This window comes from Heptranchias perlo, chromosome 43 (assembly GCF_035084215.1).
Source record: "Heptranchias perlo isolate sHepPer1 chromosome 43, sHepPer1.hap1, whole genome shotgun sequence".
Lineage (NCBI taxonomy): Eukaryota > Metazoa > Chordata > Chondrichthyes > Hexanchiformes > Hexanchidae > Heptranchias > Heptranchias perlo.
The window spans coordinates 3011467-3299824 of record NC_090367.1 but is presented as its reverse complement, the minus strand read 5'-3'; the positions used below and the strand labels follow the sequence as shown (position 1 = coordinate 3299824).

Sequence of the window (288358 nt, the reverse complement as noted above, 5' to 3'; positions counted from 1 at the left end):
ACACTGATATACCCCACACCCCTCACTGTAACATCGATATACCCCACACCCCTCACTGTAACACTGATATATCCCACACCCCTCACTGTAACACCGATTTACCCCACACCCCTCACTGTAACACTGATATACCCCACACCCCTCACTGTAACACTGATATGCCCCACACCTCGCACTGTAACACTGATATACCCCACACCCCTCACTGTAACACTGATATAACCCACACCCCTCACTGTAACACTGATATACCCCACACCCCTCACTGTAACACTGATATACCCCACACCCCTCACTGTAACACTGATATACCCCACACCCCTCACTGTAACACTGATATACCCCACACCCCTCACTGTAACACTGATATACCCCACACCCCGCACTGTAACACTGATATACCCCACACCCCTCACTGTAACACTGATATACCCCACACCCCTCACTGTAACACTGATATACCCCACACCCCTCACTGTAACACTGATATACCCCGCACCCCTCACTGTAACACTGATATACACCACACCCCGCACTGTAACACTGATATACCCCACACCCCTCACTGTAACACTGATATACCCCACACCCCTCACTGTAACACTGATATACCCCACACCCCGCACTGTAACACTGATATACCCCACACCCCTCACTGTAACACTGATATACCCCACACCCCTCACTGTAACACTGATATACCCCACACCCCTCACTGGAACACTGATATAACCCACACCCCTCACTGGAACACTGATGTACCCCACACCCCTCACTGTAACACCGATTTACCCCACACCCCTCACTGCAACACCGATATACCCCACACCCCTCACTGTAACACTGATATACCCCACACCCCTCACTGTAACACTGATATACCCCACACCCCTCACTGGAACACTGATGTACCCCACACCCCTCACTGTAACACCGATTTACCCCACACCCCTCACTGTAACACTGATATACCCCACACCCCTCACTGGAACACTGATGTACCCCACACCCCTCACTGTAACACCGATTTACCCCACACCCCTCACTGTAACACTGATATACCCCACACCCCTCACTGTAACACTGATATACCCCACACCCCTCACTGTAACACTGATATACCCCACACCCCTCACTGTAACACTGATATACCCCACACCCCTCACTGTAACACTGATATACCCCACACCCCTCACTGGAACACTGATATAACCCACACCCCTCACTGTAACACTCTGATATACACTGAACGGCTGAGTGTACCACATGAGGCCGCAGCCAACGTGTACCTTTGACCCCCGGAGTCCTGATCACACTTACTGATACAGTGCGTCCGCGACGGTCCCATTGTGTAGCCAGGCTTGCAAGCACAACGGAAGCTCCCCTGAGTGTTGAGACACTCTGCATTCTGACAGACTCCCTGCATCAGGCACTCGTTAATATCTGGATGGAGCAGAAAGAGTGAGGGGGGAGGGAGAGAGAGGGGGGGAGGGAGAGAGAGAGAGAGGGGGTGGGAGAGAGAGAGGGGGGGAGAGCGAGAGAGAGAGGGGGAGAGGGAGCGAGGGGGGAGGGAGCAGGAGAGAGAGAGGATGGGAGAGGGAGAGAGAGAGGGGGGGAGAGGGAGAGAGGGGGGAGGGAGAGAGAGAGAGAGGGGGTGGGAGAGAGAGAGGGGGGGAGAGGGAGAGAGGGAGGGGGTGGGAGAGAGAGAGGGGGGAGGGAGAGAGGGGGAGAGAGAGAGAGAGGGGGTGGGAGAGAGAGAGGGGGAGAGGGAGAGAGAGAGGGGGAGAGGGGGTGGGAGAGAGAGAGGGGGGGAGAGAGAGAGAGAGAGGGGTTGGGAGAGAGAGAGAGAGGGGGTGGGAGAGAGAGAGGAGGAGAGGGAGAGAGGGGGGAGAGAGAGAGAGAGAGGGGGTGAGGGAGAGAGAGAGGGGGAGAGGGGGTGGGAGAGAGAGAGGGGAGAGGGAGAGAGGGGGGGGAGAGAGAGAGAGGGGGTGGAAGAGAGAAAGGGGGGAGAGGGAGAGAGAGAGAGAGGGGGAAGGAGAGAGGGGGGAGAGAGAGAGGGGGTGGAAGAGAGAGAGGGGCAGAGAGAGAGAGGGGGGAGAGAGAGATGGGGAGAGAAAGAGAGCGAGAGAGGGGGGAGAGAGAGAGGGGGAGAGAGAGAGAGAGGGGAGAGAAAAAGAGAGGAGGAGAGAGAGGGGGGAGAGAAAGAGAGAGAGGGGGAGAGGGAGAGGGGGGGAGAGAAAGAGAGTGACAGAGAGGGGAAGAGAGAGGGGATAGAGAGAGAGAGTGAGGGGAGAGAAAGAGAGAGGAGGAGAGAGAGGGGCGAGAGAAAGAGGGGGAGGGAGAGGGAGTGAGTGGGAGAGAAAGAGGGGAGGAGAGTGAGAACGGGAGAGAGAGGGAGGGGGAGAGAGCGGGAGGGGGAGAGAGAGGGGGAGAGGAGTGAGGGGAGAGAAAGAGAGAGAGAGGGAGAGAGGGACAGTAAGAGAGAGAGGGAGAGAGAATGGAAAAGAGAGAGGAGGAAGAGAGAGATAGAGGGGGAGAGAGAGAGAGAGAGAGAGAGAGAAAGAGAGAGTGGGAGAGAGAAGGGGAGAGAGAGAGCAAAGAGAGAGATAGAGGGGCCGTGAGAGTGAGAGAGAGAGAGAGAGAGAGAGAATGGGAGAGAGAGGGGGAGAGAGAGAGAGGGGGAGAGAGAGAGAGATGGAGAGAGAGAGGGAGCAAAGAGAGAGGGAGGGGGAGAGAGAGATGCAGTTATTTTACACTCTGTGTTCCCAGCTGGCTCACTGTATGTCGGTCGCTGTTTGGAGTGCACCAACGGGTATATCACAATGGGAATTAAAGCTGCCACTTGTGCAGTTCTGAACTGGACAGTGCTGACTTTGAGCGATGTGTCCAGAAATGTGAAGCAGACATCAGTGGGCTGATTTTCTGAGTTTGCCACGCTGGCGAGGAGCCAGCAAACGTCAGAAATCGGCTCTCAAATGTCATAGTTCCATTCAAGTCCCACTCCAGAGACTTGAGCCCCATAATCCAGACCGACACTCCCAGTGTCAGTACTGAGGGAGCGCCGCACTGTGGGAGGGTCAGTACTGAGGGAGCGCCGCACTGTCGGAGGGTCAGTACTGAGGGAGCGCCGCACTGTCGGAGGGTCAGTACTGAGGGAGCGCCGCACTGTCGGAGGGTCAGTACTGAGGGAGCGCCGCACTGTCGGAGGGTCAGTACTGAGGGAGCGCCGCACTGTCGGAGGGTCAGTACTGAGGGAGTGCCGCACTGTCGGAGGGTCGGTACTGAGGGAGCGCCGCACTGTCGGAGGTGCCGTCTTTCGGATGAGACGTTAAACCGAGGCCCCGTCTGCCCCTCTCGGGTGGATGTAAAAGATCCCACGGTCTCTATTGGGAGTTCTCCCCGGTGTCCTGGGGCCGATATTTATCCCTCAACCCACATCACTAAAAAACAGATGATCTGCTCATCATCACGTTGCTGTTTGTGGGATCTTGCTGTGCGCAAATCGGCTGCCGCAATTCCTACATTACAACAGTGGCCGCACTTCAAAAGTACCTCATTGGCTGTGAAGCGTTTTGGGACATCCTGAGGTGGTGAAAGGCGCTATATAAATGCAGGTCTTTCTTCTTCAGGAGGGACCAACAGCTGGGCTTGCAATTATCCTCTGGACCCAGGCAGACAATAACTTTATCCAGGGTTCCTGTTCCTGACTGCTATCCAGGGAGCCCTGCCGTCAAGTGCCCTTGAACTGCAGGTCAGCACACCTCGTCTCTGCTCACCCACGAAGAATGGGCCCTGAGGTGGGTAGCCCAGCGCCCGAGGAACCTGTACCCCGTCCCTCCACTTCCCACCACCCCCCCCCTGCTCAGTGAGAGACGGAACTTTCAGAGGGGGGGGGCGAAGGAAGTGCATCTTTGAAATCCAGAATGACTAAAATCTCCGCCTCACGAGGCAAAGGAAGCAACGTTTCGATCGCACCTCAGGACATCCCAGAGCCTTTCACCGACGGACTGAGGGTCGAAACCTGGGACTTTCCTGGTCTGCGTTGCCCGGTGCGCACACACCAGGCGATGTACACGACCAGGCGGAGGATCGAATAGGCTGGGAGAATTATCCACCGTCACTTACCTTGGCAGTGAGTGCTGTTGAGTCTCTTGTAGCCCTGGGGACACTCCACTCCACCAGTGATTCCGGTCTTTGGGTCAGCCAAGTCTAAGGAGGAAGACGGAACAGTGGTTTGATTCGGTGCCATCGATCTCAAACGTTAACCCTGTTTCTCTCTCCACGGATGCTGCCCGGCCTGCTGAGCGTTTCCAGCATTTTCCGGATTTTATTTCACGTTTCCAGATAGGCGGTATTTTCGCTTTTGTAATCTGGCGTCTCTCGTCCCTCCTAAAACCTCAAGTCTGCTGCGCGAGGCACCCCGCCCTTCCTTCTCGCTGGATCGTCACTGGGCGCACTTTTTTCATGGATCAACCCTACCATCTCGCCCGTATCCCCCAACCCCATTGCTCTCCAGAAACACGTTGCGTTGTCTCTGTGACCCCCCCTATTGCAGAACTCCCAAACTTCCGAGGCTCAGAGAAACAACGAGCTCTCCGCTCTTGTCCCTCCGTCCTGCTCACTCTTCCTCCGCCCTTCACTCACTGGAGTCGGTGGAGAGACGTGTGACAGGCGGCTTCGCCAAAAATTACCGCTCTGGCGTTGAAATCGAGACTCGCCGCTACCGTCTCCGGTTGTAACTCGTTCGTTAGGGCCTTGGCGCTTTGGGATTGCTCCCATCCCTCGGTCGTCCCTTCCTCCTACAATCCAGGGGCCTGTGACGTCAGCCGACCAGTACTCCCTGCTTTACCTCATCTTCCCTCCTGCTCTTTGCCTGCCCCCTCCCTCCACCCCACCAACTGGCACTTTGCACAATGAAACAGCCGGGGGGCTCCCGAGTCTCGGTGCCAATCGAGTCCAGAAAACTGCCGATTCCAACCTAACGCGGTGAAGGCAAACGTGCAAGGAGCATTCCCTGGGCGATGGCGGGGGGGGGCGCCTGGGTTGGGATGATTGAGCTGTTGGGGGCAGTGCCACCCGTGTTCTTGTTACCAAGATGAGCGCCAGGGTCTCCTGCCCCTGATTGCTAGCTGGGGTCTGCCCCTTTGGGAAGTTTGAGCAAGTGTGTGCACGTGGGACTAGCAGTGGATGGGGCTCCGCTCTGATACCCTCCAAATAGCCAGAGGGCATTCACCGCCTGGGGGTAGTCACACGGACAATGACCACAAGAGGGCCGGCCCACACCCACACAACCAAAGCCCCGCCTGAGGGATATACGGAGAGAAGGCAGGTAGAGTGCGGACGATCCATCAGAGAGGGGCAAGACTCTTGGGTCTAATGGTCCTATCCCGTTCCAGAAAATTCTTATGGGCCACTGCCTCTACAGGGCCTTTCACGGCCTCAGGACGTCCCAAAGCGCTTTACAGCCAATGAAGTACTTTTGAAGTGTGGTCACTGTTGGTAACGTAGGAAAGGAAAGAAAGGGAGATAATTAAAAACAATCCCCACCCCCGTTAAAAAAAAAAAGAGCAGACAGATACAGGGGCGGCCGTGGCTTGACTAAAATGAAGGATTAATTTATTCGGGTCTTTCAGGGATTTTAACAAACACCAGCGGAGCCCTCGTGGAAACGCACGGAACAAAAGGCCTTGAAACGGGCCTGAGGTTTCCGATCTATGATCCGACATCGAGCTCCGTCTTTACTGCGAGTGGCAGGCTAACGCAAGACTGCTTTCAGCGTGAAGAGACTTCCAGCCAGCAATGCGGTCAAAACCCCCACATGTGACTAAAAAAAAAACATCCACTTGGGCCAACAAAAACTAAAGGATGTTACTGCTGGGAAAGGCAGGAACCAATGGGCCATGAAAGAGCCTTTCCAATGGCTGACGTCCAAGCTCTCAGTTCCCATATTCAGGCCCACACCCACTCGCTCTGGCTCAAGCAGAGGTATTCTGTTATTTGAACCCAGGATGTGCCCCATCTGTTCTCTCATCCACAAACTGAAAATTTAATGGTATTTTCATGCTTTGACGGAGCACACGCCCAATCGGCTGTAGCCCAAACCTCCAGTTCGACAAAGTTACTGGGTTTCTCCTGTCTCTGCTTTCCTTCTTGCTCTCTTCTCTCCCCCCCCCCGCCACCGCCCTCTCTCCTTTGCCCTCATTCTCGTTCAATTCCTCTCTCTCTGCTCTTCCCCTCCACCGCACAGTGTTCAGTTCCATTCGCAACCCCTCAGATAATGAATCAGTCCGAGCCCGCATGCAGCAAGACCTGGACAACTTCCAGGCTTGGGCTGATAAGTGGCAAGTAACATTCGCGCCAGATAAGTGCCAGGCAATGACCATCTCCAACAAGAGAGAGTCTAACCACCTCCCCTTGACATTCAACGGCATTACCATCGCCGAATCCCCCACCATCAACATCCTGGGGGGTCACCATTGACCAGAAACTTAACTGGACCAGCCATATAAATACTGTGGCTACGAGAGCAGGTCAGAGGCTGGGTATTCTGCGGCGAGTGACTCACCTCCTGACTCCCCAAAGGCTTTCCACCATCTACAAGGCACAAGTCAGGAGTGTGATGGAATACTCTCCACTTGCCTGGATGAGTGCAGCTCCAACAACACTCAAGAAGCTCGACACCATCCAAGATAAAGCAGCCCGCTTGATTGGCACCCCATCCACCACCCTAAACATTCACTCCCTTCACCACCGGAGCACTGTGGCTGCAGTGTGTACCATCCACAGGATGCACTGCAGCAACTCGCCAAGGCTTCTTCGACAGCACCTCCCAAACCCGCGACCTCTACCACCTGGAAGGACAAGAGCAGCAGGCACATGGGAACAACACCACCTGCACGTTCCCCTCCAAGTCACACACCATCCCGACTTGGAAATATATCGCCGTTCCTTCATCGTCACTGGGTCAAAATCCTGGAACTCCCTTCCTAACAGCACTGTGGGAGAACCGTCACCACACGGACTGCAGCGGTTCAAGAAGGCGGCTCACCACCACCTTCTCAAGGGCAATTAGGGATGGGCAATAAATGCCGGCCTCGCCAGCGACGCCCACATCCCGTGAACGAATAAAAAAATAAATTTTAAAAATCTCTTTTCCCTGCTGATTCCATCGTCTCATTTCCCCCGCTGTCCTGCCAGAGGTCGGTCAGCGGCTGTCGCTGGCCGCTTCAGGACAGTGCCTGCGCTTCGGGGACGGGAGATCGAATCGCCACGCCGTTCCACACTGGTAGGTGCCGACGCATTAGTGTAGCGGAGAATCACGAGCGAGGTGCCACAGGCACTAAAAAAAAGCCATGGAGTAGGGCCGTGCTCTGGTTATGGTCCTGGGATAGCAACTCGGGGGGCTAAAGGTTGAAATCCCCCTCGAGGCCAGTTGTGACATTGAATGAGCTTAAAAACCTGACTGGTTCACTAATGTCTTTCAGGGAATTGACCCTGTAACCTCCAACCAGTCTGGCCTACGTGTGACTCCAGTCCCACACTGTGTGGTTGACTCTTAACGCAAGCCACTCAGTTGTACAAACGATCACCATTGAAGAAGGTTTCAGATAGAGAGATATAACAGGAGTTTTATAATGTGAGTGGGGTGTAACAGAGAGAGTTATAACTGTCCATCTGACCACCTGTCCTCCTGACCATCTGACCACCTGTCCATCTGACCACCTGTCCATCTGAGCACCTGTCCATCTGACCACCTGTCCTCCTGACCATCTGTCCTCCTGACCATCTGACCACCTGTCCATCTGACCATCTGACCATCTGTCCATCTGACCACCTGTCCATCTGACCATCTGACCATCTGTCCTCCTGTCCATCTGACCACCTGTCCTCCTGACCATCTGAACACCTGTCCATCTGACCACCTGTCCATCTGACCACCTGTCCATCTGACCACCTGTCCTCCTGACCATCTGTCCTCCTGACCATCTGACCACCTGTCCATCTGACCATCTGTCCTCCTGACCATCTGACCACCTGTCCATCCAACCACTTGTCTATCTGACCATCTGACCATCTGACCATCTGACCATCTGACCATCTGTCCTCCTGTCCTCCTGACCACCTGTCCTCCTGTCCATCTGACCACCTGTCCATCTGACCACCTGTCCATCTGATCCCGGAATCAGTGAGAATCAGTCTGTGTGATCCCGGAATCAGTGAGAATCAGTCTGTGTGATCCCGGAATCAGTCTGTGTGATCCTGGAATCAGTGAGAATCAGTCTGTGTGATCCTGGAATCAGTGAGAATCAGTCTGTGTGATCCCGGAATCAGTGAGAATCAGTCTGTGTGATCCCGGAATCAGTGAGAATCAGTCTGTGTGATCCCGGAATCAGTGAGAATCAGTCTGTGTGATCCCGGAATCAGTGAGAATCAGTCTGTGTGATCCCGGAATCAGTGAGAATCAGTCTGTGTGATCCCGGAATCAGTGAGAATCAGTCTGTGTGATCCCGGAATCAGTGAGAATCAGTCTGTGTGATCCTGGAATCAGTGAGAATCAGTCTGTGTGATCCTGGAATCAGTGAGAATCAGTCTGTGTGATCCTGGAATCAGTGAGAATCAGTCTGTGTGATCCCGGAATCAGTGAGAATCAGTCTGTGTGATCCCAGAATCAGTGAGAATCAGTCTGTGTGATCCTGGAATCAGTGAGAATCAGTCTGTGTGATCCTGGAATCAGTGACAATCAGTCTGTGTGATCTTGGAATCAGTGACAATCAGTCTGTGTGATCCCAGAATCAGTCTGTGTGATCCTGGAATCAGTGAGAATCAGTCTGTGTGATCCTGGAATCAGTCTGTGTGATCCTGGAATCAGTGAGAATCAGTCTGTGTGATCCCGGAATCAGTGAGAATCAGTCTGTGTGATCCTGGAATCAGTCTGTGTGATCCTGGAATCAGTGAGAATCAGTCTGTGTGATCCCGGAATCAGTGAGAATCAGTCTGTGTGATCCTGGAAGCAGTGAGAATCAGTCTGTGTGATCCTGGAATCAGTGAGAATCAGTCTGTGTGATCCTGGAATCAGTGAGAATCAGTCTGTGTGATCCCAGAATCAGTCTGTGTGATCCTGGAATCAGTGAGAATCAGTCTGTGTGATCCCGGAATCAGTGAGAATCAGTCTGTGTGATCCTGGAATCAGTGAGAATCAGTCTGTGTGATCCTGGAATCAGTGAGAATCAGTCTGTGTGATCATGGAATCAGTGAGAATCAGTCTGTGTGATCCTGGAATCAGTGAGAATCAGTCTGTGTGATCCTGGAATCAGTGAGAATCAGTCTGTGTGATCCTGGAATCAGTGAGAATCAGTCTGTGTGATCCTGGAATCAGTCTGTGTGATCCTGGAATCAGTGAGAATCAGTCTGTGTGATCCCGGAATCAGTGAGAATCAGTCTGTGTGATCCTGGAATCAGTCTGTGTGATCCTGGAATCAGTGAGAATCAGTCTGTGTGATCCCGGAATCAGTGAGAATCAGTCTGTGTGATCCTGGAATCAGTGAGAATCAGTCTGTGTGATCCTGGAATCAGTGAGAATCAGTCTGTGTGATCCTGGAATCAGTGAGAATCAGTCTGTGTGATCCCAGAATCAGTCTGTGTGATCCTGGAATCAGTGAGAATCAGTCTGTGTGATCCCGGAATCAGTGAGAATCAGTCTGTGTGATCCTGGAATCAGTGAGAATCAGTCTGTGTGATCCTGGAATCAGTGAGAATCAGTCTGTGTGATCATGGAATCAGTGAGAATCAGTCTGTGTGATCCTGGAATCAGTGAGAATCAGTCTGTGTGATCCTGGAATCAGTGAGAATCAGTCTGTGTGATCCTGGAATCAGTGAGAATCAGTCTGTGTGATCCTGGAATCAATGAGAATCAGTCTGTGTGATCCTGGAATCAGTGAGAATCAGTCTGTGTGATCCCGGAATCAGTGAGAATCAGTCTGTGTGATCCTGGAATCAGTGAGAATCAGTCTGTGTGATCCTGGAATCAGTGAGAATCAGTCTGTGTGATCCCGGAATCAGTGAGAATCAGTCTGTGTGATCCTGGAATCAGTGAGAATCAGTCTGTGTGATACCGGAATCAGTCAGAATTAGTCTGTGTGATCCCAGAATCAGTGAGAATCAGTCTGTGTGATCCCAGAATCAGTCTGTGTGATCCCGAAATCAGTGAGAATCAGTCTGTGTGATCCCGGAATCAGTGAGAATCAGTCTGTGTGATCCCAGAATCAGTGATAATCAGTCTGTGTCATCCTGGAATCAGTCTGTGTGATCCTGAAATCAGTGAGAATCAGTCTGTGTGATGCAGGAATCAGTCTGTGTGATCCTGGAATCAGTGAGAATCAGTCTGTGTGATCCTGGAATCAGTGAGAATCAGTCTGTGTGATCCTGGAATCAGTGAGAATCAGTCTGTGTGATCCCGGAATCAGTGAGAATCAGTCTGTGTGATCCCGGAATCAGTGAGAATCAGTCTGTGCGATCCCAGAATCAGTGAGAATCAGTCTGTGTGATGCTGGAATCAGTCTGTGTGATCCTGGGATCAGTGAGAATCAGTCTGTGTGATCCCGGAATCAGTCTGTGTGATCCTGGAATCAGTCTGTGTGATCCTGGAATCAGTGAGAATCAGTCTGTGTGATCCTGGAATCAGTGAGAATCAGTCTGTGTGATCCCGGAATCAGTCTGTGTGATCCTGGAATCAGTGAGAATCAGTCTGTGTGATCCTGGAATCAGTGAGAATCAGTCTGTGTGATCCCGGAATCAGTGAGAATCAGTCTGTGTGATCCTGGAATCAGTGAGAATCAGTCTGTGTGATCCCGGAATCAGTGAGAATCAGTCTGTGTAATCCCGGAATCAGTCTGTGTGATCCTGGAATCAGTGAGAATCAGTCTGTGTGATCCTGGAATCAGTGAGAATCAGTCTGTGTGATCCTGGAATCAGTGAGAATCAGTCTGTGTGATCCCGGAATCAGTGAGAATCAGTCTGTGTGATCCTGGAATCAGTGAGAATCAGTCTGTGTGATCCCAGAATCAGTGAGAATCAGTCTGTGTGATCCTGGAATCAGTCTGTGTGATCCTGGAATCAGTGAGAATCAGTCTGTGTGATCCCGGAATCAGTGAGAATCAGTCTGTGTGATCCTGGAATCAGTGAGAATCAGTCTGTGTGATCCTGGAATCAGTGAGAATCAGTCTGTGTGATCCCGGAATCAGTGAGAATCAGTCTGTGTGATCCTGGAATCAGTCTGTGTGATCCTGGAATCAGTGAGAATCAGTCTGTGTGATCCCAGAATCAGTGAGAATCAGTCTGTGTGATCCCGGAATCAGTGAGAATCAGTCTGTGTGATCCCGGAATCAGTGAGAATCAGTCTGTGTGATCCCGGAATCAGTGAGAATCAGTCTGTGTGATCCTGGAATCAGTGAGAATCAGTCTGTGTGATCCTGGAATCAGTGAGAATCAGTCTGTGTGATCCTGGAATCAGTGAGAATCAGTCTGTGTGATCCTGGAATCAGTGAGAATCAGTCTGTGTGATCCTGGAATCAGTGAGAATCAGTCTGTGTGATCCTGGAATCAGTGAGAATCAGTCTGTGTGATCCTGGAATCAATGAGAATCAGTCTGTGTGATCCTGGAATCAGTGAGAATCAGTCTGTGTGATCCCGGAATCAGTGAGAATCAGTCTGTGTGATCCTGGAATCAGTGAGAATCAGTCTGTGTGATCCTGGAATCAGTGAGAATCAGTCTGTGTGATCCCGGAATCAGTGAGAATCAGTCTGTGTGATCCTGGAATCAGTGAGAATCAGTCTGTGTGATCCCGGAATCAGTCAGAATTAGTCTGTGTGATCCCAGAATCAGTGAGAATCAGTCTGTGTGATCCTGAAATCAGTGAGAATCAGTCTGTGTGATCCCGGAATCAGTGAGAATCAGTCTGTGTGATCCCAGAATCAGTGATAATCAGTCTGTGTGATCCTGGAATCAGTCTGTGTGATCCTGAAATCAGTGAGAATCAGTCTGTGTGATGCAGGAATCAGTCTGTGTGATCCTGGAATCAGTGAGAATCAGTCTGTGTGATCCTGGAATCAATTAGAATCAGTCTGTGTGATCCTGGAATCAGTGAGAATCAGTCTGTGTGATCCCGGAATCAGTGAGAATCAGTCTGTGTGATCCTGGAATCAGTGAGAATCAGTCTGTGTGATCCTGGAATCAGTGAGAATCAGTCTGTGTGATCCCGGAATCAGTGAGAATCAGTCTGTGTGATCCTGGAATCAGTGAGAATCAGTCTGTGTGATCCCGGAATCAGTGAGAATCAGTCTGTGTGATCCCGGAATCAGTGAGTATCAGTCTGTGTGATCCTGGAATCAGTGAGAATCAGTCTGTGTGATCCTGGAATCAGTGAGAATCAGTCTGTGTGATCCTGGAATCAGTCTGTGTGATCCTGGAATCAGTGAGAATCAGTCTGTGTGATCCTGGAATCAGTGAGAATCAGTCTGTGTGATCCTGGAATCAGTGAGAATCAGTCTGTGTGATCCCAGAATCAGTCTGTGTGTTCCTGGAATCAGTGAGAATCAGTCTGTGTGATCCCAGAATCAGTCTGTGTGATCCTGGAATCAGTGAGAATCAGTCTGTGTGATCCTGGAATCAGTGAGAATCAGTCTGTGTGATCCTGGAATCAGTGAGAATCAGTCTGTGTGATCCCAGAATCAGTCTGTGTGATCCTGGAATCAGTGAGAATCAGTCTGTGTGATCCCGGAATCAGTGAGAATCAGTCTGTGTGATCCTGGAATCAGTGAGAATCAGTCTGTGTGATCCAGGAATCAGTGAGAATCAGTCTGTGTGATCCCGGAATCAGTGAGAATCAGTCTGTGTGATCCCGGAATCAGTGAGAATCAGTCTGTGTGATCCTGGAATCAGTGAGAATCAGTCTGTGTGATCCTGGAATCAGTGAGAATCAGTCTGTGTGATCCCGGAATCAGTGAGAATCAGTCTGTGTGATCCCGGAATCAGTGAGAATCAGTCTGTGTGATCCCGGAATCAGTGAGAATCAGTCTGTGTGATCCTGGAATCAGTGAGAATCAGTCTGTGTGATCCCCGAATCAGTCTGTGTGATCCTGGAATCAGTGAGAATCAGTCTGTGTGATCCTGGAATCAGTCTGTGTGATCCTGGAATCAGTGAGAATCAGTCTGTGTGATCCTGGAATCAGTGAGAATCAGTCTGTGTGAACCTGGAATCAGTGAGAATCAGTCTGTGTGATCCTGGAATCAGTGAGAATCAGTCTGTGTGATCCCGGAATCAGTCAGAATTAGTCTGTGTGATCCCAGAATCAGTGAGAATCAGTCTGTGTGATCCCAGAATCAGTCTGTGTGATCCTGAAATCAGTGAGAATCAGTCTGTGTGATCCCGGAATCAGTGAGAATCAGTCTGTGTGATCCCAGAATCAGTGATAATCAGTCTGTGTGATCCTGGAATCAGTCTGTGTGATCCTGAAATCAGTGAGAATCAGTCTGTGTGATCCAGGAATCAGTCTGTGTGATCCTGGAATCAGTGAGAATCAGTCTGTGTGATCCTGGAATCAATTAGAATCAGTCTGTGTGATCCTGGAATCAGTGAGAATCAGTCTGTGTGATCCCGGAATCAGTGAGAATCAGTCTGTGTGATCCTGGAATCAGTCTGTGTGATCCTGGAATCAGTGAGAATCAGTCTGTGTGATCCCGGAATCAGTGAGTATCAGTCTGTGTGATCCAGGAATCAGTGAGAATCAGTCTGTGTGATCCTGGAATCAGTGAGAATCAGTCTGTGTGATCCTGGAATCAGTCTGTGTGATCCTGGAATCAGTGAGAATCAGTCTGTGTGATCCTGGAATCAGTGAGAATCAGTCTGTGTGATCCTGGAATCAGTGAGAATCAGTCTGTGTGATCCCAGAATCAGTCTGTGTGATCCTGGAATCAGTGAGAATCAGTCTGTGTGATCCCAGAATCAGTCTGTGTTATCCTGGAATCAGTGAGAATCAGTCTGTGTGATCCTGGAATCAGTGAGAATCAGTCTGTGTGATCCTGGAATCAGTGAGAATCAGTCTGTGTGATCCCAGAATCAGTCTGTGTGATCCTGGAATCAGTGAGAATCAGTCTGTGTGATCCCGGAATCAGTGAGAATCAGTCTGTGTGATCCTGGAATCAGTGAGAATCAGTCTGTGTGATCCTGGAATCAGTGAGAATCAGTCTGTGTGATCCTGGAATCAGTGAGAATCAGTCTGTGTGATCCTGGAATCAGTGAGAATCAGTCTGTGTGATCCCGGAATCAGTGAGAATCAGTCTGTGTGATCCTGGAATCAGTGAGAATCAGTCTGTGTGATCCTGGAATCAGTGAGAATCAGTCTGTGTGATCCCGGAATCAGTGAGAATCAGTCTGTGTGATCCCGGAATCAGTGAGAATCAGTCTGTGTGATCCCGGAATCAGTGAGAATCAGTCTGTGTGATCCCTGAATCAGTGAGAATCAGTCTGTGTGATCCCGGAATCAGTGAGAATCAGTCTGTGTGATCCTGGAATCAGTGAGAATCAGTCTGTGTGATCCTGGAATCAGTCTGTGTGATCCTGGAATCAGTGAGAATCAGTCTGTGTGATCCTGGAATCAGTCTGTGTGATCCTGGAATCAGTGAGAATCAGTCTGTGTGATCCTGGAATCAGTGAGAATCAGTCTGTGTGAACCTGGAATCAGTGAGAATCAGTCTGTGTGATCCCGGAATCAGTGAGAATCAGTCTGTGTGATCCCGGAATCAGTGAGAATCAGTCTGTGTGATCCTGGAATCAGTCTGTGTGATCCTGGAATCAGTGAGAATCAGTCTGTGTGATCCCGGAATCAGTCTGTGTGATCCTGGAATCAGTCTGTGTGATCCTGGAATCAGTGAGAATCAGTCTGTGAGATCCTGGAATCAGTGAGAATCAGTCTGTGTGATCCCGGAATCAGTCTGTGTGATCCTGGAATCAGTGAGAATCAGTCTGTGTGATCCTGGAATCAGTGAGAATCAGTCTGTGTGATCCTGGAATCAGTGAGAATCAGTCTGTGTGATCCCGGAATCAGTGAGAATCAGTCTGTGTGATCCCGGAATCAGTGAGAATCAGTCTGTGTGATCCCGGAATCAGTGAGAATCAGTCTGTGTGATCCTGGAATCAGTGAGAATCAGTCTGTGTGATCCCCGAATCAGTCTGTGTGATCCTGGAATCAGTGAGAATCAGTCTGTGTGATCCCAGAATCAGTCTGTGTGATCCTGGAATCAGTGAGAATCAGTCTGTGTGATCCTGGAATCAGTGAGAATCAGTCTGTGTGATCCCGGAATCAGTGAGAATCAGTCTGTGTGATCCCGGAATCAGTGAGAATCAGTCTGTGCGATCCCAGAATCAGTGAGAATCAGTCTGTGTGATCCTGGAATCAGTCTGTGTGATCCTGGGATCAGTGAGAATCAGTCTGTGTGATCCCGGAATCAGTCTGTGTGATCCTGGAATCAGTCTGTGTGATCCTGGAATCAGTGAGAATCAGTCTGTGTGATCCTGGAATCAGTGAGAATCAGTCTGTGTTATCCTGGAATCAGTCTGTGTGATCCTGGAATCAGTGAGAATCAGTCTGTGTGATCCTGGAATCAGTGAGAATCAGTCTGTGTGATCCCGGAATCAGTGAGAATCAGTCTGTGTGATCCTGGAATCAGTGAGAATCAGTCTGTGTGATCCCGGAATCAGTGAGAATCAGTCTGTGTGATCCCGGAATCAGTCTGTATGATCCTGGAATCAGTGAGAATCAGTCTGTGTGATCCTGGAATCAGTGAGAATCAGTCTGTGTGATCCTGGAATCAGTGAGAATCAGTCTGTGTGATCCCGGAATCAGTGAGAATCAGTCTGTGTGATCCTGGAATCAGTGAGAATCAGTCTGTGTGATCCCAGAATCAGTGAGAATCAGTCTGTGTGATCCTGGAATCAGTCTGTGTGATCCTGGAATCAGTGAGAATCAGTCTGTGTGATCCCGGAATCAGTGAGAATCAGTCTGTGATCCTGGAATCAGTGAGAATCAGTCTGTGTGATCCTGGAATCAGTGAGAATCAGTCTGTGTGATCCCGGAATCAGTGAGAATCAGTCTGTGTGATCCCGGAATCAGTCTGTGTGATCCTGGAATCAGTGAGAATCAGTCTGTGTGATCCCAGAATCAGTGAGAATCAGTCTGTGTGATCCTGGAATCAGTGAGAATCAGTCTGTGTGATCCCGGAATCAGTGAGAATCAGTCTGTGTGATCCTGGAATCAGTGAGAATCAGTCTGTGTGATCCCAGAATCAGTGAGAATCAGTCTGTGTGATCCCGGAATCAGTGAGAATCAGTCTGTGTGATCCTGGAATCAGTGAGAATCAGTCTGTGTGATCCTGGAATCAGTGAGAATCAGTCTGTGTGATCCTGGAATCAGTGAGAATCAGTCTGTATGATCCCGGAATCAGTGAGAATCAGTCTGTGTGATCCCGGAATCAGTGAGAATCAGTCTGCGTGATCCCAGAGTCTATGTCCTTGCTGCTGCTTTTGGTTAATGATCCCTTGTACAGGCTGCTCCCCGGGAACAGTCTCTCGGCTCTCGTGTATTGCTGTTATTTAAGAGTTGGAGAAGCCAGTTCCTTTTGTTCTCCAGATTGAGGCCTGAGTGGTTTGGAATAATAGCCTCTAATTGGGAGTATTTTGTTGGACTCACTGTTGCGTTCTAAACCTTTGCTTCGCCTTAATCATTTCCAGTGGTTTTATTGCATCGTCACGGCAACACAATGACTTGCTAGCTTTGGAATTCACCCCTTGTCGAGCTGCTCCCCGGGCCCCTGCCAACTGAGGCAGGGTCCATGAGGCCACCCTGGGCTAACTCATCCCCACACTGAACTGCCGAAAGCTGCTCTTGCCACACCTTCTCCTCCGTTCCCCTGCCGACTCCTCGCGAGGGGTACAGTCCTAGTGGGGGGGGGGGGGGGGGGGGTTGCCCGCCCTCCTCAGGTCTCCACCTAAACTGCCAGGCTTCTCAACCGTGAGGGCATCACAGCCACGCCCGATCCTTCCTCGCCAAACGCCCGGCCTGGAGTCACCGAGTCTGGGCTGGGGAGACCCTGGCTGACTTTCCCCCTCCCATCCCCTCCACTTCCCCCGGCCCTGGGAACCCAGAGGCCAAGTTTAGGGCCCTCCGATCCTTGTAGCTGCGACTGGCCACGCTTCAAGACGGTGATAGGTGCTCGGAGCTGAAGTACAAACTGCTCCCCACCCTTGGCACAAACAGGTCAAAAGTGCCCCCCGTGAAGCTCCCCGGATAGCGTAATGGGTAACGACACAGGCCCTGAGGCAGCACAAAGAACAGATGAACCCAGGGGTTTTGAGCCAGTCGTAGGGCAACTGCACCCCTAGCTTGGGAGGGGGGGGTGGGGGGCAGGGAAAATCAGCCAGGGGTCCTGCTCTTGTTCGCTACCCAGTGGCCCCTGCTGGAAAGTGCGTGGGTGTGGACATCAGAGTCGGGCTCGTCCCTCACGCCTCCCAAGGTGGAATAGCCCATTGCTGCTTACTGTGGCTCAGTGGGTGGCACTCCCGCCTCTGAATCCGTAGGTCGTGGGCCCGAGCCTCACTCCAGAGACTCGAGCCCCATAATCCAGGCCGACACTCCCGGTGCAGCACTGAGGGAGCGCCGCACTGTCGGAGATGAGGCATCAAACCTAAGCCCCGTCTGCCCCCTCTCTCGGGTGGACGTAAAAGATCCCACGGCCGCTATTGGAAGAAGAGCAGGGGTGGGGGGGGCGGAGGGGGGGGAGTTCTCCCCCGCGTCCTGGGGCCGATATTTATCCCTCGACCAACATCACATTGTCACGTTGCTGTTTGTGGGATCTTGCTGTGCGCAGATCGGCTGCTGCGTTTCCCCACACGGCAACAGTGACCGCACTGCGACAGAAGTACTTCATTGGCTGTGATGGCGCTTTGGGGCAAGTCCTGAGGGGTGTGAACAGGCGCTGTATAAACGCAAGTCTCTCTTCACTTGGTGGGAGAAAACCAGAGGGCCGTTGAAAGGGTACGATACGAGGAGCAGTGCCTTAAGGACAGCAGCGTCAGCTCGCCCGGCCAGATGATTCCTGAGGTAAGAATCCACCCAGCGCACAAGCCCGTTGACTTCACGTGTTGCTGGTGCTCTGGTCACAGCACCAGATACTCACTTGTTGAACGGGACATCGTGCTGAGACATGCAGAATGATCCAGAAAACCAAACCGACTGTTTAAAATATCTCCTCCCCTTCTTTTTTTTTTTGAAAACATAACCTTACGACCTGGCTTCACTTGACACGCGATCGCACCCTGCGGAAACAATTTCTCTCCCTGACGTCCTGCTCAAAGGCTCTTTGTCTGGGGCTGGCCCACAGCTGGTTTCCCGGAGCTAACACTCTGCAGGTTCAGAGCTGTCGCCTCCGGTTTTTTTCCCCCCACGCGTCAACCCCAGAGAGCAAGTGACGACAGGAGGGGTGGGGGACAGAGCAGAGTCCGTGTTCTGATGCTAAACGCCCCGCGGAGCGAGGTGGGGATGGGGGGCCATGAGGACCCTGGTGGGTTTTCCACCGAGGTTAATGTGCAGCACTCTGGCTGAGATATGTCCACCCGAGGGCCTGCCCGATTGTTTAGCCTGACTGCCGCACAGGGCAGTGTCTTTCCCACCGAGCCATGGGAGGGGGCGTTAAATCTCGAGTCCTTTTTCTGTTGTCTCAAAGTTAGCCACTTCAATTCTGTAGACTTTGTACAGAAGGAATCTGTTGAATTCATTCAATTATTATTCTTGGCACAATGTCTTGGAATTTCATGGCTTGCAAACCGTCAAGGAATTTTTAACCATCACACAAACTGATATAATCCACACCCCTCACTGGAACACTGATATACCCCACACCCCTCACTGTAACACTGATATACCCCACACCCCTCACTGTAACACTGATATATCCCACACCCCTCACTGTAACACTGATATACCCCACACCCCTCACTGTAACACTGATATACCCCACACCCCTCACTGTAACACTGATATACCCCACACCCCTCACTGTAACACTGATATACCCCACACCCCTCACTATAACACTGATATAACCCACACCCCTCACTGTAACACTGATATAACCCACACCCCTCACTGTAACACTGATATAATCCACACCCCTCACTGTAACACTGATATAACCCACACCCCTCACTGTAACACTGCTATACCCCACACCCCTCACTGTAACACTGATATAACCCACACACCCCTCACTGTAACACTGATATACCCCACACCCCTCACTGTAACACTGATATAATCCACACCCCTCACTGTAACACTGCTATACCCCACACCCCTCACTGGAACACTGATATACCCCACACCCCTCACTGGAACACCGATATACCCCACACCCCTCACTGTAACACTGCTATACCCCACACCCCTCACTGTAACACTGATATACCCCACACCCCTCACTGTAACACTGATATACCCCACACCCCTCACTGTAACACTGATATACCCCACACCCCTCACTGTAACACCGATATACCCCACACCCCTCACTGTAACACTGATATACCCCACACCCCTCACTGTAACACTGATATACCCCACACCACTCACTGTAACACTGATATACCCCACACCCCTCACTGTAACACTGATATACCCCACACCCCTCACTGTAACACTGATATACCCCACACCCCTCACTGTAACACTGATATACCCCACACCCCTCACTGTAACACTGATATACCCCACACCCCTCACTGTAACACTGATATACCCCACACCCCTCACTGTAACACTGATATACCCCACACCCCTCACTGTAACACTGATATACCCCACACCCCTCACTGTAACTCTCTGATATTGAACCTGCAACATTCCTGGTCTAAATGTGTCAGGAGAGTCGCTGGCAGGAGACCCCGTTCCAGTACACAGAGGGTGAGGGAGGCAGTGGTGGGGGAACCGACTGTGGTACAGGGTACACACGAGAGAAGTTAGTCAGTCCAGTCCCTGCCACCCACACCGCATGTATTTCCATTTATTTTACTCAAGGTCCAATCAACTGAAAACCAATTCTATGGGAGGCCCTGTTGGCACCAACCCTCTTGTTGGGTTCTACCTCGTTGCTCAGTTACGATGTACACAAGGTACTTTCATAAGGAATGTCTTTTTATATGGGCCACAAGAATGTGCTTGGCAATCCATACTGCCCCATGGATGCCAGGGTTGGCACTTGAAGCCACAGAGAGGCATTCCTGTGGGTACTGGTGTATAAATCTCCTCAGGAACGAGCAGCCGTACATCAGCACCAGGCAGCACTCGAGGGTGGTGGAGTGGATTAGACACTGGTCTTCCACTGAAAGGATCAAAGTCTCCTCCGTCTCTCCAGAATCCCAAAGGACCAAACTTCCAAATCAAACCCATTGTATAGGATCCCAATGGACCAAACCCCTTCCCATTCACTCCCATTGTACAGAATCCCAATGGACCAAACCCCTTCCCATTCACTCCCATTGTACAGAATCCCAATGGACCAAACCCCTTCCCATTCACTCCCATTCACTCCCATAGTATAGAATCCCAATGGACCAAACCCCTTCCCATTCACTCCCAATCACTCCCATAGTATAGAATCCCAATGGACCAAACCTCTTCCCATTCACTCCCATAGTATAATATCCCAAAGGACCAAACCCCTTCCCATTCACTCCCATTGTATAGAATCCCAAAGGACCAAACCCCTTCCCATTCACTCCCATTGTATAGAATCCCAATGGACCAAACCCCTTCCCACTCACTCCCACTGTACACAATCCCAATGGACCAAACCCCTTCCCATTCACTCCCACTGTACACAATCCCAATGGACCAAACCCCTTCCCATTCACTCCCACTGTACACAATCCCAATGGACCAAACCCCTTCCCATTCACTCCCATTCACTCCCATAGTATAGAATCCCAAAGGACCAAACCCCTTCCCAATCACCCCCATTGTATAGAATCCCAAAGGACCAAACCCCTTCCCATTCACTCCCATTGTATAGAATCCCAATGGACCAAACCCCTTCCCATTCACTCCCACTGTACACAATCCCAATGGACCAAACCCCTTCCCATTCACTCCCACCGTACACAATCCCAATGGACCAAACCCCTTCCCATTCACTCCCACCGTACACAATCCCAATGGACCAAACTCCTTCCCAATCACTCCCATTGTATGGACATCCCGCACAACACTGCCCTTGATTAGAGGCAATGACAGGATCACGCTGAGCTGTGATGCCTCCCCATGGTGGAAAAGCCTGCTGACACCCACTGTGTGCGCTCTGAGCCGCATGGGTGACGTACTGGAGCCCACCAGCACGGATCTGAGGTTCAGCCGGAGGCAGTGCCTCTGTTTAAAAAAAGAATAGTTTTTAGGACAGAATGGAAAATTCCTTTCCATAATATCATGTTATATTTCTGGTATAATGCATTCAGCAGTTTCTTTTCCCACTAGCTCTTAGTCCAGTAACTCAATGCCTCGCTGTACACTGAGTGCTAACGTTCCTGTTCCAATTCAAAATATTGGCAGTGAGTCTGTATTATTGTATTATCAGAGACCTGAATCTGTGAATAATGTGTTTGTCTTTCTTTCTCTCGGTCCTTCCCCTCCTCTCCCAACCCTATCGCGTCTCCGTCTCCCGCAACCCTCTGACACTCACTGTCTCGGCTAAAGGTGTACCATCTGGGGGAACCCCGAAACATTACATTAAGCTGTTTGTAGCTGTTAGAATCGATCAATGGCCTCCAACTATCTGTCACGCTTTAGACGTCACACTTGGAGTATCGAAAGTAAATTTTAAAAAGAAACGAGAAAGTTTAGTCACTTCACATTGGTTCCTTCTGACCTGCAGCTGGAAATTTACTAGCCTGAAACATTCCCTCATCGACGGCAATTAAGCTCCAGCTGACCTCAGGCTGTGTTTACTTAACAACAATTAGATTTTGCGGTTGCTTCTGCGCTGACCGGTAAACAGTTTTCCACCCGTTAAAGTGAATGGCAGTAAAATTAAGAGCTGGTGGGCGCAGCACTGGAAATCAACCCCTCCACTTATTACAAAATTGGCGCATCTTCTGGGTTACCGGGGATTTCCTCAGGGTGGGGGGTCCTCCCGATCGGCCCCCGTAACTTTGGCGGAATCCCCGTCCATGCGGCACATCCAAGTGGTCTGCCGACGATACAGCGGCCGACCGGAAGGAGCCCCGAGGAAATTCCTGACGCCCGTATATTGCCCCGACAAAAAACTCTTAAACATTCAATCGATGTGAGACACATGGTTATTTGTCGGTTGTCACTGTTGATGTGAACTAAATCCCGCAATGTAAATAGGGTGGATTCCACTGCATCAGGAGCCGAGGCAAACAGATCTGCGTCCGTTTTAAGCAGTTTATGTACCTTTAAGGCTCCATTGAGGAACCGTGAGATGCATTGCTTGAACTATGTGTGAGAAGACCTTTTGTTTTTTTTTTGGTCAGCTGACTATCCGACACATATGGGAATCCATTGCTGTGCTTAAGAGTCTCCAAACCAAACTACTGAGAAATCCACACAGGTAGTTTCTGTTTGCCCCACATACAGGGTGCACTCTTTATCTGCAGAGATACAAGCCACTTACCAAAGTCAAGCTTAGCTCATAACAGCCAAGGTCCAAGTGTGCTTAGGGGCACTGCTGGAGCTTAACCAGTACCCACTGCTAGTCGGGCGAGGGCCACTCTACACTACCCATTAGGACTTACCTTGAGTGGAAAGTGGGAAGAATTCCACTCCTCATGACTGCTATGCCCTGCTGGGTCCCATTAATGAGCCAGGGCTGGCTGGTCGATCACCATCAGAGCTACGGGGATCTGTGTTACTCCAGTATCAGATTACTAAGTCTGCCACAGAAGATTGACTGAGGTCCAAACTCTCCGATGTGGTGTCCTGGAGCCAGCTCGAGCCCAAGCCGCTCTGCTTTCCAGCCCGAGAGGGATAGTCACCAGTTGATCATTAGACACTTGAGTTCCATAAAGACCCCAAGTACTGAGGTCATTACCACCCCCACTCCACCACCACCACCCCCCCCCAATAAAGTGAAGGAGTTTGTGCAGGGTGTCCCTACCTGTGGTATAAACGTACTTACAGTGCTGGTTTCTACATTTGTTGCAGTTACTGAAGCCCCAAGACGCCCCCACACTACCACAGCAATCTTCTTCCTTGGTCAGGCCGGGGAGTGGGTTACTGCACTGTAAACAGAAACTTACATTACCGTACATTCCCAGGAAACAACCACTGACATCGTCAGCTGCCAAAGAGACACTACCTCACCGGATGGCCGAGAGGGTGACATCACTGCGTCACCAAACACTTCTGCCCTATTAATATTCAGAGGGTTTCAAAAAATAACATCATCACCAAATGCGGAGCCGACTGACTCCAAAAGCCAACGGCCCGGTTTATTGAAGTCGCAAGAATGTAGCTCACCCCCAACAAGTGTGCTGGCACCCCTTTAGTGGCTCAGTTGGTAAACCGTATCGAGCAGGGTGGAACTGAGCCAGTCTCAGGATCCATTCTTGTTCGGCACCCAGTTAGCTGATCTCGGATTCTGCAACAGTTGTGGGGGGGGGTTGCAATTGGCCTTCGCCGGAGAGGGGGTGGGCGGGGAGGGGGGGGGGCAAAATTACGGCCTCCTGGTCATTGCCCAGTGAGTCCTGCTGGACACTGATGTCAGGTGGGGTTAATGACCCGCACCATTCAATGTTTAGGCTCACATGTGAAGAAATGCCTCTTGAGCTAGGGACCGAGGGAGCTCACCAGCACCCATGGAATCATTGCCCAGCAGGAATCAGCACCTCCAAGGCAGGAGGGGAGAAAACTCCTGGTTCTCACGATAAAATCGTACCCAAAGCAACATCAAGTAAGCAAAGACTCATATGATGCAACAGGACAAAGTATGAGCAGGAAATATGACACACTTACAATACGCCAGTCAGAGAGGAGATTGGTTTTGCTGTGAAGGATGTGGGTAATAATAAAGATGTGGATTTGAATGAAAGGACTATAATTTAACCAAAGTAGTCTCCACCTTACCTCAGTGGGTAGCACTCTCGCCTCTGAGTCAGAAGATTGTAGGGTCAGTTCCCACCCCCAGCGAATTTAGCCTGACTCTTTGCATTACTGGAGGTGCAGACGAGACGTTGATCTAAGGACGTCTGGCCTCTCCGGTGGACGTAAAAGATCCCGTGGCAATATTTGAAGAGGGGAAGGGGAGTTCTCCCCCACGACCTGGCCAACATTTGTCCCTCAGCCAACATCACTACAAACAAGTTATCTGGTCATTTATCTCATTGCTGTTTGGGGGACTTTACTGTGGGCAAATTGACTGCCACCTTTGCATACATTATCACACCAATCACCAGTGTTACATTTGTGTATCGATGGGTATGCCCCGAAGGTCAGGGTTGAATCTCAACGTTGACACAGTGTAGAGGGAGCTTTACTCTGTATCTAACCCTGTATCTGCCCTGGGAGTGTTTGATGGGACAGTGTAGAGGGAGCTTTACTCTGTATCTAACCCTGTATCTGCCCTGGGAGTGTTTGATGGGACAGTGTAGAGGGAGCTTTACTCTGTATCTAACCCTGTATCTGCCCTGGGAGTGTTTGATGGGACAGTGTAGAGGGAGCTTTACTCTGTATCTAACCCTGTACCTGCCCTGGGAGTGTTTGATGGGACAGTGTAAAGGGAGCTTTACTCTGTATCTAACCCTGTGCCTGCCCTGGGAGTATTTGATGGGACAGTGTAGAGGGAGTTTTACTCTGTATCTAACCCTGTACCTGCCCTGGGAGTGTTTGATGGGACAGTGTAGAGGGAGCTTTACTCTGTATCTAAGCCGTGCTGTACCTGCCCTGAGAGTGATTGATGGGGCAGTGTAGAGGGAGCTTTACTCTCTATCTAACCCATGCTGTTCCTGCCCTTGGAGTGTTTGATGGGACAGTGTAGAGGGAGCTTTACTCTGTATCTAACCCATGCTGTAACTGCCCTGGGAGTGTTTGACGGGACAGTGTAGAGGGAGCTTTACTCTGTATCTAACCCATGCTGTAACTGCCCTGGGAGTGTTTGACGGGACAGTGTCGAGGGTGCTTTACTCTGTATCTAACCCATGCTGTAACTGCCCCGGGAGTGTTTGACGGGACAGTGTAGAGGGAGCTTTACTCTGTATCTAACCCATGCTGTAACTGCCCCGGGAATGTTTGACGGGACAGTGTAGAGGGAGCTTTATTCTGTATCTAACCTGTGCTGTACCTGCCCTGGGAATGTTTGATGGGACAGTGTAGAGGGAGCTTTACTCTGTATCTAACCCTGTACCTGCCCTGGGAGTGTTTGATGGGACAGTGTAGAGGGAGCTTTACTCTGTATCTAACCCTGTACCTGCCCTGGGAGTGTTTGACGAGACAGTGTAGAGGGAGCTTTACTCTGTATCTAACCTGTGCTGTACCTGCCCTGGGAGTGTTTGATGGGACAGTGTAGAGGGAGCTTTACTCTGTATCTAACCCGTGCTGTACCTGCCCTGGGAGTGTTTGATGGGACAGTGTAGAGGGAGCTTTACTCTGTATCTAACCTGTGCTGTACCTGCCCTGGGAGTGTTTGATGGGACAGTGTAGAGGGAGCTTTACTCTGTATCTAACCCGTGCTGTACCTGCCCTGGGAGTGTTTGATGGGACAGTGTAGAGGGAGCTTTACTCTGTATCTAACCCATGCTGTACCTGCCCTGGGAGTGTTTGATGGGACAGTGTAGAGGGAGCTTTACTCTGTATCTAACCCTGTACCTGCCCTGGGAGTGTTTGATGGGACAGTGTAGAGGGAGCTTTACTCTGCCATCCTTACCTGGTCTGACCTCTACGTGACTCCAGCCTCACATGAACATGACTGACTCTTAACTGCCCTCTGAACTGGCCTAGCAAGCCACTCAGTTGTATCAAAAAATACCCTACCCAGCGGCTCAAGAAGGCAGCCCACCACCACCTTCTCAGGGCAACTAGGGACGGGCAATAAAAGATGGCCTTGCCAGTGACACACCACACACACCCCGAGAATTTAATATATAATGATATGGGCACCTCAGTTTAGGAAAGATGTGAAGGCCTTAGAGAGGGTGCAGAAGAGATTTACTAGAATGATTCCAGGGATGAGAGACTTCAGTTACGTGGGTAGACTGGAGAAGCTGGGGTTGTTCTCCTTGGAACAGAGACGGTTGAGAGGAGATTTGATCGAGGTGTTCAAAGTCATGAAGGGTCTAGACAGAGTAGATAGAGAGAAACTGTTCCCATTGGCAGAAGGGTCAAGGACCAGAGGGCGTAGATTTAAGGTGATTGGCAAAAGAACCAAAGGTGACATGAGGAAAAACTTTTTTACCCAGCGAGTGGTTAGGATCTGGAATGCACTGCCCGAGGGGGTGGTGGAGGCAGATTCAATCATGGCCGTCAAAAGGGAACCGGATAAGTACTCGAAAGGAAAGAATTTTCAGGGATGCGGGGATCGGGCGGGGGAGCGGGACTAGCTGGATTGCTCTTGCACAGAGCCGGCCCGGACTCGATGGGCCGAACGGCCTCCTTCCGCGCTGTAACCTCCCTCTGATTCTACGATAACAACAGTAATGAAGAACTGCTCACCGTCTTCGGCAAGGTTTCCTGAAAGCAGCGGCCCAGTTTTTTCTGCGAGGTGGGGAGCGTCCTGGGCGGGTGGTGGTTGACCTTCTGCACCGGCTGGTGGTGGAGCAGGACTGGCTGGTGAAGCAGGTTCTTCTGCTCGGTGAAGTGGTTGTCCACACTGGAGACCCGGTGGATCTGCACGGTGGCTTCCGGGGGGTGGCGGACGTGAAGATTGATGACAGGGTGCTGGAGCTGCGCTGGAAAATTGAAAAGTGCCGTGAACGACAGTCAAAATAGCATCACAGCAGGTACAGTACAGAAAGAGGCCATTCGGCCCATCGTGCCTGTGCTGGCTCTTTGACAGAGCTATCCAATTAGTCCCATTCCAAATCGCCCCGTTCAAATGTTAGTACCCCCCAGGCCAAGATTAAGCACTGCCCAGACGGGCATACTGTGGGTTAGGTGCCACAGTTCCGGCCTCCATATTAGAAAAGGGACATAGAGGCACTGGGGAAGGTGCAAATAAGATTTACAGGGATGATACCAGAACTGAGAGGTTGTACTTATCAGGAAAGGCTGAACAGGCTGGGGCTCTTTTCTTTGGAAAGGAGAAGACTGAGGGGTGACCTGATCGAGGTCTTGGAGATTATGAAGGGGTTCGATAGGGTAGACGTAGAGAGGACGTTTCCACTTGTGGGAGAGACTAAAACTAGGGGGGCAATAAATATAAGATTTACATAGGAACAGGAGTCGGCCATTCAGCCCCTCGTGCCTGCTTCACCATTTGATAAGATCATGGCTGATCTGTGATCTAACTCCATATACCTGCCTTTGGCCCATATCCCTTAATACCTTCGGTTAGCAAAAAGCTATCTATCTCAGATTTAAATTGAGCAATTGAGCTAGTATCAATTGCCATTTGCGGAAGAGAGTTCGAAACTTCTACAACCCTTTGTGTGTAGAAATGTTTTCTAATCTCGCTCCTGAAAGGTCTGGCTCTAATTTTTAGACTGTGCCCCCTGCTCCTAAAATCCCCAACCAGCGGAAATAATTTCTCTCTATCCACCCTATCTGTTCCCCTTAATATCTTATAAACTTCGATCAGATCACCCCTTAACCTTCGAAACTCCAGAGAATACAACCCCAATTTGTGTAATCTCTCCTCGTAACTTAACCCTTGAAGTCCGGGTATCATTCTAGTAAACCTACGCTGCACTCCCTCCAAGGCCAATATGTCCTTCCGAAGGTGCGGTGCCCAGAACTGCTCACAGTACTCCAGGTGCGGTCTAACCAGGGTTTTGTATAGCTGCAGCATAACCTCTGCCCCCTTGTACTCTAGTCCTCTAGATATAAAGGCCAGCATTCCATTAGCCTTCTTGATTAGTCACTAATAAATCCAATAGGGAAATCAGGAGAAACTTCTTTACCCAGAGAGTGGTGAGAATGTGGAACTCGCTCCCACAAGGAGTAGTTGAGGTGAATAACAGAGATGCATTTAAGGGGAAGCTCGATAAACACATGAGGGAGAAAGGAATAGAAGGATATGCTGATAGGGTGAGATGAAGAGGGGAGGGAGGAGGCTCGTGTGGAGCATAAACACCGGGATAGACCAGTTGGGCCGAATGGCCTGTTTCTGCACTGTAAATCCTATGTAATTCTATATAAAAATAAAACCCCGTCAATGAACCTTAATCCCGACTGGAGAAGAGTGCCATCCTCTGCACCAGCCAAGCTATGAGGTTGACATTTCGTGCTTAGTTTTGTGCTGTGGGTTTGTGCCAGCCAGAAATTGGGCTGAGGTGGTGCCATTCTGTTGGAGTATTCCAGCTGGCAGGGAGAGGGGCCTTTTGTTCCAAGCTCCAGTATGGTTGACCAGCGAAATACAATGCAGCATACACTTTACTAGGCTTCAGCACAGGCCCATGTCCGCAGCTCACTCGTGCCTGGTTGACTCATTTCCATTACCTCTCCCCACGCTGCTCTCCCAGTGAGAGATCAGTTAGGTGACCTGATACCTGAACCGTAGCCAGTGCTGCACAGCTGCACGAGGAGGGAGAGAGAAGGGGAAAGGGTGGGGGGGAGGGGGAGAGAAAGAGGGAGAGAGAGGAAGGGAGAGGAGAGAGACAGAGGAAGAGAAGGGAAAAGAAGGAGGGAGAGAGAGAGAGAGAAAGGGAGAGGAGAGAGACGGAGGAAGAGAAGGGGAAAGGGGGAGAGAAAGAGGGAGAGAGAGAAGAAGGGAGAGGAGAGAGACAGAGGAAGAGAAGGGAAAAGAAGGAGGGAGATAGAGAGAGAGAAAGGGAGAGGAGAGAGACGGAGGAAGAGAAGGGGAAAGGGGGAGAGAAAGAGGGAGAGAGAGAAGAAGGGAGAGGAGAGAGACAGAGGAAGAGAAGGGAAAAGAAGGAGGGAGAGAGAGAGAGAGAAAGGGAGAGGAGAGAGACGGAGGAAGAGAAGGGGAAAGGGGGAGAGAAAGAGGGAGAGAGAGAAGAAGGGAGAGGAGAGAGACAGAGGAAGAGAAGGGAAAAGAAGGAGAGAGAGAGAGAGAAAGGGAGAGGAGAGAGACGGAGGAAGAGAAGGGGAAAGGGGGAGAGAAAGAGGGAGAGAGAGAAGGGAGAGGAGAGAGACAGAGGAAGAGAAGGGAAAAGAGGGAGAGAGAGAGAGAGAGAAAGGGAGAGGAGAGAGACAGAGGAAGAGAAGGGGAAAGGGGGAGAGAAAGAGGGAGAGAGAGAAGAAGGGAGAGGAGAGAGACAGAGGAAGAGAAGGGAAAAGAGGGAGAGAGAGAGAGAGAGAGAAAGGGAGAGGAGAGAGACAGAGGAAGAGAAGGGGAAAGGGGGAGAGAAAGAGGGAGAGAGAGAAGAAGGGAGAGGAGAGAGACAGAGGAAGAGAAGGGAAAAGAGGGAGAGAGAGAGAGAGAGAAAGGGAGAGGAGAGAGACAGAGGAAGAGAAGGGGAAAGGGGGAGAGAAAGAGGGAGAGAGAGAAGAAGGGAGAGGAGAGAGACAGAGGAAGAGAAGGGAAAAGAGGGAGAGAGAGAGAGAAAGGGAAGGGGAAAGGAGGAGAGAAAGAGGGAGAGAGAGGGGGAAATTGAAAGAGCGAGAGAGAGAAAAAGGGAGAGAGAAAGAGAAAGGGAAGGGGAGAGACAGAGAGAAAGAGGGAGAGAGGGAGGGGAAGAAAGAGAGAGGGAGAAAGAGAGGGGGAGAAAGAGAGAGAGAGGGAGGGGGAGAAAGAGAGAGGGAGAAAGAGAGAGAGGGAGAGACAGGGGGGAGAGATCTTGATTCTGAGACAACCTGTGCTGTCCTCACTGCCAAGATAGCTAACATGGCACAAACCACCAATGGATCCTGGTACCTCCCTGATTCTATATGGCTCTGTAATACACACCACACAAGGCGGTTATCCTAGCCTATTGAGCAAAGACACCACAAGTGTGTTCACCAAGACTTCCCCCATTCATTACTTCCAGTGAATTTATAAACTCATTTAAGAAGAGCGCAGTTGAGATTTCACCAGAAATACTGACCAGAGGAAACTTTTGTGAACTTTTTGCAATGGTGACCAAAGCAATTCTTCTGAGCTTTTAGTACCTGACCCATTGTTCAACGTTAAACAAGTCTTCCAGTAATTCAGGCCATGGGCTGACCTTAAAGGGGAAGTCCACTCTGCGGGCTCCTTCCTATCGGCTTTTGTAAAACCAGAAGATCAATTACCCTTTAAACAAAATAACAGAGAAAGAGGCTAATACCTTCTGGTCTGTGCTGTTCCCCTTCTGATGTCAGAACGCCGTGTGGGAGACTGCCCAGCGAATGCTCTCCGGGGTTCTGGGAGTCGGGGGTGAGCTGGAGCGTGAAGACCGAGTGCTTGTAGGCTTCCGAGGCCTTGGCCGGAGGCTGCTCCCCGACATGGGGCTGATGTGGATGGACCTGCCCGCTCACTGAAATCTGGCAGAACTTGCCGGTGAAGCCAGACGGGCAGTGACATCGGTTCCTGGAGCTACACTGGCCTCCGTTCATGCACGGGAGAGGACACACAACTGGAAGGTCAACCAAGATCGAGCAGTTAGTGATCAACGCAACAATCAGGCCCCTTTCTCTTGCCCATCAAGGAGAGTCGTCCCCCCTCCTCCCTATCTCTGTAACCTCCTCCAGCCCCTACAACCCTCCGAGATCGCTGCGTTCCTCCAATTCTGGCCTCTTGCCCATCTCCGATTCCCATTGCTCCACCATTGGCGGCCGTGCCTTCAGCCGCCTGGGCCCTAAGCTCTGGAATTCCCTCCCTAAACCTCTCCGCCTCTCTCTCTCCTCCTCTAAGATGCTCCTTAAAACCCACCTCTTTGACCGAGCTTTTGGTCACCTGTCCTAATATCGCCTTATGTGGCTCGGTGTCACGTTTTATCTGATTTACGCTCCTGTGAAGGGCCTGGGGGCTACGTTAAGGCGGCTGTATAAACGCAAGTTGTTGTTTTTGAGAATGGGCAACGAGCAGGCCTGATGAAGAGTGAAACTCCCTCAACACAGCCCCAATGACGTGCCATGACTTCAAACTCCAAACAGTGCTGCCCCGACCGCCACATTTCCAGATGACACATCCTCTGAGGAGGAAGTTCTCCCGGTGTCCTGGGACCAAAGTTCCTCCCTCAATCAACGCCATCAACAAAAAAAAACAGATTAACTTGTCATTCGCCTCGCTGCTCTTTGTGGGATCGAGCCATATCTCTCCACATAATAACAGCAACTGAACCTCAAAATGATTCACTGCATCTGAAGCTCGTTGCAATGAGATGTGATAAGAAAGGCACGATATAGAAGCAAGGACTTTGATGCTGGCCGCTGTCCTGTGGACATATTTACAGGAAACTGGGTGCCTCTGAATTTCCAGATGGCTATAATTTGTCCAGATTTCCACCATTGTCTTCACTTTCATAGTGAAGCTGTGATCTCAGCGTCTCATCGTCACATGGCCCCATGAGAAACAGGTTGAAAGATAAAGTCTGAAAGATCAGGTCCAGGGCCAGGGTGGGTGAAGGAGGTACTTCTGCCTTATAAGGAACTCTCTAAAATCACACAGTGAGTAACCCTTACCCTGCCCTGGGAGTGTTTGATGGGACAGCGTAGAGGGAGCTTTACTCTGTATCTAACCCGTGCTGTACCTGCCCTGGGAGTGTTTGATGGGACAGTGTAGAGGGAGCTTTACTCTGTATCTAACCCGTGCTGTACCTGCCCTGGGAGTGTTTGATGGGACAGTGTAGAGGGAGCTTTACTCTGCATCTAACCCGTGCTGTACCTGCCCTGGGAGTGTTTGATGGGACAGTGTAGAGGGAGCTTTACTCTGTTTCTAACCCGTGCTGTACCTGCCCTGGGAGTGTTTGATGGGACAGTGTAGAGGGAGCTTTACTCTGTATCTAATCCTGTACCTGCCCTGGGAGTGTTTGACGGGACAGTGTAGAGGGAGCTTTACTCTGTATCTAACCCGTGCTGTACCTGCCCTGGGAGTGTTTGACGGGACAGTGTAGAGGGAGCTTTACTCTGTTTCTAACCCGTGCTGTACCTGCCCTGGGAGTGTTTGATGGGACAGTGTACAGGGAGCTTTACTCTGTATCTAACCCGTGTTGTACCTGCCCTGGGAGTGTTTGATGGGACAGTGTAGAGGGAGCTTTACTCTGTATCTAACCCGTGCTGTACCTGCCCTGGGAGTGTTTGATGGGACAGTGTAGAGGGAGCTTTACTCTGTTTCTAACCCGTGCTGTACCTGCCCTGGGAGTGTTTGATGGGACAGTGTAGAGGGAGCTTTACTCTGTATCTAACCCTGTACCTGCCCTGGGAGTGTTTGACGGGACAGTGTAGAGGGAGCTTTACTCTGTATCTAACCCGTGCTGTACCTGCCCTGGGAGTGTTTGACGGGACAGTGTAGAGGGAGCTTTACTCTGTATCTAACCCTGTACCTGCCCCAGGAGTGTTTGACGGGACAGTGTAGAGGGAGCTTTACTCTGTTTCTAACCCGTGCTGTACCTGCCCTGGGAGTGTTTGATGGGACAGTGTAGAGGGAGCTTTACTCTGTATCTAACCCGTGTTGTACCTGCCCTGGGAGTGTTTGATGGGACAGTGTAGAGGGAGCTTTACTCTGTATCTAACCCGTGCTGTACCTGCCCTGGGAGTGTTTGATGGGACAGTGTAGAGGGAGCTTTACTCTGTTTCTAACCCGTGCTGTACCTGCCCTGGGAGTGTTTGATGGGACAGTGTAGAGGGAGCTTTACTCTGTATCTAACCCTGTACCTGCCCTGGGAGTGTTTGATGGGACAGTGTAGAGGGAGCTTTACTCTGTATCTAACCCGTGCTGTACCTGCCCTGGGAGTGTTTGACGGGACAGTGTAGAGGGAGCTTTACTCTGTTTCTAACCCGTGCTGTACCTGCCCTGGGAGTGTTTGATGGGGACGGTGTAGAGGGAGCTTTACTCTGCATCTAACCCGTGCTGTACCTGCCCTGGGAGTGTTTGATGGGGACGGTGTAGAGGGAGCTTTACTCTGTATCTAACCCGTGCTGTACCTGCCCTGGGAGTGTTTGATGGGGACGGTGTAGAGGGAGCTTTACTCTGTATCTAACGCGTGATGTACCTGCCCTGGGAGTGTTTGATGGGACAGCGTAGAGAGAGCTTTACTCTGTATCTAACACGTGCTGTACCTGCCCTGGGAGTGTTTCACGGGACAGTGTAGAGGGAGCTTTACTCTGTATCTAACCCTGTACCTGCCCTGGGAGTGTTTGATGGGACAGCGTCGAGGGAGCTTTATCTGTATCTAACCTGTGCTGTACCTGCCCTGGGAGTGTTTGATGGGACAGTGTAGAGGGAGCTTTACTCTGTATCTAACCCGTGCTGTACCTGCCCTGGGAGTGTTTGACGGGACAGTGTAGAGGGAGCTTTACTCTGTATCTAACCCTGTACCTGCCCTGGGAGTGTTTGAGGGGACAGTGTAGAGGGAGCTTTACTCTGTATCTAACCCGTGCTGTACCTGCCCTGGGAGTGTTTGACGGGACAGTGTAGAGGGAGCTTTACTCTGTATCTAACCCTGTACCTGCCCTGGGAGTGTTTGAGGGGACAGTGTAGAGGGAGCTTTACTCTGTATCTAACCCGTGCTGTACCTGCCCTGGGAGTGTTTGATGGGACAGTGTAGAGGGAGCTTTACTCTGTATCTAACCCGTGCTGTACCTGCCCTGGGTGTGTTTGACGGGACAGTGTAGAGGGAGCTTTACTCTGTATCTAACCCGTGCTGTACCTGTCCTGGGAGTGTTTGATGGGACAGTGTAGAGGGAGCTTTACTCTGTATCTAACCCGTGCTGTACCTGCCCTGGGAGTGTTTGATGGGACACTGACAGCCATTCAACATAACAGGCAACAAGATCACAAAAACAACTACCCATTATAATTCACCAGCACCAGTTGCTTCTTGATTCAAGCAGCTGTGTCAATTCATGGTCCGAATCCAGAATATTTGTGGTAATTATAAAACACTTGTAAAGAGAGCTCCTCCAGACACAGTTGCAATCCAAGGAAGGATTCCAATGAACCAGATCACTTTCCATTCAGTTTCTTCAATCTGTGTTCCTGATCCAGATGCCGCTCTGAAACGTATGATCTTGATCCAAGAACCAGTCAATGTGTAGTTTCTCAGCTATTGCATGTCTAAGAATGTGGGAGGGGACACTTGTTTTGCCATTTTTTATTCTGGGTATGTGGGCATTGCTGCCAAGGCCGGCGTTTATTGCCCGTCCCTAACTGCCCCTTGAGAAGGTGGTGGTGAGCCGCCTTCTTGAACCGCTGCAGTCCGTGTGGTGACGATTCTCCCACAGTGCTGTTAGGAAGGGAGTTCCAGGATTTTGACCCAGCGACGATGAAGGAACGGCCGATATATTTCCAAGTCGGGATGGTGTGTGACTTGGAGGGGAACGTGCAGGGGGTGTTGTTCCCATGCGCCTGCTGCTCTTGTCCTTCTAGGTGGTAGAGGTCGGGGGTTTGAGAGGTGCTGTCGAAGAAGCCTTGGCGAGTTGCTGCAGTGCATCCTGTGGATGGTACACACTGCAGCCACAGTGCGCCGGTGGTAAAGGGAGTGAATGTTTAGGGTGGTGGATGGGGTGCCAATCAAGTGGGCTGCTTTGTCCTGGATGGTGTCGAGTTTCTTGAGTGCTGTTAGAGCTGCACCCATCCAGGCAAGTGGAGAATGTTCCAACATACTTGTGCCTTGTAGGTGGTGGAAAGGCTTTGGGGAGTCAGGAGGTGAGTCACTCACTGCAGAATACCCAGCCTCTAACCTGCTCTTGTAGCCACAGTATTTATATGGCTGGTCCAGTTCAGTTCCTGGTCAATGGTGACCCCCAGGATGTTGCTGGTAGGGGATTCGGCGATGGTAATGCCATTGAATGTCAAGGGGAGGTGGTTATACTCTCTCTTGTTGGAGATGGTCATTGCCTGGCACTTGTCTGGTGCAAATGTTACTTGCCACTTATCAGCCCTGGCCTGGATGTTGTCCAGGTCTTGCTGCTTGCGGGCACAGACAGCTTCATTATCTGAAGAACTGCAAATAGAGCTGAACACTGCAATCATCAGTGAACGTTCCCATTCCTGACCTTACGATGGAGGGAAGGTCATTGATGAAGCAGCTGAAGATGGTTGGGCCTAGGACACTACCCTGAGGAACTCCTGCAGCGATGGCCTGGGGCTGAGATGATTGGCCTCCAACAACCACTACCATCTTCCTTTGTGCCAGGTATGACTCCAGCCACTGGAGAGTTTTCCCCCTGATCTCCATTGACTTCAGTTTTACTAGGGCTCCTTGGTGCCACACTCAAATGCTGCCTTGATGTCAAGAGCAGTCACCCTCACCTCACCTCTGGATTAGTATTACTTCTAAGGGGGAGATTCATAAGCCAGGACACCTTCTTAATACGGAAGCCTTGAAAGGATGACTTCTTAAAGTAGGAGTCTTGGCTCTGCAGGCCCCTCTTAAAGGGGAACCTTGGCATCTGGGAGCCCCTTAAGTGCTTGCATTGCATTAGAGACCTCTCTTAAAAAGGAATCTCAGCATCAGGGAGCCTCACAATTACGGAGTTGGGTAGAGACAGAAGATACTTCGGCAGAGAAAAACACAACACCAAAGTTACACCAGCACGCAGGGCTTTCTTTCATACGCCTAAAATATCCACACTTGGAATTTTGGTTCTGTTTGATTGGACGGCTTAGATTCGCACGTCATTGGAACTTATGAGCAGGAGTAGGCCATTCAGCCCCTCGAGCCTGTTCCGCCAGTCAGGTGGTCAAGTTGCCAGGTTAGGATGTCGCTCGAAGCCTCACTGAGCAGCCTTGACCCTTGCTACCTGGATTGGCGAAGTCCAAAGCTGGTCAGGGGGCACAACAGGGTGGGGTAGGCCAAGGGCTGAGAGCACGGCTCGAGTTGCTGCCGACCAAAGCTCACTAGAAACCTTTTTACCCCGGGCCTGCACAACGGGAGACACAGGAGGCGCGTGGAGTAATTTTTATTTTTTTTAAATCTTCAGACACACCCCGTTTGGAAACTGAGCTGTCCTGTCCAGAACTGGTTGGGTGGCAGCCCTAACAAGAAGGCACACGTAGCCAGTCAGCCATTTCGGTCTCGGGCTGATGAGCCCTTCAAAGCCGTCAAGAAAACCTGATACTTGGAGAAGAAGCTGAAGGGGGGGGGGAAATCGGGCGAATCGCTACAGCCTTGAAAAGTACTCTTTCAGGAATTCCAGAAAGTTCCTCGGAGACTGGAGACTAATTAGGTCTTGCAGCAGTAAATTCTGACCAATATAAAGCGATTTTCCGCTGGGAGAAGTTAGCCGTAATAAATGAGGCCTACCGAGACTGCTCCAGCCGCCCACAAAAATGCGCAGGGATTCCAGGTAGTGTCAAAGGTCAGGTTTTCGGGTAAACCTCCAGCCGGAGTTTTATTATTTAAACACTCTCACTGCGAGAAAGCACTTAATTAACAGGAAGTGCACAATGGTGGCCAACTAAAAAAAGCACAGAGAGTGGTTAAAGCTTAATTTCGCCCGGTGCAGCACAGGCCGGAACGAAAGGGAAGTTACCTAACGGGAACTGGTGATGGGACGCAAAGCGAGCCCGTGTCGCGGCCTCAGGCCCCCCCCCACCGCCACCCCGTGAACCCAGCACATCAGAGGCCCTGACGCTTGAGAGAAGGGCAAAGGCCCGCATCCACCGACGCCACAATGCTCAGGAGAGAGGGGGTGGGGGGTGTCGTGCATGAGATTGTGGACTCCCACCCTTCTGCTTCAGGGTCAAAATCTCACTGCTGCAGGGACATCCTGATCACTGTCAGAATCTCTCTGGGGGAAGGGTGGGAGTGTATACCCATTATATCTGTCACAGCATTTTCTTACAGACGCAAAAACAACATGTCCAAAAAAAAACCGAAAGAAAGCCAGTTACTTAATACTGGCTGAATTCTGACCCGCAACCTAAAATTTGGAAACGTCCCCCCACCACGCAATAATTGAACTCTGACTGACCCGAGTCATAAGAACATAAGAAATAGGAGCAGGAGTAGGCCAATCGGCCCCTCGAGCCTGCTCCGCCATTCAATAAGATCATGGCTGATCTGATCCTAACCTCAAATCTAAATTCATGTCCAATTTCCTGCCCGCTCCCCGTAACCCCTAATTCCCTTTACTTCTAGGAAACTGTCTATTTCTGTTTTAAATTTATTTAATGATGTAGCTTAAACACGGACTCATCATTTAATGATGAGTCCGTGTTTACTTAACTACAGCTAGGCTTTGGAGCTTAAAAGGAACAGGGCTCCATCTTAGCAGCAGAATAATATTGTGCATTGCATAGTATAACATTCCTATACTTAAATAAAGCACATGATCCAACTAACCATGAGCAATGCCATGGGTTATCCACTAGTAACGTTAAATAGTACAGACAGGGTTAATTCAGAATATGACTTAAAACTAAGTAAGGGAAACAGGATCAGGGGATGCAAATTCAAATCAGTGAAAATAAATTAAAAACATACGTTTACTCAAAAAATAACAAATGTTTAGAATAATGTTCCAGGTGGGATAAAGAGGCAAAAACATTAGAGATGTTTAAAATGAGACTGGATGGTATAATGAGAGATAGACTTTGATGGGAGAGTTAGGGTACTGGAGAGATAGACATTGATGGGAGAGTTAGGGGACTGGAGAGATGGACTTTGATGGGAGAGTTAGGGGACTGGAGAGATGGACTTTGATGGGAGAGTTAGGGGACTGGAGAGATGGACTTTGATGGGAGAGTTAGGGGACTGGAGGGATGGACTTTGATGGGAGAGTTAGGGTACTGGAGAGATGGACTTTGATGGGAGAGTTAGGGGACTGGAGAGATGGACTTTGATGGAAGAGTTAGGGGACTGGAGGGATGGACTTTGATGGGAGAGTTCGGGTACTGGAGGGATGGACTTTGATGGGAGAGTTAGGGGACTGGAGGGATGGACTTTGATGGGATAGTTCGGGTACTGGAGGGATGGACTTTGATGGGAGAGTTAGGGGACTGGAGAGATGGACTTTGATGGGAGAGTTAGGGTACTGGAGAGATGGACTTTGATGGGAGAGTTAGGGGACTGGAGAGATGGACTTTGATGGGAGAGTTCGGGTACTGGAGGGATGGACTTTGATGGGAGAGTTAGGGTACTGGAGAGATGGACTTTGATGGGAGAGTTAGGGGACTGGGGGATGGACTTTGATGGGAGAGTTAGGGGACTGGAGGGATGGGTTTCGATGGGAGAGTTAGGGTACTGGAGGGATGGACTTTGATGGGAGAGTTAGGGTACTGGAGGGATGGACTTTGATGGGAGAGTTAGGGGACTGGAGGGATGGACTTTGATGGGAGAGTTAGGGGACTGGAGGGATGGGCTTCGATGGGAGAGTTAGGGTACTGGAGGGATGGACTTTGATGGGAGAGTTAGGGTACTGGAGAGATGGACTTTGATGGGATAGTTTGTGTACTGGAGGGATGGACTTTGATGGGAGAGTTAGGGTACTGGAGGGATGGACATTGATGGGAGAGTTGGGGTACTGGAGAGATGGACTTTGATGGGAGAGTTAGGGGACTGGAGAGATGGACTTTGATGGGAGAGTTAGGGGACTGGAGGGATGGACTTTGATGGGAGAGTTAGGGGACTGGAGGGATGGACTTTGATGGGAGAGTTAGGGTACTGGAGGGATGGACTTTGATGGGAGAGTTAGGGGACTGGAGGGATGGACTTTGATGGGAGAGTTAGGGGACTGGAGGGATGGACTTTGATGGGAGAGTTAGGGGACTGGAGAGATGGACTTTGATGGGAGAGTTAGGGGACTGGAGGGATGGACTTTGATGGGAGAGTTAGGGTACTGGAGGGATGGACTTTGATGGGAGAGTTAGGGGACTGGAGGGATGGACTTTGATGGGAGAGTTCGGGTACTGGAGGGATGGACTTTGATGGGAGAGTTAGGGGACTGGAGGGATGGACTTTGATGGGAGAGTTAGGGGACTGGAGGGATGGACTTTGATGGGAGAGTTAGGGGACTGGAGGGATGGACTTTGATGGGAGAGTTAGGGGACTGGAGAGATGGACTTTGATGGGAGAGTTAGGGGACTGGAGGGATGGACTTTGATGGGAGAGTTAGGGGACTGGAGGGATGGACTTTGATGGGAGAGTTAGGGGACTGGAGAGATGGACTTTGATGGGAGAGTTAGGGGACTGGAGGGATGGACTTTGATGGGAGAGTTAGGGGACTGGAGGGATGGACTTTGATGGGATAGTTTGTGTACTGGAGAGATGGACTTTGATGGGAGAGTTAGGGGACTGGAGGGATGGACTTTGATGGGATAGTTTGTGTACTGGAGAGATGGACTTTGATGGGAGAGTTAGGGGACTGGAGGGATGGACTTTGATGGGAGAGTTAGGGGACTGGAGGGATGGACTTTGATGGGAGAGTTGGGGTACTGTAGGGATGGAATTTGATGGGATAGTTTGTGTACTGGAGAGATGGACTTTGATGGGAGAGTTAGGGGACTGGAGGGATTTTTTAAATATTCGTTCATGGGATGTGGGCGTCGCTGGCGAGGCCGGCATTTATGGCCCATCCCTAATTGTCCTTGAGAAGGTGGTGGTGAGCTGCCTTCTTGAACCGCTGCAGTCCGTGTGGTGAAGGTTCTCCCACAGTGCTGTTAGGAAGGGAGTTCCAGGATTTTGACCCAGTGACGATGAAGGAACGGCGATATATTTCCAAGTCGGGATGGTTTGTGTGACTCGGAGGGGAACGTGCAGGTGGTGTTGTTCCCACGTGCCTGCTGCCCTTGTCCTTCTAGGTGGTAGAGGTCGCGGGTTTGAGAGGTGCTGTCGAAGAAGCCTTGGCGAGTTGCTGCAGTGCATCCTGTGGACGGTGCACACTGCAGCCACGGTGCGCCGGTGGTGAAGGGAGTGAATGTTTAGGGTGGTGGATGGGGTGCCAATCAAGCGGGCTGCTTTGTCCTGGATGGTGTCCAGCTTCTTGAGTGTTGTTGGAGCCGCACTCATCCAAGCAAGTGGAGAGTATTCCATCACACTCCTGACTTGTGCCTTGTAGATGGTGGAAAGGCTTAGGGGAGTCAGGAGGTGAGTCACTCACCGCAGAATACCCAGCCTCTGACTGATTGGGAGAAGAGTTAGGGGAGTTGGGAGGCCGAGGTCTCGGAGGTAGTTTTTGAGAAGCCTCATCTCACCGTAGCTCCACCACCTCCTCCAGCCATACATTCCAATCCATGTCCCTTGGCTCTTCTACTCTGGCCTCCTCTGTAGACCCCTTCCCCTCTCTGCCATCAGTTGCACAGCCGTCAGCTCTTCCAGCCCTACTGCCTGGACACCCCTCCCCAAACCCATTCTCTCCTAGCCTATCTTTTCGATCATGCCATCCCATCTAACTCTTCTATGGCTGCCCAGTGTGCTATTCTCCTCTGCGAGGCTGGGTTGATGAGAAATAAGGAAAAGTGGATCACTTTCAAAAGAGGATACAGGAGATCTTTTGTTTTCACGAGAAACCCCCGGGTGAAGGACTATGAGCAGGGTACCATCGAGGCTGGAAATTGAGGATGTGGAGAGGAGGATGAGGGTGTAGGACCACCCATTTTCAGTTTAGAAGAAACAAGAGAGGAAAGTTCAAAGGAGCACTGACCATAAAATAGACATGCAAAGTTGTGAGGGTAATATTACAGACAATGTGGGGACAGAGAGAGAAAAGACAAAGTAACTGTAAAAAGCTTCCCTCAACCTACCTCGAAGCCCCCGACCTGGCCACCTCCACTAACTCTTCTCCCAATCCCCCCTTTTGAGAAGCATCTTTGGACACTCTGGTCCATTGCAGGCAATTATATGTTTTCGAGTCAGATCAATAAATCGAGCACCAGGTTGGATTTACACTGGATGCTTGTCTAGCAACATCTGACATTCGTGCAATGATAGGACAGATGTAGGCCTCTCTGGGCTCCAAACGCCATGGCTACCCATTTCCACCCTTATGGACCCTTGGCCACAAGTTGATCCATTTGTAGATTATTTCCCTAGGAGTCAGCACTTGCTAAGGCTGGTGAACTCGACCCAGTTCTAATCCTAACCCAGCAAGGCTTTGCCTGGACTGTGAATGCAGCAATATGCTTCCATACGACCAAAAGAAATAGGAGCAGGAGTAGGCCATTCGGCCCCTCGGGCCTGCTCCGCCATTCAATGAGATCATGGCTGATCTGATTTTTACCTCAACTCCACTTTCCCGCCCTTTCCCCATATCCTTTGACTCCCTTGCTGATCAAAAATGTGTCTAACTCAGCCTCGAATGTGTTCAATGACTCAGCCTCCACAGCTTTTTGGGGTAAAGAATTCCAAAGATTCACGACCCTCTGGGAGAAGAAATTCCTCCTCATTTCCGTCTTATACGGGCGACCCCTTATTCTGAGACTATGCCCCCTAGTTTTAGATTCCCCCATGAGGGTTAACATCCTCTCGGCATCTACCCTCTCGAGTCCCCTCAAGCTTCCAAAAGCTCCTGCCAAAGGACAGTTATTGTGGTTGACGTTGACTGGGTTCTACTTTCCAATTTAGATGTTGTTGTCCGTTTTATTTCCTTATAACCGGGATTTCTTCCTTTCACACTCTCTTCCTCTTAGTGGGAGCCTAGCTCGCACCTTATTTTTTGAAAACAGGAGCCCAGCAGTTCGTAAATCACAGTATTTGCTTGCCAGATCAAAATGTTAGCGTTTCACTCTAATTCCTGGTGGCCAACCACAATTTCAGGTGACCAACAATGAAAAGAGTTGTATTTTGGGGTTTGTGTGCTATGCAAGATACACATGTGGTCACAAAATGGGAACAAAAGGATTTAACAACATTTTTGACGCAGCTGTAAATTTCTAGACCCTCTAAGTTAATCACTGTGTTGAGGCCATCTGGATTCAATACACACAATAACTGGGGCCAAGCAAAATAAACGAGGTTGTTAAAACTTACACGGAGATTCGCAGGTTACTTGACAGTGTGTGAAAGAGCCATTGATGGCTTGATGGCCCCATTTTTTTTTTTAGGTGGCATCTCAGGCATTCGGATGATCCGAATGTGCAAAAGAAACCAAACATTGGGCGGGATTTCTTGACGTTCGTCAACATCTCCCCACGCCAGCTGACAGGAGGGTGCGTTGCAAGACAGCGCTGGTCTCCACGGGTGCCAGCTTTGTGTCGTCTGCCCCCCTCCGAGCTGACCGCAATGCCCCACCTGGCAGCCCACTTAGGAACAGGTGAAGGCCGTAGGACCTGCCCTGTTTGGATGTGGATTGGGATCCTTTGGAATGGTTGTACCACTAAAGGCTGCTCCCGGGTCGGGCAGCGGGAGGGAAATCATGGTCAGTCAAAAAAAATAAACCTTCAGTTAGTTGGACAGGAGGGCTGTTGGGGACATTACAAGCAGCCTCTGCGCCTCCGAGCTAGGGAAGGGAGCAGGGCTCCTGCTCCTGGTCGCCACTGAGTGAGGTCCCTTTGGAATGTGTGTGCGGGTGCGCGTAGGCCTGGCTCTGATTCCCTCCACCCCCTGCACCCACACTGGGCTAGCCTGGCTGGTTTCAAGATGGAGAATGGCAATTCGGGGGTGGGGGGAGGCACTGCAGGGACCATGTCCCGGTGCGAATCAGCGGCTTCAGGAGGGGAGGGGAGTAAACAGATGTGCGAATGGTTAACGGTATTTCAAGGTCATTGGTTGGGACTGACGTTCACTTGGCTCTTGAAAGTAAAAGAAAAACAGGAAATGGGAGAGATTAAATCCTTTTCATGACAGTTCCTAGCAGCGAAGGAGTTTTGAATCCAGCCCAATTTGGTATCATGTCGTGTAAAAATTATGTGGGCAGTTTCATCGCAAATGGCCCCACCATCAAAGCATGTCAATTCATCACGGGACACGGCACCTTCCGGGAAAGTTCCACCAATTTCTTTTCGGGCTGTTTACCTTTGACAGAGCCCTGTGGATCATTACAGATTCCCCCAGATTTATGCCGCGGAAAACCACGTCAAGCTCAGAGGGGTTATAATTCACCTAAAGATAACCTACGCCATGTCAGAGGGCGAGGCTCAGTGCGCGGTTACAGGGATAAGACGTGGTCAGCAGTGAGCTGCAAGGCTGTGAATCAAATCGAAGGCTTCTACTGATTTCCTAAAGTATTAAAGGCTTGAATCATACGATTAAGCCTCATACCAGGGCCTCTGATACAGTAAGTCTATTACCTTCCAATTGGCTGGCATAGAGGTAACATTACACTGTAATGAGGGTAATAAAGGTTCATTATCCTTTCATTCGTCTCACTTTACTTCCACTCCACTCAATTTGCACTTCACAAAGCAATGAAAGATCAAAAATGGTCTTTAAATTTGTAAAGGACTAAACACCAGCTCCTTCGGTGGTTCAATGGCTGAATGCACCACCCACTGTGGTGCTGATCTGTGCTGACAGGAGGTCTGAGGTACCATCCCTCCCCTGTTCTGTCTTAGTTGGTCTCAGCCCGGATAGCAGTAGGGGGACGCGCCAACTGGCTAGCAAGCATTCCCAGGTACGGCACAGCTAAGATGCAGTAAAGGCACCATAGGTAAGATGTCAGTTGACACCTACGATCGAACACTACACAACTTCAATGGACAGCTATTCATTTTTCATTTGTTTGAATCAATTTACTCTGCATTACTGTTCTGTATCTGCCCTGGGAGTGTTTGATGGGACAGTGTAGAGGGAGCTTTACTCTGTATCTAACCCGTGCTGTACCTGCCCTGGGGAGTGTTTGATGGGACAGTGTAGAGGGAGCTTTACTCTGCATCTAACCCGTGCTGTATCTGCCCTGGGAGTGTTTGATGGGACAGTGTAGAGGGAGCTTTACTCTGTATCTAACCCGTGCTGTATCTGCCCTGGGAGTGTTTGACGGGACAGTGTAGAGGGAGCTTTACTCTGTATCTAATCCACCGTATACCCGAGCCTGGGAGCAGTACTGTTATCTTCACCTTGATAGGCGCAGAATTCATGCCGATCCATAAAATCATAGCCATTATGAGATCACCAAGAAAGTCGATCTTGTTCTTGTGGAACAGTAACACTTATTCCGTGACAAGGTGATATTTTAGACATACAGTCTACGCTGCTTCTTTGAACTCTGACGATGTGGTATGTGAAACAAGCTGTGGCTATATCAAAGGCTTCGGACTGGGAAGGGAAGGAGGACTGCAGTCACGAGCTGTCTGGTATGCAGGGTCCTGGTATGAAATCTCAAACTTACCCCGCGCTGCAGCTGTCACATTTCCAAAATGGGAAAGAAAGAATTCAAAATAAAGCAAGAGATTTATCGCTTCATCAGAAGCAGGAGCAATGCCAAAAAACGTCCCAGGGCTGAGGCAAGTGGCTGCAGCTTAAATCATTAGTCTCCAGAAATGTGTGTGCTATTTAATGGGCGGTCAATGGGGCAGACCATTACCGTGCCATTCCCCTGTACCCCGCTCCTCCTTCAGCTCACTGGGCAGCGTCTCCAGCTGTAGATCAGAGGGTTGTGAGTCGAGGCCCCCTCACGCCAGAGCTTCAGCACGTAATGCCAGGCAGACATTCCGGTGCTGCATTGTTGGAGGTGCCGTCCTTCAGAGGAGGCCAGATGTGGATGTTAAAGATCCCATGGCACTATTTGAAGAGCAGGGGTGTTTGCCAAGTGCTCCCACCGGCATTCCTCCCTCAACCAACATCTTCCAAAAAAAAAACCAGACCGACTACTCGTTCATCTCATTGCTGCTTAAGGGTCCTCCTGAATGCAAAATGGCTGCCGCATTGACGTACATAAAGGTGCCTGCACCCTGGGATTGTCTCCTGCACCCCTCTGCCTTGCTCCCTCCCTCTCCACCTTCAAAAGCCTCTCAAAGACCATCTCCCCACCCCCCCGCCCCAGCTATCCTCCTAGTTCCTGCTCGGTGGCTGCCCCAACCCATATTAAAAGCCCTATATAAGTGCGACTATGACCTGACAGTCTCCTGTTAAACATGTGCGCACTAAGGCCCCGACAAAAGCCACAAACGGTTTTACGCGGGAACAGGAAACAGAGGGGCAGTTAATGTATGAGGAAAAAGTCCTACATTGTAATTTTTTTCGACATCGAATCTTCCCAAGATTTAAAACTTGTTTGACCCTCACTGTGCTCAGCTGACCCAGTGACTCACGCCATTAGCAACAGAATGGGTAAATTCCACATGAGTAACAAATGATTACGGCCTGAGCTTGGCACACTGCATGTTTGAGTGCCCAGGGACACGAGTTCAGTTTTGATTCGGGTCGCAAAAGTACTTGTTGTCCTGATGCAGCAGGTCAAGGTAACAATGCCTGCCCATGACGTCGCCATACATCAGGCTGTAGTGGGCTCCAACTTTCTCTGTTGGTTGTAGGTCAACCAAGCAGTAACATCTGGAGCTGCACTCTACCCAATACACTTACTTCTCCTTGGTGACCGAGTCACCCAATCGGTCACGGACTCAGGAGAGAGAAGGCGAATGGGCAGTTTAGATTTAACCACGTTGCGCAGAGGCTGGTGAGTATGTTGAACGGCACGAGACATTTTCAAACTCTGAGGCCAGCCAAATGGACCTCTTCGGATTCAATTCCCATGGGGAATAAACATTGCTTGGATTGATGAATACTCTTGGTTCCGTCTACACGGAAAACTAGAACGCTGGATACATCAAGAAAGCAGCATTTCCTTTCAATGGAACACCTGGAATAAAACTTAAGCATCAGGATTCCCTAAAAAAATGAAACTCCAGGTGAAATTTGCGATAAGCATGTCCAACGTGATCTTCTGACATGGATATTAATGACTCTCGTATCTGAGAATAGTACTCCTTGGTCGGGGTAACTCAATCATTGCCGTTTCCTCTGGTAATTCCACCAACATTGAGCCAAGACTCAAGTCTACTAGAAGGGGGAGGATCTTGCTGCCGATGATATTTAATCAGTTCAGTTTCTTGCATTAACTGAGTGCCGTTGAGTGTTGAGACAGCACTGAAATGGGGGGAGGAGCTGGTGTCGAAGGAGACCATCGCTGAGCGGATGCCTCGAGCAGGGCTGCGTCCTCTTGTACAACCAGTGCCTTGGCTTCAGTGTCGATTGGCATGGGCGGGACAGTTAGAGTTGAAGTGTTGGAGACTCAGCTCGCCACGTCTCTGCCCAAGGGTCAGTTGAAGACTTCAGCTCTTTTGTCGTTTTGGAAGTTTTGACACCAGGGCCCTGGCACTGGGCCTGGAGGTTGTGCGAGTCCCTTGGGACCACCAGGTCCTCCTCATTAGAAAGAAAGAAAGACTTGCAGTTATACAGCGCCTTTCACAACCTCAGGACGTCTCAAAGCGCTTTACAGCCACTGAAGTACTTTTGAAGTGTAGTCAATGTGGCAGCCAATTTGCGCACAGCAAGATCCCACAAACAGCAATGTGATAATGACCAGATCATCTGTTTTAGTGAAGTTGGTTGAGGGATAAATATTGGCCAGGACACCGGGGAGAACTCATCTACTCTTCTTCGAACAGTGCCATGGGATCTTTTACACCCACCTGAGAGGCTCAGGTATACAGTGGATTAGATACAGAGTAAAGCTCCCTCTACACTGTCCCATCAAACACTCCCAGGGCAGGTACAGCGCGGGTTAGATACAGAGTAAAGCTCCCTCTACACTGTCCCATCAAACACTCCCAGGGCAGGTACAGCACGGGTTAGATACAGAGTAAAGCTCCCTCTACTCTGCCCCATCAAACACTCCCAGGGCAGGTACAGCACAGGTTAGATACAGAGTAAAGCTCCCTCTACACTGTCCCGTCAAACACTCCCAGGGCAGGTACAGCACGGGTTAGATACAGAGTAAAGCTCCCTCTACACTGTCCCATCAAACACTCCCAGGGCAGGTACAGCACGGGTTAGATACAGAGTAAAGTTCCCTCTACACTGTCCCGTCAAACACTCCCAGGGCAGGTACAGCACGGGTTAGATACAGAGTAAAGCTCCCTCCACACTGTCCCGTCAAACACTCCCAGGGCAGGTACAGCACGGGTTAGATACAGAGTAAAGCTCCCTCTACACTGTCCCACCAAACACTCCCAGGGCAGGTACAGCACGGGTTAGATACAGAGTAAAGCTCCCTCTACACTGTCCCACCAAACACTCCCAGGGCAGCCTCAGTTTAACGTCTCATCCGAAAGACAGCACCTCCGACAGTGCAGCACTCCCTCAGTACTGTCACTGGGAGTGTCGGCCTAGATTATGTGCTCAAGTCTCTGGAGTGGGACTTGAACCCACAACCTTCTGACCCAGAGGCGAGAGTGCTACCAACTGCGCCGCGGTTGACATTAGTGAGTTAAAGCACAACATGCTCAGCTAGTGCACCAATTTAGATCGGGGCTGCCAGCCATCCGTACATGAATCCAATTCTTGTTGCTAATAAGGTCAACTGAACTTATTGACATTATGATCTTCCAGACAGAGAGACTTTGAACTCGTAACAAAGTTTTCAAGATTGGTGATCATACAAGATTGGTAGAAAAGGAGGACAGGCTGGACAACCTTTATGCCATTCAATGCAGATGTTGAAGCCAGATGCCAAGACCAGAGCAAGCCTAGAAGATCCAGCTGAGATATGGCCTCTACTAGCCAGCATTGGAACATGTAGCAAACAGACCAAGATGAGGCTGTTAATGATTACATAAAACTAACAGAACTTTTTCCCTTCCTCCATATTGTAAAACTCCCTGAGACATCTCCCCAGACACGAGGAGTATTATAGGAATGCAACTGGTTTTGTACTAAAGAACTATCGATCCACGCAAAAGAGGCTGGAGGATAGGAGGTCCTTTCTGTGTGTACGTTAGTGCTGTGACATCTTATAATGGAGCCTTAATACAGGGGCAGCATTCCTAATGTTTTTTCCTCGCAGGAGGATAGCAATTGCCTATTAATACGGATAAATAGTTCCTCATTCATTGACCATCTCTGCTATTCATGGTCCTCCATATCCGTCACACTCTCCACTTGCTTGGATGAGTGCAGCTCCAACAACACTCAAGAAGCTCGACACCATCCAAGATAAAGCAGCCCGCTTGATTGGCACCCCATCCACCACCCTAAACATTCACTCCCTTCACCACCGGCGCACTGTGGCTGCAGTGTGTGCCATCCGCAGGATGCACTGCAGCAACTCGCCAAGGCTTCTTCGACAGCACCTCCCAAACCCGCGACCTCTACCACTTAGAAGGACAAGAGCAGCAGGCGCATGGGAACAACACCACCTGCACGTTCCCCTCCAAGTCACACACCATCCCGACTTGGAAATATATCGCCGTTCCTTCATCATCGCTGGGTCAAAATCCTGGAACTCCCTTCCTAACAGCACTGTGGGAGAACCGTCATCACACGGACTGCAGCGGTTCAAGAAGGCGGCTCACCACCACCTTCTCGAGGGCAATTAGGGGTGGGCAATAAATGCTGGCCTTGCCAGCGACGCCCACATCCCGTGAACGAATAAAAAAAAACTTTACTTTGAACATTACTCTATTATCCCTCAGAAGGAAATAGTAAATTTTGACCTCAAGAAGTGCAATTGTCAGTACAATTGGGATTCAAACCAGTATTCTGCCCCCTGCTTTCCTCTCCGAATGGTTGACTCTCACTGGGGTACAGTTCCATGAGCTCTAGCAACCCTGGGATACCTTGGCTAAATGGTCATTCTTCGTGATGTGAGCCTAGACGATGAACGGCAGCAGCATATTCACTCATGGAGGGGGATCACAGCCAAACCCTGTCCTTGCTCAATGTCCACACGCACATGTACTTTCCAGCAGGGCTCGCTGGGTTGCAAACAAGAGTGGGCACCCTGGATAATTTACCCAGCATCTCCCCCCACCCCTCCCGCCCCACCCGAGCCCAGAGACATTGAGACCAATTATAGCCCCAGTTGAAATCAGCACAGTGCAGCGATTAAACCTGGAAATCTTGTGGTCTACTTGACTCAATAGCACGCTTTGAAGTCCATTCACCTGCCCCGCCATCAGCAAAGTTCCAGACCCAAGGGTTGCAGGCCTGTCACTCCCGATCGGGCGGAGTGACCAACTGCTCCTGAAGGCCGAGTCGCTCTAGGCCGAGAGACTCTGAAACCCTGGGGAGGGGGCAATTTTAACCTAACTCGCCGGGCGGGAAAACCCAAGGGTGGAAGGCCGATTTCACACCCCGCCCAATATTACCCTCTACCGAAGTCAATGGGAGGAGTACAATCGGGCAGGGTGTAAAACCAGTGTTGCTTCCCGATGGCTGTGTTAAGTTAAAATTTCCCACCCCACCATGTTTATTACTGGTTCGACTGCCAGACTCAAGCTACAATGAGTGCTGTGTGTTTTCCCAGCTGCCCACTCCCAGTCCTGTGTCACAGTGGGGTCTTAATGTAATTGGCACTGGCCTCACCGCCAGCAGCTGAGAACAATAATGGATTCTGTGAGTCTTGGCCATAAAGTACAGGGAGCTGGAACAGGGCAGGACTGTGGAGTTTTGTGTTCTGCGACTGTAGGGTCAGTTCATTAACTCAAAATAAAAAAAATCGAAGTGTTTGGGAGCCAGAGGCATTCAACTTCTTCCAGATGCTGCAAATAGGTCCCACTTGGAAGCAAAGCAATATCATAAATAAAAAAGATCATAAAAGTTTCGCCAGTGATATTCCGGTTCCTTATCGGACTTAACCCATGCCCTGCTGAGTAAATAGCAACTGCGCAGCTGCACAGTGAGTCCTGCTGAAGGAACAGGCATGAACAGACACACAGCGAGTAACCTGTCCTCTACTGAATAAACTGGGACTCTGTACAGTTATACAGTGAGTGACCCTCACCCTGAATAAACAGGGACTCTGTACAGTTACACAGTGAGTGACCCTCACCCTGAATAAACAGGGACTCTGTACAGTTACACAGTGAGTGACCCTTACCCTGAATAAACAGGGACTCTGTACAGTTACACAGTGAGTGACCCTCACCCTGAATAAACAGGGACTCTGTACAGTTACAGAGTGAGTGACCCTCACCCTGAATAAACAGGGACTCTGTACAGTTACACAGTGAGTGACCCTCACCCTGAATAAACAGTGACTCTGTACAGTTACACAGTGAGTGACCCTCACCCTGAATAAACAGGGACTCTGTACAGTTACACAGTGAGTGACCCTTACTCTGAATAGTGACTCTGTACAGTTACACAGTGAATGACCCTTACCCTGAATAGTGACTCTGTACAGTTACACAGTGAGTGACCCTCACCCTGAATAAACAGGGACTCTGTACAGTTACACAGTGTGTAATCTTTACCCTGAATAAACAGGGACTCTGTACAGTTACAGAGTGAGTGACCCTCACCCTGAATAAACAGGGACTCTGTACAGTTACACAGTGAGTGACCCTCACCCTGAATAAACAGTGACTCTGTACAGTTACACAGTGAGTGACCCTTACCCTGAATAAACAGTGACTCTGTACAGTTACACAGTGAGTGACCCTTACTCTGAATACAGTGACTCTGTACAGTTACACAGAGAGTGACCCTTACTCTGAATACAGTGACTCTGCAGTTACACAGAGAGTGACCCTGACTCTGAATACAGTGACATTGTACAGTTACACAGTGAGTGACCCTTACTCTGAATACAGTGACTCTGTACAGTTACACAGTGAGTGACCCTCACCCTGAATAAACAGGGACTCTGTACAGTTACACAGTGAGTGACCCTTACTCTGAATATAGTGACTCTGTACAGTTACACAGTGAGTGACCCTTACTCTGAATACAGTGACTCTGTACAGTTACACAGTGAGTGACCCTCACTCTGAATAAACAGGGACTCTGTACAGTTACACAGTGAGTGAGCCTTACCCTGAATAAACAGGGACTCTGTACAGTTACACAGTGAGTGACCCTCATCCTTAATAAACAGGGACTCTGTACAGTTACACAGTGTGTAATCTTTACCCTGAATAAACAGGGACTCTGTACAGTTACACAGTGTGTAATCTTTACCCTGAATAAACAGGGACTCTGTACAGTTACAGAGTGAGTGACCCTCACCCTGAATAAACAGGGACTCTGTACAGTTACAGAGTGAGTGACCCTCACCCTGAATAAACAGGGACTCTGTACAGTTACACAGTGAGTGACCCTCACCCTGAATAAACAGGGACTCTGTACAGTTACACAGTGAGTGACCCTCACCCTGAATAAACAGGGACTCTGTACAGTTACACAGTGAGTGACCCTCACCCTGAATAAACAGGGACTCTGTACAGTTACACAGTGAGTGACCCTCACCCTGAATAAACAGGGACTCTGTACAGTTACACAGTGAGTGACCCTCACCCTGAATAAACAGGGACTCTGTACAGTTCTGCAGTGAGTGACCCTTACTCTGAATAGTGACTCTGTACAGTTACACAGTGAATGACCCTTACCCTGAATAGTGACTCTGTACAGTTACACAGTGAGTGACCCTTACTCTGAATGCAGTGACTCTGTACAGTTCTGCAGTGAGTGACCCTTACTCTGAATACAGTGACTCTGTACAGTTACACAGTGAGTGACCCTCACCCTGAATAAACAGGGACTCTGTACAGTTACACAGTGAGTGACCCTTACTCTGAATACAGTGACTCTGTACAGTTACACAGTGAGTGACCCTTACTCTGAATAAACAGTGATTCTGTACAGTTACACAGTGAGTGACCCTTACTCTGAATACAGTGACTCTGTACAGTTACACAGTGGGTGACCCTTACTCTGAATACAGTGACTCTGTACAGTTACACAGTGAGTGACCCTCACTCTGAATAAACAGGGACTCTGTACAGTTACACAGTGAGTGACCCTTACTCTGAATAAACAGTGACTCTGTGCAGTTACACAGTGAGTGACTCTTACTCTGAATGCAGTGACTGTGCAGTTACACAGTGAGTGACCCTTACCCTGAATAAACAGGGACTCTGTACAGTTACACAGTGAGTGACCCTCACCCTGAATAAACAGTGACTCTGTACAGTTACACCGTGAGTGACCCTTACCCTGAATAAACAGGGACTCTGTACAGTTACACAGTGAGTGACCCTCACCCTGAATAAATAGGGACTCTGTACAGTTACACAGTGAGTGACCATACTCTGAATAAGAGGAATAAAACTCTGAAGTTCCATCCAATAAATGTTGGGGAGTGTGGCAAAATTAAGCGACATAGGAAACTCAAAGTAAAGAAAGGGAATTTAAACTGAGAAAAACACCAGGCTGGGCAGAAACAGAATACGTGGGGCCACCTCTGGTCTGGATCCAGGCCTGGACGGAGCAGTGTCAAAATTTGCAGATGGCACCAAAACAGGAAGTACAGTTAATTCTTTGGAAGAGCACAGGAAGCTGCAATTGGATATCACCAAGATGGGCTAGAAAGTCTCAAGATGGAATTCAATGCCAGTAAATGTGAGGTGATGCGTTTTGGTAATAATAGTAACAGCAGTAACTATACTCTGGACTGAGGTGGACTCAGACATTAACGGCAGCACCTCAGGGTGATAAAGCTGTAAAAAAAAAACGAACAGAATTCTAGGTTTTACCACAAGAGGTTTAGAATATAAAAGCCAAGAGCTAAGGACGAACCTACCTTAAGAAGACCTCAGTTGAGAGTACTATGTGCAGCATTGGGCTCCACACTATAAGAAGGATATTGAGACTTTACAGAGGGTACAATGCAGATTCACTGGGATGCTACCTGGTACGAGGAACTAAAAATACTAAATCTTGAGAAATTGGGTCTTTTTTCATTAGAAAGGCGCAGATTACAGGGCGACATGCTAAAATTACGAGAAAATGGGAGAGGGTTGTTAGAAGCAAACTGTTTCCAGTAGTTGACGGGGTGGGGTCAAGAACGAGGGGGCCACGGATACTAAGTGTAAGAGATTTAGAATCGGGGGCAGGAGAAACTCCTTCACACAGCGAGTTGTGAGGCTGCGGAATTTGTTAGTGGTTTGAGGCAGTCCACGAACGAGCGACGGCGGACAGTTCCGAAAACACAACGCGCGGAGAGCGGTCACGGGACCCCCGACGTGGAAGAGACTGTTACGGGAGGCAGTGGGACAGTGTCGGAAAATTAAAGAGGGAAGCAGGTGGCCACCTTGTAGAGAAAGTGACTGAGGGCGGAGGTGGCAGGGCGTTGCACGATGCCTTCCCGGGCTGTGGGATCCGCCAGATGGTTTGGTCGGGCTCTGTCCATTCCTATGTGGGAGCCTGCATTAATCACCGCCCCCCGGGTCTGGTACGGCCCGGGTTAGGGGCAGAATAAAGATCCCCCCTACATTTCCCTGATAACCTGCTTCAGCCACAAATTAGAAGGACAAATCCCCCTCCAGCACCAGCGCTGACCTTTCCATTGTAATCGCCAGACAGGAGGGTTCCCTCCCAGTCGGGGAACACTTCAGCAGTCACGGACATTCAGCCACCGATCTTCGGGTAAGCGTTCTCCAAGGCGGCCTTCGAGACACACGACAACGCAAAATCGTCGAGCAGAAATTGATAGCCAAGTTCCGCACCCACGAGGACGGCCTCAACCGGGATCTTGGGTTCATGTCACGCTACACGTAACCCCACCAGCGAATAAAAGTTATCTGTTTTTAATACAACGGGTCATTCTCTGTCTTTCTCTTCCTTTCGGACGTTTCTCTCCCTCTCTCTCTCTGTCTTTTGTTCTGGCCGTTTGTGCATTCGGTGGTCCTGTAGGTAACATCTCTCTGTCTGAACACTTTGATTGCCTTGACAACGGGCAGTTGGAAAGATTATCTGTAATCACCAGGTATTGTTCTCTGACTATAAATGCGAAACGTTCAAGGAGTCCCACACTCAGTCACCTGAGGAAGGAGATAATCTCCGAAAGCTTGTGATTTTCTAATAAAACTGTTGGACTATAACCTGGTGTTGTAAGATTCTTTACTTTTCATTATTGGGCCAGTGGGCCGATGAATGGCAGATGGAGTTTAATTTAGATAAATGTGAGGTGATGCATTTGGTAGATCGAATCGGGCCAGGACCTACTCCGTTAATGGTAGGGCGTTGGGGAGAGTTATAGAACAAAGAGATCTAGGAGTACAGGTTCATAGCTCCTTGAAAGTGGAGTCACAGGTGGATAGGGTGGTGAAGAAGGCATTCGGCATGCTTGGTTTCATTGGTCAGAACATTGAATGCAGGAGTTGGGATGTCTTGTTGAAGTTGTACAGGGCATTGGTGAGGCCACACTTGGAGTACTGTGTACAGTTCTGGTCACCCTATTATAGAAAGGATATTATTAAACTAGAAAGAGTGCAGAAAAGATTTACTAGGATGCTACCGGGACTTGATGGTTTGACTTATAGGCAGAGGTTAGATAGACTGGGACTTTTTTCCCTGGAGAGTAGGAGGTTAAGGGGTGATCTTATAGAAGTCTATAAAATAATGAGGGGCATAGATAAGGTAGATAGTGAAAATCTTTTCCCAAAGGTAGGGGAGTCTATAACGAGGGGGCATAGATTTAAGGCGAGAGGGGAAAGATACAAAAGGGTCCAGAGGGGCAACTTTTTCACTCAAAGGGTGGTGAGTGTCTGGAACGAGCTGCCAGAGGCAGTAGTAGAGGCGGGTACAATTTTGTCTTTTAAAAAGCATTTGGACAGTTACATGGGTAAGATGGGTATAGAGGGATATGGGCCAAGTGCAGGCAATTGGGACTAGCTTAGTGGTATAAACTGGGCGACATGGACATGTTGGGCCGAAGGGCCTGTTTCCATGTTGTAAACTTCTATGATTCTATGATTCTATGATTATCAACCAGCCTACGGCCCCCCCCCGGACGTGGTTGCTAATTTTATGCTTGCAAACACAAGCTCGATTGAATCCTAAATGTTATGTCCCCCCTCTTCAGTTATTTTAGGCTCTGAATTTTCAGAAGCGTTTTTGAGAAAGGTCCAGGTGTGAGACTTTTAAAGATTGCAGCTCATAAAATTAAGGGCGAATTAGCTTGTTGGACTGAAAACTGGCCGGGGATTAGGAAGCAGCTAATTGTAACTGGGAAGGCTTGTGGCTGGCAGGGGACAGAGATTAGTGGAGTTTCTACTTCGGATGCCACGCTGTGCAGGTTATCGATGTGACAGTCAGCCACCAGAAAAGGCCGTTCAGCCCAAAGGAGCCCAGGCCTCTAACTTACCCAGACCAGAACCCAAGTGTATTTCAAAATGCATTGACCCCGGCAGAGGGGGGGTGGAATCGGCCAGCTCTGAGTGGGACAGTCCGGATTCCGTGGGGAGGGGCCGTCCAGTAATTTTTGAGGAACGCCGACCCAGACAAGAGCTTGGCTTTCCGTTGCTGAATTAATATGAATAAAAAGGCTGAGCTCGAGCCCCACCCAGAGATATGACGGAGAACATCAAAGCCAGACTGATTGCTGCACCAGTGCTCAGCAGGGCAGGGGTGAGGATATCATTCGCACCTTGGGGTGCCAGAAGGTAAGGAGTTTTTGGGTCCCGGGAAAGGTCGGAGACAGTGCAATGTGCCTCGATTTCAACACATTGAGAATGCAGAGAGGAGGGCGAGTGGAATGGGGAATTAGGGGCCGAGAAGGAACGAGGGAGGAGAGTTCAGAGGAGCACTGACTATTGCAAAATCAGCAAAATTGAGAGAGAGATAAGAGAGGTTGTAACAGAGAGGGAGGATGGAGGCTGGAGAGACAAAATTCAAGGTGCCAGGCTTGGCTCAGTCGGTAGCACCATCCCCTCTGAGTCATGGGGCCAAGTCCTGGAGATTTGAGCATATAATCCAGGCCGACACTCCCAGTGCCGGTACTGAGGGAGTGCTGCATTGTCGGAGGTGCCGCCTTTCACGTGAGACGTTAAACCGAGGCCCCGTCTGCCACTTCTCAGGTGACGACACTTCAAAAGTACTTCATTGGCTGTAAAGCGCTTTGGGACGTCCTGGAGGTTGTGAAAGGCGCTATATAAATGCAAGTCTTTCTTTATTATATCTGGGCGAAGTGTGAAAGTTGTCAGCTCACCGACACAACCCAACACTCAGCTGTCAGCAGTACGTGTTTACAGCATTGACTCCCCGTTATGCCGTCTGGATGTCCTGGCATTCCCATCGACACTCTCTCTGTGTCAACAGCGAGATGCTAACTGGCAAGTCATGCTAGTAACTGGGCGCCTCCCTATCCGAACACTGACTGGGGGACAGGGCAGCTGAGTTATTAGATCCTGCCCTCCCTCAAAAGATGCCCACACTGGAACGCAATCTAATTCTTCCCTGAGGTCAATTGTAGCCCTAACTGCTGCCCCGGGTGAGATCAGTTAACTCAATCCGGGCCAGGGATGGATGCTCTGTGTGACTTACCTTCAAGGGCTTTTTACATTATAAAGCAGGCGACAATCGTAGCCCTGTAAAGGCAAGGAGCCACATGCTGCTGTGATTCCTCACTGTGCTGTTTATCTGCTGTCGCTGTTATGGTATCGTCTGCACAGGGTGATACCGCGATGATGGAGCCAACAGTTTAAATTGCAGATAGCTGCAAGGGCAGGAAAGTCCTGCCCCAGAGTCTAGACAGACAGAGCCGCACCCTCCCAGACGATCTTCGGTTTCAGTTTACCTGGGTCAATCACGCCTGTCTCATTGCTATGACAAACTGTTTACGGAGGGAGAGGTTGCCTCAGTCTAAATTGAGAAGGGTTGACATTCTAAATTCTTTGGTAAGTTCAGCACCACATTCCTGAACACTTGATAAATGAATAACCAGCTCAACCGTTTCCTCCCCACGCCCATTCTCTTCATTCCTGGAGTTCTCTCCAGGTACCATGCCACGAAATTCCGCAAAGAAAGTCTCACCGTCGGACCCCTGTCAGAGGGGGAGCCTCACCGTCGGACCCCTGTCGGAGAGGGGGCCTCACCGTCGGACCCCTGTCAGAGGGGGAGCCTCACCGTCGGACCCCTGTCAGAGAGGGAGCCTCACCGTCGGACCCCTGTCAGAGAGGGAGCCTCACCGTCGGACCCCTGTCAGAGAGGGAGTCTCACCGTCGGACCCCTGTCAGAGAGGGAGCCTCACTATCGGACCCCTGTCAGAGAGGGGGCCTCACCGTCGGACCCCTGTCAGAGAGGGAGCCTCACCATCGGACCCCTGTCAGAGAGGGAGCCTCACCGTCGGACCCCTGTCAGAGAGGGAGCCTCACCATCGGACCCCTGTCAGAGAGGGAGCCTCACCATCGGACCCCTGTCAGAGAGGGGGCCTCACCGTCGGACCCCTGTCAGAGAGGGAGCCTCACCATCGGACCCCTGTCGGAGAGGGAGCCTCACCGTCGGACCCCTGTCAGAGAGGGAGCCTCACCATCGGACCCCTGTCGGAGAGGGAGCCTCACCGTCGGACCCCTGTCAGAGAGGGAGCCTCACCGTCGGACCCCTGTCGGAGTGGGAGCCTCACCGTCGGACCCCTGTCGGAGAGGGAGCCTCACTATCGGACCCCTGTCAGAGAGGGAGACTCACCGTCGGACCCCTGTCAGAGAGGGAGCCTCACCGTCGGACCCCTGTCAGAGAGGGAGTCTCACCGTCGGACCCCTGTCGGAGAGGGAGCCTCACCATCGGACCCCTGTCAGAGAGGGAGCCTCACCGTCGGACCCCTGTCAGAGAGGGAGCCTCACCGTCGGACCCCTGTCAGAGAGGGAGTCTCATCGTCGGACCCCTGTCAGAGAGGGGGCCTCACCGTCGGACCCCTGTCAGAGAGGGAGTCTCATCGTCGGACCCCTGTCGGAGAGGGAGCCTCACCATCGGACCCCTGTCACAGAGGGAGCCTCACCATCGGACCCCTGTCAGAGTGGGAGCCTCACCATCGGACCCCTGTCAGAGAGGGAGCCTCACCGTCGGACCCCTGTCAGAGAGGGGGAGCCTCACCATCGGACCCCTGTCAGAGAGGGAGCCTCACCGTCGGACCCCTGTCAGAGTGGGAGCCTCACCGTCGGACCCCTGTCAGAGAGGGAGTCTCATCGTCGGACCCCTGTCAGAGAGGGAGCCTCACCATCGGACCCCTATAGAGAGAGGGAGCCTCACCGTCGGACCCCTGTCAGAGAGGGAGTCTCATCGTCGGACCCCTGTCAGAGAGGGAGCCTCACCATCGGACCCCTATAGAGAGAGGGAATCTCACCATCGGACCCCTGTCAGAGTGGGAGCCTCACCATCGGACCCCTATAGAGAGAGGGAGCCTCACCGTCGGACTCCAGTAAGAGTGAATCAAAAGCTATAACGAGTTATTTTAACCTATTTTTCCTCTGCCCCTCAATGCCCCTCCTCCGGCAGGGTGGGTGATGGCATCAAGAGCTCATTAAATATTTATCCCTCAACCAACATCGCTAAAACCAATTCCGTGATCATTATCACATTGCTGTTTGCGGGATCTTGCTGTGCGCAAATTGGCTGCCGCGTTTCCCTTCCTTACAACAGTGACCACACTTCAAAAAAGTACTTTGTTGGCTGTAACGCGCTTTGGGACGTCCTGAGGTGGTGAAAGGCGCTGTATAAATGCAAGTCCTCGCTTTTCTAACCTGGTCTGCTCCGAGCTGTGCGTTCACTGTGGCTGGCCTGATTGGTCCCTCGCCCCCGACGTTGGGCAGATCCGTGATTCCCAAGCGACCGGTGCCCACGTGGAGCGCGGGCACTCAGGGCTGCTCGTTTGCTGCCCAGTCTGTCGGCGGCGGAAGCGGGGGCAGATTGAGCCATGGGAACGTCACCAGGGTTTCGGTTGTATTTGGTTAAACCCGACGGTGAGGGCAGTGCCAGCGTAGTCGGAGGGCTCGAAACAAAACGGAGGTCGTTGCAGTTTTTTTTTTCTCTCTAAAATAGTGCCCGACACCGCCAAGATTGGAAAGTCTAGGACAGGAGGCGAGGTATAATCAGGTGACGCCAAGTTCGGGTCTCAAAAGCAAGTGGATTGTCAGAGGGAGGTGAGGAGTTTAAGGCCCCGGAAAAGTGTGATTTCAACACAGCGAGGATGCCCGGAGGAGCAAGAGTGACGAGGATGGGGATTTGGGGCTTAGGACGAATGGGAGAGGGAAAGTTCAGCGGAGCGCTGACCACAGCAAGACCAATAAAATAGGGCATGGTTGGGGTATGAGTTCAGACGGATGTAGCGTGCGTCCATACTTTAATAAAAGAACGGCCTTGCATTTCTACCGGGCCTTTCACCACCTCAGGACGTCCCAAAGCGCTTTACGGCCAATGAAGTACTTTTTTGAAGAGTGGTCACTGTTGTGATGTGGGAAACACGGCAGCAAGATTTGTGCACAGCAAGATCCCACAAACAGCAATGTGATAAATGACCAGATCATCTGGGTTTTTTTTTTAGTTTTGTTGGCTGAGGGATAATTATTGGCCCCAGGGCACCGCTCCCCCTGCTCTTCTTCAAAACAGTGCCATGGGAATCTTTTACATCCGCTTGAGAGAGTAGACAAGGCCCCATCTGAAGGACAGCACCTACTGACACTGCAGCTCTCCCTCAGTACTGCACTGGAGTATCAGCTTAAGATTTTGTACTCCTGACTCCGGAGTGGGGACTTGAACCTACGGCCTATCTGACTCAGAGGCAAGAGTGAGATCCATTAAACCCACACAGCAAAGCATCTACACCAAGTCGACCCCTCTCACCTCACCTCACTCTTTGTCTGTTCCACACCACTGACAAGACACCCCACCTCACCATTATAGAATCATAGAAGTTTACAACATGGAAACAGGCCCTTCGGCCCAACATGTCCATGTCGCCCAGTTTATACCACTGAGCTGGTCCCAATTGCCTGCACTTGGCCCATATCCCTCTATACCCATCTTACCCATGCAACTGTCCAAATGCTTTTTAAAAGACAAAATTGTACCCGCCTCTACTACTGCCTCTGGCAGCTCGTTCCAGACACTCACCACCCTTTGAGTGAAAAAATTGCCCCTCTGGACCCTTTTGTATCTCTCCCCTCTCACCTTAAATCTATGCCCCCTCGTTATAGACTCCCCTACCTTTGGGAAAAGATTTTGACTATCGACCTTATCTATGCCCCTCATTATTTTATAGACTTCTATAAGATCACCCCTTAACCTCCTACTCTCCAGGGAAAAAAGTCTCAGCCTATCCAACCTCTCCCTATAAGTCAAACCATCAAGTCCCGGTAGCATCCTAGTAAATCTTTTCTGCACTCTTTCTAGTTTAATAATATCCTTTCTATAATAGGGTGACCAGAACTGTACACAGTACTCCAAGTGTGGCCTTACCAATGTCTTGTACAACTTCAACAAGACATCCCGATTGCCAGGCTGTTATTATACTGTTTCAGAAACATTCCCAACAGCCAATGCACAAAGCTTCTTCTAGTATGGGGGGGGGCGTTGTGAAACCCAATTCCCCTCAGACACACCACAACAAATATGCTAACACTATCGACAGGCTGTCTGAAAGGCTGAAATGTTTGGACTTTGGGTGGACAGATGTAAATTCTTGCTGATCCTTCAGATACTCGATACTGTCCGCTGACATTGTAGAAGAGCAGATACTATTGCATTAATACGATTCCATATTCCAGTCTAAATGACTGAATTCCCCAGTCCGCCCGCAGTTCTGCCCCCTTCCTTTCTTGATTCTCGCTGGGGTGCAGATTCCGCGGGCCGATGTCTGTCCTTTGGCACCTCAGCCGATTTGGCCATTCTTCATGTGCGCGAGCCCAGTCAGTGAGAGTTGGTAGGCTATGGGGGGCATCGCAGGTGAGTGCAGCCAAGAGGAACCACTGGATTAACGAGCAGGAATGGCAATCGGTTATGATTCCTCAACATCAGCAGCCTGCATTCATATAGCGCCTTTAACATGTTAAAACGTCCCTCGGCCCTTCACAGGAGCGTAAATCAAACAAAATTTGACACCGAGCCACAGAAGGAGATATTAGGACAGGTGACCAAAAGCTTGGTCAAAGAGGGAGGTTTTAAGGAGCGAGAGAGGCGGAGAGGTTTAGGGAGGGAATTCCAGAGCTTAGGGCCCGGGCAGCTGAAGGCACGGCCGCCAATGGTGGAGCGATGGAAATCGGGGGGATGGGCAAGAGGCAAGAATTGGAGGAGCGCAGAGATCTCAGAGGGTTGTAGGGGCTGGAGGAGGTTACAGAGATAGGGAGGGGTCATGGAGAGAGTTGAAAACAAGGATGAGAATTTTAAATTTGAGGCGTTGCTGGACCGGGAGCCGATGTAGGTCAGCGAGCGCAGGGGGGTGATGGGTGAACGGGACTTCTGCTCACCACTCCCTACCCCCCGTACCCACCCACCCACCCACCCACCAGACGACCTGAAGCTTCAATTGCCACCCAACTGAAATCAGCCAGCTCAGCACAGACTGGGGACAGAACCTGGGACTACCAGTCTCAGGCACATTGCTGTCAGTCCAAATTGTGTGACTGGATTAATGATATTTGGTAACAGAAAATTACAAATGTTAACATGAAAGGATCCTTGTATGTGCTTGGTTTGAAAGCAGTGGAGGATATTGGGTGCCCACAGGATTAGGTAGTAATTAGCCAGTCTGTGTATAATCTTGTCAAATTGCCCCATTGCTCGTCACTGGCATTAGACAATTCGATACAAAAGCGTACACTCCTCAGTCGTGGGTAATTCACTGTCACAATGGGATGTTACAACACACCTGGCTCACGTTACACGATGAACAATACAGGCTCAGTACGAGTCACGAAACTTGCTACAGCGTCGAGGGGCTCGGGTATCACCATGGGAGACAGCGTTCATAGAATGGAGGCTTTGTGGGCTGGGGTGGCATGCTGAGTTCTCACCTCTGTGGGGCTGGGGTTAACCCGCATCACTGCAATGATAGGCTCCCCAGTCCGGCAAGTGTGAGGGTCCCTGCTGTTTCTATCCTACAATGTGCTGTTGGAATCATCGAAAGGTTACAGCACGGGAGGGGGCCATTCGGCCCATCGAGTCCGTGCCAGCTCTATGCAAGAGCAATCCAGCTCGTCCCACTCCCTCGCCCTTTCCCCGTAGCCCTGCAAATTTTTTCCTTTCAAGTACTTATCCAGTTCCCTTTTGAAGGCCATGATTGAATCTGCCTCCACCACCCCCTCGGGCAGTGCATTCCAGATCCTAACCACTCGCTGTGTAAAAAAGTTTTTCCTCATGTCACCTTTGGTTCTTTTGCCAATCACCTTAAATCTACGCCCTCTGGTCCTTGACCCTTCCGCCAATGGGAACAGTTTCTCTCTATCTACTCTGTCTAGACCCTTCATGATTTTGAACACCTCGATCAAATCTCCTCGCAACCGTCTCTGTACCAAGGAGAACAACCCCAGCTTCTCCAGTCTATCCAAGTAACTAAAGTCCCTCATCCCTGGAATCATTCTGGTAAATCTCTTCTGCACCCTCTCTAAGGCCTTCACATCTTTCCTAAAGTGCGGTGCCCAGAACTGGACACAATACTCCAGTTGTGGCCGAACCAGTGTTTTATAAAGGTGTTAAGGGGACACAGTATTAATGATTGGCAGACACAATCAGACATGAAATTTGCATCAATATTCCAAGAATACAAAATGCAAGTATTTAAAATTAAAAGGGAACTGGTGAGGTGGGTTAGACGATGGCCTTTCACCTCTGGAAACTGGGTTCAAATTCAGTCCAGACTGATGGGAGACAAGTCTTCTCCGTCTGGCGGCTGTCAGGGTCCCCCCAAATGAGATGGGTTTGGGCAGTCTCAATCCAATTAATAGCAGGCATGACCCTAATCCACACTAATGGTGAAAACTTCCTCTGGAAGCACGGTGACTAGCACACTAGTAAACAGGTTAACGACCGGTTAAAATACTGCACAAAGGAACTTTGCAGGAACCAATGCACGGGCAGAAGTTAAACCCCTAATCTCACTCTAGGGAGTCACTTGACCTGAGAAATTAAACACTGCCTGATTCTCCTCTATTTTAAGGAACACTGGTGGCTAATTCCCAGCTCCCGGCGAGTTGGTTGTGTCGAATTCAAAGGGAGTGAGGAATCACTAATTAAGTCCCTTCCCTTACGCCACTGAGAACAGTATTAAGCAGCGGCTATTAAAATCTCGTTCGCCCTCAATCCTGCCGCTCAAGAGATATCTGTCCAGCTCCGTTTTTGCAGGTGATAGCTGACCCCTGAATCATCTGATTGCTCCCTCTGAGCCTGATCCACATTCCCACGTCCTGCTGTTAAGTGTTTCTTTCCCCACGCACCAACATCCCCCACCTCGATGAGCACGACAAAAAAAAAGATTTCTTTTAAAGGTAAGGTAGTTTATACAAGTACAAAACAGGTCCACTACTGGACCACAAAAGACATTGGAGATTGCATTTGCGTGAGTGCTTTCTCCAGGCAACAGTAACCGTGAATAGCTCAAATAGTTGAGGTTGAAAATGCCCACTGAAACTGGCAGCCTCTCAATGCCAGCATGTCCGCACTTGCAGCACTCCTGCTGTGCACTGCAGAAAGTATGCGATACGGCAGAATGCTGGAGCCTGTGGGCGGGGGGCAGGATGGGGTCAGTGGGCCGGGGGCCAGCAGGGTTACTCTGCGCTAGTCAGGCTGCACTCAACAGCACCGCACAAAGGAATTTCTTAAAGAAGAAAGGAATTCACTCAGGCTTCCACCCCCTCCCCACGATGCCTCATAGGAACAGGAGTAGGCCATTCAGCCCCTCGTGCCTGCTCCGCCATTTGATAAGATCATGGCTGATCTGTGATCTAACTCCATATACCTGCCTTTGGCCCATATCCCTTAATACCTTTGGTTGCCAAAAAGCTATCTATCTCAGATTTAAATTGAGCAATTGAGCTAGTATCAATTGCCGTTTGCAGAAGAGAGTTCCAAACTTCTACAACCCTTTGTGTGTAGAAATATTTTCTAATCTCGCTCCTGAAAGGTCTGGCTCTAATTTTTAGACTGTGCCCCCTACTCCTAAAATCCCCAACCAGCGGAAATAGTTTCTCTCTATCCACCCTATCCGTTCCCCTTAATATCTTATAAACTTCGATCAGATCACCCCTTAACCTTCGAAACTCCAGAGAATACAACCCCAATTTGTGTAATCTCTCCTCGTAACTTAACCCTTGAAGACCTGGTATCATTCTAGTAAACCTACGCTGCACTCCCTCCAAGGCCAATATGTCCTTCCGAAGGTGCGGTGCCCAGAACTGCTCACAGTACTCCAGGTGCAGTCTAACCAGGGTTTTGTGTAGCTGCAGCATAACTTCTGCCCCCTTGTACTCTAGTCCTCTAGATATAAAGGCCAGCATTCCATTTGCCTTCTTGATTCTGCACCTCAGCTGGTAAAGGCAGGAGGTTTCACACGGTGAATCACAGGATATGCTATTTTATAACAACAGGGATGTCAGCGACAAAGTGTGACAGGGGAAGTGTTACAGGAAGGAAGTGGGACACAGGACATTTTTTTTATTCGTTCATGGGATGTGGGCGTCGCTGGCGAGGCCGGCATTTATTGCCCATCCCTAATTGCCCCTTGAGAAGGTGGTGGTGAGCCGCCTTCTTGAACCGCTGCAGTCCGTGTGGTGACGATTCTCCCACAGTGCTGTTAGGAAGGGAGTTCCAGGATTTTGACCCAGCGACGATGAAGGAACGGCGATATATTTCCAAGTCGGGATGGTGTGTGACTCGGAGGGGAACGTGCAGGCGGTGTTGTTCCCATGCATGCTATATGCAAGACTTTTAATATATTTATCCAATTATATAAAAGTAAAAAAAGTTTAGCACTCACCTGTCACACTTAAAAGTGTGACATTTTGCAACAAAGGCAAATTAATCTTGAAAAAGAGGAAAGAAAGCCAATGAGGGACTGGAGCAGTTTCAATTGCCCTGTGATTGACTTCAGCACTTTGCAAGCTGCTACAATCACCTGGATTTGCCCATTTAAACCGTTTCTCACAAGTGGCCTTAAAGGGACAGGCCAGATTAGCAGCTGCACATCACAGTCATGCTCCAGACCCTCAGACGACCTGTGAGCAATGCATGGGCGATCCAACAGTATATATACTGTTAGCAGTGGCTCAGTGGTAGCTCGCTCACCTCAGCTGTCATCGAAGGTCGTGGGTTCGAGCCCCACTCCAGAGACTCGAGCCCCATAATCCAGGCTGACACTCCCAGTGCCGGTACTGAGGGAGTGCTGCGCTGTCGGAGGTGCTGTCTTTTGGATGGGACGTTAAACCGAGGCCCCGTCTGCCCCCCGTCTGCCCCTCTCAGATGGACGTAAAAGATCCCACGGCCACTATTGGAAGAAGAGCAGGGGGGAGTTCTCCCCGGCGTCCTGGGGCCGATATTTAATCCTCAAGCAACATCACTAAAAGCAGATTATCCGGTCATTATCACATTGCTGTTTGTGGGATCTTGCTGTTCCCTACATTACAACAGTGACTGCACTTCAAAAACTGCTTCATTGTCTGTAAAGCACTTTGGGACGTCCTGAGGTGGTGAAAGACGCTGTATGAATGGGAGTTCCTTTCTCTTTTATTCTCTTGCATCCATCACAAGTCACTTTGCGTAAAACACCAACATATCACAATGGGGCAACTATCTCTGTTGGGTTTTGTATCCTCTCATTGTCTCATTCGTTCAGTGATCACCTCTCTCCACAGCTCTGTCTCCATTGGTTTTGTTCCCTCTCATTGCCTCCCTGGCTAACTCTTTCTTTACCTCTCCCTCTGTTTCACAACGTACTGCAGCATCCAAGAACATCATAATCTTCACAATGATCCACGTACTTCTTGGGATTTCTAACTGCTGCCATTAGTAAAATAACCTGGGGGCGAGGTTTATAATAAAATTGGACTTTTTGCACTTTTTTTCCTGCGCACACAGAAACGTAACTGAATGTTAACTGGGTGAGTCCTATACACCGATGGGCTATGGATCTGAATTGGCCGCCATTTACACCATGAGCGCTGGGGAGATCACCCAAATCCACAGCAGCAGATTGAAAAATATGTGGAGATTCATTGCAGATAAAGTCATACAGATAAATCAGGCACGAGATAAGATCTCAGTTACTGCTAAAACATTAACCACTGCTAAACACACCTATTTGATCATTATGCCTATTACATGTGCCTCGCAGCAGTGTTGGGATATACAGGTGCTCTCTGACTGGTTATCTGCCTGCAGCTAACCCATGGACATGGTGTTACTGAAGAGACCTGTGCAGTGGGTAAGTATGGCCAATATTCTATCACATACATCATTCTACACACTGCTGGACAAACAGTGAACAGGAGCTCTCCCCTTCTTCCTCTCTCTCTCTGCCCTTTTGCTTGCTTTCTTACTCACTGTCTCTCTCACTCACTCAGCCCCCTATCTCTGTCCTCTTTCTTTGCCCTTCTACACTTTCTCTCTCTCTTCTCCCTTTCGCACTCTCTTTTTCTGCCCCCTTTCACGCTGCCTCTCATTCTCTGCCCCATTCCGCGCTCTCTCTGTCCCTTTCCCTTCTCTCTTCCTCAATTCCCCTCTCTCCCTTTCTCTGTCCCCTTCCACACTCTCTCTCCCCGTTTCTCTGCCCCTTCCATACTCTTTCCTTTTCTTTGTCCCCTCCCACATTCTCTCTTCCTTTCTCTGCCCCATCCTGCGCTCTCTCTTCCTTTCTCTGCCCCATCCTGCGCTCTCTCTTCCTTTCTCTGCCCCATCCTGCGCTCTCCCTTCCTTTCTCTGCCCCATCCTGCGCTCTCCCTTCCTTTCTCTGTCCCATCCTGCGCTCTCCCTTCCTTTCTCTGCCCCATCCTGCGCTCTCCCTTCCTTTCTCTGCTCCATCCTGCGCTCTCTCTTCCTTTCTCTGCCCCATCCTGCGCTCTCTCTTCCTTTCTCTGTCCCATCCTGCGCTCTCTCTTCCTTTCTCTGCTCCATCCTGCGCTCTCTCTTCCTTTCTCTGCCCCATCCTGCGCTCTCTCTTCCTTTCTCTGCTCCATCCTGCGCTCTCTCTTCCTTTCTCTGCCCCATTCTGCACTCCCTTTCTCTGTCCTTCTGCACTCTCTCTTCCTTTCTCTGCCCCATCCTGCGCTCTCTCTTCCTTTCTCTGCCCCATCCTGCGCTCTCTCTTCCTTTCTCTGCCCCATCCTGCATTCTCTCTTCCTTTCTCTGCTCCATCCTGCGCTCTCTCTTCCTTTCTCTGCCCCATCCTGCGCTCTCTCTTCCTTTCTCTGCCCCATCCTGCACTCTCCCTTCCTTTCTCTGCCCCATCCTGCGCTCTCTCTTCCTTTCTCTGCCCCATCCTGCGCTCTCTCTTCCTTTCTCTGCTCCATCCTGCGCTCTCTCTTCCTTTCTCTGCCCCATCCTGCGCTCTCTCTTCCTTTCTCTGCTCCATCCTGCGCTCTCTCTTCCTTTCTCTGCCCCATCCTGCGCTCTCCCTTCCTTTCTCTGCCCCATTCTGCACTCCCTTTCTCTGTCCTTCTGCACTCTCTCTTCCTTTCTCTGTCCCCTTCTGCGCTATCTCTCTTCCTTTCTCTGCACTATTCTGCACTCTCACTCTCTCCCCATTTCTCTGCCCCTTTCTCATTCTCTCTCTTCCTTTCTCTGCACTCTCTCTCTATTTCTCTGCCCCTTTCTCACTCTCTCTCACTCTTTTTTTAGGAACACTTCCTCGGTCTCTGTCCCCTTTTGCTCGCTCGGTCTCTCTCTTTCTTGCATTTTTTGTTCATACAGGGTTTGGGGTGGGGACTGGCCAGCTCAGTGGCTTAGAACTCCGGAATATACATTCCAGAGCAACAAGCATGATCCCAAAGTGTAAAAGGATGAGTCACGATGAAAGGTTGCAGAAGTTTGAGTTATACAGTTTACTGAGAGGTGGTGGTTCAGGAGGGACCTCATTGAAATATTAAATGTTATAGATAGGGTGAGATCACCACACCACGTTAACATTTAAGACAATATAGTTGGACCGACGAAAAGTAAATTTGTGAGAAGTAAATTTAAATATTCGGAGGAGCCTTATTGCTTAAAGATTGAGAAATATTTGCCTACAGTGGAAGAATTAGGGTGTTAAAAGGATGGGCTTTGATGGGATAGTTAGGGTACAAGGGTAGAGAGGGTGGTTCAATGAGAAGGTTATGATACTAGAGGGATGAGCTTCGATGGGAGGGTTCGTGCACTAGAGGGATGAGTATCGATGGGAGGGTTAGTGCACTAGAGGGATGAGTATCGATGGGAGGGTTCGTGCACTAGAGGGATGAGTATCGATGGGAGGGTTAGTGCACTAGAGGGATGAGTATCGATGGGAGGGTTAGTGCACTAGAGGGATGAGTATCGATGGGAGGGTTAGTGCACTAGAGGGATGAGTATCGATGGGAGGGTTAGTGCACTAGAGGGATGAGTATCGATGGGAGGGTTAGTGCACTAGAGGGATGAGTATCGATGGGAGGGTTAGTGCACTAGAGGGATGAGTATCGATGGGAGGGTTAGTGCACTAGAGGGATGAGTATCGATGGGAGGGTTAGTGCACTAGAGGGATGAGTATCGATGGGAGGGTTCGTGCACTAGAGGGATGAGTATCGATGGGAGGGTTCGTGCACTAGAGGGATGAGTATCGATGGGAGGGTTCGTGCACTAGAGGGATGAGTATCGATGGGAGGGTTCGTGCACTAGAGGGATGAGTATCGATGGGAGGGTTCGTGCACTAGAGGGATGAGTATCGATGGGAGGGTGGTGCACTAGAGGGATGAGTATCGATGGGAGGGTTAGTGCACTAGAGGGATGAGCTTCGATGGGAGGGTTCGTGCACTAGAGGGATGAGTATCGATGGGAGGGTTAGTGCACTAGAGGGATGAGTATCGATGGGAGGGTTAGTGCACTAGAGGGATGAGTATCGATGGGAGGGTTAGTGCACTAGAGGGATGAGTATCGATGGGAGGGGTGGTGCACTAGAGGGATGAGTATCGATGGGAGGGTTAGTGCACTAGAGGGATGAGTATCGATGGGAGGGTTAGTGCACTAGAGGGATGAGTATCGATGGGAGGGTTAGTGCACTAGAGGGATGAGTATCGATGGGAGGGTTAGTGCACTAGAGGGATGAGCTTCGATGGGAGGGTTAGTGCACTAGAGGGATGAGCTTCGATGGGAGGGTGGTGCACTAGAGGGATGAGTATCGATGGGAGGGTTAGTGCACTAGAGGGATGAGTATCGATGGGAGGGTTAGTGCACTAGAGGGATGAGTATCGATGGGAGGGTTCGTGCACTAGAGGGATGAGTATCGATGGGAGGGTTAGTGCACTAGAGGGATGAGTATCGATGGGAGGGTTAGTGCACTAGAGGGATGAGTATCGATGGGAGGGTTAGTGCACTAGAGGGATGAGTATCGATGGGAGGGTTAGTGCACTAGAGGGATGAGTATCGATGGGAGGGTTCGTGCACTAGAGGGATGAGTATCGATGGGAGGGTTCGTGCACTAGAGGGATGAGCTTCGATGGGAGGGGTGGTGCACTGGAGGGATGAGTATCGATGGGAGGGTTCGTGCACTAGAGGGATGAGCTTCGATGGGAGGGTTAGTGCACTAGAGGGATGAGTATCGATGGGAGGGTTAGTGCACTAGAGGGATGAGTATCGATGGGAGGGTTAGTGCACTAGAGGGATGAGCTTCGATGGGAGGGTTAGTGCACTAGAGGGATGAGTATCGATGGGAGGGTTAGTGCACTAGAGGGATGAGTATCGATGGGAGGGTTCGTGCACTAGAGGGATGAGTATCGATGGGAGGGTTAGTGCACTAGAGGGATGAGTATCGATGGGAGGGTTAGTGCACTAGAGGGATGAGCTTCGATGGGAGGGTTAGTGCACTAGAGGGATGAGTATCGATGGGAGGGTTAGTGCACTAGAGGGATGAGTATCGATGGGAGGGTTCGTGCACTAGAGGGATGAGTATCGATGGGAGGGTTAGTGCACTAGAGGGATGAGTATCGATGGGAGGGTTAGTGCACTAGAGGGATGAGTATCGATGGGAGGGTTAGTGCACTAGAGGGATGAGTATCGATGGGAGGGTTAGTGCACTAGAGGGATGAGTATCGATGGGAGGGTTAGTGCACTAGAGGGATGAGTATCGATGGGAGGGTTAGTGCACTAGAGGGATGAGTATCGATGGGAGGGTTAGTGCACTAGAGGGATGAGTATCGATGGGAGGGTTAGTGCACTAGAGGGATGAGTATCGATGGGAGGGTTCGTGCACTAGAGGGATGAGTATCGATGGGAGGGTTAGTGCACTAGAGGGATGAGTATCGATGGGAGGGTTAGTGCACTAGAGGGATGAGTATCGATGGGAGGGTTAGTGCACTAGAGGGATGAGTATCGATGGGAGGGTTAGTGCACTAGAGGGATGAGTATCGATGGGAGGGTTAGTGCACTAGAGGGATGAGTATCGATGGGAGGGTTCGTGCACTAGAGGGATGAGCTTCGATGGGAGGGTTCGTGCACTAGAGGGATGAGTATCGATGGGAGGGTTAGTGCACTAGAGGGATGAGTATCGATGGGAGGGTTAGTGCACTAGAGGGATGAGTATCGATGGGAGGGTTAGTGCACTAGAGGGATGAGTATCGATGGGAGGGTTAGTGCACTAGAGGGATGAGTATCGATGGGAGGGTTCGTGCACTAGAGGGATGAGTATCGATGGGAGGGTTAGTGCACTAGAGGGATGAGCTTCGATGGGAGGGTTAGTGCACTAGAGGGATGAGTATCGATGGGAGGGGTGGTGCACTAGAGGGATGAGTATCGATGGGAGGGGTGGTGCACTAGAGGGATGAGTATCGATGGGAGGGTTAGTGCACTAGAGGGATGAGTATCGATGGGAGGGTTAGTGCACTAGAGGGATGAGTATCGATGGGAGGGTTAGTGCACTAGAGGGATGAGTATCGATGGGAGGGTTAGTGCACTAGAGGGATGAGTATCGATGGGAGGGTTAGTGCACTAGAGGGATGAGTATCGATGGGAGGGTTAGTGCACTAGAGGGATGAGTATCGATGGGAGGGGTGGTGCACTAGAGGGATGAGTATCGATGGGAGGGGTGGTGCACTAGAGGGATGAGTATCGATGGGAGGGTTCGTGCACTAGAGGGATGAGTATCGATGGGAGGGTTAGTGCACTAGAGGGATGAGTATCGATGGGAGGGTTAGTGCACTAGAGGGATGAGTATCGATGGGAGGGTTAGTGCACTAGAGGGATGAGTATCGATGGGAGGGTTAGTGCACTAGAGGGATGAGTATCGATGGGAGGGTTAGTGCACTAGAGGGATGAGTATCGATGGGAGGGGTGGTGCACTAGAGGGATGAGTATCGATGGGAGGGGTGGTGCACTAGAGGGATGAGTATCGATGGGAGGGTTCGTGCACTAGAGGGATGAGTATCGATGGGAGGGTTAGTGCACTAGAGGGATGAGTATCGATGGGAGGGGTGGTGCACTAGAGGGATGAGTATCGATGGGAGGGTTAGTGCACTAGAGGGATGAGTATCGATGGGAGGGTTAGTGCACTAGAGGGATGAGTATCGATGGGAGGGGTGGTGCACTAGAGGGATGAGTATCGATGGGAGGGTTAGTGCACTAGAGGGATGAGTATCGATGGGAGGGTTAGTGCTCTAGAGGGATGAGTATCGATGGGAGGGTTAGTGCACTAGAGGGATGAGTATCGATGGGAGGGTTAGTGCACTAGAGGGATGAGCTTCGATGGGAGGGTTAGTGCACTAGAGGGATGAGTATCGATGGGAGGGGTGGTGCACTAGAGGGATGAGTATCGATGGGAGGGTTAGTGCACTAGAGGGATGAGTATCGATGGGAGGGTTAGTGCACTGGAGGGATGAGCTTCGATGGGAGGGTTAGTGCACTAGAGGGATGAGTATCGATGGGAGGGTTAGTGCACTAGAGGGATGAGTATCGATGGGAGGGTTCGTGCACTAGAGGGATGAGTATCGATGGGAGGGTTAGTGCACTAGAGGGATGAGTATCGATGGGAGGGTTAGTGCACTAGAGGGATGAGTATCGATGGGAGGGTTCGTGCACTAGAGGGATGAGTATCGATGGGAGGGTTCGTGCACTAGAGGGATGAGTATCGATGGGAGGGGTGGTGCACTAGAGGGATGAGCTTCGATGGGAGGGTTAGTGCACTAGAGGGATGAGTATCGATGGGAGGGTTAGTGCACTAGAGGGATGAGCTTCGATGGGAGGGTTAGTGCACTAGAGGGATGAGTATCGATGGGAGGGTTAGTGCACTAGAGGGATGAGTATCGATGGGAGGGGTGGTGCACTAGAGGGATGAGCTTCGATGGGAGGGTTCGTGCACTAGAGGGATGAGTATCGATGGGAGGGTTAGTGCACTAGAGGGATGAGTATCGATGGGAGGGTTAGTGCACTAGAGGGATGAGTATCGATGGGAGGGTTAGTGCACTAGAGGGATGAGCTTCGATGGGAGGGTTCGTGCACTAGAGGGATGAGTATCGATGGGAGGGTTAGTGCACTAGAGGGATGAGTATCGATGGGAGGGTGGTGCACTAGAGGGATGAGTATCGATGGGAGGGTGGTGCACTAGAGGGATGAGCTTCGATGGGAGGGTTAGTGCACTAGAGGGATGAGTATCGATGGGAGGGTGGTGCACTAGAGGGATGAGTATCGATGGGAGGGTGGTGCACTAGAGGGATGAGTATCGATGGGAGGGTTAGTGCACTAGAGGGATGAGTATCGATGGGAGGGTGGTGCACTAGAGGGATGAGTATCGATGGGAGGGTTAGTGCACTAGAGGGATGAGTATCGATGGGAGGGTGGTGCACTAGAGGGATGAGTATCGATGGGAGGGTTAGTGCACTAGAGGGATGAGTATCGATGGGAGGGTGGTGCACTGGAGGGATGAGCTTCGATGGGAGGGTGGTGCACTAGAGGGATGAGCTTCGATGGGCTGAATGGCCTTTTCTCATGTTTCATTTTTTTTTTAGGTTCTTAAATTCAGCTCCAAGCAGCAGGATGAAAAGTCTCCTTTCTATTGACTACTAATGAAATAACTTGTGCCTTTACCCACTGAGCCACCACCCGTCAGTAAAAGCCCATCAAATACAATCTGTTTGCATAGGCGCACACGCAAATGCACACAGACACACGCACACACTCACACGCACATACACACGTAAATGCACCTACACATGCAAATACACAGACACACGTAAATGCACACAGACACACACACACACTCACACGCACATACACACGTAAATGCACCTACACATGCAAATACACAGACACACGTAAATGCACACAGACACACGCACACACTCACACGCACATACACACGTAAATGCACCTACACATGCAAATACACAGACACACGTAAATGCACACAGACACACGCACACACTCACACGCACATACACACGTAAATGCACCTACACATGCAAATACACAGACACACGTAAATGCACACAGACACACGCACACACTCACACGCACATACACACGTAAATGCACCTACACATGCAAATACACAGACACACGTAAATGCACACAGGCACACACACACAGACGTACGCACGCACCTGCACACACACAGACACATGCAAATACACAGACACCGCAAATGCAAAAACAGACATGCACGTATACACACACACACACAATCCTACATAGGCGCACGGTACCTATCGTGTACACGTACTCAGAGCCCACAGACGTGTCGGTGCGCAGACAAGAAAATTACCAGGAACCAACGTGGAAGTTGAGAAATGACAGTGCAGACAATCGTCCCATATGGACCTGATGATGAAGGTCATACTATTGTCACCGTAAACTCGGCGGGGTGGGAACATACACAAGCTGGGTAGGACTGGACGTGAGGGAATTGTCAGCCTTTACCCCGAGCGTGCTGTATATGGTCAGGCATTTGACTTGTATGAGCTCATTCACTCTCAAGCACACCTTTGGCACGGTTCCCAACGCACTTCCGAGCCTCTGGAGGCTGCCAGATGGGATCTTTACTGCAGCTGTGCCGAATGGGAGTGGGATGCACGGTGCTCAGTGACATCACTGAGTCAGGATTCAGTGAATCCGTTAACCCATTCCCAACCAAACCAGCAGTGAAATTCCTATTTAAAATATCGGGCAGTGTTTGAACTGTGCAAAAAGGATTTTAAATTAAGGGACGCTGTCTATTCATTGTCAATTTTTCTCTCCCTTCCTCCCCGCCACCTCCACGAACAGGAGGAGGCCATTCAGCCCCTCGAGCCTGTTTCCATCATTCAATTATATCGTGGCTGATCTGTATCTTAACTCCATCTACCTGCCTTGGTTCCATAACCCTTAATATCCTTAGCCTAACAAAATCTATCAATCTCAGTTCTGACATTTTCAATTGACCCCCCAGCCTCAATAGTCTGTTTGGGGGAGAGAGTTCCAGATTTCCACTCCCCCTTGTGTGAAAATGTGCTTTCTGATACCGCCCCTGAACGGCCTGGCTCTGATTTTAAGGTTATGCCCCCTTTGTTCTGGACTCCCCCCACCAGAAAGAAAAGAATCACTTGCATTTATATAGCGCCTTTCACGACCTCAGGACGTCCCAAAGCGCTTTACACCCAATGAAGGAGTTTTGAAGTGTGGTCACTGTTTTAACGCGGGAAACGGTGTTTCTACGATTCTACGATCTCCATCCCAGATTCTGAGCCAACGACTCCTCCTGCTGAAAGCGCACATGGATGCAGGAACGTCGGAATTGCTAGACGATAAATGATCAAGGTCCATCTAGTCCGTCTTCTACCATCCTGGTAGTCACCTGATACACTGATAATGGAGTCGTTGACTAATCAATCTCCGTTAATTGGTCTACAACAGACCCAGAAATGAGACGAGGGAAACCCCCAGTGGTGGAGAGCTTTGGGAACCATAGGTCCAAAGTCACCTCTTCCTCCCGAGCCTGTTAACACTGACCACAGGTCATGTCTCAAATTACTCGTGTACTGGATCCCAAAACTGATAGGGTAGATAGTGCGAAACTTTTCCCGCTGGTGGGGGGAGTCCAGGACAAGGGGACAGAACCTTAAAATCAGAGCCAGGCCATTCAGAAGTTAGGAAACACTTCTTCACACAAAGGGTGGTAGAAGTGGGGAACTCTCTCCCACAAGAAGCAGTAGATGCTAGCTCCATTTACCATTTTAAACCTGAGATCGATAGATTTTTTGTTAGCCAAGGGTATTAAGGGACATGGAGCCAAGGTGGGGTGGATGGAGTTAGGATACAGATCAGCCATGATCTCATTGAATGGCGCAACAGGCTCGAGGGGCTGAATGGCCTCCCTCCTGTTCCTGTGTTCCTAAAATGTCTTCTATCAGGTGAAGACAGAATCCAACTCAGCTGTGATGCATTCTGCGGTCAAGGCAAGAAGTTCAACGCTTCTGGAGAGGAAAAGGGAGGCGCTGCCTAATTAAATGAAATGTATTTGTGTTGTGGACTGTGGGGCTCTGCTCTGGTGCTAAAAGGGCCATTCAAAGTCGGCACTCCAAACCTCCTCCCACACGCAGCCAGGTTCAGTCACGCTAAAGGAGTGGATGCTCGGACGGTGGTTTTAAGAACTGCGAGATGGCCAGGATGCCCAGACTCGAATGAGATACTCGGGAGTCTCCGTGTTAAAAAATGGCACCCTCTGTGATCCTGGGGCTAGATATGTCAGTTTGGAGATGAGCTGACGGGCAGGATTTCCAGTTGGCAGAATGACCTGCCCACATCCACGGTGCCAAAACACGACAGACTCAGTATTGTGCTTGACACCAGGCCTGACCCTAGTCAGTTTAGGATCTCTGCACGGTCGGTGAGGACACTGTGTGCATTCCCCTAAATAAACGTTGGTAAATAAAGAAACATTCACCTCTGCGCCGAGTTTAAAGGTAAACTGTAGAGATGCCACAGAGGTCTACTCTCTCTACAGTACTGTGTTGGAGGGCATTAGATACTGTCCTTTCAAACTCTGGTGCCTGTGATTTAATCCAGCCAAGACTGATGGGATGAAAATCTCCCCTGTCTTCTGGCTGCATTTGTTAATTGATCTCCCATTATCTTCCCATTTTCATTATTGGGGACATATGTTAGTTTTGATGGGTAATTACTGGGGGTAGTGTTAGTGTTGGTGGGTTATTACTGAGCATACTGCTAGTGTGGGTACACTATTACAGGAGACCCATGTTAGTGTGGGTGAGTTATTACTGGGAACTTGTGTTAGGGTGGGGGTTATTACTAGGGACGTGTGTTAGTATGGGTGGGTTATTAATGCAGATCTGTGTTAGTATGGGCGGGTTATTATTGAGGACTTGCGTTGGGTGGGTGGTTTATCATTGGAGACGCATTACTGCAGGTAGGTTACTATTGTGGATGCGTGTTAGTGTGGGTGGGCTATTAATGGGGATGTGTGTTAGTATGGACGGCTTATAATTGAGGACGTGTCTTGGGTGGTTGGGTCACTATTGGAGATGTGTGTTGGGGCGGGTGGGTTATTATTGTGTTAGTGAGGGTGGGTCACTATTGGAGATGTGTGTTGGGGTGGGTGGGTTATTATTGTGTTAGTGAGGGTGGGTCACTATTGGGGATGTGTGTTGGGGTGGGTGGGTTATTATTGTGTTAGTGAGGGTGGGTCACTATTGGGGATGTGTGTTGGGGTGGGTGGGTTATTATTGTGTTAGTGAGGGTGGGTCACTATTGGAGATGTGTGTTGGGGCGGGTGGGTTATTATTGTGTTAGTGAGGGTGGGTCACTATTGGAGATGTGTTTTGGGGCGGGTGGGTTATTATTGTGTTAGTGAGGGTGGGTCACTATTGGAGATGTGTGTTGGGGTGGGTGGGTTATTATTGTGTTAGTGAGGGTGGGTCACTATTGGGGATGTGTGTTGGGGCGGGTGGGTTATTATTGTGTTAGTGAGGGTGGGTCACTATTGGATATGTGTGTTGGGGTGGGTGGGTTATTATTGTGTTAGTGAGGGTGGGTCACTATTGGAGATGTGTGTTGGGGCGGGTGGGTTATTATTGTGTTAGTGAGGGTGGGTCACTATTGGAGATGTGTGTTGGGGTGGGTGGGTTATTATTGTGTTAGTGAGGGTGGGTCACTATTGGAGATGTGTGTTGGGGTGGGTGGGTTATTATTGTGTTAGTGAGGGTGGGTCACTATTGGAGATGTGTGTTGGGGTGGGTGGGTTATTATTGTGTTCGTGAGGGTGGGTCACTATTGGAGATGTGTTTTGGGGTGGGTGGGTTATTGTTCAGGAATGTATGTTGGGTAAGTGAATCATCTGTACTGAAACACAAGTCCCCAATAATAGGCCCAACCATCTTCAGCTGCTTCATCAATGACCTTCCCTCCATCATAAGGTCAGAAGTGGGGATGTTTGCTGATGATTGCACAGTGTTCAGTTCCATTCGCGACCCCTCAAATAATGAAGCAGTCCGAGCCCGCATGCAGCAAGACCTGGACAACATCCAGGCTTGGGCTCATAAGTGGCAAGTAACATTCGCGCCAGACAAGTGCCAGGCAATGACCATCTCCAACAAGAGAGAGTCTAACCACCTCTCCTTGACATTCAACGGCATTACCATCGCCGAATCCCCCACCATCAACATCCTGGGGGTCACCATTGACCAGAAACCTAACTGGACCAGCCATATAAATACTGTGGCTACAAGAGCAGGTCAGAGGCTGGGTATTCTGCGGCGAGTGACTCACCTCCTGACTCCCCATAGCCTTTCCACCATCTACAAGGCACAAGTCAGGAGTGTGATGGAATACTCTCCACTTGCCTGGATGAGTGCAGCTCCAACAACACTCAAGAAGCTCGACACCATCCAGGACAAAGCAGCCCGCTTGATTGGCACCCCATCCACCACCCTAAACATTCACTCCCTTTACCACCAGCGCACTGTGGCTGCAGTGTGTATCATCCACAGGATGCACTGCAGCAACTCGCCAAGGCTTCTTCGACAGCACCTCCCAAACCCGCGACCTCTACCACCTAGAAGGACAAGAGCAGCAGGCGCATGGGAACAACACCACCTGCACGTTCCCCTCCAAGTCACACACCATCCCGACTTGGAAATATATCGGCCGTTCCTTCATCGTCGCTGGGTCAAAATCCTGGAACTCCCTTCCTAACAGCACTGTGGGAGAACCTTCACCACACGGACTGCAGCGGTTCAAGAAGGCGGCTCACCACCACCTTCTCAAGGGCAATTAGGGATGGGCAATAAATGCCGGCCTCGCCAGCGACGCCCACATCCCATGAACGAATAAAAAAAAACTAAACTTTCCATCCCAAAACACTTTCAGATAACCTAGATACCCCAACATGCATTCCCAATAATAAACGACCCATCCAACGCAGATCACCAATTACAACCAATCTAACACACGTCCCCAATAACAGCCCACTCACCTGACACGTACTCTCACGAATAACCCATTCACTCAACACATATCCCAATAATAACCCACATAGCCAGCATACGTCCCCAGTGACAACGTACCCAGCCAGGACATTACCAATAATAACCCAGCCACTCCAACACAAGCCATTGGCAATAATCCCTTCTCACGTCAACACATGTCACCATCAGTAACTCCCATGCCAACACGCTTGACTTGCCAACCCCCAAGACAAGGCGCATAATCATCAGTGTTCATTCATGTCAGCGCAATACACATTACGGGTGACAATCCTCACTCCCCAAACATACCAATGACTAAAGTGCAATTCTTTTAATATTGGAACATGTTTATTATTGTTCTAAATCTAACTTGCCGGGGGAGGGAACTGAGACGTGACTGTGCGATTTCACCTCTGCCATGCATGCTGTAAAATGGACCTGGGTGATGATGTGGAAGGGTCAGTATTGTCCTTCTTTTTATTTCAGATGGTGAGGTCCCGCTTGTCAAAGTGAGGGATGTTAGTGCTGGGGCATGGCAGGTTATCCCAAATTTCAGCAACGGCACTCCCAGGCATAATACGGGTCGACACAGAATAAAGCTCCTCATCAAGAACTCCCAAATCAAGTATCGCTCAGTTTTGATGCAGAGTAAAGCTCCTGCTAGCGGCAGCTTGGCTCTGTTGGTAGGACTATTGATTCCGAGTCATAGAAGTTGTAGGTTCAAGCCCCTAATTCAGGATTTGAGAGTATAATCTAGGCGAACACTCTAGTGCAGTGCTGAGGAAGTGCCATAGTGTTGGGAGGTTCCAGGGTGGATTTTCATCCTCACCGTCTGCGCTGTAATCTGCCGGAGTGGACGGCAGAACGTTCTACAGCCCATTCGACGGAATGAAAATCGGGTGGGTTCTACAACAGGCGAGTCACCCGCTCTGCCAGGTTACGAGCCTGGGTGGTGTGAATGAGAAATTACCCCTCCATCTTTTGGATGAGATGTTAAACCGAAGCCCGATCTGTAAAAGATTCCATGGCACCGTTCTGAAAAGGAGCAGGGAATTCTCCTAATGCACTGGTCAATATTCCTCCCCTCGACCAAAACCACAGATTGGTTAGTTACCTCTTGTACTGTTTGCCGGACATTACTGCACAAATTATAGAATCATACAGCACATAGGAGGCCATTCTGCCCATCGTGCCTCTGCCGGCTCTTGCTATCCAATTAGTCCCATTCCTCTTTCCCCATTAGCCCTGCAAATATTTCCTTTTCAAGTATTTCTCCAATTCCCTTTCGAGAGTTACTATTGAACCTGCTTCCACCGCCCTTTCAGGCAGTGAATCCCAGGCCATCGGATGTCACTTTTGCCCACATAACAATGATTCCACTTCAAAAGTAATCCATGAATGTGAAGTGCTTTGGGGCGCCCTGAGGGCATGTTAAAACGCTCGATAAATGCGAATTCTCCTTTCGTTATTCCCTCCTCCAATAAAAGCGTCTTAACTCCAACCTCAAAGTTGCAGCCCCCAGTGCGCCACTGTGACATTTTCATTTCTCGCACTGGCCGACCATCTGGGCAGTATCTCCAAACTATGTGCAGTTTTTGTTCACATGTGTAGGTACCAGGCTTCACGGGGGATACTTACAGCCGGCAGCAAGAGAGAGAGAAGGCCCATCAGTCCGGCTCGCGTTCCAACACGCCTAGAATTGAAAGGACGCAGTGCCCCTCAGAGCTGTCATCGAAACCTCAACCGTGCGCAATGGCCCCTTTGAATATTCTTGCTGTGCTGCTCGTCTCTCGGGATCTCTATTTGCACTTCGCAAATTAAACACGGGACCGGAGCTATTTTTGAGTCTGTGAGGAGTGCACTCTTCAGGATTCTGCTTCCTGTTTTCTTTTACATAGATATATAAACGTTCTGCTTACTCCTGCTGTGTACTTTCCCTCACTGCTTGTATGTATTTTTGGTCGGGTAAATTGCATACATTTCCACACACTAAAGGCTTCCTGTCCTCCGCGGGTTTTACGGTGCACCCACGCAAACAGTTCCTTGAAAAACAGATAAACATCAGCGTTTCTAGTTGCCCAGGGATTTTTCCACAAGATTTTCGCTGCTGCCCATTGGAATTTAGCCTCGTCCACGGAAAGAAACTGTCTGGAAAGAACGGGGCGCAGGAACTCGTGATGGGAAAAGCTGGGACCACTTCATAAAAGAATTGGGTTTGCCATGACTGAAATATCGTTAGTCCTGGAGGAGGGAATAACGAAAGGAGAATTCGCATTTATCGAGCGTTTTAACATGCCCTCAGGGCGCCCCAAAGCACTTCACATTCATGGATTACTTTTGAAGTGGCACCCATTTGAAGAACGAAAGAACAGTGAAAACTTGGCTCGGTGGGTAAACGCAACGCCCTGCATGGTACTGAGTCGTAAGTATCAGGAAGGTGCGAGGTTCATTGAAATAACGGCACAGAAGGAGGCCCTTCAGCCCAACGCGCCTGTACTGGTGCTAACTCTTAAACTGGGGCTCTCTACTCCAATTCGATTTCCCTGTATCCTTCCCTTTCAAATACTTTTCCAATTCCCTTTTAAATGGTATTACAGTCTCTCTCTCTCAATCACCACTTGTGGTAAAATTGGGAGAGATGTAAAACAGGATGCCGATTCACCATAAAGAAAAAAAAAAGATTTGAATTTATACAGAACCTTTCACGACCTCAGGACATGCCGAAGCGCTTTACGAACATATGAATTAAGAGCAGGAGGGGCCATTCGGCCCCTCGAGCCTGCTCTCCCATTTTTTTTTATGCGTTCATGGGATGTGGGCTTCGCTGGGCGAGGCCGGCATTTATTGCCCATCCCTAATTGCCCCTTGAGAAGGTGGCGGTGAGCCGCCTTCTTGAACCGCTGCAGTCCGTGTGGTGACGGTTCTCCCACAGTGCTGTTAGGAAGGGAGTTCCAGGATTTTGACCCAGCGACGATGAAGGAACGGCGATATATTTCCAAGTCGGGATGGTGTGTGACTTGGAGGGGGACGTGCAGGTGGTGTTGTTCCCATGCGCCTGCTGCTCTTGTCCTTCTAGGTGGTAGAGGTCGCGGGTTTGGGAGGTGCTGTCGAAGAAGCCTTGGCGAGTTGCTGCAGTGCATCCTTTGATAAGATCCTGGCTGATCTGATTGTGACCTCAACCCTACTTTCCCGTCTGCCTACTATAACCTTTGACTCCCTTGTTAATCAGGAATCTATCTAACTCAGCTTTAAAAATACTCAATGGCCCTGCCTCCACCGCTCTCTGGGGAAGGGAGTTCCACAGACTCACAACCCTCTGAGAGAAAAAATTTCTCCTCATCTCCGTCTTAAATGGGCGACCCCTTCTTTTTAAACTGTGTCCCCCAGTTCTAGTCTCTCCCACAAGGGGAAACATCCTCTCAGCATCCACCCCTTCAAGTCCCCTCAGGATCTTATATGTTTCAATATATATATTTCATGTATATCTTATGTGCTTCACTGCCAATGAAGTACTTTTGAAGTGTAGTCACTGTTGCAATGTAGGAAACGCGGCAGCCAATTTGCACACAGCAAGATCCCATAAAAAGGTTATCGCATTTGTAGTCAGAGAACAATACCTGGTGATTACAGATAATCTTTCCAACTGCCCGTTGTCACCTTCCATGGAATCCCACACTCGCTCACCTGATGAAGGAGAAAGCCTCCGAAAGCTTGTGATTTTCAAATAAAACAGTTGGACTATAACCTGGTGTTGTAAGATTCCTTACATTTGTCAACCCCAGTCCATCACCGGCATCTCCACATCATAGTGAACAGCAGGTAGTGAATTCTGTAACCTTATACTGACTGTATTCATCACAAACAGAACTGTCATCCTGAATCTGTTTCATGTAGATGAACTGAAACGAACTCTTTTAGATTCAGTCAGTGTAGGAATAGAGAGCAAACGCTGCATCACTTGAGGCAATGACTACCACTGATCCCGACTCCAACACATCAAACATTTCCCATCGCAATCGAGTGATGACTCCCAGATAAGCCTGTGCGAAGATCTTATCTTTTGAAGGCTTGAAGTCCCAGTCTAAGTGAATAGCATTTCAAAGGAAGAGTGTTTACATTGAGTTAAGTGCAAGTTAGGTCAGTGTAAATACACTAGTTCACTCGACCTGCATTCAATCCATCCCATGGATGCGAGTGTCCTACAAGAAGTGAGTTTGCACAGCCCCACACAACTTTCTGCTGGGCTTTGGCCCAACAGTACAAAATTACCCCCAATTCTGTATTAATTGGCAATCTTAGGAGCTACCATCTGGTGTGGAACATGCATAAATGTCACACTGGTGCGGGAGGGAGTACCCTTATCATGTTGGGTTAAAGCAAATTGTTGGGACGGTGTGGAGAGGTTTTCTTTGTTCTTATTCGTTCATGGGATGTGGCCGGCATTTATTGCCCATCCCTAATTGCCCTTGAAGTGGTGGAGGTGGTGAGCCGCCTTCTTGAACCGCTGCAGTCCGTGTGGTGAAGGTTCTCCCACAGTGCTGTACCTGCCCTGGGAGTGTTTGATGGGACAGTGTAGAGGGAGCTTTACTCTGTATCTAACCCTGTACCTGCCCTGGGAGTGTTTGATGGGACAGTGTAGAGGGAGCTTTACTCTGGATCTAACCCGTGCTGTACCTGCCCTGGGAGTGTTTGATGGGACAGTGTAGAGGGAGCTTTACTCTGTATCTAACCCGTGCTGTACCTGCCCTGGGAGTGTTTGATGGGACAGTGTAGAGGGAGCTTTACTCTGTATCTAACCCGTGCTGTACCTGCCCTGGGAGTGTTTGATGGGACAGTGTAGAGGGAGCTTTACTCTGTATCTAACCCGTGCTGTACCTGCCCTGGGAGTGTTTGATGGGACAGTGTAGTGGGAGCTTTACTCTGTATCTAACTTGTACAGTACACAACCTGGGAGTGTTTGATGGGACAGTGTAGAGGGAGCTTTACTCTGTATCTAACTTGTACAGTACACAACCTGGGAGTGTTTGATGGGACAGTGTAGAGGGAGCTTTACTCTGTATCTAACTTGTACAGTACACAACCTGGGAGTGTTTGACGGGACAGTGTAGAGGGAGCTTTACTCTGTATCTAACCCGTGCTGTACCTCCCCTGGGAGTGTTTGATGGGACAGTGTAGAGGGAGCTTTACTCTGTATTTAACTTGTACAGTACACAACCTGGGAGTGCTTGGTTCCTAAAATCCCATTCCCTGTGGCTAATATACATTATCTTGATGAACACAAAATTGACAGGGGTAAAAAATAAAAGTGTCCTTGTAAGGGAGCCTTCTCAGATAAACTACTGCAAACTTCCTTTTAAACTTCAAGCTCGGGATTTCCAACAGAATCGGATCAGGTGAAAGAAACACTTCCCAGTTGCACGAACTGGAACACTGAATTTCCCTCTCTTTTTTTCTCCCGACACTTTACATACACCATCCTCAAACTTTTTAAACATATCTCGTCTTCTCTCCTACTCTGCTCAACTCTGGCCATGTCCTGCATTATCTCCCTTGGCTCTGCCCTTGGGTTTCTCAAACATTTTCATTAAAAGGCCTTGAACTTTCAGGCAATGCCTAGACTAAAGCAAAGCCCAGTATTGTGTTGTGTGAAGCCTGGATCTATGTCCTTAACGCTCTGCGTCACAACAGTCGAGCAGCAAACTAGTTTGGGCCTCAGTGACACCCATCTCTTGGGCTGGGATACAATGGGGGAGACCAGTGTAGGAAAGGTTGAAAATGACGACAGTTTACGTATAATTTAATAGTACTGTCAGTCACGCTTGCAAATGTCACATATGCAGAGTCCGTGTCGCACTTGTCCCTGATTGTCTCACGTAACATATTCATGAAACAGCAACAAATTACAACTGGACAGTTTGGGAGCCCGCCAGTGAACAAGTAGCATTTTTAAATAACGAGAAAGAAAGTAAGATGTTTCCTGCTGTTTTCTCGGACCTCAAAGTATGGCCACTCCCACCAAGGGGTGGGTCAAGAGATTTATAGACCTGCCAAATTAGATACATTTCCCTCAGCAACAACAATTAGCCTCCAACTAACCTCAGATCGTGCATCCTTATAGCAATTTGCTCGTACTGTATAGAATCCCATTGGATCAAACACCTTCCTAATCATTCCCATTATATAGAATCCCATTGGACCAAACTCCCTCCCAATCACTCACATTGTATAGAATCCCAATGGATCAAACTCCCTCCCAATCACTCACATTGTATAGAATCCCAATGGATCAAACTCCCTCCCAATCACTCCCATTGTATAGAATCCCAATGGATCAAACTCCCTCCCAATCACTCCCATTGTATAGAATCCCAATGGATCAAACTCCCTCCCAATCACTCCCATTGTATAGAATCCCAATGGATCAAACTCCCTCCCAATCACTCCCATTGTATAGAATCCCAATGGACCAAACTCCTTCCCAATCCCTCCCATTGTACAGAATCCCAATGGATCAAACTCCTTCCCATTCACTCCCATTGTACAGAATCCCAATGGATCAAACTCCTTCCCATTCACTCCCATTGTACAGAATCCTAATGGACCAAACTCCTTCCCATTCACCCCCATTGTATAGAATCCCAATGGATCAAACTCCTTCCCAATCACCCCCATTGTATAGAATCCAAATGGATCAAACTCCTTCCCATTCACTCCCATTGTACAGAATCCTAATGGACCAAACTCCTTCCCATTCACTCCCATTGTACAGAATCCTAATGGACCAAACCCCTTCCCATTCACCCCCATTGTATAGAATCCAAATGGATCAAACTCCTTCCCATTCACTCCCATTGTACAGAATCCCAATGGATCAAACTCCTTCCCAATCACCCCCATTGTATAGAATCCAAATGGACCAAACTTCTTCCTATTTACTCCCACTGTATAGAATCCAAATAAACAAATCCATCTCTGATTCAACTCCATTCTTTACAATTCCTGATCCAAGTTGAAAACCTTCCCCACATATCTGGTGTTCTGCCACTATAACTGTCAGTCCATTGCCAGATTTCACTCAAGACATTGAAAGACTCCAATCATTTGTGCAAGATCTGTTTCTGTTTGCACTGAGTCACGCAATGAATAATTCATTGGGCTGTAGGATAGAGACCTGCAAATTGGCAACTCGCATCTGCAGGTTATAGAAATCCAAAACAAACAGAACATATCTTGGAAAAATTACTTCAGGATTTAACTGTGTCGTAAAGGGAGTCTGTTTCACACCACATGCCCAAAACCAACCTACTCACCCACCCAAACATTAAACCCACAGAGCCCACCAGCCAACTCACAGTTCAGCATCCAACCCAGCACGCAACCCACCCAACTCAGCCTCAAACCCAGCACACAACCCACCCAGCTCAGCCTCAAACCCAGCACACAACCCACCCAGCTCAGCCTCAAACCCAGCACACAACCCACCCAACTCAGCCTCAAACCCAGCACACAACCCACCCAGCTCAGCCTCAAACCCAGCTCAGCCTCAAACCCAGCACGCAACCCACCCAGCTCAGCCTCAAACCCAGCACACAACCCACCCAACTCAGCCTCAAACCCAGCACACAACCCACCCAGCTCAGCCTCAAACCCAGCTCAGCCTCAAACCCAGCACGCAACCCACCCAGCTCAGCCTCCGACCCAGCACGCAACCCACCCAACTCAGCCTCAAACCCAGCACACAACCCACCCAGCTCAGCCTCAAACCCAGCTCAGCCTCCGACCCAGCACACAACCCACCCAGCTCAGCATCAAATCCAGCACACAACCCACCCAGCTCAGCCTCAAACCCAGCTCAGCCTCCGACCCAGCACACAACCCACCCAGCTCAGCATCAAATCCAGCACACAACCCACCCAGCTCAGCCTCCGACCCAGCTCAGCCTCCGACCCAGCACACAACCCACCCAGCTCAGCCTCAAACCCAGCTCAGCCTCCCACCCAGCTCAGCCTCCCCCCCAGCTCAGCCTCAAACCCAGCACGCAACCCCCCCAGCTCAGCCTCCGACCCAGCACGCAACCCCCCCAGCTCAGCCTCAAACCCAGCTCAGCCTCCCCCCCAGCTCAGCCTCCCCCCCAGCACGCAACCCACCCAGCTCAGCCTTCCCCCCAGCTCAGCCTCCCCCCCAGCTCAGCCTCCCCCCCAGCTCAGCCTCAAACCCAGCTCAGCTTCCCCCCCAGCTCAGCCTCAAATCCAGCACGCAACCCACCCAGCTCAGCCTCAAACCCAGCTCAGCCTCAAACCCAGCTCAGCCTCAAACCCAGCACCCAACCCACCCAGCTCAGCCTCCGACCCAGCACACAACGCACCCAGCTCAGCCTCAAACCCAGCACGCAACCCCCCCAGCTCAGCCTCCCACCCAGCTCAGCCTCCCACCCAGCTCAGCCTCCCACCCAGCTCAGCCTCCCACCCAGCTCAGCCTCCCACCCAGCTCAGCCTCCCACCCAGCTCAGCCTCCCACCCAGCTCAGCCTCCCACCCAGCTCAGCCTCCAACCCAGCATGCAACCCACCCAGCTCAGCCTCCCACCCAGCTCAGCCTCCCACCCAGCACGCAACCCACCCCCAGCTCAGCCTCCAACCCACCCAAACCAACACCCAACCATCCAGTCTAGCATCCAATTCACTTAGCCCAGTATTCAGCTGCGTTCTGAGCTCAGCAGCGATTAGATACAGAGTAAAGCTCCTCTACACTGTCCTAATGTAGAACCCTCCTAACCAGCCGACAAAGGAAATGGGAAAAGAGGCTTTTCACATTTGCTTAGAAAAAACACACAACAAAACAATGTACACATCAAAATACATTGTTGGGTCACTCATGCACAACATGAGCACAAAATAGCATTAAAGAGGCAGCTCTTCCATAGCCGCAGAAAAATGCAAGTTTGACCAAATACTCTGTGATAGGATGAGAGTGCTTCTTTAAATAACATTTAATTCTACAACAAACAAATTAGTAATTTAAAAATCCAAGTCTAGCCCCACTTAAGCGATTGCCAGCCACATAAAATGTTTATGAAGATGTGAAGCAGTGACTAACACACTCGCTGAATGCCCAGGAGGTGTTGCTTTTGGCCGTGCTATACGGTGTCATGTGACACTTTTATTTATTTGTCGAATTCTTCAGCAGTTTCGAGTGTCTGATCCTGATTCACCAGCGCAGCCTACGTCGAAAGATTAACAGACAACGCAGCTTTGTTCATTGTGTGCCTTTATATTTTGCTCCCCTCCTCTCCCGAAGGGCACAGAACTCCCGCTAGGACTCCGTGCGTTGGCTGCTACCACCCTCCGGTGCCTTGTTCAAGGTGCCGCTCTTCAGGTGCCAGTCGGCAGCGCGTGTCAGCTGTCTGTTCGATCAGGGAGGACACTGCAGCTGAGCTGGGTCTTGCTCACCCCTCACCTACACACACACACACACACACACACGCACGCAGAGCAGGGGCCATTGGAGATGGATCAGGAGCGGGACCCCAGGGACACGCAGGTTAATTGTAGCACTCCCCTATTGCGGCCCCAGCTGAGATCAGCTAAGATACCTTGGACAGGGCACCACCGCATCTCCCTGATCGGTGTGCCAGCTGAAGGATGGTTGGAAAGTTCTCAAGAGAGTTTCAGTGATCACAGCCGGCTCTGGGGTTCCAAAGACCCTTTGTTATTATGCCCGACACCACCGAGGCGGATTAACTGCTCGTTCATCTCATTCGTGGGACCTTGCCGTGCTTGCCATGTTTGCCTACATGACAACGGTGACTACACTTCAAAAGTAGTTCATTGGCGGTGAAGCCAACTTTGGAGTGTCCTGAGGACGTCAAAGGCACTACATAAATGCAGGTTCCTTCTTTCTTGCAGCAAGGAAAATCACTTACCCCAATAAAACGATACGGCCAGAGGATGCACCTTCAACCGAAGCCAGCACAAGTGATCGGGAGACTTGCGAGGACAGAGAGGCCAACAATGAGGCAACGCCTCTGCCTCCTGCCCGCCATTTCCAGGTTTACAGCGCGGGCTCTCCCCTGCGGCTTGTGTGTCCTTAAGGTCTTAAACTAATTGTACACCGTTGCCTGTCAGCTTACAGTTTAAACAATTCCATTTTTGCAATGACTGTGACGTTGTGACGGTTTATAAATGTGGGAATGAATGGCGCACTTTCACATTAGAATCCAAACGCACTCCGTACAGGTTGCTATTCAGCTTGATTACCCTCTAGGTGATGGTGAAAAGTTTGGTCGCCACAGTGTGCAGAGCTGTACCCTCTCCAAGCACATACTCATCCCTCTACTTACATCCGTACTGCGCCAAAATCAAGATATCACACTGTCTCCTAAACTTTAACTCATTCTTCCTCAGGACTTCAAAACCATGGGATTTCTCACTTCCGTCTTCTCCCTACAATCTACTGGCTTTTTGAACCCAACCTTAGCATCATCTAAGCACTACTTCACAAGATAGTTATGGATGGGGAAGGCGATTCAGTCCTTCTTAATTCATCCATCCAGAAAGACCCTACAGAATCCAATTCTTTCTTAAATGCTTCCAGGATTTTTGCCTTCACTCCTCTATCTGGAAGTCTATTGCACACACATTGGTTACACTTTTGTGTGAAGGATTTCCTAATCACCTTCTAGTTTGAACGTCTATTCCTGATTTATCTCCTCCTTGCTTCAAACTCGATGGAGTCAAGAGTTTTGACCCTTCACCGAGGTTCCTCAATCAATACAGTGGTTTGTTCCATTTCCAGGTAGGTTGAGCTCCTGATTTTAGTCCCCCCCCCCGGAAGCTGAAGGTCAGAGGTCGCCGGGGCCTCCACCATTCCCCCGTCACCCCTCCCCTTCCCATTGTCGGGCTGGCAACTATCCCACCCCCCCCCCCCCCCCCGCCCTCCCTCCGACCAAGTCCGAATCTGGACAGGGGCAGGAAAGTGATGAAGTAAGGGAGTGGGATTATTGCTGGAGTTCCGATGCTCACTTTAATTAACGATCAAAGTTCATCGAGAAACCAGCCATTTGCCACTTAATTTTAGAAATTTCCAGACACGTCACTCAAAAACCAGATTATCAGGTTAGAAACCTCCTTGGCTGTAGCGTGGGTTCGTGCTGGGAATGGCACATGACACAGGGAGGAAAAATAGAACAAGAGATGGAACAAAAAAAAATAATTATAGCATTTATCCTGCTTAGGACAATGAGACTGAAATTTTATATTTTGAGGCCTTGGTTAAGTCCCCAGGCCTCGGGGCAGCTTTCCCATAACCACATAGTCTGGTCGAGGGCCAGATTATTCAGTTGCATTTTATTATTGCAGACTGATGGGCATTATTAAACCTTCGGTTTATCATATTCCAAGGCTTCCTCTTGCGGTGAAGCCAACTTTGGGGTGCCCATTCTCTATCCTCCTCTCCTGAAGTACCCGACTCCTCACTGGGTTACAGGTTCCACGGGTGACACCCACCCACCCACGCTCTGGTATATAACCCAAGCGGTTTTTCTGTACGTGTACAGCCGGATAACGTATGCTTAACCAAGCGCATAATCTAGGCAGTACTGAGGGAGCGCTGCAGGGTCGGAGGTGCCGTCTTTCAGACGAGGCCCCGTCTGCCCCTCTCTCAGGTGGATGTAAAAGATCCCGTGGCCACTATTTCGAAGAGGAGCAGGGGGGAGTTCTCCCTTGGGGGGGGGGGGTCTGGCCAATATCTATCCCTCAACCAAAGCATCTCGTTGCTGTTTGTGGGATCTTGCTGTGCACAAAATGGCTGCCGCGTTTCCTACTTTACAACAGCGAGAACACTTCAAATGCACTTCATTGGTTGTAAAGCGCTTTGGGACGTCCTGAGGTGGTGAAAGGCAGTGTAGAAATGGGAGTTTCTGTAAGTGTTGATAGGCAGCTGGACTGTGGAGTGCACCATCGCAAAGTCTGATCCCACCCTCATCTGACAAACACACACACCACATATAACACTTTCCAGCAGGGATCACCGGGCAGCTTTCTGGAGCAGGACCCGTGGCTGATTTCTCCCCTCCCTAACCCAAGGGTAATTACGGAGCCCCAGATGGGATTAGCTAACTCAACACAAACCATGGAATGAACATGGAATCTTCATGTTCCTACTACACTGGGAGTATACCGCACTGGGACTGGTCCCCACTGGGAGTATACCGCACTGGGACTGTTCCCCACTGGGAGTATACCGCACCGGGACTGCTCCCCACTGGGAGTATACCGCGCCGGGACTGTTCCCCACTGGGAGTATACCGCACTGGGACTGTTCCCCACTGGGAGTATACCGCACCGGGACTGCTCCCCACTGGGAGTATACCGCACTGGGACTGCTCCCCACTGGGAGTATACCGCACTGGGACTGCTCCCCACTGGGAGTATACCGCACCGGGACTGCTCCCCACTGGGAGTATACCGCACTGGGACTGCTCCCCACTGGGAGTATACCGCACCGGGACTGCTCCCCACTGGGAGTATACCGCACCGGGACTGCTCCCCACTGGGAGTATACCGCACCGGGACTGCTCCCCACTGGGAGTATACCGCACCGGGACTGCTCCCCACTGGGAGTATACCGCACCGGGACTGCTCCCCACTGGGAGTATACCGCACCGGGACTGCTCCCCACTGGGAGTATACCGCACTGGGACTGTTCCCCACTGGGAGTATACCGCACCGGGACTGCTCCCCACTGGGAGTATACCGCACTGGGACTGCTCCCCACTGGGAGTATACCGCACTGGGACTGGTCCCCACTGGGAGTATACCGCACTGGGACTGGTCCCCACTGGGAGTATACCGCACCGGGACTGCTCCCCACTGGGAGTATACCGCACTGGGACTGCTCCCCACTGGGAGTATACCGCACCGGGACTGTTCCCCACTGGGAGTATACCGCACTGGGACTGGTCCCCACTGGGAGTATACCGCACTGGGACTGCTCCCCACTGGGAGTATACCGCACTGGGACTGGTCCCCACTGGGAGTATACCGCACTGGGACTGCTCCCCACTGGGAGTATACCGCACCGGGACTGTTCCCCACTGGGAGTATACCGCACTGGGACTGTTCCCCACTGGGAGTATACCGCACCGGGACTGTTCCCCACTGGGAGTATACCGCACTGGGACTGGTCCCCACTGGGAGTATACCGCGCCGGGACTGTTCCCCACTGGGAGTATACCGCACCGGGACTGTTCCCCACTGGGAGTATACCGCACCGGGACTGTTCCCCACTGGGAGTATACCGCACCGGGACTGGTCCCCACTGGGAGTATACCGCACCGGGACTGTTCCCCACTGGGAGTATACCGCACCGGGACTGTTCCCCACTGGGAGTATACCGCACTGGGACTGTTCCCCACTGGGAGTATACCGCACCGGGACTGTTCCCCACTGGGAGTATACCGCACCGGGACTGTTCCCCACTGGGAGTATACCGCGCCGGGACTGTTCCCCACTGGGAGTATATCGCACTGGGGCTGTTCCCCACTGGGAGTATACCGCGCCGGGACTGTTCCCCACTGGGAGTATATCGCACTGGGACTGCTCCCCACTGGGAGTATACCGCACCGGGACTGGTCCCCACTGGGAGTATACCGCGCCGGGACTGCTCCCCACTGGGAGTATACCGCACCGGGACTGTTCCCCACTGGGAGTATACCGCACCGGGACTGCTCCCCACTGGGAGTATACCGCACTGGGACTATTCCCCATCGGGAGTATACCGCACCGGGACTGTTCCCCACTGGGAGTATACCGCACTGGGACTATTCTCCATCGGGAGTATACCGCACCGGGACTATTCCCCACTGGGAGTATTCTGCACCGGGTGTGCACCGCACCGGGAGTATTCCCCACCGGGAGTATACCCCACCGGGAGTATTCCCCACCGGGAGTATACCGCACCGGGAGTATTCCCCACCGGGAGTATTCCCCACCGGGAGTATACCGCACTGGGAGTATACCGCACCGGGAGTATTCCCCACTAGGAGTATTCTGGACCTGGTGTGCACCGCACCGGGACTATTCCCCACCGGGAGTATACCGCACCGGGACTATTCCCCACCGGGAGTATACCGGACCGGGACTATTCCCCACCGGGAGTATACCGCACCGGGACTATTTCCCACCGGGAGTATACCATACCAGGACTATTCCCCACCAGGAGTATACCGCACCGTGAGTATTCCCCACCGGGAGTATACCGCACCGGGACTATTCCCCACCGGGAGTATACCGCACCGTGAGTATTCCCCACCGGGAGTATACCACACCAGGACTATTCCCCACTGGGAGTATACCGCACCGGGAGTATAGTCACCAAACGAGGGGCTGAATGGGCAGTACTTCTTATTAGAGCTTGAGCTCATCCTGGGCTCTTCTGCAGCCAATGACGGAGATGTCCCGAGGAGATGACGGAGATGCTCATCGTGTCACCTACTCCGACCTATCTTCCCGGCCACACATCCTCAGGTCCTGTTTCATTGCTTGTCCCCCGCTCCATCATTGGGGAGGCCATTATTTCGAGCACTGCCACCTCTGCTCTTTGCAACTCTCCCTCGCTACCTCTCTCTCCTCCTTCAAAAGCTTCTTTCAAAACCCATCTCTTCGTCCATGCACTGGGCTCCCACCCAAACCCTTTTCCCCGCTTACACTCCCCTTCCCCCTTTGTAAAGCAGTCTGAGGGATACTGTATAAAGGCGAGTTGTTGCTGGATGGGGATATGTCTCCTCTTTAATTAGAGGTTGCAGTCCAAAGATTTTTTTTTTTAGCAATGAGGCTTCACAACAATCAGCCCGCTGAGCTAGTGATATCATGTGGTCTGTTCCTCTACTGTTGGGAAATCGCAGCCAATCACCAGGAACCTTTAGACAGCTATCATTATTAGCCTCAGTTGTGGCTCAGTGTTGTTACACTCTTGTCTCTAACTCAGAAGGTTGTGGGTTCATTTTTTTTATTCGTTCATGGGATGTGGGCGTCGCTGGCGAGGCCGGCATTTATTGCCCATCCCTAATTGCCCCTTGAGAAGGTGGTGGTGAGCCGCCTTCTTGAACCGCTGCAGTCCTTGTGGTGAAGGTTCTCCCACAGTGCTGTTAGGAAGGGAGTTCCAGGATTTTGACCCAGCGACGATGAAGGAACGGCCGATATATTTCCAAGTCGGGATGGTGTGTGACTTGGAGGGGAACGTGCAGGTGGTGTTGTTCCCATGCGCCTGCTGCTCTTGTCCTTCCAGGTGGTAGAGGTCGTGGGTTTGGGAGGTGCTGTCGAAGAAGCCTTGGCGAGTTGCTGCAGTGCATCCTGTGGATGGTACACACTGCAGCCACTGTGCGCCGGTGGTGAAGGGAGTGAATGTTTAGGGTGGTGGATGGGGTGCCAATCAAGTGGGCTGCTTTGTCCTGGATGGTGTCGAGCTTCTTGAGTGTTGTTGGAGCTGCACTCATCCAGGAACGTGGAGAGTATTCCATCACACTCCTGACTTGTGCCTTGTAGATGGTGGAAAGGCTTTGGGGAGTCAGGAGGTGAGTCACTCGCCGCAGAATACCCAGTTCATATTCCCACTCCAGTGACTTAAGCATAAAATCCAGGCTGACACTCCCGGTGCCAGTACTGAGGGAGTGCTGCACTGTCGGAGGTGTCGTCTTTCAGACGAGATATCAAACCGAGGCTCCATCTGCCCTCTCAAGTGGATGTAAAAGATCCCGTAACACTATTTTTGAAGAAGTGCAGAAAGACTTCTCCCTGGCTAATATTTATCCCTCAACCAACGTCACTAAAACGGATGATCTGGTTATTATCATGCTGCGGTCTGTGGGATCTTGCTGTGCACAATTTGGCTGCCATGTTTCCTACATTACAACGGTGACTACACTTCAAAAGTAAAATGCTTTGGGACGTCATGAATACAAGTCTTTCTTTTCTATTTTACTATTTTTTTACTACATGGTTTGGCTGCGGTTGGGTAAAATAACAGAGGAGTTTGTGCCACCGATGGCTGAATGGGTAAATGCGAAACCCCCTGTACGTTCCTGAGCCACACAGGCCAGGCGGCCTCAAGTCCAATCCCTGGTCAGTGCTGAGTTAGCTGATATTTATGGGGAGGCTACAACAGGGCTCAGCCCATCTACACGAGGGAGGGAGAGAGGGGGAAAAAGTCAGCCAGGGTTCGGCTCCTGATCTCCTGTTGGAAAATTAAGTGCTCGGATCAGTTTCAGCTGTGCTGCCCTCCACAGTTGAGTAGCCCGTTGACACTCACTGTCCAGGTTTCCAGGCGGGAGAATTCCTAGTTGAGTGAGGCACTGGAGGATAGGGAAACCGTATCCCAGAACGAGTAAGCACGTACGGGAGGAGAGAGAGGGGGGTGAGGGTTAGAAAATGCAGTGGAGGAGAAGAACACAAGAGGAGAAAACAAAGCACATTGTACAGAAGGCAATGATGTGTAATTTAGGCTGTAAAAGGTGTCTCCAGACAGAGATGTGTTGCACTAAACGAGGCGCTGCTTGGATGCTGATGATGGCAGATTTGCATGAACGTATCCATATATGTTATTAAAAATCTTATGTATGCACACGGTTGCTGGCCAACTTCCTGTTGTCGTGATTTTTGGTCACACTTTATGTCAACATTTAGAATAGAAATCCCATAAGTAAACAGTTGCCTGTAACGACGTAGTGGCAGACTCTGGCCAGCAGGTGGTGCTGTGGAGTGAGGTTCTGCGATTTCTCTCTCAACTGCTTGGCCAACTTGTATATTAAAACAAATGACTTTAATTCGTCAACTGACCATGCACTAGTGTTAATTTTATAAGTTAATTTCAAGACTTGGTTCGAACTAAATCTCACTTCTGAGCCAGAAGGTTCAAGTCCCGCGTCAGGGCCAATAATCTAAAAACTGACTAAGGGAGTGCTGCATTGTCAGAGGTGCCGCCTCCCAGATGAGACAACGAGCAGAGGATGTTAAAGATCCCATGGCACTATTGGAAAGAGAGTAGAGTCAACATTTCTCTCTCAACATCTAGCCCCAGAAATAGATTAACTGGATGTTGTCTTCATGGCTGTTTCTGGACGCCGATAGTACAGAATAGCTGCCATGTTTATCGACATAATTACAGTCACTACCCCAGAAAAAGTGATTCACTCAGATTTATTTATAGAAGTACTTTTTGTTTTCCCCCATTTCTTTTAGAATTATAGCTACCAAGTTTGTTAAAAGTGGGATTCAGCAGACTACTCCCTCCCTCCCCCGTCCATGCGAATCCTAACACAATTACTGTTAAGTGCCCCGTGCTACATTGATAAAAGTGATTTGATCATCATTGAATCTATGACTCCGATGGCCAGAAGCTGAGTGGGACCCAGGAGGATTCAGAATCCACTCTCTGCTTAGTAAAACTATATTTTTTTAAAAAATGACTCACAGGGTCACAGACTTAAAATAAAAATGATACAGTGTTAATTTTTTTTTAAAGTTATACAACTCCTCTATTGAGCAGTTGTGTGTTCATCAAGGTGAAGGATATCAGTACTGGGAACGGAACACTTTCCATTTCAGGCTCCCAGTGTCAGCATCAAACACTCCCAGGGCAGCTACAGCACGGATTAGATACAGAGTAAAGCTCCCTCGACACTGTCCCATTAAACACTCCCAGGGCAGCTACAGCACGGGTTAGATACAGAGTAAAGCTCCCTCTACACTGACCCGTCAAACACTCCCAGGGCAGGTACAGGGTTAGATACAGAGTAAAGCTCCCTCTACACTGTCCCGTCAAACACTCCCAGGGCAGGTACAGGGTTAGATACAGAGTAAAGCTCCCTCTACACTGACCCGTCAAACACTCCCAGGGCAGGTACAGGGTTAGATACAGAGTAAAGCTCCCTCTACACTGTCCCGTCAAACACTCCCAGGGCAGGCACAGCACAGGTTAGATACAGAGTAAAGCTCCCTCTACACTGACCCGTCAAACACTCCCAGGGCAGGTACAGGGTTCGATACAGAGTAAAGCTCCCTCTACACTGTCCCGTCAAACACTCCCAGGGCAGGTACAGGGTTAGATACAGAGTAAAGCTCCCTCTACACTGTCCCGTCAAACACTCCCAGGGCAGGTACAGCACGGGTTAAATACAGAGTAAAGCTCCCTCTACACTGTCCCGTCAAACACTCCCAGGGCAGGTACAGCACGGGTTAAATACAGAGTAAAGCTCCCTCTACACTGTCCCATCAAACACTCCCAGGGCAGGTACAGCACAGGTTAAATACAGAGTAAAGCTCCCTCTACACTGTCCCATCAAACACTCCCAGGGCAGGTACAGCACGGGTTAAATACAGAGTAAAGCTCCCTCTACACTGTCCCATCAAACACTCCCAGGGCAGGTACAGCACGGGTTAGATACAGAGTAAAGCTCCCTCTACACTGTCCCATCAAACTCTCCCAGGGCAGGTACAGCACGGGTTAAATACAGAGTAGAGTGGTTAGTCCACAGTTAGAATATTGTGTCCAGTATTGGGTGCCTGAATTTAGGAAGACCGTGTAGAGAGTGCAGCAGAGATTTACTAGGCTAGTACCGGGGATAAGATACTTTAGTTATAGGAAAGACTAGAGCAACTTGAGCTCTTTTCAATAATACAGATAAGGTTAAGAGGAGAACTGTAGAAGTGTTCACAATTGTGAGAGACATTGATAAGGTAAATTGGGAAAAGCTATTTCCACTGGTCGATGGCTAGAGAGTATAAATTTAAGATCACCACCAAAAGAACAAAGCGACAGGCCAGGAGAATCTTGTTTTTTTATCCAAAAAGGTTGTCAGGACCTGGAACGCCTGACCAGAAACAGTGGTAGTGGCAGAATTCATAACAGGTCTTAAATTGGAAGTGGATAAATATTTTAAAAGTAAACATTTCAAAAGGGTATGTTAAAAGGGCAGGGGGTGGGACCTTGTGGATATATCTTTCTGGGACCTTGTGGATATAACCAAACGGTCTACTGTGCTGTAACATTCTGGTATGAAACGCTGCCACGCTGTAAGACTGTGGTGAAAATTGAATTTTATTTTAATAAACACACCTTTTTGGTGTTTGGTTTATAGTTTAGAAATTCCTGTACAGCCCACTGTAAATCTGGAGTGTCCGGCCCAACGCTGGACAGATGGCGAGCACAGAGCCTGAGGGTGGCATTTGCCCATCTAATTGAATTTAAGTTGCACTTATCATGTGAAAACGCCTCACAGGATAGCTCAGTCGCTGTTGTTGTGTAGGCCAGTCCGCCCTCGGAACACCCCACAATCAGCAGTGAGATCAACCACCAGTTAATGTGCATTTTGGTGGCGTTGGTTGAGAGAGGAAAGTCGGCCCCGGGGCAGCACTCCCCCCTCCTGCTCGTCTACCAATAGCGGCCGTGGGATATTCGATACCCACCTGAACAGGCAGACGGGGGCCTCGGTTTGACGTCTCACCTGGAGGACGCCACCTCTAACAAGGCACTGGGAGTGTCAGCCTGGATTACGCACTCGAGCGCTGGCGTTTCAAACCCACAACTTTCTGAGCCGGAGGCAGGTGTGTAACTAATTGACTAAGTGAGACAGGGAGGGAGGGGAAGGTCGGTGAGCCAAACAGCCTTCCGCCCTTTCCCATGGCCTGCTCAGACGGGTGACATTGGAGGTGGTCGGCGCACAAATGACGAATTTGCTTGGGGGGGGAGGGGGGGGGGTAGCAGAGCCCTTGCGCCAAAGCTACCGGATGAGGTCACGGCAGCGAATTCTCGGTCGCTAAGAAAACGGTGTCACGGCCCACTTCCGTCTTCGAGTTTATTCTGATTGGTGCAGTAACCACACGCAGCTGAGGAGAGCCCCCCCGCCCCCTCCACCCCCCCCACTTCAAGCTGAGTGGCACTGAAACTTTACAGAGTTCACAAAGTTCCTGAAACCATTCCCAAAATTAATGGAAGCAAGAAGTGAAGTTGAAATCTGGCCCGCTGATGCACGAGAAAGATCCAGGCTACCACTGATCACTTTTACAGACACAGCAACCAGACAGATAGACAGACAGACAGACTTTCAGGCTTTACCATAAAGGACACAGAGGCAGACTGATTGGGCAGTCTTAAACAGTGCATGAACAGTAATACAGAATTCTTGCCTTCCACCGGGACAAAAAGACAAGGCTAAATACTCCACCCCACCCCACGCCCCCCCCCTCCCCTATTTCTCTCCACTCCTGGGAGCGTTAACTCTTGTTTGGGGTACAGGGTGGCCACGTGGGAGCCTAGGCGGTCAAACTATTCCACCATGGAGTGCATCACGGTCAAGCTGGCTCATGTCCTCATGTGTATAGCCTTCCCAACGGGGGGGCTGGGGGGGGGGGGGAGCGTCACTCTGATAGAGATGAGGAGTGGGAACCCTAGCTGATTTCCCCCTTTCCCTCGTCCGACTGGTGATTGACAAAGCTTGGTTTGAAAGGTGCGAAAGCAGCCAGGATACACTAAGCCTTTACACAAAAACAGAAGAGAGATTTAAAAGGTACATATTAGACTGAAAAGCGATGGGTTGCAAATTGAGCCTTTAAACTGGTCCCTTTGCCTGGTGCTCACCACAGGGAAGTAATACACACCACAATAATTTAAATTTAGAATTGAATTACATCGTATGTATTTTTGTGTCTTCAGCCTGTCGCAGCTTTTAATTCAATTTCACACCGAGAAAACCCCAACCACATTTTTTTTTTTTAGAAAACCTCAAGAGAAAATGAAATCTTATTTGTAACTAGGCAGGGAGATGTGACATTAAAACGCTAGCTAGGTTTAACTAATAGTTTCTAAGTGGAGCGCACCTGGTCCCGTTACGGAAGGATTCCTGCCCCATTAAACCGGGGATCTGTCTGCGCCAGAGCCCGAAGGGTTAAACAGCTGGCATCGTAACGGAGGGATCACTTACCTACTCGGAACCCAGAGCCAGTGAGGGTGTCTGCTGCATGCCCATTCTCACTGATTAGGGTGGTGGTGTTTCCCCGCTGACAGCTGTCCTGGCAATGACCCTTCACACAAGTCCGTTTACAGATTGTCGGAGTGAAGACCACTTTGAAGCGTCCCTGCGCCTCATTCCCTTCCACCGAGACCACCGCCAGCATGGCAACCCCCAGCGACACGAACAACCACAGAGGCTTGAAATCCATGGAACACATATCAGCATCCCAGCTCAGAGGCCTCGTCCCCTCTCTGTTTCACTCTCTCTCTCTCTCTCTCTCTCCACTGTCTGCAAATAGCTGACAAAAACTACAACAACACTGCACAGTACCAACAGAATGCTTGGTTTACTAAACTGTGGGACAGGCTCCAAGTCCACATTGGAAGTGGGGGGGTGGGGGGGTGTGTCCTGAACTTCAGGACAAAATACTCTCTTACACTCTTTTCAACAAAAAAAAAGAGACGGGGAGGAGGAGACTAGCAAGAGAGGGAAATGGAAAGAAAAAAAAGATTCCCGGAACTTGTGGAGGTTTTAGTTCTTTCAAGTTGGCAAGAAAAAGAAAATACTTTTTTTTTTAAAAAAAAAGAGGGAGAGAGAGAGAGGGAGCCCTGTAGCCGATCCCTAGACGTGATCTCGAATGCTGGCAGCAGCCCAAGGGCTCTGAAAAGTTGAAGTGACTGCTCTGTTACTGAAGCTCGAGTCTGCAAACACAATAAGGCAGCTGTACATGTCAGTCCTTGCTCAAGCTTTCGAACTTTCCCACTAGCTTTCCAGGTTGGGCTTTCTCAGCGACCAGTCATCAGTTCACTCAGGCTGCACACAGCCGTGGTGGGGCCAGACTCTGCTCGCTGTCACGGTTGGGCATCCTCCGCTTGACTGCCGAGATCCTTTCACACACGTCTCAGGGTTCCGACAGTAAACGAAAGCTCACTCAAATCGCTGGTGAAGTTAAAAAAGAAAGGAGACAATCACAGCATGCTCAGTCCCTGATTCCCCCCCCCCCAACCACCGATTTGCAATTTTCATTTTCTCTGCAGAAAAAAAAAGTCATGCTTTTCATAGTAGATGCAGCACAGAAGGAGGCCATTAGGTCCATCGGATCTGTGCCAGCTCGTTGAAAGAGCTATCCAACTCTCCCATTCCCCAACTCTTTGACCAAAGGTATCAGCCATGGCTCAATTGGTCGCACTCTGCTCTCTGAATCAGACGGTTGTGGGTTCATAGTCCCACTCTAGAGATTTAAGCACAAAATCCAGGCTGATACTCTGTTGGAGGCGCTGTCTTTCGGATGAGATATTAAACCGAGGCCCCGTCTGCTCTCTCCAGGTGGATATAAAAGATCCCGTGGCCACTATCTTAAAGAAGAGCAGCGGAGTTATCCGATCCTGGCCAACGTTTATCCCTCAACCAACCACTAGAACAGATTAGCTGGTCGTTATTGCATTGCTGTCTGTGGGAGCTTGCTGCGTGCAAATTGGCTGCCCAGCGTCACCCCTATTGGTTTATTTAAAATAGGCAACTGATGCCTCCTTATCTGCAAACTTAAAAATAAGGACAGATTGTATGTCTTTAAAATGGGGACTGATTTATGTCTGCGCACCCCAGTCCAATTATCCTCAACCCTTTACCCGAAGGCAAGAATTGGCCCTGATTCCTCACGTGCACTGCCACTAGTATATTGTCCACGTCTCAATGTCCTTTGCTGATAACCGATTCCACAACACAATTAACCCTTTGGGTGAAAAGGTTCTCCTTGACTTCCTTTCTCACTCCCAACTTCCCTCAGTCTATAGAGATTTCCACAAAGTCTTTACAGGTTCATCTGGGTTTCTAGCAGGTTATGAAGATTTGCATTGTAGAGTAGAGGTAAATAGGAAGATTATATCATGTTATAATAGGGAGAAACTGTTTCCAGTGGCAGGAGGGTCGGTAACCAGAGGGCACGGAGTTAAGGTAATTGGCAAAAGAACCAGAGGGGGAGATGAGGAGAATTCTTTTTAAACGCAGCGAGTTGTGATGATCTGGAATGCGCTGCCTGAAAGGGCGGTGGAAGCAGATTCAATAATAACTTTCAAAAGGGGAGAAAAGCTGCAGGGCTATGGGGAAAGAGCAGGGGGAAGTGGGACTAATAGGTAGCGCTTTCAAAGATCCAGCACAGGCATGAAGGACCGAAAGGTCTCCTTCTGTGCTGTATGATTCAATGATAATGGGTTTGTATAGGGTTATACATATTGAGGTAGGTTTGTATCATGTTACAAAGCTTTATGAGTTATGTGGGGCTGACAGCATTTGTGATGGGTTATATAGCATTTTATATAGGGCGTAAATAACACTATATAAAATAAATATAAGCACACACCTCTCTCTGTCTGTCTGATATATATATACTCACACACATACACACACACGTTGCCTCCCAGAGGTGAGTTTCCAGCAACACTGGCCTTCGCCCTGAGAGAAGCCCACTGACAATTTCAACTGCTGATAGGAACATAGGAACAGGGGTAGGCCATTCAGCCCCTCGTGCCTGCTCCGCCATTTGATGATCATGGCTGATCTGTGATCTAACTCCATATCCCTGCCTTTGGCCCATATCCCTTAATACCTTTGGTTGCCAAAAAGCTATCTATCTCAGATTTAAATTTAGCAATTGAGCTAGTATCAATTGCCGTTTGCGGAAGAGAGTTCCAAACTTCTACAACCCTTTGTGTGTAGAAATGTTTTCTAATCTCGCTCCTGAAAGGTCTGGCTCTAATTTTTAGACTGTGCCCCCTACTCCTAGAATCCCCAACCAGCGGAAATAGTTTCTCTCTATCCACCCTATCTGTTCCCCTTAATATCTTATAAACTTCGATCAGATCACCCCTTAACCTTCGAAACTCCAGAGAACACAACCCCAATTTGTGTAATCTCTCCTCGTAACTTAACCCTTGCAGTCCGGGTATCATTCTGGGCCTGTCCCCTTCCCTCTCCTCGTGCTGTTCGGCCCCTCCCCCTTGGGCCCCCCCCCCCCAACTCCCTGCGACGTTCAGCCTCTCAGCCTAGATTTTGTGCTCGAGTCTCTGGAGCGGGGGGGGGGGGGGGGGGCCAGAGTGCCACCAACTGAGCCGAGGCTGACACGGCTTAAACAGTGCGAGGCTCACGTGGGAGGCCACTTTGACGACACACTATGTGCGGTATAACTCCAGTGCAGTGTGAAGCAGAGACCAACAAGCGCACGGGCCATCCATTGCGTCTTGCGGCCATTTTTTGAGACTCTTAAGTTCGCACGCGCTCTTGAAAACAGTTCAACACTTCCCAGTCAGGAGTGGAGCAGGCAGTTTGTAAATCACAGCTAGGCAGTATAATGGGGTTTTTTTTTTTTTGCTGGCTGCGTGTTGCTCTGCGCCCTAGTGGTCTCAGTGCACTATGACCCCCATTCCGAAGTATCATTTTTTTTTTTTGGCTCCAGAAACATTTCACAGCCTGCAGAGAAATTCCCAAAATGTGTACTCTTTCCACACCGAACGGATGGGAAAAATCATCTGAATCACCTTAAAAAGCGGGTCTGCGAAGACGTCTCAAGCCTGCAACAGCAACCACTTGCATTTATATAGCACTTTTGACGTCGTAAAACGAGGCACGTTCGCCTTAGAACAGAGAAGGTTAAGGAGAGATTTGATGGAGATGTTCAAAATGATGAGGGGTTTTGATGGAGTAGATAGGGAGAAACCGTTCCCGCTGGCAGAAGGGTCAGTAACCAGAAATGCCTCGGAGGGATTCGAACAAGAGGATAAGAATTTTTAAAATCGAGGTGGTGGTGGTGGAGCGAGACCTGAGTTGGTAGGACTTGTGTTACATAGAACCTACAGCAGAGAAACAGGCCATTCGGTGTCTGGCTTGGCTCGAAAGAGCTGAAAGCTCAGCAGCGCCAACAATAAAAATGAAATTCCAAGCTGCAGAAAGTTGGCTTGTTGTCTATCCCTAACCAGCATTGCTGACATTTTTGTCGAAGGTCTCAAACCCAACCCACCTCTCGCTTGGGGTGGGGGGGTGGGGTTCACTCTCAGGAACGTTGCCTCACAGAGTGAGGGGACACGGGGTTGGGTGGAGGGAGGGAGGGAGGGAGGGAGGGGGTCTGCGCCTGCAATTCCCCCCCCCCCCCCCCCCCCCGCACCCACCCACACCGTGAGCTCCCGATTTCAACTGTGTCAGTGTGGACAGCTGCCAAGTGGAGCAGACAAGGACTCCCCCACAGGGAGAGAAAAATAAAACTACGAGCCCAATAATTCCACCGTTGCTATTTCTGCTGTCTGGAATCTAGGACAATCCTGCCTCCCAGTAGCAACTTCTGCCTGTTACTGGTGATCTGCAGGCATACTGAGGAGAGAGAGAGAGAGAGCGAGGTGGAGCGAAGCTCTCTCCTCTCCGACCCATCAATGTGCCTTGCTGCCTCCGAAGAATGCCCCCCTTTTCTGCATCACTGTTCCATTTCCCCTCGCTTGATTTTGTGCCAATTCGCCACAGCTTTGTGCTGTGGGCCTTGCCCAAATAGGAACTGAATTGTGACTGATTTCAAATAGGACTCTTGGCGCCAGCAGACAGACCAGTCTTCCATCCCCATCAGTCCGGGCTGGATTTGAAAGGGCAGTGGGGTGACTTCACTGCGCCACCATTTGCCCCCCTCACTCTCATCAGCATTTTAAACTTGGCTATCACACTGACAGAGCAATCTCACCGACCGGTTAAGTTCCACTAACCCGGTAATCGTGTTTGTCCAACCAACCAACCAAACAGTCTCACCAACTGGTCACGGTACCAACCAAACGATTAGCAGTGGTCGATGTAATGCCAATGATAGATTCACTGGCACAACTGCCTCTGGTTACGGCAGCTCTTTGCTGAGCAACAGTTTTAACAATATAACTCACTACAAAGATTCTTTATTCACATTTCCCTCTGTGGTTTACTGTACAACAGTGACCACACTTCAAAAGTACCTCATTAGTTACTGGGCGCTTTGGGACAGTCTTGAGGACGTGAAAGGCGTTGTATGAATGCAACTTCTTTCTTCCTGTGCTATCCATCGGGGACATGTTTATCCTTCAGTCGGAGGTTCAAAAGGGGACCTGCACTTGGATCCAATGCCATTGGATAGATCAGGACCACCCCTACGTGCTTCTTGCTGCCCTGTGACAGAAGCAATAGGCACTTCTGCGCAGAAGAGGACCAGCCGGCCCATCGCGCCGATGTCCGATCCGTACTGGAGTTATTGACTCTGCTACTAGACACAGTTTGCCGCCTAGTGATTAGTTGGCAGAGTATGATTGGCGCTGGTAGCAGCTGATGCTGTGGGAGCACCTCACCAGGGGTGAGTAAAAGGGAACGGACAAGGGCTGTAAGGCTATGGGGGGGGGGGAACCTGATGGAGGTCTTTAAAATTATGAAGGGGTTGGATAGGGTAGACATAGAGAAGATGTTTCCACTTGTGGGAGTGGTGGAGGGGGGGGTCCAAAACTAGGGGGCCATAAATATAAGAGAGTCACTAATAAATCCAATAGGGAATTCGGGAGAAACTTCTTTACCCAGAGAGTGGTGAGAATGTGGAACTCGCTCCCACAAGGAGTAGTTGAGGCGAATAGCAGAGATGCATTTAAGGGGAAGCTCGATAAACACATGAGGGAGAAAGGAATAGAAGGATGTGCTGATAGGGTGTGGTGAAGAGGGGGAGGGAGGAGGCCCGTGTGGAGCATAAATGCCGGCATGGACCAGTTGGGCCGAATGGCCTGTTCCTGTGCTGTAGATTCTATGTAATATACGTAACACAACTTGTCCAGAGTATCATTTTGCCACTGGCTGTACCACAATATGCATTTCTGTTTTTCATCATTCTACGAGAAAGATGGCAGAGGATTACCAGGGGGAATGTCAAAACAGTTTTCAAAGACTCAAAATATTCCATCAAATCACCTGTGTTTCCCAACCCCCACCCCACACACACCTTTCTTACCTCCCATGAAACCCAAACCCCTATTGAGTTAATCCACCTACAATGATTCACCTTGACCAGTGGTTTGCAGAAGTCCCCTACTAAGCATTCCTTCGACTCAGTCAACCCAGGCACAGGCACATAACTGAAATGTTTTTCTGACTCAATAGAACTTTCTTCAGGAGGCGGTGACCTGCGAGGTTGCAATCGGAGTGCGAAGCAGTCAAAACTATTTTGCAGTTTCCCATCAAATCACTCTGACAAGAGTTTGAGAAAAAAGATAAAACCACTTGCCCCAGGTAAAAAGGAACGATTTATTCCCGTCTGGTACTGGACGGCCCGTGCGTCTGTCTGTCTCAGTGGTCAGCTCCTGTACATGTACAGTACACAGTAGGGAAGGGGAACGATTCACTCCCGTCTGGTACTGTATAGCTCAGGCCCACAAAGCATCCTCATGCAGCAACCAGATTCTCTGATATTACACCCTTGCCAGAGACCTAAATATCATTACTGGGCTGCTGGGTAGCCCAGCGCTTATTATACAATTGTGGAAAAATAGACCCCCCCCCCCGCCCCCCAACAAAACCACCATCACAACACGTATTTTTCAACATCGAATGACACAAAGCTTATCTTTGTTACACTGCCTCGAGGGCCATTGTCTGCCAACAGGGAGAGAAATGGTCGGCCCCACCTTAGGCCCTTCTGAACTATTGTTCAGGGCATAACTTTGTATGCAGATAAACAGAGCAGGACTGAGAAATGCCCTTTGCATCAGACTCTAAATTGGCTGGGGCACAGCAGTTTAGGGACGTTTGCGTTCAGAGTGGCTGTATAGTTAACAACTGCTATCTAAAGGGCATGCCAGCCACAGATGGAGTTGTGGTTAAATAGTCGAATGTTGAACGTGGTAGACTGTACATGGTCCTCGGCTGGATTGGGTTGATCGATTATGGTTTATGAAGCATGTACAGAAGGAATGACCTTTACACGGTCAAGGATTAAAAAAAAAACCTTTTGTTGGTTCTGAACGACAAACTTTTTCCTGCCGTCAGCCCTGCTCGGTTTGTAGCACTCTCGCCTCCGAGTCACAAGATTGAGAGTTTGAGCCCTCTGCCAGGAATTGAGCACGTAATCCAAACTGATACTCCAGTGCAGTACTGGGGGAGTGCTACATTGTCAGGTGCCAACATTCAGATGATTTTGTATAACATTCAGCTATACAAAACCCTGGTTAGACCGCACCTGGAGTACTGTGAGCAGTTCTGGGCATTGCACCTTCGGAAGGACATATTGGCCTTGGAGGGCGTGCAGCGTAGGTTTACTAGAATGATACCTGGACTTCAAGGGTTAAGTTACGAGGAGAGATTACACAAATTGGGGTTGTATTCTCTGGAGTTTCGAAGGTTAAGGGGTGATCTGATCGAAGTTTATAAGATATTAAGGGGAACAGATAGGGTGGATAGAGAGAAACTATTTCCACTGGTTGGGGATTTTAGGAGTAGGGGGCACAGTCTAAAAATTAGAGCCAGACCTTTCAGGAGAGAGATTAGAAAACATTTCTACACACAAAGGGTGGTAGAAATGTGGAACTCTCTTCCGCAAACGGCAATTGATGTTAGGTCAATTGCTAAATTTAAATCTGAGATAGATAGCTTTTTGGCAACCAAAGGTATTAAGGGATATGGGCCAAAGGCAGGTATATGGAGTTAGATCACAGATCAGCCATGATCTTATCAAATGGCGGAGCAGGCACGAGGGGCTGAATGGCCTACTCCTGTTCCTATGTGCCACAGGCTCAGGTGGGCATATTCCTCCCTCAACCACCAGGTTAACTGGACAGTCACCTCATTCCCTACAGTGATTGCACTTCAAAGCAACTCATTGTACATGAAGGGCCTTTGGGATGTTGAGAGTGATGGGATAATGCATTGTATTGGCACAATTCTTTTAGGGCTACTGATGCTGAATTGTAGGCAGATTTGCAGGAACTGGATGGAGACCCAGAGTTCACGTAGAACTCTTACAGCGGCGAATAGAGCAGCTGCGGAGACAGGTAAAAGAACATGTCCTTTGTTACTGAAGAAAGACTTGCATTTATATATCGCCTTTTACGCCCGCAGGACGTCCCAAAGCGCTTTACAGCCAACGAAGTACTTTAAAAAAAAAAATGTAGTCACTGTTGTAATGTAGGAAACGCGGCAGCCAATTTGCGCACAGCAAGATCCCACAAACAGCAACGTGATCACGACCAGATAACCTGTTTTAGTGATGCTGGTTGAGGAATAAATATTGGCCGACGACACCAGGGAGAACTCCCCCCTGCCCTTCTTCGAAATAGCAGCTGTGGGATCTTGCACGTCCACCTGAGGGGGGGGGGGGGGACAAAGCCTCGGTTTAGGGTCTCATCCGAAAGACGGCACCTCCAACAGTGCAGCACTCCCTCGCTGTCAGCCCAGATTTTGTGCTCAAGTCTCTGGTTTGGGACTTGAAACCACATGGCCTGTGCACGGCTCTGCAAGCCTCATGCAGCAACGGATGTTGTGTGGAATCCCATGGGAAGAGACGGCTGATCCCCCTCATGCCAGAATGTCGCTGTAACACACTCGCAGAGAAAAATAGCTTTTTTTTTTAGTTCGTTTTTTTTCTCCCTTTTGGTATCTTGGCAGGCTGCTGCTACAAATCTCAGAGGACAATCTCCTACCAGTCCTTTGGCAGAGACAGCAGGTAATTACTGTGAGTTCATCTCGTTTGTTTTCACGCTAACTGTTGCCATGGAAATCAACATGGAAAGTATAAGAGACCGAGGACAAGCATCACCCCATCACTCAAAAGATAGAGAGCAGAAGGAACTGCCAAACTCTTGCCGTTTTAAATTCGTTCCCACTTCAAAAACATCGAGTTGCGAGTTTATTTCACAAGTACCTGTGCTTGGCCTTCCCCAATCAGAAAAGCAGCTGCACTTCCTCAAACTGATAGTGACTTCGGGTGACAGCTTCTCGTACGTGGACTGCCTGCACTTTACTCACTCGCCATAAAACTGACAAGTTGAAAAAGGACAACAGGCAGTTTTTAAACTTAAGGAAGCACCACTGCCCTCCTCCTTAGACAGTCGCCTGTGTCAGCAGCTGCGTGTGGGGGAGGAAACGGGGCCGCAGCAACAATAGACATTTCAATGCTTGAACCAACAATTCTATGTGGCCAGTGAACGCACCAGATAAAAACAATCGGAAATGAGTGTTTAAGTCCCAATCCAATGACAGTGTCCTAATGCTTCCTTCCCAAACAGGAACCTTGAGGAATGTGGGAATGAGTGGTGGAAAGTCTGCTTTAACCATTTTTCTTTAAAAAGGAAGGTGAGGAGTGGTCACTGCTTTTGTCATCAAATATCAGGGTTCGATACAGAGTAAAGCTCCCTCTACACTGTCCCATCAAACACTCCCAGGGGCAGGTACAGGGTTAGATACAGAGTAAAGCTCCCTCTACACTGTCCCATCAAACACTCCCAGGGCAGGTACAGCACGAGTTAGATACAGAGTAAAGCTCCCTCTACACTGTCCCATCAAACACTCCCAGGGGCAGGTACAGGGTTAGATACAGAGTAAAGCTCCCTCTACACTGTCCCATCAAACACTCCCAGGGCAGGTACAGCATGGGTTAGATACAGAGTAAAGCTCCCTCTACATTGCTGCAAAAACACTCCAACCTCAGAGTGGGCCCTACTTTGTTGGTATGATTTTTTTTTAATTTCCCAAATCAGCCATCCGGGTACCTTGACGTGTGAGATTGCTAAATTACTACTAATTGGTGAGGGTCTTATGCCCCTTAAGGACTGGTTTAAGGCTGCCCATGCTCATTTTATTCAAGATCCTTAGCAACAGCAGAGAGAGGAGACCTTCGTCCCTGATTATGGGTTGGATTTGAACCAAGGTACCAGAGGTGAAAGCCCAGAGTCTCACTCAATGAACCTCCCCGTCCTCCATTTTCGATGTTTACTACAGTCGAGCCCACTTAAATAAATAACTGAAAGTAACGAAATGTTTGAGAATAAAATCTCCATCCACGAATCCCTTTTCTATATTTTCCAGCGATAGCTGTCCCTGCAAAATGAATAACTGATAAATGAATAAAACGTTTAAATGAATAGTAAAAGTCAGGATTTATTTATTTAAGTGTTATACTGCCTCGCTAAAGCTTATGCATTAAATCCTTTTTGCCAATGTGGTAAGCTCTTTTTGCAAGTGTTTTTGTCTAGGTGTTGATTGAGAGGGGGAGGAATATTGGCCCAGGACACTAGGGAGAACTTCCCTGTTCTTCTAATAGTGGTCATGGGATCTTTTATGTCCACCTGAAAGACGGCACCTCCGTCTGCACAATATTTATCCCTCAACCAACATTACTAAAACAGGTGATCTGGCCATTATCACATTGCTGCTGTTTGTGGGACCTTTCTGTGTGCAAATTGGCTGCTGTGTATCCTACATTATAACAGTAACTACACTTCAAAATGTACTTCATTGGCTGTAAAGTGCTTTGGGGTCATCCTGAGGTTGTGAAAGGCACTATATAAAGGCAAGTTCTTTCTTTACTTGACAAAATCATTATTCGTTTAATTGATTTGTACTGTACACATATATATATACCTGTACTTTGAGAAACTCCTGGAGCAGACGATAAGCTGGGATCCAGAACGTTATATATTATCAACCCATGGTTCAGTTTCCTAGTCTGCGGGATCTATGCTCATCCTTTCCTGCCATCAGATTCTGGGAATGTGAAGTAGAACAATTGAAGCTTTACAAACATTAGTGATTTATGAACCGTTATCAAGATGCTCTTTTCTGTACAAACATTTTACGGCTTTCGAGTGTCCATACGTCCACAAGTCAGGAGTGTGATGGAATACTCTCCACTTGCCTGGATGAGTGCAGCTCCGAACAACTCAAGAAGCTCGGCACCATCCAGGACAAAGCAGCCCGCTTGATTGGCACCCCATCCACCACCCTAAACATTCATCCCCTTCACCATCGGCGCACAGTGGCTGCAGTGTGTACCATCTACAAGATGCACTGCAGCAACTTGCCAAAGCTTCTTGGACAGCACCTCCCAAACCCGCAACCTCTAACACCTAGGACAAAGGCAGCAGGCACATGGGAACACCACCACCTGCACGTTCCCCTCCAAGTCACACACCATCTCGACTTGGAAATATATCGGCCGTTCCTTCATCGTCGGTGGGTCAAAATCCTGGAACCCCCTCGAGCCTGCTCCGCCATTCAATAAGATCATGGCTGATCTGATCCTAACAGCACTGTGGGAGAACCTTCACCACACGGACTGCAGCGGTTCAAGACGACGGCTCACCACCAGCATCTCAAGGGCAATTAGGGATGGGCAATAAATGCCAGCCTCGCCAGCGACGCCCACATCCCATGAACGTTGCTGAGATTGTTCTGGATTACTAAGACTTTTCCTTTAATCGCCTGAATTATGTTTTTCCACTCAAAACTTGAAACTTTTAATTAAAAAAGGTATGAATTTTAAAAAAGGGAAAAGCTAGGCAACAAGGAAAAAAAAGTTAGACAATGGGGGAAAAACACGGGCTAGGGGAACATGAGGAGCTGGATATTAGGAACAGCAGTAGGCCATTCAGGCCCTCGAGCCAGTTCTGCCATTCAACGAGATCATGGCTGATCTCATTGGGGAAAGAACACAGTAGGTCAGACATCACAATTGGAAGCTGTAATGGGGCGACTGGACGGATAAGTCAAGATGGGCCTTTCTTCATACATATTCATCATTGCCAAGCTCAAGTTAATTCTTGGGCCCAAGTTAGTTTCCAGAATTCTTTGCATCAGCCTCAGGGGTTTCAGTGCAGTCTGATTGCAAGATCCCCCTGCAATGCCAAGTGGGGCGCTACCCTGCAATACAAAGTAGGAGGGCTTTCGCTCAGCTGCGGCCTTGAGTCAGAGAACTTGATGACAGCCCAAGTGTATGCTGCCCAGCCAAGGGGGTCAGTTCAAACACTGCCAAACCTGTCTGAGCAAAGATCCCGTGTTCCGGCTTCCAGCTTACTGACAGTGTCTTTATGGCTAAGCAAAAGGCTACAACAATCTAATTGCAATTGGCTCCAGTTCTATAAGTTGCTTCAGATGCGTTCATCATAGTCTGGGTTTCGATCGGCTGAGGGGGTCGGAGTGGAGTTTTCCAGAGTAAGTTTTTTCCCCCCCTTATTGGACCTGATTTTTGCCTCTCCCAGGAGATTACACGGCTGCAGTGGGGTGAGGGTGGGAAGATGGATGAAGTGTTTAGTCGCGATGTTCTGGCCATCATGGTGTGGGGCAAGCTCAATGGACCAGCTGGTCTTTTACTGCCCGCCAATTGTGTATGATGAGTTTGCCCCTGAAGGCGTTAACTCCTTTCTGAAGCGCAGTTTCATAAATGCCGAGCACCCTGATATCTTGCCCGAGTGGCCATTCTTCATTCATGAGTCTTGCCAGCTAGCGTCACAGGGGGTATATCATAGCCAAGGCCAATGTCTACCCACTTGCCAGCAGAGGTCGCAGGAGAATAATCAGCAGTGGGAACTCGATTGGCCTCTGTAAGGCTCAGTGCACTAAGATTACTGGCTAACACCATCAGTAATGCACCCGAGAGGGCGAGCTGCACTGGATAAACCTGCTGAGCGTCACTCCCCTTATTTTTAAAAAAAATATCATGCGGTGCGGACCTGCTCTTTCTTCTCCAGACTTCACGAACTGAACTAATAGCAGCACAGGGAGTCATGGAACGACACAGCACAGAGGGAGGCTATTCAGCCACGAGCCTGTTCCGCCATTCAATGAGATCGCGGCTGATCTGTATCTTAACTCCATCTACCCGCCTTGGCTCTGTAACCTTTAATAACCTTGCCTGACAAAAGCAAGGCCGGAATACTACCACTGACCCCTGCTAAGGAGTATCCCTTCACAAACCTTTCTGGGAGGTTCACTGCACTCGAACAGTTAAGCCAAGTAGATAAAAGATTACAGACACTATTTTGCACATTCCACTTACAATTCATAATGCAGACCAGAACCTCCCTCAGGACAGTCTGAGATACAACAAAACACGAGATTAGAGCAACGGTGTAAGCCTTTGCACTTGGTTGCACTAATCCACTCATTCGATAGCTAAGTTTAATTAATTAATGGAAAATACACTGACTGGTGGATCCTATAGTAAACCCAAGACTTCGAAAGAAGAAAAAAAAAAGTAAAAAAGGAATAGATTGAAAAAAGTTGGCTCCAAATAGCATGTAGAGTGTAATGTGGATCATCCTATTATCCACCTTCTCGTTTATCTGTCAGGACTGTTATGTGAGACATTACCTCAGTGCATAGACTGCTAACGCCAGTCTCCTCTCATCGAGCGCAAACTGACCTCACAGTCCAAGAAAGATTACGTTTGATTCAGGTTATTTGCCCGAGATATTCCTATACCCACTGGACTAAAATGTGGGGATGCTCAATTATACAACAATCTCTATTATCCGTTAGGGGAGGTTGGAAGTGTGGCCCCCGCCAACGTGGCAGATAACGGAGGACGCCACGCAACAACAAATCATTTTTAAATATTTTGAAAACTTTCCTGGAGAGCAGTCATACAATCGGTCACTCATCGAATGGCAGCACAGCAGGCAGCCATTCGGCCCATCGTGCCAGCTCTTTGAAAGAGTGATCCAATTAGTCCCACTCTTTCCCTGTAGCCCAGCAAATTGATTGGATAGATACTTGAAAACAATTCCCTTTTAAAAGTGTCCTGGCCAATATTTATCCCTCAACCAACATCACTAAAAACAGCTGATGATCAGGTCATTGTCACATTGCTGATTGTGGGATCTTGCTGTCCACAAATTGGATGGTGCATTTCCCCTCCAAGAGTGACCACACATCAAAAGTACTTCTTTGGCTCTGAAGTGCTTTGGGACGTCCAGAGGTCGTAAAAGGCGCTGTATAAATTCAAATCTTTTTTTCCCCCCCAATCAGTAGAAAATGGCATGGGAGAGGAGGGATTAAGGATTAGAGAAGATGAATCTTTCTGAAACAGAGCTCTCTCTTGTACCAGTGTAACAAATGACTAACTAACTAACCAGACATCTTGCCATAGAGCAGTGACTATCAGGCAGGGGGTGGAAATTCCCACATACTGCCATCGACCTTCCCCACTGTTACTTTAAAAAGATCGGGGGAAAGTTGATGTTCCAGGGCACACTCGACTCACGAGTACACACCGGGGCCCCTGTTATTTCGCCACTCATCGTGCTGAAGGTGTAAGCAAAAGCTGGCAGCAAATCGACGTTGCTCTGCAGAGACTGACAAACTCCAAAGCCTCTACATCCACCAAGCCGGCAGCAGTGCTTGCCATGAGCTCATCAGCCAGCCAATGTTTCAACTTATCGAAAGCTTACATTCTCATTGTAACAAAAAAGGACTTTTATCAGTTCGCTTGTCACATCTTTCAAACATCAGGAGAGACGAACAAGTTCAGCCTGGTATTTACTCTGAAGTCTAGAACCATTGCAGGCCAATACAAACAAACAGTCTCCCTCCCCATTTGTCTGCATTGTCAGTGCGGATGTGCTCCAGCCTGGACTCAACGTACCTGTTCTATTATTTTAGGCAGCACCTCTGTTTTGGTTTCGTTCAAGTAAAACACTGAGATGGAAGAAATGTCGTGGGTTCCCAGGCATTGCTCACATATTCCACGGCTGAGGTCATTGTCTGGAACAAGTCCCAACATTTGGGCTCCCAAATTAACAATGACATGGACCTGGGTTTTCTTCAGGCAAGACGGCTGGATGCATCAGTCATGGATCACTGGAGCCCAATCGAAGCACCAGAACTGACTCAGAGACTGGTTTTCTTTTTAAAAGACTTTTTCTTTTGGGGGAGCGAATCCAGTTTTCTCAGCTCTCTCCTGAACGGGTCGACTCTTGATGGGATGCGGGTCTACAAAACACTGGCAGCCCCCTACTTCACTCAAGTGGCTATTCTTCCTATGCCAATCTAGGCAGTGAGCTTATCAACTATAGGGAGCTACACAGCACAGCCCGATCCTAACCCCATCAAAAAGGAGAACAGCAACGTGAAGGGGTCACACTGTCACGCATAGCATCATCTACCTCGGAGACGCAAGTGTAACGTAACTTAAACCCGATACCCAGGCATGACACCCAGATGTGACAGGAACATCCTGCAAGCACATGGTGTAGACACCATCACTTAATATTTACATACAACTATACCACACACAGACTTTCCAGTTAGAGTTGCAGGATAGCAATCAGGAGCAAAAACCCTGGTCTGACTTTTCCCCTTCTAGCCCAGGGGCACTGAAGCTAATTGTAGCATCCCTACCTCAGCACAAATCAGGGGCTGAACCTGGGGCCTCCTGGAGTACAAGGGGGCAGAAGTTATGCTGCAGCTATACAAAACCCTGGTTGGACCGCACCTGGAGTACCGTGAGCCGTTCTGGGCACCGCACCTTCGGAAGGACATATTGGCCTTGGAGGGAGTGCAGCGTAGGTTTACTAGAATGATACCCGGACTTCAAGGGTTAAGTTACGAGGAGAGATTACACAAATTGGGGTTGTGTTCTCTGGAGTTTCGAAGGTTAAGGGGTGATCTGATCGAAGTTTATAAGATATTAAGGGGAACGGATAGGGTGGATAGAGAGAAACTATTTCCGCTGGTTGGGGATTTTAGGAGAAGGGGGCACAGTCTAAGAATTAGAGCCAGACCTTTCAGGAGCGAGATTAGAAAATATTTCTACACACAGAGTGGTAGAAGTTTGGAACTCTCTTCCGCAAACGACAATTGATACTAGCTCAATTGCTCAATTTAAATCTGAGATAGATAGCTTTTTGGCAACCAAAGGTATTAAGGGATATGGGCCAAAGGCAGGTATATGGAGTTAGATCACAGATCAGCCATGATCTTATCGAATGGCGGAGCAGGCACAAGGGGCTGAATGGCCTACTCCTGTTCCTTTGTTCCTAATACAACACCATCCTTTTCCTAGTGCAGAAAGTAGATACCCTGTTTAGCTGATGTCCAATGGCTTAGCTCACAGGGAGTGGGCAGCTTTACAAGAGCAGAGGTTTTATGCAAAGTAATATCAGGGACAAATCAGCATTGTAAATGACACACTGGGGTCATGGGCGAAGTGGCATGTCAGGGAAGGGACCGCTGAGGGTATTTTTTGGGGTGGTGGGTGTGGGGAAGGATCTGGACAGGCCCATGTTTTGTCCTGCCAGGTGCAAATCAGGGAGGGTTTGCATCAGGACATCTAGGAGAGAGAGAGAGGGGGGGGGGTCTGATCAAGGCCGCAGAACAGTGGAGAAGGCAACCACCCCAAAAGGAAAACAGCAATGTCATGCGTAGCATCATCTACCTTGGAGACGCAAGTATAATAGTAACTTAAACCGTACCAACTTAAACCCTATACCCAGGCATGACACCCAGATGTGACAGGAACATCCTGCAAGCATGTGGTGTAGACATCACTTTTAATATTTACATATAACTACCCAATCTTATGTGGGATTGCAGATGGGAAGTCCAAACCAAGGTGGGGTTAGAGGGCAAAGAATAATTGGATCAGGGTGTGCAGATACAAGTCAGTCAACGCTTCAAAGTTATACATTTTCTTATTTTTGTAAAGTTCCTACATCCACATTTATAATGGAAATTATCCATCACTAAACATGTGGAATAATCAGCCAGATAAGAGTGCACAAATGTACTCTCCAGCCCCTTATCACATCTCTCAGAAATGTCCCATTGTGCTGTCACTTTGGCTGTGTCGGCAAACACAGCGGCCATGTTGCTGACAGCAAGATTCCACCAGCAACAATGAGACAAATGACGAGCTCATCTATTTTTGGTGGTGTCAGTTGATGGAGGAATGTTGGGCCAGGTTATCAGAAGAACACCCTACTCTGCCTTCAAATAGTGCTATGGATCTTTAATGTCTACCTGAACAGACAGATGGGGGGGGGTGGGGGGGGGCTTTGGTTTAACGTCTCATCTGAAGGGTGCCACTTGACATGCAGGGAGTGCTACACTATTGCGCTGGAGCTTCAGCTCAGGGCGTGCACTCAGATCCCAGAGAGGGATTCGAACCTACGATCTTCAGGAGGCGAGAATGCTACCAAAGCGAGCCAAGTATTGGAGTCGCATAACATGGGGGCGTTCAACCGGATGCTAAGCTGGGCAAGTTCAAACGCCAGCTTCGACGGGGGCAAGCGGCACGTTCCTGTCCCCAACTTTTTCTTCTGCTCTTAAGCCATGCCACACAAACCCTTCCTGCGTGACCAGCAAACAGCACTGTTAGATTTCAAGAAACATTCCAACGTCGCTTCCATTGGTTCCATCCACCTGCTGTTACACAACCCAACACAAAACCGCCAAGTTCAATAACCCAGGCTGTGCATGGCACCAGGGTCTCCGAAAGCACCGTGACCAATTCAGAACAAGCTTGTCATATTCCTCAAGAAATTCTTGCTAATTAAGAAACGGCCGTGGAAAGAACATCTGATCCAAAAGAAATGGTTTAAATAAAAAAAAAGGGGGGGAAGGGAAAAAAAATGTTTTATTCACATTAGTAGAAAGACATCATACGGATATCGCAAATCTACGAAACGTTGTGCATTAACAATGAGTAGGAGCAACTACATCAAAATTGTTTATTCAAATAAAGCAGTTTAACCACAGAAAAAAAAGAAAGTGAAAATCTCCTAAACTCACTATCATTCTGGAATCAGTTACCTTATGTAGTGCAATTAGAAACAGAAAAAGGCGCACGAACCCAGCAGCTTCCTTTGGCCATGAATTCATTTCAGTGCAGTCTCGAACTTCCATTCATTTAGATTTTTTTTCCAGGAAGAGAGAGACAGAGAGAGAGAGAGAAAAAGACACAACTCCTTACGCAGTTGAGTTTAAAAGCAATGAAGGCACTGTGTTAGGAATGTAATATATTTTGTTCGGACTGAAATAATGACCTTTAACCCTCCCCAGCCCCCACTAAACTCTTAGGCCTTGGAATGACATTACCTTTTAAAGCTCTTAGTGTCTGATTAAATAGCAGAGGCAGGAATTTTATACAAACCTGTTCTACGTTCGCAGACCCTATGGTGTCATTTCAAGGCCTTGATACTTTTTTCTAAGTGGCGCGGGAAAAGCTTTCAATTGAGTCGCACAGAACGGGAAGGGATCCCATCTCCGTGCCAGAAGCATCGTTGCCATTTACGAATTAAATCGCGACTTAAGAATGCCGCCCGGGCTCTGATCAAACCCTGCATGTCGATGTGAACGGGAAAGCGGCGAACAAGCTCACCCTTTAACATCACTTGCTGTCACCACTGCAGAGGAAGCAGAAACCAATCAGGAATGTAATGAAGCATTTAAAGCTCATCAACGAGAAGCTACTATCTTTTCACATTCATTAGAAGCTAATTGCAATATTTAGGGTGCGTTTCTGTTGCATGTAAAGCTTCCTTCTTCACTGTCCCCCCTCCCCCTCCCACCCCGCCTCAACCCCGTAGGCATCCAGGACAGATATAGCACATTCTACAGATAAAAAGACCATAGAAGGTGGGAAATATGGGAAATAAAAGCAGATGCTGAAAATAAATAGCAGGTCTGTCAGCAGCCAGAGGGGAAAAAAAAAGTTTAAAATTTCAGATTCTGGTGACGTCCCATCCAAAATGTCAAACCATCTTTTCGCTTTCCACAGGTTGACCAACATGCTGCATTTTCTACTTTCGCTCCAGCTGCAGGTTACACGCAGAGGTAAAGCTCCCCCCCTACTCTGCCTCAACTACTCACTTTACCCCACACTCAAGAACAGCGTCCCCTCTATCGCACCAGCGCGGCCACCTGCGAGTCATGCGGTCAGACAGACTGTCGTTTCAGGGCCAGATTGGGTGCAGTTTTGGCGATGAGACCACCCTAAATTAATTTTGCACAGGACACTCGCAGCCAGCACAGCGAGGAGGCCATCACCCAGTCAGACTGGGCTGGATTTCTCCTAGAAATGAAAAGACAGGGTTTATCCCACTGCACTGTATAATTGCTACATTTCTACAATCGAGTTCATTTTTTTTTAAATAAACAAAAAAAAGATATATATATATATATATTTTCCATGATTCCTGTAAGACTCCGGGGTTCAACACTGGGTAATTGGGATCTCTGAATAACTGTGGCATCTTGTTTCATGGACCCTCCTGGAAATGCTGGTTTACAAACAAAGCAGTAGGTATGCTGTGTAATAATTCAATCTCTGCAAACACTCCTCAATCCACAACATTTTTTGGGCTGTTGGCAATTTCCTTGCTTTTCTCCCCCCCCACCCCCCTCCCCCCTCCCACCCAGTCCTCTTTGGGAATTATTTCTTTGTGGAAATGTCCGTTTCGATGGATTGTCTCAGCCCTGCTCCAGTGTCTCTGTGACTTCCACGGCGCTGTAAGCAGCTGGACCCTGGGACAGCTGCCGAGTGAAGAACGACGCTGCTCTCTTGGGCTTCACACGTTTGATTTCTTTACCTGGAAGTGGAAAAAAAAATCATCAAAAAAAAGAGACTTGCATTTATATAGCCCCTTTCACGACCTCAGCACATCCCAAAGCGCTTTACAGCCAATGAAGTACTTTTTGAAGTGTGGTCACTGTTGTAATGTAGGGAAACGCGGCAGCCAATTTGCACACAGCAAGATCCCACAAACAGCAATGTGATGACCAGATAACCTGTTTTAGTGATGTTGGTTGAGGGATAAATATTGGCGAACACCCCTGCTCCTTTTTCAAAATAGTGGCCATGGGATCTTTAACATCTACCTGATCGGGCACACGGGGCCCTCGGTTTAACGTCTCATCCGAAAGACGGCACCTCCGACAGTGCAGCACTCCCTCAGTACTGCACTGGGAGTGTCGGCCTGGGTTATGGGGCTCGAGTCTCTGGAGTGGGACTTGAACCCACAACCTTCTGACTCAGGAGAGAGTGCTACCCACTGAGCCACAACTGACACCTAAGATCGATATGGAGTACTCGGCTCCAGCATCATGAATACTGAGCCAGGGTTACACCTGGAAAAGGGTGGGGGTGAGGGGTTAATGTCAGAGGTCTGCAAGCTACCAGTGCAATCACTTAAATGCTGTAGGACCTGTTAAGTAAACTGAATTAATGGAGTACCCTTTCCTGCAAGTAGAGGGAGCTTTTAAATACAGCTTACAGAGGTCCTTTAATAGCAGCAATCTGGCACTGCACAACTACCAGACAGATCCTTGTAAATGAATAAGGCCCTTTCCACACTTGTTTTCCCTGATGACTGACAACACTGACTCTGCAGTCAGATCAGGCAGTGTCTCCATTTGTAAAGTCAACATGGCTGTGGTTATTGCCCCTCCTGAAATGTTCTTTTCCTCTTCCTCCTAATGCACTATCCTTCACCCTCTCCCTCCTCGCTGAGTTGAAGTAAAGACTCGTCGTACCATAGCTACTCATTAATTCCCAGGGATTCCTTACCTCCCTCCGATCCCTCCAAAAATCTATAGGCTTTTAAAACCCAAACTCACCTAACCACTACTTCCTGATTTACTTTGTCTTTTCACCTATTCTTTCCACTCTCGGTGGTGTCCTGCACTATGGGCATTGGCCCTTCATCTCAGTTCGGAAAATAAACAATTATGCTTTTACCCAGCACCGGCCCACGATGCTGAAATATCCACTGGCAGAGAATTCTCTCCTAACCAACGGCAGCACTGGGCCTTTGCCACAGTCTGAAGGTAACCCTATATCCAGATTACGCACTTAATGAACAAAAGTACAGGAGTCGTCTTGTTGGACTCAAAGGGACTTTAATATGGACTACGATTGAGAAATCTAACACTGAATTAACAGTCAGCCGAAAATAGGCTGCCACGGAGGTCACAAGGTCTTGCCACTGTACTCTCCCTTCTGACAGCTCCTGCCTGTAACTCAACTTTGTTAGCCCTAATTCATTGCTTATCTTACTCAGAGGTCAATGAATGATTACATTTTATTTAGTCTCAAGTGTCTTGTGGGGTTCTGTTGTACTTTATTTTCTACAAAAACATTTATGGGGGTTAAATCTCCTCTGGCTGCTTGCAGATTAACGAGTCGGTGTAAATTCTGCTGGGTGGTATTTTGATGCAATCGTCCCATTTGCACTGCCTGGATCGGAGAACTGTTTTACAATGCAGCAGCACCACCTGATGTCGGGAAATGGTAGGACAGAAACAAATCCATGCACCGCAAACCATGGGTTTTCCACACACTCAGGGTCTACCTGGGAGCATCCCAACATTTGCAGGAGGTCCCCCGTGGCATCTCCAGCATTTTCAGGGGATCCCGGAGATAGCCAACATTTGTAGAGGGTAATACCATGGACCTGCTTTATCAACACACTGCAAGATTGACCATGCTCAGGGTCAGGCTTCTTGACAAATTAGTGTGTGACCCTGGTCCATGACTTGTACCCACCGACTCTCCAATAACTGTTCAGTGTCGACGACAGCCAATATTCAAAAAGGTAGTCAGCAGGCCACCTACCCTCCTCCACGTAGTCGATGGTTGAAAGTTGCTGGATCCGATTGCACACGACGCTGTTCTGCCGCTTCAGTTTGCCGCGTTGCTCCTTCGGTCTCGGCGGTCTTGCAACGACGGCGTCCTGCGCCGGCGGCGTCTCGGAGGTGGTGTTGAAGTCGATGCAGTACTCGATCATCCCACTCATCAGTTCCGCCTGCACACACACACACACACGCACAAAGTATTTATTTCAAAGCATCACTCCCCCACCCCACTCTGAAGCAGCCGCACTTCCGTGGCCACTGGTTGCCCGACTACATGTGCGAGTCTAAACAGCGAGTGGCGGCAGGCTATTCAACTGTGGGTGGAATCGTAGCCTATCCCGATCTTACCTGATGGCCACAAAATCTCAGTCCAGCAGGGATCACCAGTTAGCAATCCAGAGCAGGACCCCTGGCTGATTTGGCCCTCCTTTGCCCAGGGAAAGTGAGGTCCATTGGTATCCTAACTGCTGGTCTGCCTGAGATCAGCTAACTCAGCACAGACTAGGGATTGAGCCTGGGATTTTCCTGGCCCTGTTCAACACCAGGCCATGCCTTCACCTTACTTGGCTATTCTGGAAGCTTTTGGGCACTGGTTCTTCCCACCCTGTCTGTACGGCATATAAACAGTGTGAAAACATTGAAACTTTACAATTTCAAAGTTGTTGGTCCACATATTTTAAGATAATTACAGGTTTCTATTTAGCTGGATTAATGTCAAAATATTCTCTTGCATTTAACGACATTTCAATGATTATTCTTCCTCCTCCTCAACAATTAAATCTTTTAAAATCTTCACTCCTTTTAAAAGACAAGAAAATACACAAAAGGCTGGAAACCTGAACTAGAAACAGGAAATGCTGCAAACACACAGCAGGTCAATCAGCCTTGGAGAGAGAAAAGACAGGTTAATGTTGCAGGTGGAGACAGGATTGCCAGGTCCAAAAGCAGACAGATGGCAGTGCTGGTGGGCGAGGGGCACGGGTTCGAAAGCAATGTTTAAATATATTAAAAGGCAAATTATTTCTATCACCTGGCCTCAAAATCCAACTGGTATAAGGGGATATATTTATTTCAATTCTCTGTCTCTCAACATCTTGATGTGGAGATGCCAGTGATGGACTGGGGTTGACAATTGTAAACAATTTTACAACACCAAGCTTGTGAATTTAAAATAAAATTGCTGGACTATAACTTGGTGTTGTAAAATTGTTTACAATTCTCAACATCTTAGTTTCTTCCCCCTTGGCAGCTGTGGGAGATCTAGACCGAGTGCCTTGGACATTACTCCCAATACACAGAATGTACAGCACAGAAACAGGCCATTCGGCCCAACAGATCGATGCTGGTGTTTATGCTCCATATGAGCCTCCTCTCACTCTACTTCATCTCACCCCATCAGCATATCCTTCTATTCCTTTCTCCCTCGTGTGCTTCTCTATCTTCCCCTTAAATGCATCTATGTTATTCGCCTCAACTACTCCATGTGGGAGCGAGTTCCACATTCTCACCACTCTCTGGGTAAAGAAGTTTCTCCTGAATTCCCTATTGGATTTATTAGTGGCCATCTTATATTTATGGCCCCTAGTTTTGGTCTCCCCCACATCTTCTCTACATCTAATACTTATATTAGGTTCTGTGCGTGGAAATATGCCCTTGGTTCCCAGTGATAAGTACTTATTGGGACTCTTGCTTCCAGGACTGGCTCCTCCTCTCCTGGGTGATGGTGCTGAACTTCATTTCAAAGGCCCGGTGGCTTTGCAGCTGTTGAATCATTGTGAATCAGCCCAACCTCCTGATATCTTCCTTTAAATCTGGACTTTCACAGCCCAGTTTACATTAAAAATAAAAAAAGGGCCGTCAGGCTAAAAGCCGGGTAAGTGCAAACCTGCGACGCAGACCTTCAGCAAGTTAACAGGCCACTTCACCGGTATCAGGTTTATGAGAGAAGAGGGTTTAGTTTCCTCTGAAAGTGCGTTGGTTAACATGTGAAGTTTAAAATGTGCACCATTTAAAGTGCTTATTCTAAAACTGATTAACGTCAGGCAAAGTAACGGCGTGTGACTGCGTTAGTCAGTGTTTTATCAGAGGAATTTAAACCCCAATTTGTTTGCACTCTGGAAAAATATTCTGTCATTGGATTCAAAAGGAGATGGCAACCCCCAGAGATAACAGTAGTGAACTGTAAAGGCAATGGAGTTGGAGGCAGTTCTGAGAACAGGTTAAGGAGGCACCAACTTTCAGGGCCAGTATGCTGAAATGTCATCTTGCCACCGGGGCATCCTAAACCCCCTTGCCCCTCTCTTGCCCTAGGGGGACATCCCTTCTCTTCCTGGTCCTTACCCCACAAGGGGCACCCTTTGAATTCCCTCCACAGGGAGATGGACACATTGCATTATTGAGAGGGTGAGGTGAAGAGGGGTATCCTCCATGGAGCGAGTCTATTGCTACCAGTGACAGCGGTCCTTTTGATCAACCTGAAAGCAGACCCCTTACCCTCCATTACAGTATCCAACACTTCCTTGAAACACACCTGCAAGAGGAAGTCAAGTTGCTGTCCTTGAATTACCAAGCAAACATTAAGACCATCCAGTAGATTAAGATCTACCGCCAATACCTACGGTCAGCACATATTACAAGACTTAAAATCACTCTCCATTTAATAACGAGGCAGTGACTAGATAAGAGAACTGGCCATACATTTCAAAAACATAAAAGTATATGGGGAAAGTACAGAGAAATGGGATTAGATTAGATGGCTCCCCTTCAACGCTGGCACAAGAGCAATGGGCCGAATGGCCTCCTTCTGTGTTGTAATATCTGATTCTATATGATGTTCTAAACTCGAGCTCCCAGTAAATAAACAATACTACCTGTCGAGTTCACAAGGAGCTCACGCTTGCTTCTTAAAATGAGAGCAGACACTACAGCAGCACACAACCGGCAAAAGGCTCTGAAAATGCTTCTTGTTTATAAGCTCTAGAGACACCATGACTATTTTAAACGAGAACGCTGCCACCTTCTCAGTACCTGTTTGGAATAGATCTTCAAAAGCTTATTCACAACAGCTCCTCCCTCCTCTCCATCAAATTCCAGCCACAAGATGCCTTCGCTGTCCTCATCCTCCGAGGATGTGTATTCCCACGAGAGCTCATGAAAACACAGAGCCAAGAGCACACACTGAAAGAGTGAAAATGAAGACTTGGTATTGATTACTCTCTCTATTGATCAGCATCAATCAATATTTACATTTACATTACCCCAGGACCACCCCGGAAAGCTTTGAGGGCCTTATATGCCAATTTTCTCCCCTCCTCTCCTGAAGGCACCGACTCTCCCTGGAAACAGTTCCATTAGCACTGGGATCCCTCCAACCGGCCACTGTGCAAACATGAATCTTGACAACAAGTGTCAGCGCAGCATTTGGTCGCTACAGCCAAGCCCAATTCTGCCTTCAGTCAACATCTGCACATGTGGACTTCCAGCAGACGTCACTGGATACAGATCAGGAGCACGAACTCTGACTGATTTCACCCCCCCACCCTCTGTCGACCAGGAGTGCTGAGCCTATCTGTAGCTTTCAACTACCTAACTCAGCATATATTGGGGCATCAAACCAAGGTCCTTCCTAGTCTGTATAGCTTAGTATTACACTAGGCAATACCTCCGCCCACTAGGCTATGAGACAAGCAGTAGAATCAGAACGGTTACACCACAGAAGGCAGCCATTCGGCCAGTCGACCCCATGCCGGCTCACTGCAAGAGCAATCCAGTTAGTCCCACTCCCCTGCCCCTTCCCCGTAGCCCTGCAAATTTTTTTCTCCAATTGAAAGTCACAATTGAATCCACCTCCACCACCCTTTCAGGCAGCGCATTCCAGATCATAATCACTCGCTGCATAAAAAAGTTTTTCCTCATGTCGCCTTTGGTTCTTTTGCCAATCACCTTCAATCTATGTCCTCAGGTTTTCAAAATCACGAGTATAGATAGAAAGAAGCTGATTCCGTTGGCAGAAGTGTCGAGAACCAATCAAATTTCCTCTCAACCTTCTCTGCTCTAAGGGGGAGAGCAACCCCAGCTTCTCCAGTCTCTCCAGACAAATGAAGTACATGAGAAACTTTAACGGAAGTGGGATCCAGGTTTGAACTGTTGCTTTAACATATTTCACTGCACCCCACCATAAGCCCCAACACAGTTTTTCCACCACCCTCTATTTGGCAATGGATTACACCAAAAACTGCATCTTATTTCAAGGCTAGGGGTGGGTGGGGGCAGAAGGAAAAATGAATAGCAAATACTATTCCCATAAAAAGTTAAAGAATGTCAATATTAGGGAAACACCACTTATAAGCAATTCTTTTATCCTTCTACACTGTCCCATCAAATACTCCCGGGGCAGGTACAGCATGGGTTAGATTGGCACCCCATCCACCACCCTAAACATACACTCCCTTCACCACCGGCGCACTGTGGCTGCAGTGTGTACCATCCATAGGATGGACTGCAGCAACTCGCCAAGGTTTCTTCGACAGCACCTCCCAAACCCGCGACCTCTACCACCTAGAAGGACAAGGGCAGCAGGCACACAGGAACACCACCACCTGCACGTTCCCCTCCAAGTCACACCATCCCGACTTGGAAATATATCGCCGTTCCTTCATCGTCGCTGGGTCAAAATCCTGGAACTCCCTTCCTAACGGCACTTTGGGAGAACCTTCACCACACGGACTGCAGCGGTTCAAGGAGGTGACTCACCATCACCTTCTCAAGGGCAATTAGGGATGGGCAATAAATGCCGGCCTCGCCAGCGAGACCCACATCCCATGAGCTAATAAAAAGAGAGTAAAGCTCCCTCTACACTGTCCCATCAAACACTCCCAGGGCAGGTACAGCACGGGTTAGATACAGAGTAAAGCTCCCTCTACACTGTCCCGTCAAACACTCCCAGGGCAGGTACAGCACGGGTTAGATACAGAGTAAAGCTCCCTCTACACTGTCCCATCAAACACTCCCAGGGCAGGTACGGCACCATCATTAAGCTCAATCTGCATTGTCCCAGCAACATGCCTCAACCCCAACCTCAACAGTATCGGCAGTGCAGCAGTGCAATATTTGCATTTCTCACACTGGCTATGCCCTTGTGGCAGCAGGGTGTGATTGACTAATTAATTATCGGCAATTTTATGTCTAAATTTGTTCCTATTAGAAATTTTAGTGATATTAGCCTGGGTGGATTGGATCACATGGCACTGAGGCAAGTGGACCATTTCTGAGGTGACACCATAGTGCCCCATGTCTATTTCTTTCCCCCCCCCCACCCCCCGAAACAGTAGGGTGACAATTCAAACTGCTGGAATAACACTAAATGTTACCTTTTCCTTACAGTCCATGACAGACACACCCTCCAGGCTGATTGCTATGGTTACCAGCTTTCGCCCATTCCGCTGCAGAAAGTTCTGCACAGGTTTGTCAATCTCCCCTGTGAACATTGCAGAGCTGAAACCACAAGAGTCAAAGGGTAAGAGCAGTGCAGGGCAACGGAGCAAACCACTTACACACCATTAGAACTCCAGCCAAAGCACACGCAGAGCCCCACGAGGATTCGGGAACTACTGGGACCCCAGAAATACGTGAAGGCAGGCAACCAGTCAAGGACAAATAATGCAGGGTATACTATTCTCCTCTTAGAGGGAAGGTGCCAAACTTTGAAAGCCACAGTACTTATAATGTAGCCCAAGGCCCCTTACCCATGTCAATCAGACTTGCTAGTCCATGTGTCCCTATTCACAGCCTGACCAGCTATCAGCTGTTGCCTCTTATCTAGCTTTCCAATAACTAATAGCAAAGGAATGCTACTGGGAGGCTGGGATACCCCTGCATCCATAGGGGAAACACAAAGAGGCCTGGTAACTCCCCAATCTTGCCAGAGGGAGCTGTGGGCAGACCTCTGTCACATCATTGCATAATATAGCATGTTGGAGCATCTGAAAAGGGACCTGCAGCAAGGCACTGCGGCCCTTAATAAAAGGTTAGTAACACTGGTTTAAATCCTGCTCTAAGGGAGACACAACTAAAAGCGCAGGGAATCCAGAATTTTACTCTATTTACCTCGGGAGAAGGTATAATTGGCAGGAAGCCATTTGCGGAACTTTTCCTCAGGATGAAATGGCCGGGGCTTCAACATACAGTTGGAGGCCATGTGGGGGTAGTCGAGGTACTAGAGGGACTAAGTGGGCCTTTCCTCATCCTTGACTTTCTCTTACATTCTCATGTGACCACAATAGAGTGCGCGTGTGGCCTGTGGAAGGGACAGGATTGACCGATTGCTCCAAGTTCTCATTCCTTCAAGGAATGGGACTGGTATCTGAAAGACTGAGCTGTATTCCGCAATCTATGTTCTCTTCCCGAGAGAAAGAGAGAAAGAGGAGAAAGAAGAGAAAGGAGAAAGAAGAGAGAGAAAGGAGAAAGAAAGGAGAGAAAGGAGAAAGAAAGGAGAGAAAGGAGAAAGAAAGGAGAGAAAGGAGAAAGAAAGGAGAGAAAGGAGAAAGAAAGGAGAGAAAGGAGAAAGAAAGGAGAGAAAGGAGAAAGAAAGGAGAGAAAGGAGAAAGAAAGGAGAGAAAGGAGAAAGAAAGGAGAGAAAGGAGAAAGAAAGGAGAGAAAGGAGAAAGAAAGGAGAGAAAGGAGAAAGAAAGGAGAGAAAGGAGAAAGAAAGGAGAGAAAGGAGAGAAAGGAGAGAAAGGAAGAAAGAAAGAAAGAAAGAGAGAGAAAGAAAGAAAGAGAGAGAAAGAAAGGAGACTGAGACTGGGAATTTGATTTTGTGCTGCATCACTATGAAGCATAACTTTCTGTATACTCACTGCCCCACATTAAGTAGATGAGATGGCATCAGCAATTCAACCATAACCTCACTTTTCAAATTATAAAATATTTTCTCCTCTCCTGACTCATGCTTCAGTGCAGCTGCACAGGCTCCAACCACCAGCAGGAATGGGGTAACTTGCTCAAGGGGACAGTCTGCATGTCTGAGCCAAGACAGCAAGGGTTGGTGGGCTAATTGATAATGGAGGGCAACACCGCCAAGTCCAACCCTGACCTCACCCAATGTCGTGCACGCTCACCAGGAAGGGCCCTGGTTTCCCCCTCCTCCCTGACACCAATACTGCCATAGTCAAGATCAGCTAATTGAGCATAGACCAGCATCCGGCTATCAAGACACATCCACCTGGAACTTGGATCCCATTATAGGTTCATACTGGGCCCCTACAGGAGGGTGGAGATATTCCATTCGTCCTGGGCTAGGGCAGAGATGATTGTTAACAAACCATCCCACTCTCTTCCATCATTCCCATTGCTATTGGTCAGTGGTTTACCAATCAGTTGCAGTGATTTTGATCTCACAACCCTTTTAAATTCTTTACACTCTCAGTTTTGATTTTCTCTCATTAGGACCGCTCCCCGCCCACATCTTACGCATAGTACTGCAGCAGGTGACACTTTTGCAGATACCCCCTGTAGTGCAGCTTCAGTGCCTCCGACTCTTCACAGGCTGCATCGTCCACCAGCTGCCTGTAGGCCTCCAGAAGACCCTCTTCGTAGCCGCGCTGCTTGGCTCCTCGGGGTCGGAACGCTGCCAGGAACCCGCCGTGCTTCTTGCACAGGTGAGTGGGGAGGAACGAGTCAAGTTTCTCCCTGAAAACGTTTCACAGAACAGGTTAACCCAGGGGGACCTGCTAATGGCTCAGTCAGTCTTGAATTTATTAAAAAGGTTCAATTACCTTATTACACCTCATGTCAAAACATTTCAAAAGTACTTTGCACAGGGAGTGCAATTAATGAAAGCAAAATGTAAATGCATTTCCAACTGAGTTTTATAATTTTTTGAAAGACAGGACTTGACTCTGCTCTGCCTGCTGCTTTAGCATCGACGTTACCCTCACCTGAGGAATGCCTGATTGTGCTGATCCTGGTCGAAGGGGCCGAGCTCGATTCGACAAGCGAGGGCACCCAGTTGGTGGCAATCCTCTAGGTCGTAGGGGTACCGGCCCTCCAGAATATTAAATTTGGCCTCTTCGTACAACAATCGAAGGATACCCTCATCCTCAATCTGAAATTTCAACAAGCAAGCGTTCACCCCTCAATCTGTTTAACCAGGAAAATCCAAAAGCAAAAATACCGCGGACGCTGGGAATCTGAAATAAAAACAGAAAACGCTGGAAATACTCAGCAAGTCAGGCAGCATCCGCGGAGAAAGAAACAGAGTTAACGTTTCAGGTTGATGACCGAAACCCAGTTCCGACGAAGGGTCATCGGCCTGAAACTTTAACTCTGTTTCTTTCTCCGCGGATGCTGCCTGACTTGCTGAGTGTTTCCAACATTTTCAGTTTTTATTTGTTTAAACCAGGAACTTGGTTGTGGAGGGAATGGAGAGGAGAAAGAGAAGGGAATGCTTTTAAAACACAGGCATTGTGACAATTTGACCCACAGAATCTTTATCAGCAATTAGTAGCGAGACTGGCACTGATGCTTACTAGGAGGGAGATAGTACTCATAAAAGCCGTTTTACATTATTTAAAAAAATAATTGCAACCTCAGGAATGTAATAACCCTTGGATATATTCCATTCCAGGTCTCTAACATTGCTGGTCGCCAGTGTGTAATTGATTCCAAATGTAGGGGGCTTACTCCCTATGTTTATTTTACAGGAGGTGATCTTAAGTTGACAGTACATTCATATAGCATTGTAGACTGAAACGTGGCTATAGGTTCCAAATAGGTTGGAGGGTTTGCACTGAATGTAGCCAACAGAAGGGAGATCACGCTATATATTACACCATCCCCCCCCCTCCTTTATCATGGGCCTCTACAAAGCAGCTACAGCTTCTAGCCGAACGCCCTAGGTTATGTGGCTTCAGTTATTACTGAGACTATGAAATCACAGCGTCCAGGATACAAAAGTTGTGTCAGAACCCACCTGTAACTCCTTGCCTTTGGGGAAGAACACATTCTTCCGATACTGCAGTGATGGTTCATCTGTCAGAGACAGAGATTATTAAAACAGAAATTGAACTAGCGATAAGACACGGCCAAGGCATCATCACCTCGCCCAGGTGGACGTGTTTCACGGCCGAGCCAAGACCATTTGGTGGCGAGGGGGAGGCCCCTAATAGTGAGCTCGATCGTGTCCTCAGCCAACATCCACACACCCATCAACAGTCACTGTCCAGCCACGAACCCTGGCTGATATCTCCCTTTCCTAGCTCAAAAAGGTGCCAAGACCAATGTAGCGTCACCCAGGCTGAGGTCAGTTAACTCTGCTCAGGCCAAGGAATAAATCAGGGACTTTCGTAGTCCGTTTGCCTCAGCTCCACACAGGATTCAACAGCCACTGGGGACAAAGATAACCAGAGGCAAAATGTCTTTACTCTTCTGTTCCAATTATTCACACACTTTGCACTCTCCGAATAAAATCATCCAGCACTGTTCTGATGCTGATTTATTCACATTAACTGCATTTCTCTTCCCTGCTCAGTATTCACACACACGCATCCAGTACACTGCACATGCCTCCCGATTTATGATGAAACAGCAATATAGAGCAATGCAGCGGAAGATTTGTCTGCAACACTACGGAGTGCTAAACCAGCACAGGCGATCGGCAATCCTTCGGGATGACTTGTAAGGTATACAGCAGCTGAAACGATGGCTGGATACAAGCACCTGGGCTTTTATAATGACGTTCCCCAACTGACTGTCCAAGGTAATTTTCCCGTCCTGTGCCCCAAACGCCCAACCTCTGTTCATTGCCTCCCAGGATACAGAACCAAGTACAAGCTCACGTGCTACCACAGACCGGCAAGGCACAACGAAAATTCAGGCTGGAGTTCCCTTAAGGAGCCAGTGGGCAATTGTACCAGCAAGACGGACAAGGAGGTCTTGGGTGCAATCCTAGTCTGTCCTGCAATTAGTCTCAGCACCCTTAGGCTAAGTGTGGGGGGGGGGGGGGGGGGGAGGGAGGAGGAAATGGAAGAAAACAATCACTCTGCAGTGAGTCCTGTTGGAAATACATGTGTTTGGACTCTGGGTCAAGAACTAAATGGAGCGCAGCTGCAAGACCTGCCAAGATCAGGGAAGCACTTTGCAGCAGACTATATACAGTGAAACTTGTATAAACAGACACTTACTGAGACCGCCAAATAACTTGCATATGGTATGTTAGCCTTTACTGTAAGGGGGTTGGAGTATTTTTTTTATTCGTTCATGGGATGTGGGCATCGCTGGCAAGGCCGGCATTTATTGCCCATTCCTAATTGCCCTTGAGAAGGTGGTGGTGAGTCGCCTTCTTGAACCGCTGCGGTCCGTGTGGTGAAGGTTCTCCCACAGTGCTGCTAGGAAGGGAGTTCCAGGATTTTAGCCCAGCGACGATGAAGGAACAGCCGATATATTTCCAAGTCAGGATGGTGTGTGACTTGGAGGGGAATGTGCAGGTGACGGTGTTCCCATGTGCCTGCTGGCCTTGCCCTTCTAGGTCGTAGAGGTCATGGGTTTGGGAGGTATAAGAGTAAGGAGGCCTTGCTGCAATTATATAGGGCTCTGGTGAGACCACACCTGGAGTACTGTGTACAGTTTGGGTCTCCTTACCCAAGGAAGGATATACTTGCCTTAGCGGGGGTGCAACAAAGGTTCACTAGATTGGTTCCTGGGATGAGAGAGCTGTCCTGTGAGGAGAGACTGACTAGAATGGGCCTAGAGTTTAGAAGAATGAGAGGTGATATTATTGAAATGTCTAAAATTCTGAGAGGGCTTGAAAGGGTAGATGCTGAGAGGTTGTTTCCCCTGGCTGGAAAGTCTAGCACTCGAGGTCATAGTCTCGGGATAAGGCTTCTGCCATTTAGGACTGAGATGAGGAGGAATTTCTTCGCTCAGAGGGTTGTGAATCTTTGGAATTCTCTACCCCAGAGGGCTGTGGATGCTCAGTCGTTGAGTATATTCAAAACTGAGATCGATGGATACTTGGACACTAAGGGAATCAAGGGACATGGGAATAAGGCAGGAAAGTGGAGAGGAGGTCAAAGATCAGCCATGATCTTATTGAATGGCGGAAGCAGGCTCAAGGGGCCGTGTGGCCTATGCCTGCGCCTGCTCCTATTTCTTGTATATTTTACCATGCATAAGAACATAAGAGGCTCTGTGAAACCACAGCCACTCGTAAATTACGAACAGCCTTCAATGCACCAAGCCCTTTTACAACTTAAAACACAGGGTACGCGCGTCAGCAGGTTTAGGGAAAGAAACACCTTTTGTGGAATGGGGAGCTCTTTACCCAGCATCCATAGCGGCAGAGAAACTGCTCTATTTCTGGGATTGAATGCTTGCACTAATGAAATTTTTTTTTCCAGTACATACAATAGACCATTTTGAAATTAAGGACACCTGCAAAAAAAAAAGAGACAGCTGATGCCAGTTCCCCAAGGAGTCCATAATTTACAGGTTTCACTGTAAAATGGGGTCAAGAGACAATTAGATGCATTTCTGGAGAGAGAAGGAATTGAAGAATATGGTGAGCAGGCGAGATTGACACTCGTTGGGTCCAACAGCCATTTCCTGTCCCTAGAAATTATCACGAAAGTTTTCGACCGGCGCAACACTCACCGTGAACGATGTCATCAGCAGAACACTTGGTGAAGCGGTAAAGGAGGTCCGGCCACTGCCTGCTGAGCTTGTACGGAAGGTGCTTCGGTTTCAGCTGCAGCTCTGTGAATAAGTAAAACATGTCAAATTAGGGGAACATTACGTGGAGAATCATGAGCGGAGAATGTTCAACATTCTGCTCTCAGTTTGTCCTTCAGTTCCTCTCGGCCCCCAAACTACTCCTCCCTGGGTTTAAGATCTCTCCACTCTTCCCAGTCGTTTGCAAATGGTTTGATTTTTCCTTCTAAAAATATTTATTCAAAAATCCACTTTCCCATCCTCTCTCTTACCACCTCCCCCCACCGAACACGATACAGTTGAGACAGGCACTGGCCGTGATTTATTTAGTTCCGTCTCTGCCATCCAATTTTCGCCCCCTTCTCTGCTGCAGGTGTAGATTCATTCTTGGGTACGGTTCAATTGGTAGCAGTCACCCTCTGTGGTCAGTCTTTGCGCTCGAGCCCGGTGAGCGTTGCCAGGCTATTCTGAAGGTGCGATTCTGTCCTCGCCCTACATCCACACTTACACTTTCCAGAAGTGATCAGAGTCGAGAGCCTTGGTTGATTGTTCCACAACCTAATCCGGGGCAGAAAGGCCGATTCTAGAGCCCCACTTGAACACTGCAGACTCAGCACGGCCCAAGGATTAAAACTCAAGCTTTTGGGCTGAATGGCTTAGTTCCACACAGTGCATGTACTGACCGAGGTTTGGGGGGTGGTGGGTGGGGAGAGAGGTCAGAGAGAAAGAGGGGCCAAAAGCAACTTCAGAAATGACCACTTAGTACTAAAAGATTTCCACCTCTTACAAAGCTTGGGACCATTTTGATCTCTGCCACATCAGAAGGAACATGCTCACACAAAGTGGTAAACATCTGGAGTAATCAGAAACACGGTCTTCCAGGGTTGGGGGGGGGTGAAGTCGACAGTTATGCTCTAAGCTGGGACAGCTGGAATACCAAGCGACAAGACTTGGTGGGCTGAATGGCCTTTTCATGTTCTTGGCTTTTCACAAGATAATTACTGATGAGAAAGGCCATTTGGCCCATCTTAGTTCGGTCATCCGTGATGATCCTAAAGTGCCCCCTCTCTCTCTCTCATTTCAGCATCCAAATGGTTCTCAAACAATCTTAGGGTTTGCAGCTCAACTACTCTATCCAGAAGCCCATTGTGTTGCTGATCACTAAGAGAAACTTTCCAATACCAGTCCTAAAGTTAATTTTACTAGTTTGAACCTGTGGCCCCTTGTCCTACGCATTACTTAATTTGAAGGACTACAGATTTACCTTTTCCATTGCCTTTACTATCTTAGATATCTCTAAGATCGCCTCTCAGAAAACTCCTTTCAAGGCTGAAAAGCCTGGATCTCTCCAATCTTTCCTCATAACTCAGCCCTCCAAATCTTTGCGGCTGCTCTTCACCGTGCTGCAATGCTTCTATGTCTATGGTCAGAACGGACGCAGTAATTTTTACTGTTCCCGTGCACCATAGGCCTAATGTTAGCATTTGACAGTACCGGTACCTCCACAATCATCTAACCTCCTTTACTGAACTTCTAAAGCCTACATTTCCCTTCGGAAAAGCTGTCTGTCTTGGTACTAATACGTACAGGAGAAACGTGGGTCTCAGTTACTCAGGGGGCTGTTCAGAACCGATTGTATGTGGAGACTCAGACAGTGAGGCCATGGTTACCGTATCAGTGTGTGAAATTAGACTTCACTCCAGCCAAGTAACCAGAGATGCACCTTAAGTGGCTAACAAAACACTTCAACCCTATTAATGACAAGAACGTAATCTTCAAAATCATGGGAAAATGAGATCTTACGTTACAGCCGGAAGGCCTTGGCAATGTCTTTTTGGCGCCTGTCGCACGATGATTTTGAAAGAAAGACGCACAATGCTGTCATTGTGCACAGCCAAATCCATGGTATTTAAGCGTCTGTGGGTGTAGTCATTTTGGACACTGAAACCCTGAGGGTGCATTATTTTATGTGAGATTTGTTCACAACCAAGAAATTTAGTATTCAGCATATTTACACAGATCAGGCTTGAGAGGAGCCTTCCTGTCATTTGTTTCGTTCCCTATAATAATACTTCCATTTATAGATCACATTTCATATGACTCAATGATTCAAACAATTATTTTTTTTGAACTGCAGTGACTGTTAAAGAGGCAAATGCAGGGCAGTAATTCTGTGCCAGCAACACCCCACAAACAGTAATGCAATGAATGACTGGATAATGTGTTTCTTTAGTGTTGTTGATCGAGGGAGCAACATTGGCCGAGGCGTCAGAACTCCCTGGAACAGACTTGGTTTAATATTTCATCGCAAGGATGAATCACAGAGTTTGATTCTATTACCTAGAAATATAACCTTAGAAGTTTACAACATGGAAACAGGCCCTTCGGCCCAACATGTCCATGTCGCCCAGTTTATACCACTAAGCTAGTCCCAATTGCCTGCACTTGGCCCATATCCCTCTATACCCTTCTTAACCATGTAACTATCCAAATGCTTTTTAAAAGACAAAATTGTACCCACCTCTACTACTGCCTCTGGCAGCTCGTTCCAGACACTCACCACCCTTTGAGTGAAAAAATTGCCCCTCTGGACCCTTTTGTATCTCTCCCCTCTCACCTTAAATCTATGCTCCCTTGTTATGGACTCCCCTACCTTTGGGAAAAGATTTTGACTATCTACCTTATCTATGCCCCTCATTATTTTATAGACTTCTATAAGATCACCCCTAAATCTCCTACTCTCCAGGGAAAAAAGTCTCAGTCTATCCAACCTCTCCCTATAAGTCAAACCATCAAGTCCCGGTAGCATCCTAGTAAATCTTTTCTGCACTCTTTCTAGTTTAATAATATCCTTTCTATAATAGGGTGACCAGAACTGTACACAGTATTCCAAGTGTGGCCTTACCAATATCTTGTACAACTTCAACAAGACATCCCAACTCCTGTATTCAATGTTCTGACCAATGAAACCAAGCATGCTGAATGCCTTCTTCACCACCCTATCCACCTGTGACTCCACTTTCAAGGAGCTATGAACCTGTACTCCTAGATCTCTTTGTTCTATAACTCTCCCCAACGCCCTACCATTAACGGAGTAGGTCATGGCCCGATTCGATCTACCAAAATGCATCACCTCACATTTATCTAAATTAAACTCCATCTGCCATTCATCGGCCCACTGGCCCAATTTATCAAGATCCCGTTGCAATCCTAGATAACCTTCTTCACTGTCCACAATGCCACCAATCTTGGTGTCATCTGCAAACTTACTAACCATGCCTCCTAAATTCTCATCCAAATCATTAATATAAATAACAAATAACAGCGGACCCAGCACTGATCCCTGAGGCACACCGCTGGTCACAGGCCTCCAGTTTGAAAAACAACCCTCTACAACCACCCTGTCTTCTGTCCAATTTTGTATCCAATTGGCTACCTCACCTTGGATCCCGTGAGATTTAACCTTATGTAACAACCTACCATGCGGTACCTTGTCAAAGGCTTTGCTGAAGTCCATGTAGACCACGTCTACTGCACAGCCCTCATCTATCTTCTTGGTTACCCCTTCAAAAAACTCAATCAAATTTGTGAGACATGATTTTCCTCTCACAAAACCATGCTGACTGTTCCTAATCAGTCCCTGCCTCTCCAAATGCCTGTAGATCCTGTCTCTCAGAATACCCTCTAACAACTTACCCACTACAGATGTCAGGCTCACCGGTCTGTAGTTCCCAGGCTTTTCCCTGCCGCCCTTCTTAAACAAAGGCATAACATTTGCTACCCTCCAATCTTCAGGCACCTCACCTGTAGCTGTCGATGATTCAAATATCTCTGCTAGGGGACCCGCAATTTCCTCCCTAATCTCCCATAACGTCCTGGGATACATTTCATCAGGTCCCGGAGATTTATCTACCTTGATGCGCGTTAAGACTTCCAGCACCTGTAATATGTACACTCCTCAAGACATCACTATTTATTTCCCCAAGTTCCCTAACATCCATGCCTTTCTCAACCGTAAATACCGATGTGAAATATTCATTCAGGATCTCACCCATCTCTTGTGGTTCCGCACATAGATGACCTTGTTGATCCTTCAGAGGCCCTACTCTCTCCCTAGTTACTCTTTTGCCCTTTATGTATTTGTAGAATCTCTGGAGAACTCGGCTGCACAGCGAGAGAAGCTCAGTGTATGGAATGCTTGAGGCATGAAGTACAAATTCCCTGCCCACACCGAATGTGTGCTATGTCCACCACCTTATAAGTTAGGGGAAAAGGTTTAGTAAAGGGGATCCATCTTAGGGACGGCAAGACTGGCCAATGGCTATACCCCATTTATACTACAGTTTCATTGCCTGCAAGGGATTGCCGGTGTTCTGAATGTGCATCATCTGCAGTGTTTTGGGGGGGGGGGGGGGGGGTGGGGGGAAGAGGAGGAAAGAGATTCAAAGCAAAGGCAATATCAAGGCAACCACAGATGCACAACATTGCGTACAGGGAGTTCTCAAAAGCTGTTTTTATGTTTCTGGCTCTGGACTATCCTCAATATCAGGTGTAGGCCAACACGGAAAAGTGGACACTACACTGTTTTTAATCGACATGGGCAAACAGAGCTCAGCCACCTGTATCCAGCCCCTCCCCACCCTGTGGAACTACACGAGCTGTCTGTACATGGTGACTGAAGGTGTGCCCTCTGCCGATGCTGCCGGCTTGCAGACAGAGAATTAAGTGCTCCCTGCAAGAGAAAGAGGCTGCACGCACCACACTGTAGTTTGCCAAATCGTGCGCTTCCAGGCTTAATCCCGATTTTGAAACCCATCTTTGAGGAGGGGGCTGAATCCTAATCACGTATATTTCAGGAGGCTGTTTTACAAAACGAAAAAAAAAATGCTTCAAAACACAGGCTGGAAGAATGACAAAATCAACAGCAATTGTGGTCAGCAAGGACCTACTGCCTAATGTCAGTAGCACGTAAACTTTGAGGATCACCTGTCTTCTGGTCACAAGGCAGGGGGAGGAGGAGAGTGGGAGATTAACCCACAAGGCCTACGTCCATTAAACACATTTGTTCTGTTTGAGTGTGACACTGATCCTTGTTCCTAATACTGGGCTGAACAGCCCGAAGAGCACGAGTCACTGCAGAGTCCGTTACAGCACAAGGCACTCACCGAGGTGAGGGACATTAGCGTTGAGGAATGGAACACTTTTCTACTTCAGGCACCCAGTGTCAGCAGCGAGCACCCCTGGGTCAGGTATAGATCCCTCAACACTGCCCCAGCAAGGTGGCTCAACCCCAACCTCAGAAAAATGGCCCCTCCACCACCCACACAACATTTTCCCCATTTCCTAGACCTGTGGTGTCTGAGTCAGATTATCAGTTTAGTACCAAATTGGGGGCTGTTCTGTGAAGTGCCTACTAAGAACTGGATTGAGACCCACCCAAAACTACTTCATCCCGTCCAGCCAGCAGATAGAGGAGGCTTTCCTCCCATCACTCTGGACTGAACTTGAAGCCAGGTGCCCAAGGTAAAAGGCCTGTGTCCAAAATACTGCAACGCACAGTCCCCGGTACTTTGCACCGAAGCATTCATTCCAATTATCTTTTTAAAATCTCTTCCAGCACTTTTTTTAAAAATGGCAAACGTATTTATTATACCACAAGCCGAGGTCCCCAATCAGCAGGGTCAAAGACTGCACAGACTCACCTAGGAATGGCGAAATGAGCCAAAACGAGAAAACCTCTTGAGCCTGATCAGGTAACTGCAGTGCTTCGCGAACAGTCCTGCCGAGCTCCCCTGCTGTGAGGGACGTCAGAGTCTCCACAGAGAGCTGAATGACTGAGTCGTTCACCAGGTAAACCAGTACCTCAGGGTCTGGGAAAAGCAGGGGGGGGAATAAAAAAGGTTAACTGAAAAACACAAATCATTTTGTTGAGAAACAAAAACACAGTCACACGATGAAAATTATGCAGGAACCTGGACTGAGAATCTTAAATACGCACACACCCGCACAGAGGTGAGATAGGCATACAAAGTTTCCTGGTTGTTTTTAACCTTGCTGCTAATAAAACTATGGTTCTGGAACAGAGATTATACTGATCGCCCCATACTACTCCTGTTTATTCTATCTCACCTGCTAAAGCATTTTCTATTTCTTAATCTTTAACTGCCAACAGCTGGTTTTATTTTATTTTATGACTGTTTAATGCAATAATGTAACTGTGCAACAGAAATAGAGTTCGATTATTTTCTCTCCCCACCGCTTCTAAAGATTCTGACCTGGTACCTTGGTCCAAGTGGCCATTTTTCACATGTACTGTGTCGGCAGGCTATTCAACTGTGGAAGTGCAACACAACCAACCCCCCCCCCCCCCCCCACACACACACTTTCCAGCCGCAGTCACTGGATAGCAATAGAGAGTAGAAACACTGGTTGATATTCCTCTCCCTTGCTCAGACACATCAGGCAACGGTGGTGCCTACTACATTCTGGCCTCACTGCTAGCTCAGTGCAGACTGGATGTTGATCCGTGAATGTGCTGGCCCCGAAACGTGCTGCATTTACCAACCGAGTCATAAGGGGAGCTAGAATCAACATTACTTTCAACAAAAGGCCCTTCCTCTCACTCTAGCACATGCATGTTAAGCAGAAACTGGTTTTGAGAGAACCGTGCAAGAGACTCACGCCTAGCCACCGACGAGGACACACTGCCCCGCTGAGAACCTCCAGACAATTCCAGCACATTTCTTGTCTCACTTGGCTCCATCTGGAACAGAAAGAAACCCGCTCAGAAACATGCTTGCATCAAAATGAGGGATTCAATACCTCACTCCCTAAAAAGGCATTAATTAGCTTCTGTTATTGTACGAAGTTAACTGTTTTGGATCTCTGCATGCACAGAATTCACTCAAGCAATGCAACTTATTGTACAGTCCCCTTCATCAACGGTTCCCATCAGACTTACTGCTCCGTGCGCCTCTGAGCCATACCTGGCTGTAAGAAACTGATTAAGCTGGGGTTCAAAGCTTACCCTTTGTTTTGTTCCCCAGGGGGGGAAAAAAAAGCTAATAGATCTACATTTTCGTCCCCCCTGTCCTCCTGCAGGGAAGTGCCCAGTCTCCATTTGCCAACTGCCCAGTGTCACTATCGAAAGCAGGGGCACACAATGTAGGGAACCCACGTCTGCCAATGCCACGTTACAACTGAGTGGCTTGCAAGCAAGATAGAAAGATAGTAAGTGCATTAGAGTGGAGACATTGGTCTCAAGTGCGGGGGGTACTTTAAACATAATGCTCGAATAGACTAAAGTCCAATTCTCCTGGAGTGATCAAAAGGTCCCATCTGCCTGTTCCAGTCAATTGAGGTGGACGTTAAAGATCCCATGGCACTGTTTGAAGACCAGTGAGTTCTACCAGTGTCCTCTTCAACATTCCTCACAACTAAAACCACCTAAAAGTAGAAACGATCTCATCGTTGTTTCTGATGCAGAATGGCTACATTTTCCTACATAACAGACCTGACACTTCCAAAAGTAACTCAACGTGCAAAGCACTTACCAATTCTGGGCATCACACTTTAGGAAGGATGTCAAGGCCTTGTAGGGGGTGTAGAAGAGATTTACCAGAATGGTACCTGGGATGAGGGACTTCAGTTATGCGGAGAGCTTGGAGAAGTTGGGGCTGTTCTCCTTCGAGCAGAGAAGGAGAAGGGGAGATTTAATAGAAATGTTCAAAATTATGAGGGGGTTTTGACAGAGTAAATAAGGAAAAACTGTTTCCAGTGGCAGATGGGTCAGTAACCACAGGACACAGATTTAAGATAATGGGCAAAGAAATCCAGGGAGGGGGGCAACAAGGAGGAAACGCAGTGAGTTGTGATGATCTGGAATGCACTGCCTGAAAGGGTGGTGGTGGATGAAGATTCAATAGTATCTTTCAAAAGAGAAGTTACTTGAAAAGGAAAGAAATTTGCAGGACTATGGGGAAAGAGCAGGGGAGTGGGACTAATTGGATAGCTCTTTCAAAGAGCCGGCACAGGCACGATGGGCCGAATGTCATCCTCCTGTGCTGTCTGATTCTATGAAACATTTGAATGCGATAAGATGCAACATTCTTCACTCTATTTAAATAGAAGTATTATTTATATTGAAACGCTGATCTTTGACCTGGAGGAAGTGAAAAGGGGGAAAATGAAAAGATAGTCTTTAGGGATTAAGAAAAAATGATAGTCAGGCCAGGTGTGAACATTCTGTGGTCTCCATTGATCAGAAAGCTTCATGTGACCAAGCTGAGATCTCACCATTACTCCAAGCACAAATCACTTCTCCTCTGCCTCCTGTTATACTATAGCTTTAAGGAAGCTTCATGATTCCTCCTTGGAATTCCCTTCCTGCAGCTTTGGGGAGATCTGATATTTTGAGTTTCCAAGTCGTCAAATGCCTCCCCTCCAACCGACCACATCAGCCTCATATTCGACGAGCGAGCAGAGCTGCTCATTTCCTAGTCATCAATCCCAGTCACGCTGGATCTATCCGTGATTCCTAAATCTCCGGCTGAGAGCTGAGTGGTTTACTGTGACGTTTAAAGAGTGTTCTTTTATGCTCTGGCGGTAGCTTACAATTGGTCTCCCTAGCCCATTCTTTCCAACAAAAGCCACTCTTTTTGAGGAGAGCAAGTCAACAAGCTGTGGCACCCTCTGCTACAGACCGTTTTGAGCTAAGTCACCCACTGGCATGTCCAGAACAAAAAAGAGAAACCTGAAGATCTTGCAGAGTCGCCCCCAAGATCTCCAGGCAGTCCTGTTTGAAAACTTAGGTTTTAAATACATTCATCCTGCTGCTGCTGAAATGCAACGTTCAGGCTCACCACCACAGATGCTGCATGTCACAGGGCAGGGAAGAGAATGAAGAACAGTAGAAATTAAAAACACCAATCATATATCAGTGCCCCAGCCTTGGAAAGGAGACAAAGACCTAAAGACAAAAGGTCTTTGACCTGAAATGTTAACTCTGTTTCTTTCTCCACAGAAGCTGCCTCACTTAGCTATACAAAACCCTGGTTAGACCGCACCTGGAGCACTGTGAGCAGTTCTGGGCACCGCACCTTCGGAAGGACATATTGGCCTTGGAGGGAGTGCAGCGTAGGTTTACTAGAATGATACCCGGACTTCAAGGGTTAAGTTACGAGGAGAGATTACACAAATTGGGGTTGTATTCTCTAGAGTTTTGAAGGTTAAGGGGTGATCTGATCGAAGTTTATAAGATATTAAGGGGAACGGATAGGGTGGATAGAGAGAAACTATTTCCGCTGGTTGGGGATTTTAGGAGTAGGGGGCACAGTCTAAAAATTAGAGCCAGACCTTTCAGGAGCGAGATTAGAAAATATTTCTACACACAAAGGGTGGTAGAAGTTTGGAACTCTCTCTTCCGCAAACGGCAATTGATACTAGCTCAATTGCTCAATTTAAATCTGAGATAGATAGCTTTTTGGCAACCAAAGGTATTAAGGGATATGGGCCAAAGGCAGGTATATGGAGTTAGATCACAGATCAGCCATGATCTTATCAAATGGCAGAGCAGGCACAAGGGGCTGATTGGCCTACTCCTGTTCCTATGTTACTTGCTGAGTTTTTCCAGCATTTTCCATTAAAATAAGTTTTAATCTTTAGGCACCAGTGAGATGCAGTGGAGAAAGAACTATTCCAAAGTGATCTATACGTGCTGCACTCACTCTTGTTCTAGTCTCTGGGCAGGTATGTCAGACAAGAGTCTATCAGATGGACCTGGGAACGTCACATCATGACACAATTGCTCGCAACAGGCAGACAATTGATGCTGAGTCCGGCACTCCTATCATGCGTTTGTCAGAACAGAAACATACTGATGCAGCTCAAACACATTTACCAGCCAAACACAGGGTTTTGCCACTCCAATAGCACACAATTGTTGGTCTCCACTGCCTTTCGCTGGATGGAGATTCATTTGTTTAAGTGCTTTTGATTGCAGATATGTAAATCTCATGGTGTTCCAGGAAAGTAAGAGTAGCTAAAGATTTGACAAACTTAACTTTAAAAAAAAGGTAACATTTGAAACGGGGGATTTTTGCTCCACTAACAGTTAACTCCACATTCTGGAGTTTTCTTCCTAACACCTCGTTAAAAGCCAGAAAATCGATTGCAGATGGTCAGATAAGCATTTTTCCAGGCAAGGATGAATCAGAGTGAGTAACCCCAATGCCAACAAAACCACAAAAGTCCTCACAGCCATAGAGCATTAGTAGTGAGCCATAAACATCTGAGAAATGTTAAATGTGCAATCACAAAAGAATTGGGACTGATCTGAAAACCTAATTTAAACACATGAAGGTAAAAGAAAATATGCCAATGCTGTAATTACACAATAGGCCAGTCACTATCTGAAGAGCAAAAAAACAGGTCAACATTTTAAGTGGATCCTTCATCACTTTTAATAAAAGGTCCCTCTGCAAAATATCAACCAGTCTTTTTTCAGATGCTGTTGTGTTTTTCCAGATTTTTTATTATAAATAAGCCCATAAACTAATTTGCCACTCAAGGGAGTGGAATGCTGCACTATGAGGTGCCGTCCTTCAGATGGGGTGTTAAAGCAATTGCCCGTTCAGGCGGATGTTAAAGCTGCTATGGCACCACTGGAAGACAATCATGGGGCTCTCCTGGTCAATCAACACCGCAAACAATTAGCTGACCCATGCAGGTTCCTTCAGTTTGTAGAATCTGGTCTGCAAAAATGGCTGCCTCATTCATCTACATACCAACAGTCATTGCACATCACAAAGTAATTCATGGTGCACAAAATTCATTGGCACGTTAGAGAAACACAAGGTACTATACAACTGCAAGTTATTGATTAAAACACAGAATCTGACAGCACATAAGGTCGCTGTTGTGCTTGTGCTGGCTCTCAAAGAGCTGTCGATGTAGTCCCATTTCCCACACCCTGTTGAAATTTTTCTTCTTCAAATATTGATCCTTTGGTGACCTTCGTTATTGACTCAGGAACCAGTGAAAGTTATTATTTTTTTTAAATAAAAAGCAAGATGCTGCAAATGCTGGAAAGCTGAAACAAAAACAACTGGAAAACACACGGGTCAGTCAGCATCTGACTCATACCCCTTATTCAGAATTGAAGAGACAAACAAGCACATTAATAGAAATGGCAAAGGGAAAAAAAAAACCCCACAAAGTATGAACAATTTCAAGTCAACAATGGACAGACGCAATAAAGAAACAAACACAGCTAAAGCAGTGGGAGGATTATGGAAAAAGCAAGAAGGTGGCAAAACATAGAAAACCTTGGTGATTAGGTTTGAAATTAAAACAGAATACTGCAGATGCTGGAAATCTGAAATAAAACACAGACAAAATAGGTTTCCAGCATCTGCTGTTTCTTTTTTAAAATTTGAACTGAAAACAGAAAGGCGGTTCTGGTCACTCGGCCACCAGCGAAAAATAGTTTTTAAAAACAACAAGAAGCAAAAGTACTGCAAATCTGAGGCAATGAAAGAGCTGGAAACACTGGTCGGTGGAGAGGACTGGCTGTCAAAGAGCCCAACAGGCTGAAAACCCGACAAGTTTCCCGCCGCATTTGCTTTTAAATCAAAAACAAACCCACCACCCACCACCACTGATAATTCTGGACACTTCGAGCTGGGATGTCCCCGCTGTGGTGAGAAGGGCCTGGTCCAGGCGCTGCTTTTCCCTGCACAGAGCGGGGAAACAGCCCCGAAGCCCGAGTGTCTTTTTTTTTTGAAGCCAATTCGACGGCTCGTCCTGAGGCAGGCGGCCTCACACACCGGCACTCGTCACCTCAAACAATACTCACGGTGCCAGGTACAGGTGCAAGGGGCCTTCGACTCGGGCCCCCCCCCCGGGGGCTCACACCGAAGCCCACCCCACACTCAGAGCCGCCGCCGCCGGCTCAATAACACCACCTTCACCCCCTCCTCCTCCTCCTCTCGTACTGGCTTCCGCGCGCGCGCTCTGCGCCTGCGCCGAGGCTGACCCCGCCCCCCTTCGACGTTTCTGCGCCTGCGCGGAGGCTGACCCCGCCCCCCCCCCTTCGGCTTTTGTGCGCCTGCGCGGAGGCTACAATGCTGACTGGGAGTTGTAGTGTTGTGTGTGGAGGGAGGGGGGGGGGGGAAGAGGTTCTTTTTAGTTCGCATGCGCACTCTTGACAACCTCCTCCTCTAAGACATGCGCATTCTGCTACCTGCAACGGCATGCCGGGAATTGTAGTTTTCCCTCTCTCCTCTGTTTCCCCCCCCCCCCCCCCTCCTCAATATTCGATCGCTTCGATTTTAATTTCCGGCGATGCTCAATTCTCCAACTCCGAAACCCTCTTTCGATCCGTCTCCATCTCCCTGCCGGTTATTATTCCACTCTCAGCGCCTCCGAGCTGCTCCTCCGAAGTCGTTGGGGAGGGGGGAGGGGTGGGTTGGTTGCCCCCAATCTCGCGAGATCACCCGTCGAGTGAGCGAGAGTCTCGGCCGAGGGGCGTTTCGCGCCCTTTTCTAGCACGCGCCCTTGGCCGTTGAGATCAACATGGACACCAGCACTGCGGGGCCAAGCTTTGTGAACTTGGACACCGGCCCTGAGGTAATGATGGATGGGAAATCATTGAGGGGGGAAAAGGGGGCTTGAGTCCCTATGCACTGCTGGCAGGCGAGGTCCGTCCCCCCCCCCCCCCCCCCGTCCCCCCCCAAGGAGTGCCTTCAGCTGCAGAAGTCTGGAATTCATAAGAAGATAAGAAACAGGAGCAGGAGTCGGCCATTCGGCCCCTCGAGCCTTCTCCAACATTCAATCAGACCACGGCTGATCGTCAACCTCAACTCCACTTTCCTGCCCGATCCCCATATCCTTTGATTCCTCTAGAATCCAAAAATCTATCCATCTCGGTCTTGAATATATTCAACGATATTCAGCATCCACAGCCCTCTGGGGTAGAGAATTCCAACGATTCACAACCCTCTGAGTGAAGAAATTCCTCCTCATCTCAGTCTTAAATGGCCGACCCCTTATCCTGAGACTATGCTGCCTAGTTCTAGACTCTCCAGCCAGGGGAAACAACCTCTCAGCATCTACCCTTTCAAGCCCCCTCGAAATCTTATATGTTTCAATGAGGTCACCTCTCATTCTTCTAAACTCCAGAGGGTATAGGCCCATTCTACTCAACCTCTCCTCATGGACAACCCTCTCATCCCAGGAATCAATCTAGTGAACCTTTGTTGCACTGCCTCTAAGGCAAATATAGCCTTCCTTAGATAAGGAGACCAAAACTGTACACAGTACTCCAGGAGAGGTCTCACCAAAGCCCTGTACAATTGTAGTAAGACTTCCCTACTCTTGTACTCCATCCCCCTTGCAATAAAGGCCAACATTCCATTTGCCTTCCTAATTGCCTGCTGTACCTGCATGCTAACTTTTAGCGTTTCTTGTACCAGGACACCCAAGTCTCTCTGGACACCAACATTTAATAGTTTCTCACCATTTAAAAAATATTTTGTTTTTCTATTCTTCCTCCCTTCTCCACATTATACTCCATCTACCACCTTCTTGCCCACTCACTTAACCTGTCTATATCCCTTTGCAGACTCTTGTGTCCTCCTCACAGCTTACTTTCTCACCTAGCTTTGTATCGTCAGCAAACTTGGATACATTACATGCGGTCCCTTCATCTAAGTCACTAATATAAATTGTAAATAGCTGAGGCCCCAGCATCGATCCTTGTGGTACCCCACTAGTTACAGCCTGTCAATCTGAAAATGACCCATTTATCCCTACTCTCTGTTTTCTGTCCTTTAACCAATCCTCTATCCATGCTAATATACTACCCCCAACCCAATGAGCCCTTATCTTGTGTAACAGCCTTTTATGTGACACCTTATCAAATGCCTTTTAAAAATCCAAATATACAACATCCACTGGTTCCCCTTTATCTACCCTGCTAGTTACATCCTCAAAAAAAGCTCGAATAAATTTGTTGAACACAATTTCCTTTTCATAAAACCATTTTGACTCTGCCTATTTATATAATTATGTTCTAAGTACCCTGTTACCACTTCCTTAATAATGGATTCCAGCATTTTCCCAACAACTGATGTCAGGCTAACTGGCCTGTAGGTCCCTGCTTTCACTCGCCCTCCTTTCTTGAATAACGGGGTTACATTTGCTAACTTACAATCCGCTGGGACCTTTCTAGAACCCTAAATTTCTCTGCCTCTCTCTCCTTTAAGACACTCCTTAAAACCTACCTCTTTGACCGTCACCTGCCGTAATATCTCCTTATGTGGCTCGGTGTCAAATTTTGTCTGATTATGCTCCTGTGAAGCGCCTTGGGTCGTTTTACTACGTTAAAGGCGCTATATAAATGCAAGTTGTTGTTGTTGTTAAAACTTAACTCCAAGGGTTAAATTACGAGGAGAGAGGAGGAATTCCCTGGAATTTAGAAGATTAAGGGGTGATTTGATCAAAGTTTTCAAGATATTAAGGGGAACTAATAGGGTAGATAGAGAGAAACTATTTCTGCTGATTGGGGAGTCAAGAACTAGGGGACATGGCCTAAAAATTAGAGCCAGGACTTTCAGGAGTGAAGTTAGGAAACACATCTACATGCAAAGGGTGGTAGAAGTTTGGAACTCTCTTCCACAAACGGCTCAATTGCTAATTTTAAATCTGAGATTGATGGATTTTTGTTAACCAAAGGTATTAAGAGATATGGGGCTAAGGTGGGTATGTGAAGTTAGGTCACAGATCAGCCATGATCTCATTGAATGGCGGAACAGGCTCTTGGGGCTAAATGGCCTACTCCTGTTCCTATGTTTTTTGACCAAGCTTTTGGTCACCTGTCCTAATATATCCTTATGTGGCTCGGTGTCAAATTTCATCTGATTACGCCCCCGTGAAGCACCTTGGGACGTTTTACTACGTTAAAGACACCGTATAAATGCAGGTTGTTGTTGAGGGTGCTTTGGCAACTTGGATGGGTCGATGAGTGTTGTTTGGTGAGCTTGATCGAGTTAGTGCCATAACCTACAGGGCTACGGACCAAGTGCTGGAAAATGGGATAAAGCTGGATAGCTCTTTTTTTGGCCAGCACGGTCATGATGGGCCGAATGGCCTCTTTCTGTGCCGTAACTTTCTATGATTAATTGGTCCATGTGATCTCCTGGACTGGTTTGGACCGCATGAGGGGGACGGAGAGGAATTTTCCAGTGTATTTTTTCCCTTATCGGCTCCGGGTTTTTTTCTCTGATTCTTTGCCTCTCTCGGGAGATTACATGGCTGCGGAGGTGGTGGGGTGGGTGGGGGGTGTGGAGATGAAGTAGGGTGGGAGGAGGCTCGTGTGGAGCATAAACACCATCATGGACCTGTTGGGTCGAAAGGCCTGTTTCTGTGCTGTACATTCTATATAATTCTATGTAAAAATCGGCGTCGATCGGGGGGGGGGGGCGGGGGATTGAATTTCTGATATTCTGGTCTAGATGATTTAGTACTACACTAAGCCACTGGGAGGAGCATGAGTGAGGGCTGTTTGCTGACTGGCTCTCAGGTGGCCATTGAACAAGATTGCCCGGGTGGGAAATCCGCTATAAAGTATCTGAACTGTAAACTAGAGGTGGGAGGAGGCTCGCGTGGAGCATAAACACCGGCACAGACCAGTTGGGCTGAGTGGCCTGTTTCTGTGCTGTAAATTCTTTGTAATTCTATGTAAGTATGGGTCTGTCCACACGTCAAATAGCTCTGCACGTTGATCAGTTCTAATGGGAAAAATTGAAACAAAGACTTACAGCTCCAGCTGAGAGAGTCTGGATTGATGCCAACAAACAGTAACTACCAGAAGCTAATGAATGCTTAATGTTGAGGTATTGTTCCTTGGTGTGTTATAAATTCTGAAGGCAATTACTGAAGGAAGTGGAGATCCAGTTGTCTGCTGAGGGGAAATCGTGGTGCTTATTTGATAAATGGATTTTGTTGATTGAGCGGATGGTTGTAAACTACAACACATCTGTTGCTTAAAAACATTTTCAAGACATTTCTAGTAGTTAATTTGGCAAATGCACAGTGTGGAACTGCGCCATTACAGACCAAGAAGGTGCCACGTTCCATCCCCAGTCTATGCTGAATTAGCTGCTTTCAACTTGGTTGACAATTGGACTGATACAGTTAAAGAAAGAACAGAAGACTTGCATTTATATAATGCCTTTCATAACCTCAGGACGTCCCAAAGTGGTTTACAGCCAGTGAAGTACTTTTTGAAGTTTAGTCACTGTTGTAATGTGGTGGAAAACGCGGCAGTCAATTTCCGTACAGCAAGATACCACAAACAGCCATGTAATAATCTGTTTTAGTAATGTTGGTTGAGAGATAAATATTTACCAGGACACCGGGGAGAACTCCCCTGCTCTTTTTTGAAATAGTGCCATTAATACAGCACTTCCTGTTGTTAAGGGAATATCTTCAAATTCTTCTACTTAAACAGATATGTCGTTACAGATTGCGACCGGTATAAATCGATGGTTCCGATCAGTAAACCTAAAAACTGTTGTCATCAGAGTATTGTATTTTGTAATAACTTTATTGCTTTGCATAAAAGAGAAACATTGAATAAATGGCTATAACTTTTTGTAAGTATAGCAGCAAAACAACATTGTTCCCTTTGTCTTGCTCCTTTGTACGAAACCATTTTCCATTTGTTTTTATACCCAATCCCAGTTTTACTTGCATTATAGTCTCCTCCTGTATGGTTGGTAATCCCAGGTGAGATAGCCAGATGGGTCCCTACGGCCGCTCATTGGATGCCCATCTGTGTCTGCACGGCCCTAGATGGGACGAACTGGGTGGGACAGCATAGGAGAATTGGTCTCCTTAAGAGAACTGGAGCACTTAGTTAGGTCACCAAACCTTGACCTGCTATGTCATTCCTGAACCTGCCACCAGGGGGGCTGCATGGGAGCGACATGGGCAGGGCTCAAACTGATGATTTTCAGGAAGCACCTGGCCACCATTTGACCTGACTGACCAAGAATAGTTATTAATACCCCTCTGAGAGAATAAACATTATAAAATTACAGGCTATAAATTGCTTTTGGCGATATTAGGGGACCGATGTTTAATGAAAGAAAGAAAGAAAGAACTTGCATTTCTGTAGCGCCTTTCACAACCTCAGGACATCCCAAAGCGCTTTACAGCCAATGAAGTACTTTTGAAGTGTAGTCACTGTTGTAAGGTAGGGAAACGCGGCAGCTAATTGGCACATAGCAAGGCCCCACAAACAGCAATGAGATAATGACCCAATAATCTGTTTTTAGTGATGTTGGCAAGAACACCAGGGAGAACTCCCCTGCTCTCCTTCCAATAGTGCTGTGGGATCTTTTACATGCACCTGAGAAGGCAGATGGGGCCTCGGTTTAACGTCTCATCCGAAAGACAGCACCCCAGACTGTGCAGCACTTCCTCAGTACAGAAAATCGACAGGACAACCATCATCAAAAATATGAGGTGTTTTGATAGTGTAAATAAGGAGAAACTATTTCCACTGTCAGAAGGGTCGGTAACCAGAGGACACAGATTTAAGGTAATTGGCAAAAGAACCAGAGGGGGAGATGAGGAGAATTTTTTTTACGCAGCGAGTTGTTACGATCTGTAATGTAGTGCTTGAAAGAGTGGTGGAAGCAGATTCAACAGTAACTTTCAAAAGGGAATTGGATAAATACTTGAAAAGAAAAAAATTGCATGTATATATGGAAAGAGCAGGGGGGAGTGGGTCTAATTGTATAGCTCTTTAAAAGAGCTGGTACAGGCATCATGGGCCAAATGGCCTTCTTCTTTGCTGTACTATCCTATGATCATCAGGCTCTGCGGATTCCTACTGCAACAACGCCACTTAGTGACGTTAATGTGGTATTACAGGAACACAAATTATAAACACTTAACGACAGGTCATAGCCCTGAAACGTTCACCCTACCTTCCCCCCTCCGCAGATGCTACCTGACCTGCTGAGTGATTCTTGCATTTTCTGTTTTGATTTCCAGCATCTGCAGTATTTTGCTTTTTGTTTTTTGTTCCCCAGAGCCCCCCTGAGCTGTCACCTGTGTAGCAACCTTGGCGGAATCCTGGGAGCAGGTTACCTTCCCATCCAGGGAAACTTGCATGGGATTAGAGCAAGAGAGAAAGACAGAGCAGAGAAGCTGAGTTTTAGCTCCCCAGCTTCTGTTGAGTTCGTCGATCTTTGGCTCAAGCAACAATAATGGAGCCTCAATTAGCCTCAGTTCCCCCAGGCTAGGGAGGGGAATAAATTTAGCCAAGGTTTCCTGCTCCAGATCACTATCTAATGACTTCTGCTGGAACACGCTTGTGTCTCGATGTCAGGTTTACACTCTCCCCTATCATGGACTCCACCCACCCGTTTAATCTCCTTCCACAGCCCGTGTACACTCTATCCTATAATAGACTCTACCCACCCATTTAATCTCCTTCCACAGCCCATGTACACTCTATCCTATAATAGACTCTACCCACCCATTTAATCTCCTTCCACAGCCCATGTACACTCTATCCTATAATAGACTCTACCCACCCATTTAATCTCCTTCCACAGCCCGTGTACACTCTATCCTATAATAGACTCTACCCACCCATTTAATCTCCTTCCACAGCCCGTGTACACTCTATCCTATAATAGACTCTACCCACCCATTTAATCTCCTTCCACAGCCCATGTACACTCTATCCTATAATAGACTCTACCCACCCATTTAATCTCCTTCCACAGCCCGTGTACACTCTATCCTATAATAGACTCTACCCACCCATTTAATCTCCTTCCACAGCCCATGTACACTCTATCCTATAATAGACTCTACCCACCCATTTAATCTCCTTCCACAGCCCATGTACACTCTATCCTATAATAGACTCTACCCACCCATTTAATCTTCTTTCACAGCCCATGTACACTCTATCCTATCATGAACTGTACCCCACCCTCACAACTAGGAAAGTTCTGTAAAGTCTTGTGCTGTGCAGCAAATTGAGTGAGGATCCAGAATATGTATGTAAATAAAAAGTTTTGAATTTCTATAAAGTACAGCACAGAAGTCAGCTCAAACAATAATACAGTTCTTCACTTGCATCAGATGGAGCTAATAGTCCAGTCAGAAACTGTCAAAGCTGATATGAGAGCTTAAAATGTGCTTGCAAGCAAAATACTGTCTTGATGCTGGATGGATCACTGAGGAGAGTAGAAAATCTGCCGTGAGTTTAGAGATGGAGGCTACAGAGCGCAAGCTCGCTGAGGCACTGAGGTCCTGCCTTGTCAAGTACCGGCAGCCATTTTCAGGCAGTCTGGTTGGTCATACCGTGTGAGTGCCTGCATGCACCAGGAGAGCTCATTGCCCATTTTAGACATGGCGCTCGCAGTATGCGCAGTCACTATCAACTGTCCTTCTGATGCCGAGTGCATAACTTAGCATAAGCATTGCAGGGAACAAATAACACCAGAAATAATTGTGAGGTGATTTTGTCTGATTGATGGACCGGTGGCTCACGTGTGATGAAATCCAATTTTGTTAGCTTTGTACAAGAACATACGAGGCAAGCATGATTTATCACTGCCTTCCACCATCTATTCAACGTCATGTTTTCATCCAATGATCAAACCTTCTCTTCAGGTCCGAGAATCCTTTTGCAGTCACTGCCAGTGTTCGTGTCATTACCCAGCTCCACTATGTAGCAGTTCCCCGTCCCATCTCCCTGGTCCCCGTCCATCGCCTTGGCCTCCGCTCCTTGCTCCCCAGTATTAATGTAGTAGACCACACCCTGGTCTTCAAGGGTGGGCAGGGCGGAGAGCAGCTCCTGGAGCAGTGGTCTGAGCTCGGCGAAGGTTGGCCGCTGCTCTGGGTTCAAGAACCAGCAGCTGAACATGAGGTGGTACCTGGGAAGAGAAGTCAGTAATCAGTTAAAGAAGGGTGCTCATTGCAACTAGCACTCCATAAGAGACCATAAGAGATAGGAGCAGGAGTAGGCTATTTGGCCCCTCGAGCCTGCTCCGCCATTTAACGAGATCACGGCTGATCTGATTTTTACTTCAACTCCACTTTCCCGCCCTTTCCCCATATCCTTTGACGCCCTTGCTGATCAAAAATGTGTCTAACTCAGCCTTGAATGTATTCAATGACTCAGCCTCCACAGCTTTTTGGGGTAAAGAATTCCAAAGATTCACAACCCTCAGGGAGAAGAAATTCCTCCTCATTTCCATCTTAAACAGGCGACCCTTTATTCTGAGACTATGCCCCCTAGTTTTAGATTTCCCCCATGAGGGGTAACATCCTCTCAGCATCACTCTGAAGCCAGCAATGTCTACCATACTTCCTTTGAAATGCAGTTACTTTTGTTATAAAGGGGTGATGTCAGGAAATACTTCTTCACACAAAGAATAATGGAAATCTGGAACTGTCTCCCCCAAAAAAGCTGTTGAGGTTAGGGGTGAATTGAAAATTTAAAAGAGTTCTAAATTAGTCCCACTCCCTCTGCTCTTTCCCCATAGCACTGCAGATTTCTCCTTTTCAAGTATATATCCAATTCCCTTTTGAAAGTTATCATTGAATCTGCTTCCACCGCCCTTTCAGGCAGTGCACACTAGCACAGACCAGTTGGGTCAAATGGCTTGTTTGCAAATTCTCTGTATTTTTATGTAATCATGACAACTCACCGGGTAAAAAAATTCTCCTCATTTTCCCCCTGGATTTTTTGCCAGTTATCTTAAATCTGTGTCCTCTGGATACCGGCCCTCCTGCCAGTGGAAATAGTTTCTCCCTATTTACTCTATCAAAACCAACTTCATAATTTTGAACACCTCTGTTAAATTTCCCCTTAACCTTCTCTGCTCTGAGGAGAACAACCCCAGCTTCTCTAGTCTCTCCACCTAACTGAAGTCCCTTAACCCAGGTACCATTCTTTGTTACTTTTACGATTCAGAGCGGAGAGTTACGACAAGATGAGGGAGGGGAGATCCCGGCACTCACAGTTTGTCGAGACAATCGGATGGTTGCTTCAGCCGGTTCCCTGCGTGCAGGAAGTCATAGATCTCGTGGTTCTGCAACCCGGGATACGGCGTCCTCCCCCGGGTTACGATCTCCCACATCGTCACGCCGAAGGACCACTGGGAGCAGGGAAGAGATGCAGGTTAAAGAGGCAGGCCTGTTGGTTCTGGCTTCATTCCCATCGCAGGCGATCAGTGGAGTGACCTCCAGACTCGACCAATCCAACTCTCACCTGGCTGGCCCCTATTTTTCACCCTCCGTAAACTTGAGCTCACTTGAATCTCTGCTGCCCTTATCCTAACTTGCACCAAGTCCCGTTCACCCATCACCCTCTGTGCTCGCTGACCTACGTTGGCTCCCAGTCCGGCAACGCCTCGAATTTAAAATTATCAGCTCTATGTTCAAATCCACGGCCATGCCTCTATCTCTGTATCCTCCACCAGCCCTACAACCCTCCGAGAACTCTGTGTTCCTCCAGTTGTGGCCTTTTTTGCTTCCCCCATGTCCTTCGCCCCACCTATGGCGGCCGTGCCTTCAGCTGTCTAGGACCTAAGCTCTGGAATTCCCTCCCTAAACCTCTCCATCTCTATCTCACCCTTTAAGAAGCTCCTTAAAACTTACCTCTTTGACCAAGCTTTTGGTCGCTTGTCCTAATATTTCCTTCTTTGGCTCGGTGTCAATTTTGTTGTCTGATTACACTCCCTTGAAGCGCCTTGTTATGTTTTACTACATTAAAGGTGCTATATAAATGCAAGTTGTTGTTACCACTTCTGTTGCGTCTCCGATCATTCTTCAATAAAAAGGTTAGAGATTGGCACCCAACCCTCCCTTCCACCCCCCCCCCCCCCCGATGGCTTAGTATGTAAACGCACTGCTAAATGAGGTATGGAGCCATACAGATCGTGGAAGGTTGCTGGTTCATTCCCTGGTCTGTGCGGAGTTTGCTGATCTCTCTCGCAAGGCGCTAGTCGAGGTGCTACAATCACTCACAGACTCCCTGGGCAAAGGGAACAGAAACAAATCAGACTGGGTTCCTATTCCTGACCACCATCCAGTGACCTCTACTGGAAAGCATCTGTTTTCAGACATCTGGAGAGGAGAGGACAGGATCAGGCTTGGCTGTGGCGCCCTCCATTGGCTGACGCTCACTGGGATTCACACCGAAGAATAACCACTGCCTCAGTTCCTGTTGCCACTCTTTCCCCTCCCTGCTGCTCCCCCTTGTGCTCACCGGGGTGAATTGGTGCTGTTGCCTTGAGTTCTCACCATAGCTTGGCAAAATTGTTTCAACCCAACTGCAGCAAGAAGCAGGAATGGGATCCGAAGCAGTGATTATCCCTCCCACCCCCCCCCAACACCTGGAAGTTAGAAAGTGTCTCAAGTGACTCCTGGTCGCTCTTTGTTGCTGCTTTCCCCTGCAGAGTACACAAAAATATGGCATACCACGTCACTTTTAGTAGTGTAGATAAATTCTGCCATGCTCTCCATTGCCATCCATTTCACCGGCATCTTTGAGACCCCCGTCTGCCGATAGTAATTACTGGTGTAGATCTTTTTAGACAAACCAAAATCAGCGACGCACACCCGCATACTGTCACACAACCTGCGTGGGAGAATAGACAGGGGTCTGATAATATGGTCAGTCAGAATGCTCCCACCTCCAGGCTCCAATTCTACTCAGTCTGATGGGGGCGAAGGTCATCCCTCTATCGTCTATATTGTATTTCAGTGAAATAAGCTTGCTTCAGACCCAATCCTGCTTAGCCTGATCCTATGCTCACCCAACATCCACATATGGCCACTTTCCAACAGGAGTCACTGGATAGCGATCAGGAGCAGTAACCCATGGGCTGCTTTTTCCCTTCCCCGACCCAGGTGTGCTGAGACCACTTCAGTGCCCCTATCAGTGCCTTTACTATGACGAGCTAATTCAGCAGAGATTGGAATCGAACCAAGGGTCTTTATGTCTGTATGGAATAGTTCCACCCTGGGCCAACGAGGGAGCTATTCAAATCTTCTCTATGACAAACCAAACCACCTCCCGGCAGAACACTACTCACATGCAGTTCCGAGCTGCCAGGTCTCTGTGTAGGAAGCCTCGGTTACTCAGATACTCCATCCCGGAGGCAATGTCCATCATGAACTTCAGGAGGATCTGCAGCGGCACATGCTAAGACAAGGGAGAAATACAGCCTCAATACTGAGTCACACACGCAACTGCTCCCAGTAACTGGTCTTCCCCCTGCATTATTTAGTGTCTGCCATGGCTCAGTTGGTAGCACTCTCGCCTCTGAAGGTTGTGGGTTCAAGTTCCACTCCAGAGACTTGAGCACAGGCTGACACTCCTGACAGTACTGAGGGAGTGCTGCATTGTCAGAGGCACAGTCTTTCGGATGAGATGTTAAACCAAGGCTCCATCTGCCCTCTCAGGTGGACGTAAAAGATCTCAAGGCACTATTCAAAGAAGAGCAGGGGGGTTCGACCCGGTGTCTTGGTCAATATTTATCCCTAAATAATCACTAAAAACAGATTATCGAGTCATTATCTCATTGCTGTTTGCGGAAGCTTGCTGTGCTCCAATTGGCTGCCGCGTTTCCCTACATTACAACAGTGACTACACTTCAAAAGTACTTCATCGACTGTAAAGCCCTTTGGGGCATCCTGAGGTGGTGAAAGGCGCTATATAAATGCAAGACTTTCTTTTTCTTTTACTGTACAGTGGTTCACCAACTCCATTCAGTCCCTATATCCACCCTGCACAATGATCAATCACCCATTACAACTTGTGTTCACATAGCGCCATTCTGCAGAAAGATATCTCAGAGCAGGGCATACGGTGAGTGGGAGATGGGAAAGATTAAAGGAGGGGACTAAATGCACCATCGAAGGGATAGGTTTATGAAGAGGCTTTATGACGGAGGGTGGGGTGTGGGGGAGGACAGATCCAGAGAGCTGGGTCAGAATAACTGAAAGAAAGAACTTGCATTTATATAGCGCCTTTCACGTCCTCGGGACATCCCAAAGTGCTCCACAGCCAATGAAGTAATTTGAAGTGAAATGACTATATGGGACGCGGGTCTGGTCTATAATTCACCCACACCGTGATGGGGCACGGGTCTGTGTCTGAGATCCCCTCATGCAGTGAGCTCCTAATTTCAGTTATCTCGCTATGTGTCTTCAGCTGCCTAAGCCTTAAGCTCTGGAATTCCCTCCTTAGACCTCTCTGCCTCTCCACCTCTCTCTCCTCCTTTAAGACGCTCCTTAAAACCTACCTCTTTGACCAACCTGACTTAATATCTCCTTATGTGGCTCGGTGTAAAATTTTGTTTGATTATCGCTCCTGTGAAGCCCCTCGGGATGTTTTACTATGTTAAAGATAAATGCAAGTTGTTGTTGTTGTTGTTAGAGGCTGGGCACTTCTGCACTGGAAAAGGGAAAAAAACTACAGGCACAATAGTTCTGTTTTAATATGGGCCTTGCACTGTATGGTAGCTGGGATAACCCTGTCTGCTAGCAATATTGCCTTGCCTTCTTTTACCGGAGAGCAAGAAAAAGAGAGGGAACTTCAACTTGCTTACATTCCATAGTCGGGCAGGGCCTGAATGGAGGCCTGCAAGTACATGGAGCAGCAAACCTTGGGTAACATAATGGGAGTGGACTACCAGTGGGCCCCTGGGCTGCACTATGAGTTCCAATGGATTAACATGACGCAGTTCTGGTTACCACAGCGTATTTTCCATGTCTTGAGTTGAGGAGGAAGCTGCGGAGGTCTCCATGTGGCATGAAGGGGAGGATGACCATTGGCATTGGTACTTGCTCCTCAGAGCAAACCTCGAACGATACCCCTGCAGAAATAACAACAGAAATAACCAGTCTATCTCCAAACACCAATATCAGACAGTAACCAGCAAGCATGCCCAGCAGGAGTGGGAAATTCCTGACAGATATCCAAAATCACAAAAGAATCTCTCTCTTTCTCAGCTCCAAATAGACCTTCCCACTCATGCTATAAAAATTCTGAACACTATAAAGTCCAATTCCATCTAAGACTTGAATCCTGCTCCCGTATCTTGGAGGTTCTTGAGCATCTCTCCTGGATAGCAGACTCCTGAAAAGCTTGTCATTTGATCCTATCTCATCTTTAACCACCATCCACTCTCTTTTTGATCGTCAATCTGAACTTTCCTCTCTTCCTAAACTCCAAATACTCTGTCCTACACACTCTTCCTCCTCCTTGCATTGTTAATGTGTTGAAATAGGATAGACATAGAGAAGATGTTTCCACTCATGGGGAGACCAAAACTAGGGATCATAAATATAAGAATTCAGGAGAAACTTCTTTACCCAGAGAGTGGTTAGAATGTGGAACTTGCTACCACAGGGAGTAGTTGAGGCGAATAGCACCGATGCATTTAAGGGGAAGCTAGATAAACACATGAGGAAGAAAAGAATTGAAGATTATGCTGATAGGGTTAGATGAAGAGGGGTAGGAGGAGGCTCGTGTGGAGCATAGAAACATAGAAAATAGGAGCAAGAGTAGGCCATTCGGCCCTTCGGGCCTGTTCTGCCATTCAAAATGATCATGGCTGATCGTCTAACTCAGTACCCTGTTCCCGCTTTTTCCCCGTATCCCTTGACTCCCTTTAGCATTAAGAAATCTATCTATCTGCTTCTTGAATACATCTAATGACTTGGCCTCCACTGTCTTCTATGGTAGAGAATTCCACAGGTTCACCACCCTCTGAGTGAAGAAATTTCTCCTCATCTCGGTTCTAAATGGCATACCCCGTATCCTGATACTGTGACCCCTGATTCTGGACTCCCCAGCCATCGGGAACATCCTGCATCTAGTCTGTCTAGTCCTGTTAGAATTTTATATGTTTCGATGAGTTCACCTCTCATTCTTCTAAACTCTAGTGAATATAGGCCTAGCCGACCCAATCTCTCCTCATACGTCAGTCCTGCCATCCCAGGAATCAGTCTGGTAAACCTTTATTGCACTCCCTCCATGGCAAGGACATCTTCCTCAGATAAGGAGACCAAAACTGCACACAATACTCCAGATGTCTTACTGCAGTTATACCAAGGCCCTGTATAACTGCAGTAAGACATCCCTGCTCCTGTACTCAAATCCTCTTGCAATGAAGGCCAACATACCATTCGCCTTCCTAACTGCTTGCTGCACCTGAATGCTCGCTTTCAGCGACTGGTGTACAAGGACACCCAGGTCTCTTTGCACCTTCCCTTTTCCCGATCTATCACCATTCAGATAATAATCTGCTTTTCTGTTTTTACAACCAAAGTGGATAACCTCACATTTATCCACGTTATACTGCATCTGCCATGTTCTTGCCCACTCACCCAACTTGTCTAAATCACATTGGAGCCTCTTTGCATCCTCCTCACAGCTTACATTCCACCCCGGCTTTGTGTCATCTGCAAACTTGGAAATGTTACATTTAGTTCCCTCATCCATATCATTGATATATATTGTGAATAGCTGGGGCCCAAGCACTGATCCCTGCAGTACCCCACTAGTCACTGCCTGCCACCCGGAAAAAGATCCGTTTATTCCTACTCTCTGTTTACTGTCTGTCAACCAATTCTCAATCCATGCCAGTATATTCCCCCCAATCCCATGTGCTTTAATTTTGCACACTAACCTCTTGTGTGGGACCTTATCAAAAGCCTTCTGAAAATCCAAATACACCACATCCACTGGTTCTCCACTATCTATTCTACTTGTTACATCCTCAAAAAACTCCAGTAGATTTGTTAAGCATAATTTCCCTTTCATAAACCCATACTGACTTTGTCCAATCCTATTAAAGCCTTCCAAGTGTTCTGTTATCACATCTTTTATAATAGACTCTAGCATTTTCCCCACTACTGATGTTAGGCTAACTGGTCTGTAATTCCCTGTGTTTTCTCTCCCTCCTTTTTTAAATAGTGGGGTTACATTTGCCACCCTCCAATCAAAGCACGGACCAGTGTTTCTGTGTTTACATTCTATGTAATTCTATATAATAATAAAGACCCATCGCACGATCTCCTATTTTAATTCATTTTTTCTCAACACTGTAGAACTCCTTGCCACTTCAGTCTCCCCCTCCTCCTTCAGACTACAAGCTTTTAAAACCAAAGTTTGGTATCATCTAGCCATTCACTTCGTTTTTGCTCCTATTCCTTCCAACCTTAGTGGTGCCCTGCATTATGGGCCTACATCCTTCACCAGTGCTTCTAACTGAGTTGTCATTGAACAATGGACCTCGTTAAATGTCCAACTCAGCAGAATGTGGCTCCTTCCTTCAGCGAAATTAGGAGACATCTGCCTGTAAGTTGAAGAGACCCTCAGTGGCTTGCAGCAAAGTGCTGTTTCTCATGAAATGAGAGGCTTCTGCCCTCACAAGGCTTCTTCGGCAGCACCTCCCATACCCCCGCTCACCACCACTTAGCAGGTGCATGGGAACACCATCACCTCCAAGTTGCCCTCCAAGTCACACACCATCCTGACTTGGACATGCATCGTCATTCCTTCATGGTCGCTGGGTCAAAATCCTGGAACTCGCTACCTAACAGCACTGTTGGAGCACCTTCATCACACAGAATGCAGGGGATCAAGAAGAATGCTCACCAACATCTTCTCAAAGGCAACTAGGGATGGGCAATGAAATGTCGGTATTTCCTCCGACGCCCATATCTCGAGAATAAAAAAAATACACTTTATGTGTAAGTGTAGAGGGAGTGCATTATATGCAAGGTATTCTTCCAGCCAGACAAGCGAAGGAAGTTGTGTATAAAGTATTCTACCTGGTGGAACAATTCTGCTCAAAATATGGCCCATGGGTCATCTCTGGCCTACCACCCACCTGTACCTCTGGGCCACAATTCAGGCCCTTACCAGCTGTTGCTGGAGCTGGGATTCAGTGCCATTTCCTCTCCTTGCTCACCAGCAAAAGAAGGCAGAGGGATGTTATTAAGAGGCAGGGTTCTCCCAATTTTGCAAGTGAGAACAACCGCCATCGGAAAACTCCATGTTTCTTACCTATAAGTCTGAGGACGTTTGGGTGGTCAAAGCCTTGCATCAATTCTGCTTCCCTCAGGAATGACTCCAGCTCCAGGTTTGAATCAAGTCCCTCTAAAAGGCAAAGAGTAGGTTTCAAACATGTGTAATCCCATCGTAGATACAGAGTAATGGACACCGCAAGGCAATTCGGGCCAAGTTGGTACATGAGTTTTGTTATCAGGAATTTTAGTACTAGATCAGGATCGGAGGCTCCACTGGCTCTGTTGGTAAATGCACTACCCGAATGTGATTATGAGCCACATGGGAATAGGAATGCTCCAAGTTCCATTCCCAGTCTGTGCCAATTTAGCTGATCTCAGCCAGTTGGCATTCAGGGCGCTACAATTTGCCTCGGCTCCACTGGGCCGGGGAGAGGAAAAATGAGCCAGGGATCCTGCTCCGGATTCATATCCTGCTCGAAAAGTGTGCACGTTAGGTGATGGCAGAATTGGACTTGATTGTGATGTCTTCTGTGGCTGAATATCCTGCTAACATTCGCTGCCCAGTGACGAATGGCCACTTGGGCGAGGTACTGGAGAGCTGCTGGCGCCTATGGGATTACACCAGAGCAACAGGCAGCATCTTCAGGAGCACAGTAAAGGGAAGGAAAGTGAGAAAAGAAAAGACTCATAATCAATTAACAACTCCTTCAACACTCATATAATTCATTCCCTTACCAAAAAGTATGGTTGTGTAATATATACAGCAGTGTTATGACAAAACAAGCAGCAAAGTTGGAACAAGACAATGTTTTGTATTAGTTCAACTATTGCAAAAAATATCCCACCTAAACCCAATACATTTAATGTTGTACGGTACATTTCTTGTGTGATATTCTTAACTCATCAGCTCAAATTTCTCCCACCGCCAAACCCCTTTTCATTCACTCCCATCGTATAGAATCCCAATGGATCACACCTCTTCCCACTCACTCCCACAGTATAGAATCCCAATGGACCAAATGTCAAAAGGTTCAAAGTTTTTAATACCAAATATTTTTTGAATCTGTTGTTAACTTAATCCAACTGCATCATTTCTTAGTAAAACTGACTCAAGTTCATCAAGATTTGACTCCACAGAGTTGGAACTTACGTTTCATTGTCTTAACAGCAACATTTTGGTCCAAGCCATTGGTTTGCTTGAGTGTTCCCTGGTACACCGAGCCAAACTCTCCTAAATATTAGGAATAAGAGACAGAGATGTCAGCCAGCCAATACTGTTCCAGCAAACATTTATTACCTCACCCACTGAACTCAACTGCAAGAGTTTGTTGGTCACTGCTGATGGTCCTGCTGGCATGGAACTGAGCCATGCACACCTAAATGGTCTGTGCCGAGTTAGTTGATCTCAGGTAGGACTGTGCTTGAGAGCGATATGGTCACCTTCAGCGCCCCCAGGATAGGGGGGAGAGAGGCGGTGGTGGGGGGGAGCAAACAAAGTTCCTGCTCTTGATCGTTTTCCAGTGACCTCTGCTGGAAAGGCACAGGATCAGGCTTGGCCGTGGTGACCCCCTACAATCGAATACTCTGCAGACACCAGGCTCACACTTGGAGATGTCTGGAAGGATGCTGGTGCCTGTCGAGCTGGCAACAGTCAGCGCCATCAGGAAAGGAGGGGAGAATTAAGAAACCATAGATAATCAGAATGAGAGACCCACAGGTGAAGCCCATCACAGGGAAGAAGGCAATGATTGGAGGTCAGCTAACATTTCATAAAAAGCTATCTATATATAAGGAACCATGTGCTTTTGGAGATGCACAGCAAAGATACAAAACTTACTGTCTTTGGGCCATGCCCACATTTATGCTGCCCATCACTATGGTACAATCCTTGTAATCTGAATATAGTATGAGCACACATCGCCTTAGGTATCAGCCATGGCTCAGTGGGTAGCACTCTTGCCTCTGAGTCAGGGCCTTAAGCACAAAATCTAGGCTGACACTCCCAGTGCAGTACTGAGAGAGTATTGCACCATTGGAGGTGCCATCTTTCAGATGAGACGTTAAGCTGAAGCCCCTTCTGCCCTCTCAGGTGGCCAGAAAGGATCCCATGGCACTATTTCAAAGAAGAGCAGGGTAGTTCTCACCAGTATCCTAGGGACATAGGAACAGGAGTAAGCCATTCAGTCCCTTGAGCCTGTTCGTCCATTCAATTAAATCATGGCTGATCTGTATTTTGGCCAACATTTATCCCTCAACCAACATCACTAAAACAGATTATCTGATCATTATCACATTGCTGTTAGTGGGATCTTATTGTGCGTAAATTGGCTGCCACGTTTCTCTACATTACAACGGTGACTGCACTTCAAAAGAACTTCAGTGGCTGTAAAGCATTTTGGGATGTTCTGAGGCCATGAAAGGCGCTGTATTAAATGCAAGTTTTTTATTTCTTCTTTACATACCTGCACCAAGGGCTTGACCCAGGGATAGGGAAGACCGATCCACCATCACTTTCTTCAGATTCAGCTTCAGAGAGTTACTGATTCCCAGATGTTGCACTAGAAGGATAGCAAGGTACAATCAGAGGGAGTCAATCAAGAGGGTACGCACCGCAAACAACAATAAGAGGAGAAAGAGAAAAATGGGCATGTTAGAGAGACCGGAGCAAATAAGAGAGGAGCAGAGCAGAGAAAGACTGGGACAAGTGAGAGAGAAGGAAGGAAAGAAAAAGTACTGACAGAGAGAAGGAAGAGAGCAAGAGTGACAGAAACAATAGAGAAAATGAGTGACAGAGACGGAGAGAAGCAAAAGAGTAACGGACAGAGAAAAATGGGAGTGACGGAAGAAAAGAAAGATAAATATAAACAATGCTTGTGAGAGACACAGTGGATATGAAAAAGAGAAATGCAAAGCTTTACATATACAAAAGACATTTGTTTTACAAATTAGATTGGCAATGTATTCAGCTGAAGCAAATTTTCAAATTGTTCATAGTCTGACTAAACCAGGGCCAATCAGACAGCGTGCCAGACTACTTACATCTAACCTCTTCAGTTTTCTTCTTATAGGTCCTCCCTGTATTGAGTGGTACTAGCTGCGAACTGTTCTCTATTTTATACCTGGGAAATGAACACCAATTTATTGAACTATCTATCTATAATATATTAACAATATTATGTTTACGTGCACTTCCTGTCTGTAAGACCTCACTGCTTGTTGTCATTTTTTTTGTTACACATTTGTATCAGCTTTTCCCATTGTAAATTCCTATGTCCATATTTATAATGGAAATTGGCTATGTAAACTTGTCACATTGTAATTATACCCTACCGCCAGTCACAGCGCTATAGCACCTGAACTTTGCTTCTCCCAGCTCCTCAGCTTGTACTGCAGAGAAACTCTGATGCACCAAACGATTCTCCTTCTCAAATTGCTGTAAGTTTTGCAATTTAACTTGAAATAATGATTTAAAACAAAGTATTATATGAAAATGTAATGACAGAATGTTTGAGCTTAAAGTGGGGACTGAATTACACCCACGTACCCTGGTCCAATTATCCGACCGCCTTCTAACCCCGCTTCACCAGAAGACTACATTTGTGTGGGATATATCAGAGAATTACAGTGAGGGGTGTGGGGTATATCAGAGAATTACAGTGAGGGGTGTGGGGTATATCAGAGAATTACAGTGAGGGGTGTGGGGTATATCAGAGAATTACAGTGAGGGGTGTGGGGTATATCAGAGAATTACAGTGAGGGGTGTGGGGTATATCAGAGAATTACAGTGAGGGGTGTGGGGTATATCAGAGAATTACAGTGAGGGGTGTGGGGTATATCAGAGAATTACAGTGAGGGGTGTGGGGTATATCAGAGTGTTACAATGAGATGTGTGGGGGATATCAGAGAGTTACAATGAGGGGTGTGGGGTATATCAGAGTGTTACAATGAGATGTGTGAGGGATATCAGAGAGTTACAATGAGGGGTGTGGGGTATATCAGAGTGTTACAATGAGATGTGTGAGGGATATCAGAGTTACAATGAGGGGTGTGGGGTATATCAGAGTGTTACAATGAGATGTGTGGGGAATATCAGAGAGTTACAGTGAGGGGTATATCAGAGTATGCTACAGCGAGGAGTATGAGTTATATAAGTGTGTTACAGTGAGGGGTGTGGGGTATATCAGAGTGTTACAGTGAGGGGTGTGGGGTAAATCTGAGTGTGACAATGAGGAATGTGGGGTATATCAGAGTGTTACAGTGAGGGGTGTGGGGTATATCAGAGTGTTACAGTGAGGCATGTGGGGTATATCAAAGTGTTACAGTGAGAGGTGTGGGGTATTTCAGAGAATTACAGTGAGAGGTGTGGGGTATATAAGAGTTACAGCGAGGGGTGTGGAGTATATAAGTGATTTACAGTGAGGGGTGTGGGGTATATGAGTTACAGTGAGGGGTGTGGGGTATATAAGAGAGTTACAGTGAGAGGTGTGGGGTATATCAGAGTGAGTTACAGTGAGGTGGTGGGGTATATCAGGGAGAGTTACAGTGAGGGGTGTGGGGTATATAAGAGTGTTACAATGAAGGGTTTTATGCCTCTCTGGCGTTTCTTCTAGTTTGGTTTGTGCCCATGCTCTGTCTGCTCCCCCACACAGGATTTAATTCTTACTTTTGCTTTGTTCTCACTCTCCAACTGACGACCAGGCCAATGACGAGCATTGTCACCAACAGTCCACCTCCAAAAGCTGCCAGCACCACCCCGGTCTGTACAGCTCCACTGTCACCCTCTCCTGGTGCGATATTCCTGGTGGTGAGGAATTGATTCTCAGTCTCTGTAGGATACCAACACAAACCCATCAGGGGAGGGCGGATAATGAGCAACATAACAGCTTATTAGTAGTGCACAGATTATGTGTTTCACATGACCCGATTAGCTGGCCAACAATCCAAGAGGACAGGTAAAATTTTAAAAGTTAGATAACTCCTACAAGAGCTCAGTGGTAAATGCACTGTATGCTATGGTAAGGAGTCACTGCATTCAGGAAGGTCCCAGGTTCACCTCCAGAGCACTGGTGAGTTAGCTAAGCTTACTCAACACGGTGTCAGGGAGGTTACAATTGGACTCAACAGGTTAACAAGGCCATAAAAATGCAAACCAACCACTGGGGTTCATTTCTAGAGGAATAGAATTGAAAAGCGGGGAAGCTATGTTAAACTTGTATAAAATTTTGGTTAGAACATAAGAACATAAGAACATAAGAAATAGGAGCAGGAGTAGGCCAATCGGCCCCTCGAGCCTGCTCCGCCATTCAATAAGATCATGGCTGATCTGATCCTAACCTCAAATCTAAATTCATGTCCAATTTCCTGCCCGCTCCCCGTAACCCCTAATTCCCTAGACCAGAGTACTGTGCACAAAAAGGATATACAGGCACTGTAGAAGGTGCAAAAAAAGATTTACAAATGAGAGGTTAGAAATTATCAGGAAAAATTGAACAAGCTGGGGCTCTTTTCTCTAGAAAAGGGAAGGCTGAGGGGTCAGTTAGAGAATGAAAACAAACCAGAAGTAAGAATTAAATCCTATGTGAGGGAGCAGACAGAGCAAGGGCACAATCCAGACTAGCAGAAACGCAAGAGAGGCATAAAACCCCTCACTGTAACACTCTTATATACCCCACACCCCTCACTGTAACCTCCCTGATGTACCCTTCACCCCTTCACTGTAACACCCTGATATACCCCTCACTGTAACTCTCTGATATACCCCTCACCCCTCACTGTAATACACTCTGATATACCCCACACCCCTCACTGTAATACACTCTGATATACCCCACACCCCTCACTGTAACTCTCTGATATACCCCACACCCCTCACTGTAATACACTCTGATATACCCCACACCCCTCACTGTAACACACTGATATACCCCACAACCCTCACTGTAACTCTCTGATATACCCCACAGCCCTCATTGTAACACTCTAATATATCCCACACGCTCCTGATAGGTTTTTAAAATTATGAAGTGGTTTGATAGGGTAGACCTAGAGAAAATGTTTCCGCTTGTGGGGGAAATCCAAAACTAAGGCCATAAATATAAAATAGTCACTAATAAATCCAATAAATCCAGGTAAGAGGCTGGGTATTCTACAGCAAGTGACTCACCACCTCACTCCCCACAGCCTTTCCACCATCTACAAGGCACAAGTCAGGAGTGTGATGGAATACTCTCCACTTGCCTGGATGATTGCAGTTGCAACAACACTCAAGAAGCTCGACACCATCCAGGACAAAGCAGCCCGCTTGATTGGCACCCCATCCACCAACTTAAACATTCACTCCCTCCATCACCGGCGCAACTTGGCCCACATCCCATGAATGAATTTTAAAAAAGGAATTGAGGAGAAACTTCTTTACCCAGAGAGCGGTTAGAATGTGGAACATGGAGTAGTTGAGGCGAATAGCATAGATGCATTTAAGGGGAAGCTAGATAAGTACATGAGGGAGAAAGGAATAGAAGGATATGCTGATAGGTTTAGATGAAGATGGTTGGGAGGAAGCTTTTTTTTTATTCGTTCATGGGATGTGGGCGTCGCTGGCGAGGCCAGCATTTATTGCCCATCCCTAATTGCCCTTGAGAAGGTGGTGGTGAGCCGCCTTCCTGAACCGCTGCAGTCCGTGTGGTGAAGGTTCTCCCACAATATTGTTAGGAAGGGAGTTCCAGGATTTTGACCCAGTGACGATGAAGGAACGGCGATATATTTCCAAGTCGGGATGGTGTGTGACTTGGAGGGGAACGTGCAGGTGGTGTTGTTCCCATGTACCTGCTGCTCTTGTCCTTCTAAGTGTTCGAGGTCGCGGGTTTGGGAGGTGGTGTCGAAGAAGTCTTGGCGAGTTGCTGCAGTGCATCCTGTGGATGGTACACACTGCAGCCACTGTGTGCTGGTGTTGAAGGGTGATGGGTGTTTAGGGTGATGGATGGGGTGCCAATCAAACGGGCTGCTTTGTCCTGGATGGTGTCGAGCTTCTTGAGTGTTGTTGAAGCTGCACTCATCCAAGCAAGTGGAGAATATTCCATCACACTCCTGACTTGTGCCTTGTAGATGGTGGAAAGGCTTTGGGGAGTCAGGAGGTGAGTCACTCGCCGCAGAATACCCAGCCTCTGACCTGCTCTTGTAGCCACAGTATTTATATGGCTGGTCCAGTTAAGTTTCTGGTCAATGTTTCTGGATATTGATGGAGGGGGATTCGGCGAATGCTGTTGAATGTCAAGGGGAGGTGGTTAGACTCTCTCTTGTTGGAGATGGTCATTGCCTGGCACTTGTCTGGCGCGAATGTTACTTGCCACTTATGAGCCCAAGCCTGGATGTTGTCCAGGTCTTGCTGCATGCGGGCACGGACTGCTTCATTATTTGAGGGGTTGCAAATGGAACTGAACACTGTGCAATCATCAGCGAACATCCCCATTTCTGACCTTATGATGGAGGGAAGGTCATTGATGAAGCAGCTGAAGATGGTTGGGCCTAGGACACTGCCCTGAGGAACTCCTGCAGCAATGCCCTGGGGCTGAGATGATTGGCCTCCAACAACCACTACCATCTTCCATGTGGCGCATAAACACTGGCATAGACCAGTTGGGCTGAATGGCTTGTTTCTGTGCTTTAAATTCTATGTAATTTTATGTAACACCTCTGGGCTAGGGAGAGGGCAAAAATATCAGCCAGCTGCCTTCTCCTGATCACTATCCAGTGACTCCTGCTGCAGAGTGTCCATGTGTAGCTGTTGGGTGGGGACAGGATTGGGCATGATTGCAATGCCCACCCCATGGCTGAAAAGCATGTCAACACTCACTGTCTAGAATCACGGATGAAGATTTCTTGCTTGCGGGAAGAATAGGAGGATTGCCAGCGCCCGTGGGACTGTATCTCATCAAGAGCCGCACTTTCAGGAGAGGAGGGAGGAGAATTGGAGGGCGGTGGGGGGGGCGGCGGTGGGGAATTAAAACCAAGACTTAAAGGGAGTGAAATTGGTCCACACTAGTAGCGCGAAAGGGGCTCATAGCGAATTGGCAGCTCGTTCTACAACGCGTCCATACCCCCAAAGAAAGTAAAGAAAATGCTTCAAATCCAGCCCAGACAAAGGGAATGGAGATCTCCTCTCTCAAGAGGGGTTTTGGTGACACGCTTGGTAAAATAACGAGCCCTGGGTTCAAAACTAATCTACACATCCTCTCTCAGCAGGATGCTGGGTTGTGCACTTGCTACATGAGCTCCAAATTATGCATTTTTAAGGATCTGCAGTTAAATATAGTCCAGAGGTTGAGTCACTTTTGAGTCACCCCCATAAATACATAATACCACAGACTCATGATATCACCTACTGTCCCAGCCCGAAGCAACAGGACATCAGGCTTACTGACTCTCCCCACTAGGTGGGAGCCTTTCCCATGAGACCGTGGTCTCCTGCCTCAGGACCCCAACCCGTGTGAATGGAAGATGCTGGGACTTGTTACTCTCGCTGGGTGATGGTATGTGCTGGTGCGACTGACTGACGGAATTTGTTTTTAAACTTCAAAACCTTCTCAAATAAATGGCTCAGTGCCCTTGTTAAAGTGGCGGTCAAGGTAATTCGTACAGATATGTTAACACGTCCATTAGCGATAACGATATACACGTCCACAACTTCAACCCATTGAAGATGGCCAATGTTCACACTTCCCCAGCATCAGACCACCTCCCCTGGTGCTCTCGGACCGAAACAAAAAAGAAAGACTTTCATTTATATGGGGCCTTTCATGACCTCAGGACATGAAGTATTTTTGAAACGTTGTCACTGTTGTATTGTGGGAGACGCGGCGGCCAATTTGCGCACAGCAAGCTCCCACAAACAGAAATGAGATTAATGAGCAGATTAATCTGTTTTTAGTGATGTTGGTTGAGAGATAAATATTGGGGAGAACCTCCCTGCTCTTATTTGAATAATGTCATGGGATCTTTTACATCCACCTGAGAGGGCAGGCAGGGCCTTGATTTAACATCTCATCAGAAGGACGTCACCTCCGACAGAGCAAAATTCCCTCAGTACTGCACTGGATTGTCAGCCTAGATATTGTGCTCAAGTCTCTGGAGTGGAATTTGAACCCACGACCTTGTGACTCAGAGGCAAGAGTGCTACCTACTGAGCTACAGTTGATTGGCTCCTTGGTGATCAGAAGATGTGGCTTAGCAATAATTGCAGGTAATCAGTGACTTGGAGCAGCTGTATCAATAGCACCAGGATATTAAACATGCGTTAAAGCACAGACAGACCATCGCTCCTCACCCACGAGATAGATCCAGCTTCCGGCATTTACGCTCGCTTACATTCTCGCCATGAGCGAGTGCCTCAGACATACTTCTCACGTGTGAACATCCCACACCAAGGACCTGTCCAACATAGTCAGCTCCTGGCCCAACATATCTTACCAATGGCAATGCAAGGAGCCGATGGAAGATGCGTCTCATTCCTGTGGTAACCACTCAAACATGGGCAGGAGACGGAGGCCTCAGCGTCAGTGTGACTGTTTGCAGGGCATTTTGTGCAGACTGCATCCCCTGTTGTGTCCTTGTAGTATCCTATTTTACAGGCTGTGAGAGGGACGGAACAAATTAATAAACTGTAAACATGAAACCAAATTGGAGTAAGGATTGTTAAAAAGACGTAGCATCTCAAACCACTTCAAACAATTAATTACTTTGAAATGCGGTGACTATTACTACATAGCAAATGCTGTAATCATTCTTCATACGGTTAATCTGTTTCTGGTGGTGTTGGTTGACCAGGACTATGGAACCCCCTGGTCTTCCTCCAACAACAATAAAGAAAGAAAGAAAGGCTTGGATTTGTATAGCACCTTTTATGACCTCGGTACACCCCAAGGCGCTTTACAGCCAAATTAAGTACTTTTTGAAGTGTCATCACTGTTGTAATGTAGGAAATGCGGCAGTAAATTTGTGCACAGCAAGGTCCCACAAACAGCAATATGGTAATGACCGGGTAATCTTTTTTTTCAGAGATGTTGGTTGAGGACTAAATATTGGTCCAGGACACCGAGGAGAACTCCCCTGCTCTTATTCGATATAGTGCCATGGGATCTTTTACGTCCACCTGAGAGGGCAGACGGGACCTCGGTTTAATGTCTCATCCGAAAGGACGGCACCTCCAAGAGTCCCTGAAATAGAAAAATGTTCCATCCCCAGCACTGGCATCTTACACCCTGTTCGAATCTTTTAAAAATTTCTATAAGCCAGGGGTTAGGATGTGTCTTTCACACGCATTCTTGCTGCTCTAAGTTGCTTTCCGTCCAGCCAGCCAAGATTTTGTGCTCAAGTCTCTGGGGCTTGAATCCACAACCTTCTGACTCAGAGGCGAGAGCACCACCAACTGAATCGCGGCTGACATTATTGCATCTTTAACATACACCTGAATAGGCAAATGGGGCCTCGGTTTAATGTCCTGTCTAAAGGGTTGTCAGTGCAGAGGGTAGACAATGAAGCACGGACGACAGTGCAGAGAACAGCCACAAGGCTGAATCCCAGTGTCAGAGGTATGAGTTATGAGGAAAGACTAGAAAAACTTAGGCTTTTCATCATTGAAAGGTGGCAACTGAGAGGTGATCTTATAGAAGCATATAAAATAGTAAACGTGGGAAAATGTGTAGAGATCCATGGCGACCACCAAGGTTGAAAACAATGAAAAAGAAGACAAGGTAAATCAAGAAGTAGACATCAGTTGGCTCCAAGATTGGGTTTTAAAAGTCTGTGGATTGTAGGAAGAAGGGAGGAAGATTGAGGTCCTGGAAAAGAGTGAGTCAGAATGGAAGATGGCAGAATGCATCTTAATTTCAACGCAGTGAAGAAGAAAATTGTGCAGGACAAGGTATATGGAGCTTAAGAACAAGAAAGGAAAGTTCAGAGGGGTATCAATATAACAAAGACAGTAAAGGTTCCAGAGATTGGCGGTTCAAGATGAGACGAGAAGCTTTTTCTTGTACCCTGTCCAGGAGTGAGAGAAACGAGTTTCAAAGGCCTCCTCAGATATAGGAACAGGATTAAAGTCTTGGACAAACTTATGAAGATTTGAGAGTTTTTAAATTGAGGTTTGAAACCAGACTCCAGTATTCATGAGTACTTCCATGAATTGCGTAACTATTCCATCATTACTGTCAGTCACAGCCTCTGAATGAGAACATGTTTAGAGTGGTGACCACTGGGTGTTGAAATATTCACCCCAACGATTATGCCAAACACAACCTCCTACAGTCTGTAATTGAGATTGATGAGGTTTGTACAGACAGCCATACTTTGTGTTACATACCCTGATATGTGCAAGGAGACCGGGATTGGGAAACCACTGTGTGAAGTTTGTCCAAGACTTTAATCCTGTTCCTATATCTGAGGAGGCCTTTGAAACTCGTTTCTCTCACTCCTGGACAGGGTACAAGAAAAAGCTTCTCGTCTCATCTTGAACCGCCAATCTCTGGAACCTTTATTGTCTTTGTTATATTGATACTCCTCTGAACTTTCCTTTCTTGTTCCTAAGCTCCATATACCTTGTCCTGCACAATTTTCTTCTTCACTGCGTTGAAATTAAGATGCGTTCTGCCATCTTCCATTCTGACTCACTCTTTCCCAGGACCTCAATCTTCGTTATTTTCAAGGGAGATTAAATAACCTCCCTCTAGTGGGTCACAAGGGAAGTACAACAACAACTTACATTTATATAGAGCCTTTAACATGGTAAAACATCCCAAGGCGCTTCACAGGAGCAATTATCAAACAAAATTTGACACCGAGCCACATAAGGAGATATTAGGACAGGTGACCAAAAGCTTGATCAAAGAGGTAGGTTTTAAGGAAGGTCCTTAAAGGAGGAGAGAGAGGAGGAGTAGTTTAAGGAGTGAATTCCAGAGCTGAGGGCCCAGGCAGCTGAAGGCACGGCTGCCAATGGTGGAGCGATTAAAATCGCAGATGCACAAGAGGCCAGAATTGGAGGAGCGCAGAGATCTCGGTTGGTTGTGGGGCTGGAGGAGTTACAGAGATAGGGAGGGACAAGGCCAGGGAGGGATTTGAAAACAAGGAGGAGATTTTTAAAATTGAGGCATTGCCAGACCAGTAGGTCAGCGTTTAAAGGACAACTGTATTTCTCTTTGTTGGGAAACGTCAGTGATGGGCCTTGTTCCAGAGTGCACGACATCACCGAGGATGAAAACAACATGGGGTAAATTTTCATCTTCAGCGATTTCAATGGAAAGAAAATCATGTGTGTTGTATAAAAGAAAGAAAAACTTGCATTTATATAGCGCCTTTCACGATCTCAGGATGTCCCAAAGCGCTTTACAATCAATGAAGTACTTTTGAAGTGTGGTCACTGTTGTAATTTGTGCACAGCGAGGTCCCACAAACAGCAATGAGATGAATGACGAGATCATCTGTCATTTGTTTTAGTTGTGAGTTGAGGGATAAATGTTGGCCAGGATACCAGGAGGATTCCCCTGCTCTTCTTCAAAATAGTGCTATAGGATCTTTTATGTCCAGCTGAGAGGACAGACAGGACCTCGGTTTAAGGCCTCATCCAAAAGACGGCACCTCTGACAGGGCAGCTTTCCCTCAGTACCGCACTGAAGTGTTGGCCCGGATTATGTATTCAAGTTTTTGGAGTGGGACTCAAATCCACTCAGAGGCAAGAGTGCCACTAACTGAGCCACAGCTGACACTATAAAGGGCGTGCGATGTGCCTCGCCCAATTCCTGCCCAGTCAGTGAAGACGAAAATTTACTCCCACATGTTTTACAGTGTCCCTCACATAGGAGAACAGCTCAGGGCGCTTAACAAAGAGGAGGAAGAAAACACGGAGCGGGGACGGGAGAAATTAAAAGGAGCTGCACCAAAAGCACGATCAAGGAGGTTTTAAGATACTTTTGAAAGACTGGTGACGTAGAATAATTCAGCGAGGGAATTCCAGAGGACAGGGGTGTAGTGGCAGAAGGAGAAGGAAATGAGGAACAAGCTGCAATACAGAGACAGAGGGTGTGTGCTGGAACGTACAGGTAGAGTGGATCACTCGGGTGGAGGTAAAGTGAGACGGAGCTCTGGTGGGGTTTGAAAATGATACGTTGGAGCACAGGGAGCTTGGCAAAGACGGCGGTGACGGGAGTGGCTGACCTTGTCAGTGAGAAGACGCTGGCCAAAGAGTTTTGGATTAACTGGAGTTTGCAAATGGCAGAAGTGGGGAGGGTCGGTGAAGAAAGCACTCGAGAGGTTGCCCCCCCACCCCCCCCCCCGCCCACAATGCAATAAGGGCATGGATTGGCATTTCAGTGGCGGAGGGAGTGCGTGTAAGCGGGCAATGTTCCGGAGGTGGAAAAGTGCGGTCTCAGCAACTGACCAAATGCCCAGATTCCACAGCGCCTGATCCAGCCAGAGCAGGTGGGATATTTTTGGAAGAGACGCCAGAGGTGGAGTAGAGAGAAGATGAGGTGACTGGAAGATGCTGGGACTTGCTGGGACTTGTTTCTCTCGCGAGGTGATGGTAGGTACTGGTGCGACCGACTGACAGAATTTCTTTTTAACTTCAAAACCGGCTCAAATAAATAGCTCCGTGCCTTTGTTGAAATGGCAGACAAGGCAACTCTTACAGATACATTAACACGTTTATTAATCATATCGCACAGCGCAACTTCGACCCATTGAAGATGGCCAATGTTCACCCTTCCCCAGTATCAGACCACTTCACCTGGTGCCCTCTGACAGACAGAAAAAAGAAAGAAAGACATGTACTTATATAGGAGTAGAGAGAAGATGAGGTACATCAAGGAGCAGTGATTATGTGACACCAAGCTTAGGTTTGAAGACCTGTTAGATAGTGGAAATTAGGGAAGACTGAGAGAGGTGAGGAGTTTCACAGTTTTTGAGGTGCTGGGAAACAATGAGTCAGAGTAGGAGACGGTGTGGTGAGTGTTGATTTCAGCACAGTGAGGAGCAACAGTGCGTACACAGACTATTAAATGTGATCTCATTAAGGACTTTTTAATTCAAGGAAGAGCTCACGCATACCATTTGTCAGTATCAACATCAATCATGATTTAAGAATGTAATTTATTGCAACACTACATCAAATACCTGCCGTTCATCCTTCACCTAAAAAGCCCAGAGTTTAAGACGCGACGCTGAATCAAACAACAGGCACCAGAAAGGCTGCAGTTTGCATTCATCCCTTGCGCCTAACAGACAGCAGACGGAAAGCAACTTAGAGCAGCAAGAGTGGGTGTGAAAGACACACCTTAATCCCTGGTTTACAGGAATTTTAAAAAAATTCCATCAGGGTGTAGGATGCTAGTGCTGGGAATGGAACACTTTTCTATTTCAGGGACTCTTGTCAGTGTCAAGCACTCCCAGGGCAGGTATCGCACGGGTTAGATATCGAGTAAAGCTCCCTCTACACTGTCCCATCAAACACTCCCAGGGCAGGTATCGCACGGGTTAGATATCGAGTAAAGCTCCCTCTACACTGTCCCATCAAACACTCCCAGCGCAGGTACAGCACGGGTTAGATACAGAGTAAAGCTCCCTCTACACTGTCCCATCAAACATTCCCAGCGCAGGTACAGCACGGGTTAGATACAGAGTAAAGCTCCCTCTACACTGTCCCATCAAACATTCCCAGGGCAGGTACAGCACGGGTTAGATACAGAGTAAAGCTCCCTCTTCACTGTCCCATCAAACACTCCCAGGGCAGGTACAGCACGGGTTAGATACAGAGTAAAGCTCCCTCTACACTGTCCCATCAAATGCTCCCAGGGCAGGTACAGCACAGGTTAGATACAGAGTAAAGCTCCCTCTACACTGTCCCATCAAATGCTCCCAGGGCAGGTACAGCACAGGTTAGCTACAGAGTAAAGCTCCCTCTACACTGTCCCATCAAATGCTCCCAGGGCAGGTACAGCACGGGTTAGATACAGAGTAAAGCTCCCTCTACACTGTCCCATCAAATGCTCCCAGGGCAGGTACAGCACGGGTCAGATACAGAGGAAAGCTCCCTCTCCATTGTCTCAGGCTCAGATGTACTCCTTCTCCAACACTAAGGTAGGGTTGCCAACCTTCCAGGATTGTCCTGGAGTCTCCAGGAATTAAAGATTAATCTCCAAGACACTGCTGCGCACAACCCAGGAGAAAAATCATTGGGGCATTAAAAACAAAATTGTGTTTTTTAAATTTTCTTAAACACTTTTGTTTTTTCGTTCCAAAAATACTGGAGATGGGGGTGGGGGGGAATGGTGGTTTGACTGACAGTCAAGATTCATCCAATCAGGTGACAAAGAGTCTCTTCGTTTTCCAGTTGGCTGTGGGAAGGTGGGTCGCTGTGAAGATGGACGTGTCGGGTGACCAATGGCGGGAGTGTGGGGACAGGGCGGTTGGAGGCAGGAGGTCATGTGATGAAACCTCCAGGAATATGTCCAACCAGAGTTGGCAACCCTACACAAGGGTGCCATTTCTCCATTTCTCACTCCCGTCCTGTGGCCTCTCTGAGTGAGATTGTTCGTGCTGAATTAGCTATAGGCTCATGCTCGTTGGGAACCGCATTGAATCTGTCCCAAACTTACATCACATTGGGCTTTTACTGCCAACTGACAAAAGAGGTTTTCATCTCATTAGTTTTGGCTGCATCTGAATCCAGGCCTTAGAAGAGAAAGGCCAGTGTCTAATCACTGCAGCTTGCTCCATATTCAAGGCATGGGGAATGTGACTAGGCTGTGTCACTGCTGATAAATTAAGAACTTTCCTTTGGAATTGGTCATTAGTACTCAGGAACAGGGCCAGGTTGTGGAAGGGATGCACATCAGAGGATTCAGTCAACCAGAACCAAAATAAATCTCAGAGTTTCCCAGCTCAAAGTGGAAAGACAACAATCTCGGGAGGAGGGGGAATGCACCCATTGCGCCGTTCTTGTTCTACCCTCTGGTTACAGGCTCATGTGTGAACACCTCCTTGTGCTGGAACAGTTAGTCCCTTGTAGTGAAGGCTTCTTCTCGACTGTGTATCTCGCACCATTTAAATTAAAATTGCCACTGTCGCTGAGCCGGGTAGGTTAGCCAGCAACGAGCTGCTAACCTCAGGGAGGAGGCGGGGTGGGATTTTTGTGTTCTGTGTCACTCCATTGCCCTTTCAGCTTCAGCTGTGCCTCTGGGTTTTCCACAGATCTGGAGCAATGACTCCACACTTTAAAAATCAAATCACTTCACTGCCAAAAATGCACTGGTGTCAAGAGTCGCCTCTGGTCTGGTGTGAAACGAGTTTCAGGCAAGTCTCCAGTCAGCTTCTGGTGGGCATGGGCCCTCAGTGAGAAGGGGCGTGCATTTGTAGAAAGCCTTCCACCACCTCAGGATGTCCCAAATTGCTTGACAGCCAATTAAGTATCTTTGAAGTGTAGTCACCGTCGTAATGTAGGGAAACACGGCAGCCAATTCGTGCACAGCAAGATCCCACAAACAGCAATGTGATAAATGACCAGGTCATCTGTTTTTAGTGATATTGGTTGAAAGGAGAACGCCCCAGCACTTCTTCGAATAGCACCATGGAATATTTTATGTCTACCCGCGAGGACAGACTGGTCCTCGGTTTATCGTCTGATCCAAAAGACGCCACCTTCGACAATGCAGCGCTCCCTCTGTACTGGCGCTGGGAGTGCCAGTGTGCTCAAGGCATGGAGTGGAGCTTCAACCCATAACCTTCTGCTTCAGAGGCAAGAGCGCAACCACTGAGCTGAGGCCGACATTCCTAATTGGAACTAAAGTGGCAGTAGGTGGCACCCCTCTGAGGTTGGACTGAGGCACACTGGCCAGGATGGCTACAAGTTCCATCACCAATCTGAGTTAGCTGATCTCAGCTCGGGCGAGGGTCGGAGTGCTAAAACTGGCTTCGGTAGTCCTGGGCGAGAGAGGGGAAAACCAGCCTGACTTGCAGGTACTGATCCCTATTACAGGGACTCCCCTGCTGGAGAGTACATTTGTGGGGAGGTTGGGGCGAGGACAGGTTCATGCTTGGCTGCAATTCCTCCCAATGTCGAGTAGCCTGCTCACACTCATTGCCTGGGCTCACATGTGGTGAACGGCCATTTAGGATCTGTCACAGGAGAGAAGTTCGTACCCGTGGAACCCTTACCCCAGCGAGAATCAGCGCCTTTGGGAAAGGAGGAGAGAAAACTTGCAAAACAACAATAACTTGCATTTATATAGCGCCTTTAACGTAGTAAAACATCCGAAGGTGCTTCACACGAGCGTTATCAGACAGAAATTGACACCGAGCCACAGAAGGAGATATTGGGACATGTGACCAAAAGGTTGGTCAAAGAGGGAGGTTTTAAGGAGCGTCTTAAAGGAGGAGAGAGAGAGGCGGAGAGGTTTGGGGAGGGAATTGCAGAGCTTAGGGCCCAGGCAGATGAAGGCACGGCCGCCAATGGTGGAACGAAGAAAATCGGGGATGGGCAAGAGGCCAGAAGTGGAGGAGCTCAGAGATCTTGGCGGGTCGTAGGGCTGGAGGAGGTTACAGAGATAGGGAGGGAGCAAGGCATCGGAGGGATTTGAAAACAAGGACCGGGAGCCAGTGTAGGTCAGTGAACACGGGGTGATGGGTGAACGGGACTTGGCACGAGTTAGGATACGGGACAGCAGAGTTTTGGATGACCTGAAGTTTACGGAATATAAAAAATGTCCGTAACCCCAGGGTGGTGGGGGAAACGGATGGGTAAAGTAGCCCTTACCTTCACAGGAATCCCCTATGACCTGGCGACCCTCTCTGCAGATGCATCTACCATCGGGTGGCCCCCATACACCATCTGTGCCGCACCGCCTCTGCAGGATCCCCTGTGGTATCGAGTTGTTCACACACTGGCCGAGGACCAGCTCACCGCTGCCCGTGACTTCAGGAAACACTGCCAGGCTGTGAAGGCTCAGCAGGCATTTCTTGTAATACACCCTGAAGGAGCTGAGGAGGAGGCAGGGCCCCACGTAATCAAAGCCCAGCTGAAACCCAGACTGGTGCACAGGACCCAGGCTCTCCCCCGTGACGACATTGAGTGTCCTCCTCATCTTATTCCAGTCGATGGGCCCTTCCAGGTACTCTTTGGGAAAGTGCTTTTCTCCCTCAATCGGGACCCTTACGGATTGTCGGACGCTGGCTCTAGCATAGTCATCTTCCGATTGGAAGAAGTACACATTGAAGCTCTCCGTGTAGCCCTCCAGGCCCTCGAGAGCAAACTTCAGGTCCAGGAAGAGGTGGTGAACGTTCTTGATGGGGATTCGATCGGTCCACAAGACCAGGGACTGTTTCTGAACGTTGGTGTCCATCGGGCAGCTTTGATATACCAAATGGGACGAATTACTCTCCAAGGCAAACCTGCTGTCGGACCACTGTGGATGCAAATCACAGGGCAGCTTTTAGAATTAACAGGATGGCTAGAACTGGAGCTAAGGCACATCACTAGGAGTTTTACTCTGTATCTAATCCGTGCTGTACCTGCCCTGGGAATGTTTGATGGGACAGTGTAGAGGGAGCTTTACTCTGTATCTAACCCTGTACCTGCTCTGGGAGTGTTTGATGGGACAGTGTAGAGGGAGCTTTACTCTTTATCTAACCCTGTACCTGCCCTGGGAGTGTTTGATGGGACAGTGTAGAGGGAGCTTTACTCTGTATCTAACCCTGTACCTGCCCTGGGAGTGTTTGATGGGACAGTGTAGAGGGAGCTTTACTCTGTATCTAACCCGTGCTGTACCTGCCCTGGGAGTGTTTGATGGGACAGTGTAGAGGGAGCTTTACTCTGTAACTAACCCATGCTGTACCTGCTCTGGGAGTGTTTGATGGGACAGTGTAGAGGGAGCTTTACTCTGTATCTAACCCGTGCTGTACCTGCCCTGGGAGTGTTTGATGGGACAGTGTAGAGGGAGCTTTACTCTGTAACAAACCCGTGCTGTACCTGCCCTGGGAGTGTTTGATGGGACAGTGTAGAGGGAGCTTTACTCTGTAACTAACCCATGCTGTACCTGCTCTGGGAGTGTTTGATGGGACAGTGTAGAGGGAGCTTTACTCTGTATCTAACCCATGCTGTACCTGCCCTGGGAGTGTTTGATGGGACAGTGTAGAGGGAGCTTTACTCCGTATCTAACCTGTGCTGTACCTGCTCTGGGAGTGTTTGATGGGACAGTGTAGAGGGAGCTTTACTCTGTATCTAACCCTGTACCTGCCCTGGGAGTGTTTGATGGGACAGTGTAGAGGGAGCTTTACTCCGTATCTAACCTGTGCTGTACCTGCTCTGGGAGTGTTTGATATATTCCCCCCACCACCTTGTTAAATAGCCAGACATTCTCCTGGATGAGCAGTGCTCAATAAATGCAAATTGTTGTAACTTTTTCAGTGAATAAAGTGAAAAATTGCCTAACGCGGGGGAAGGAAAGGACACCGAGAAGGGGAGGGGGTCGGAGTTACTCACCACTTACCTTTGCATTAGGTTCGAACAGTTTGATTCTGCTTCTCGAGTCAAACACGTCCACTGCAAAGAGAAAGAATTCCATTGAGAACAGCGCCAACAATGAAAGATAAACTCTCCCAGTGTCACTGTGTCAGAGGGCATTTGTGTGTATTTGTACAAGTCCATTGGTATGTCTGTGCACGTGTATATGTATAAGTGCATGTACATGGAAGTGTGCGCAAGTGTCGCTGCGGGGGAGGACAGGAAGTAAAACTAATTTGGCATAAAGCCAAATATATTTACTGCGACCTGTTACAGTCTCTCCTGACTTGCTGGGATACGGGCCGGCCTGTGGTACCTTTTGCAGGTAGCTGAACTTCAGGTGCAAGCCCAGGCATTGAGTGTTTGCTGGCTATTCATCCCTGGGGAGGCTTCACTGCCCAGCCCGATCCTGTCATTACTCAATGCCCCCATGCATCCACTTTCAAGCAGGAATTGCTGTCCAGTGACCAGGAGCAGGAATCCAGGCTGATTTCTTCCCTCCCTAACCCAGAGACGCTGAGGCCAATCCCACCCTTACGGATAGCCTAGTTGGTATCAGCTCACCCAGCACAGACCAGGGATAGAAACAGGAAGCTTCCTGGTCCATGTGGGTTAGTACCACATCGGGCAGTCCGTTTACATACAGAGATATCAAGGGAGCCGTCTAAACTGACCATTTTTATCAAGGACCGTTTTACTCTGTACCTAACCTGTGCTGTACCTGTCCTGGGAGTGTTTGATGGGACAGTGTAGAGGGAGCTTTATTCTGTGTCTAACCCGTGCTGTACCTGTCCTGGGAGTGTTTGATGGGACAGTGTAGAGGGAGCTTTACTCTGTATCTAACCCGTGCTGTACCTGCCCTGGGAGTGTTTGATGGGACAGTGTAGAGGGAGCTTTACTCTGTATCTAACCTGTACTGTACCTGGCCTTGGAATGTTTGATGGGACAGTGTAGAGGGAGCTTTACTCCATATCTAACCCGTGCTGTACCTGCCCTGGGAGTGTTTGATGGGACAGTGTAGAGGGAGCTTTATTCTGTATCTGACCTGTGCTGTACCTGCCCTGGGAGTGTTTGATGGGACAGTGTAGAGGGAGCTTTACTCCATATCTAACCCGTGCTGTACCTGCCCTGGGAGTGTTTGATGGGACAGTGTAGAGGGAGCTTTATTCTGTATCTGACCTGTGCTGTACCTGCCCTGGGAGTATTTGATGGGACAGTGTAGAGGGAGCTTTACTCTGTATCTAACCTATGCTGTACCTGCCCTGAGAGTGTTTGATGGGACAGTGTAGAGGGAGCTTTACTCTGTATCTAACCCATGCTGTACCTGCCCCGGGAGTGTTTGATGGGACAGTGTAGAGGGAGCTTTACTCTGTATCTGACCTGTGCTGTACCTGCCCTGGGAGTGTTTGATTGAGTGTAGGCATTAGGGTAATCCAGTTTTGAGCCGGAGACTCCGGTTTAGAGAGTGGCCACCCAGTAATGTTAAACACCACAGACCAAAGAGTTTTCAATTGCCACACATGTAGACAATTTTGCACATCCCTTTTCGCACAAAGAACAAATGGAAAATAAGCTAACAGCCTCAAAATCATTTTGATCCAATGCACTAGCCCCCTCTCGATCTGGCTTCGATGGGGACCCTAATGAGTGAGAATGTGGGAGTCTAGTCTAAGTGGCACCGACATGATGCTCAAGACTTTCACAAATTCAGCTGCAGCTACAGGGCCACTGCACACTGGCGCACAGATACCTACAGTACGGGGTGTCACGTGACGGGATCGCACTCACAGCACCTCACACGACACGCTCTCAATTACAGCTCTCGTTTCCTACATTACAACAGTGATTACATTCCAAAAGCACTTCAAATCCTGAGGTTGTTAAAGGCGTTATAGAAATGCAAGTCTTTCTTTTTTTCTTTCTTTCTTGCACCATCAAGGGGCAGGGACTTGGGGCTGCTTCTCAAGCCCAGGGAGTGGAAATAATTCTCACTTATCGCCTAACACCCAGTGGCATCAGCAGAGCCCAGAAGGAAATCACTCACCAAGATTCTCGGTGAACTAACGGTTTGCAGAGTTAGGGAGACAGTGAACGATGATTAAAACAAGAGCTCTCAAAGCGGATTAACCAGAGGAGACAGGCAGACAGTTGGGAGAAATCTCAGTTTCTTCACCGTGTCAGAGCTTGCCCAGAGATTTTGTTTGTTTTCTCGTAAGTCTTCTTAAGTCAAGAATTTGAATGAGTAGAAAATAATCTAACAGTGTTATTTTCCCCCTGCCTTTTCTGTGGTGTCTGGCCTCACCATAACTGCACGAGGGAACCAGCACATTGGAAAGAAAGAACTTGTACTTATACAGCGCCTTTTACCACCTCAGGACGTCCCAACCTCAGGACGTCCCAAAGCACTTCACAGCCAATGAAGTGTAGTCACTGTTGTAATGTAGAAAACACAGAAGCCAACTTGTGCACAGCAAGCTCCCACAAACAGCAATGTGATAATGACCAGAGAATCATTTTTTTTAAGTTATGTTGTTTGAGGGATAAATATTGGCCAGGACACCAGGGAGAACTCCCCTTGCTCTTCTTCGAAAGAGTGCCACGGGATTCTTTACGCCCACCGGAGACAGGGACTTGGTTTAACGTCTCATCCAAAAGACAGCACCGCCAGCAGTGCAAAACTCCCTCAGTACTGCACTGAAGTGTCAGCCTAGATTTTATGCTCCAGTCTCTGGAGTAGGGTTTGAACCCACAACCTTCTGACTTAATACCAAGTGTGCTACACACTGAGCCACAGCTGATACTTTGCCACAATCCTCAGTCAGTACTGAAAAGGTTAATTGCAAAAAGATGATCGCTATCAACCTTGGTCCATTTTTTTTTATATAAACCTCATTATAAATTCATCTTTGGCCTGACTCAAACAGGAGAGGTCAGTTAGAGGTCAGCCCAAATACCCTTTCTTACCTTCATTTTGACGGTGGTCTGTTGCTGGGTTCACAGGCTGTAAAACACACCACATCGCACAGAAAAGGTGCAGAGGAGCCGACAGATCCATGGCTGAGAGAATCTGAGGCTGCAGTGTTTGGGTGCGTACACAGGATGAATCACATTCTAATTTTACTCGCAGAGATCAAATATCAGCCAGTGCCCAAAGGAGACGTGGAGACTGAACAGCCAACAATAAAAAAAAATAGATAAGGAAAATAACTGCAATGCAATCGGGATTTTCACATATAATTTTTATTTTAAATAGGAGGCTAATTCTCTCCTCTCCTGCTACAATGTATGTGTCAGCTATGGCTCAGTGGGTAACACTCTTGCCTCTGAGTCAGAAGGTTGTGGGTTATAAGCCCCCCCCACTTGAGAGATTGGTGTTACAGTTAAAATAAAATAAAACCTGAAAATAAAATGAAACCTCTGCACTGGCCACTGACCCCTGATGGAAAGTGTACATTTATGCAGGTCAGGTTTGGGCTCACCTATGATGCCTTCCAAGGTTAAGCAGCTAACTGATAATTCAGTGTCTGGGCTCAGACATAAAGAAGGACTTGCCTTTACACAGTGCCTTTCACAACCTCAGGATGTCCCAAAGTGCTTTATAGCCAATTAGGTACTTTTGAAGTGTAGTCACTGTTGTAATGTAGGAAACACAGCACCCAATTTGCACACAGCAAGCCCCCAACAAACAGCAATGTGAAAATGACCAGATAATCAGTTTTTTTATGATGTTGTTTGAGTGATAAATATTGACCAGGACACCAAGGAGAACTCCCCTGCTCTTCTTTGAAATAGTGGCCGTGGGATCTTTTACATCCACTTGCGAGGGCCTCGGTTTAACGTCTCATCCGAAAGACGGCACCTCCGACAGTGCAGCACTCCCTCAGCACTGGAACTAGGAGTGTCTGCCTGGATTTTGTGCTCAAGTTTCTGGACTGGAACTTGGACCTTCTGACCCAGAGGCGAGAGTGATACCCACTGAGCCACGGCTGTCACAGTTGCAGAAACTGGTGGCTGATTTTTCCTCTCCCTAACCTTCGACCGCTGAGATCAGCTGCCCACAGTACAGAGCGGAGATGGAACCTTGGACCATCCTGGTTTGTATGACCCAGCTCCCACTGACTTAACCCGCTGACTCGTCGAGGGACTGCTTCCGTACATGCCATGTGATGGAGCATTCAGCGGCTGCCCTGGAACGTAAACCAGTGCACGATTTGTTTTCAAACAGATGAAAAACACAATAACTTTAAGCTCGAGGGATTTCTTGAACATTCCAATTTGTGCCAAAAGTACAATCCGATTGCCCGATTGGGAGGACTTCCGGTCATTTAATATGATTAACCTCTCAACCAATGACTGACTATAGGTACTCCTTGAGAGCGAAGCTTCCTCCTGCTGTTTATTTCTTCGGCCAATATAAACAAGTGGCTTGTCCCTTGGTCTTTTCCCTTCACGATTTTCCGCCTTTTCCCTCACTAAAAAAAAACACAGATCATCTGGTCATTATCACATTGCTGTTTGAGGGATCTTGCTGTGGACAAATTGGCTGATGGGTTTCCTATATTACAACAGTGACTGCACTTCAAAAAGTACTTCATTGGCTGTAAAGCACTTTGGGATGTCCTGAGGTGGTGAAAGGTGCTATAGAAATGCATGTCTTTCTTTCCAAAGAGTTCTCCCCCTCCCTGTCAGGGCAGGAAAGGGAATTAGAAATTGTGAGGTGAGCAAAGACTTGCATCGCCTGTCAGATGTATCACTTCTTAATGTGTTTTCCCCAAATGTTATACTTTGTTTTTTTTAATTAGAAGTCTGACAGATTCCATCTCAGGTGGAATAAAAAGTCTGCATGGAGCTCCTCCCGATGGCCAGGTGGGGAAATGCACCTCCTGCGACTAAGCCACAGATCTGAAGGTCCCAGTTCAATCCTTATCGAGTTAGCTGATCTCAGTCAAAGAGAGTACGTGGACTCAGCACCCCTCTCTTTCTTTCTTCACCTTCTAGCTAAGGACGTGTGAGCTCTTCACAGCCTTTGGCTGGTAGCCCCAGGGCTGTGGGCGTCTTGCAGCTGCTGTACAGTGAACCCTACATGCGTTCATAATTGGATCACAATTCTGCTGACCAGGGGCTTGTCAACCAAACTGCTCATGCCGATGAATAACGAAACAGGAACAACAGTGAAAGAGGCGTAAGTGTTGAGTGCACAAAGGAGTCAGAGTGAAGGGGACAGGGAGGTGGTCGGTAGCTTTCTTAAAAGAAAAATTAAGCTACTTACTACTGAGTTGTCTCTTTCCTGTTTGTATTGAGGAAAGGGGAAGGAGATTGCTTCATTCGTATGTGTTTCAGATGCACGTGATTGCTTTATTGCCCAACATCTGTTGAGCCAAAGGACATCGACTCACTATTACATCCACCCTCTACTTCCAGACAGCTTGCTGAGTGTCCCTTCTGTTTCCGCTCACTGCCTTCCAGACAGCACCTCCCAAACCCCCGACCTCTACCACCCAGAAGGACAAGAGCAGCAGGCACATGGGAACAACACCACCTGCACGTTCCCCTCCAAGTCACGCACCATCCCGACTTGGAAATATATTGGCCGTTCCTTCATCGTTGCTGGGTCAAAATCCTGGAACTCCCTTCCTAACAGCACTGTGGGAGAACCGTCACCACACGGACTGCAGCGGTTCAAGAAGGCGGCTCACCACCACCTTCTCAAGGGCAATTAGGGAACCATTGCCAGGCATCTACTAGGAACAGGAGTAGACCATTCAGCCCCTCGAGCCAGTTCCGCCATTCATTTAGATCATGGCTAATCTGTATCTTAACTCCATCTACCTGTCTTGGTTCCATAACTCTTAATACCCTTACCCAACAAAAATCTATCAATCTCAGTTTTGAAATTTTTTATTGAATCCCAGCCTCAACAGCTTTTTGGGGGAAAAGAGTTCCAGATACTCTTAATGCAAAGTTCTTTTGTTCAAATTATCAGATAATTCTACTTCCTTTTAGCACGAAGTCCCCATTTTGATGTGTTACTTTCGCTGCTTAATTCAAATTATTGGATAATTCAAATTATGTTTTAGCCCCCAAAACAACTTTGCGTATTATCAGGAGTGGACTGTACTGCGATGTAACAAAGCACTAGATCAAGGTGCTCGAGCTCCAATTATCCCTTTGCTGCAGGAAGCATCTGATTTCTGCTCAGCACTTTTCCCGTCAGCGGCTTTGAAATCGAGCACTCATTGCTTTTTTAAAAATTCATTCTTGGGATGTGGGTGTCGTCAGCAAGGCCGGCATTTATTGCCCATCCTAGTTGCCCTTGGGAAGATGATGGTGGGCCACCTTCTTGAACTGCTGCAGTCCCTGTGGTGAAGGTGCTCCCACAGTTGTGTTAAGTTGGGAGTTCCAGGATTTTGACCCAGCGACGATGAAGGAACAGCGATAAACGTTCAAATCAGGACGGTGTGTGACTTTGAGGGGAACTTGGAAGTGATGGTGTTCCCATCCAGCCTCTGCCCTTGTCCTTCTAGGTGGTTGGGATCACGGGTTTGAGAGATGCTGTCGAAGAAGCCTTTGGAGGGTTGCTTCAGTGCATCCTGTAGATAGTACACACCGCAGCCACGGTGCGCCAGTAGTGGAGAGAGTGGATCTGGATTAAAGCTGCCCAACCTCATTTCTCGTGGGACCCTCACAGCCAACAGAAACCTTCCATTCCATAAGATAGGGCTTGTTTGAACCCAGCCCCCAAAGGAAAGACGCTCTTGTACACTGTCTCCCCCTGGGGTTACATTTGACATTCTATGTACTATTCACTCTTTAGAAAAGCTTATGTTATGTTAAATGTGTGGAATCACTTCCCCTGATTGTCCAGTGGATTGGGGTACTGTCAGTGCAATGCTGATTTTTCCTTTTGCATTTCAAATAAAACTCTTAAAACCTGGGAATCCAGAATAAGGGGGCATGATCTTAAAATTATAGCTAAGCCATTTCGGAATGAAATCAGGAAGCATTTTTTCACACAAAGGTTAGGAGAACTATCTTCCCCCAAAAGGCTGTGGATATTGGGAGGGTCAATTGAAATTTCCAAGACTGAGATGGATAAATTTTTGTCAGGTAAGTTATCAAGGGATATGGAGCAAAGGCAGGTAATTGAAGTTGAGGTACAGATGTGCCATGATTGAATTGAATAGTAGAACAGGCCGAATGGCCTGTTTCTGTGCTGTAGGCTCTATGTAGCTGTCTGGTTTCACACAAAGAACAGCTGCTTTGGCGTACGTGACCAGCGCCCACGAAACCATACACCAGCAAGAGTCAGCGCCTTCAGAAGAGGAGGGGAGAAAACTGAGCAAGGAGGAAGTGTGTGTGAACAAATTATTGTATTTAGCTCCATGGGAACTCATAGACAGACCTGCACACAACCACACAAAGACAAACGCCCATTTATTCTCATAGGAAGACAGAGGCTTGACTCGATGAATACTGTCTCTTTATTTTTTTAAATCAGAAATTTATATTCTAGATAATACAGTACAAGATTGTCAGCTCCTTTTTGCATTTCAAGTAAAACTCTTTAAAACCTATCTTGGTTTCTTATAATACAATCTCTCGTCAGGAAAATAGTTACTTTTAGAAAATATATTGCTTGATTTACAAACATTTCTGTAGTTTTACATTAGAAAAAATATTTACTGCTGGATAGGAGGAGCAGCAATGCCATCGGCAAAAGTTATAGAATTTTTTCTTTTCAGTAGTGAGGTCAAGGAAAGGTCACCGTCGACTAAACGTTAACTCACTGGTGACAGATTAAGCACCGACATGATTCTAGTCACTAAACCTTGGATATATTGCTGCCGGGGTTGGGGGGGGGGGGGGGGGGGGGGAGAAAGAGACACAGATTATAGAGCTGCGCAGTCTTTCCCTGGGGGAAACTGGACACAGACCCGAGAAGGACCCTCGTTCGCTTGCCTCTGTACCACACCACACGGAGCATTTTATCCAGTCAGCCGTGATTCTGGAACTTTTTGTATTCAAAGGCGACAAGTGCAACAGTAAAACGGTGCTTGAGAAATGCCCCAAGCATTCGAGAAAGGGGATGGAGAGGAACTTCTAAATCAAGGAGGCGCGGGTTGGGGGGGGGGAAACGTTCCACCCAGTAGGATTAGCAGTGGTCAGTGAATCCGCTATATTCTCCCAAGTTAAAAGATTGCAGGCCCAAGTTATTTGATTGCACTACCCTCTAGTTTTTAATGTGAATGTACAACAGGGAATGTTTACACTGCACTTAGTGTCTTGGGCTGCAGACAGAAACAAACACGTAAAGCTCCGTTCCCCTTGTACAATTTTCCGCGGGAGGATGAGGTGACCTTCACTTGTCCCCTTTAAGTTCCAGAGATCAGCCTTGGTTCACCGGATGAAACGCTCCCCCTGCCCCCTGCCCCCTACCCGTGTGGTGTGGCGTGGTGCGGCGCTGAACTGCACAGATCAAGGTCCGTTCCTGCCCCGCGCTGAGTTACTTGGCGTGAGCTGGTGCAGCAGTATGGGGCGCGCTACACTTGAGGTTCAGCTCTGCTGAGTTCGAAAGGAGAACGAAACGCCACAGAAGAAAGCAATGCTGCAACCTACACTTACTTTAAATCAGAGGGGTCCAAACTTTGGCCTGCCTGCGAAGCCTGGTGTCTCACCCTCTCCTGGGCACTTTCTGCGCCTATACTGATTCGCACCGTTGGCGGTTTGGAAGGGCCCATTTGGCGTCGCTGCTCCCTCAGTGATGGGAAAGATCCTAAACTGACAAGTGAGGGAGGGCGAGCTGGGAACAGCTTCCCAAAGTGCCTGTCCCACCAAATAAATTCCAATGGGACAATCAGTGGCACAAAAATGAACCCGAATTGGAAAATGGTGCAAGTAACTGGGACAGTCCCACCACTTGAAAGAGTTGGTGGGTAATTTAACTTTTGTGGGGGGAGGGATGAAGAAGGCAGTGAGTCCTTTTATATGCACATAAACCCTGCAATTATTTAAGAAAAAGCTGAATACTGTGACGGTGGGGGGATAGGAGGTTGTAGGTTCTCTTCCCCCACCCCACCCCCGGAGTTAGGATGGCCTTCCTCATCCATATTTTTGTGACCTTGCCGAGCTGCCTTTGTGACTGAATCGATGAAGGGTTTAACAAGTAAACTGTAACGCTGTAACGCAGACAAATCCACCCCCTCCCCATGCATACACACATACGTACAATGACAGTGCCGACTAAAAAAAAAAACAAAACCAGCAACTGAGGTGAAGTTTCAAGACCTGAAGGCATCAAGCCCACGTGCTAAAGATCTATCATTCCAAACGAACAAGTCAGCCAATAAGCTTATCAAACTGTAGTAATACTCGCTACACTGTTCAGGACATAAGTTAAGAAGCGTACAAAGCCCCCTTTAATTTGCCTTTCGACCCACCATCTTCAGACTTGCTGAGGCCGAAAACCAGCCCATGCACTTGTTTAGTTGCGATGCTCTGGCCATCACCAGCGTGAGGCAGGCTTGATGGACCAGTTGGTCTTTTCCTGCCCATCAATTTTGTATGTTCATAAAAGCGCATCCCAGAAATAGTTTGCTGGCGGGCGGGGGGGGGGTGGGTTTCTTTTTGATTATTTTCTTCAGGATTCCCACTGTAAAGCGAAGCACCTCCTAGCCGAGAGGAGAAAAGAGCAGCCCAGGTGACCGGCATCCTCTCCCCTAGGAGAGACGGCTACGTCCGCACTCACAGCCTCCGCACGGGGCCAAAACAGGCCTACCATTGTACAATGCAACCCATTAGTCAGAATCCAGGCTGAAAATTTATTATCAAGGAAACAGTCCCAGACTTCAGAATACTGGAACTCTCCACGTTATATATATATATATTTTAGGGGGAGTGCAGGGATTGGGGGGAGGGGAGGGCGTTAAAAGAAAGAATCCTGAGGAATCGGGTCACGGACTTGTAGTGTTATAGGGGCACAGGTGGGCGGGAAGCATGCAGCAAATCAAGTATCACAGTGGGTTTTTGTCAATGGGAGGACAAGAAATGGCTGAGAAATGCTGGAAAGTGGGATTAAGCTGGATAGCTCTTTTTCGGCCAGCACGGACACAATGGGCCGAACGGCCTTCTCCAGTGCCGTAACTTTCTACGATTCTATGATTAAATAAACATGATTAAGCAACAACAGCAAACACACTGCGCTGGTCGAAAGCCTGAAGTTTGAGGGAGCGGGGGGGGGGTTCAGTGTTTGAAATGGCGTTTTTTTTTTCTGTCCTCCCTTCTTACAACCCTCAAAAGGGAATTCCAAAAGAAATCTGTAAGTTTCAAGTACCGATCCTGAATGGGATTTTTTTTTTTTTTTTTCCGTGCCATCCCCAAGAGTCGCGAACGAGATTCCCAATTCCTGAGACATTTCCCAATCCACCCGTCGGTTCCCAGGTCGCGAGTTCCCTGAATGGAGAGGATTAACTGGCCGAGTCTGAGGGGGCCCTGGCGTCAGGTGCAGACCGAAGTGCTGGAGTCCGGCCTCGTCAAGTGGCAAATGGCAAGATTCCCGTAAAACACGGGGTCAGTCATGGGAAACAGCAGCAGGAAGAAGAGGACGACTCCCAGTAGATAGAAGAAGAAAATGGTGAGTTTCTGAGGGTGGTCGAGGGCTGCTCCAATCGCCGGGAATCCCATGTAGTTACAAAATGAATGGCACAGCACTGGTCCAATGAGGTGACCTAGAAAATTAAGAACGTGTCAGAATACTTCAAGATTCAACTTTATGAGCCCACCCCAACCCCATGGTGGCTGCTTTTTTTTTTGAGAGGCTTCTGAAAAAGTCTGAACACGATGTGCGTATGTGAGTGACCAGAGAAGGAAAGTGAGCTGGAGAAAGAATTGGAATGGTTTAAGAGATGAGAGGGTAAATGAAGGGAAATGATTAACCCGCTGCGCATTCTTCTGCTTTTATTTCCTGATTTATTTTCAGCCCGACAATAACTGTGCAAAATATCCGTCGACACGTGAAGTCTGAAACTGTGCAAAGCAACATGAATAAAAAAAGTACTTAAAAGGGCCGAGGTGAAAGGTCGTGGGTTCAAGGCCCACTCCCGAGACTTGAGCACATAATCCAGGCAGACGCTCCACTGCAGTACTGAGGGAGCGCAGCTCTGTTGGAGGTGCCGCCTATCAGATAACACATTAAACCGAGGACCTGTCTGCCTGTTCAGGTGGATGGCACTTTTCGAAGAGCAAGGGGAGCTCTCCCGGTGTCCTGAGCCAATATTTATCCCTCAACCAACATCACAAACATAATGTAATAGGACAAAGTCAGCATGGCTTTATGAAGGGGAAGTCATGTCTGACAAATTTGCTTGAGTTCTTTGAGGACATAACGTACAGGGTGGATAAAGGGGAACCAGTGGACGTAGTGTATTCAGACTTCCAGAAGGCATTCGACAAGGTGCCACATAAAAGATTATTGCTCAAGATAAAGAATCACTTGGATTGGGGGTAATATTCTGGCATGGGTGGAGGATTGGTTATCTAACAGGAGGCAGAGAGTTGGGATAAATGGTTCATTCTCGGACTGGCAACCAGGAGCCAGTGGTGTTCCGCAGGGGTCGGTGCTGGGTCCCCAACTCTTTACAATCTATATTAATGATTTGGAGGAGGGGACCGAGTGTAACATATCAAAGTTTGCAGATGATACAAAGATGGGAGGGAAAGTAGAGAGTGAGGAGGACATAAAAAACCTACAAGGGGATATAGACAGGCTGGGTGAGTGGGCGGAGATTTGGCAGATGCAATACAATATTGGAAAATGTGAGGTTATGCACTTTGGCAGGAAAAATCAGAGAGCAAGTTATTATCTTAATGGCGAGAAACTGGAAAGTACTGCAGTACAAAGGGATCTGGGGGTCCTAGTGCAAGAAAATCAAAAAGTTAGTATGCAGGTGCAGCAGGTGATCAAGAAGGCCAACGGAATGTTGGCTTTTATTGCTAGTGGGATAGAATATAAAAACAGGGAAGTATTGCTGCAGTTATATAAGGTATTGGTGAGACCGCACCTGGAATACTGCAGACAGTTTTGGTCTCCATACTTAAGAAAAGACATACTTACTCTCGAGGCAGTACAAAGAAGGTTCACTCGGTTAATCCCGGGGATGAGGGGGCGGACATATGAGGAGAGGTTGAGTAGATTGGGACTCCACTCATTGGAGTTCAGAAGAATGAGAGACGATCTTATTGAAACATATAAGATTGTGAAGGGGCTTGATCGGGTGGATGCGGTAAGGATGTTCCCAAGGATGGGTGAAACTAGAACTAGGGGGCATAATCTTAGAATAAGGGGCTGCTCTTTCAAAACTGAGATGAGGAGAAACTTCTTCACTCAGAGGGTAGTAGGTCTGTGGAATTTGCTGCCCCAGGAAGCTGTGGAAGCTACATCATTAAATAAATTTAAAACAGAAATAGACAGTTTCCTAGAAGTAAAGGGAATTAGGGGTTACGGGGAGCGGGCAGGAAATTGGACATGAAGCTGAGTTCGGATCGGTCAAGGCCCTGTGGGTGGGGGAGCGGGCCCAGGGGCTGAGTGGCCGGGTCCTGCTCCTACTTCTTGTGTTCTTTAGATTTGAGGTTAGGATCAGATCAGCCATGATCTTATTGAATGGCGGAGCAGGCTCGAGGGGCCTATTGGCCTACTCCTGCTCCTATTTCTTATGTTCTTACAAACAGATTACCTGGTCATATTCATATTGCTGTTTGTGGGATCTTGCTGTGCACAAATTGGCTGCCGCATTTCCTACATTACAACAGTGACCACACTTCAAAAGTACTTCATTGACTGTAAAGTGCTTTGGGATGTTGAGGTCGTGAAAGGCGCCATATAAATGCAAGTTCTTTCTTTTTATCGAAGGCTGACATACAGGATGGTAGAAAGACAAAATAAAATTGGGAAGCAGTGATTAGAGGGTAGCTTTCTCGTCCAGTGCCACTTCCGTAAGAACGCAAGACGCTGCTCGTCCTGAACCCTTCTGTTCAATTTTATTTAACCACATGCATTAATCCTATGGAGAAATAAAAGTACTGGTGGAAAATAGGCCCCTAGGAAATGCCGAGCCTGAAGACTGCAGGAAGGAGGAAACTGAGGGAGGTGAGAAGCTTCACAGTTCTGAGATCCTGGGAAGGAATGAGCTTGAGTAGGAGACAGTGCGATGAGTTTCGGTTCAAACACATTGAGGAGGCAGGAAGGCGGAGGAGTGTGTGGGATTTGGTTGGAGCGGTGATATGCGAAATGTGCGACAGTAAGCACACACTGACCTGTCCTGATGAAAATAAATGCCGTGTACGCTCCAAACACTGCAGTGTAGGAAAACTGGAAAACTGGGAAGGAAGAGAAATGAAAACACTTGGATTAACCCACGTATAAAAAAAAAAGTTAAGGCTTTATCCTATTGTAACTGCTTTATCCACATTGCAAATCTATCAAGCATCAAACCTGGTCTGAAGAGATCACAAAGATAAGTGATTATGGAGGGAATTCTCATTGCCAAACGAACCCTTTTGTGATCCAATGTTCTTCCCTCCTCTCCTGACTTATACTGGGCTTTTGGTGGCACAGGTGCAGCAGCCCTACAGAACACTGTTGACTCCAGCTAACTTTGCAGAGACTGGGGCTCAGACCCAGGAACTTCCTGCTCTGTGTGCCTCAGTCCCACTCTGGCTGAGTGGGTAAATGCACTGGCCGTCAGGTGGTGATGATTATTTCTTTCGCAGGTGGGGGTGTGGGGCCTCGGTTTTCACCTGGCCCTCCTTCTCCAGGCCAAGCACCGTCTGCAGGCCGGTATCCTGCTCCCAGCCCGCCAAAAAGCCATTCTCTTGCCTATAAACAGGTGCCAGGCTGTGGCTTGGCACCTCCCAGCAGCAGGGTGGCAGTAACTGGCAAGTCAATGGCATAGGGAAGGGAGCCAAACATGCTTCTATACACATTGTAATCTTTAAATGGAAATTTATAATCAGACATCAAAAGTCCGCCATTTAAAATTAAAGCCAATTTTTTTCCCAAATTATTAGTTTCCCGAGGTGTGAAGATGTTAGTTATTAATTGGGGTGAAATTAATGTGTTCACGTGAAACTCCTTTCCCCCCAATTTACTGTTAATCCATCTAAAACAACGGGCTGACACCTGTTAAACAAAATAACCCAACGTAACTTCATGTACTGCGTGATTTCATCCAGTGAGGTTTCCCGTGAATTTATCAGTCAGCAAACCTCAGGTCATAGTCACAGCCCCACCCCTCATCCAATTTTTGATACAAATTCAAGTCCCCCACCCCCCACTTGCCGTGCCACGTGCTTCGTACCTGCAGAGACGAAGATCCCCGCGACCGTTCCTTGTCTGAACTTCAGCAGCTCGATCACGTGGTGAAAATGAGCTGGGAGACAGAAAAGAAAGTCAAGAAATGTTCTCTTCTCCCGGCGATGGTGAATCTTGCTGGGCTACGGATTCCGCAGGCACCCGCTAGGTCCTTTGCCCAAGTGGCTATTCTTCACGCGTTTAGCAAATGCAGGCGGACTATTCAATCACGGGGTGGGGTGGAAGGCGGGCATTACAACAAGCCCCTGTTCGCACGAGTGTTCTTCCCAGCAGACGCCACTGGGGCGCGATCAGGAGCACGAACCCTGGCTGGTTTTCTCCTCCCCAGTCCGAAGGCATCGAGGCCAATTGAGATCAGCAAACTCAGACAGGTGATCGAACTTGGGATTTTTCTGGTCCATATGGCTCAGCTGTTCAGTGCCTTAATTGACTGAGCTATTATTGTGTGTTTGGGGGGGGGGGGCGGTGAGGGGGGTGAGGGGGAAGAAAGAGGACCACTCTTTCCATTTCATTCTAACCCGCATCAAGTCCCGTTCACCCATCACCCCCGTGCTCGCTGACCGACATTGGCTCCTGGTCCACTAACGCCTCTATTTTAAAATTCCCATCCGTGTGTTAAAATCTCTTCCTATCTCTGTTACCTTCTCCAGTCCTACAATCCTCCGAGAATTCTGCGTTCCTCCAACTCTGGCCTCGTGCGCATCCCCCACGGCCTTCGTTACACCATTGGCGGCCGTGCCTTCAGCTGCCTGGGCCCTAAGCTCTGGAATTCCCTCCCTCAACCTCTCCACCTCTCTCTCTCCTCCTTTAAGAAGCTCCTTAAAACTTGCCTCTTTGACTAAGCTTTCAGTCACCCATCCTAATATCTTCTTCTTCTTTGGCTCTGTCCATTTTTGTCTGATTGCGATCCTGTGAAGCGCCTTGGGACATTTTACCACGTTAAAGGCGCCGTATAAAAGCAAGTTGTTGTGGGATTCTAAATAACCAAAAATTTCCCTATCTAGAGAAGTGATGTGGAAAATTAAACAGCAATGCAGTCTTATAGCAAGGTCCAGGTAATAGAACCATAGATGTTTACAGCACAGAAGGCAGCCATTCAGTCCTTCTTGTCTGTGCTACTCTTTGCTACAGCAATTCCAATCCCGCTGTTCTGCTCTCTTCCCTCTTCCTCCGTTTCAAATATTTATTCACTTTTCTCCCTTAAAAGATGCAACGGTCTCTGCCTCAACTATTCCCTGTGGCAAAGCATTCCACGCGCCAACAACCTGCTGCGTAACAGAACCTACTGAGCTGCCAGAGCCTGGGGAGGTATAAAGTGGAGGCCAAATTATGACCTAATATGAAGGAGTGACCAAGGGCTGTTCTGATACAGTTGCCTGGTAGCCAAGGTCAGAGAAGCATTGGCAGAGGCAAGGGAGAGAGAACAAAGATGGCGGATATTGGGAGGGGAAAGTATATCTATAAGAAATCTAAAATACTTTCCGTTCAAAGTACTCTCCCAGTGATTATTCAAAGAAAATATAGAATGACTAAAAAAAAAAATGCCATATCTTGCCTGAGCAGAGACCAGCCACTTTGGTTTCTAAGGTACACCTTAAGGGACTGTACCCAAGATCAGCTCAATTTACTGCAATGAAGGCAGAGACTTAGGGCCACACTGGAAGCAGCGTACGCAGCCAGTGGCGCATTTTCTGAGGCTGGCCTGAAGTTGTGGCCCCCATTGCAGTAAATGAGGCATTCCGGGGTGCATCACTATCACCAGAGTGGGCTGAAGACAATGAAAGCTATGGAGGGTAAGGGGAGTCTCAATCAATGTTTCTTTCCCTCTCGCCATACACAACACTGAGACTGGGGGAAGAGCAAACCGTACCGCCTCTAGACTTGAGCTTTAAGCGATGTGGGTCAGGAAGCCACATCGCAGGTAGATGGAGTTAAGATACAGATCAGCCATGGTCTAATTGATTGGCGGAACAGGTTCGAGGGGCTGAATGGCCTGCTCCTGTCCCTATAATTAGCGAGAACAATACTTCAGAAATCTTTAAGCTTGGACAAGTGCATTTACACAACCCCTCCCCCCTAACCCCAAATGCAACACCGCACTCACCCAGTCAAACCCACTCACCAACTCCAAAGAAAAGCGGGCAGGTTACAATGGCACGGCTAAGGCCAGTGCAGGGTACCAGCATGGGCAGCATACACGCCCGAAACACCAGCTCTTCCGTCAGCGGAGCCACCACCTGATTCCGCATCCAACGCATGTCCGCCAGGCACTGCACCCAAAACTGCGGGTCTGAGAAAGAGACGACAGCAGGATTACTAGAGATTTATCTCACACGGTCTCCTCGTACAGGAGAAATATGTTAAATTACCCGGGACAGACGAGCACATTCCCCCTTTCAGATTTGTCCAGTTGACCGTTCACTCAATGGGAAAAGGCCCACGAGCCACTACACAAGGACGGTACAACTTGGAAGGGTGTCCTGCTTAAAGCGTACAGCCACACCTTGACTGCCGTCGCCCAGTTTGAGTTACTGACACAAGGGAGACATTCGTGCTCCTGGAGGAGGTGCAGAGAACAGCCACGAGATTGATCCCGAGTGTGAGGGGGCCGGGCTAGGACTAGGAAGAAACTTCGGCTTTTCACCCTTGAAAGAAGGGGATGGAGAGGATACCACCCCGAGGCACGCAAGAAAGAAGGAACTTGCATTTATACAGCGCCCTTCATGACCTCAGGACGTCCCAAAGCGCTTTACAACCAATGAAATACTTTTGAAGTGTAGCCACTGTTGTAATGTAGGAAATGCAGCAGCCCAATTTGCGCACAGCAAGGTCCCACAAACAGCAATGTGATAATGACCAGGTCATCTGTTTTAGATGATAGGTGTAAGATTGTTAAAGATGCAGAAAAGGTAAATCTGGAATGGTACCTCGAGTGACAGTAGGAGAAGCGGAGACAGGGCGACACTAGCAAAAGGCAAATTTTGGACTGAGGAAGTTCTTTACCCACAGAACGATTAACAAGTTGAATGGACTCCTGTTGGGGGAGTGGAGGGAAAACCCTGAAATCTCAGAATTTTAACAGCACAGAAGGAGGCCATTCGGCTCGTCATGGCTGTGCCGGCTCTCTGAAAGAGGACTGTCACGTTCCTCTACCCGTTACCATTTAGGGAACGGCTGCAGGTACTTTCTGGATGGATGAGCTAAGCTGGGCCAAATGGTCTTCCTCACCTGGGATCCTGCGCAAGTGAATGAGCGTAACCACGGCAACTCCTCGCTCTGGGATAGAAGGGGCAGCCAACCCAGGCTAATTCTACACTTTCATTTTTTAAATTGAACAAGCAGCCTGAAGAGTCGAGGCCTACAGTCCAGGACAACATTAGTAGAAGAAGAAGAAGAAGACGAAGAAGACGAAGAAGCAGAAGGAGAGGAGGTAAACCGGGAAGCAGCAGGTAGGTGAATGAAAGACCTTTGTTTATATAGTTCTTTATCACATCCATTATGAGTGTCTAAAGCACCTCATGTACAGTGAAATACATCGAAGTGCAGTCCATTTAGGGTTGCCAACCCTCCAGGATTGTCCTGGAGTCTCCAGGAATTAAAGATCGATCGCCTGGACACTGCTGCGAGCAAAACCCAGGTGCAAAATCATAGGGGCATTAATGATGTGTTTTTTTTTTTAAAAATTGTTTGAATACTTTTGTTGGTTAGTTATAAAAATATTGGAGATGAATAAATAGGCTGTTTGACTGACAGTCAAGATTCAGCCAATTGGGTAACAAAGAGTCTGTTTGCTTCCCAATTGGCCGTGGGAAGGCGGGTGGCCGTGGGGACGGGCGTGTCGGGCGACCAATGGTGAGAATGTGGGGGTGGGACGGTGGGAGATGGCAGGTCATGTGATGAAACCTCCAGGAATACGTCCAGTCAGAGTTGGCAACCCCACTTGTGTATGCCGAAGAGCAGCCATTTTGCGAACCGCGAGATTCCACAACACGACAGTTAAGATGAACGAGTAGTTAATTTAGTTTCTGCTGGGGTTTGTTGAGGGAGGAATGTTAAGCAGCTCACCAGCAGACAGAGGGGACTTTCACCCAATCCCGTCTGAGCTGGATTTGATCCCAGGTCCTTTTGGTGACAGGCCAGTGTCTAACCAATAAATCAACCAGTTCCCTTTATTTACGAGTCTATATTTCTCTTCCCGCCTCTTCTGTGTCCTGTCCACTGGTCCTCAGCAGAGAAATGAAAAGGTAATTTACTCTTGGGTTTCAGTCAATGCTTTTGAGTTGTCAAAAAGATCTGTATTGGAGCCCCACACCAGGACTATAGCAACTAGTACAGTACGGGGTGGGGGAAGAAAGAGTGCTGCATTGTCGGAGGTGCCGTCCTTTGGATGAAACCATAAACCGAGACCCCGTCTGCCTCTTCTTGTGGTTCAGGTGGGCATTCACCATTTCATGGCACTATTCAAAGAAGGAAACCTACAGAACACTAGTTATTGTGCAAGTGTGGAACTTCAAACCAGATTCACAGTTATTAAATCCTAGCCAGTCGCCAAAGACACAGACTCACCTAGAAACACCTTCACCCCATCGATGAAATCCCACGGATAGTCCATGACCAGCTGAATCAGAGGCCCGAAGAACAGCACCTGCCAGACACAGAGAAAAAAAATTAGTAGTTTGAAGGGTTGCAGCAAACCTCTCCGGGCGCAATGGGGCGAAGAAGTTGAATTGTTTTTTTTTTTTTTTTTTTTAACGCTGGGAAATTATACCTTGGCCTCCCCTGTAAAAGGCTGGCAATCCCACCCGTGTATTTCTACACGATGGGTCCCACTGCGGCTTGGGAAAGCATTGATACCCTCAACGTTTTCACCACACAACAATGTTACGATGGACTGGATTAAACATGGAATACCACTGAAGCAGACAGTGCGGATTGGGTTCAAGAAACTCTTTGATATATTTCTGGAAAGAAAAGGGGGTTGCGGGATGTACTGAGAAGGTGGGGTTTAATGATCACAAGGACTGGCTTATGAGGACTAGCAGGTCCTTCCAGTCAATTAAACTGTTCAGTCCCAGCAAACATTCCTCCTCATCCTCTGAAGGCATCCAGTCCTCCTGGGGTACGGTTCCATGGGCCGACAGTCCTCTGGTACCTCACTGCAGTGAGCCTCGATAGTTGGCGTTGGCAGGCTATTAAGGAGACGTGGCGGGGGAGCATCACAGTCGAGTCTGATTCTGTCCTTACCCAACATCCAAAGACGCACTTTGCAAGATGGGTAACTGGATGACAAGGAGGAGCGCGAATCCTGGCTGATTTCTCTCCCTTCCCCGGCCCTGGGAGGAGCGGGCGCGGAGGCCAACTGTGGTGCTCCTACCATTGTCCCAGGCCGTGATCAGCCAACAAGGGATTAAACCGGTGAGTTTCTGATGTAGAACCACTCTGCACACAGTACAATAATTTGCGCGTGTCCAAAGTGAACCCTGACAGTAAGTGTTGCAGGCTGTTCGACCACAGGGGAATCCCAGCTGGGACCTATCCCACCTGGCCAATGCTGACGTGCCCTGGAGGCTGACTGATTGTATACAGCAAGGGGGCTGAAGAAGCTAATGTCTAGTAGAACTTGTTATACCGGAGGCTGGGGGGTGGTGTGCTCCACGGATGGAAATAAAAATCGCATCCCCCCCCCCCACCCCGGTCAGCCCCCTCGTTTGTGGGGGGGGGGGTGGTGGAAGCTGTGAGATGGAGGAGTCATACTTCCTTCAAAAAGGATTCACCTCAAGCCTACCAGACCACTCTAGGAGCAGCTTCTCCAGAGAACTGAATGATATCCATAGATTTAAAGAACCAGGAAAAATAAACTTAGAGGTTGTGGGGGGGGGAATATAAATAATTTCTAAAGATCTTAACTTGATGCAGAAAATTGGTAGGGCAAGAAAAATAAAAGTTTAGATCACATACAGCAAAGCCAGAGAGTACTTTATTTTTTTAAACATAGAATTTACAGCACAGAATCAGGCCATTTGGCCCAACAGGTCTATGCTGGTGTTTATGCTCCACACGAACCTCCTCCCACTCCTCGTCATCTAACCCCATCAATCCTTCTGTTCCTTTCTCCCTCATGTGTTTATCTAGCTTCCCCTTACATGCATTAATGCTATTCACCTCATCTACTCCTCGTGGGAGCGAGTTCCACATTCTCACCACTCTCTGGGTAAAGAGGTTTCTCCTGAATTTCTTATTGGATTTATTAGTGACTATCTTATATTTATGGCCCCTAGTTTTGGTCTCCCCCACAAGTGGAAACATCTTCTCCACGTCTACCCTATCAAACCGCTCCATAATTTTAAAAGACCTCTATCAGCTCAACCTCAGCCTTCTCTTTTCTAGAGAAAAGAGCCCCAGTCTGTTCAATCTTTCCTGAGAGGTATAACCTCTCACATCTGTGAATCTTTTTTGCACCTTCTCCAGTGCTTCTATATCCTTTCTTGTAAGATGGAGACCTGAACTGTGCACAGTAACTCCAAGTGTGGTCTAAACAAGGTTCTATATAAAAGTTTTAAACTTCTCTGCGTAACACTAGTTCTTCAAAAGGAATGTTTTAGTCCCAGGTTTCACTGAGAACCCTGCCGACCTGAGCCGTTCAGACTTTACTCACTCCGCCGGTGCACTCACCATGGTCAGCAAGAGAGGAAGGCAGGCAGCAGCAAAGATCCCCTCCAATTGGACCCCCATCAGCATCAGCAGCGACGGACCTGTCTAATCAAAACACGCAAGAAGTCAGGCACGCCGATCTCGCCCAGCGTGTATAAAAATTTAGGACCGGGCTGAGGAAAGATTTCTTCACTCAGAGGGTCATGAATCTTTGGAATTCTCTTCCCCAGGGGGGCTGAGGATGCTCAGTCGTTGAGTACATTCAGCTCTGAGATTGATAGATTTTTGGACTCTAGGGGAATCAAGGGATATGGGGATGGGGCAGGAAAGTGAAATTGAGGTCGAAGATCAGCCATGATCTGATTGCACGGTGGAGCAGGCTTGAGAGGCCACATGGCCTACTCCTGCTCCTATTTCTTACGTTCTTAAAGCACTGCGGCTTCAACAAACGCTGCGTTACTCACTAACTCCGTGTCCAAGGCCATCTCCGTCCCAACTAACTCCCTGCTCGAGGGCCATTCTCGGGGGATATTGAAACACGGTGCCGGGGCACGGGTCCATCAGCTCTGCACTTCAATGGTAACAGGGCTCTGCCGTCACTAGAATTCCAATACACCATTATGGTGGGCGTGCAAAAGGTGCTCGCTTGATCTGTGAAAAGCACACAGCCGTACAACTGTCCGTTGTGGGTTGTGTCTGGAGACAGCATTTTGAACTGAGTAAAGTACAAATCTGAGATAATGCACAACATTAAGAGAGTATTGGGTCAAGTGCAATTTCTCCACGAGCTTATTGGTACCAACACACTAAGTGAACCCGCAACACTGGAATGTTAATCGTATCTTTAAGTGTTAAACAGACATTTGGCATTCCAGTCAGGCAGGATGGAGAGATCAATTGGATAACAATAACAAAAATAACAACTTGCATTTATATAGCGCCTTTAACATGGTAAAAGGTTCACAGCAGCGTAAATCAAACAAAATCTGACATTGAGCCACATACGGAGATATTAGGACAGGTGACCAAAAGCTTGGTCAAAGAGGGAGGTCTTAAAGAAGGAGAGAGAGAGGCGGAGAGGTTTAGAGAGGAGCTTAGGGCCCAGGCAGCTGAAGGCACGGCCGCCAATGGCGGAGCGATGGAAATCGGGGGATGCGCAAGAGGCCAGAGTTGGTGGGGCGCAGAGATCTCGATAAGATTTGGTCCACTAGGATCAATCAGGCAGAATCCCAATCACTCACAGTAGCCTGTTGGTGCAGCACGGACCCACAGAGGTTGACGAGCGTGGTGACGTACCTTGAAACCCGTGTGTTGCCGCCACATCCACAGCCATAACGGAGAAAGTGCCGAGACAATCAGGACGCTGGTGAACCGACGTTTGATCACAGTGGGGTGATCCCTGTCATACACAACAACAAAAAAAAAAGTCATTCTTTTATACTGCGGAGCTGTGTGGAGGGCCCCGTAGTGCAGGTAGCAAAGACGTGCTGCACTGAAATGGGCGCACAGGTGCCTGTAACTCGCCAGTCAGTCAGTCTCTCACCCTCTCTTTCTCTGGAGGTCCATCACGAGTGTGCTGGTTTTTGGAGATATTCCTTTAAAAATCCTTCCTTGCATGCCAAATTAGAGGAAGGAATAAATCACTGCCCAGAATTAACTGAAGGAAACTGCGGCTCATTCAAGACTGGATGTCGGACAAGCAGGCTGACAACACAGAGGCAGCGGAGGGGCCGAGAGAGGTGGACGGGAGGTAGAGCTGGGTGTTGTCAGCGTACATGTGGAAAATTGACCCCATGTCTGTGGATTATGTTGTCCAGGGGCAGCATGAGGAAGAGGAGGGGTCTGACAATAGATTCTTGGGGTGGGGGCAGGGGGGGCTCCAGAGCTAATGGTGCAGTGGCAGGAAGAGAAGCCATTGCTGGAGATGTTCGGGTTATGATTGGATACGGTAAGAGTGGAACCAAGTGAAGAGGTCCCACTGAGCTGGACAATAGAGGTGTTGGAGGAGGATGGTGTGGCCGACCGTGTCTAAGGCTGGAGAGAGGTCGAAGAGGGATAATGCACCACATTCATGGAGGACGTCATTTGTGACTTTGATTATGGCTGTTTTAGTGCTGTGACAGGGGCGGAAACTCGATTGGAGAGATACAAACAGGACGAGCACAAAAGAATGTCAAACATATATTTTTTAAAAATCAAACCATTGCAAGATTTAAGAGGAGTGGGTGAAGTCATTGCTCGGCATATTGCCACTCCATGCAGACTGACACCTACCAGTCTGAGCCCTTGTCAGTGCTGAAATAGCTAATCTCATCCACTGCACCTAGACTGGTGAAAGAGGGAAAAAAAAACAGCCAAGACTCCAACTCCTGATCACTATCCGATTACTTCTGCTGTGTCAAGTGCATATCTGTGAACGTTAGATGAGGACTCTGCTCAGCTATGATCAATTCGCAATCAATTGCGCCCATGGGTGAGGGTGTTGGAGGGCAGCCAGCACTCATGGAACTGTACCCCAGCAAGGTATCAAAAGCCTTCAGGAGAGGATAAAATTGTTAATAAACAATTAATCCTCAAGGCATCCACCTAACTCCCCTTGAATAGATCACTGCTTTGAAATGGATTTCATGCTGCTTGTTGGCAGTTCTTACTGTTATCCATGTGATCAATTAGGGTTAATTGTATTCAGGTGGTGTCTATCAATTGAGAACACTCTTGTATCCATTTACAAGAGAGCTGATCTAGGGTGTGGGTGTTGTGTGGAGCTCTGTGAAGTAACTGAAGACCAGGCTCTAGTTTTCTATCCAGTTTATAAACACTTATCTCTGTGTGTGCAGTGCGGAGTCTCAATTTCTGCAACCACATACGCAATTTCTTATCTAATGCCTCATAATTCCTTAGGACAGAGAGTTTGGAAATACATGAAATGCACCAGTGATACTCACTAATGTTTTAAATCGTGGGCCACTCCAAGACACTGCACAACAAAGTAATTTGATGTGGGTCTGATTCTGTTGACTTCCACATGGAAAATTCCTAATTTCAAATATGCCACGTGGAGGTTGGAGCCTTCGTCCCAGGAACGGGACGAAAAAAAGAATGACAGCACTTACAGTTCTATTGAAAGTATGGCATTAATCTGCTCGATGAATGCTGGGATTGTTCCACCTCCCTATTAGCATTCTGTTTGTCTCGCTCACCGGGCAGCAAGATGAAGAGAGGAAATCAGTATTGGAATCCCAGCTCTGGCAACGTGCTACAACTGAAAGGGTTGTGAATGAAGGCCCATAGACACAGGGACCTACAGAGAATCACCTAGACCATATTGTGAAAGCTTCATCTTTGCAGAATCAACTAACACTGTGCAAAATAGGACTATAAAATGACAAGCGGAATACTGCAATACCTGCATGCAACTCGTGGAATTAATTGCTGGTCGTAGCAGCCCAAATTTAACATGGATGGAAGGGCACGAGAAGACACTTTAAATGTTGTTTTGAAGTAACGACCAACTTCAGATGAATATTAACCTGATCTACACAATATCCCACACAAGAACTAAGCTTGGAATGTCTATCCAACACTGGACGACTAGGAATTCCAAGACAATGGAATCAGGGAGATCAATTTCAATTAAAATTTTAAACTGTGTTAAAAATTTTAAACTGTCCTGGCCAACATTCCTCCCTCAACCAACATCAACAAAAAGGGTCATTCATGTCATAGGTTGTTGTGGGATCTAACTGTGCACAAAACGGCAGAACACAAAATATGCTGGTTTAAGTACAATTTTTTAGTGTATTGATACCAATATATGAAATGGTCTTAGTGATCACACAGACATGGACAGCACACACTGAGAGAAGCAAGGCTTCAAAACACAAATGCATACATCAAGTCTCATATAACTGATATTATCAGATTAATAACAATTTTTTAAAAATGAGTACATAAAATAGTTAAATTATTTGAAAATATTCAGATCTTAGTAGACAGAGCTTTTAACACATTGCTTTATCTAAAAGTATAACAGGAAATGAATTCTAAAATATTAAGTTCTAGCAGCTATATTATATATCTTAGGTTAGAAATTCTTAATCCTTTTTTTCCAGAAGTGTATCTTTTGAATCAGATACATTAAATCTATAAACCAATGCAAACATATCTTAAAGCTGACCAAACTGTAAAAACATCGCAAATTGGAAGTCAGGAATGAATTTAAAGAGGGATGTTCATATCGGATGAAGCTCTTTAACTGTAAAGTGCTTGCCCTCCCCAACGTGAACCATGGTGTTAACTGTGAGCAGCCTTTTTCTGTTGGAGAATAATCAATGGTTGAAGAGCTCCTTTGAAAAGCACTGCAGGTTGTTATCAGTGTTCAGTTCCATTCGCAATAATGAAGCAGTCCGAGCCCGCATGCAGCAAGACCTGGACAACATCCAGGCTTGGGCTGATAAGTGGCAAGTAACATTCGCGCCAGACAAGTGCCAGGCAATGACATCTCCAACAAGAGAGAGTCCAATCACCTCCCCTTGACATTCAACGGCATTACCATCGCCGAATCCCCCACAATCAACATCCTAGGGGTCACCATTGACCAGAAACTTAACTGGACCAGCCATATTAATACTGTGGCTACAAGAGCAGGTCAGAGGCTGGGTATTCTGCGGCGAGTGACTCACCTCCTGACACCCCAAAGCCTTTCCACCATCTACAAGGCACAAGTCAGGAGTGTGATGGAATACTCTCCACTTGCCTGGATGAGTGCAGCTCCAATAACACTCAAGAAGCTCGACACCATCCAGGACAAAGCAGCCCGCTTGATTGGCTCCCCATCCACCACCCTAAACATTCACTCCCTTCACCACCGGCGCAGTGGCTGCAGTGTGTACCATCCACAGGATGCACTTTAGCAATTCGCCAAGGCTTCTTCGACAGCACCTCCCAAACCAGTGATCTCTACCACCCAGAAGGACAATAGCAGCAGGCACATGGGAACAACACCATCTGCACGTTCCCCTCCAAGTCACACACCATCCTGACTTGGAAATATATCGCTGTTCCTTCATCGTCGCTGGGTCAAAATCCTGGAACTCCCTTCCTAACAGCACTGTGGGAGAACCGTCACCACACGGACTGCAGCGGTTCAAGAAGGCGGCTCACCACCACCTTCTCAAAGGCAATTAGAGATGGGCAATAAATGCCGGCCTCGCCAGCGACGCCCACATCCCATGAACGAATTTAAAAAAGGTTGAATTTCATTGAAGTATATGAATTCTGCAAACAGCAGACGATGGCCATCCTTAAGAATCACATTCTGTAGTTGGCATCAAGTCCCACTAAACCAATTGGAGACTCTTGCAGTCGCTGACAAGTTTTATCTTGTTCTCTGCTGATAGAAAAATTTGGCAGGAAACTGCTTTAGGTGGCTTCCAATCGGTTTGCAAAACGAACCAACTATACAGTACATGGTAGTAGTTAATGGACATGATCTATGTGGATTTCTTGACACTGAAGAACATGATATAAAATCATGAGAGTCGTTGAGGGTAGCGAGTTTGCTGTAGTCTACATGGATTTTAGCAAGGCTTTTGACAAGGTCCCACATGGCAGACTGGTCAGTAAAGTAAAAGCCCATGGGATCCAAGGGAAAGTGGCAAGTTGGATCCAAAATTGGGTCAGAGGCAGGAAGCAAAGAGTAATGGTCGGCGGGTGTTTTTGTGACTGGAAGGCAGTTTCCAGTGGGGTTCCACGGGGCTCAGTACTAGGTCCCTTGCTTTTTGTGGTATATATCAATGATTTAGACTTAAATGTAGGGTGCAGGATTAAGAAGTTTGCAGATGAGGTGTATAAAATTATGAGGGTCCTCGATAGAGTGGATAGGAAGGACCTATTTCCCTTAGCAGAGAGGTCAATAACCAGGGGGCATAGATTTAAAGTAATTCGTAGACAGATTAGAGGGGTGTTGAGGTGAAATTTTTTCACCCAGAGGGTGGTGGGGGGTCTGAAACTCACTGCCTGAAAGGGTGGTAGAGGCAGAAACCCTTACTGCATTCAAAAAGTACTTGGATATTTTTTTAAAAAATTCGTTCACGGGATGTGGGCGTCGCTGGCAAGGCCGGCATTTATTGCCCATCCCTAATTGCCCTAGAGAAGGTGGTGGTGAGCCGCCTTCTTGAACCGCTGCAGTCCGTGTGGTGAAGGTTCTCCCACAGTGCTGTTAGGAAGGGAGTTCCAGGATTTTGACCCAGCGACAATGAAGGAACGGCGATATATTTCCAAGTCGGGATGGTGTGCGACTTGGAGGGGAACGTGCAGGTGGTGTTGTTCCCATGCGCCTGCTGCCCTTGTCCTTCTAGGTGGTAGAGGTCGCGGGTTTGGGAGGTGCTGTCGAAGAAGCCTTGGCGAGTTGCTGCAGTGCATCCTGTGGATGGTGCACACTGCAGCCACAGTGCGCCGGTGGTGAAGGGAGTGAATGTTTAGGGTGGTGGATGGGGTGCCAATCAAGCGGGCTGCTTTATCGTGGATGGTGTCGAGCTTCTTGAGTGTTGTTGGAGCTGCACTCATCCAGGCAAGTGGAGAGTATTCCATCACACTCCTGACTTGTGCCTTGTAGATAGTGGAAAGGCTTTGGGGAGTCAGGAGGTGAGTCACTCGCCGCAGAATACCCAGCCTCTGACCTGCTCTCGTAGCCACAGTATTTATATGGCTGGTCCAGTTAAGTTTCTGGTCAATGGTGACCCCCAGGATGTTGATGGTGGGGGATTCGGCGATGGTAATGCCGTTGAATGTCAAGGGGAGGTGGTTAGACTCTCTCTTGTTGGAGATGGTCATTGCCTGGCACTTATCTGGCACGAATGTTACTTGCCACTTATGAGCCCAAGCCTGGATGTTGTCCAGGTCTTGCTGCATGCAGGCTCGGACTGCTTCATTATCTGAGGGGTTGCGAATGGAACTGAACACTGTGCAGTCATCAGCGAACATCCCCATTTCTGACCTTATGATGGAGGGAAGGTCATTGATGAAGCAGCTGAAGATGGTTGGGCCAAGGACACTGCCCTGAGGAACTCCTGCAGCAATGCCCTGGGGCTGAGATGACTGGCCTCCAACAACCACTACCATCTTCCTTTGTGCCAGGTATGACTCCAGCCACTGGAGAGTTTTCCCCCTGATTCCCATTGACTTCAATTTTACTAGGGCTCCTTGGTGCCACACTCGATCAAATGCTGCCTTGATGTCAAGGGCAGTCACTCTCACCTCACCTCTGGAATTCAGCTCTTTTGTCCATGTTTGGACCAAGGCTGTAATGAGGTCTGGAGCCGAGTGGTCCTGGCGGAACCCAAACTGAGCATCGGTGAGCAGGTTATTGGTGAGTAAGTGCCGCTTGATAGCACTGTCGACGACACCTTCCATCACTTTGCTGATGATTGAGAGTAGACTGATGGGGCGGTAATTGGCCGGATTGGATTTGTCCTGCTTTTTGTGGACAGGACATACCTGGGCAATTTTCCACATTGTCGGGTGGATGCCAGTGTTGTAGCTGTACTGGAACAGCTTGGCTAGAGGCGCAGCTAGTTCTGGAGCACAAGTCTTCAGCACTACAGCTGGGATGTTGTCGGGGCCCATAGCCTTTGCTGTATCCAGTGCACTCAGCCGTTTCTTGATATCACGTGGAGTGAATCGAATTGGCCGAAGACTGGCTTCTGTGATGGTGGGGATATCGGGAGGAGGCTGAGATGGATTATCCACTCGGCACTTCTGGCTGAAGATGGTTGCAAACGCTTCAGCCTTGTCTTTTGCACTCACGTGCTGGACTCCGCCATCATTGAGAATGGGGATGTTTGCAGAGCCTCCTCCTCCCATTAGTTGTTTAATTGTCCACCACCATTCACGACTGGATGTGGCAGGACTGAAGTGCCGTAACCTACAAGACTACAGACCAAGAGGTGGAAAGTGGGATTAGGCTGGATAGCTCTTTTTCGGCCGGCACAGACACGATGGGCCGAATGGCCTCCTTCTGTACTGTAAAATTTCTATAATTTGAATCTTTAAAAAAAAATCAGCTTCCATATCCTACTCTGAAAATGGAACATTCCTCTATATCTCAGGCAGATCTGTGATAAACCAAACGCCGATTAAACTGGCAGGTTTGCCGGTTGGAAGCAGATTGCAAAATCTTTTGAAATAGAAATAACAAAAATTAAATTATAAAAGTCAAAAACATCGACACACAAGTCACAAGTTTTTTTTTGCAAAACCCTTACAAGAAGAGGGTGGAACTCACTTTGCAAATCTGCATCCGTGCTATTTGGATAATTGATTTCTGCACAAGCTAACTTTACCTCTACACGTCTTTGCGCTCTCCTTTGTATTAATTAGGTTTGTAATTTATGATTGTTGGGAGTAGCATACCCTCTGCCCCACCCTTTGAAAATGAACCGTGTCTTGACATTCTAATAGATAGACCCTGCAATCAATCTAACTCCTAGTAACCTGTCATGGTTTGCAAGTCCACATGCAGACTCCAAAGCTTTTTACAACACAATGAGTTTGTTTCCAAAAAGAGTGAAACACAGACAAAATAACAGAAAGTGTAATAAAACAGGACAAATAACGTCTGGAAAAAAAAAAGGGAAAAAAAATAGATTAACATTTCAGGTTGAGACTCTTTATTGGGCTTTCAGATGCTGGCAGACCTGCTGTGTACTTGCATAGATTTCTGTTATTCCAGATTTCTATCATTCACAGTTTGCTTTTTATATTAAAAAAAAAGTCACACTTTTTCCGGCAAAATCCTCATAAGGAGAGAAGTGGACTCACTTTACAACTTTTGCATTGGTGTTACTCGTATGATTACTTCACAAACGGAGACTAATTTTATCCCTCTCTCCTTCCCATCCCATCCGAGCTAGCACAGATGTTACTCCAGACAGCATTGCAGTGGGGAGACCCCGGCGTTGCCCTAGCAACAGATTCCTCCAGACAGCGCCCGCCCACCCAGATGGTTGCTATGGCGACGGTAACGGCGCATTTAACGTCGGCGTTACCTGGGCAACTGGCTCCTCCACACGTACAGACTCCCCACGTAGCCGCAGGCCAGCAGCAGGCAGGACACCACTGAGATGGAGCAGAGCTCGGCACTGCCGTTGTAGTCCGCCATCACTGACATGCCAGCACTTCCGGCGCACAGCCGAGCGGCTCATGGCACCCGTGACGCAGGGATAGTGCGCCACCGACGACCCGCCAATCCTCCCTCCATTCATAAATTTCACACGGAGCAGCACGTGATGCGGCACCTACTCCCTGGCTGCTGCAGAGGTGCCTTTTGACAGGACTGACGCTTTGCTAGTCCTAATTGGAAGTAAGATCACATCTTTTTAAGTTTTAAAAATGTTTCTTATTTTAATGTCTGAAAAGCCTTGCATTTATAATGCTTCGTTACATCAGAATGTCCCAAAACGCTTCACACAGTTAATTACTCTTTGAAACGTAGGGACTGTTTTTATGTAGGCAACCCGCCAGCCAATGTCCCACAGACTGCAATGGGATGAACCACCAATGAATCTGTTTTGGGGGATGGGGTGTTGGCTGAGAGAGGAATGTTGCCTAGGACTCCTGGCAAACTCCCTGGCTCTTCTTCACTTGGTGCAATGGCATCTTTAACATTCACCCGAACATGGAATAGAAGGATAATGGATAGCTCTTTCAAAGGGCCGGCACAGGCACGATGGGCTGAATGGCCTCCTGTGCTGTATGATTCTATGTCGACAGGGTGAGATGAAGTAAATAGAGTGGGCTCCTGTGAAGCATAAACACTGGCATAGACCTGTTGGGCCGAATGGCCCGTTTCTGAGCTGTAAAATTCTATGTCTCGAGGGCACGATGTGAACACCACACAGGAAAAGAAGGATTTTTTTTTCGTATGGGGGGGGGGGGGGGGCTGCAGGGAGAGATCAAAGACACAGTCAAAGAGAAGGGTTACTGGAAGGAGGGAGGTAGAAATTACAGGCATGGTTGGCTGTACTGGAACTATGTAATTCAGAAATCAAGTGATTGGCTTGCATGCTATTAGTTATTTAAATTTTGTAATGTGGCTAAACACTTCACATTAAAGAAAAAAAAATAGACCGTGGTTCAGAGGGAACCTTAGAGGGTGGTCACAGTGAGTGAAGGATTGGTCTCTGATTGAAGAGCAGAGGGAATAAGGACCAAGCAGTAGCTTGGAGGCAGAGGAGTGGAGGGTGTGAGTAGAGCTGTATGACTTGAAAAGATCGCACAAATAGAGCGGGGCAAGGTTACTTATGGTAGGAAAGAATGACACAGATTAGAAAACCATTTAGATTTTTTTTAACCAAGACTCACTATGGAAGAACATAAGAAATAGGAGCAGGAGTAGGCCAATCGGCCCCTCGAGCCTGCTCCGCCATTCAATAAGATCATGGCTGATCTGATCCTAACCTCAAATCTAAATTCATGTCCAATTTCCTGCCCGCTCCCCATAACCCCTAATTCCCTTTACTTCTAGGAAACTGTCTATTTGTTTTAAATTTATTTAATGATGTAGCTTCCACAGCTTCCTGGGGCAGCAAATTCCACAGACCCACCACCATCTGAGTGAAGAAGTTTCTCCTCATCTCAGTTTTGAAAGAGCAGATTATGTCCCCTAGTTCTAGTTTCACTCATCCTTGGGAACATCCTTACCGCATCCACCCGATCAAGCCCCTTCACAATCTTATATGTTTCAATAAGATCGCCTCTCATTCTTCTGAACTCCAATGAGTAGAGTCCCAATCTACTCAACCTCTCCTCATATGTCCGCCCCCTCATCCCCAGGATTAACCGAGTGAACCTTCTTTGTACTGCCTCGAGAGCAAGTATATCTTTTCTTAAGTTTGGAGACCAAAACTTTCTGCAGTATTCCAGGTGCGGTCTCACCAATACCTTTATATAACTGCAGCAATACCTCCCTGTTTTTTATATTCTATCCCCCTTCTTGATCACCTGCTGCACCTGCATACTAACTTTTTGATTTTCTTGCACTAGGACCCCCAGATCCCTTTGTACTGCAGTACTTTCCAGTTTCTCGCCATTAAGATAATAACTTGCTCTCTGATTTTTCCTGCCAAAGTGCATAACCTCAGATAGGGTTGTTTCACAATGGCGAATGAATTGCTAATCCACCACATTTTCCAGGATGAGGAAATTACAGTAATGTGGGTGGAAAGGAAGAGAAACTGATCCAAAGTCAACAAGTTCAAGAAATTAATCCCTACCAACAAATTGCCTGTGATGTTGCATACAGTCAGTTCATGAATATAAGTTACTTTTTTATTTAGACATGGTAGGGATGGAGTTGGGAAAGATACTTCAGAGACTCACTCCAGAGCTTGCAACCACACTGTGACAGTTGGCATAACAACACTGAATGGAAAGTGTTAACAGAGCAATTGACAATGGTAAATGTTGACAGAAAAACATGACTTAAAAATTGTGACAGCAGGAAACAAGGTCTGTGGCCAGGAAATGCTTGCGCTGGACAAGATTATTAATAATAGAAAGACAAATTGCTCAAGAAAACCAAATCCTGATGAAACCTATGGGGTGAAACCGTGCTAATGGATTTTATTTCAATAAAGGTGTTAACCTGCTTCGAGTCAACGGCTTCATTAAAGCAGTGGCGCAAGTAAGCTGACATCGGAGGGGTGGGAGGAGGTTCGTGTAGAGCATAATCTCCTGCATAGCCCTTTTGGGCCGAATGGCCTTTTTCTGTGCTGTACATTCCTTGTAGTGCAATTTCACCCAATTTGCCGACTAATTTTCAAAAAAAGGTACGTAAAAAAAGCTGACACAAACGTATATTTCGAAACATGCAAGGCTCACCTATACCATGTTTGCAATATATGTGATGGGTATGGAGTCATTACATTCCATTAAGACAGAACCTCACAAGTTCCAGTTATAGGGGATGAGTTGCTAGTTAGCTGTGATTGTGAGTAATGGTGGGCAACTGATCTCCTGGGGCTTGCTTGTTTGCCTTAGGGATTCTGCAAGGAATTTCTTAGCATTTTCCCTAAATTAATAGCAGGTTTTTTTTGCCTCTCCTGGGAGGTAGCTATGCTTGAGGCTAAGTGAATGGTATACAAGGTTGTACTGTTGACCAGATGGGGAACACTTGATAGCCCAATGGTCTTGCATTTCTTTTCATATGTTTGTAATCATCTTCATTAGTGTAACCCAAATATCAGTGAAAACATGAATGACAAACAAAACACAAGCTTCCACATTCAAGCACCGCATAGCTTATAAATAAATCCCAGCTGTGGGAATTCCCAAGTTGGTAGCCAAAACACCTCTGAAGAGAGATGAAAGCAGCGCATGAGAAATGAGCTTGCATTGCACAATAAGGGGAGTTGTTCTACCCGGGAATCCATAGTGCAGAGTCAACAAGCTGCCAGTTTAGTAACGAGAGAAAAATTTCCTCTCTGAATGAGGTGTAGGAAATGCAAACACATTTATAAATACTGTGCTTATGATTTCACTCCATTTAACGCAACCTACAGTGTGCTAGGATAAGGTAAGAGGCAGATTCACAGTCATAATTTCCCCACAAGGTGGGTTCAGGTCTCTGATGGGTGTGCCTGGATTAGGTGTGGTGTACGGTTGAGGAACCTCCTCACTGAGAAGGAACGTCTAATGATATCACACTGTGGGATACATTCCCATCTAATGTCAGTGATTCTATTGTGATTAACAATTAGAGGGATTGTGAAAACTACAGCAATGAATGTGCAAGAGCTATAGGCTGGAGTGTGCTACATGGCCACACAGCTAGAAGGGTTCAGTTTCCGTCCTTAGATATGGTACATCTTTGAAACAAGCTGTATCCTATGTTATTCTTTTCAGCAGGTGGATTTCATGGGGACAGTTTTGTTCTCTATTCAGATAACCTTTTTTGTGATGGTGTGGAGTGCCAAAGGACAGCAGCCTCTGCAACGAAATAATGCAATCTAAACTGTACTGGTTACTGTACCGTATGATCCGAACTCAACTGCCTCTATGGCACTTGCAGTCAGATTGGATATTAGTTCAATGTATGTTACAGAGAAATAGTGTGCTCTGAGGCATGATATGCTACATCACTTGAGCTCTCTGGGAGTGCACATATTAAATAGGAAAAGAAGTCTCAGGCATTTGACATGTACCCTGGCTCCATCTCCTACAAATAAAAAGTGAAACATTTCCCAATTACACAAACAACTTTATTTTATAATTTGCCCTTTTGCTTTATTATACATTTGGTAAAATTCATTTGAGTTGCTTGCTATTTTGTATTGCATGTGACTCGTATCCTGCTGTTATTAATACTTGTTTCTATCATAATTGAGCTGATGGCCTTAAGGATGCGTTCAGCCCACCCCCATCAGGTGAAAATCAATGTGTCCAATCAGACAAGTTGGAAACTTCCTGAAGCCACAAGTATTCTTCCTGCACACGAACATGAAAATATTATTGTCGTCATCATAATCAAAAAGACCAATCTACAATCTCCAAATCACTAATAAAAAACGTTTAATATTCTGCTTTCCTGCCATAGAATAAAGTTAAGCCATGCTTATTCTATTAGTTGTTCAAGCCTTAATATCGCCAGTTCATAAAAGAGAAGTAAGATTATTTTCATAAACGTGTCACTGAGGCAGTGGGGAATTTGGCTCCAATAAGGTAGTGCCCCAATGGGTAGGTGGTCTTTGCTGGGCAATCAGCAGGAATTATTCTGTGCTTGTAAGCTATGTGATTTTAGCCAATTAAATTCCAGCTGTAGCCCTACACACATGGGAGTGCCTAAATCTTGGCTCCTATCAGCCATGTGTCTAAAATCTGTGGTTACTTCTTTGTTGCTTGTTTTCAAGACGTGGGTGACGCTGGTGAAGCCATGTTTATTGTCCTTCCCTAGTTGCCACAAGAAGGTAGTGGGCCTTCGTAGCAACTGCTTTTACAACTAGGCCATTTTAGAGGTCATTAAAAGTCAACCATAGGCAAGTCATGTGCAGGCTATACCAGGTAGGGATGGCAGGTTCCTTTCTCTGCAGAATATTAATGAACCAGTTGGACTTCTATAACAGTCTGACAGCTTTCCTGGTCATTTTGTTCTGGTGCTAGCCCACAAATTACCAGATTTATTGATTTGAATTTCAGAACTTGCCATGATGGGATTTGAACTCAACCTCTGGGTTACTAGTCTAGTACCATAAATATAGTGATGCATTTCCATGTTTGTCAGACACCTAGTTCAGCAAAAAATATATAGAATTTCCACAAAAATAAACTAGTATACCAATTCTGTACATAGTCACAAACCTGATCTTCTGTTGGTTTTCTATTGATCGTTTGCTTAGTGTGCATTATACTGCACTGCACCTCCAAATGGCCAGTTGTCTCAGATGCTGATCTTGCAGGGACAGTTGCTGAAACCTGTATATCATTTTTCAGCAAGGAGATATGGTCGGTGCTAATATTTTCCATAGTTGGATGGTTGTATGCTCCAATCATTGTTTTTTTGAAAGGTTGACTGTACTGATCCACACAGGGCTTCATTCTGCATGCTTCCAGCCTTCTTTTGCCAGTGTCCATTCTTTGTTTAGTGCTGCCAAAACTGAAAGCAGTTTCTGATGTTATATGTGGAGATCCATCACTGCAACATAGAATGTCCGAATCCACTGGTCTGAGTGATGGGTCTGCAAAACACAATATTAGATATAAAAAATAACTCGCATTCAAATAATGCCTGATCAAGTCTCCCATAAACATCACAAAGCACATCAAATACAGTCCCCATTTTGTACTTAACTATCCCACCTATTTAATCTCCTGAGACAAAGTTCCTCAAAGGTAATAAAGCAAATCTCAGAATATTAATCCATTTCCACATCTCCACTTTTCAACCCTGCTTTTCTGCTGGTAGGAATGATTTGACTCTCTGACATTCCACAAAGTATGGCCGATTTTAAGGGTCCCTGCCTAGTGTAAACCTGTTTACACTGCCACCCTGTTTATGCTGGTGCAAATTAGGATCCAGGCAGCAGAGATTTAGATGAGCTTAGGTTTATGGATGGTGGAAGATGGGAGGCCAGCCAAGAGAGCACTGGAATAGTCAGATCTGGAGGCAGCAAATATATGAATGAGGATTTCAGCAGCAGATGGGCTAATGCAGGGGTGGAGACAGGCGATATTACGGAGGTGGAAGAAGGCGGTCTTGGTGATGGAGAGGATGTAGGATTGGAAGCTGAGCTCAAGGTTAAATAGGATGCCGAGGTTGTGAAAAGTCTAGTGCAGCCTGAGACAGTGGCCAGGGAGGGGGATGGAATCGGTGGCTGGAGAACGGAGCTTGTGGTGGGGGCCAAGGACAATGGCTTCGGTCGTCTCAGTGTTTAATTGGAGGAAATTTCTGCTTGTCCAGGACTGGATGCCGGACAACCAGTCTGACAACACAAAGGCAGTGGAGGGGTCGAGAGAGGTGGTGGTGAGCTGGGTGTCGCCAGTATACATGTGGAACCTGACATTGTGTTTTTGGTTGATTTTGCCGAGAGGCAAATAGGAGGGGGCCGAGGATAGATCCTTGGGGGACTCCAGAGGTAATGGTGCAAGGGCGGGAAGAGAATTCATTGCAGAATTCATGGCAATGACTGGATAGGTAAGAGTGGAACCAGGTGAGGGCACTCCCACCCAGATGGACGACGGAGGGGAGCCATTGGAGGAGGATGGTGTGGTCAATCATGTCAAAAGCTAGACAGGTCAAGACGGATGAGGAGGGATAGTGCACCACATTCATAGGATATCATTTGTGATGTTGATTAGGGCCATTTCAGTGCCGTGGCAGGGGTAGAAACCTGATTGAAGAGGTTCAAAACGGAGTTGCGGAAAAGATGGGCACAGGGTTAGGAGGTGAGAACACGTTCAAGGATTTTGAAGAGGAAAGGGAGGTTAGAGATGGGGCGGTAGTTTGCAAGGACAAAAGGGTCAAGTGTGTTTTTTTGAGGCGGGGGTGATGACAGCACTTTTGAAAGGAACGGGGAACAGTACCCGAGGAGAGGGAACTGTTAACAATATCAGCTTGCATGGGGGCCAAGGTGGTCTGCAGTTTAGCGGGAATGGGGGTCGAGAGAGCAAAATGTCCCACAGAATTTATTAATTTTTTTTTGGTGGCGCCAGGAAGAGCAGTAATGGTCTTTCTGGGCTCAGTAAAAACTCTGGCCTGCACAAGGCCCATGTCCCCGACCTCCTCCCACCCCAGGCTCCAAATGTCGGCCGTCTAGTATGGCAGCCAACTGATGAGGGTCTCATAGACAAGATGAGTTCGGAGAGGCTACGAGGGTAGATAGGAGAGAAACTAGAGAAAGATGCGGGTTCAGGGCTAGGGCAGGGGGGAATCTTTGGAGAAAGGAGGGATGTGGCAGAGGCAGCTGACAGATGATCTCAATCTTGGTGACAATGAAGTCTATGAGCTCCTCACACTTGTTCTATGACATACATCGGATCCTAACTGCAATTTTGAGGTACAAATGGATGGAACATGCATCATGCACTCTCCATCCATTTATACTAGGCATTGAGCAGCTTAACCAGGTTCAAGGGAGGCCGCTCTGAAAATGTCCCACAGAATTTTAAAAATTTTTTTTGGTGGGGCCAGGAAGAGCAGTAAGGCTCTTTCTGGGCCCAGAAAAAACTCCAATCCGCACAAGGCCCATGTCCCCGACCTCCCACCCCAGGCTCCAAATGTCGGCCGGTTAGTATGAGAGCCAACCGATCTTCAGCCCTCCTACAATCATTGAGCTGCAGCAGGTGGCCCTCTTGGTGCTCCCTGCTCACTGGCTGCATGTAAATAAGACCCAGGCCTCACAATGGCTCAGGCCTCATGACAGTAGGCGTGTTCTGCCTCAAGTTAAAATTGCCCCTAGTGAGTTTTCCTATCACAGCAATCTGACACAGACATAGAAGCACTGAAGCACTGAACAGATGTCAAATACTTCCTCACCCCCAGGAAAGGAAGAGCAAGCTGGAGTATCTCTTCTCCCACCCACCCTTGTCCTTTGGGCTACTGTTGAGTACTTCTTCATGCCTGTCTATACAAGGACACTCACAGAAACCCTGCAGCAGGTCTCCAGCCTGTATTCTTGGCTGGGGAAGATGCTGGCAAAGAAAGATTTGTTAGGTGTGGAACGGGAAACAAAGAAAAACAGTAAACTTTCCTGAAGGTATATTATATGTCTGGATAATGTATTGATAGGCTGTATATTTAAGCTCACAGTCTACACTGAGCCCAGTGTTATATGGGCTCACTCAGAAATAGAGGTGGGAGATCTGAGAAATATAAGGCAGATAGGTGATCGAAAATAGAGAGACTGGGAGTATCTTGGAGACACAAAGATGGTGCATGGATGGGGATGAGCATGGAGTGGATCAGACAGTTTGTGCTAGATTGCCTTGTACCTAACTCGGGATCTGCAAGCTCTGTATAGATCCTCTGGAAGTAGTCTATGTCATGCAAATTCTCTTGGCTGGTCTCTGGGTTAGCTGAATCACTGTTACAATGCACACGGCCAACATCTCCTGAATGAATCTTCTGTCAAAAGACAACCAATGTTAATCCTGTGCATCTAGATCACTTGACGTCAATCAGAACATCAACCCTAATGGCCCAAGTAAGATTGAGAATTTACCTTGTGGGGAATAATGGGTGCCCCAACCACTTTTTTCTGAAGGATATAAAGCATGAATAGTGAATAAAATGTACATATAATGTTACAGAAACTGTTGGCTTTCTCAGGATCATGCATTACCCCTTCCGTTTATTCATATAATACATACAATGTCACAGAATATCACTTTGGAGTAGTTTATCCAGTTCATTAAGGATCGTGAAATACAGAAAATGAACCACATTATATTAAAGTCAATCACATCCAGGAAGCATCCAGCAAAGCAAGTATTCTAAATCATTCAGTCATCATCAACTCTCAAGTTATTTAAGAACATACTCGCTTCATGTCACAGCCTCTGCTCAGGAGAAATCTATTCTGGATCACATTTTGTAGAGAATTCTGAAGTGAAGTCTTCATCTCTTGCGTGTTTGAGACCTAGAAAGTCAATAGCAAATAAATGAAATTACATCTGTAATCATTTAGGCTTTCAATTTTCTAAGCAAACTTGCTAGTGGAGTAGCATGTTGAAACTCAAATGCTTTGCTTCACAGAGCGAGTTCCTAATGTCAGCCATGCCATTGTGGGAAAACTGCTAGCAGAGGTTCTACTGGTAAGTCAGAAGGGGAATCACTCCAAGCCATTCTTGCACAGCTTTGTCGTGTTTGATTAAGCACTGGCAAAGGCCTACAATAATGTCATCTGCTGCCCTGGTGGTCAGGATGGTGCCAGCTGCAGGATAGATAATTGAGGAGTGGAGAAATATAAAATAAAGATACCTTCAAAGCAACAGAGTGCCACAGTACATTGAAAGCATCAATTTGCAATGCCAAGGTAGTGATGGGGTGTGGGTTCAATATTCCACAGCATTCAGTTCCTGATCTCCAGAGCTTGGTGTTTTCTCCATAGGGAGGGAGAGAAGGAAGAACAAAAGGAGAATTGTGCTGGGTCTTTCTGGTTCATATTCTGCCGAGTGGCTCAGAGCAGCATTGGTGAAGGCCTGTGTAGATCACTATCGTGTCCCAGAAAGACCAATGGAAGAAAAACAGGGACTAAACAGGGAAAGTTCACCCCCTCAAATTAAAGTTTACAAAATCTTGGAGACATTAAATAGATTAGGGGCAATTTTATCAGTTCACGCTAGCAGCAGGGAGCCTTGCCTGCTGACAGCACATATTGTAAATTTGGATGCACAATGCCCATGATGTTCTAACCATAATGATTGGAAAATTGTGGGCAATGTATACCTGAATTTCAGATATGTGCTGTTGGTAGATTCAGCTCCTGCTGACAATGTGGACTTGTGAAATTACCATTAATATACAGCCTATGTGTATGGGGATGAAGAAAGTCTTAACTGGGATATCCTTATTAACCATCTTCATCATGGAGACATGTCACCAAAAAGTCAGCCGTGACTCCTATAGCAGTAGAATGTACAACTCTAAACCATCGTACAACCTTGAATATTATTCAATCTCACTTGACCCCAAAGACTGAGTATTCCTAGTTCTTATTTGGGCTGCTAGATCGAGCATTCCGCAGGAAAAGTGGATTGGAGGTAAAATTTTGATATAGACCAGTCTCACTCCACAAAAGCACAAATCTCTGTTGACTGACGGAGCAGTACTGTTGTCTGGTTCCTGGACTGTGCCCCTCTCCTGCTTACGGTGAAAGTGGACAGCAATGACAACAATGAGTTTTAAACAGTACAAAATAAGTGAGCATGACACACTCTGAAAAGTCAAATACGTGACATCAGCTTTCCCCATCTCTCTTGAAGGTGCTGACATACGCTGGAGTACAGTTCCATGCATGTTTGCAGCACTCCAGTACCTCAGCCATTCTTTACTAGTGAGCCTACGAAGAGATTGTCAACGAGCTGATCGATCATAGAAGGCATCACCTGATCTCTGCACATCCACACTTTCCAACAGAATGCGATCAGGAGTGGGAACCCTGGCCAACTTTTCTCTAGCTTAGGGTCGCTGGGGCTAGTTGCAGCACTCCACTGATGCCATGACTGAGATCAGCTAACTCAGACCATAGAATATTACAGCACAGAAACAGCTCATGTGGCCCATCAAGACTGTGCCAAGAATTGAACCTGTCTGTGTGGCAGTGCCTTACCCCACCAAACCATTGGGGTACTATGTTTTGTAGAAGATGGCATGACACATTGATATGCCCTCATATTTGGTACATTGCAGATGGTGTCTGTCTCAGCAGCACCTTCTGTCCATGTCTGCTTAAATTATGTATGTTGTTTGCCCACCAACACGGATTCCCGTGCATACCTTCAAGAGTTGTAGAGACTTGGTTCTAAAATCACGATTTGTACTGCTCGACAATATACTCTGAATGGCATCACAGATGACAGGGATTGCAGACTGCATTCTTCTCTGATTCTACGGAGGAAAAAGCTAAACAACAGCTGGTTCACAGCAACTACAAAACGTCCTTCTGTTCTCAATCACGACAGTAAAATCCAATTAAATAAAACTAATTAAATAAAATCCGGAATTAAAAAAACTAGTATCATTAATGGTGGCCATGAAACTACCGGATTGTCGTAAAAACCCATCTGGTTCACTAATGTCCTTTAGGGAAGGAAACCTGCCGTCCTTACCCGGTCTGGCCTATATGTGACTCCACAGCAATGTGGTTGATTCTTAATCGAACTCTGAAATGGCCTAACAAGCCACTCAGTTGTCACCACCACCTTCTCAAGGGCAATTAGGGATGGGCAATAAATGCTGGCCTTGCCAGCGATGCCCACATCCCATGAACGAATAAAAAAATATTTTTTTCGTGCTAGGAGGTATTCCATAATTGTTTTTTAAACATTTTTTTGGGCTAGGAGGTGACATCGGCAAGGCTGTATTTATTGCCCATCCCTAGTTTACCTGATGGCATTAAGAGTCATCCACACAGCATGGGACTGGAGTCACATGTTGGCCAAATCAGATTGAGAGTCATAGGTTCCCTTAAGGACATTAATGATTTTTACAATGATCCAGCAGCTTTCGTGGTTATTTTCCAGATGCTAGCCCACAAATTACCAGGATTATTGAATTTATGCCCATCAGGAGGTATGCAGGGACAGGTACATATAAAAAGTCAACCAAAGGAAAATCAGGTGTTTTAAAAAAAAAATTCTATTTTCTTCCCTCTTCTCCTAAACGTGCTGATTCTTACTGGGTTATAGTTCTAAGACCACCAGCGGTCCTCTGGTACCTACCGAGATTGCCATTATTCATGCATCAGTGAGTGTTGACAGGCTATTTAACCATTGGGGCATCACAACTGAGCCTAATCCTGTGCTTACTGGATAGCTACATAAATGCACTTCACAGCAGAGGTCACTGGAGAGCAATCAGAAGCAGGGAATCACAGGCTGACTTTCCCCTCCCTAACCCAGAGAGATTGCTTACTTATCCGAGATCATTAACTCAGCATAGGCTGGGAACTAAATCTCAGATCTTCCTGGTCTTTGTGGCTCGGCTATTCAATCATTTTTGTTTCTATTGCAATGTGATATTGACAGAATGCATCACCAGGAGCCGCAAGATGAGATCTATATCCCATTGTCAATGTTGCTTGTAAAGTATTAGGTCAACCCACTATTGGGATATAAATCATATTCCACAGCTCCTCATCACTTGCACTATATGTCAATTATAAGTTTACAGTTAGCCACTGATACCTTCTTGAACTGGAAGTATTCATCCAGGACTCTGTGAAGCACAGGTTGAATTGATTCCCTCACAACATCTTTGTTATAATGAAGAATCTGGTCCAGATGTTCAACAACAGTTTGATGTCCTCCTATCAATAAGAGAAATACATTAGAGTCTTACCATGAACACCTCATTTATAAAGACCTTGGTTTCACGATCGTAGTGCCAATGGCAATCCATTAAAACAAATGGGATACCATTGGCATTACGATTGTAAAACCTAGCCCAGAGCTTCACTTTCAGTATCACTTCTTTTTTAGAAAAGGTGCTTTTTTAAATATAAAGAGAACAATTATCAACGTAACTGCAATCACAAGAAGGAAAGGCAAAGTACAAGGCCAGCTTGACTAATGACCTCAATAAAGCCATAAGGAATATCAAAAAGGGATAATCGAGCCCCATTCACAGTAGTTCACTTAGAAATGAAACCCCCAAACCTCACAAAATAGGACCCTGCACATACACCCAGAGGTTTGAGTCACAGTAATGTCAGTTTGCACCCATAGAACCGATGGGATAGTCAGCTCTCAATTGCACAATAGATAGGAAATAAGTAGGGATCCATTTGTGTACCTTGACAAACAAATGTGGCAATAACATAAATATATCCTATACCCAAACCCAAAAGCAGTTCAAAAACTAGGCTTTGTGAAATTACCTATTACATCCATCAGCGACAAGTGAAATTCATCCCAGTATTTAATAAAAAGAAAGAGAAGCACCATCTGCTCCTGGGCTTCGCCGCATTCAGACCAGTCATCTTCCAGTATTGATTGAACAGTGTAACTGATATCAGCACAGGCTAATCCTGTAACACAACACAAATGTATACAGTGTAATTGGCTTTTAAAATTTGTTTTCTGATTTGTTTCCCCCTCTCCTGCAGATGTTGGCTTTTACTGAGGTACAGTTCCAGTGGTGCCAGCAGTCCTCTGGTACTTCACTGAACTGGCCATTTTTCATGTGTGAATCTAGCAGGATTTTGACCATACAGTACATCACACTTGAGCTGGATCCTATCTTCACCAAACGCACACACACTCCAGCATAGGTTACTGGATAGTGATTAGGAGTGGGAACCCTGGCTCAGTGTTCCCCTCCATTGACCAGGGGCATTGAGAGCAATTGTGGTGCACCAACGTCTTCCTAAGTTGAGGTCAGCTAACTCAGCACAGTCTGGAAATGAATCCAGGACCTTCTATCCTGTGGCTTAGCACTACACATATGGCAAATTTACTCAGTGAGTCATCAGGGAAACTCTTTCAGGGCAAGCTTTACCTGCAACAGTGTAGAAATATATACAGTTCATATGGACAGGTTAAACTTATACAAATTCATATAATGTGATGGTTCAGTTTAACATTGCAACACAATTCATACAACATGATTGGCATCTGTAAGAAAGTAAGTACAGCGTGAATTGCAACCAGATTTGAATAAACCCAGATAATGTTATATATAATTAAAATCTTTGAATTGGTAACTCTGTAATGCCCCAGTAAGACTTTTGAAATCAGTGGGCAACACTGCAATGGTAACAGTTACACCTGTTACTCTTACTTGCTCCAGAGTGCTGTAACCACTCTTAGGCTGTTTTGTTAGCCTCTCCTGCCTGCCACCTACTGCGCTACTCACCTACTCGCGAACCTCTCCTACACCCCATTGCTTAACCCTACTTTGCTCTTCATCCATTCCCTGGCCTCTTCTCACCCTGACTAACCGTGAGCAACAATACGAGAGATTCCTTATGTAAAATATGGGCTAGCTATTGCAGCAAAACATAAAATACAGTGGTTTAAACTTCATACTGCCTTGAGCTCTCCAGCATGTTACACTTTTTCCTTTTCATTGTGGCCAAATTTGGGCTTTACAATTTTTAGCAAAACCATTTTTGTTTAGGGGTTTAAAAATTCCTGCTCTCAATGTTGAACCAAAAATTAGCATTAATGATAATGTCTAAATTCACATGGAGTTACATTCTTTGTGGCTGTTTTTGTCTAAAATGTTAAAATAATCATGACATTTGGGTTGAAAATTATACTGATATTCCTTTGTCGATTATTTTAACTGAGTTATTAACCCAAATGTTGTTTTCATACCTTCACACTCTTCCCTTGGAGAACAGTGTGAAGTTGTGGAAGGATTTGCAGGCTGATTAATAGGCTGACAGGCTGTTCCATGTCCTCCAAATATTGAAATTCCAGACAAAGGTGTTTCACATGAAGGTATTAAATGCTTATAAACTAATATTGCACAGCATAATTCACCTCAATTGTTTGTCTGTTGGATAAATGCTCATTGTGTAGGTTGTGTGTCAGTCCCATGCAGTCTACCCACTGAGCATTCAAGATGAAAATCTCTCAAAGGAGCATAAGATATTCAAAAGGTTACTTTCTTTTGAGTCTGTGGACAGTACTTTTACTTCTGTTTATTTCATTTAAAAAAGTTCAAGAATTTTTGTCAGTGTGGATTTTTTTTCAAACTAGTAATTGGAATCCTTATTATGTGGCCAGATATGTAGCTGCAGGGCAGAGGTTTTAATGCTAATTACACTAATTATAATTAAGCCTGGGGTATTTTTCACTGCTATTTCTCCAGTCTCTACAAAAATGAGGTTGGTATTTCAAGGACTTTATACATAAAGCAAAAATAGTCACAAATGAACATACAGACAGATTGACTGGAATGTTTCCCTACTGTGCAGATAATAAAGAAGGTAACTCAATGAATGACCACTGTTACTGTTAAATACTCACACAGCACCTTCTAGTTTTTTTTCTTCTGTCTCTGCCAAATGTTTACAAAAATTCAGTGGAGACTGAGAAAAATGACAGCTTACTCACAATTAGACCTCAGAGAAACTGTAAACTCTCTTAGTGCAATGCAGGTTACACGAGGTGTGCCTTATGTTTAAGATTTTTTTAAAACTCCCTCATTGTCTTAGCTGTTTGAGTAACTGAGCTATACAGATCAGGAACATCACAAATTTGATCCCTGGTCTGTGCAGTCAGCTGATTTCAGCCCTGGCAGCAAATGGGGTGCTACAATTAGCCTCAATGCTCCTGGGGGAGGGAAGGAGAAAGATCACCCAGATTTCTGCCCCTAATCACTCCCTAACGACGCCCTGCTGGAAATGCACATGTGTAGATTAGTTCCGCATAGGATCATTCTTAGACATGATAGCCCTCAAACAGTCCAACATTCACTGTAATAGATGATGAATGGCCATTTGGGCAAGGTGGGGGTGCCGATGGAGCCATATCCCAGCAAGGGGAAAACACCTTCGGGAGAGTAGGAGGGTTGAGGAGAACTTGGTGGAAAAGAGCAAAGAAAATGATTAAAGTTGGAAAAATATAACTAGACAGCTGCTCTGTTGGTAAGTATGAACCCTGTAGACTTACCGTCTCTTTTATTATGAGGGTTCTGAGTATCTTTATTACTGTAATATTAGTGTTTGTGTCCATGTCACAGTGCCTTGGCTGCCCCAGTGGGAAGGGAAAGATTTTGTACCTATGTTATCCACTTTGCATGTTTTGTGACAGAAAATCACCTCAACTCAAATAAGGAAATTTCACAGAATCCACGCAGCTCATATAAACAATACTTTAACCACCATAATGTATCACCTTTGACTAAACAAATAAGTAAACAATATAAAAACTTTCCTTCTACCGTCTTTTGGTCTGTATTTTGAGTCAGATATTGTTCGTATTGCTTCCAGTCTGCTAGATGGGACGGATCCATGAAGAAAGACAAGGAATTTTTACTATCCTTGAACAATATAGGCAAGTCAGCTGGTCCATATATAAATACATGTGTCAAGTCAAGGAGTGCTGTAGTTATTATCAAATATCAAAACTCTACATACACCTCCCTCTCTTACAGACCTGTAGAAACTATTTGCTAGATCCACAGCATGTCATTATCTATCATTTTCCCTACACTACGTACCATTCATAGTAAATAGCACAAAATGTAAAATTATATACTAAGGTTATAGTCCTTTACCACTGCTACTCCATGATCCAATGGCTAAATCACAAACATGGTGTTCACCTGACCCATAACTGCCGTTAATATCCATAGTTGTGTAAAATGTTCAAACTCTTTTATGATAGCACAAAATGATAGTTTCAGTGGTATTTGCAGCATTCTATCCTAATTTTCATATTAATGTGGTACTCATTTACATGCCTTTGTAATTCAGTGGGAGCTGCTGAAAATAGTAATTTCAGGGAAACTCACAAGGAAGGCACAGTTCAAGTGCCAGAATGCCAAACTGTTCAAGCAAAGCCAACTTCTGCTTGGTGTTCATGAGGAAATGAACATCGATTCACCCTTCCCCAGTGCTAGTGCAAAAGCTCATGCTTGATCATATCTACCCCCATTGCCATCATAACATATAGTGGACATTGCACACTAATAGAAGCATGTCACAAGTATGTACTTCAGCAGAGAAACTCATCTCCCATTTATACCCACACATGTTGTATACCCTTTCAGTTAAGGATACAGATACACTGGAAACTCTAGTGGGTTTGTTGGGGTAGTTCTTAAGGCAAGGACAGATAGCTGCTATTGGTAATATCTCAAGCACTCCACACATTCCATCTTCTGCTAGTTTGTTAGGAACGGAAAGAGGGAAAGACTTCCCAGCAATGGGGTGGAGCCTGCAGCAATGTGAATCAGCTGCACACCCAAAGTCTCTGCTCAGAAAAAAAGATAAAGTAATAGCATAATTTGCAAAAAGAATTATATATGGGGTTTACTAAGATAATTTTCTTTAATCAAAATAAAATGGTGGTGGTGCAGTTGTGGGAAGGCCATTGCAGTGGGTGGTATACAAGATTCAAGAGGCAAACAGATGTCTATCTGGACATCAAAGAGCTTGAGGGATAATGGGGGTAAATTTTGTGATTGAGCATTCTTGCCACTGAACTTTGCATGACAGGAATGACTTTCAGGAATTTGGTAATTCAGGTAATTTGCTGGACTGCTGCCCACATTGTTTTTGATCCATCAAAATTAATGGATGTAACATCGTGTGGTCCCCAAATTGAGTGCACTGATTTCTCCGCTCGAATTTCTGACATATGCTCCCATCACACAATGCATAATAAACTAGCAACCCAGGGATCGTGAGTTCACATCTCACTGTGGCAAATTGTGAAATGAATTCAATAAATCTGGGCATTTGTGGGCTGGCACCAGAAAGAAAATCACTATGAAAGCTGACAGATTGTCATAAAAACTCAACTGGTTCACTGATGTCCTTCAGGGAAGGGAACCTGTCACCCCTACCTGATCTGATCTACGTGGTTGACTCTTAAGGCCTCTAGCAAGCCACTCAGTTATAAAACAATCACTTGGCCCACCACCAGCTTCTCAGGGCAACTACAGACAGGCCTTGCCAGAGTTGTGCACATCCCAAGGACAAAAAAAATCCAGATAAGTAATTATTTCACACTTACTTTATGTAGTGAGTGCTGTCAGAAAGCACAGTTTGTCCATTAATGCAAAAATTGTCCTGTTTCTCACTCCTAAAAAAAACAGCATTTTAGTCACTGTTTGGACTAAGGCTATGCATTTGTGTTTCATTCATCATCTGCTTTTTACTGAAAATACCAGTTTAGTTTTGTAAGTAGCGATATCTAGTACATACATAATGCCAATGCTGTGAAGGCAGAGGCTGCTCAAGATACACATTCATCTGTAATTTATGCAGCCCGTTTGGGCTATACATTGATTATGTTTTGTGTTTAAGACCTAAGTATCTACCATTGTATATAAGAACATAGAGTAGAAATTCGATCAGCAAAGTTCATGTACAAACGTCTAACGTAATTTTACCACATTCCTGTGTGTGTTATTTTTATGCAAATATTAACCCATTTAAAATAAACCGGTTAATGCTTGTGTACAAATAATGCACACAGCAATGTGGTAAATGCATGTTAAGCATTCATATGTGAAATTCATTAATCAGATTTTCTACCTTCATAAGTCTGGCCATTTGCCTCATTAAGCCCATTCCATTCCTAAAAGGACATTTGGTTATTCAAACTCGCTTCATTCAGTCCTGTATGCTTAATTTACCATGGACGACTTCTCTCCACCAGCAATTACTGGATGATCCCTTAATTTAAGTAACACCAAGTTACTTCCCTTACTCCCCTGCAAAAGAAAAATCAAGCAGTATTTCCCTCAATAGTATTAACGTTCCACAATGTACTGTACATTGCTGTGCCTGGGAGTGGGAAACTAAGGGGGCTGCACAACAAAATGGATTGTGTCCATGAATTTGCTGACCCAGTCCACTTCAAATCTGCTGAAAAATCGGGGGGGGGGGGGGGGGGAGGGGAAGGGATTCTAGGCCTATTTCTCCAGAATATAGTCCGTTTACAACTCTACTCCACATCCAATCACTGTCACTGTTGAAGCACTTATCCATACCTTTATCGCATTGAGGATAGGTTTCTCACCAGTCTCCAACAATCTCAAGCATTTGCTAATCCAGAACTCTGCGATACATGTCCTCTTCCATAAAAAAGCCTGAACACCATCACCCCCTGCTCTCTCAGCTCACTATACCCCAGCTAATCAATATCGAAATCCTCATCCATAGCCTCCCCCGCTGTTTTGGGAAATGTTCTCTTCTAGTCTAGAAGAATGGAGAATTCTTGATTACTGCTCGTCTTCTGCCCCATCCACTCCACTGTGTAACGCTCACTTTTCAGCCTTTACATAGGGAACCAGTGGAGCTGACAGAGCAGGGGGTAATGGTGAGCAGGCTTTTGTACGGAAGAGGATACGGATCATGGAGTTCTGGATTAGTAAGGTTTATGAAGGGTGAGACTGCAAGATCCTAAAGAGTTATTTCATACTAATAACAAACAATATCAAATAATATTCCAAACACTGCTCTAGTGATGTGATAGTAAGTGAATATTCTTACCCAAAGATTTGAGTCGACAGAACATCATTTACTTTGACATAAAACTGGATTTTTACCTAAAAGAGAAAGCTTTTTTCTTATTTACAGTTTTTAGAGATTTCTGTTTAAGAATATAGTTCAAAACCAATACATTTTAAAGAACAGGACTGCACTTATATCTAACTTATATTTGAAAGTATATCTTTTGTAAGAAATTTGTTTTATGTCCATTGTGACTGTCACTTTCTATCTTCTATTTGGCTCAAAATCTTCTCTTCTTCATTGGTTATGTCTCTTGTGCTTTTCACCTTTCTAATTGGTTATTGTTATTTTCCACAATTCTTATTTACCATTCATTTTTGCAAAACTTTTCCCTCCATTTTCAATTTGTCCCCAAACACCTTCTAACCGAAAATGTTGTAACAACTGTATTCTAGCAAAAAACAAATTCTTTGAGATATAGCAACTATGGCCCTCACCCATCCCCTATATACACCTAAACAAATTTATCACAAATACATAAATTTACAAAAAATAGAAACTTACCCTCAACTTGGCTTCAACCGATTTCCTCCCCACCCTTCCACAAACTATGACACACCCCACTGAGCCTCTGAACCTCCTGGACTCCAGACAGATCCACCCCTGTAATTCATGATCCCCAGCTGGCCAGCTGACATTCCATGTTTGAAGGCTCAATGTATTGGCCTCAAAGTGAAGAAACAAGTTGACAGGCTATATATTCTAACATGATTTCATGTTTTATTTTTCCTAGGTCACCCAACTGCTGTGGTATGTCCTTCATATTCAATACCTGTGGATGGACAATACTGATTCTGTGTAAGAAATGCTTGATAGTTAAGCAATCTGTCATCACAATGCAGCTCCTTTCAGAAGTCTAATTAACAGAGAAAAAATAGATTGATTTGGGGGAAGGAAAACTGTGTTAAAGTGATTAACCAACAATTCATAATTCAAGTTCCGTGGTAGAAGGAACCGCAAGTTTTTAAGCAGAGGCCCCATGATCATGATCTAGACATTTCCTACATATTGCTCAATATTTTCCTGTTTATTCTTGAGCCCTGAGTGAAAATACACCAAGAAAAATAACAGAACAAAAAAATTACTATGATACTTTACAAAGTCATAAACAAATACAATATGTAAAGCCTGTCAAAAATACTTAGTTGGCCCATGACATAAAGGAGTGTTAGATATAATCTGTGGCTATTTCAGGTCCTGCAAGAAATTAACAGAAATGAGCTTATCCAATGGCTTGGCTAGTTCAAGTAGCAAGGTACTCAGCCGTACAGACCAGGAAGGTCCCAACTATTCACTGCCATAACCAGCTGAGCCATTCATCAGGAGCCCTTATTATACATATATATCCACTTATATTCAGCCCGTACATAATTACAAAAATGGCAATGAATTTTGCTACTTTGTAGCTTGTCCTTCTTCCTCCTCCTAAAAACACAAGTAGAAGTAATAAACAAACAGTTGGTGGCATCTAGTGGGGATCTACTGTACTTTTTATACCTCAAATGTCAGCCTGACTTCTGAAGAGATGAACTTTTGATTTAAATCTGCACTTTCAGCATCTGGTTGCACCATACTTAAGGATAGCTGGAGTAACAGCTTTTCTATTACTGAAGAAAGAGATCAAAATTACTAAAACAAACACAAATACATACAATTAGAGTCATTTTATTTTGTAAAGTCTAACAGTTTTAGGATCTGGAGGGGTTTTCACTTTGCATAAAGTACTCTTTACAGGGGTGATGTCACAAGAAATAAAACACATTGGTGTCTGTCAGACGTCCAATGCGTTGCACACAGAGCAGTGGGATGTTACTTTGCACCCCAGATTTCCTTTGGTATTTCCACATAATGTGCTATTTCTAGCAAAATTGTAAAAATGTTCCAATCGCATGCAATTGTGATTTCAGTAAAAATAGTAACAAGAGGAAATATTGCCACTCTGCTTCACTAACACAGTGATGAATTACTAATCTATTCTGTACTGTTGTTGAGAAATAATGAGACGAGGCCAGCTGCTTTCCCACTTGGTGGGTGGGAGTGGTAGTTTTTCTCTGTGTAAAAGGTGTAGCAAAATTGCAAACCTGTGTATAAATACCTTATTTACAATTTCCACTACACCTGATGCAAAGAGGAAATCTTCCTCCAAGAGGTGTGAAATTGGAGGACCAGCCACCTTGGGCCAGTTTTGCATCCCTACCAGCAGCATCACTGGCAGAAACCCAGGGCCTTCCCAATCACTGGGCTTTTACATGTTTTAAAAGGAAAGTGGACAGCAGTGAATATGAACCAGTTTAGAACTAAATAGATTTTGGAGCGTTGAGATTTATTGTTTAAAGTTCTTACCTTTGTAAAAATGATCTGTTTGATTGTTGGAAATCCATTGTCCAGCAGCTGCAACTGGTCAAATAGGAATCATTAGAAAATTAACATAGTGAATAAAAACAATTTGATATTTGACACATATGGGATTAAATGTTACGTTTCACTTTGGTTGCTATCAAATCTGAGTGCTGGTTTGTATGTTATTGTGCATTTACCTGTTACAATACAGAAGACACATTCCTTGTGGAAGCGCACGGTGGGGTTTACTGCATTAACTAATACAAGCAGATCTCCTTCCAGCTCAGCTGATCTTCTAAATCTCCTGTTGTCATTTTCAATATGAACAATGAGGTATTCTATAATCTGGAAGCAAAACATACTGTGTCCAACTGATGATATGGGTCATGACTAACATTAAAGACTGACTTGTGCTGAATACTTTATGTTCAATGTAGGTATGTTGATTCATATCTAGAATTAGCCATGCAATGCTGTTTAAAAAAAACGCCACTTTAAATGGGGAAGATAACCCGGCCCATGTAATATCATAAGCAGAATTTCCCCCTCTCTTTAGCCTGGCCCTGATAGCATCATACATCATCCAACAATTGAGAAACAAAATCAATTTAGGATGTCAGCTTGGCTCAGTTGGTAGCACTCTTGCCTCTGGGTCAGTAGGTTGACTCCTTACAACTCTACAGACAGTGGTTGCCCTCTGGTACTTCCTCTAAATGGCTGTTTTTCATGTGTGAACCTATACAATGAGCATTGCCAGGCTATTCAACCACTATGGGCATACAAGCAAGCCCAATTGTGCCCTCACACAACCTCTACAGAATTGGAGTCAGTTGTGATCATGAGCAGGAAACCTTGCTAGTTTTCCCCTCCCTCATTTGGGGAAACAAAATCCAATTATAGCACACCTACTGCCCTCTCGGTTGTGATCAGCTAACTCAACACAAAGGGGATACAAACATGGGATCTTCCCTGTATGTGTGGATCAGCTGGTTATTGGATAAACTTGCAGAACCTCTGCAAGGGCTGGTTGCACAGTACTAACCCATTAATGGATTAAACCCAATAGACCCTGATGAGTTTGCCATGTGCATCATCATTGAGGCAAGGCAATAATGGGAAATAGGAAAAAGCAACCCAACCCCCAACCAAATAAGGTGGCCACCATTTTCCTCACTCCAAAAGCAGCGAGGGGATTTAAAGGCTGTGGACATGTTGAAAATGGTTTGAAACACTATATGCAAAATGGGCTCATTTTCTTATGCAATGACTGAACCACTTTATTTTATGCAATTCAGCTTTGGAAAAAAAAAACGGCTTTTTCTATCCAGTTTTGAAATCTCCGAATGACTGGGTGGCTCACTCTACGTGCATTTCTTTTCGGTTTTATCATCCCATTGAAGGGGGAGACAGCACGCACTCTGATTCCATTTACCTGACGTACTGCTGACTCCATTATATCCACATGTGTTTATATTTGATGTTCGTTGTTTGCCTCGTTCCTCCTCAGTCGCTTCTCTCGGAAAGATTCCCGCACGCGGCCAACGGATTTTTCAAAAAAAAACGAACATTCATGCGCTTGGGCCGTTTACCGCCCAAAAAAAAATAGTCAGTGCGCCTGCGCAGCTGCCTCGCGGCGACGTAAGATTGCCTCCCGCGCATGCGCGAACTCTCCTTTCCCTCCCCCCCCCCTCCATATCTGTAGTGCGCAAGCGCTGGATGAGAGCCAGATAGAAGGTTTGTGAGGGTTTTAACAGGTTCGTAAAATAGAGCGAAATTGTTTATTCAACGAATTTACGTGTAACATTTATATTCTCGGTTATGTGGGTGGGCCATATTTAATGCCCTACTTGCCCTGAGAAGGTGGTGGTGGTGGTGGTGGTGGTGGTGGTGGTGGTGGTGTGAGCCTTGTAGAAACACTGCAGTCCTGGGTGTTGATGGTGTTCCAACCACGGTGTTAGGTGATGATGAAGAAATGTAGATAAATGTCCAAGTCAGCATGGGGAGGTGTTGTTAAAGTAACCTTAGTGAGTTGCTGCAGTGAATCCTGTAGATTGTGTAGAATTATAGAATCATACAGCACATAAGGAGGCCATTCAGCCCATTGTGCCTGTGCTGGCTCTTTTGAAAGAGCTCTCCAATTAGTTCCACTTCCCCTGCTCTTTCCCCGTAGCTCTGCAATTTTTTTCCTTTTCAAGTATATATATCCAATTCCCTTTTGAAAGTTACTATTGAATCTGCTTCCACCGCCCTTTCAGGCAGCGCATTCCAGATCATAACAACTCACTGCGTTTAAAAACAAAATTCTCATCTGCCCCCAGGTTCTTTGGTCAATTACCTTAGATCAGTGTCCTCTGGTTACTGGCTGTCCTCTGGTTACTGGCCCTCCTGCCAGTGATAACAGTTTCTCCAATGAATTTCTCTAATTTTAAAATTATGTTGACATTACAACAGGGAAACAGTCTATCCTGCACATGAGTAGCAGCCCTGGCCCCATGTACCTGCCCTGTTCCCAAATCCCTTTATGCCCCTTCCTTCAACCATCTATCTAACCTATTCTTAAATGTTGACTGGTTTCTGCTTCAATCATTGTCTCTCTCTCTCTCTATCTTGTTAATGGGCAATGACACTGCCTTTTAGGGACCTGCAGAACAGAAGATCTTTTATTATATAAATAGTAAGACTTCTCTTGAAACAGCTGCACATGGCTAGACATTCCATTGGGTTATGCTGGAATGCTATTGTATGCCTGTGTGTGAGGGAGTGTATGAGTAAGGGCAAAAAGAATGAGAACCAGAAGATGGTAGTCATGAACTTTGGGAGGGAGGGGGGAGACCTTCAGCTCTCCCACTCCCTCTATTACCTCCATGCCCAGAATCTTCAATGCTCTCTCCTCATAAGGAGTCACAGTTGCAGCTTTGGTGACCCTCTTCCTATCTGCAGGTGCAGCCTTCTGTTATTTGCAGTCTCCTCCTGCAAGCATGTATGAAAGGGGCATATGTTGGAAAGATGAATATACAATATAATGTGTGCCACTCAAGTGCCCAGGCCAAGTAAACATCATAATATTGAGGGACCTTATGGTGTCACTGCCCTTGGTGCTTGATGCTTTGCACAATTAATAGTGCCCAGTGTAAACATATCTGAGATGATCTCAGTTCACAATGTTCGGGTCCAACAGGTCTGGGAATATGTAAGTACTATACAGTGCATAGTACTATAACATATACTGCATCTTTCCTCTCTAATAGAACACCAAATTTAGTTTGAAGTGAAGTTTGTAAAATATTGTAAAACTAAGGTGCACATCAGCACCACTCACCTTCATAAAGTTGTGAAAATCGCCAAATTTTTCCTCATCTGCTTCTAAGTTCAGGTCACAGGTGAAACAGCATTTACTTACTCTTGTCACCTCTGTTCATGCTGCTCTGGCACTGCTCTTCATTGCAGGGTGGCCTCTTCCTTTTGAATAGAGCCACCTTTCACTGCAGGACCTTCTACAGCAGTCCTTCAGGGCATTGTCATTGAATGGGACCATTCTGCCTTCGTCCATTTCTAACAAATCTTCAGCAGGACAGGTTTAAGGGTGACCAGCAGTGCTTTAAGAGCAGCTGCAATGGATAACCTGCCCCTCCCCTCCCCCGACCACTAGGTTCCCCCAGTATGTCATCTGTTAAGTGATGAGTGCTAAAAAAAAATTGCTTGTGTGCGGTCAGCATCTTGCCCTGTATGCACTTATACCACCCGAGACGCAGTGGTTCTGGCACTGTAGTAGTTGGGCTACACTCTCAGCCCATAGTCTGCTAAATTGTTCCTTTCCCTAAATGTTATAAAGGAAGATACCATATAATTTTTTGTATCCACATTACTTCTGTTGCCTTGTTTTATACTTTATGGTCAGATTCAGTCTGGAAGATGTCATTTTGTGGAGAACTCCCTATTCTGTGACATAAATGGGGAGCACTACATATAGTACATTATTGCTATTCATTATATCACTGGGTCCACACAGTTCTACTCTATTAGGACGCAGGGAATGGCCCTAATGATGATTTTTTTTTAATATTGCTTCTTGCTTGACCTGTTGGAAGATACTCTTGAGCAGTGTAAGAAACAGCCCACCTTTGCCAGTTTTGGTTTGCCCAATGGTGACCCGGCTGACAGGAAAACGCACACCTTGCACAACCTGCATGCAGGCATTAATTGAGAATGGGATTGGAACTGACGAGTCCTTACCAAAAGTTCCAAAACTGTACCAATATTACAACTGAACCGCTTGACACTACAGTGCTCAACATGTCAAAGTTGATTTTGATCCAAGTATTGCACAACTATTATATGAGAGATGTATCATTTATATGTAGTTGCACATGGTTTCCAGCTGTTCAATAAGCCAATTTAATGAATACCAGTCTCTCTGCCACCAACACAGCTCGTTCTGCTCTCAAATATCAAGTTATTTGACATTCTGGGTGTACAGTTATGCGATTTACAGCATACATCCACATGATTTGGCAGTGAGACATACATAAGCCATGCTGCACCAGATTTTTACAGATTGTTAGCTATTAACCAGTGTTCATTGTTATATTTGATATTTTAGCAGTAGATATAGTAAATTGCCCTATAATTAGCAATGTCCTTACGTGACTGATATTTGTCAACAGATGCCTGCTTCCAAGCAAGAAATTCTTGACACCACCGACTTTAGTGAACATGTTTTATGTTTTGTCTAGTACCATTTAGTATTCATATGGAACTCTGATTGGCCTAGACAGATGGAATGGGGATTTGTTTGGCAGAAGTGCTGTCACAGTCCTGCATGAAGTCTGATGTTTTAGAGATGTGGTAATACATTCCAGTGTAGGACTGAGCAGAGCCAAATGTGTACCTTTTGGGCTCCAAACTGGTAGGAGTGCTGTCCTCCTGGGAGATGCTGCTGTTGTAGATACTGTAGTAAGGCTCTATCCTAGTATTGATAGGTGTGGAGGCAGCCTGTGCTTTTTGCTGGTACTCAACAGAAGTGAAGACATCCTTCGAATTGCTTGGCCCGCAGGCCTGGTCTACAAGCTTTTTCTGTGATTTGGGAGAGAGGATGTAGGCCGAATTGGTATCATGATGAGAAGACTTGTTCCTGTTCACAACCAGGCTACCGTCCCCCACTGCTTTCAACCTTGTTTTTTGCTTGCAGCACAGCAGCAGGGCCATGAGCTGTGTGCACCAAGCCACCTTCTTGCGGAGACCAGAGTTGTTACGGGAATAGATAAATGGGTTGAGGCCGGACCTAAAAAATACCAAGGTGAATCCACAGAGCTCAAACTGATAGATGATAAAACTGCTCTGAGCAGATAAGACATCATGCACTAGAGCTATACCCAATGGCAGACAGCAGACCACTGACAGTAGTATCATAATACAGGTCACTACTGCTTTGGAGTCTTTAACAGCTGAAAGGTTCACAGTCTGTTCTAGCTTCTTATTGGAGGTAGTAGCACTTTTACTTTGATTGTGTGTGTACATGTGTGTCTGCACATGGGGTGTTTTGTTGCATTTCTGCTTTCTGTATAAAGAGGGTCCTGATACTTCGGGAGGGACAAAACAGTTGGGCTTTTTGGGGTCAATCACTGTAATCACAGGGCAGCGCCGTACCTGTGCATTCTTGTGCAGAGTCTGAGCAATCATAGCATAAGAAATTGCAACAATACCGACACAGAGGGTAAAGTCCACTACGTAAGTGTATAAAATGGCTTTGCCATCTTCATTGATGAGTCCTAGCAGCGGGACACAGTTCTTGGAGCTGTGGTATTTAGTCATGGCTGACAAGGTGGCCAGGGTGAAACTAATGACCCACAAGATGATAGTAAGAAGGAATGTACAGACAAACGAGGAGGAGTGGTTAGTTTGTTGTCCCAGCACCATCCGTAGACGATGGACAGCAATCACAGCCACTGTTTTCAAAGACATTATGACAAATCCTGTGCTGGTGAGGTGGAATGCGAAACAGAAAGTGTCTGACAAGCTGTTCCCATTGTCAAAAAACATCACAAAGCCAAACATAGGGGTTGAGATGAGGCAGATGAAGAGGTCACAAAAAGACAGATTCAGGATCATGAAGTCAAAATGTGTCCTAAATTTCCTGAAAGCTGGATTGAAGAAGGAGGAGAAGACAATTAAATTCCCATAGGACCCCAGACAGAACACCAGCATGAGCAGTAGGATGCAGGTGGCCAGCGTAGCTCTATGGACTGCTGCTTGGACTTCCGTTTGATTCTTTCCTGGAGAGCAGTTGGTGAGCACGGGGAAAATACATTCTGGTGTTGTGTTCATATTGAAAAGGAGTTTTTCTTTTCTAAAAGATGGTTGGATATCCATTGATGTGGAGTTCACTTTTAACGCTAGCAGTTTCTGAAAGTGTTTTGACGGGTTTATTGCAAGACCTGGAATCAGAAAAAAAGTATATTACTACTTGTATTATGTGGTTAGAGGATAAACTGTGTGGAACAAAAGGATATAGTTTATTCACTAGATAAGATAGGTCTGTTATGATGTATAAATATCTGATGCCAGTGAAGTGAAAAACTGTTCACTTCTTGAAAGCTGTAAAACTGCAAATTTTGTAGCAAATAATTTTCCTTCAAATAGATTTTATGTATAAATACATTTTTGCATCTTATGGCATAAATCTCCTTCCTCCCAAATCTACGTGCTATTCTCATACTGAAGTGCCAGTGCAACATGGTCTGAGAGCTCTCCTACTGTTTTTATGAACAATTACTGGGAGCCAAATCAAGGCAGAGCCGGTTGACACAGCCTGTGTCCTTTTTCTCATCTCCTTTTCTGTAAAGAAGCAACTTAGCTCTGCTTGACATCTATGGCAGCTCAGGAGTTGAAGGGTTAGGAGCTCACCATGTGGTGTATCGTGGCAATAGCCCAGATTTGTATTCTACTGCTCTGTTCCATTTAAAAATAAAAGTGCTTTTTAAGGCGAGGGACTTTAGTGTTGGTGAAATGGAACATTTTGCATCTTTTTTTATTCGTTCAGGGGATGTGGGTGTCGCTGGCGAGGCCGGCATTTATTGCCCATCCCTAATTGCCCTTGAGAAGGTGGTGGTGAGCCGCCTTCTTGAACCGCTGCAGTCCGTGTGGTGAAGGTTCTCCCACAGTGCTGTTAGGTCAGAAGTTCCAGGATTTTGACCCAGCGACGATGAAGGAATGGCCGATATATTTCCAAGTTGGGATGGTGTGTGACTTGGAGGGGAACGTGCAGGTGGTGTTGCTCCCGTGTGCCTGCTGCCCTTGTCCTCCTTGGGCACCTAAGGGCTGATTTTCCACTGTTAGGTGCTTGAAGTGAAAGGCTTGTGTTTTACTCCACTGCACCACCCAATCCTCCTGTGCTGTCAGTGGGGAGCCTCGCCTGCCAGCTGTACATATCAGGAAATCGTTTGCACACTGCCCACTACTCCCTGATAGTGCACCCAGCGGGCATGATTCCTGTTGGAAGTGCTTACTCAGAAGATCCCCCCCCCCCCCCGGAGTCAAGATTAAACACTGCTACTATGTCAGTTTTTTCCATTTTCCCACAACAGCCAACCCATGGCCACTCTAAGATCCAGAGTGCCAAATTAGGTCTGAATGGGAGTGCTAAATATTGCCAAATTGGAAACAATTATGTGTTGTACAGGGAACTGCATTGAGACTACCAACGCTCATTTCATATAGGACACATGCGGCCAGTAGACAGAGAGAGACTTTCATTCTCAGCCAGATTCTGGAGATGAAAGAATGTTGTCTTAACCCATTGCACCACGCATTCCTCCCCTGCAGGCCGTCCTTTTTTAATATATTTATTAGCTTACTGATGCTACATAGTGACCCATAGTATTTAACATACCGGCACACTAGATTATTATTGTAAGGCTTGAAGATTTTGTCAGTTTCGTATTGAAATTGCTCATTTTTTATATAGAAGCTTCGAAATTCTGTTTTTTGAAGAATTGCTTTAGTGTTTTGAATACTTCAACGCACAGATGACCTTTGTTGTTTTCAAATTGTTTATCGGAAACAAAGAGCAAATTTATGTATATATTCAATACTAACTATGTAAAGTAGAATTAGAATGATATTCAGGACTACAAATCAAATTTTTCATCCACAATATAAATGAAGTAAAGAATTGTAATCTTGTAGTTTCATTATTTATATTTTCATTTATGCCAGGCATTGGATTTTCCAGTAATTAATTGGAGCTTGTTTCTTGATGAGCATTCTGGTATACTTTCTGACCAGAGTTGTCCCTGTATGAATGCATAATGTATTTATACTAAGCCCCTCTGAGTGTCTTTTAAATGCATGCTCAAGTCAATTTAAAGTAAAAGGATTCATGTCTGCATTAAAGGAATACACAGAAGAATTTAGCACAGGTCAGAAAGTATACACTGTTTAATTTAATTTCTTGAAAAAAGGAATGGTACCATGAACTGCCTTTTCTGCCCTTCACTCACATGAGGTAAAGCTCATCATGTGCAATTTTCATGGAATTGCTTTTGTTTTTTTATTATTCGTTCAGGGGATGTGGGTGTCGCTGGTGAGGCCGGCATTTATTGCCCATCCCTAATTGGCCTTGAGAAGGTGGTGGTGAGCCGCCTTCTTGAACCGCTGCAGTCCGTTTGGCCTCTTGTGATCCCCAATTTCCTTCGACCATCCATTGGCAGCCATGTCTTCAGCTGTTTAGGCCCTAAACTCTGGAATTCCCTCTCTAAACCTCTCCACCTCTCTACTTGTCTCTCATCCTTTGAGATGCCCCTTAAAACCTACCTTTTTGACCAAGCTTTTGATCACTTGTCCTAATATCTCCTTATGCGGCTCTGTGTCAAATTTTGTCTGATAACGCTCCTGTGAAGCGCCCTGGGACATTTTACTACGTTAAAGGTGCTATATAAATGCAAACTGTTGATATTGGTTCTAACAGAAGATGCCATAACTTTAAACTAAAAACAGCTGTGTTTTTCATCTACGCACTACTAAAAATTATGCAATATAAATGATAGTGCAGTTTCTAAGAAATATTTATCACCAAGCAACATGCTGAGGCCAGGAAACCTTAGCTAACCAATAAAAATCAGTCCCTGCAGTCAAAACCATGACAACTATCTATAAATAAAAATGGTGGGTCCTGATATTGCTGCACACCACATCACCTGTACCTGTAGTTAGTCGGCATTCAGTTTTACAAATTTTTTTAACAAAAATCATTTAATTTTTTTTTGTTTTATCCCATCCAACAGCTCTCTGCACTTCATAACCTCGCCATTGAAGAAATGGGTGGAAATCTGCTCACAGGCCTCTGCCGTAGGTTTTTCAAAAACTGATAATGCTGCAAATGTAAAATAAAAACAGAAATTGCTGGGCTGTCATCACTTTAGAAAAGAAAGATAGATTAATGTTTTGAATGTACAAAATTCTAACAAAAGGTGTACATCCGAAATGTTAAGTTTTTTTTTCCTCCTTTTTAGGTGCTGGCCGACCTGCTTTGTATTTCCAGAATTTTCTGTTTTAATTTTTGCTCTAAAGCCCGACATTCAGTTGTGTACAAGCACCCTTGGATGATTGACCCTTCGTTATATTCTGTCTCTGCTCCCCTGAGCCTCTTCCCACAGTGACATAAGTGAGAGCAAAGATTTACCATGTTACGAATTATTAGGGATGGGCAATGAATGCTGGCCTTGCCAGCGACGCCCAGGTCCCGTGAATGAATGAAAAAAATTGATAGTGCAGATTTGCATTCTTCTACTTGGTGCAAAACCCTTGCCCCCACGTTCAAATTTTAAAAATCTTATCAAAAGTGAGTTCTCTTTGTAATCTTGGTATAAACCCTAGGTTTTCTATTACATAGAAAATGCAACATGGGAACAGCCCATCAGGGAAACATCGTATTGGTGTTTGTTTTCCACACGAACGGTAGTCCTAATCCCATGTGCCCTCCCAGATCCCTTTAACCACCTTTCCTTCAACCACCCATCTAACCTATTCTTAAAAGTGACATGAACTCTACTTCATCAGTAACTCTGGTAGTGCATTTCACAGCTACACAATCGTCTGTTTTTAAAAAAAGTTTCTCCTGTGCTCTGTTCTAAATCTTACATTTGATCTTATATTGATGTCCGTTAGTCAAATATATTATTAGGAAAGATGTAAAGATGAATCTGTTAACTGATAATAGGAACTGTGGATTCAAAATGTATTCTCAGTTCCTACTGACAGTTACCAAATTTACTTCTACACCTCTCTAAATATTATATTTTAAATGAAGCCTTCATTAAAATAGAAAAAAAAAATTATAAGCATGTTAAGCATTTGTCTACTAATATTCACACAGCCTGTTTTAAGGCCTGTGTATACAGGTAAAGAAATTCCTTTTACTGAACAGTCAATATTTCTGAATCTCTTCACTATCCAGAAACTTCTCTAGTTGCCCATTGGACCCATTTATACTGTTTACTTCAGTGTCCTTCCTTGGTGACTGATCTGCAACTCTGTGTTACCCTTTGGGTGAAAAAGTCCAGTCTCATTTCCCTTCTAACTTCTGAATTTTTAACTCGTGTCCCCTAGTGTTTGGGCCCTTCACCATGGCGAATTATTTGCCTGGATCAATTTTGTCACGCCCCTTCTATTCTTGAATGGACCAAAGGTACATTTTCACAGTATAAGCTGCAATATGTTTTGAGACCATTGTACTTGGGAATAATGAGAAAAATGCTAAGTGCAGAATTTTGTTAACCGGATGGCAAGGGCTGAGGGTTTTACTGAGAAATTATGCTTTGTACAGGAAGGTAACATATGTTATCCCGACTTGGAAATATATCGCCGTTCCTTCATTGTCGCTGGGTCAAAATCCTGGAACTCCCTTCCTAACAGCACTGTGGGAGAACCGTCACCACACGGACTGCAGCGGTTCAAGAAGGCGGCTCACCACCACCTTCTCGAGGGCAATTAGGGATGGGCAATAAATGCCGGCCTTGCCAGCGACGCCCACATCCCGTGAACGAATAAAAAAAAAAAAAAAATTTGGTGCTAAACATCCCTTTCAATATTCATTCGCATAATGAGGTAAAAAAACGAACAGAAGAATCATAGAAATTTACGGTAGAAGGAGTCTATTTGGCCCATCGTGTCTGTGCCAGCTGAAAAAGAGCGATCCAGCCTAATCCCATTTTCCAGCTCTTGGGCCTTGTAGGTTGCGGCACTTCAAGTGCATATCCAAATACTTTTTAAATGTGATGAGGATTTCTGCCTCTACCACCCTTTCAGGCAGTGAGTTCCAGACCCCCACCACCCTCTGGGTGAAACAATTTCTCCTTAACTCCCCTCTAATCCTTTTACCAATGACTTTAATTCTCTGCCCCCTGGTTATTGACCTCCCTGCTGAGGGAAATAGGTCCTTTCTATCCACTCTATCTCGGCCCCTCATAATTTTATACACTTCAATTAAATCTCCCCTCAGCCTCCTCTGTTCCAAAGAAAACAACCCAGCCTATCCAATCTTTCCTCATAACTAAAATTCTCCAGTCCTGGCAACATCCTCGTAAATCTCCTCTGTACCTCTCTAGTGCAATCACATCTTTCCTGTAATGTGGTGACCAGAACTGTACGCAGTACTCTAGCTGTGGCCTAACTAGTGTTTTATAAAGTTCTAGCATAACCTCCCTGCTCTTATGTTCTGTGCTTCAGCTAATAAAGGAAAGTATCCCGTATGCCTTCTTAACTACCTTATCTGCTTGTCCTGCTACATTCAGGAATCTGTGGACATGCACTCCAAGATCCCTCTGTTCCTCTACACCTCTCAGTATCCTCCCATTTATTGTGCATTCCCTTGCCTTGTTTGCCCTCCCCAAACGCACTACCTCACACTTCTTTGGATTGAATTCCATTTGCCACTTTTCTACCCACCTGACCAATCCATTGATATCTTCCTGCAGTCTACAGCTTTCCTCCTCACTATCAACCACAGGACCAACTTTCGTATCATCAGCAAACTTCTTAATCATGCCACCTACATTTAAGACTATCTCCCATGGTTCTACCATACTTTGACCCTTGGACATACCATCTTTTAGAACAGTTATTAATGTAAATTAGGTTTTGTAGCTGAGCAAATAATACCTGTACTATTACAGTTTTTAGTGTAATGGCCTGTGGAAGGAGGGGACAAGTTTGGGGAGAAAAAAGCTCCTCACCCCGTGGTCTCCCAAGTTGTACTCCAGCACAATATTTTGAGGGAATATACCAAACATCTATTCTGGATCTTTAATTTTGCAGGTGCTCAGGGGGCATTTGTTATCCAAGTTATCACCTGAACCCAGTCAGCATGTCTTTGATAGCCCTGGATGTTGAAAGGGAATGAGCAAAAGGGCTTTCTTTTTTTGGGTACATTAATGGGTTCCAGAAAACTTTCCAACACTTAAGTGTGTGGTGCAAAAATTGTCTGGTATTTAGCCAGAAAACTAGATCCACTAGCCTTTGAGATCCCTTGCATTCTGAAATATGCCCAACATTTGCTGAGCTTGGATCTGAAACTAAGTAATTTCAAGATCCAAAGTGCAGCTTTCCATGTCTATGTCTACAAAGGTTTTCTTCAGCAACATCCCATTATATCCCGTTTTATGAAAGACTTTGGAAATCTAATTCAGGTTACTTCCATCCACCTTGAGATTTAAATCTGCTGCTTCATAAACTTATGCACCACCTCGAACTGAGTTTAAAATGTCTTCTTTCAACTGAGGAGTCAAGAAGCCGTAGGCGTGAGTATTCAGACAGATGTGCGCGATCGTGGTATGGTGACTGAGCTATTCTCAGACTTCATCTCAAATCCTTATATAAGGTGATCTTGGAATTTCATTTGAAGCAGGAAATCATCGTTAAATCTTGTTAATCTCTACACAAATCAGATATGATTGTGGATTCCATTATGTGGATCCTACGCGGGTTTTTACCAGGGCCACTAGAAAATTCCTGACTATTTATTGCATTATCCATGAATATCATGCCACCTTCATGAAATTATGTTTCCCCCCCCTCCCACCCCCCGCACCTCAGAAAAATCACCTTGCTCTGCTTCCTGATTCAACCTCACTGGTGCTCTTAGCTACTGCAATAGATATGCCAGATCGGGAGAGTGCAGTTCAATCCCTGGGAACAACAGCAGCATTGGGTGGAAGCCAGGAGCAGTGCCAAGGAGCAAATCATTGACCACTGGCTCTATGAACCGAGAAGGGAGAGGGGTGAAAGAAGGGAGTTGAGGCAAAAAGTACCAGTGTGAATTGTGGAAGGGGGGGAAAAGAGTGGTAATGTGAATAGGGCAGGAAAAGGAACAAGTATGGGTCTGTGGATTGGGAAGGGATGGGAACTTATCAAACAATTTAATAACCATTTAGCATTCAATAAACAATTTTAACTCATTTTAACAATCAAATTTAGCAACAGAGTGTTAATACATATCCAAGGGAAAAAACCTAAAATTTTAGACATGGTCTCCCCCAATTTGCCAGTTGCCCTGGTACTAACCTGTCAGGCCTAATTTTCTGATCAGGTAAAATCCCAAATGGAAATAAGATGGAATGCAGATCGCATCCACTTGATGTCATGAGTGCTGACCTTACTGTAATTTCTGAGGTCAGCTTTATTTTAATATTTGGGATGAGTTCAGGAATGCAACTGATTGGGTGCTTGCCTGTAGGAGGTGGGAAATAGCATGCTGCTGCAGGATTTAAAGATCTTAAAAGGCCAGGCATCATCATCATTAGTTTTCAAGTACCAAAACAAGTTCTTAAACAAAAAATGTCTATGACGTCAGCTGGAGGGCAGAGAATTCCCTGTATGTCAGATGGATCCATGGAAGTGCTGCTGCAGGAGGTAAAGCAGACGAGGGAGGCCTTGATTGGAATAGAGTGCACAGGTGTGCCAAGGAGAGCTGCTCAGGGGCACTGGAAGTGGATGGCCAAGGCAGCGACTGTCAGTTCTGGAAAAAGCTTAATGACCGTTCCAGGTCAGTCAAGGTAAGAGAGTCCATAGAACCATTGAAAAGATACAGCACAGAAGGGGGCCGTTCGGCCCATCGTGTCCGCGCCGGCTCGAAGAACAACCAGGTGTCCATTCTAATCCCACCTTCCAGCACCTGGTCCGTAGCCCTGCAGCTTACAGCACTTTAGGTGCAGGTCCATGTACTTTTTAAAAGAGTTGAGGGTCCCTGCCTCTACCACCAATTCGGGCAGTGAATTCCATACACCCACCACCCTCTGGATAAAAAAGTTTCACCTTATGTCCCCTCTAATCCTTCCGCCAATCAGCTTAAATCTATGTCCTCTAGTTCTTGAACTCTCCACTAGGGGAAACAGGTACTTCCTGTCTACTCTATCTGGGCCCCTCATAATTTTGTACACTTCAATCAAGTCACTCCTCAGCCTCCTCTGTTCCAAGGAAAACAACCCCAGCCTATCCGATCTTTCCTCGTATCTGCAATTTTTAAGCCCTGGCAACATTCTTGTAAATCTTCTCTGCACTCTCTCCAGAGCAATTACATCCTTCCTGTAATGTGGTGACCAGAACTGTGCACAATACTCCAGCTGTGGCCTTACCAGCGTTTTATACAGTTCCATCATTACCTCCCTGCTTTTGTATTCTATACCTTGGCTAATAGCGGAAAGCCTTCCGTACGCCTTCTTCACAACCTTATCTACCTGTTCTGCCACCTTCAGGGACCTGTGCACATGCTCTCCAAGGTCTCTCACCTCCTCTACCCCTCTCAATATATTCCCGTTTACTGTGTATTCCCTTTTACTGTTTGCCCTCCCTAAGTGCATTGCCTCACACTCCTCCGGGTTGAACTCCATTTGCCACTTTTCCGCCCACTCCACCAATCCATTGATATCTTCATGGAATCTACAGCTATTCTCTTCACTATCAACTACACGGCCAATTTTTGTGTCATCTGCAAATTTGCCAATCATGCCCCTTACATTCAAGTCCAAATCATTAATATATATCACAAACAGCAAGGGACCCAACACTGAGTCCTTTGGCACACCACTGGAAACGGATTTCCATTCGCAAAGACATCCATCGACTTTTACCCTTTGTTTCCTGTTACTGAGCCAATTTTGGATCCATTTCCCTGTACCCCATGGGCTTTTACCTCTCTGACCAGTGCCATGTGGGACCTTGTCAAATGCCTTACTAAAATCCATGTAGACAACATCCACGGGACGCATGTGGACATGCAACCATCCTCCTTCATCAATCCTCCTTGTCACTTCCTCAAAGAATTTAATCAGATTTGTAAGGCATGACCTTCCCTGAACAAATCCATTCTGACTATCCCTGATTAAACCATGCCTTTCCAAGTGACAGTTTATCCTATCTCTCAGTATTGATTCTAATAGTTTGCCCACCACCGAGGTAAGACTGACCGACCTATAATTGTTTGGCTTTTCCCTCGTACCCTTTTTAAACAATGGTACTATGTTTGCAGTTTTCTAGTCCTCCGGTACCTCCCCTGTATCTAGTGAGGATTGGAAAATGATCCTCAGAGCATCCGCTATTTCCTCTCTGGCTTCCTTCAATAGCCTAGGAAACAATCCATCCGGCCCTGGTGACTTATCAACTTTCAAGGATTCCAGTCCCTCTAGTACTTCCTCTCTCGTTACGTTTACCTTATCCAATATTTCATACCTCTCCTCTTTAACTACTATGTCCGGATCATCCCTTTCCTTTATGAATAAGGAGACAAAATATCCATTTAAAACCCTACCCACATCTTCTGCTTCTATACACAAGTTACCCTTATCATCCCGTAGTCAGCCGCACCTTTCAAGAATGCAATCTATTAAACTACCCATCATTACTCATGATGAAGCATGGCGCACTCTACATCCACAGCCTTCACCTGCAAATGTACCTTCACTCACATTCTTGCACATTCTCAATTCCTAAAAAGCATTGCAGGGTACTTAGTTGCTTGCACATGTCAGCACATCCATAATGACCTGCACATTGAGAACTAGATATAACTGCATTGCTAATAAAAGGTAAAAGCCCTTTTTTCAGGACAAGAAAGTCCATTACAGGTGAGAGTGGTGAACTCCCAAATTTCCACCCTCTCACTCCCTATGAAAAAGGAGCACTCCAAATTCTGAAGAGGGAGGATCTCTTAGATGGGGAAATAGAAGGGCATGTAGCAGCTGTGGGTTCCTGAAGATGTTCTGCTTCTCTTCCTTCTCCTATTATAGCTTGCATTAACTGCAAGTCAACCATATCATGAAATCCTTATCACTTCAGCTAAAAGTGATGTGAGGTGCACCCCTCAGGAAATACTCCAAATGGAAAAGTAATCTGTAGGCATGATTAAGGATCATTCATTTAAACCTGAATCCACTTTGTAGGCTAATCTTTTTTTTAAAAAATCACTTTAGACATCTACAGGACTGCTACTAGAAACAACCTCCATCCATATCTATACTAAACATTATTGCTTTGACCTATCAAACAAGGGTGACCTATAATTTGACAGGTCTGTCCTGACTAGCTGTTTCATCTTGACCATGAGGTAATACTTAAAGAAGAAAGTTAGACGGCCGATCTTGTAAGGTAGTCTTCGTTCATCAAATGGAAATATCATGCACAAAGCAAGATCCTACCTGACCAGCCCTTCAGTCCCTTTCTTGGGAAAGCACTGCAAATATTTACATACTGTCTGCTCTAAAAGAACATATTTGTAATTTTGCTAGAAATAATGGAGAGGAAAGCTTCATTGTCTCTACACATAGCAACCAGAGCAATTCTCACCCATGGTTTTTAAATGCCCCCCCTGTACATTTCCCTCCCTCTGCTCCAGTTATGCACTGCAGGTTGATATATACATATGCAGTTACACATAAAGTATTAAAAAATTATATGCTCTGAACCTAAATACTTTAGCATCACAAGTATTAAGTTTCAAGGAAATTATGCATAATAGCACCCATAATCAGTTCAACATTGTGTTGCACTGTAAGCATGTAACAATTTCTTTACAATAGAACCAAAGAAAAAACATTCAGTAGGGCCATTTGCAACAAAGGTTTTTTTAAAACGCAAAGTACTACATTTTTAGTATGGGTGTCGCAAAATCTAAGAAGAACATATACTATTGCAATAGATCTTTATATTTTTGAAGCAAAACTGCATTTTGCAATAAAACAACAGCTTCTTAGTAGCACGGTCATTTATTCTGAAACGAATTAAGTGCTTAATACTTACCAGTTTGTGTTTGATTATAGGATCACATCTTGGCTGTGATGGATAGTGTGTTAAATCTCCATGAGACGAGAGAAGCAATTTGGCATTCAGACTAGGTACTGCAGGTTTTTGACATTGATGACTGAGGGAATCAGAAATTCTCAGGCTCGACAAAAACATACCAAGTTGCATCAAACGGCGACCAGAAACCCATCCACAGGCCAAAAAAATGCAACGCCAAATACGGACCTGAAAAAAAAATTCAATTAATCCATTCAATACACTGACATACATTGCAGTCTCATTGTTAAACAAGCTTTTTTTCATCTGATGCAGCACTCTGGAGCAATCTCCTGTTTCTAAGGAGCGTTTCCATGGAAACTACAAGTACGTACGAATTAGAAATCTGTTTTGCTTCCAAGCCATCGCCCTGATGTTTTTATGGACGGGTCAGTCCAGATTGATAAACCTGCCCATGGACAGATGTTTACTTACTTGATAAAGACAATTAGACGCATGTATAATTTTCATTTGGGATAAAGACAATTAGACGCATGTGTGGTTTTCATTTGGGACCCTTTTTTTAAAGAATTAATTTTTAACCCAACCTCTTGATACTGCAAGAATTATTCGCTAATTAATGTTCTAGGGTCTCTTTACAGTACCATATATGTGTGTGTATACTAGGCATCTACAAATGTACGTAAAACTTGAACTCTGGTGTCTGGCCCTTGCACGAGTACCATTCAGTGTGATTTTCGGGCATGGAACAATATGCAAGTGCTATGTTGTTGACAGCAACCATGTTTTGGGGACTGCACATATGTCTCTGAGACTGGTACATCTAATCTTCATCATAGAATGGTCACACTGTTATCCAGAAGGTTGCGATCAACCAAAGAGTAACCGTGGCCTTAAGATACAGGTTTCAAACGATAAACGTGCTGAGCGAATTGTAGCTGTAAGCTCTTACCACCATGTTTTACAACGGGTGACTGAGGGGAGGAACTGAAGGGGTATTGCCCCAGCCCTATGTGTTTTGGCAAATAACAAGCTTGAGTTTCAAGTGACAAAGCTAGTTCTGTGGTTTTATAGATTTTCAACGGCCATTTCCTCAACAAATTTGTTAATCTGAACAGTGACGGCACTACAATTTTAAAAGAAAACCCTGCAAATGCTGGAAATCTCAGACAAAAACGAAGATCTTATGCTCAAGAGAGGGAGTGGGGAGAGAAAAGAGGGAGAAAATTGGAAAAAGAATAAAAGAAACTGTGTTCAAGACAGCTATGCAAATATTGGGAAACTGATAATGCCATAAATCATGGCAGCAACCCTTCACTGACGAGCTGACTTTTTGCAAACTATTGGTTAGGGTCATAACGTGTAGTGTAGAGTAGGGGGAATATGTTTTCTGAGAATTTATCTCTTTGTTATTTTCTGTGATCTTTCTCTTCACAGGACAAAGTTTTTTTTAAACAATATTTCGTGGCATAACAAAGTTAAGTCTAGCAGCTGCTGAAAGTATGAGGCAGTCATGGATTCTTCATAGCCTTATGTATGTCCATTAGCTGTCGATTTCAATGTTTAAACTAACGTGCAAAAGACAAACGCTTTTTGGACAAGATTTCCATGGGCTGGGAGGGCTTTGCCCCTGCTAATAGTTCCAGACTTTTTGGATTGGTGCAGAATGTTGAGTACACTTGCAGCACTGTTGCACCCCCGGCATAAACATGGAAATCTGGTTTAAGCACTGGGAACTCTTATGGTAGTGCCGCAATCGGCCTTGGCAGCTCAGCCTTTTCTCTTCACTATTATAAAGGGTAAATTTTGGCACAGAGCAGATAGTCTTCATCAAGCCCACTGACATGTATACTTCAGGATTTTCATTGCCCCGGCATGTTTTCTCCATGGTCTTGGGCAAAATGACAACGTTGTTCATAGCAACACGCCCTAATATAAATTGGGATTTTATCCTAAGTAATGTTTGTGAAGTAGAAAGGATAGAAACGGAATAAATGCTGATGTCCCTTTTGCAGTCTGAAACCTCTAAAAGAACTTGATAAGTATGTTTTGGGTGGCCCTTAGTGTAGCTGTGAAGCAGCAGGACATGTGCTAGCAATTGCTAAAATGTTGAGCTCCCAATCGTAGCCTGGTTTAGAGTTTGATGGAAGACTAGAAGCAGACTGCTTGGTTAACCTTTTAACGATTGAGTGGTAAATAGACGTAAAAATGTTTAGAAATTGTTTGTAACGCACAGTATTTGATCTGAACAAATGCATTTGAAAGTGCACGACAATAGCATATTCTAAGCAAAAGTGATTAGACTTTTAACGGGTGTGTTTGTGTCTGGATGAATCTTGTTGATGAATTTACCATTTTCTATGCTAAATATTTACTGCAGAAGACTCTTTGTCTGAGAGCAGTTACAAGGCAGTATTCTAATCAAAAGTTCATATGGTCATGGTTCATATATAATTACAATAATTACCTGAACCATAGGGTTAGGATACAAACCTGAAGTTGCTGTCTGAAATGTTACTTTTTGACTTGCATACTGTTTCAATTTTATTGTGTATTTTTGTTCTGCATCTTGGGGTCTTCACAAAAGACAATTAATAATAATTATTCAAAACTATTCAGAAATAATTTAATGCCTCAATACCCTTACTTCCCAAACGAGATGTAAAGAGGTTGAGAGAGGGAGGAGGTAAATGACCAAGGAGAAAAAGAGGTCATGGACAGCCTGGAAATTCCAACAGGGAATAGCGAACTTGGCCACCATGGCAAATTTTAGAAAACCCAGCACGTTGGCAAGGCTGTCAGTTTTTGGGTGAAAATCTGAGTGTGAAAAGATCAGGAATACCTACAATTTCAAAATTTCAGTACCTAGAAAAATGAGCGAAAACTGAAAATTAAGAACTTTAAGGGGGATTGATGTATTTGGGTAAAATTCCTGTGGGCGTTATTTCACTGCAATTGTTAAATCATTTAAATGGGCGAACAAAATAATGCATCGAATTTCACACAAACTCATAAACCAGAGCAAATTAAACCCCTAAACAATCCAAAATTCTCTAGTGAAATACGTCCACTACAATGTAAAGCATTACCAATCTCCAGGCCCCCCACCCCCCATACAAGATGCTACAGTAATACAGAAATTCAGTGCATGCTTCACTCCTCAGTCTATCTTCGTTGTTCTCTTGTTCATTCTCTCCCTCCCTCTCTCTCTTGCTGACGGAAGGAATTTTGTTCCCATTAGAATCCTGTGGAGACCACAGCCAGAAGCAGTGGCCCTGCTATCAGATTGCAGCGCACTCCAGTTTGAACGTGCCGGCACAGAGATGAGCTCCTCCAGCACAGGATTGAAATCTGTGGATTACGAGATCTTCGGGGACGTGCAGGGTTGGTATAATGCAGGACAAGATTGTAAATTACACTCCTTTCCTGCAAATTCTTTTCAATTTTATTTCATCTCCTTTCTCTGGCTAGACTAGGGGGTGTGTCTGCTGAAAATAGCACAGCGAAACTGACTCGAGCTGCAAAAGCCATCTGCCATCAAAAGCAGCAAATGCCGAGGAGATGTTGGTTATTTAGAAAATCAAACTGCTTTATAAAGCTCTTATTTTTCAGTGAGAGTGACTGACAGCTTTTAACTTCTATAATTTAAAATTTGGTCATTTGTGTATGAAAATAAACAAGTCATTTCAAAGATTCTTTAGTTATGCTGTGCTGCAATATGTTTAAAATGCCCAGCTTCGGAGATAACGTTCACTGTACAGAGTGTGTTTCGCTGTTTATTTTTTTTTTAGAAATACGTGAATGATTATGATTGATCCCTAAGCTAACCCAATGGTTTAGTGGATAAATGCACCTGTATAGCACTAAATCATAGAAGAAGGCCCCATATTCGAGCTCAAGTTTGATGATGATGTTTAATGATAATGTCTCTGAACTAGGGGAAGGTAAAATCAGCCACTCCTGATGGCTATCCAGTGGCCTTGGTGTAAATGACACATGCAAATATTGGGTTGGTGGAGGGGACGGACACTGATGTGGTTACTATGTGTAGTGACATTGAGGTTGGTTTTTAGCGTCGTATGGAATCATCAACTAACAGTTCCGTTTCATTGCTGCCTAATTTTGGCTCCACACCAATTTCTGGTCAGGCCAGGGGTGGGCATTGGAAGCTCCTGCCCGAAGCATGCAGATATACGAGAGGGTATGGAGAAGGGTGGCCATTTCATTTTGTAGTCGGTAGGTGCGCTGGATACCTCGCTCCCAGCACACCCAGGATATCTTGCAGAAGGGGGCCTCAAGGTAGACATTTCAGGCTGGAAGTACTTTAAAAGGCCCACGCTGGTTCAGGTAAGTGTTTTTTTTTATGCCATTTCTGGGCCCTTCTGCAAATCTGTTCACATCTCTCCCGCAACTCCCTGTTTGAATCTCTCAAATGAGGTTCCTCCCCTCCCACAGCAGTGAAATTGTTCTAACCTAAATTACAAATGATATTCTGTCACTGTGACCGTGGTGCATTATCTCTCCTCACCTTCCTCGACATCTCTGTGGCCTTTGATAAGGTTGACCACACCATCCACTCCAACACCTCTCCTCCATTGTCCAACTCAGTAGGATTGTCCATGCTTGGTTCCACTCTTCCCAATCCAATCATAGTCAGAGCATCTCCAGCAATGGCTTCTACTCTGGTTTCTACTCCACTGTTTACCTCCACAGTCCTCCAAGGATCCATCCTCAGCCCCTCCTCTTCCTCACCTACACGCTGCCCCTTGATGACATCATCAATAGACATTGGTTCAGCTTTCACATGTACATTGTCGACCCCCAGCTCTACCTCTCCACCACCTGTCTCGACCCCTCCACTACCTCTGTGCTGTCAAACTGCTCGTCCAACATCCGGTCTTGAATGAATTGCAATTTTCTCCAGGTAAACATTAGGAAACCATTGTCTTTAGCACTTGTTACTAATTCCGTACCCTTGGTAATGACTCCATCCCCCTCCTGGCTATTGCCTCAGGCTAAACCACACTGTTCATAACCATTGCATCCTATTTGATCCCAAACTGAGCTACTGACGCCACATTTTCTCCATAAAAACTTCTGTTCACCTCCACCCCTGTCTCAACCCGTCTGCTGCTGAAATCCTCATTTGTGCCTTTGTCACCTCCAGAGTTGACTAATTCAATGTTCTCTTGGCTAGCCTCCCATCCTCCACCCTTCGTAAACTTCAACTCATCCAAAACTCTGCTGCCGGTATTCTATTCAACACCAAGTCCCACTAACCATCACCCCTGTCATCGCTGACCTACATAAGCACCTGGTCCCCCAACACCTCAAATTTAAAATTCTCATCCTCGTTTTGAAATCCCTTTGTGGCCTCGCCCCCTCCATACATCTGTAACCCTCCAGCCCCAGAACACCCCCACCACAAACTTTTCTTTCCTCTGACTCTGGCCAGTTATACATCTCCCCCACCCCCCCCACCCCTCCTCATGTTGCCCCACCATTGACAACTATCTGTTTATCCTCCTGGGCCCCTGGAATTCCCTCCCTAACCCCTGCCCCCTAGGTGGGTGTAGGATCGGGCTCGGCTGTGATGCCACTCTCCTCCCTATGGTCAGATACTGTCGGCTCCCGTGAAGCTAATCACTTGGGGGAGTTAACAAAGGGCTGCTGTCACCTGTCAAACCGCACTCCAGCGAAAGTTGGCGCTTTCGAGACAGAAAGGGAGAAAAAATAAATGGTCCTGTGTTGTGCTTTTTGTGCATTTCTATCGATTAATTTCATTTAGATAGTGAATGCTGATGGCGCAATCTGGGATCTGGCCTGGAAGAAGTAATCACTCTTGTAATTGTGAAGGAGCAGAATTAATGCACATTGTTTGAATTGATGCAATCACTGAAGCATACTTGGTTAATGAATGCCTCCATTTGACATTCATTCAACTTCTTCATACTCTCACTAATGACTGGATTTATTTGATGCCAGTTCAGCGCCCTTGCACTGAGCAGCTCTGAGCCTGCTGTTCTAACAATGCACTGCAGCAACTCACCGAGACTTCTTCAGCAGCTCTTGCCAAACCCACAACCTCCACCACCTAGAAGGACAAGAGCAGCTGGTGCATGGGAACAACATTAGCTCTAAGTTCCCCTCCAAGTCACACATCTCCCGACTTGGACATATCGCCGTTCCTTCATTGTTGCTGGGTCAAAATCCTGGAACTCCCTTCCTAACAGCACTGTGGGAGAACCTTCACCACACAGACTGCAGCGGTTCAAGAAGAAGGCCCACCACCACCTCTCGAGGGGGAATCAGGGATGGGCAATACGTGCTGGCCTTGCCAGCAACACCCACATCCCGAGAATGAATTTTTAAAAAAAATTAGCATTTAAACAAAATTGTTAACAGGATCATCTCCGAGTGTTTCTCTTCTACCCAATAGCAAAGCACCTTGCCTAGGGTTAGTATTTAACCAGATGATCCAGCCAAGACTGGGAACTTGTCATTTGGGAGTAGACCAGATGGGAACGTCACTTCGGATGGGAATTTGTACCTGAGTTTCTTTGTTTGTGGCACAACGCAGAAATGGACAACAGCACAAGGGCCACCCTTAAATAATGAGATCAAAGAAAATGTGGTTGATTATATTTTTAATGTTTTTTTAAAATGACCAATTCCGGAAAGCCTGTTTTGATACCGGAAAGTTCTTCACACGATAAATGAGAGGTGCAACAGTCTTCGGTTAGATTGGTGGAGGCAAAAGCCTCGTACCTGTTTAAGAAACAGTTTGGGTGTTGTGATGGAGAAGCTGTAGGGATGTTTTGCAGATGAGTTATGATGGGTTGAATGGCCTTGTGAACTGCAGCTCCGTATTTGACGGTAGCAAATTTTAGTTGATGTTTCTGGCTGCAGGTGACTTTATTATTGTTGATTGCATTGTGGTAGAGACCAATGCTGCTCCAAAACTGAACAATGGATATCATTTTAACAATAGTAGTTTATTATATATTACAGATCTATGTGCCTTTTTAAAAGAAACCACAACTTCATTCAATTCAAGAGGTTGCAATCTGTCTCATTATCAAAAAAAAATGCATTTTGTTCCAGGGGGTCACAATATGCTTCACTTTTTAGAAGGAAAAAAAACATTTTTTTTCAATTGATTGCAATATGTCTCAGCAAAAAAATTAACAGCTACATTCATGTCACTGAGTCCGCAATCTGTCTCGCTGTCACTTTTTATCTTTTTGTCCCCTTCTTGTAAAAGCTTTTATGTTTGGGAGAAGGTCTGCTCCCAGCAACTATGATCTTAATGTACCAGTAAATGTTTTAATTGATGTACAATTTCATCCTCTAGGTGGTGCTGCAAGCTGTATATCTGGAACACAGGCTGGTTATACTGTCACCCACCTAACACAGGCCTCTTAATAATAGCTGCTGAACGTAAATCTTTATAACGGCAGATTGCAGGGTTGTTTGTGTGAATTGGGAGCAGGCCATGTTCCATGGTGCCGATTTAGAATGAGCCTGCAAGTCTTCTGTAAGAAACAGTTATATCACCGTGACCAATCAAGATCAAAGCTTCCTCCATGAAGCAGAGCCCACAAAATGCCCCAGCACTAGCCGATAACACATACTCTACTTCCAGTCAACAAGCACCATTATCCGAGCAGATCTTTCTCATTATAGTCAGAGTGAGCAGTTGTATTCATAGCATCTAAAATTAATCTGATTTGTTCTATCTGGTGATTTGGAGAATAGCCTCTGTTGGATGACCAAGACCTTCATTTCAACTAGATTGCGATACGCACATACGAAATTGAGGGCAGGAAAAGACCAGCTGGTCCACCAAGCCTGCCCCACACTCGGGATGGCTGGAGCATCATGACTAGACACTTCCTAACCGCCCCCCTCCCTCCCCACAACTATGTAATCATCTGTGAGATGCAAAAAAAAAGAGAAAAAACCCAGGGCCAATAATGGAAAATATACTCTGGAAAATTCTACTCCAATTCCCTCAGGTGCTCGAAACCAATTCAGGAGATCACATGGACCATATGTTATCTGTGAAGCCACTTACTTTCTATATGCTACGATCTCTTCACCAGTCGAGCACTGGTCCAGCTCCCTCTTGAAGGCGTGCCAAGAGTCTCACTACTCTCTGGGGAAAGAAGAACCGCCCAACATCCAGTCTATTCCTAGTCTCGTGTAGTTTGAACTCCTGTCCCCTGGTCCTCCCCAATCTGTTAAAACTAGACTAATCTATCACTAGGCACTCTATCCAGCCCTTTCGTTATTTTATAGACCGCTATCAGGTTGCCTCCAAGTCCATGCTGTTTTAAAGTAAATAGAACCAGCTCCTTAGCCCTATCTAAGTAGCTAGGGTTCTTTAAACTAGGAATCATTCTCGTAGCTCTCTTCTGGACCTTTTCCAAGTGCATTGTCCTGAAAGGATGGCGCATCGGTTGCGTTGCAACACAATTTTACAGTGGCTGTACGGCTCTGTTGCCAGTTGGTCTTTGGGTCTGATTTCGGTCAGGGAGTTTCACTGGTTCAAATCCCGGTTGTGTCCCCATTTTAACCAGGGCTGGAGCGCTTCAGCTATGAAGAGAGACTGGGAAGATTGGGTTTGTTTTCCTTGGAGCAGAGGAGGCTGAGGGGGGACATGATTGAGGTGTACAAAATTATGAGGGGCACAGATAGGATGGATACTAAGGAGCTTTTTCCCTTCGTTGAGGGTTCTATAACAAGGGGACATAGATTCAAGGTAAAAGGCGGGAGGTTCAGAGGGGATTTGAGAAAGAACTTTTTCACCCAGAGGGTGGTTGGAGTCTGGAACTCACTGCCTGAAAGGGTTGTGGAGGCAGGAACCCTCACAACATTCAAGAAGCATTTGGATGAGCACTTGAAATGCCATAGCATACAAGGCTACGGACCAAATGCTGGAATATGGGATTAGAGTAGACAGGGCTGATGGCCGGCGCGGACACGATGGGCCGAAGGGCCTCTATCCGTGCTGTATGACTCTATTTCAGTTGCAGTTTATTTCATAGGTTAATTCTCTAAGGCCTTGGAATTCGACCGCGCGGTATTAATATACAAAGGCGCGGTATTAATATACAAAGGCTCGGCATCTTCAGATTTCTTTGTTCACCATTTTAGCATAGATGTCAACCCATTTAAAAGTGGATAAACATGTCCATTAAAATAGATAACAGACTGTAGAAAGGACTTGAAACTAATAAAGTGGGTGGGGGGGTTAGAAATAATGGTAAAAATTATAATCTAAAGATAAGAAAAAGAAGGGATGAGAGCAAAGGTCAGACTACAAAAAGTGATAAAGATAATATAAATTCTCCAGGTTCAGAATTGTATTAATTTCAAAGGGGATACGGTGAGAAAAATGTTGAAATTGCGCTCTGTCATAGTAATGCATGAAGATTCGCAGGATGCAATTTTCATCTGCCCGCTGCCCTGTTTTTCAGCGCAAACAGGGCAGTAGGCAGACAAAAAAAATTGTTTTTAAAACACATGCCTTGCTGCCCGAAGCCTGTCTGACTCGATTTTTGAGCAGACCTCAAAATATGCAGCCAATGCTCCTGCTCGAAACAGGCTGGAGCCTCATTAAAATATTTAAATCGGGCTTCGGTGCCGTATTTATGATCCAAATGCTGTGCTAGGCGTAATTTCAAAGGTCATTGAGTTTCTGTCTGGCGTATGTGTTGAGGCAAGCGTCATGAAGACAAGAATTTTTTTAAAACTTGTGAAAGTTTTTACAGATATGTTGGAAGTAACAAAACAATACAACAAACAGAACAAGAATCACTGCAGCATGTTTTTTAAAAAAAATCCAAGCAAATACTTCTGGGATGGTGTATTTTCAATTAGTGATGCTGGGCACTCGTCAAACTTAATGGGATGAGAGTCACTTATCACTCCACATGGAGGGTTCTCCACTCAGCTGATCCAGAAAAGGCAGTAAGTTCCAGAAACTCTGGGTATCCAAAATGCTGCAATGATCTTATCGCCAGAGAGGCCAGCTCACCTCTGGGCCTGAGCAGAATCTTTATTTATAATCCACCTCCTTACCTTCTGAGTGCACGGGACTGCTCAACCTGGGAAACATTCTCAGTATAAGCATTACAGCTGTGGCCCCTGTTGAACATCATGAATGATTATTTTTATTCCCTTCCCTTTCTAGGCGTCTTTTTTCGAAAGGTAAGAATGCTGAAACCCAAGGAATCCATTTCTCACCACAGCTAACTAAGTCTTCCAGGTACAGTGTGTCAAATGTGAGTATGTATTTCTTGAGGGTGGAATCAATACCTGAATGTTCAGAGGAAGGAACGAATGAATGAGCGTCAACGTGAGAGACCCTTTCGAATATCCAAATTCATTTTACAAGGCAGCTTGCTCGTCTCTTGAAAATAATAGTTAAAGATGAAGGCATCCTGCAAGTAAGATCAACAAATCTATATTTTGTGCCGGAGACTTGTCAGTCTTTTCCTTGCATTGGATTTAATTTTGATGTTGCAGTCTCTCCTGATGCTTCTTACCCATTGCCTCAAAATAATATTAATAGTCCAGTAACGGTGTCAGTGCCTTATTTGGTAGCATTTTGCCTCTGGGAGGTTGAGAGTCCAAGCCCCACGTCCTGATTTGGACTTATAATCTAGGCTGACACTCCAATGAAGCACTTACAGAGGTTTCGTCTGCCTATTCAGGTGGATGCTAAAGATCTTTTGATGCTATTTGAAGAAGAGCAGGAAGTTCTTTCTTCCCTATCCACCCTGCTAGGGACCTCCTCAAAAATTTCAACTAGATTAGTCAGACATGACTTAGCCTTCACAAATCCGTTCAGGTAAAACAATCGTATAAAGTCAGCAGCAATCAAATTGATGCTTTTTTGGATGAAAGATAATACAAAATGGACTAAATTTTCCAAATGCACGCCAGAGGCAAGGAATCTCGCCTGTCGCCTATCAGAAAAATCATGGGCAGATTGCCTGTGATTTTCTGATATCTGGCAGATGAGGTTCCTTGCCGCTGGCGCTTACTCGAAAAATTTAGGTCAGTGTTTTCCTAATCAGCACAGCAATTTACAAGGACCAAATAGAGTACTTCTGACTAAGTAATGATCACTTACAACTGTCCTCACAAAGGTAACACCAGAAGATGCTGATGTGCATCATTAGCTGTGTCCTGGAAAATTCGCCAGGGTCAGCTCCTGGTCAGTCGGGCAGGCAGAAGTCCTGACCTGCCACACTAACAGCAGCAATGTTGCTGGTGCAGGGACAGCAGATTTAGAATTACATAGGATCTACAGCGCAGAAACAGGCCATTTGGCCCAACTGGTCTACGTTTATACTCCACATGAGCCTCCTCCCACTCTTAAGGGAGCAAGGCAGGAAGAGATAATTATCACTCTGTTCCCTTCTACCTCATGTATGCCTCAAGCCTCCCTTTAAATGCATATAGAATTTACAGCACAGGGACAGTCTGTTCAACAATGGGAACCGAGACTGAAGTTGGGAGGGAGAGTTGCCATCTAAATATCACAGCGATAGAACAGTGCAGCAACAGTGAGTTGGACTGCACTGGCTGAAATGAGAAAGAAAAGAGAAAATGAATTTGAATGCCCCCTCAACATGAAGGCGAGAATTTTGGTGTCAAGCAGAGACCAGGTGCTTTAAAAAAGCGAGGGAATTAGATGATGTTTTTCAGACCTGATTCAAGTTGTATAATGATCCTGATGTTATACGAGTCATAGGTTTTATCAGTGGATTTTTGGGAGGTTGTCTTATGTGAATGTAAATAGTATATTCTTTCCCCCCCCCCACCCCCCCGAAATAGTTTTTTTTAAATCATTATATAAACTCTAAACTCAGTGTACGTATTTTCTTATCCACATAGCTAATTTTTATCTCTAAATAAAAGTAACAACTTGCTCATTGATGTAACTTTAAGTTTATTGTCTTTTCCAATCATAAAAATAAGAAAGCAGTTTACAGGCGGCTGTGCTATTTGATCCAGGATTTACAGCACGATGTATTATGTTCCTTTATTTTGACTTAAAGATATATTTTGGGAGATCAAATTAGATAAGTGTTTGATTTGTGGAAATCCCCTTCTTCAGCTGGGAATGGTTTTGCCTAGTTAGGAACCAAATATTCCATCATGAGGCTTGTCACAGCTGCCTTGATAATTATGATTGACAGGCTTACTGTCCTGGCATATGATAAATCTCATACAATACTAATTAAAGAGTAAATTGACTGAAGCGCTCAATTAGAATAAAGTACGATTTGGCCAATTAAGGTTTGGACTGAATGAAATTATAGTGAAAGATCCTTTCTGGAGAACAAAGAATTAGTGTCCTATATGTGTTAAAAGCTAAGGTCCTTGACAGTCGTTGAAGGATAATTATTTTTCCATAATTGAGGAGCTAAAGAAAGTGGCTATTAAAGCACTTTTTTCCTTGTGCCATCTGCTATGATTTTATGCTCTGGGTGCCATTAGTACAGTTGCCTGTCTAGCCATGAATAATAACAGCCGTGCTGTCTCCTTTCAGGATGATATTCGTTTGCTGCACTATATGAGGACTTGTGCACCCATGAAGACCATCTTTAGTCTTTCGTTTTCTACCATCAACATCACTTGGTTTTGTTTGTGATGTTCTGTTGTCAAGGGAAACCTAATTCACAGATGGTTTTTCACATTTTGTCCTATTTTTAGTGTTTTTTTAGGTTTTTTTTCAACATTGCTTTGCCTATGGCTGATTTCAAACTCTTTGGGACAAAGTTCTCTTTGAACTTGATGCTTATCCTTATCGTCTCCATTGCCTCCCCCTCAATTGTGGATTTCTTGGTGATTCCAGGAAAGAGGCTCAATGCTCAACATTTTTATCTTTGTTTCCATCCTTCAATTTTGTTCTATCCCTGTGGGGCAGAGCATGGCTAGAATGGCAGTCAGAGCAACTTTTTTTGTTGTTACTTGTTGCTCAGCCTTTGTCCATGATGGCACCTTTGAGACTGGGAACTTGCCTTGTTGGGAAACATGGGTATGTCCTGCCAAACTGTACCTACCTTTTTACTGCATGGGAAATGAAGCACACCAGTACAGGAAGCATTCTTTCATGGACTGACACAGACATAGTTCAGCTGAATTAAGCTCTAGTCTTCTCTGAGTTTCAGTTTGTACCAGGGATACACAGTTCCTCCTCGTGTAAGTTCATTCTGATATCCCTAATGAAAGAATCCATGAAGCACAGACAATTCATCCCAAAGAATGTCACACCTCCCTCCTGGGTTGGATTTATTTTAAAAAGCTTTGAAGTTAAACTCATGTGGAGTTGGGCGGTAAACAAAATGTTACCGTCTGCCTGATACATCAACATGATAACTGCTCGTACATAGACTTGCCTAGAATTTTACAACTCAAACAGGCCATTCAGCCCTACAGGTCTAGGCTGGTGTTTACGCTCTACACGAGCCTCCTCCCACCCTACTTCATCTAACTCTATCAGCATATCCTTCTATTCCTTTCTCCCTCTTGTACTTATCTATCATTCCCTTAAATGCATCTATGCTATTTGCCTCAACCACTCCATATAGTAGCGAGTTCCACATTCTCACCACTCTCTTGAATAAAGAAGTTTCTCCTGAATTCCTTATTGGATTTATTAGTGACTATCTGGTATTTACGGTCTCTAGTTTTGGACTAATTTATGCACACATTTTTGCCACAGTTAGCTAGGACTCAAGTTATGTCAAAAGCTCATCAGGAAAAATATGAGCAGAAACACGAAGGGGCAGGATTGTGAAATCATGCAGCTGTTCAAGCGCAAACAAAAAGTACCAGAAATGTCAGTGATCTTATAACACATTATCGTGGATTTCCTGTGGCTTTGCCCACGGAAAGCCAGAGCAAAGCAGATTTTCTTCAGAATGCATCAGTGATGCTGTAGTAATAGGGACGGGGATCTGCAGCTTCTGGGTTTCTATATATGTCATGTACGCCTTATTTGGGCACAGAATGGTGATGCCCAAATAAGGATTGTGCGACATACATAGCAAACCTTCATACTAATTTCCTATAATAGACAGCAGAGCATCACCAAATAGAACCATCACAAATTTGGTCCTGACAGATAAAAATATTTTTGTAAGTGAATATTTACCTTGTATTTTGTTGCTGTAATAGTGAGCAGATATTTATTTCCTACACCTTTCTTCCCCTTCAGTGATCAAACTGGAAGCACTGCTTCTAAATCTCCCACCATGTTATTGATCAGCTACAAAAATCTGGGATTATAAATCACACTATTGTTAGAAAGATTTATGTAGTGCCCCTATTGCATCTCAGAAATGTCTCAAAGTGCTTCAGATACAATGGCCCAGATGTTCGTCTCTACAAAGGAGCACAGTCGGGATGTTATCGAATGAAAATGTGGACTGGGTCTCAGCTGAACAGCGTGAATAACGCAAATTTCCACGAGTGAAATGAATGACGCAGGAAGGTCCTTCCAGAAATAGGCGTGATCATCATTGTAATGTGGTGATATGGTAGCAGTGATGTCATTTGGACATCAATCCCATTCTCCAGCCTTTACACAGGAATTGCACTGTTTCCTCACTTCACCCAAATAATTTGGGTGCCCAGATAGCTATCTTTGTCTTTGAATAGTTATTTAAAGGGAAAGACTTCCAAGTTTTCGGTGTGTTTTCAAATTGTTTTTTGTACTTTTGCTGTTCGGAAAGACAGATTACATCATAGGAGGATTGCGCAGTTATAAATCGGATAGTCAAGTGGTGAAGGATAGAATACTAGAGCCTGTTCTTCAGTTGCTTCAAAGCCTTTATTCACAGAGATCCCCTTACACACACACCCGACCGTAGATAAGCTCTCATAAAAAGGATACGAGAGTCCCCAATTGACAGACACCACCTGAATACAATTAATACTAATTGATATAAATCACATGATACAGTCAACATGTGCCACCCATCATCACCCTCCTAACTGCGTATATAGGCATAACTGGTCTTTTCTGAGAGACAGTGTATTCTGAGGCAATGATTGACCAGGGAAGCTGTGGTAGAGTTGTCACATATATATGGTGGTTGTTCTTTTTGTATTTTCACACTTCTCCCTTGGAGAATATTGTGAAGTAGTGAAAGGACTCACAGTCTGACAGAGACGTGAATGCCCTTTCTACAGCTGTAACCATCTTTACACCAGCTGATAAGGTGGTTAGTCCTATGCGGCGTTTTATGGGCTTTCACAACCCGTACAATGAGGAGGCGGCCACCCATCAGACGCAAGTATCCCACTGGATGTCAACCCAGAATTCAGAGCCGGAGCTCCGGATTCCACTCGCCGGGATTATCTGTTGCGTGGTTCGATCAGAGGCGGCAATGTTACCACTAAGCTAAAGAGCTAAAGGCTCGCTCCACGTACGCATAGGTGAAGAAAAGATTCAGGTGGCTGGACACATCAGGGGGCAGCGTAGAAAACAATCCAATCAAAGTCTTGTGCATCGTTGCCATATGCTGCACAACTTTGCAGTACAACGAGGAGTCAAAATGGACGATCCAGAGGAAGATGGCAATGAACATAAGTGAGGATACAACATACAGGAGACTGATGAGGCTGAGGATGCAGCTGCTGAACCACCTTTGCCAGTTGCTAGAGCTGTTCGCCAGGCTCTCATTGAGAAGATCTTCTCATGTACAACACTTCCTAGATCTTCAATTTATCCTCTCCTCCTTGGTTTCACCTCCTACTGAACAGCCAAAAATATGATTCCTGTCACCTTCTGATCGTGTGCCGACACCATACAACTGAAATGCTACTATTTTTTTATTGTACTGAATGTGATCACTGTGTTTGTCATCCTTTCCCTTGTTGACAATATGTGACTGATGTATTGTACAATTTTATGTTCCTGCAGTGGCACTGAGAAGTAGTTGACTGCAGTTTGTCCTTGACAGGCTCTTGAGATTGAAGTGGCCACCTACTCTGTGAGTTAGAGGCTTGAGACGGTCCTCCTGCAGACTGAGATACAAGATATCCTTGTTCTGCCTATTTTCTCGCTTGTGCAGACATTGGAGGGGGTGGCGAGAAGGCCTGAATGTGTTGTGATCCTGAGAGACAACAGCTGCCATGGGATACCGTCTCGTCATATTCACTGATCTGCGTGACAGAAGACCTGATGGCAATGAGGAGAGTCTATCAAATACACTGTCAGAGATGCCCTTCTTTTCCCTTAAGCCCTCAGCCTGTTCAAATCCAAACTGATATTTTGATTTATTCTTTCCCAGGACATCAAAATTGTGGAGCTTCTTACTTCCCTCAGTCTGCCCTTCCTCTTCCTGTCTTACAGGCTTTTAAACCCCAAGTTTGGTGTCAGCTAATCACTACTTCCTGATTTACCTCGTCTTCTCTCCTGTTCACGTGTCAGTGTTGTTCTGCACAAAGGGCTTCGCCTTGGTTTCTCAATAAAACAAAAAAAAAGTGTTTTCCTTCATAGTATCCATCTTGTGAGCCTCTTGTTTCCCTTCTTAATGTGTGCACAGTTGGTTCTTTTCTGCACAATTGTTGCGACATTGCTAGTTGCAGGGACAGAAGTGTTCAACTGCACATTGAAAATTTGTAATCTGGGTCTGATAAATGGGACATTACCGCAGATTATTATCTCTTTCCCCAGGACCATTAAGGACTTGCTGTCTTACTGGAGGAAGAACGGCTTCTGATTCTTCTAATGAACTTTAGCTTGGATAAGACACCGTCATGTGGAGGATGCTGATCAGAGAGCAGTCCTCCTAAGGAGTTCCAGTTTTGCAGTGCAGTCAGCCAGCAGTCATCTGACAAGTAACTGACACCACGCCGGCCTGGTTGACATCCTGAACGTTGACCTTTCATACAATGAGAACTGCAGGCTATCTTTTTAATTTCAGCCAACCAGCAGTCAGTACCTGAATGTGTTCCAACCCTATGTCAGCAAAACTAAGATGGAGTGCAGATTGTGTTTCAGCACAAGCTCACAGAAAATAACAGTGAGAATAGATTATATACTAGCTTCCAAATTGCTCACATTGACTAACGTTGCATTTGTGACCGTCTCAGAAGCCTCTTGAAGGATGCTAAGCAGGAATCCTGCACACCATGCTGGCCTCTAGAAGTTTGCTCATAGATCTGTTCCACTCCTTACACACTGGTCCTATCATTGGGTGAAGTGGATTATATAACTGTATTGAACGTTAGACCTCTTTATGCATTCTTCCACATCCAGTTAGAATCATTGGTTACAGCACAGAAGGAGGCCATTCGGCCCATCGAGCCCGTACTGGCTCTTTGTAAGAGCAATCCAGTTAGTCCCATTCCCCCGCTCTTTCCCCACAGCTCTGCAAATTTTTTCCCTTCAAATATTTATCCAATTTCTTTTCGAAACAATAACAACAACTTGCATTTATATAGCGCCTTTAACGTAGTAAAGCGCTTCACAGGAGTGTTATCAAGCAAAATTTCACCGAGTCACACAAGGAGGTATTCAGACAGGTGACCAAAAGCTCGGTCAAAGAAGTAGGTTTTAAGGAGCGTCTTAAAGGAGGAGAGAGGGGCGGAGAGGCTTAGGGAGGGAATAGAATTCTTTCACTGCTAGCATCCTCGATGGCTGAGTCGATAGAGGCAGCGTGTAAATAATGAGAAGATCCTATATATGAATAGAATGTTATATTTTACACATTTGTGAACTCTGTTTCAAAAAATTGTTTTCAATCTTTCCCCGCTGTGTTGTCTCGCACTGTATTGGTAATATTTTGCCCTTTGATTTTTTTTTAACAGTACACAGAGGAGCAGGCCAGGAAGCTAGGCCTGGTTGGCTGGGTGAAGAACACAGCACAAGGCACAGTGACGGGACAGGTGCAGGGATCAGTTGAAAAAGTCAACTTTATGTAAGTGGTAATGAGGTGGAAATGTTACAATATCAGCATGCATCTTTGAGATTTGAATTTGGTAGCACAGTACACCATTGCGCCATATTGATTGTGATATGAAAAGAGAAGCTAACCCAAAGAACAACATTACTGTTGCTCTACGCTAATAAAAAATATTTTCTGCAATGAAAGCACAGTTGTCCTTTGGGTTAACTGATACTGTCTTTCATAAATTAGGAAAAGGGATCTATGGGAGAAATGTAAGTATTTGTAAAGGGGGTCCCAGGAAGTGCGTCAGTATTTTTTGGGTGGCCTTGTCAATATCTTCGAGAAGTCCTGGAGAGTTTGGTGGGATTTGTATGTTTTATCTGTTTTCCTTTAAATGTGATTATGTGCAAAATATGTTGTTTCTAAAAAATAAAACTGCTGGATTTGCTCATGGTTAGTCACCGATACACATTTTCATAAGAACAAAGAGTGTTATATTGTGTAATGCACAATACATTATTCTACTGATTAAGGTGGAACTGTGTCCCTCTAAGGCCACAAAGTCTAAATGTTGTTAAATGAACACAGCTTCGGGTCAATAAGAATTTAATTGTTGCTTGGTTTGCAGATTGGAAAGTGTTTGCTAATTTCAGGCTCCATGTGACATTTTGAAGTGCGATGAGCAAATCTATGGATAGATTTAACCTAATCCAAAAGTGGCGCAGGCCATTGATGTTGGAACACATTATACCTTGGAGGGGCGTGGGCTTACATTTGAAATTTCTGACTCAAAGAATCCTGTCTGGAGGGAAGTTTGAAGGGTGAGACCAGTACCGAGGTGGATCTTATACATCACCTAGTGACTGGGGCAGATTTTCCTTTGTGCTTGGGTGTAATTGCTTTGGTGGGACACGTGGAGGAAAATTGGGCGGGGAGGATCGCATACCTCTAATGAAGCCTGCCTGGTTTTCCATTCATAAACGGAAAATCAGGCCGGCTTATGGGTGTGCAATCCTCCCGCGCCTGATCTTCCTCTGTGTGCCCTGCTTGGGTGATTGATTACACCCAAATGCAACAAAAGAAAATCAACTCCATAGGCTCTAGAGTGCCACTGGGGTGTGGCAAAAGTGCCAGTTATGTTAAAGCATCAGTGACATAGGTAATGGGGTATTAAAGGATCGATGCCATAGCTAATCGGGTATTAAAGGATCAATGCCACAGGTAATCGAGTATTAAAGGATCAATGCCATGGGTAATCGAGTATTAAAGGATCAATGCCACAGGTAATCGAGTATTAAAGGATCAATGCCACAGGTAATCGAGTATTAAAGGATCAATGCCATAGGTAATCGAGTATTAAAGGATCAATGCCACAGGTAATCGAGTATTAAAGGATCAATGCCATAGGTAATCGGGTATTAAAGGATCAATGCCACAGATAATCGAGTATTAAAGGATCGATGCCATAGGTAATCGAGTATTAAAGGATCGATGCCATAGGTAATCGAGTATTAAAGGATCAATGCCACAGGTAATCGAGTATTAAAGGATCAATGCCACAGGTAAGCGAGTATTAAAGGATCAATGCCACAGGTAAGCGGGAGTTAAAGGATCAATGCCACAGGTAAGCGGGTATTAAAGTATCAATGCCATAGGTAATCAAGTATTAAAGGATCAATGTCATACATAATCGGGTATTCAAGCATCAGTGATGTAGGTAATCGGGTTGTGTTACAAGTGGCCTATTTAAAGTGTGTGCCTCAAGAGTACCCAATCAGCTAAAGTTTTATAAAAGAAATTAATGCACTTAATCGAAGTTTAATTACTTCAGTTAGATTAAAGGACAAAATTAACATACCTGTGCTTTGGACATTGCTATATTCTTTACTCTTTTTCTTTTTAAATGCTTTAAGATCTTTTTAAAGATTTGTCCTTTTACAATAAACTAGGACAGGTGTGCTATTTTTAAAAGACGATTTAGCATGAACTTGGAAATTCATTGGGGAAAGGTGTGTGAATGAGGTCAGGTTATAAATGTGCACCGTTAGTGAAATTGAAAGATGTGTTCTACTAAACCTGCCACTAGAGCTGATTTCTTAAGGCGGAAGTCGCACATTCACGGATACGATCTAGATTGCGTTGCGAAACTATTACATGTAGAGTGTGGCACACAGTGGACTGAGAGCTGTGAGAATTCTTTCAAATTAAATGGTTGGCCCACTAGCATGAGAGAGTGCACCTCGTCATGATAGGGCATTAATGGGTAAAAGTCCCAGAGTTGCCTTTTGTGCCTGCCAATCGCTTACTCGTCGGAGTGGGGTTGGGAAGGGAAAAGTCTGCACAACTCGAACGATCCCCTGAACAAAACGAGCAACTTCTGCAAAGTAGCTCTCACTGCCCTGCCTTCCCAGATACAGCACAATGGGGGGGAAGTTGCTTTACAAAAATGAAATTCAGGATGAGTATAAAGTTTTAAAAAACTGAAAGAAGCAATTGCAAGCTTATTATTGAAGCCGGTTGTAATTGTAGATGTGTGAATGATCGAGCCAACCTAGTTTCCCTTATTTTTTTTCTCTCTCTGTTGAATTTGCCCCCATCGCAGGGAATAAGACTGACATTAAGAACATAAGAAATAGGAGCAGGAGTAGGCCAATCGGCCCCTCGAGCCTGCTCCGCCGTTCAATAAGATCATGGCTGATCTGATCCTAACCTCAAATCTAAAGAACACAAGAAGTAGGAGCAGGACCCGGCCACTCAGCCCCTGGGCCCGCTCCGCCTTGACCGATCCGAACTCAGCTTCATGTCCAATTTCCTGCCCGCTCCCCGTAACCCCTAATTCCCTTTGCTGCTGTCTGTTGGGCGTATGTTATTTTTGTTCCTCACCATCTCACGATTAAAGCCTAGGTTTTGAAATTGTATTATTTTGGGAGCTGGTGTGAGAGCTTGCTTCTTTGGATTTAGTATGGTGATCACATTCTCAGTTATGTTATGTGTGACCCTTCATTGAAATGATGCTCTGTCTGTCACTGAAAACTTTCACAATCTCATCAAAAAGCACCAGGAGGCTGGCTGCCCAGCATTTAATCCCCTGTTGTGGGTGACACTCCTTTCCATCTCCTTTGGCCTTGAGCCAGCAGTGCCAGTTGTCAGTTTTGCAGGCCAACGCGGGGCTATTGTACTTGGACTAGTGGCTTTTCTCCCACATCAGTGTTCCTTGTTTTGCTGACCTCTGGTGGTTGAATCTGCAAGTTTTAAATCTAAGTTGCTTATACTGAAGTCACAATACCTGGAGACATCACTACGTTACATATGTGTCAAGTTTCAGGATATTTGACTATTTGGCCTTGAAGGGATTTTTGATCAGTTCATATTAGGATGACAAGAGGTTAAATCCACAACCTGAAGCACATAGAATTCAGCACGTAAGGAATTGAATCCAGATAAACAAACCATGAGAAAGTGTTTCCTGCATACCACATCAGCTTGAGACACTGGAGGTTTGTTAAAGTCATTCCAGTAAGCATTCACACACAATGTGTTGGAAAGGCTGCTTTTAGGCTCAGTGGGGTTAGCTGTCAGAGCACACTCCTAGTAGGGCAGTAGCCGGCTTGATTGGCAGCTCAACTTGCCAATCCCTGGATTGAGCGCTGGGGAGGACCAGAGCTCAAACCTTTGGCTTTCCATCCGGCTAAGAATGGAAGTCAGAAAAAGTCTGCAGAGATTTAGTAAGGAAGTCAGACACAGTGAGGCTAGACATAGCTCAGAAAAGAAATTACAGACGTATTTAGCACACTAACGGATAATGTGGCATGTTTTATTTTCTTTTATGAGAGGTGTTACGAAATAGGTTAAAATTTGCTGTAAAAGTTACTGTGTTCGTTCACATTATATAGAAAATAAAATTAGCTTGTTGGTTTATAATTGGCCTTGTCTCAGTAGAGTGTTCATTAGTCCACCTTCTGGGAAGTAGAAGAAACATGCATGTGAGATTCCAATCTCCTATACAGTTTCATTGTAACTACCCCCTTGGGTCACACTGTCATTAGATAATGGGCAGTAAAGATAAACTCTTGATCGTAAATAATGCGAGATCCACTAACGGCAGAGACAGGCGGCGCTGAATACGAGAATACCTCAAGCAGGTGCAAAATTGGTAGCAATGTTATTTTTTTATTAAATCAGGTTTAGCTTTTTTATCATTTGACAACACCCCAGTGTTGCCGGTGTCCTGCACCCTGATGCTGCTGTCCATCTGTGTTCCAATGCTCTGGATGAAGCTACTGGTTTGTAGTCACCCCATTAATGTACATCAAGCATAAGTTGCACTCACTGGAAGCTTAAATGGGCAGTGGTGGTGTCTCTAAGTGCCTGAGAACAGCCAAGAGTTATTATATTGTGCATGAAAGTGCCCTTGGATCATGTCAGTTAGCCTTTGAGGGGTAATATTTCATCTTAATATATTTTATTTAAAGAGAGGAGGGGTTTGCCTGGCAGAGCAAAAGGATAAAAGTTTGTACATGGCAATAACTGCTGTAAAGGGTTTCCTATTATAATCAGTTTTGTGGCTTCTGGAGTACAGGTGTAATCCATATGCTGCATCAACTTGGCTAACATGGAAAAAAAAATTTCAATGGGAATGTATTCATCTAAATTGCAATGTTGCCATAAATGTTATAATGACAGACCTGCCCATTTACTGGAGTCTGTCACTTCTTATCTTCCTCTTTTATATTTGAAGACTTTTACTTCAAGGCAGCCACTGAGCACATGTTTTGTGTAGAATTCCCTTTACTGACATGATGGAGTTCACAAGATATATACGGTTCAGGAGCACCGTCAGCTCAACATAGTTCATCATGCAGAAAGTCCTCCTCATCATAACATCCAACTATGTCTTAAATGGTTCTGAGCTTTTGCCCCCTCATCCCTATTTGGAAGCCTGTTTCATGTGTTGGTGACTCTTGTGTGAAGAACTTTTTGACAGTCTTTAGTGTGCCTTTTACTAGTTTGAACCTGTGCCCACATGTCCTGCTCTCATGGTTTAACTTGTGGTCATATTCCAGATTTACCTTCTCTGTCCAATTTACTATTTTAAATACTCCATGACCTGTTCTCTTAGTTGTCTGCTTTTGTGAATAGTCCAGGTTGTTCTAGTCACTTATTTTTCACTCTTGTGCGCACTTCATTGTGAAAGAAGCTTCAATCCAACACCTCAATTAAGTTATGCAGAAGTTCAAATTCTGCATTGTGTGTGGAAAGGTTGAGAGTAACACATTGTCTCTGAAGCTTTCTTTGCAATTGTGACATTGCCTTGTGCGAGGTCTCTGCAGGCTTTCAAAAGCATAGAAACTGAAGCGATTAAGTCCTGTAGAGGATTGGGTCATTGAAATCATGGGTTCCTCCCTTCCTGCACTATTGGAAATGAGCAAGAAAAAAATTCTTCAATGTGCATCTGATTACTATTGCCACTCACAAATATTTCTTAGAAACAGTGAAAACACATGGAAGATAAAGCACCAGCAAAATGCACTACCTCTATCCATTGCTCTGTGTCGGTGAATAGCTGTTGTCCAAGAGAAATCCTTATTCCAACTTGACATAACAGTGTTACTGCTAATGCTAATGCAACCGTGCAGGTGCATTCCAGTGTTAAGGCATCAATATTGGGCTCCACTTCCAGTCTGTGGCTCACTTGGCAATAGTAAAACACCAGACACCTTAGTTCTACAACAGTAATGCAACTGGATCTCCAGTTGAGAAACAGCACTCAACTAGGGGAGCAGAGGCCAGATGGCACAGTGGACATTGGTGCATAAATGGACTTTACGATTGATCGTAATGGGAGGATTGAAGACGTTCACCCAATCCAATGCAGAGCCTTCGAGAGCAGCCAATGAACCCTGATCACTGGGGTAAGTTCAGTCAAGTGCACCTACATCCTAATCACTTCAGTCCCATCATGTGAGACTCTTCATATCATTTTTTGAAGTGCACTTGGAAAAAGAACCGAACTATGCCATTTTCTCTCGCTAGGAAAGGGCAAGTGGAAAACATGTGTTTTACACTCCACCAAAATTTCAGACTTTACCTGGCCTCTGTCTTACTAGTGAAAAAGACCACCAGAAAAATTCAAAGCTGGGTTAGTCAATACCTTTTTAAAAAGGAACCGGATCGATACCTGGCGACAAATGGGAATCAGAGTTATAAGAGACTAAACGTCCAATCTCTCCCTGCAGCCTCAATCCACTTCTGCACAGCCTGATACAGCTTCCCTTTTGGGCCAATATTTGTGGGGTGATGCGTACTCTCCAGCAAGTCAGTAAATTCTGGGCCTTGGTCAAATTGTTACTCAAGTAGAATCATAAGTTCAGATGTGATGAGAACAGGGTTACATTACAACAGTATAAATGGGTAATTTACATCAGCTGAAACATAGTCAGGGTAAGGTCATGTTGTGGTAGTGTAAGTGAGTGACTTACAGTGAAGTGATGATGTCAGGCCAAAATTACATTGCAGTGATTAGCATAAGCGTTTCATTATGCTGTAGTGTTTATGCCCTCCATATGTACTGTCCTATCTATGTGTGACAGTCTTAACCCCTACTGATTCATAATTCCACCTTGCATTACATTTGTCCTGTGGCAAAGTCAAGTACTCACTAAAGCCTTGAAATTACAACGTATGAATGCTTAAAACATTTGTATGATACTCCTGATATTTTAATGGAGAAATTAATCTGTTTATTTTAGTTAATGCCTCCATTAAAATAGCAGGTAAAGGAATTTCATATTTCATATTAAGAGTTCATGCACTAATAATTACATGGCATAAATTCAATGCCTATGACTTCATGATGGGAGAAACGTTATACCCAGAGTAATTTATAGTCTTGCACTATTCCAGCTCTTGTGTGCATTGTTGGGTATTCAGTTTTGCATCCATGTGGCCTCCTCTGCTGATCTGGCTTGCATGTATTTTGCTGTGAGCCTTGTGGTTCTGAGATACAATTCCTGTCGTTGCTCAGTAAGTTTGGCCTAACTGTTGTCATTAGTATTTTCCTATTTTGTTTTTTTTTGAGGGTGGCATCTTTTTTGCCTTTTCTCAAACAACCACTCTAAGATCAGTTGGAGAACCTGTGCCCAGCTGACACTAGTGCTTCAGTCACACTGGCCTTCAGAATTAATTCATTTTTAATTAATTAGTTACTTTTCTTCCTTTTTGTGTGGAGCAATGCTTGGACACCACTTGGCGGAGTTTCAGTTCTTCCAACCATAGAAGGCATTGCAACCTAATCCTGTCCTCACCCAAAGTCCGGAGGGATCACTGGTTACCAGTCAGAAGAGAGAAGACTGGCCAACTGTCCCTCATTAGCTTGGATATTACAGCCAGTTGTGGTGCCTCAGCTACTGTGACTGAGCTTGGCTAATTCAGCAGGGATCAAACCTAGACCCTTCTGATCTGCATTCTTGTGTTGTGAATCAAGTGATGTATTTACCCATTAAGCTTTTAAGGAAACTCAGCCCGATGCTCACTGTCCAGCAACAACGGGACTATATATGGGCCTTAAGTGTGTTTTTGGATATTAAACTAATTTATGTTGGTATTGCACTCCATTTTTATGTCTAACAGTTGAATTGCAGTGTGACCGACTGCTCAAAGTAACTGAATCTGAACAAACAGAACATAGTCTGGATCTTTCCACTGAAGCAGCTGGTCCATTTTGCAAAAACTGTCGTGTCTCATAATTCTGCATTGTCAGACACTTGACAATATAACTGTGGAGAAGAATGGATGATTGAGGTTTCACACCACCTAGGTGCTCCAACAGAATTCTCCACTGTTAAAAGCAAGCCAATAACGTGTTCATTGCTCCCCACAGGGGCACTCCCCAATCACAGCTGTGCTATTGGAGAGATGCTGAATGGAGTGCCAAGGGCTTTCACCCACAGGTCAAGTAAAATTTTCAGGGAAGTCAGCCTAGGCCACTGTGGCAAACCTGGGAACTGAGTTATTAAGTAACAAATGTTTGGAAGCAGGTAGTCTGCCAACCTTTTCACCTGTGGAATGGTCGTGTACAAGGAGATCCAAAAAGAACAATGTACGATTTAAGGTATTAGATGCCCACACGTTGTCAATAAAGACTAATCGCACGGTGTCCGACTGTAATCCTTCTTTCCCAGCACCTCAAAAATGTACCTTCACTTAGATTGCCCTTTTTTAAAAAAAAATTGAGTACTGAACTATTCAACCAGGACATTTATGCTGTTTGACACTGAGCATATACTCAGTATCGCAGATACAAGAGCAGTCACCAAAATGCCAACACTAGTTACTGTCTCTTATCAATTGGTTTTTCATGCCTCTAATGCCAGAATCCAATCATTTCTTTTCTGTTTCCTGTTGCAGGATGAACTGGCTGAAATCTGTGGGCAGCCCAATGTCTCGGATCGACAAAGCCCATTTCTCAAATGAGAGAGACATCTCCAAACTGGATTTTGATTCTTTCTCAACGAGATACTAAACTCTGAGAGTGCAACAACCGATGCTTGCTAGAACTTTGCTAATATCATCTCTAATGTCATTTAGCTTGGAGGAGAGGGAAAAAGAAGAAACACTTATAGAATCTGAGGGATTGGAGACTTGGAGGGGAAGGGGAGTAAGTTGCTTGCTGTCCATATTGTTACTTGATCTATTTTTCCCATAAATTCTGAGCCCTCCTTTTCTTGCGGTCTGACGTTCGACCCCCATGCATCTTAAAAGTACTGTTTACACTGATGGTACAGTGAGGTGTCCTGTTGATACTCCATGCTGCTACACCAAAGAGTTTTAGGATGTCTCTCTTGTTTCCCCAGATGTTAAGGGAATGTTGTTGAGTGGAGGCCTGTCCCTTCCCTGCAGGGAAAGTTGGGAACTAGTTGCCCTGTTCTTGTATACTTCATAAGGCACTTTTGCATTGTGGCTCAGTGCAGTCCCAAGTTCTGAAAGCACGATGCTAAAATACCTCCCCGCATTGGTTTCGTGCTTTTATATATGAGGTCTGCCACCAGTCTCCTGCTGGCCACTTGGCTGCATGAGGTGGTTCTGATGGCAGATCCAAAATGGGTCTCCTCTGTATTAGAACAACATTGGCCGATTTACATTAGCAAGTGCAGGTAACTGTGAGCCTTGCGTGCTAGAGTCAACAGCACCACAGTAATATAAAATATAAAAGCACCTTAAGTGACTACTTAGAGCAGCATTGCTGTTGGTAATTTGAGGCACTTTAAAGAAGAAACCTCATCCTCAGATGATTTTGTTGGAAGTGCTTAAATTTGGTGTAAACTGACTGCATTAAACCGGAATAGTAAATGTAATTGTGAGATTGTCTGAAGTTAATGGTTTATGAACATCATGTTATAGCTCAGTGCTTTTTGTAGGACTGAATCATGTAATTAAAGCTGTTTTGTGGGTAACCACCACAGTTTATGGTAAGTTTTGACACTGTACAGCACACCATCCCTGTTAATGTAATGTCATTTTGGGCTCCTGCAAACAACTGTGGAGAAATTCACTCCCACAAAGTTCTACCATCTGTTTCTCAACCCACAAAGTCTCAGTACAACAGACAACAATGACAACTTGCATTTTCATAATGCCTTTTCTCCTAATAGCATGTCAGAGTGTTTTAGGAGGGGTGTGGGCGGTGAGAACACTAGACAGGAGAGAGAAAAGGTTGGGGATGGGGAGATTGAAAACATGGACAAAGGCATAGATCATTAGGAGACTTCTGAAGCAAGCAAGGGAGGGGAATTGATCTCAGGAAAGAGTTCTCAATAGTAGGGTATTGTGGCTGAAAGACTGGCCTCCAATGATGGAGTAGGCTGAGGAGTACTCCAGAGTTTGAGAAGCAAGATGGTGCTGTGACGTATGGCTGGGGAAAATTATTGAGGTAAAGGGCAGAAAGACTGGGTAAGGACTAATAATCCAGAGAATGGGAGTTCAAATTCCACCACGGCAGTTTTGACAATTTGAATTAAATTTTTTTTTTAAAAATCTGGAAATGAAAAGCTGGTCTCAGTAAAAGTGACCATGAAGCTGTTGGATTGTCGTTAAAATACCCAACTGGTTCACTAATGTCTTTTGGGGAAGGAAACCTGCCGTCCTTACCCGGTCTGGCTTCATCAGCACCTTCTCGGGGCATCTAAGATTGGGCAATATGGGATAGGTTTCCAGCCTTGCCAGCGATGCCTACATCCCCGGAATGAATTAAAAAAAATTAATAAACTTGCTGTTCCTCTTAAATCTGGTAGCAGCACAGACCCAGATTTTCCTGGTTTCTAGATCTACCATTCATTCCAGGAGTTCCATGGATGGTCTGGTAATCACGCTGAGTCATCTGCAGATGGAATTCCCAGGACATGCTGACGTCTTTGGCCACTCGTGCATGCCCAGTCATTGAGTAGCGCAGGCTGGTTGCACACGCATGGAACTAGCGGGTTTCCGATTTGGCCACTGGGCTATATGGAGGCCGGTTCCAGTTTAGTGTGTGAATGCAGGACATGTAGGTAGCCCTCTCCGGACCCGGAGGCCACCGCTTTGTAGAAACACCATCAGCTGAAATCCTAATGTGGAGCTCCAAGAACCTTCAGGCCCAAGGCAAAAGTGCCAAGCAGAATCTCCTCTCTCCCATTAGGAACGTTTTATTTTTAATTATCTTTTTTAAAAAAAAATTTATAACCTAAATATCTTTTTTTTTTTAAAGTGCATATAATCTAAATTAGAATTGGGCTTGCAGAGGGAATCCCTAATCATGTCAAAGAGCCAAATGACAAAGGAATCCTAGACCCTCTGTGGGCAGCTTGTCAGCACTTGGCCAGATGGCTGTAGCTGAGATTAGGTGTGAGTCCTCTATCCTAACACATTAGCTCCAACGCTAGGAAACACAGACTCCTTGCTTCCCCCAAGAAAAGACCATCCCAGCCTGGCACAACTCCACTCCCTGCTCTGGTAACACACAGGTGCAATTGTGCCTAGAGTGCGCACTAATGAAAAGGAGTAAGCCTGGTGTGAGGCTTAGAGAGAGAGATGCTGTAAAATGAGCGAGAGGAGAACAGGCAGAGAAGAAAGCCATTAATTTATATAGAAGTGGAAAATGGTGTAAATATCAGCATATGAAAGAGGAAAGACAGGTTTATGTTTCAGATGCCAAACTGAGAAGTTAGATTTAAACTCAGAATCTCTGAACAGGCTGACCAACTATCCCATGTTTGGTGCGAGACTCCATATTGCCACTAATTCTGGGCATTTTTCTTATTTTCTGTCACTGGAGAGTGAAGGAAAGCAATAGAATGCTCTGCAGGTGGGACTTTCCCTGTATTCCTTGGTAACAGTGAAAGCCCTCTATTAAATCCACATTCCTGCAATTTTAATAAAAGGGCCTTCACTACCAGTATGAATGCTGAGATAACTCTACCTCCACAATTGTGTCTTGCTTTCCTTGGTGCATCAGCAAGAGAAGACACTTTGCAAATTGTGCGGCAGTCGTAAAGAGAGGAGTGGAAATACAGAGAAAGGCAGACAGAGAAAAAAGGAGGCAGAAGAGGACTTTATTATCGGAACTTGACCATCTCTCAACACGGGACAAATGACTCCTGATAGGATGCAGTCCCATCCTGGGGCACCAGGAGCACTTCTACACCCTAACCAACTATACGTTGTTACATTTGCGCCCGGAAAGTGAATGCCAGGTATTCAGTGAGGGGTCGGGCATCACAACTAAGCCCAGACATCAACCAACATTTTCTCTCTCTCTCGTTCCAGGAATCTCTGGATAGTAATCAGGAGCATGTTGATCAGGAGACAGGTTTATGTTTCAGATGCCAAACTGAGAAGTTCGATTTAAACTCAGAATCCCCGAACAGGCTGACCAACTATCCCATGTTTGGTGCGAGACTCAGCTGATTTCCACTTCCTAGCCCAGAGGTACAGGAGTCAATCCCAAATGCAGAAGTCAGCAACTTAACAATAACAACATGTATTTAAATAGGGCCTTTAACATTGAAAACATCCAAATGTGCTTTACAGATTAGTATAAGAACTAACATAGAGCAGGCATTAAACTTGGGATCTTCTCATGTGTATAATTCAATACCGCAGCAGATAGAACTTTTATCTACTGGCCAATCAGGGGAACTGCAGTGTGGTGTCTTTAATTTCATGATGGAGCGCGTTATAATGAACTAAGCAATAGGAGAATGGTCCCTTTTACAGATTCGTTGCCTGACAGTTTGGATTGACAGCTTGGCCTTGTGTTTGCCTCTCCTCTTCCCCCTAGGGCGGCTGATAGTCCACAGGGTTGGTGGCAAGGTTCGTGTTAGGAGAACAAATCATGTCCACTTGGCATTACCACCTCTTACAACAGCTCGTCTGCTATTGACGTGCAGCTGAGAGGCTGTGAACTAATTACTAAAAAAAGATTGAGGCTGCATGCAGCCGGTGCATCTGACACCATTCTGTCAGCCACCAGGGTCCTTCCCACTATCATTCACTCCAGATGGAGAGCACTTCATGAGATAAAGCAGCAAATGAGTAAATTCTTCCTGCAGAATGATTATAATATAAATAATATTTTACTTGGTTCAGCTTTACCAGCTAATGATTTATACAGCGCAGTCACAAGACAAAAGCAGCAAAGATGCTATTCATCCCACTGTAGCTTATCCAGCTAGAAAGTACGACAATCCCCTCAGAGAATCTAAGTTATAGTTCTTTAATGTTATAACATTAAATATGATTGCAACCAAGCAGTTCCCTTTTCTCGGCTGCGATTAAAACTGTACACTGCCCCAACTTGCCTCCTCCCCGAGGCAGCGGAGACCACTCTCACAGGTTGTGTGAGCTGTCAAAGAATTGTCACCTCTACTTCTGACCATTATTAGTTGCAGAATAGTGCAGGTGCTAGGAATGTAAAAGAGGGGTGGGAGCTGCCAGAAAGCTGGTTTAGTATCTGCAAAGCTGAAGTGTAAAGGCACCTTTACGTGATTCCAAGATTTTTGCCTTCCTTACCCAGAAGTTCATTTCATGTGTTCATCTGTCTTTGTGTTAAGAGCTTACTAATATCGTTCCAAGATTTTAACTTGTGCTCCCTTGCCCTACTTTCATGGCATACTTTGAAGTAGTGCTCAGGATTTACTCTTTCTATACCCTCTACTGCCTTAGGTACCTCTATAAGCTCACCTCTCGGTTTCCTTCTTTCAAGACGGAAGACCCCACACTTCAGCAGTCTTTCCTCGTAACTCGTTGCCTTTTTTTGGGCTGGAGGATGAGAGAAGGATATATTTTGCATTTCCATGGCACTGTCTTTCAGCCACAGACAGTCTAGGCTTCTCATCAGTCATTCAAACTACCCCTACGGTCCTGCGAACCACTTTTCTGTGCAGAGGCCAGGTTGCTTTCTGAGCTGTGGGATCTGTCTCCCTAATGAAGTTTGATCACGATAGAACTGTCTTTCTCATAGATGGAGAATTGGCTAAACTTGGCCAGAGAGGAGGCCGCAATTGAAAACCTGACCCCTTTTTGAATGTGAGCCCCAGCGCTCCAGTACTGAAGCTAGCTGATGTTGCAGCCAGCGTTATCACAGCTCTTTAGCAAAACAATTGTACTTATCGAGGTGAGGGGTGTTCGTGCTGTGAAATAGAACACTTTCCATTTCAAACACTGCTGAGGTGAGATGCAGTGCAGGTTAGAAGCAACAAATCTGGACTGCACTGCCTGAAAGGATGGTGGAAGCAGATTCACTAGTAACTTTCCAAAGCGAATTGAACATAAGAACATAGGAAATAGGAGCAGGAGTAGGCCATACGGCCCCTCGAGCCTGCTCCGCCATTCAGTCAGATCATGGCTGACCTTCAACCTCAACTCCACTTTCCCGCCCAACCCCCATATCCCTTGATACCCTTAGACTCCAAAAATCTATCGATCTCAGTCTTGAGTATGCTCAACAACTGAGCATCCACAGCCCTCTGGGGTAGAGAATTCCAATATTCACGACCCTCTCAGTGAAGAAATGCCTCCTCATCTCAGTCCTAAATGTCTGACCCTTTATCCTGAGACTATGCCCCCTAGTTCTAGACTCTCCAGCCAGGGGAAACATCCTCTCAGCATCTACCCTGTCAAGCCCTCTTAGAATCTTATACATTTCAATGAGGTCACCTCTCATTCTTCTGAACTCCAGAGAGCACAGGCCCCTTCTACTCAATCTTTCCCCATAGGTCAACCCTCTCATCCCAGGAATCAACCTAGTGAACCTTCGTTGCACCGCCTCTAAGGCAAGTTTATCCTTCCTTAGGTAAGGAGACCAAAGCTGCACACAGTACTCCAGGTGTGGTCTCACCAAAGTCCTGCACAATTGCAGCAAGACATCCTTACTCTTCTACTCCAACCCCCTTGCAATAAAGGCCAACATACCATTTGCCTTTCTAATTGCTTGCTATACCTGCATGTTAACTTTCTGTGTTTCGTGTGGAAGGACACCCAAATTCTTTTAAACACCAATATTTAATAGTTTCTCACCATTTTAAAAAATATTCTGTTTTTCTATTTTTCCTACCAAAGTGAATAACCTCACATTATACTGCATCTACCACCACCTTGCCCACTCACTGAACCTGTCTATCCCTTTGCAGACTCTGTGTCCTCCTCTCAGCTTACTTTCCCACCTAGCCGGAACGGGCAAGATGGGCCAAATGGCCTCCTTCTGTGCTCTGTAATTGTAAGTAAATCTCCCTCCACACTGCCCTATCAAGCACTCCCAGGTCAGATTAAATGCAGAGTGAAATTCCCCCTAAACTACCCGAAACAGTGTTTGGGAGCGGAAGGGGAGATGTTGGAGCAATTGCAAGTTTGTGTGTAGATTTGTGGCATTTGTATGTGTTAATTGTGTGATAAAGTTTATTTTTTTAGTGGCATATAATACGGTGGATGAGGAACTCTTGTGGTCTCTGTATCCAGGAGAACTTTTTCTTCCCTGCAGACTCATTGGGCAGAATTTAGTTTTTGGTGGGGTGGGGAAGAAAGGTTTTAGGAAATATGATTCGTGAATATTAATAAAACAGTGACAGACCCACAATATGTTATGTTCTCAAAATAAAATGCAGGCTGTGTTTGCTGTAATAGATTTGTTAGCTTGGCTCAGTTGGTAATAATCACCTCTGGAGGTTTTGAATGTTGCACCAAGACTTGAGTACAGAATATAAACGTTGATACATAATAATTGATCTATATAAAGCCTTAGTAAAACCACAGTTGGAGTACAGTGTGCTGTTTTGGGCTCCACACTTCCAGAAATATGTTGAGGCAATCGAGAGGATACATACAGTGCAGATTCACTCTGATGCTATCTGGTATGAGGAAATACAGATAAATACTCAAAAAAAAAAATTGAGTTGTTTCCATTAGATCAGAGAAGATTACGGGGTGATTTGATGGAGGTTTTTTTTTATTCATTCATGGGATGTGGGTGTCACTGGCAAGACCAGCATTTATTGCCCATCCCTAATTGCCCCTTGAGAAGGTGGTGGTGAGCCACCTTCTTGAACCGCTGCAGTCCGTGTGGTGAAGGTTCTCCCACAGTGCTGTTAGGTAGGGAGATCCAGGATTTTGACCCAGCGACGATGAAGGAACGGCGATATATTTCCAAGTCAGGATGGTGTGTGACTTGAAGGGGAACGTGCAGGTGGTGTTTCCATGCGCCTGCTGTCCTTGTCGTGGGTTTGGGAGGTGCTGTCGAAGAAGCTTTGGCGAGTTGCTGCAGTGCATCCTGCGGATGGTACACACTGCAGCCACGGTGCGCCGGTGGTGGAGGGAGTGAATGTTTAGGGTGGTGGATGGGGTGCCAATCAAGCGGGCTGCTTTGTCCTGGATGGTGTCGAGCTTCTTGAGTGTTGTTGGAGTTGCACACAACCGGGCAAGGGGAGAGTATTCCATCACACTCCCAACCTGTACCGTGTAGATGGTGGAAAGGCTTTGGGGAATCAGGAGGTGAGTCACTTGCCGCAGAATACCCAGCCTCTCACCTGGTGTTTAAAATTATGAAAGAATGGGATCGAGTAGATAGAAACAGATTGTTTCCAGTGATTGAGGGGGTTTAGAACAAAGCAACGTAGATATAAGTTTAAAGTGAAGAGATTTAGGACAGAGAGCAGGAGAAACATTTTTACACAGAGGGTTGTGAGGTTGTGGAATGCACTAGCAGAGTTAGTGATTGAAGCAGATGCCACATCAACATTTAAGAATGGATTAGATAGGTGGTTGAAGGAAAGGGGGAATAACAGGATAAGGAGACATGGAATTAGAACTACTGCTCATGTGGAAGATAAACACCGACACGGAATGTTTGGTCCTGTTTCTGTGGTGTAATTCCTATGTGGGCAGACGTTCCACTGTGGTACCGAGGGAGTGCTCCGTTGTTGCAAGTGCTGCCCCTTTAGCTGAGATACTAAACCAAGACCTTGTTACAGATCCTGTGATATAGGAACATAGGAACAGGAGTAGGCCATTCAGCCCCTCGTGCCTGCTCCGCCATTTGATAAGATCATGGCTGATCTGTGATCTAGCTCCATATACCTGCCTTTGGCCCATATCCCTTAATAGACTTAAAGGAGGAGAGAGAGGCGGAGAGGTTTAGGGAGGGAATTCCAGAGCTTAGGGCCCAGGCAGCTGAAGGCACGGCCGCCAGTGGTGGAGCGATGGAAATTGGGGATGGGCAAAATCAGGCTCATCTTTCCCCTCCCTCGCTGGGAGAAACCATTGTAGCCTCTCTAAACACTGTACCGTTGACAACCATCGGCTGAGTTTCCATACTTCATTTTTCTCAGCTTTCTCTCCTGATGCTAGCCGACCAAACTATCGTGTGTGAGCCTAAAAGGATAAATGGTAACAGGCCACTTATCTATTTGCAGCCGGGATCACCTTTTATACAGTCAAGAGTGGAATGGATTCTAGCAGCATTCTGAAAGAGGACTATTGGAGAGTAATGTTGTAAAGTCAACACAACAGTCTGTAAGAAATATCTTCTCGCCCCTTATTGGCTGTATGTGCAAAGCAGGATTGAAAATTATGAAGGGGTTTATAGGGTAGACGCAAAGAGGATGTTTCCGCTCGGTGGGGGGTGTTCTAAACTAGGGGCCATAAATATAAGATAGTCACTAATAAATCCAATAGGGAATTCAGGAGAAACGTCTTTACCCAGAGAGTGGTGAGAATGTGGAACTCGCTACCACAAGGAGTGGTTGTGGTGAATAACATAGATGCATTTTAAGGGGAAGCTGGATAAACACATGAGGGAGATAGGAATAGAAGGATATGCTGATAGGGTGAGATAAGTAGGGTGGGAGGAGGTTCGTGTGGAGCATAAACACCGGCATGGACCAGTTGGGCCGAATGGCCTGTTTCTGTGCTGTAAATTCTATGTATGTAACCTTTGGTTGCCAAAAAGCTATCTATCTCACATTTAAATTTAGCAATTGAGCTAGTATCAATTGCCATTTGCGAAAGAGAGTTCCAAACTTCTACCACCCTTTGTGTGTAGAAATGTTCTCTAATCTCGCTCCTGAAAGGTCTGGCTCTAATTTTTAGACTGTGCCCCCTACTCCTAGAATCCCCAACCAGTGGAAATAGTTTCTCTCTATCCACCCTATCCGTTCCCCTTATTATCTTATAAACTTCGATCAGGTCACCCCTTAACCTTCTAAACTCTAGAGAATACAACCCCAATTTGTGTAATCTCTCCTCGTAACTTAACCCTTGAAGTCCGGGTATCATTCTAGTAAACCTACGCTGCACTCCCTCCAAGGCCAACATGTCCTTCCGAAGGTGCGGTGCCCAGAACTGCTGTCAGTACTCCAGGTGCAGTCTAACCAGGGTTTTGTATAGCTGCAGCTTAACTTCTGCCCCCTTGTACTCTAGTCCTCTAGATATAAAGGCCAGCATTCCAATAGCCGCCTTGATTATTTTCTGCACCTGTTCATGACACTTCAATGATCTATGTACCTGAACCCCGAAGTCCCTTTGGACATCCACTGTTTTTAACTTTTTACCATTTAGGAAGTATCCTGTTCTATCCTTTTTTGATCCAAAGTGGATGACCTCACATTGAATTCCATTTGCCACAGTTTTGCCCATTCACCTAATCTATCAATATCCCTTTGTAATTTTATGTTTTCATCTACACTGCTTACAATGCCACCAATCTTTGTGTCATCGGCAAACTTAGATATGAGACTTTCTATGCCTTCATCTAAGTCGGTAATAAATATTTTGAATAATTGAGGCCCCAAGACAGATCCCTGCGGGACTCCACTAGTCACATCCTGCCAATATGAATACTTACCCATTATCCCTACTCTCTGTCGCCTTTCGCTCAGCCAACTTCCTAACCAAGTCCGTACTTTTCCCTCGATTCCATGGGCTTCTATCTTAGCTAACAGTCTCTTATGTGGGACCTTATCAAATGCCTTCTGGAAGTCCATATAAATAACATCCATTGACATTCCCCTGTCCACTACTTTAGTCATCTCTTCAAAAAATTCAATCAGATTTGTCAGGCACGACCTACCTTTCACAAATCCATGCTGGCTCTCCCTGATTAACTGAAAATTCTCGAGGTGTTCAGTCACCCTATCCTTAATTATAGACTCCAGCAATTTCCCCACAACAGATGTTAGGCTAACTGGTCTATAATTCCCTGGTTTCCCTCTCTCTCCTTTCTTAAAAAGCGGAGTGACATGTGCAATTTTCCCATCTAGAGGGACAGTTCCTGAATCTAGAGAACTTTGAAAGATTATAGTTCGGGCATCTGCAATCTGCTCACCTACTTCCTTTATACTTGGAGAGGAGCAGGGTAGTTTTTCTTGGTGTCCTAACCAAGACTGCTTCCCCACCAAAATCAGATTAACTGGTCGCCCATTGCTGTTAATGAGATGTTGCCACATAACGGTATGAATGGAGTTCCAAAATGAAACAAAAATGGATGAATAATATTTTTAAACTTAATGTCTCCTCGGGGGAGCTCAAATAGGGAAACTTATTTTTCCAGAAGAGGATTATATTTAGCTCTCCCTGTAGCTTTCTCCCCAGGAGGACCTGGTCTGTGATGGGTTAGCGCATTTCAACTGGGTCAGTATTTGGGCCGCTAAAATTGGTCTTAGTGCCTCGTGTTACTGAGGCAAAAATCAGTAAGGGGTTCCAGCCCCTGAATACTATCCAGCCAGCCCTGCCGGAAAATGTATGTTTGCGAATGTGAGGGGTTTTGAATCAGTAAACAAGGAGAAACTGTTTCCACTGGCAGGAGGGTCGGTAACCAGAAGACACAGATTTAAGATAATTGGCAAAAGAACCAGAGCGGAATTGAGGAGGTTTTTTTTAATGCAGCAATCTTTTTTTGATCTGGAACGCACTGCCTGAAAGGGTGGGGGAAGCAGATTCAATCGTAACTTTCAGAAGGGATTTGGATAAATACTTGAAAAGAAAACATTTACAGGGGAAAGAGCAGGGGGAGTGGGACTAATTGGATAGCTCGTTCAGAGAGCTGGCTCGGGGAAAGTGGACCCAATGGCCTCCTTGTGTGCTGTATGATTCTTGTATGATTGTATGATCGGTGAGGACAGGATTGGGTTTATCCACGATACACCCCTGTTGCCGAATAGCCTGTTGACACTGTCTGGGCTCGCATGTGAAGAATGGCTACTTTGACAAGGTAGGGCCACTGGAACTCATGGAACTCGTACCTACTGCGAGTCAGTGGCTTCAAGAAAGGAAGGGGAGAGAAGAAATAACGAGGAACGTTTTTTTTTTACATCTCTTTGATGTCAAGTCGCAGAGGTTGCAATAATCTGTGATTGCCGGCTTCAGATTCTGATGGTTTTATAAAATAAACAGTGGGGACGGTACAGGCTGCAGAATCCCAGAGAGTTGCTGCTGATTTGTAGCTGCGCGGATAGTGGGAATTGTTTGCTTTGACAGAAGAGGCCATCTGGCCTTTGTTACTGTGATCACACAGCTGTTCCCCAGGCTCTTGCAAACTGGGTTCTGTTAAACATAACTGACCAGAACAAGACCAGGCAATTTGAAAGGCACAAGTCTAAACAACCCAGACAGAAGAGTAGCGGATTTGCACAAGGAGTCTATTCTTTAGGAGATAGGGGTGCTGATTTCCTGCTGTTACTGCTGCCGATTGCGGTGTCAGCAGTGGTTCAGTGGTAGCACTCTCTCTCCTCTTGAGTCAGAAGTATGTAGGTTCAAGCCCCATTCCAGAGACTTGAATACACAATCTAGGCTGATACTCCCAGTGCCAGTACTGAGGGAGCGCTGCACTGTTGGAGGTGCCGTCTTTCGGTTGAGACGTTAAACCGAGGCCCCGTCTGCCCTCTGAGGTGGATGTAAAAGATTCCACAGCCACTATTTTGAAGAAGAGCAGGGGAGTTCTCCCCAGTGTCCTGGTCAATATTTGTCCTTCAACCAACATCACTAAAAACAGATTATCTGGGTCATTATCTCATTGCTGTTTGTGGGACCTTGCTGTGCGCAAATTGGCTGCCGCATTTCCTACATTAAAACAGTGACTACACTTCAAAAGTACTTCATTGGCTGTAAAGCGTTTTGGGACGTCTTGAGGTTGTGAAGGGTGTTATATAAATGCAAGTCTTTTTTCCTTTGTGCA

At 46.7% G+C, this 288358-nt stretch overlaps 7 protein-coding genes across 11 annotated transcripts in view; 1 reads left to right on the top strand and 6 right to left on the bottom strand.

Moving 5' to 3' along the window:
* The window catches only part of LOC137306334 (latent-transforming growth factor beta-binding protein 3-like), a 160959-nt gene extending 60271 nt beyond the window's left edge, over positions 1-100688 (bottom strand). The window contains exons 1-6 of the mRNA XM_067975482.1: positions 99739-100688; positions 30483-30770; positions 26767-27002; positions 23240-23342; positions 4126-4209; positions 1321-1443 (exon numbers count right to left, since the gene is read on the bottom strand). Coding sequence (XP_067831583.1) covers positions 1321-1443; positions 4126-4209; positions 23240-23342; positions 26767-27002; positions 30483-30770; positions 99739-99985 — 1081 coding nt within the window. The 5' untranslated portion in view covers positions 99986-100688. The remainder of the gene's footprint in view (positions 1-1320; positions 1444-4125; positions 4210-23239; positions 23343-26766; positions 27003-30482; positions 30771-99738) is intronic.
* Positions 100689-117353: 16665 nt separating this feature from the next.
* frmd8 (FERM domain containing 8) lies at positions 117354-145078 on the bottom strand. 2 transcript variants are annotated; one of them, XM_067975600.1, is made up of 11 exons: positions 144926-145078; positions 139753-139834; positions 138774-138941; positions 133015-133116; positions 130337-130395; positions 129303-129469; positions 128872-129054; positions 126738-126861; positions 124396-124545; positions 121349-121538; positions 117354-119324 (listed from the first exon to the last, which is right to left on the bottom strand). In XM_067975600.1, exons 2-11 carry the CDS (start codon positions 139832-139834, stop codon positions 119206-119208), a joined length of 1344 nt encoding a protein of 447 aa, XP_067831701.1. In that variant the 5' UTR covers positions 144926-145078; the 3' UTR covers positions 117354-119205. The 2 variants fall into 2 exon arrangements, with proteins under 2 accessions (XP_067831701.1, XP_067831700.1); XM_067975599.1 differs by having other exon boundaries at positions 128836-129054; positions 144926-145077.
* Positions 145079-149658: 4580 nt separating this feature from the next.
* On the bottom strand, positions 149659-183737 carry LOC137306417 (tyrosine-protein kinase Mer-like). The gene is made up of 14 exons (XM_067975598.1): positions 183656-183737; positions 180678-180730; positions 178946-179594; positions 170614-170775; positions 165815-165977; positions 164191-164270; positions 163614-163709; positions 162302-162382; positions 161189-161281; positions 157867-157988; positions 156204-156313; positions 155587-155746; positions 154126-154262; positions 149659-153035 (listed from the first exon to the last, which is right to left on the bottom strand). The coding sequence occupies exons 1-14, from the start codon at positions 183708-183710 to the stop codon at positions 152756-152758; spliced, it is 2241 nt and encodes a 746-aa protein (XP_067831699.1). The 5' UTR covers positions 183711-183737; the 3' UTR covers positions 149659-152755.
* A 4433-nt stretch (positions 183738-188170) lies between these two features.
* Positions 188171-210919, bottom strand: rce1a (Ras converting CAAX endopeptidase 1a). Of its 2 annotated transcripts, none has more exons than XM_067975597.1 (8): positions 210755-210919; positions 203004-203106; positions 201729-201812; positions 199623-199701; positions 197179-197346; positions 195043-195114; positions 194000-194062; positions 188171-191415 (listed from the first exon to the last, which is right to left on the bottom strand). In XM_067975597.1, exons 1-8 carry the CDS (start codon positions 210874-210876, stop codon positions 191186-191188), a joined length of 921 nt encoding a protein of 306 aa, XP_067831698.1. In that variant the 5' UTR covers positions 210877-210919; the 3' UTR covers positions 188171-191185. The 2 variants fall into 2 exon arrangements, with proteins under 2 accessions (XP_067831698.1, XP_067831697.1); XM_067975596.1 differs by having other exon boundaries at positions 201729-201808; positions 210755-210918.
* Positions 210920-214985: 4066 nt separating this feature from the next.
* Positions 214986-229680, bottom strand: zgc:195212 (DUF4554 domain-containing protein). 3 transcript variants are annotated; one of them, XM_067975775.1, is made up of 10 exons: positions 229594-229680; positions 228612-228680; positions 223799-223948; positions 223107-223228; positions 221698-221808; positions 219740-219838; positions 219422-219457; positions 219192-219324; positions 216063-216439; positions 214986-215192 (listed from the first exon to the last, which is right to left on the bottom strand). In XM_067975775.1, exons 3-10 carry the CDS (start codon positions 223863-223865, stop codon positions 215139-215141), a joined length of 999 nt encoding a protein of 332 aa, XP_067831876.1. In that variant the 5' UTR covers positions 223866-223948; positions 228612-228680; positions 229594-229680; the 3' UTR covers positions 214986-215138. The 3 variants fall into 3 exon arrangements, with proteins under 3 accessions (XP_067831876.1, XP_067831877.1, XP_067831878.1); XM_067975776.1 differs by lacking the exon at positions 219422-219457; XM_067975777.1 differs by lacking the exon at positions 221698-221808.
* A 4466-nt stretch (positions 229681-234146) lies between these two features.
* LOC137306509 (acylphosphatase-2-like) lies at positions 234147-277016 on the top strand. Its single transcript, XM_067975774.1, has 5 exons — positions 234147-234210; positions 252984-253126; positions 259941-259957; positions 267584-267693; positions 276070-277016. Exons 2-5 carry the CDS (start codon positions 253066-253068, stop codon positions 276182-276184), a joined length of 303 nt encoding a protein of 100 aa, XP_067831875.1. The 5' UTR covers positions 234147-234210; positions 252984-253065; the 3' UTR covers positions 276185-277016.
* Positions 237224-238825, bottom strand: LOC137306508 (probable G-protein coupled receptor 75). The gene has a single exon (XM_067975773.1). The coding sequence runs from the start codon at positions 238823-238825 to the stop codon at positions 237224-237226; it is 1602 nt and encodes a 533-aa protein (XP_067831874.1).
* Positions 277017-288358: the final 11342 nt, after the last annotated feature.

What these genes read in the sequence shown, in the direction of transcription:
- LOC137306509 (XM_067975774.1), top strand. Translation starts at nt 253,066, where the DNA reads ATGAGCTCCTCCAGCACAGGATTGAAATCTGTGGATTACGAGATCTTC. An exon ending in GTTGAAAAAGTCAACTTTAT is followed by an intron (nt 267,694 to 276,069) that starts GTAAGTGGTAAT and finishes TTCCTGTTGCAG; the next exon opens with GATGAACTGGCTGAAATCTG.
- rce1a (XM_067975596.1), bottom strand. Translation starts at nt 210,910, where the DNA reads ATGAGCCGCTCGGCTGTGCGCCGGAAGTGCTGGCATGTCAGTGATGGC. An exon ending in TTCCTCTCTTGCTGACCATG is followed by an intron (nt 199,702 to 201,728) that starts GTGAGTGCACCG and finishes TGTGTCTGGCAG; the next exon opens with GTGCTGTTCTTCGGGCCTCT. An exon ending in GGGGATCTTCGTCTCTGCAG is followed by an intron (nt 194,063 to 195,042) that starts GTACGAAGCACG and finishes CTTCCTTCCCAG; the next exon opens with TTTTCCAGTTTTCCTACACT.
- LOC137306417 (XM_067975598.1), bottom strand. Translation starts at nt 183,710, where the DNA reads ATGTGGTGTGTTTTACAGCCTGTGAACCCAGCAACAGACCACCGTCAA. An exon ending in AAACGTCCTCAGACTTATAG is followed by an intron (nt 157,989 to 161,188) that starts GTAAGAAACATG and finishes TTATTTCTGCAG; the next exon opens with GGGTATCGTTCGAGGTTTGC. An exon ending in CTGGCAGCTCGGAACTGCAT is followed by an intron (nt 155,747 to 156,203) that starts GTGAGTAGTGTT and finishes TCTCCCACGCAG; the next exon opens with GTTGTGTGACAGTATGCGGG.
- LOC137306508 (XM_067975773.1), bottom strand. Translation starts at nt 238,825, where the DNA reads ATGGATATCCAACCATCTTTTAGAAAAGAAAAACTCCTTTTCAATATG.
- zgc:195212 (XM_067975775.1), bottom strand. Translation starts at nt 223,865, where the DNA reads ATGGTGCTTCTCTTTCTTTTTATTAAATACTGGGATGAATTTCACTTG. An exon ending in GTCGCTGATGGATGTAATAG is followed by an intron (nt 223,229 to 223,798) that starts GTAATTTCACAA and finishes TCTTATTGATAG; the next exon opens with GAGGACATCAAACTGTTGTT. An exon ending in GAAAACCAACAGAAGATCAG is followed by an intron (nt 215,193 to 216,062) that starts GTTTGTGACTAT and finishes GTTCGTGTGCAG; the next exon opens with GAAGAATACTTGTGGCTTCA.
- frmd8 (XM_067975599.1), bottom strand. Translation starts at nt 139,834, where the DNA reads ATGGAGCCAAGTGAGACAAGAAATGTGCTGGAATTGTCTGGAGGTTCT. An exon ending in CACAATCAGGCATTCCTCAG is followed by an intron (nt 129,055 to 129,302) that starts GTGAGGGTAACG and finishes AAACGTTTTCAG; the next exon opens with GGAGAAACTTGACTCGTTCC. An exon ending in TGAAGATCTATTCCAAACAG is followed by an intron (nt 121,539 to 124,395) that starts GTACTGAGAAGG and finishes GTGTGTGTGCAG; the next exon opens with GCGGAACTGATGAGTGGGAT.